The sequence below is a fragment of the Scyliorhinus torazame genome, chromosome 1, assembly GCF_047496885.1.
Source record: "Scyliorhinus torazame isolate Kashiwa2021f chromosome 1, sScyTor2.1, whole genome shotgun sequence".
In the NCBI taxonomy this organism is placed as follows: Eukaryota; Metazoa; Chordata; class Chondrichthyes; order Carcharhiniformes; family Scyliorhinidae; genus Scyliorhinus; species Scyliorhinus torazame.
The window spans coordinates 366549941-366838298 of NC_092707.1; the positions used below are offsets into that span (position 1 = coordinate 366549941).

General features: G+C 47.5%; 2 protein-coding genes and 1 long non-coding RNA gene across 3 annotated transcripts in view; 1 reads left to right on the forward strand and 2 right to left on the reverse strand.

Moving 5' to 3' along the window:
* Positions 1 to 11810, reverse strand: part of LOC140426459 (uncharacterized) — a 41489-nt gene extending 29679 nt beyond the window's left edge. The window contains exons 1-2 of the long non-coding RNA XR_011948211.1: positions 11711 to 11810; positions 2637 to 2750 (exon numbers count right to left, since the gene is read on the reverse strand). This is a non-coding gene — a long non-coding RNA (uncharacterized lncRNA). The remainder of the gene's footprint in view (positions 1 to 2636; positions 2751 to 11710) is intronic.
* A 9315-nt stretch (positions 11811 to 21125) lies between these two features.
* LOC140408664 (large ribosomal subunit protein eL43-like) lies at positions 21126 to 21404 on the reverse strand. The gene has a single exon (XM_072496219.1). The coding sequence runs from the start codon at positions 21402 to 21404 to the stop codon at positions 21126 to 21128; it is 279 nt and encodes a 92-aa protein (XP_072352320.1).
* A 2572-nt stretch (positions 21405 to 23976) lies between these two features.
* On the forward strand, positions 23977 to 219401 carry LOC140426463 (stonin-1-like). Its single transcript, XM_072511275.1, has 11 exons — positions 23977 to 24189; positions 38099 to 39920; positions 42259 to 42461; positions 101737 to 101838; positions 111604 to 111727; positions 151597 to 151652; positions 163379 to 163472; positions 170430 to 171064; positions 177478 to 177747; positions 208922 to 209011; positions 218954 to 219401. Exons 2-11 carry the CDS (start codon positions 38174 to 38176, stop codon positions 219059 to 219061), a joined length of 3429 nt encoding a protein of 1142 aa, XP_072367376.1. The 5' UTR covers positions 23977 to 24189; positions 38099 to 38173; the 3' UTR covers positions 219062 to 219401.
* The last annotated feature ends 68957 nt before the right edge of the window (positions 219402 to 288358 follow it).

Sequence of the window (288358 nt, forward strand, 5' to 3'; positions counted from 1 at the left end):
CATTGAACAATCACTTCCTGCCTGCACTTCCTCTTACTGGCCTTAGTCTGTAGCTCTCCCTCAGTTATTTCTCCCGCTGGCCTACTGCTCTGGTTCCCACCCCACTGCCATACTAGGCAGTTCAATCTGTTTCTCTGCCTTCCACTTTTCTCCTTACTAGCTTTTGTTTCTATCCCCTCTTTACTACCCTCTGACTTCCTGCATTACACTTGGTCCCCAACTCCAAATCATCTATGTAAATTGTAAACAATTGCCATCCAACATTGATCCTGGAGGCACAGCACTAGCCACTGGTCGCCAAAAAGAAACACTCATTTATCCCCACTCTTTGCTTTCTGTTAGTTAACAAATCCTCTACCCATGCTAATACATTACCCATAATGCCATGCATCTTTATCTTATGCAGCAGCCTTTTGTGCGGCACATTGTCGAATGCCTTCTGGAAATCCAGATACACCACATCCCACCGGTTCCCCGTTGTCCACTGCGCTCGTAAAGTCCTCAATGAATTCCAATAAATTAGTTAAACATGACCTGCCTTTCATAAACCCATGCTGCATCTAGCCCAATAGGACAATTTTTATCCAGATGTCTCGCTATTTCTTCCTTGATGATAGATTCAAGCATTTTCCCCACTACAAAAGTTAAGCTAACCGGCCTAGAGCTACCTGCCTTTTGTCTACCTCTTTTTTTTTTTTTTTTAAACTGAGTACCCAATTCATTTTTTCCAATTAAGGGGCAATTTAGCATGGCCAATCCACCTAGCCTGCACATCTTTGGGTTGTGGGGATGAAACCCACGCAAACACTGGGAGAATGTGCAAACTCCACACGGACAGTGACCCAGAGCCGGGATCAAACCTGGGACCTTGGCGTGTGAGGCAGCAGGGCTGTGCCACCGTGCTGCCCTGTCTACCTCCTTTTTTAAACAATGGTGTCACATTTGCTGTTTTCCAGAGTCCGGCGAATTTTGGTAAATTACCACAAGCTCATTTGCTATTTCCCCCGCCATCTCTTTTAGTATCCTGGGATGAGCCAGGAGACTTGTCTACCTTTAGCCCTATTAACCTGCCCAGCATCATCTCCTTATTGATGATGATTGTTTCTTGGTCCTCACCTGCCATAGTTTCCTTGCCATTGATTATTATCATGCTATTGTGTCTTCCACTGTGAAGACCGACACAAAATACCTGTTCAATGCCTTGGCCATTTCCTAATTTCCCATCATTAAAACCCTCTTCTCATTCTCGATGCGTTAAACGCTGGACGTGCCCAAGCTTTCAAAGATAATTCACATCACCCCATGTGTGAATTATCCATAAAATATTTTAAGCTAAAAGGCATAAATAATCTTTGAGTGTTACAAGTAGGCAATGAATTACTGTGAAAATCCCCTCATCGCTACACTTCGGTGTCTATTCGGGTACAGTGAGGGAGAATTCATAAATGTCCAATTCACCGAACAAGCACGTCTTTCAAGACTTGTGGGAGGAAACCGGAGCACCCGGAGGAAGCTTACATAGACATGGGGAGAACGTGCAGACTCCGCAGACAGTGACCCAAGCCAGGAATCAAACCCAGGTCCCTGGCGCTTTGAAGCAACACTGCTAACCACTGTGCTACCATGCCACCCACGGTAAAGGAAGTAAAGCCATAAAAGGCCCTAAATACGTACCCATTGTGTTTGTACAATATATATGCCTTGCTACTATGAGAAACCATTATCCCTCAGACTTCAAATAGAGTTCTTCAAAACAGGTTATATCTTCTCACTTGTATGGGGGAAAACCTCGGTGCAAGGTGCATAGGAAAAGAGAGCCATAAATCAGACATGATAATTTTAATATGACTTCAGGATCCTGATGTCAGGGACCAGATGTGGCTCTCAAGCCTGTATTGGCTGGCAGTGAGAGTGGCTCAGCCATTTTACTGCAGGTAGCCTCCTATTCATCGCCATCCAGTTCAGGACGGTGGATGGGCTCATGATGCTGCTAGTCCAATTAGAGGCAGGTAAACGAACCCGGATGCTCAAGCAAGTAAATTTAATTTTAAAAATATTCAGGAAGGATTGTCGGTGAAATCTTGCCATCCTTGCCTGTGGCACCCACTTAGGGGCTTTTCACAGTAACTTCATTTGAAGCCTACTTGTGACAATAAGCGATTTTCATGTAGTCTCCAAGAAGCTGGCAACCACCCCACCCAGAAGGGAGCCACCCTGGTGTATTCAAAATGCTGGCAACATTGGGGCTGGTTTAGCACAGTGGGCTAAGTAGCTGGGTTAACTGATTGTAAGGAAATTTCATTTTCAAGCAAAATGTAAAAATAGGTGTTTCATCACTCTTCTGTAGCAGTCTAGTAGATTTGTAAGAATGGGAGTTCTTTGCCTTTGTTACTGATAATCTTTTGACGATGTAGTCTCTTCGTTTGGAGATTATTTTTCTAACCCTTAAACAACTTGAAGTTTAAAAGAGGAACTTTTACGAGCTATTCATCAGCATGAGCTCATAAAGGTCTGAAACATTATTATCCAAACACTGATCACTAGCAATGCAGCCACTTGAGCGGTTATCATGAGCACTTCACTTGTCCGTTAATTAGGACTGATAAAGTTAGCAAACCTCCAAACAACCTACTTACCCAACCCTTCCAGCGCCACCTGGCCAAAGTGCAGATTGCACATTGATTTATCAGTCATCTTGGAACCCATCGAGCTGGAGTGGAAGCAGGTCATCCTTAATCCTGAGGCACTGCCTAAGAATATATTAACACTCAATTAATGCTGGTTTACAGTGATACATGGAGCATTATTGATTTTCTATTTAAACTGCAAGATTACCATCTTTAATTGTCTTTTTTGTGGATCTAACTTTTATTGGTTACAAAGTCACAACATAAAAGAGGCTGTCGTCCATACCTACTTTTCTCACAACTTGTAGGAATTCTAATGACAGAGTGGTGTAATGATGCACGTTCACAAACTTCAATAGAAACACAAAAGGTATTTATTGGAAGTAAAACTACACAGGTCAGCAGCCCAATCCCTACATGTCTTCAACAAGTCTTCTGCCTGAGAGAGGACTGCACCCCCTGGGGTGATTATCCACATCAGTCCCAATTGGTCAGTCAAGCCAGGTGACATTCTTCTGCTGTGTTGCCCTTAAAGGGACAATTACCACATACCTCTCCCTTTAACTCCTTTAGGGAGAATTCAGAACGTCCAATTCACCGAACAAGCACGTCTTTCGAGACTTGTGGGAGGAAACCAGAGCACCCGGAGGAAACCCACGCAGACACATAGAACATTACAGCGCAGTACAGGCCCTTTGGCCCGCGATGTTGCGCCGACCTTTGAAACCACTCTAAAGCCCATCTACACTATTCCCTTATCATCCATATGTTTATCCAATGACTATTTAAATGCCCTTAATGTTGGCGAGTCCACAACTGTTACACGGAGAGAATGTGCAGACTTTGCACAGACAGAGACCCAAGCCAGGAATTGAACCTGGGACCCTGGCACTGTGAAGCAACATTGCTAACAACCCCAAATATAATTTTGCATGGAAATGTTCCATGCAGGCTTGTTACTTACCAAGCTCTGTCCTAGACTGTTCTCTGACCATGTGACTACATAATTCACTCTTGATGGTCCAACTCTCCAGTCCCATGTTGATCTTTGCTCTGCTGAGCGCCTTACATTATAATGTATACAGACACGTATCATCACAAGACAACAAAGTCTTATGTCTTGATAGTTCTTTCACAATTTTGTTCTGTCACATGGGAAGGAATGGTCATGCTACTCTGTTTCTGGTACTTGGACTGTGTGCTAAAGTTTCTTCTCTGTCCCGTATTTCAATTCAGGATCTTTTTCTTCGACCATTTTATCATATTTGTCCTTCTGCTTTTCCATTCGCGTGACCATTTCAACAATCTTGTTCTGGCACGTAACCAATGTTTCTTTCTCTGTCTGAATCGCTGATTCTCCTGTCAATTTCAATGTTTTTACCTCTGTTAATTTTTCATTGTCGAGCTTCCCTTCTTCAAGCTCTTATTCTCCTGATTTAATTCTTCACTGGATTTGCTCTTGTTTTCTACTTTTTCATGGAGTTCAGTTTTTCTCTATTGTCTCATTAATTTATCCTTCTTAACTTCACGTAAATTTTTGCAACTTTCAAGTTTGCTGTCAGTCATTTTGTTGTTTTAATGTCTTCTCTAGAGCTTTAACTATTTTTGCTGATTCCTCTATGTTCAAAAGTTCCTAGTTTTTAAAAAAGTCTTTCATTTCTGGGATTCTTCCGAGGGAAATCCATCATGTTCTAAATGGGCACATCCATTTCACAAATGGAACTTTTATTTCTACTTGTCTTAACTTCGGCTGAACTCTTTTGGCTTCACTGTTGGTCAGATTTGTGTTGACTTGTTTCCAATCTACAATTCTCTTGTTGCCCTTCATTTGGTCATTTATTGTCTTTCATTGCCTCCTTCTGGGATCTTTCGCTATTGCCCTCCTTCTAGGGTCTTTCAACGTTGCACTCCTGTGGTCCTCCAGCGCCCTCTTTCTGGAGTCTTTCAGTGCTCTCCTTCCGGTCTTTTAGTGCTCTCCTTCCGGGGTCTGTCAGTGCTCCTTCCAGGGTCAGTCAGTGCTCTCCTTCCAGGGTCAGTCAGTGCTCTCCTTCTGGGGTCTTAAAGTGCCCTCCTTCTGGGGTCTGTCAGTGCTCTCCTTCCGGGGTCTGTCAGTGCTCTCCTTCCGGGGTCTGTCAGTGCTCTACTTCCGGACTGTCAGTGCCCTCCTTCCAGGATCTGTCAGTGCCCTCCTTCCAGGATCTGTCAGTGCCCTCCTTCCAGGATCTGTCAGTGCCCTCCTTCCGGGGTTTGTCAGTGCCCTCCTTCCGGGGTCTGTCGGTGCTCTCCTTCCGGTCTGTCGGTGCTCTCCTTCCAGGATCTGTCAGTGCCCTCCTTCCGGGGTCTGTCAGTGCCCTCCTTCCGGGGTCTGTCAGTGCCCTCCTTCCGGGGTCTGTCAGTGCCCTCCTTCTGGGGTCTTTCAGTACCCTCTGACCAGGGTCTTTCAGTACCCTCCGACCGGGGTCTTTCAGTGCTCTCCTTCCGGGGTCTTTCAGTGCTCTGACCAGGGTCTTTCTGTACCCTCATGACCGAAGTCTTTCAGCGCCATCCTTCTGGGGTCTTTCAGTATCCTCCGACCGGGGTCTTTCAGTGCTCTCCTTCTGGGGTCTTTCAGTGCCCTCCGACCAGGTCTTTCAGTGCTCTCCTTCTGGGGTCTTTCAGTGGTCCCTCTCTGGGGTTTTCCATTGCCTCTTCCTTGAGGTCTTTATTGCTTCCTTTAAGTCTTCGTTTTCTCTGCCGGTCTTTGTTGCTTATGGACCTTTTTTTTTTAAAGCTAATGGAACAATCACCACAGGTTGAAAACTAAAATGAGCAAACTTGGTCATTATTCAGTCCCAGACCTGAAACTGAGTATTTAATGCCAGATAGTTTCTTAATGACGAGAAAGATAAGGTGGTTACATTTTATCTGGTTCCTTGGCATAGGATTTAGAGATACTGAAACCACGTGTTACAAGCTCCAGGCAACAGTATGGTATACTCCGGATTCTGTATGATGGGATTAATATGACTCCAATGGTGCAGATGGAATCAAGCTTATTCCTGGGGGTGATTCCGTAGTGACTGCATTGGGCTCAATGCACTAAACTGTTCTTAGTTAAGAAAGAATGTAGCAAATAGGCTGCAAAATTATTTTTCTGCATCAAGATGTGCTGGCAGAAGGAGATGTAGAATGAAAGGCATGTGGATTCCTCAAAGGAAGTGAACGTCACTTTGGGCTGTTGTTTAGCACCTCCCAGCAGCTTCTTGTAAAGTCTGATGGCTGAGATCTGGAAAATGCCATCTGGTCCTCTACATGCTGCCAAATAAGTCATGGTGTGTAAAGTATGGAATTACCAACAGGGGAAAGAGAGGAGTTATATTAAAATTATTGAGAAGAAAGTAACCCGAGGCTTATTCTTTCACATTCTAAAAATTAAATTTAGCTGTCAGAGTAAACCAAACATGGACCATTCACTGGTTGTGCTTGTAAATATGGTAAATGCCATAACTCTCTTTTAGTGTCATTCAAGGAATAAAAAGCTCCTTCAAATTGAATTAATTGTGAGTCCTTCCTTTGACTACACTGAGAACTGAAATTTGATTCCAGGGAGTAGTGCAAGTTCCCTTTCTGAGATTTGGTTTCGAGCTGTGTTGTAACATTAACCAACAGTCAGACAACAATTGCTACCAATTCCTCAGTCTATTATCTCCCACATTTTAAGTGCTTTCAGGGCAATTTTAAAAATGGGCTTAATCCCAAGTAAATATTATTAGCAGATATAAACTATTTGGAGTAGAGTCAATACAATACAGTTCCTTAACTTGGTTTGAAATTGATTAATGCCAGAAGGTTAAATTACAGAGGAAAACACAAGCATTTTACTTGTATCGTATGAAATACAAACATACAAATTAGGAGCAGGAGTAAGCGACTTGGCGTTTGGAGCCTACTCCTCCATTTGATAAGATCTTGGCTTATCTGATTGTAACCTCAACTCCACATTCTCACTTAGCATTTTATTATTTTGCTTACAAGAATCCATCTACCTCCACTTTAAAAATATCCAAAGATTCTGCTTTCACCACCATTTGAGGTAGGGAGTTTCAAAGACTTGCAACCCTCTCAGAAAAAAATTCTCCTCATTTCTGTCCTAAATGGCAACCCCTTATTTTTAAACAGTGTCCCCTAGTGCAAGATTCTCCGACAAGTAAAACATCCTCTCCACATTAACCCTGTCAAGGCCCCTCAGGACCTTATATGTTTCAATTAAGTAACCTCTTACTCTTCTAAATTCCAGCAGATACCAACTTAGCCTTTCCTCATAAACCCAATTTAGGAATTAGTTTAGTAAACATTCTCAAATTGCTTCCAATACATTTTTATACCCTTCCTTAAATAAGGAAACAAAAATTGTAGAGTACTTCAAATGTGGTCTCACCAATGCCTTGTATAACAAGCATAACCGCCAGATATTTATATTCGATTCCTATTGCAATAATTGATAATATTTTATTCACGTTCCTAATTATTTGTTGTACCTGTATATTAGTCTTTCGTGATTCTAGGACACCTCAATCCCTCTGCACCTCAGAGCTCTGCAGTCTCCTACCATTTAGTTAATTAACACACTGCAATGAAGTTACTGTGAAAAGTCCCTGTCGCCATATTCCGCCGCCTGTTCGGGTACACTTAGGGAGAATTCAGAATGTCCATGCCTAACAGCGCATCTTTTGGGACTTGTGGGAGGAAACCGGAGCACCAGGAGGAAACCCACATAGACACAGGGAGAACATGTAGACTCCGGACAGACAGTGACTCAAGCCAGGAATATCACCCAGGCCCCTGGTGCTGTGAAGCAACAGTGCTACCCACTGTGCTACCGTGCCGCTTCTTTTTAATTTTTCTTGCCAATTTGGAAGATTTTGCACTTTCTCACATTATATTCCATTTGTCAGGTCTTTGCCCACTCACTTAACCTATTGTCCCTTTGTAGCCTTGTGTGCTCTTCGCATCTTACTATCCTATCTATCTTTTGTGTCATCAGCAACCATACCTTTGGTCCCTTCATTTATCTAAATTGTACAAAGTTGAGGCCCCAGCACTGATGTTGTGGTATCACTCATTACATCTCGCCAACTAGCAAAAGACCTAACTATGTCTACCTTCAGTTTTTTTGTCAGCCTACCAATCTTTATCCATGCCAATATGTTATCCCTACACCTGCAATGAGCTTTGATGTGGCACATTATCAAATGCCTTCTGGAAATCTAAGTATAGTACATCCACCAGTTCCCCTTCATTCACAGCACATGTTACTTCTTCAAAGCACTCCAGTAAATTGGTTAAACATGATTTCCCTTTCGCAAAACCATGTTGACTCTATTTGATTACCCTGATTTTTTCCAAGTGCCAAGTGATAATGTCTTTAATAACTTCTAACATGTTCTCTTTGACAGATGTTATGCTAACTAGTCTTGGTTTCCTGCTTTCTGTCTCTTTCCCACTTTGAATAACAGTGTTACTTTTGCTATTTTCCAATTTAATGGAGCCTTCCGAATCCAGTTAAATTTGAAAAATTAAAGCCAACACATCAACTATCTCAGTAGCCACTTCTATACACTAGGATGAAATCCATCAGGAACCAGAGACTTGTCAGACTGCAGCTCCAGTAATTTGCTCAGTATCACTTCCCGGTGATTGTAATTTTCCTAAGTTCCTCCCTCCCTTCCATTTCGTGCTTTACAGCTATTTCTGGAATGGTACTTGTATTCTATGTGATGTGAAGTGAAGTGAAGACCTTTGTTAATTCCCCAGACTCACTTTCTATAGGGCCAATACTCACTTTGTTAATCCTTTTCATTTTTTAAAATACCTGTAGAAATCTTACTATCTATCCTTATATTTCTAGCCAGTTTTTTCTCATATTCGAATTTTTCCTCTCATCAATCTTTTGATTATTCTTTGCTTTTTAAAAATATTCTGTCTAATCTTCTCATCTGCCACCCACCTTTGCACAACAAAGTGCTTTTTCTTTTAGTTTGATGCTATTTTTAGTGGGTCCGCCCTTGGAATTTCTCTTTCTCATTGGAATGTATCTATTCAGTGCATTCTGAAAAATCCCCTTAAATGTTTGCCATTACACTTCTGTTGACCAAACCCATTTGCCCATCACTTTAGCTATCTGTGCTTTCATGCCCTCATAATTGCCATTATTTAAGTTTAAAATACTAGTATTGGACCTACTCTTCTCTCTCACAAACTGAATGTAAAATTCAATCATATTATGATCACTGCCAGTGCGTCTTCACTGTGAGGTCATTAATTACTCCTATCTCATTGCATAATACCAGGTTTAGAATAGCTTGTTCTCTGATTGGTGCCTGAATATGCTGTTCTGAGAAACGTTCTATGAATTCCTTATCCAGGCTAACTTTGCCCATCTGATTTTCTCAGTCTAATGCAAATTAAAACTCCCCCATCAATATCACCACTTAAGTTCCCCAATATTTCTTCCTTAATATCCTGTTCTACCAGATGATTACTGTTGGGGAACCTCTACACCACTCCCACAAGTGACTTGTTGCCTTTGTCATTTCTCACCTCTACCAAATTGTTTCTGCATCCTGGTTTCCTGAACTTGAGTCATTCCTCTCTAATGTGCTAATATAATCATTGATTAACAGAGCCACCCCTCCATCTTTTCTTAGTTCCCTGACCTTCCCAAATATCATGTATGCTTCAATATTCAGGTCTATCTATACCTATGTCGTCCTGCAGCCATGTCTCTGTAATGGCTATCAGATTGTATTTATTTATTTCTATATGCGCTGGCAGTTCATCTGTTTTGAAGAAATATAGAAAATAGGAGTAGGAGGAGGTCATTCGACCCTTCGAGCCTGTTCCGCTATTCATTATGATCATGGCTGATCATCCAACTCAATAGCTTAATCCCACTTTCCCCCCATATCCTTCGCCCTAAGTGCTATATCTAACTGCTTTTTGAAAACATGCAATGTTTTGGCCTCAACTACTTCCTATGGTAATGAATTCCACAGGCCGACCACTCTCTGGGTGAGGAAATTTCTCCTCATCTCTGCCCTAAATGGTTTACCCAGTATCCTCAGACTGTGACCCCTGGTTACAAAAACATAGAAAAGTCATACGGATTCAAAACATTAACTCTGTTTCTCTCTCCACAGCCAGACCTGCTGAATCTTTCCAGTATTTTGTTTTATTTTAGTTCATCTATTTTGCTTCAAATGTTCTGAGCATTCAGATACAAAACCTTCAGTTTTGTCATTTTATTATTTTTGTGACCGCTAGCCTTATCTGCTGATTTACTCTTAGATTTGTACTGGCAAGTCCCTTCCTGTCACAGTCTGTTAGCCATTTCCCACATTATTACCTTTTTCGCTCGCCCTTTCTCCACTCTTTGATTTCCTGCATCTTCCCAAATTTGACCCCTTTCTCCCACTATTTAGTTTAAAACCCTCTCTACTTCACTAGTTGTAAGGTTCACTAGAACACTGGTTCCAGTATGGTTCAGGTGCAGACTGTTCCAATGGTACAGCCTCCACTTTCCCCAGTAATTGTGCCAGTGCCCCATGAAATGGAACCCACTCCTCCCACACGAATCTTTGAGCCATGTATTCATCTCTCTAATTTTATGTATCCTGTGCTAATTTGTAGAGATTATTACCTTAGAGGTTCCATTTTTAATTTATTGCCTCGCTCCTCATATTCTCTGTGCAGAACCTCTTTCCCAGATCTACCTGTGCCATTAGTACCTATATGGATGACAACAACTGGATCATTCCCCTCCCATTTCAAGTTCCTCTCCATCTCTGAGCAGATGCCCTGAACCTTTGTACCATCCGGAATAGCCATCTGGAATCTCACTCTGTGCTGCGGCGAACCATGTCAACCGCCCTCACTATGCTATCCCTCACTCCCACTACATTTCTTTTCACTCCTTAACCTCTTGAATGGTTTCCTTGAACAGTCCCATGGTCAGTTCATTCTTCCACTCTGCAGCTCCCACTTTCATTCAATCAAATTGGGAGAAACCTATTGGACAATTGCAAAGGTAAGGTTGAGGCTCCTGCACTCCTGCCCTCTGGGTTCTCATACCTGCCTCACTCACAGTTACACCCTCCTGACTACTCATCAAATCCTAAATGGCGGGACTACCTTCTGGATCAAAGCAACTTCCCCTCGCTGATGTGTTGCAGTGTCTGCAGCTCAGCCTCCAGTTTAATGAGTCTAAGTCAAAACTCCTCGAGCCACAAACACTTCCTGCAGACGTGTTTGCACTGGATCACTTTGGCATCTAGGAGCACCCAAATGCTGCAAATCTTGTACCACCAGTCCTGCCATCCTTACTGTGTTTTAATTAATTAATTATATTATTCACTTAGATATTATCCTTTTTTTATATATTTTACTAACTTTACCACCAATTTGTGTACTATTAGGACGGGAATAGACTTTAACCATTTTTTAAAAATTTAGACTACCCAATTATTTTGTTTACAATTAAGGGCAATTTAGCGTGGCCAATCCACCTACCCGGCACATCTTTGGGTTGTGGGGGTGAAACCCACGCAGACACTGGGAGAATGTGCAAACTCCACACGGACAGTGACCCAAGGCCGGGATTCGAACCCGGGTCCTCAGCGCCGTAGTCCCAGTGCTAACCACTGCACCACGTGCAGCCCTTAACCATTTTTAAAATTTGTTCATGGGACTGTGCCAGCATTTATTGCCCATCCCTAATTGCCCTTGAGGGGGCAGTTAAGAGTCAACCACGTTGCTGTGGTCTGGAGTCACATGTAGGCCAGACCAGGTAAGGATGGCAGATTTCCTTTCCTAAAGGACATTAGTGAACCAGATGGGATTTTCCAACAATTAACGATGGTTTCATGGTCACCATTAGACATTTTTATTTCCAGATTTTTTTAGGGCAGGAGGTGGCGTAGTGGTATTGTCACTGTCTCGTAAACCAGAGACCCAGAGTAATGCTCTCGAGACCCAGGTTCAAATCCTGCCGCTGCAGATGGTGAAATTTGAAATTCAATTAAAAAAAACATTTATCAGATACTCACCAAACAGTTAGCTCCTTTCCCTGTGGTAGAGTAAGAATCAATTCCTACAGGGCGAGAAAGGTAGAAAAAGCAAAATGAAAGGAATACCTCTGTACAATCCTCATCAAACTCCAAACTCGCAAGTGTGCATTCAGTCCAAAGCAAGTTTGCCCATGGCTACACTAAAGAAGCCTGAAGTTATAAGAAACTGAGCTGGGGCTAGAGAAACCAGATTCAACCAACCAGTTAAATAATTAACTTCTCAACTGTCTCACTAGTGTGTGTTTACACAGCCGTAGCTGGAAGAAAAAAAATTTTTACACAGTATAGTTACTGATAATTACTGCAATCTGAGTGGGTTCCAGTTTCTAAACCTTTGTAATATTCTTAAAGCAGAAGAATGTAGAAGCACATGGTGCACTTTTTAATTTTTCAATGGCGAATGCCATTGGAACACTGTAGTATCCTGAGGACAGTGCTATCAATGTGAGAGCATGTTGAAGAATTAAAAAGACAGGTAACTGGAAGCTCAGGGTGACGCTTATGGACTGAACAGCAGTGTTACACAAAGCAGTCATCCAATCGGTTTTCAGTGCATCCAGTGTAGAGCATGAATACAGTATAATAAATTGAAAGAAGCACACCTGGTGAAGCAGTAGTGATTTATGTGTTCTGCAGTGTTCAGATGAAGCTCGACACAAGCTCAAGGAGCAGCATCTTTTGATTAGGCACGCTGCAGGTATTCGGAGTCAACATTGTGTTTTACAGACCGTAATTTCTGCTCCCATTTTGTTTCCTTTTTATTTCTTGTTCTTTGCAGGTTTCAGTCTCATTTTCCCCTTGTTTCTGCTTTTAGACAGCAACTACTCATTATAGACATAGATATAGAACATACAGTGCAGAAGGAGGCCATTCGGCCCATCGAATCTGCAACGACACACTTAAGCACTCACTTCCATCCTATCCCAATAACCCCTCCTAACCTTTTTTGGATACGAAGGGCAATTTAGCATGGCCAATCCACCTAACCCGCATGTCTTTGGACTGCGGGAGGAAACCGGAACACACGGAGGAAACCCACATAGACACGGGGAGAACGTGCAGACTCTGCACAGACAGTGACCCAGCAAGGAATCAAACCTGGGACCCTGGCGTGGTGAAGCCACAGTGCTAACCAGTATGCTGCCCTGCTGCCCTTGGCATTGTTCTGCTATTTTTGTTTGTCCTTTGAGGTGAAGATAACTATGTTCATCATCTAAGGTGTTTACTAGGGTTCAGGTGGATACATAGGTGACCACTAAGGTCAATCTGTGCCCAGAAGGTTCTGCTGAAAATGGGACAGGATACAACAGATGGTTGCGTTTTGGATGAGTTATTAGCTTAAGATTCTCTCTCCTTGTGTTTTCTCTCTGCCTCCAATATGCGCTTGCTTTCAAAGGAGGCTGCAATATTTTTGATTTGGTTAAGCCATTCACATCTCACCTAAACACATCTTTTGTTTCTTTACTTGTCCAATTGTAACTCGTTCTGACTCTGCACCATCAACTCTTTTATCATTTCATGTCTCCTGTCTTCCACCCTGTCACAAATCTTCCCATAACCCACTTTCCTGTTTCCACTTGCTTAAAACCCATCACATTTCCCAGTTTTAGTGAAAGGTCATCAACCTGAAACACTAATCTAGTTCTGCTTTCCACTGATGCTGCCTGAGTATTTCCAGCATATTATGTTTTTATTTCAGATTACCAGTTTCCACAATATTTCGCTTTTGTACACAAGATCCTGGACTTCAAAAATAGAGTTGTGGCGTACAAAAGCTTAGGTTATGATGCCTTTTGCTTTTATCTTTAAGTTATGATGCATCTTTATAAAGCACTGGTTCAACCTCAATTGAAGTATTGTGTCCAATTCTGTGTACCACAATTTAGGAAAGATGTGAGGGCTTTAGAGAGTGTGCTGAAAAGATTTATGAGAGCAGCTCCAGGTATGAGGGAATTCAGTTAGTTGATTAGCAGCTCCCTTTAGTTAAAGATTGAAAGACTGAAATCAATGTCTTCAGAGGCCACAATAAACTTAATTCCATCTTCACTCTTGCCATTGTTGCATGCTAAAGCAGACTGTTCGAATCTCAGTTCTCTGATAATCTCCGTGCAGAGGATATGGCCCTACAACCATTCCCATCATAAAGGGTGGCTCAGGGGTTAGCACTGCTGTCTCACAGCAGCAAGGACCCAGGTTCAATTCTGGCCTTGGATGACTGCCTGTTTGGAGTTTGCACATTCGCCCCGTGTCTGCGTGGGTTTCCTCTGGTTTCCTCTCACAGTCCAAAGGTGTGCAGATTAGGGGGATTGGCCAAGCTAAATTGTCCCTTAGTGCCCAAAGATGTGCACGTTAGGTGGGGTTACGGGAATAGGATGGGGGAATGGGCTGAGATAGGGTGCTCTTTCAGAGCGTCGGTGCAGACTCAATGGGCCGAATGGCCTCCTCCTGCGTTGTAGGGGTTCTATGGAAAGACCGCCTATTTTTCCCTTTCTAATATAAATTGTTTCCATCCATACCTCAACCTTTATGCTTTCATAAACCTCAACCCCATGCTTTTGTCACCTCCAGGCTAGACTGGTTCAGTGCTCTCCTGGCTGCCTATCATCCCATATCCAATACAGTTCTTCCAAACTGGTGTGTGCATCCTAAACTGTGCACCTATCACCCTGTCCTACATTGATTCCAACATCTCCAATTTAAAATGTTCATTCTTATGTTTAGATTAATTCATGGCCTTCTCCCTCCCTATCTCTGTTACTCCTCCAGTCCTTAAAACCCCATCACCTTAAACACTGGTTTTGTGCAAGCAACTCCCCCCACATTAGCCTTCGCCTCACCATTGGTTCTTTAGGTACCACGTCTCCAGCCCTCTTCCCCCTTGAAGACTCTCCTGACCAACTAAGATTTTGGTCATGCCTCCTGCATCTCCTTTTGAATTAAAATCCATTTATTTCAGATTGTGCTTCTGTGAATTGACTTGGAATGTTTTTTTCCATGTTAAAGACACTATAGCAATGCAAGTTATTGACGTGGAAAGAATGTTTTGACTTTCTTAATCCCAGGCATTGTTTTAAGATGTCTACTTATGTAAACCACACGAGTTTCATTATTTTGTTTTATTAAAAACAAAATCAGCATGGCCCGCTGCGTGTCAGTCATCATTGCTGAACTGGGCAGGATTCTTGCTTACCCTTGCAAGGGCAGTTGCTGACGCCAGCTGCTTTATATCAAATGCACAACTGCAGGATTGTCATTATCCAAGCTATGATTTTCATAAGTTTAGGTATTTTTTGTACTATTTATAGTGATATGTTCATAAATATACAGTAAATGTGACATTTCATGTGGCACTAGGCCCTGGAAACCATCCTTTAAAAAATAAATTTAGAGTACCCAGTTCTTCTTTTATTCCAATTAAGGGGCAATTTAGCATGGCCAATCCAGGACCTACGCTGCACATCTTTGGGTTGTGGGGGTGGGACCCACGCAGACATGGGGAGAATGTGCAAACTCCACACGGACAGTGACCCAGGCCAGGATCAAACTCAGGTCCTCAGCGCTGTGAGGCAGCAGTGCACGTAAAGCATGCTTGACTACGCTGAGCTACTGCCTCTCCACTGGACACCAGTGGATATGTCACAGTCAGCCTGAATTGGAAAGATTAGGCAAGGTCCTCATGATTACTGATGGCCATAAATACAGTTGAAGCTCAACTGCTGTTTAATTTGCCCAAGGCTCTTTAGAACTAATACTGCAATCAATTGTTTAATAATGGAGGAAGTCATGGTCTAGATTCAAGTATTAGTTTGCAGATACCATTTTTTTTCAGTGAAATTTAGAAGGGTGTGTGATATGTTCCCCGTACTGGGAATGTTTCTAGCACCGATGGGAGAAACCATTTGAAACCAAAGTTCAGAATGAGCAGATAACTTGAAGGTAGATGAAGATAAAATTAGAGGCAAAGCGAGCTAAGAATGGTTCCATTAGAAACAGCTGAAACCAGCAAATGGGCAGATCGTGTGCAGCTGGCAGGAAATGATCAGACTACAGAAAACAAAATTCCTGAAATATTTTGTTATTTAATGTCCCCCCCCCCCCCACACAAGTTTCAAGTTTTTTGTTAACAGTCCAGTCCAGGATCAGATATTTTTAACTATTGTTATTGAGGCAATTGGATCGTTATATTCAGCAAATGTACAAGACCTTTTAAAAAATTATCATCAAGAGCCAACAGCCACATGTTTGAAAAGAACCAGAGAAATGAGGCAGAAAACAATATTCAAGCAGACTCCAGCTGTTCAGCTCACGTTCATTCGAAAGAAGCCTTGACGCCTGACGAGTTTAGAAGGAAGCATTAAGGAAAATATCCATGAGTCATCCTCTCAATGGTCCTTATGTGACTCTTAGGTTTTTAGTGACAAAACACTGGGAAAGCAATACAGGCAAAATACAGGTAAGACACAGAGCATCACCCAGCAACAGGCCACAATCATAGCTTCAAAAGAGCACTCTCAAGTGCGTCACTACCATTTCCCTGCAATACCCGTTCTCTTGTCATAGAATCCCTACAATGCAGAAGGAGGCCATTCGGCCCATCGGATCTGCACTGCCCCTCTGAAAGAGTACCCTACCCAAGCCCACTCCCTGCAACCCACCTAACATGCACATATCTGGACACCAAAGGGCAATTTAGCAGGGGAAATCCACCTGACCTGCAAATCTGGAACGGGCTGCCAGAGGCAGTGGTAGAGGCGGGTACAATTATTTTCTTTAAAAAATAGTTAGACAGTTACATGGGCAGGGTGGGTTTAGAGGGATATGGGCCAAATGCGGGCAAGTGGGACTAGCTTGGTGATAGGAACTGTTTCCATGCTGTAAACATCTATGAATCTCTGACTCTAATCTTTGGACTGTCATTACACTTATGAAAATCAGTGGTTGGGTAATAACAGTGTCAGTCAATGGAACTGCCTGTCCTGTTGTTACAGTAAAACTACCAGCTTGGAAATGAGCAATTCCTGCCCCACCTATCTGTCAGGTGGCAGAGAAGAGTAGTTTCAGGCCCTGCTATTTGAGTAGGTTGAAACTTTGCAGCTGAAGCTTCATGATGGGACTGGGTAGGAAACCGGGATCTGATCTGGCAGCCAATGGAGTGCTGGTGCAGGGCTGGGGGCCAAGTGAGAGAGTTTAGCTATGAGGTTGAAGCAGGAGGTTGGTTCGGAGCCTAGCAACTATCTGAGCCTGAACCATACTTGATCCCAAGATGAGCTTCCAAACGCATATCCAGGACACATATCTAAGAACACCTATTTCTAGCTTCACCTGACTACACCTCTGCTGCAGGTCAACTGCTACTGAAACCTTCTTCATTGCCTTGGTTACCTCTGGGCTTGACTATCCCAATGCTCTCGAGGCCAGCCTCCCATGTTCTACCGTCTGTAAACTTGAGGCCATCCAAAAATCGGTTGTCTATGTTCTTATCCACCCCAAGTCCTGTTCACCCATCACCTGTGTTAGCTGACCTAGATTGGATCCTGGTTAAGAAATGCCTTGACTTTAAATTTCTCATCCTTGTCTTCAAATTTCTATGTTGCTTCATCCCTCCCTAAATCTGTAATTCCCGCCAGCGCTACAACCCTTCCAGACATCTGCAGCTCCAATTCTGGCCTCTTGTTCCTCCCTGATTTTATGCTTTCCACCATTGGCAGCCATGACTTCAGCTACTGAGGCGTTAAGCTCGGCTATTACCTCCGCAAACCCCTTTGCCCTCTTTACCTTTCTTTTCTCCTCAAGACCCTCCTTAAAATCTATCTCTTTGACCAAGCTTTTGTTCATCTGCTTCAATATCTCGTCATGTGAACAGGACACAAATTTTGTTCGATAAACTCCTGCTTGGGGCAATGTCTTATATTAAATGTTCTCCACAATACAAGTTTCCGCTCTTGTTTTGACTGCAGAGTGAAGGGGGTGAAACTTTCAGTCGAGTCAGACCAGAGGCATTGGCCAGGATTTTATGGTGCCTCCCACCCAGCGGGATTTTATGAAGTAAACGGGAATTTAAATGGACCCCTGCATCCACTGGGGGGAGCCACACTGTGGCGGGGTCCAAGGTCCTGGCCATGGAGTTAGGTAACTTCATAATGGATATACATTAACTAAATTAAGAACAAAAAAATGACCAACAGAGAACCATATACAACTTATAGATGGCGCCTTTAATCTAGCAAAGCATCTCAAGGCACGCCACAGGAGCCTAATAAAACAAAATATGACACAGAGTCCATGGCAGCAGATATTAGGTCAGATGACCAAAGTTTTGCTCAAGGAGGTGGAAAGATTGGGGATAAATCTGCCGTTGTAGTTTACCATTTCTAAAAAGGATTTCAATTCTGACGTGTTTTGGGGGGTTGATGGATCTTTAATTATTTTGATCTTCTCCTCCATAGGCTGCAGCCCTTTGCCGTCTCCCCTGAATCTAAGTTTGGAAGGTATGTGTAGAATCCGCACAGAGTGAACACACTTGGAACGGCCGATAGGATGCAACAAATGCTGGTTTATTCTCAATACACAAATACTCTCCACTCTCTGAAGGGTCTCCCTCCTCGACCTGCACCCAGGTTAGGGGTCTTTAGGGCTATGGAGAGAGAGCGGGTAAATGGAGTTGAAATCAGCCATGATTGAATGGTGGAGTGGGCTCGATGGGCCGAATGGCCTTACTTCCGCTCCTATGTCTTATGGTCTTATACTATGAGGGCTCCCTGCGTTAAAGGGGAAGCCCCGCCAAGGTTACTGGGGAAGTTCTTATTCTGTGGAGGTCACTGGGAAGTAGATGGTCCAGACCCCCTGACCTCCGTGGGGAACAGTATACTATTCTCATTTCAGCCTTACTCTGACCTTTTAAAATCCCTTTAAGACTTCTTCAACATTTGCTACGCACTCCTCTTCAGGTGCCTCTGTAATTAGTACATCATCTAGATAGCCAACAATCTTTGGTAGGTCCTGTAGTAAACTTTCTATCGTGTTTTGGAGTATCGTATAGGTAAATGAGACTCCGAAAGGTAACTGGGTATATTGGTACAAGTGTTTGTTAGTGTTTATTTTTTATTTGCTTTATTATTGTCACATGTATTAGTATAGAGTGAAAAGTATTGTTTCTTGCATGCTAGGCAGACAATGCATACCGTACATAGTGAAGGAGGGAGAGACTACAGAATGTAATGTTACAGTCATAGCTAGGGTGTAGAGAAAAGATCAACTTAATATGAGGTAGGTCCATTCAAAAGTCTGATGGCAGTAGGGAAGAAGCTGTTTTTGAGTCGGTTGGTACGTGACCTCAAACTTTTGTATCGTTTTCCTGACGGAAGAAGGTGGAAGAGAGTATGTCCGGGGTGCTTGGGGTCCTTAATTATGCTGGTTGCCTTTCCAAAGCAGCGGGAATTATAGACCGAGTCAATGGATGGGAGGCTGGTTTGCGTGATGGACTGGGCTACATTCATGACCTTTTGTAGTTTCCTGTGGTCTTGGGCAGAGCAGGAACCATACCAAGCTGTGATACAACCAGAAAGAATGCTTTCTATGGTGCATCTGTAAAAGTTGATGAGAGTCTTAGCTGACATGCCAAATTTCCTTAGTCTTCTGAGAAAGTAGAGTCGTTGGTGGGCTTTCTGAACTATAGTGTTGGCATGGGGGGGACCAGGGCAGGTTGTTGGTGATCTGGACACCTAAAAACTTGAAGCTCTCGACTCTTTCTACTTTGTTCCCATTGATGTAGACAGGGGCATGTTCTCCTCTATGCTTCCTGAAGTCGATGACAATCTCCTTCGTTTTGTTGACATTGAACCAGTTCACCAGATTCTCTATCTCATTCCTGTACTCTGCCTCATCATTGAAAGCCGACCCACTACGGTGATGTCATCAGCAAATTTGAAACTGGAGGGGAATTTAGCCACACAGTCATAAGGAGTATAGTAGGGGGTTGACTATAGTAGTGAGGCACAGGTGTTGAGGATGATCGTTGGGGGGGGTGGGGGGCTGTTGCCTATCCTTACTGATTGTGGCCTGTGGATTAGGAAGTTCAAGATCCAGTCGCAGAGGGAGGAGCTGAGGCCCAGGCCACGGAGTTTAGAGATGAGTTTGTAGGAATAATGGTGTTGAAGGCTGAGCTGTAGTCAATAAGTAGGAGTCTGACATAGGTGTCTTTGTTATCTAGGGTGTTCCAGTATTGAGTGCAGAGCCAGGGACATGGCGTCTGCTGTGGACCTGTTGAGGAGGTAGGCGAACTGTAGTGGATCAAGGCAATCCGGGAGGCTAGAGTTGATTTGTGCCATGACTAACTTTTCAAAGCACTTCATAATGATGGATGTCAGAGCCATTGGACGATAGTCATTAAGGCACGCTGCTTGGCTTTTCTTTGGTACAGGGATGATGGTCATCTTCTTGAAGCAGATAGGAACCTCAGATTGTTGTAAAGAGAGGTTGAAGATGTCTGCGAATACCCCCGCCAGCTGATCCGTGCAAGACCTGAGTGCTTGTCCGGATACCCCATCTGGGCCAGTGGCTTTCCGTGGGCTGACCTTCGAGACGGCTACTCTGACATCTGCAATGGTGACCTCAGATACATCAGATATGGTATGCACGACTCATATCAAGTTTGGTAGAAGTTAAAATCTCCTGCTAATTTGTTGTATAAATCCTCAATTCTTTGTATTGGGTACCAGTCCAATTTGGCTGCCTGATTCATAATTAGTTGTGGTCCTCGCATTATCTGATTGTTCCATCTGGCTTCACCACTGGCACGATTGGAGCTGCCCACTTTGAATACTTTACAGCTTTGAATTCAGATTCAACTTTCTCATTTAAGGCGTAGGGGTCGGGCTGAGCACTGAAAAACTTGGCCGTGGCCTCCGGATCCACATGAATCTTTGCTTTAAGGTCCTTTATCTTGCTTAACTAATTTTGGAAAACCTGATAATTTTTAAAGGTGTCATGAAGTCCTCTTTCAGTAATTTGAAAGATCTCCAATCAAATTAATTTAATTTAGTGGAGCCAATCCCGGCCCATCAGACTTGGCACTTGGTCCCCACACCTATTAGGGTCAGTTGAACTGACTGGTCACAGTAGTTTATGGGTGCTGTGGTCATTCCAAGGATTCTTAAAGCTTCCCCAGTATTTATGACCAAGGGCTGGACCCCATCTTGCAGATGATGATATATTTGCTCAGCTACAATTGTAGCAGGGGCCCCATGTCCACCTCCATTCTAAGGGGCTGACCATTTACTATCACCACCATCATAATTGGGGACACGTTGTCCACTTTTCTTTTGCCTTTAACATTTTATTAACAGGTTTGCTGAAACATGAACCTCTGGAAGAGGTCAGATTCCACGGCCAGTGTTCACTGATCCTTCCGTTCCCACAGACAATGAATTGCAGACTTTACTGTAGCACATGAGGCAATGTTGTAGGCCCAAGCCCCTCCAGCCACCATTTTCATGCAAGATCCACAGTGCCATATACCGACTGCCCTGCACTTCATCTTCATTTTCCCACAGAAGGAGCAGGTGTATTTTGCATGCTGGCTGATCTCGATTTTTTCCACCATTTTGCGGAATGACGCTCCATATCGGATTCCATATTTCCCGACAATTCCCATTTTCTGGGTGTGTTTTGCCATCTTCCTGGACAGTGCAGAGAGTGGGGAGCACACTGCTGCATCTTGTCCACTCTGATATTGCTTAAACTTTATACTTTATCTTATTCTCAACACTGTATTGGGATCTAAGTTTTTTTTATTGGTGCCCTGTGGGCTTTGCCTAGTCTTGCATTTCCTGGTTGTGCAGTTAACACCACAGACCAGTCTGTCTCTCAACATATTGTTGAGTGCAGACTCGATATCACTTTGTTTAGTCCTTTGTTTTAGGTGTGTCATGAATGCTGTGAGTTTCTCCTCTGGGGCCCTTGTTGTCAAATAGAACTTGGAATGCTGCAATATTGTCGAGGGTTTCGGGCGGTAAAGACCCTTCACCAATTCCACCAACTCCCTGAATGTTTTGGAGTTGGGGCATCTGGAGATGTCAAATTTCTAATTAGGGAGCTCCGCATGCCATTAGTACAATTACTCGCTGCTCTCCCCCCCCCCACCCTTTTTCATTTGCCTTGAAAAAGTAGCAGAGACACTCTGCTCCGCACCCATTTTTGCTCTGTAAGGGGGCAAATAGTTTTAATTTACCAAAAAGGGGCATTGTGACTGTGAAATGAGTTTGCTTCAATGGAGAGGTTTTCACATGAGGTCTGCTGTCCTGATTTTCATAACAGCAGGAACTCACTCCGGTTGATCCTCGTCGCCAATGTAATATCCTGACAGACGAAAACCACCAGATGGATTAACAAATGAATGATGTATTGAAGTAAGGAACTATGTACACAGAGTGATGAAAAAGCTACCATATTCCAAGACTCCAAACTCCTAACAGAATAGGAACTTTGGCTCTGCTCCCAGGCTTCACGTGCTCTGGTCCCATTGGCCAATTGGAACACCTGACCCTCTGGGTACACACCCACTTAAAGAGGGACACTATCACAGAAACTGTGCTCCTTATTTCTAGATTCCTCCACAAGCATCTACCCTGTCAAGTTCCCTCAGAATCTTATTAGTTTCAATAAGAACATCTTTCATTCTTCCAAATTCCAGTGAGCCTAGATAAAACCTGCAACTTTTCCTCATCCCAGGAATCAGCTGAGTTAAACTTTGCTGAACTGCTTCTAATGTAAGTGTATCCTTCCCTGGGTAAGGTGACCAAAACTGTTCACAGTGCAGTCTCGGTGCAGTCTCACAAGTACCTTGTAGAGTTGTGATGTGGAGATGCTAGCATTGGACTGGGGTGGGCACAGTAAGAAGTCTTACAACACCAGGTTAAAGTCCAACAGGTTTGTTTCGAATCAGGTGATAGAATTTACAGTGCAGGAGGAGGCCATTCGGCCCATCGAGTCTGCACCAGCCCTTGGAAAGAGCACCCTACCTAAACCCACAGCTCCACCATATCCCTGTAACCCAGTAACCCCACCTAACCTTTTTGGATATTAAGGGCAATTTAGCATGGCCAATCCACCTAACCTGCACATCTTTGGACTGTGGGAGGAAACCGGAGCACCAGGAGGAAACCCACGCAGACACGGGGAGAAAGTGCAAACTCCGCACAGACAGTGACCCAAGCCGGGAATCAAATCTGAGACCCAGGAGCTGTGAAACAACTGTGCTAACCACTGTGCTGCCGTGCCCCCCAGATGAAGAAGCTACGCTCCGAAAGAGAGTGATTCGAAACAAACCTGTTGGACTTTAACCTGGTGTTGTAAGACTTCTTACTGTAGAGTTGGAGCAAGACTACCCTACTTTTATACTCCAACCCCACCCCCACCCACTTGCAGTAAAGGCCATCATTCATTTGCTTTCCCCATGCTAATTTAATTTTTGTGATTCCTATACCAGGACACCCAGATCCCCATTCTGCAGCATTCTGTAATCTCCCTCTGTTTAAATAATAACTTTCATGAGGGAAATGGATAAAATCTGCAGAATTCTGGGGACCTAATTGGTAACATTTTCAAAGAACTGGCTGGGTATGATTCTGTGACTCAACATGATGTGCACAGGTTTAATGTTCTCCTCATATCAAATAAAGAAACCTTCACTTTGTTTTTTTATTTTGTTTCTGGGCCCTTTGAACAGTTGGTTCGGGGAGTTTCCAGGTGAATTATTTTGTCTATACAGAAACCTGGCTGAAACATTACATGTCACCATGGGCTGAAAAGAGAGAATAACTTGGGGAGTAGCAAATTAGTCGCATCAGTTGTGGGTTTTAAAATACCTGTAGTCAGAAGGATACAAATCTGATTCGATTCAATGTTCTGTTAATTAAGGTCGCTGAGAAGTATTTGAAAGAATATTGATTTTATTTGTGGTCATATTTAAACTGGATAGTTTGGAGGAGGACGGGGGACACACATATAAAATTCACTTTGAAATATCAATAGTTCATTAGTCTCCCCTGTGTGCCATGGGAAAGGATTTGTGTTGATATTTAGCCTACTACAGCTGAAATGCACTGGCTGCCACATACAGATTCCATTTCGCTTCGTGGCCCGGACTCCAGTCTCTGGAGGTTTAACATGATGACTTGACTTTTTTTTCTTGGAGTCTGCACACTTCCTTCACTGTCCGCCTCCCACAATCCATCTCTGTGTTTGTGTTTCTCTGTGAGGAAAAGGAAGCAGGAGCTATCCTCGGATTTCTGATAGAAGCAAACTTTCAGAAAGTTTCAACACAGATGAAACCATTGTTTAGCTTTTTGCTGAGAAATAAGTCTGCATCGGAGACAATCAGAGCTTGTAGCCCATGGACTGGCAGGCACACTCGAATAGTTACGGAAAGTGATCATGAGGATCTAATCTGAACTGTAACAGTAAGATGTTTTTCGATTATAAGCAGAGAAAGTGTATGTGTATATATTTATGGTACAATGTTAGAGTCACTAAAAATATTCCAAACCGGAGTGAGCTGGAAGAGAGAGAGAGCAGACTTGAGTTAATTAAAATGATTAACATTCTGCCCGCAGGGGCATAAATGCCACCATCATTAAATATTTTAAAATATCTATTCTCTGCCGATCCCTCTCATTGGAAACACGTCAGCCTCACTGCAAAGATTGGGAAGGGATTGTTGTACGCTGCTGCCTCAGTTTGTGCAGCCTGGGGCAGAGGGAATGACCTTTCTTGCAGTTTAGCTCCACGCTGGAGTGTAGAGCTGTTCTGTGCCATTTTGAGGGTATCCAGGCTTTATTTTCTCTTTGCGATTCACAACTTTTCACCAGAGGAACAAACACCACGTCAGAAACTTTTGGATCAATTCAAGTATAATATATATAAACGTAAGTTTCAAAGCTGCTGGGGCGGGGGAGGGACTTTTGCGTCCAAGTAAAATTGGGTGGCTGCCGTCTGATTGTAAGTACCGCTGATATGTGCCATATGCTTTTTCTGACTTTATAATATTTAATTTTTAATTTACGCGGAATTTAGGAACTTGCTTAATGTGCCAGGGCCAGCCACGTTATATGTTAACGGTATTTTCTGTCAGGGCGTAAGAGGAATGAGTACAGATAAGACAAATTGGAAATGCTGAAGATGTACAGGAGGGAATCTTCATCCCTCTGCCAGTCTATATTAAACCGGTGACCCCTCTCTTCCCCTCCTCCCCCCCCCCCCCCTTTCGTCAAGGCGATGATTCTTAACAGGGGTTGGTTCTACGGGCAGCTCCCTTGGAACCTCGCTCGAGTGTCCATTTGTCGGATGTGGGAATAGACATCCCACATGAGCTATTCGACTGTGAAAGGCACCGCCACCAAGCTCAATCTTGTCCAAATTCTCACACTTTCCAAGCGGAATTGTGGCTAAAGATCAGAAGCTGCAACCTATATAATCAAGACCACGGAAATATAGAAATATAAGAAATGGATGATGGTCAGGTTTTCGGTCACTTTTCTGCGTTTTGGTCACACCTCATTAACTTGAGTCTTCGGTCAGATCATACTTTAAAAACAGCCTCAGCACCTTCCGTGCATAGCGTAACTCAAGAAAATGATTGCTTTTCCATGGCTAGGTAAGCGTTTCAATAGCGTGACGCGAGGCAACAGTCGGAAAGTGGTTTCGAGTGAGCATTTTTTTTTTTGCTGCAATCATACTTAATTTGTAAACTTCAGTTCTCTTGAGGATATTTTTTTGGCCTCACTTTTTGCATCGAAATTGACTTACAATAAGGAGTCGGAGGGGAGTGGAAACGGGGCTTGTAGTAAATATGTAAGAGGACGAGAGCTTGTTGCTGTTGGTAATTTGCCCTTAGTGTCCAAGAAGTTTAGGTGGGGTTACTGGGTTACGGGATGGGGTGTGGGCTTGGGTAGAGTGCTCTTTCCAAGGGCCAATGCAGACTCAATAGGCTGAATGGCCTCCTTCCTGTTATTGGGTCACTGTCTATTTCCTGTCCCATCTTTGAACCTGATATCACACATGACTGTTATTAAGTAACAATGAGCGTTTCACTACGCTGGCCTGCTTGATGCTCACAGTGAGGGGAGGGTTGAGAATAGGAATGAAAGAACTTTGTTGATTATGAAGTCAAGGAAGGCTCTGTAGTTTAAGTGTTATGTCTGGGTTGCAGACTATAATTACCTTAAACATGCTGCTGGAGCAGACAATCACAGCAGAGACAAAAGTTACAATTATAGGTTTGTAGTAGGTAAGAATGCTGATGCTGAACTCTAACATATCCCTGACCTGTGATCAGTTTAGCCAAAGCAGAGATTAGCGCATTGCAGTTTGCTTCAGTGGCCCCTGGCTCAGCGAGAAGGAAAGCAGCCAGGCTGACATCACTGCACACAGCACAAGTAATCCTTACTGGAAAACGCCTGCTGTGTGAATTTTGGATGAAGTGGTGTGCGAAAGTGAAATACCGCAGATGATGAAAATCTGAAATTAAAACAGAAAATGCTGGGTTTACCCAGCAGGTCAGGCAGCATCTGTGGAGAGAGAAACAGAGTCAGTTGTACCTTCCGAAGTCCAGGGCAGTGTACTTGGGGGGGGGGGGTGCTCCAAAGTTGTGCTGGGGAGTCCTCCTCCTCCCTATCTCCCCCCCCCCTCCCCCCCACCACACACCCCAGTTTCCCAGGTGAGGATTGTATGGCAATTGCCCCGGAAGAATCATAGAATTTACAGTGCAGAAGGAGGCCATTCAGCCTATCGAGTCTGCATTGGCCCTTGGAAAGAGCACTCTACCCAAGCCCACACCCCATCCCCGTAACCCAGTAACCCCATCTAAACTTCTTGGACACTAAGGGCAAATTAGCATGGCCAATCCACCTAACCTGCACATCTTTGGACTGTGGGAGGAAACCGGAGCACCCGGAGGAAACCCACGCAGACGTAAGATTCTTGGCAGTGTGGATGAGCAGAGAGATCTCGGTGTCCATGTACATAGATCCCTGAAAGTTGCCACCCAGGTTGAGAGGGTTGTTAAGAAGGCGTACGGTGTGTTAGCTTTTATGGGCAGAGGAATTGAGTTTCGGAGCTATGAGGTCATGTTGCAGTTGTACAAAACTCTGGTGCAGCGCATTTGGAGTATTGCGTGCAATTCTGGTCGCCGCATTATAGGAAGGATGTGGAAGCATTGGAAAGGGTGCAGAGGAGATTTACCAGAATGTTGCCTGGTATGGAGGGAAGATCTTATGAGGAAAGGCTGAGGTACTTGAGGCTGTTTTCGTTAGAGAGAAGAAGGTTAAGAGGTGACTTAATTAAGGCATACAAGATTATCAGAGGATTGGATAGGGTCAGATTGGACAGTGAGAGTCTTTTTCCTCGGATGGTGATGTCCAGCATGAGGGGACATAGCTTTAAATTGAGGGGAGATAGATATAGGACAGATGTCAGAGGTAGGTTCTTTACTCCGAGAGTAGTAAGGGCGTGGAATGCCCTGCCTGCAACAGTAGTGGACTTTCCAACACTAAGGGCATTCAAATGGTCATTGGATAGACATATGGACGATAAGGGAATAGTGTAGACGGGCTTTAGAGTGGTTTCACAGGTCGGTGCAACATCGAGTGTCGAAGGGCCTGTACTGCGCTGTAATATTCTATGTTCTATGTTCTATGACACGTGGAGAACGTGCAGACTCCACACAGACAGTGACCCAAGCTGGGAATCGAACCTGGGATCCTGGAGCTGTGAAGCAACTGTGCTAGCCACTGTGCTGCCCTGGAAGCTCAAACTTCCTCTGGGCAATTGCCCCACAGTGGGAACCATCCAAAATGCAATTTAAATCGCAAACTTCAGATGGTTTCAGCAGTCGTACAGGAATAGTTGTCCAGAAAACAAACCTAGTTTCTGGATAGCTATCAATCCCCTCCTCCCAGATTCTCCCCACCTTCTATGAATCTCCAACTCCACATGCGGCTCCCCACTACCCCAACCCCCCCATGGGTGTGCCTGTGCCCCCACTACCACCCCCCCTCCCCCCACCCACTCCCTCATGATACTCCCCCAAACTCTTCAACACCCCACAGGATGCCCTTACTCTCTCAATCCCACACCGGATCCCACTTCACCCCCGACTAACCTCCAATCCTCAATGGGACCTCCCCACCCACCAGACGTTACCTGACCCAACACCCTCTCTGTAGTCCTCCTCATTTACCTTGTATATTTACCTTTATTTACCTTCTCCCTGGGTCGTGAGAGTGGCTGGACCTCCAAATTTAATTGGATTTCAGCAGCTAGTGCTGGACAAAAATAGGGGCATGGCTTACTTTGTTTTGACTGAGCGGCCCTTCACTTTAGATCTCAGGAACTCGCCACGCTAGACAGGTCTTGAGTTGAAAGCTCTGGCGACATAGGTGCAGCAGGATTTCAAGGTAGGTATTCATGAGCAGAGTTGCTCTCCGACTCAATTGCCACTCCACCAGAGGTTACGGGCCATTGTTTCAGATCAATGACCTTCACTGAGTTCTGAAACATTACCTCTCTCTCTCTCTTTTGCTGAATATTTTCCAGCATTTTCTGTTTTTATGTTTTTCTGTTGTGATGACATCCACAGCACAAATAACGGGCGAGATTCTCCGACCCCCCGCCGGGTCGGTGAATCGCCGGGGGCTGGCGTGAATCCCGCCGATTGCCGAATTCTCCGGCACCGGAGATTCGGCGGGGGCGGGAATCGCGCCGCGCCGGTTGGCGGCCCCCCCCCGCGATTCTCTGGCCCGTATGGGCCGAAGTCCCGCTGCTAGAATGCCTGTCCCGCCGGCATGGACTAAACCACCTCTCTTACCGGCGGGACAAGGCGGCGCGGGTGGGCTCCGAGGTCCTGGGGGGGGGGGGGCGATCTGGCCCCGGGGGGTCCCGCGCATGCGCCGCCCGGAGATGTCATTTCCGCGCCAGCTGGCGGGGCACCAAAGGCCTTTTCCGCCAACTGGCGGGGCAGAAATCAGTCCGCCGCGGGCCTAGCCCCTCAAGGTTAGGGCTCGGCCCCCCCAAGGTGTGGAGAATTCCGCACCTTTTGGGCGGCGCGATGCCGGACTGATTGGCGCCGTTTTTGGCGCCGGTCTGCGGACATCGCGCCGATACTGGAGAATTTCGCCCAACATATCTGGAAGACAATTTACAACAAGAGTTCGTATTTTAAGGAATGGGGTGAATAATAGATTTCCAAACTTCAGGTTCATTTGAGACTAAAATAATAGAAACATTCATTTGGAAGCAGTTTTGAATCTGTTTATGGCATACATTTACTTGTTTAACTGCTGAGGCGATTTCCTTATTATAATCAATCTTTTTTGGTTTATAATTGGTTTTATTCTACCCACTGTGGTGATTCAGGAAGTTATTTACAGCTCAAAAAGCAGAAAACTGGATGCTGAAAATCTGAAATAAAAGATAAAAACAGCTTATTCACAGCGGCTGGAATTTAACGTATCATATGTAGTTATGAGACTATCTTTGGATATTTACAGCCATTCCCTAGACTCTCACAGTTATATAAACTCTATCTTTACAGGAATCAAAATATAATCATAATGTCGAAATGAAAAGGTCCAAAGGAACAATTCAATACTTGTTGCTCACTTTCTTACTCGTATTACTCTCATTGCTTTGTCTCTTTCTCTGTGCTTTGTCTGCTTGCAGTCTTTTCTCATTGCTATCTCCTCTCCAATTTGTAATCTTGTATGTCATTCTGCCTCTCTTGTTGCCATTGCCCCTCCGTCTGCTTTGTGTTTTTGTCGTTCCAGGTTTGTTTTTCTATCTGCCTCTCCCTCATTCCTCTGTTTCTGTTTCCTGCACTGCTTTTGTTTGCTTTGCACCTCTTGCTGATGTTTCATTTGTAGCTTATAACCGGCTTCATGGGTCTCACCCCCACAACCCAAAAGATGCGCATGGTAGGTGGATTGGCCACGCTAAATTGCCCATAATTGGGAAAAAAGAATTGGGTACTCTAAATTATTAAAATAAAATAACTGGCTTCCAATTGTGTCCAGTCTCTGGACGTGTTTCTCATCACCTTGAGACTAAAGCAAATTTTTAGAAACATCCAAAAATCCCCACTTTTTTTAACAAAAAGTTAACAAAATTTTGTTAAGAGGAAGAAGGAGGCCTATGTGAAGATGAAGTGTGAAGTTTCGGTTGGGGCGATGGATAGTTACAAGGTAGCGAGGAAGGATCTAAAGAGAGAGCTAAGACGAGCAAGGAGGGGACATGAGAAGTATTTGGCAGGAAGGATCAAGGAAAACCCAAAAGCTTTCTATAGGTATGTCAGGAATAAGCGAATGACTAGGGAAAGAGTAGGACCAGTCAAGGACAGGGTTGGGAAATTGTGTGTGGAGTCTGAAGAGATAGGCGAGATACTAAATGAATATTTTTCGTCAGTACTCACTCAGGAAAAAGATAATGTTGTGGAGGAGAATGCTGAGCCCCAGGCTAATAGAATAGATGGCATTGAGGTACGTAGGGAAGAGGTGTTGGCAATTCTGGACAGGCTGAAAATAGATAAGTCCCCGGGACCTGATGGGATTTATCCTAGGATTCTCTGGGAGGCCAGGGAAGAGATTGCTGGACCTTTGGCTTTGATTTTTATGTCATCATTGGCTACAGGAATAGTGCCAGAGGACTGGAGGACAGCAAATGTGGTCCCTTTGTTCAAAAAGGGGAGCAGAGACAACCCCGGCAACTATAGACCGGTGAGCCTCACGTCTGTAGTGGGTAAAGTCTTGGAGGGGATTATAAGGGACAAGATTTATAATCATCTAGATAGGAATAATATGATCAGGGATAGTCAGCATGGCTTTGTGAAGGGTAGGTCATGCCTCACAAACCTTATTGAGTTCTTTGAGAAGGTGACTGAACAGGTAGACGAGGGTAGAGCAGTTGATGTGGTGTATATGGATTTCAGCAAAGCGTTTGATAAGGTTCCCCACGGTAGGCTATTGCAAAAAATACGGAGGCTGGGGATTGAGGGTGATTTAGAGATGTGGATCAGAAATTGGCTAGCTGAAAGAAGACAGAGGGTGGTGGTTGATGGGAAATGTTCAGAATGGAGTACAGTCACAAGTGGAGTACCACAAGGATCTGTTCTGGGGCCGTTGCTGTTTGTCATTTTTATCAATGACCTAGAGGAAGGCGCAGAAGGGTGGGTGAGTAAATTTGCAGACGATACTAAAGTCGGTGGTGTTGTCGATAGTGTGGAAGGATGTAGCAGGTTACAGAGGGATATAGATAAGCTGCAGAGCTGGGCTGAGAGGTGGCAAATGGAGTTTAATGTAGAGAAGTGTGAGGTGATTCACTTTGGAAGGAATAACAGGAATGTGGAATATTTGGTTAATGGTAAAGTTCTTGAAAGTGTGGATGAGCAGAGGGATCTAGGTGTCCATGTACATAGATCCCTGAAAGTTGCCACCCAGGTTGATAGGGTTGTGAAGAAGGCCTATGGAGTGTTGGCCTTTATTGGTAGAGGGATTGAGTTCCGGAGTCGGGAGGTCATGTTGCAGCTGTACAGAACTCTGGTACGGCCGCATTTGGAGTATTGCGTACAGTTCTGGTCACCGCATTATAGGAAGGACGTGGAGGCTTTGGAGCGGGTGCAGAGGAGATTTACCAGGATGTTGCCTGGTATGGAGGGAAAATCTTATGAGGAAAGGCTGATGGACTTGAGGTTGTTTTCATTGGAGAGAAGAAGGTTAAGAGGAGACTTAATAGAGGCATACAAAATGATCAGGGGGTTGGATAGGGTGGACAGTGAGAGCCTTCTCCCGCGGATGGATATGGCTGGCACGAGGGGACATAACTTTAAACTGAGGGGTAATAGATATAGGACAGAGGTCAGAGGTAGGTTCTTTACGCAAAGAGTAGTGAGGCCGTGGAATGCCCTACCTGCTACAGTAGTGAACTCGCCAACATTGAGGGCATTTAAAAGTTTATTGGATAAACATATGGATGATAATGGCATAGTGTAGGTTAGATGGCTTTTGTTTCGGTGCAACATCGTGGGCCGAAGGGCCTGTACTGCGCTGTATCGTTCTATGTTCTATGTTCTAAAAGGAGAAATAATTTAAATGTGTGTGCATCGTGGGGAATGATGGGAAATAAGCCACTCCAGGCATTAACCACATGAACAGTTGCTTTGATTTTCTTCAGGTATTTGACTGCTTTTCAACATTTGTCCCCCACACTATTTCTAATGCACATCTTAGAGCAGAATGTATAAAGTGCACTATAGCATTAAAAGACATTGACTAATACTAATGGTTCCATATTGGCTGTGACCTTTCGAGTTATCACTTTTCACAAATGAGATTAGATAGTAAGTGCCAGCAGGCCAAGCTCAATTTAACTCAAAACAACATCCACAAAAATATTTTCCACAGCAGATCAGTAGATAGTGATCAAAGGAGGAACCCTGTCTAATTCTTTCCTTCCCTAAATGTGGGACACACTGAGGTCAATTGGAACAGTGCCATTACCTCCCTGGCTGAGAACTACCATCTCAGCACAGATCAGTACACAAGTCCAGAGTAGGGCTTTTTTGTTAGCTCTATCTTTATTCTTCAGTGTTTCAGAGATGGAGATGCTTCTATCCTTAGAAGTACAACTCAAAAGCTCAAAATGATTAAAGTCTACATTGGGAGATTCGGGGGTTAATTCCCCATTGATATCCTTGATGTTCTCCAGGTTGTGTACTGACTGAAAATGGCCACTTTTGTACCCTTCTAACTGAAACAACAAGCTGTCCTTGCTCTCTTTGCCATGGTTAAACAACTGGCTCTACAGAAACAGCATCTGATTTGTCCAACAGGTTCGAGATGCTTGCAAACTGCACAGACGAGAATGGGGACTGCAGGGTAGATGAGCAAACTGACCACGGCATCATGGTAGAGGAAGCCATTGAAACTGGGGGAGCTAACAGGAATGTAGTGGTAGAGGACAGAATAGCGAGGGGGATAGACATAGTTCTCTGCAGCCCGAGAGCGAGAGTCCAGAAGGCTGTGTTGCCTGCCTGCTGCCAGGGTTCGGGACATCTGCTCTAGATTGGAGGGGAATGTGCAGAGGGAGGGGAAGGATCCAGTGGTCATGGTTCACATCAATACCAATGATATAGGTAGGACTAGGAAGAAGGCTCTGCTTAGAGTGTGTGAGCAGCTAGCGGCTAAATTAAAAAGCAGAACCTCAAAGGTAATACTTTCTGAATTATTACCTGAACCATGAGCAAATTGATGTAGGGTAAATAAAGATTAGAGAGTTAACTGCGTGGCTCAAAGATTGGTATGGAAGAAATGGGTTTTGATTCATGACGCACTGGCATCAACATTGGGGAAAGTGGGAGCTATATCATTGGGATGGTCTTCATCTCAACAATGCTGGGACCAGTGCTCTGGTGAGTTGTATAACTAGGGCAGCAGTGAGATTTTTAAACTAAATAATGGGGGCAAGGGAAGGGGTGATAAACTAAAGAGAGAGGAGAAGGGAGCAGGTTAACAATAAGGGATATGGTTCTCAGAATGCGGTAGGAAGGGACAGAATGTATAAGCGAACGAATACCCCAGCAGTTAAGGCTATAGGTTGCGAAAATAATAAGACTGAATTTAAGGCACTCTATCTGAATACACAGCATTCGCAACAAGGTAGATGAGCTGACGGCATAAATAGAAATAAACAGATATGATCTAATTGCCATTAGATCAGGGCAGCACGGTAGCATTGTGGATAGCACAATTGCTTCACAGCTCCAGGGTCCCAGGTTCGATTCTGGCTTGGGTCACCGCCTGTACGGAGTCTGCACATCCTCCCTGTGTGTGCGTGGGTTTCCTCCGGGTGCTCCGGTATCCTCCCACAGTCCAAAGATGTGCAGGTTAGGTGGATTGGCCATGATAAATTGCCCTTAAGTGTCCAAAATTGCCTTTGGTGTTGGGTGGGGTTACTGGGTTGTGGGGATAGGGTGGAGGTGTTGACCTTGGTAGGATGCTCTTTCCAAGAGCCGGTGCAGACTCGATGGGCCGAATGGCCTCCTTCTGCACTGTAAATTCTATGATAATCTATGATTACAGAGAAGTGGCTGCAGGGTGTTCAAGGTTGGCAACTGAAATTGGGGGTTTTCAGCATTTTGGAAGGATAGGTAAAAAGGAAAAGGATGGAATGTGAGTTATGAGGAGGGTGCAGAGAGGCTTCAAGTGGATTTAGACAGTGTGTGGGAAAGAACATGACAATATGATGTGGAAAAACGTGAAGGTAGAAAAAACAAGTGCAGAGCATTTCTTAAATGGGAAGAGATTGGGAAGTGTTGATGTCCAAAGAGACCAAAGTGTTCTTGTTCACAAATCACTGAAAGCTAACATGCAAGTGCAACACACAATTAGGAAGCAAATGGTATGTTAGCCTTTATTGTAAGTGGACTTGAGTACAAGAGTAGGGCGGTCTTGTTGCAGTTATAAACCTTGCTGAGACCACACCTAGAGTATTGTGTACAGATCTTTTTGTCCTTATCTAAGGAAGGATAGACTGATCAGAGAGGGAGTGCAACAAAGGTTCACCAGACTAATCCCTGGGATGTGGCATTGTCCTCAGAGGAAAGATTGAGGAGACTGAGCCTGTATTCTCTATAGTTTACAAGAATGAGAGGTGATCTCATTGGAGTACAAAATTCTTACAAGGATCAGCAGGGTAGATGCAGGATGAATGTTTCCCCTGGTTGTGGGTGGGTCTCGAGTCAGGGATCATAGTCTCAGAATAAGAGTTACAACATTAAGACTGAGATGAGGAGGAATTTCCTCAGTCAGAGTGGGGTGAATTTTCGGAATTCTCTACCCCAGAGGGCTGTGGAGGCTCAGTCATTGAGTAAGATCAAAGCAGAGAACAATAGCTTTCTAGATACTAATGACACCAAGGCATTCAGGCATAGTGCGTGAAGATGGCATTGAGCTAGATCGACTATGATCTAGTTGAATGGCAGAGCAGGCTCGAGTAGCTGAATAATCATAGAATTTACAGTGCAGAAGGAGGCCATTGGACCCATCAAATCTACACCGATCCTTGGAAAGAGCACCCTACTTAGGTTCATGCCTCCACCCTATCCCCGTAACCCAGTAGCCCCACCAAAACTTTTTGTATACTAACGGGCAATTTAGCATAGCCAATCCACCTAACCTGCACATCTTCGGACTGTGGGAGGAAACCGGAATACCTGGAGGAAACCCGCACAGATACGGGGAGAATGTGCGAACTCCACACAGTCACTCAACGTCGGAATTGAACCCAGGTCTCTGGAACTGTGAAGCAGCTGGTCCAACCACTGTGCCACCATGCCGTCCCTTTCACGAGTCAGAACCATAAACGTTTGCATTAGACTGTCCGATTAAGTATGTTTTGCTGATGATTAATACTCGACATGTTACAATAGTTTGAAGAGATAAAAGATCAGAACCTTCCTTTATTGTTCTCAGACATATTTAACAACTGAGCAGTCCTCAGAGCAAATCCCTCGGCACAGACCCCTCCTGCTCCCCTCCCTCTGTCCCGATTCCACCCTCCAACCCCCTCACCAAAGATATAAAGCCCGTGAGGGCCCTGTGCATCTCCACGTGGTGCCCATTGTGGCCCGCCATTATGGATTTTCTTATTTCTGTGCAATATAATCACAATGTTTACCCAGGGATTAATAACCTACCCATGCTCCTATATTCCTATGCTTTTGGCATATTTTCACAGACTTTCAAGGTTTATCATAACAGCCGTCTTATCTTTAAACTTGCCTCATATTTCTGCAAAAGTATATTGTCCCAGTTAGTCTCCTAAACAATTTAAAATACCTTTTGAACTCGGTCAACCTTCCCAGTATACTTTCTAAACACTAACAATTCGGTGTTCTATCTTTTGTTGTTAATATTCTAACCAAATTCTGCTCTTTGAGTAATCCAGGGTTCATAGCCCATCCTTTTAATTTCCTGTAAAATCCTTTACAAGGGCTACGTGGACTGTGTGGCTCAGTTTCACACAAATAACACGAATAAGACAGACTGAGGGTTAGGAAAAATAACATGCAGACTGGCTAGACTACGCCAGTTTTAGAATGATAAGATAATGAGCTGTTTGCTGCCCTGTTCATCAAAGTGCTACTTTAAAGACAAGAACAGACAGTTTACTGTTTTTCTTTCAACAAAATTAAACTATACCTACCATACATTTAAGATAAAAGGTAACTTTATAAATCTGTGCTTTATCTTGAGTAATGCTTTTGCTGTGGCACTTATTGAGTTTAGAAATATCAATGTTGGGAAATCATTTTTCTTCATCCGGTATCACAGGTCAAGTGTAGCATGGGCCGGGAAGAGTAAAGTGATGACATTTGAATCACATCACGTGTGATTCAGAATTGTGGCCGGTGCAACAGCAGATTCCTAAAATGTATTATGTATTTTCTTTTCTTCCCTTTTCTTTCCATGTACTTAATGATCTGTTGAGCTGCTCACAGAAAAATACTTTTCACTGTACCTCGGTACAAGTGACAATAAACAAATCCAATCCAATCCAATCCAAACACGAGACTGGCAGGCAAGGTTTTCTGCCTATAGTGTGCCATGGATAAACTTGACCCTAAAATTTTCCGATACGCTCGACAGTTTGTTTAAGATGAATTACCGTAACGGAGTAATGCTGCCTTTACTCACACCAGCGATCCCAGATTTGTGTTGTGGGCCCCAGTTCTTGACTAAAACTATCCAAGCTCATTTACCAGGTGAAGAATTAACCAGCCCACCCATCTGGACTGGTTTTGAATTTAGATCCCAAAGGTGAAAAAAGACCTGAACGCTTAACCAGCTAGTGACAATTTTTGAAATTTTTGATGCATTTGAATAATAAATGTATTATTTACAATGTCACACGGTGGAATGCTGTATATTCTGCATATGATCAAATAAATAACTAAGACTAAGGGTGGAAAATGGAAAATGATTTAAAAAATGGTTCATGATCAACAACAATGGCTTTTATATAGTGCCTTTAATGTAATAAAACATCCCGTGGTACTTCACGGAAGTGTTCTCATGCAACATCTGACACTAATCCACATAAGGTCATAAATGTTTGGCCATAGGGATACGTTTTAATGAACGTACCGTAGGAGGAAAGTGATGTAAAGAGACAGAGCTTGGCAGTGAGGGAATTCCAGAGCTTGGCAGCTGAAGGAACAGCCATCAATCATGGAGAAATCTAATTGGGGAAGGATGGAATTATAGGAGTGCAGAAATGTCTGAGGGCTATAGGACTGGATAAGGTTGCAGAGGTAGGGAAGTGTTCTTCCGATTAGGCACGTTACAGTCCTCGGGATTTAACATTTAGTTCAACAACTTTAGACTATGAACTATGGGCGGCAGGTTGGCAGAGTGGTGAGCACTGCTTCCTCACAGCACCAGCGTTCCCAGGTTTGATTCCGGCCTTGGGTGACTGTGTGGAGTTTGCACATTCTCCCTGTGTCTGCGTGAGTTTCCTCTGGTTGTTCCGGTTTCCTCTCGCAGTCCAAAGATGTGCTGGTTAGGTGGACTGGCCATGCTAAATTGCCCCTTTGTGTCCAAAGATGTGATTAGGTGGATTGACCATGATCAGGGTTACGGGGATAGGGTGGGGGAGTGGGCCTAGGTAGAGTGTTCTTTTGGAGGATTGGTGCAGACTCGTTGAGCCGAATGGCCTCCTTCTACACTGTAGGGATTCTGTGGAAAGTGAGCCAGTTGCGAGTCAACAATTGCACATGTGTGCATAATGCACAATATTCCATCCATTAATTTTAAATACATATCTATACTGGCAGATCTCTCGCGACATTGCCTGAGGGGTAGTTGTCTAGCATCGAAAGCATCATGAAGTTCAGCTGCTAAAGTAGATTGATTTTGAAGCTAAAAATAGATAAATGAGGGTAATTGGAACTGACTGTAAACAGCAGGAAAAGTTGACCCTAGGTTGCTAGATTTTTTTTTTTCATAAAGGTTTTTTTTGTATCTATGCCTTAATATAACACTCTGATGCACGAGGTCTGGTGCAAAACTTTCATATGCAAGTGAATCTCCTCTGCTGGTACTCACGGTACATTGACTGATACATAAAAGACAGCAGAAATATACTACACAATGCATCATGTATTATTTTGCGAATATGATTAAACTTTCCCATTCCTGTTTAACAAAAGATAGTTCTGATTTTATTCATCTGTTGTCTGATAGGATTTAACAATTAGTACCAATAGATTTATCAAATTAAAGTAAGAAAAATACCCATTTGTTTATTATTTTGTTCTTTCAGCAAGGTATGTTGGCAAGAACCTTCTCCAACAGTGAAAAGAGGAATTATTTATGAATTGAATACATCAAATTAAACATGTCTTCAGTCAGTTATCCAAACTGGGTGACCTTTGATGATGACTATGGCTTCCAGTCGCCGAAACAGTCCTTCATCTCAGATAATGGGCTTAAGTCCAATGACTTGGTGCTGAACCTTTCTTCTCAACCGAATACATCCAGGAGATCTGCTTCTGGAAGTAGCACACCGCTTTCTTCACCATTCTCAAACTTTCCTTGCACCTCAACGTCTGGGCCTCAGTCCCCAATTACACCGAGTCCATCGAGGGATCACTACCTCTTTAAGATAGAGGAATTGTCACAAACCAATCAGTTTAGTCCTCCCAATAATGAGAATGGATACACTAACCCATTTTGGAGTCAGCGATGCATTTCAAGGATTGGGATGGCTCACCGTGAACAGGACAGTGACCAGGCCAGTCACCCCTCAGCCACTAATGCCACAAACACCTTTTTTCACGGTAACCATCCTCCCAAGCAAATGGGAGGACACCATAAAAGTGACAGTAATTCCCCTCTAATTGTTCTTTGCCAAAAACTTGAAAAGATCCAAACGGAGGACTCCCAACCTTCACAGCCATCTTCAGAAAGCAAACAGCTTAATGCTCAAATGTCTTTGTCTGTTGTTAGGAATCTCTTCAGAACTGAATGCAAAAATGGTTGGCCTTTAATGATGAGGATCCCAGAAAAGAAGAACATGATGTCTTCTCGTCAATGGGGCCCAATCTATCTGAACCTCCTGGAGGGCGGAATTGTGCAATTATATTATGAACAGGGCCTTGAGAAACCTTTTAAAGAATTTCAGTTGCAACCTTACTGCAGACTCTCAGAACCCAAGCTTGAGAACTACAAGGAATCAGGAAAGATCCACACGGTGAAGATTGAACAAGTGTCGTACACAGAAAAACGCAAATATCACCCAAAAACCGAAGTCTTACACGAAGCGGAAATTGAGCAGGTCTTAAAGTTTGGAACAACTGTCTACGGGGATTTCACAGACTTCCTTTCTGCAGTCGAAGAAGAGTTTATGAAATTACCTCTTCTAACACAGCGCAGAAAGACCTATGAAGAGCAGGAAATGATGCTTGAAATAACTGATGACTTCTGGGGAAAATTCACAAGAGAAGGAAAATTGTTTGAAGCTTCAGTGGTGACCCACATTTATTGTCTGTGCTTCATTAATGGCAACATTGACTGTTTTCTGACGCTGAATGATCTACAGCTTCAAAGAAGAGACCACGGTTACTTGAAAAATGATGTAGATAGCTCATGCATTCAGATCTATGATTACCGTGTTCATAAGTGTGTGAACGAAAATGAGTTTGAGAAATCTAGAGTCATTAAATTCACACCTCCTGATGCCTGCAGATTGGAACTGATGCGCTTCAAAACCGTCTGTGAGAATCCCGAGCTACCCTTTTTGCTAAAGGGTCTGGTCACAGTTCACGGAGCCTACACAGAATTACAGGCATTTCTAGTCATGTCCTCTGCCTATTCCAATTTCCAAAACATGGGGCCTTCCAAGCACTGTGAAAACGTGATGATCCGGTTTCCTCTTCCCACGGCTTGGTTCAAAATATTTCGCACTGCAAATCTCTTCAGACAGAAATCCTTGAAGGCTAAGATGAATCGGAATGCTCGACTTGGCTCTGTTAGCACGGCAGGTGGTGAACCAGCAATGCAAGTCACCATTGGCACAGCTAAGTATGAGCAAGCTTTCAGGGCAATTGTCTGGAGGATTGATAATCTACCTGACAAGAATGCAGGTATATTCCATCATATAACTGCAGAAGAGTCAGAATGTAGAAATTGGGTTACCTGGTGAACATTCAGCTAGTGATGTACACATGGCCACTGATATCCAATCATAAATAAGAGGCAGGATTTTACGAGGCCACGGGAAATTGGGGGGCAAGCCCATATCAGCTTGGGAATGAGAAGCTCGGATAGCATTTAACCCCCCCCCCCGCCCCCCCCCCCCCCCGAGGCAATTAATTGGCTGCAGTTGGGCTTCTGTCCGTTTAAGGGAGGATGTTTGTGCTCCCCCTCCCTCCCAGAGAACTGCTAGCCAGTCAGAGAGTTTGCAACCCTTCAGTCCCTGCAGAGCCACCAGGAGTGGTGGCCACTGCTGGGACTGCAGCAAGCCAGGACCAATCACCACGGTGGAGGCCAAAGAATTAAGGTGAGTTTGTGCGACTTGCCGGAGCAGCCAGGCAGGCTCCAGCGAGGTGTGTGTGTCTGTGAGGGGGGAGGGGTGTTTGGGTGGGGCTGTTCTTGCTGCCCGATCAGGAGGGTGCCCCCTTCCCTGAACAAGCGAACCATCAAGGATGCTGCATGGGTGTAAAAGAATACTTTCTCCAGGGTTATCAGCCATTCTCACGACTCACCTGATCAGCTGGGCTTCAGCCAGGGTGAGTCACTTCACCTAATGGAGGGAAGAATAATTGAAACGCATTTCAGTTTGGCTATAACGCATAGATTTTCCCTTCATTCAGAGTGGCACCAGTAGAAACCTGGGAGCACATTTTACTTGCCGTCTCAATCAGCTGGAAAGAATGAGATAAGTCAGTGAGGTCAATAATCTGGGAGCATAGATTTAAGGTAAGGGGGCAGGAGATTTGAGGAAAAAACTTTATACCCAGGTGGTGGGAATCTGGAACTCTCTGCTTGAAAGGGTGGTAGAGGCGGGAACCCTCACAACATTTAAGAAGCACATAGATGAGCACGTGCAATGCCATAGCAAACAAGAAGTCTTACAACACCAGGTTAAAGTCCAACAGGTTTATTTCGATATCACTTGCTTTCGGAGCGCTGCTTCTTCCTCACCTGAGGAAGGAGCAGCGCTCCGAAAGCTAGTGATATTGAAACAAACCTGTTGGACTTTAACCTGGTGTTGTAAGACTTCTTACTGTGCTCACCCCAGTCCAACGCCAGCATCTCCACATCATAGCAAACAAGGTTATGGACCAAGTGCTGGAAAATAGGATTAGAATGGAAGGGTACTTGATGGCTGGCACAGACATGATGGGCCGAAGGGGCTCTTTTGAGGCATATATAATTTTAATCATCAAATTTCAATAGAAACAAAACCACAATAATATACCCAAAAATCGCCCCCGGGCACAAACCCCAGCCAACATGTTTTACACAAACAGTGCCACCTCCCCCATGCCTCCCATTCCCGCCTGCCCCTGCTGACAGCTTAATTTTTATCAAAGAAGTCGATGAACGGCTGCCACCTCTGAGCAAACCCCTGCAACGAACCCCTCAAGACAAATTGAATTTTTTCGAGTCTGAGAAACCCTGCCATGTCGCTAACCCACACCCCCGACTTCAGGGGCTCCGAGTCCCTCCACCCTAGTAAGGTGGGTCACCAGGGAGGCAAAGGCCAGGACGTCGGCCTCTCTCGCCCCCTCGGCTCCCGGGTCTTCCGACACACCGAAGGTGGACACCTCTGGACTCGGACCCACCCTCATTTGTAATACCTGTGACATGACGTCAGAAAACCCCTGCCAAAAAACCCTCAGCCTTTGACATGCCCAAAACATGTGGTCATGGTTCGCAGGACCCCAAGCACAGAGCCCACACCTACACTCCACCTTCTCAAAGAACCTGCTCATCGGGGTCACAGTCATGTGTGCCCTGTGGACCACCTTAAATTGTATCAGGCTGAGCCTGGCACACGAGAGGAAGCATTAACTCTCCTCAGGGCCTCCTATGGTGCTGGAAAACTCTTATGACTCTATGACATCGCATGAAAATATATCAATTAAAATCCACCACTACTATTATTGAAAACTGAATCCAACAAAGACGGAGATGAATAAAACATTGTTTAATAAGTCTACCCTTCGAAAATTGAAATTATGACAAAATGTGATACTTCTCATAGTGGCAGTTAGATTTTTATATATTGTTATTTTAAATTGTGACTTTTTGATATTTCAGTAATGTTTGTACATAACATTTTTGTCATTTGTTATCCATAATGAATATCAATCATTTTAGTCCTCACTTGAAAGAAATTGCGACCCAGATTTAGTTGTACTCAACTTATCCCTCCTCATCCCTCAGCAAAATACTACTTCTCCTTTTGTTTTGTAGCATCTGACCATCCACACTGTTTTTCATGCAAGCTTGAGCTGGGTTCAGATCAAGAAATACCCTCAGAGTGGAAGCCGTTCATCGCTGTGGAGTTTGAGGTTCCTGACACATCAGCTTCCAAAGTGAAAGTGAAATCATTTGGGACAGAAAGCGATGTGCAGCCAGAGAAGCACATTCACCCAAAGGCTCGATACTATTACCAGGTTAATTTTTATAGTCTCTTCTTGCTTGCAAGAGATTCTGATTGATAGCAAAAAGTCAGGCCATTCCAATAAAAAGGGATTGAGAAATGTATTTTGAACCCAACTGAGTAAACAGGATTCCAGTCTAAAGTAACCCGAATTAATAATAATAATAGTTTTTATTGTCACAAGTAGGCTTACATTAACACTGCAATGAAGTTGCTGTGAAAAGCCCCTAGTCGCCACATTCCGTGCCTGTACGGGTACACAGAGGGAGAATTCAGAATGTCCAAATGAAACATTTTTCAGGACCTGTGGGAGGAAACCGGATGCACCCGGAGGAAACCCAGGCAGAAAGGGGGAGAACGTGCAGACTCCGCACAGACAGTGACCGGGAATCGAATCTGGGACCCTGGCGCTGTGAAGCAACAGTGCTAATCACTGTGCTGCCGAGCGAATTGTGGTCGGACCAGAGCTTTCTGTTTCTTAACTTAGTTTGTGCTGCTATTAGTAGGTTTGAGCCATACACAACAGAGGGATGAGGGGATGCCCCTCCCATGCAAATCATTTTGCAATGAGTCTCCTGCTACAAATCCCAGAACTGCCCTTGATGTTCTCCAGTTTTTTTTAAATATTTGGTTGCACAGCTGTTCCCTGTGCTTTGTTTGTTCTTAAACTACATCCAGATCCCCAGAGTCTCCTCTTCCTGTTCATTTATTATTATCTTGTGTTTGCAGTGCTGAGGACTTATTGAACCAAATATGTTTACAGTAGAGAAGGAGGCCATTTAGCCCATTGCAGCTGTGCTACGTCTCTGACAGTGTCTACGCTATTATGAATTCTGCTTCTACTAGTAATTTAATGTCATATTTCTTTCTTCACGTAATTGTTGAAAACAGACCAATATGTCTGTAGGGCATATGTAGGGCAGCACGGTAGCATTGTGGTTAGCAAAATTGCTTCACAGCTCCAGGGTCCCAGGTTCGATTCCCCGCTGGGTCACTGTCTGTGCGGAGTCTGCACGTTCTCCCCGTGTGTGCGTGGGTTTCTTCCGGGTGCTCCGGTTTCCTCCCACAGTCCAAAGATGTGCTGGTTAGGTGGATTGGCCATGATAAATTGCCCTTAGTGTCCAAAATTGTCCTCAGTGTTGGGTGGGGTTACTGGGTAATGGGGATGGGGTGGAGGTGTGGGTTTAGGTAGGGTGCTCTTTCCAAGAGCCGGTGCAAACTCGATGGCCCGAATGGCCTCCTTCTGCACAGTAAATTCTATGAAAATATTTTATGTGTAATGCTCCAAGCCCCATTCTAGGACTTGAGCACAAAAATCAATCTGACATTTCAGTGTAGTACTGAGGGACCACTGCAATGTTGGAGGCGCCATCTTTTAGACGACCCCATCTGCTTGCTCTGGTGGATGTAAAAGATCCCATGGTTTCAATCCCTGGTGCCCTCACCAATATCTGCTGCCTCATTGCAAAGGCACCCAGGTTCGATTCCATGTTTGGGTAACTGTGTGTGGAATTTGCATGTTCCCATGTCGGCGTGAGTTTCCTCCCAAGGTCCAAAGATGTGCAGGTTAGGTGGATTGGCCATGCAAAAAAAATGTTCCTCAGTGTCCAAAGGTGTGCAGGTTAGGTGAGGTTACAGGGATAGGGCAGGGGAGTGGGCTGAGGTAAGGTGCTCTTTCAGAGGGTCTGTGCAGACTCAGCTCGACCAAATGGCCGCCTTCTGCACGGTAGGGATTCTATGGAATCAGCATCACAAAAGAACAGATGATCTATTATCTCATTATTATCTCACAGCATTATCTCATTGCTGTGTGTGGGGGTTTGCTGTTTAAAAATTGACAGCCACACTTGCTGCACTACAACAATAACTACTTCAAAAGTACTTAACCGGCTGTAAAGCGCTTTGAGATGTCCGTTAATTGTGAAAAGTGCTACATAAATGCAAGTTTTTCTTCTACTTTGAACTTCATGATTGAGCTTTGAATTCCTCTTGCTATTCAGTTGCCATTTTTTTTGCTGATTCATGAAATAGCCATTGGTATATACACGTGTGTGATTCTGAAATGTGATCGAAGAGTGATATTGGAAGTTTGATGACAAAAAGTCCAATGAAGGGTTTCTTCAGTTAGCGATCTCTCTTTTTGGCTATTTTGATACATGGGCCACTTCTTCAAAAACCTGAAATGAAAAGCTGCAGCAAAAGTCCTTCCTACATGCAATACACAACAAAACTTTTATCTTAAATATTTCAACAAACCTACATTTCATGAAGTAAGATAATCATTAAGTTCCTTTAGATATTGTGGTGATGTGCATCAATGTAAATACATGCAGGCTAGCGAGACACTAGAGGGAGCACCAGAGACATCACACACACACTCAACCAATAGATCAGTTAGATAGGACACGACCAATGGACATTCACGATACACACAGAGGTGACACAACCACAGGAGAGCATTACACCAACCCATATATAAAGGACACCACACACATGATCTGCCTCTTTCCAGTGGAGACAGTCAGTGAGTAGAGACACAGGGTTGATTCAATATTACACCCACCACGTGGATTGCAGCAGCTGGTTAGTCAGTCTGGGTAGCTATAGTAGGGTTAGCAGTAGTGTCGAACCTGAGTAATAGAAGTGTAAACAGTTTAATAAACGTGTTGAAGTTATCTCCACGTCTGAACTTTCCTTTGTCAAGTGCACCACAAGGAAGCTGCTTATGTTACACCTAGAACATAACAAATCAGATATCAGAAACTATCAAAGGCTAGTTGAGATGACAGATATCCGTGTATATATATATATTTGCTGTCAGTTATCAGTTTGCTGTCAGTCATCAGTTAACTGATGCATTTTCTATGGCAATGGCTCCATCTATCAGAGTCCACTTGCCCACCAATCAGCATTCTCTTCTCATGAAGTATAAATTGCTGTTCCCTCTACACTTGGTGTTTGTGCAAATTGTCCTGATGAGTGCAAGTCGAAAAACCTCAACATGTTTTTTTTCAGCAATACTTAATTCTTGTACTACCAAACAACTATTTATATATGATATATATATATTATTTAATATATATATACATATCACAGTAATCCAACATTGTGGCTTTACAGAGGCAGAGTGAATTTTGAGTTTACATCAAAGGAAAACATGGTGTTCATAATCCAGTTCCTTGTCAGCACCAAATCCACAGTGGAAACCTTAGCACAAATTGGCAGGACCTGTTAGTATGACGCACCACAAAGTTATAAATTTGGAATCAATTTATTTATGCTCATTGAAACATCGCTTCATTGTGTATGGAATGTAGAAACCTACCAATGGAAAGAATGATAAATATTCCTCGCAAAAATGTTTCCTGTTAATGTCTGTAAAATGGAATGAGTGGATTCAGTTGTCGCAAGGTTCACTGGAAAGTTTAAAATGGTTACAGTTTCCAATGATTCTTTTTTGGTAAGGGAATCTTTTGTTTACTAAACTAAGCAATGTTAAACATTGGGAAGTGAAATACTTTCAAGTTTTTGTATCCAGTGTCAGCACTAATTACTCCCAGACATGGATGCGATTAAAACATTTTTTTAATAGGCTTAAGCCTAGTTATAGGCAAATACCCTTGCTGATCCAAACAAAGTGATACTCCTGAGTCTTACATTTTATTTCCTACACCAGGCACCCCAATGGCTCCTTTATGCATCATGCTGAAAAGTCCTGCCTAATTATGAAACATTTCTACTGTGGATTTAGTACTGATGAGGAACTGGAGCCTGAATAGCAAGATTGAAGGAAACATGTATACCATTTCCCACCAATCCTAAGAGTCTCTGTTTGCACAATTACTGGTATCTCTCAGTTAAATTGAGCATAAAATTGGATTTTAAAATGTGACTGTAAGACACCAACTGCACAAGTAGACCTGTTTATGTTGAGTAACCGCTCTACAATTGCTAATTGGAATAATCCTAGAAGCAGACATTGAAAAGGAGTTTTTTTTACTTGGATGTCAAAAGCAGGATACCATGCCCACATGTAAACTACTCAGTGGAGCATTCGGGAACCTCGCACGTATTCCAGTAAGTTACTTTGTAACTTTTTCCCTGGTGCTGTGCTGCAGTAGCTTGTTTCCTGTGGTGGAAAATTGGCCAGTTGTAGCTTGCAGCCAGTTGGTGGCTAAGGTCTGTTTTTGTGGGGGAGCAGATGCTGGTGGGTGGTGGTGGTGGTGGTGGCAGAGAGATGGAATGAGGATGGACTGGCAACAGGCCAAAAGATTTTATGCGGCCTGGAAGTGAACATCAGCTCCTCGTGGCCCACAGGAATTTAAAAAAACCACCAAACAGACAGATTACATTTTAAGAGAGGCCTTTTGTGGGTTCCGTTAGATGTCTCAATGGGTATAGAGAACTATCATATACTGTGCAAGCCCTGTCCATTGCTCCGTTGCACAAAGGATTTCTTTCTGCTGGTTGGCCATTTTTCAGGTCAAAACTTCAGCAGAAAATTCCCTGCCTCATATATATTGATTTTGCGCAAAGAAAATCCCAAGTGGGCGGTGGCATTTTGGTATCTTCACTTTTCTCTGCTTGGGGAGTGTTGGATGATTGAACAAGGAAGCAGAAGGAAACAAAGGGAAAACAATTGTCAACATCAGCTGGCCATTTGCCTTAGTTGTATTTATACAAGGATTCAAATAGGCTCATGTCATATTGTGTGATACGAGGAACAAACCTTTTGTGCAAACTTCTTCTATCTATGTTTTAACAAAAGTGTAAGTAAACCCATTTAAAATAAAACATTAAAGGACAAAAATCTTTAGATAAACACATTAGTGTATTTGTTGCTAATATCAAAATAATTTCAACATAAAAATTCCAAAGATGCAGTTTTTGTTGCCCATAATTGAGGTTTTCAGACAGTTGCATAGAATATTAGAGAAGCCAATTTAGTAATCATTTTACTTTTTTAAGCATTGAATCACTCACTACAAGATGACTCAGGCTGATATCCATAGTCCAACGCGTATATCGCAAATTCCACAAAATGTGTTACAAATGTACCAACCTTCTACTAATTATATTCGTTGATGTCCTTCAATGCAAATTAACGAGAGAAAGAAGAGAAGAAAATGGGCAAAGTAAAATAAAGGTGCTCACAAAAGGGGGAAGAAAAGTGCGTGTGAAGTTATTCCAGCAAAAAACTTATTTTAGAATGTTTCTCATTGCAGGTTGAAATTGAAAAGAAGTGGATTAGGATTGAAGGAGAAGATCCAGACAAACCAGGAGACTGCATGACCCAATGAACATTGCGTTGTATAGAATCTCCAGCATTATATTGGAACAATTAGTGACTATAGTTTTAAGATTATGGCAATGGCCTGTTGACCTGATGGTTTCGAAAGTGATCTGGAATGTATGGTAATACTCAAAGTTGAGGATATTATTCTTTGAGCATACTTTAACCTTTCTGTGTAACAACATATTTTCCCAGCTCTGTTCATCCCCCCTTCCCATCCCCCCACCCCATGACTTTTCCACTAACCCAGCTGTTGCCCTCATGTATCTGCCTCTGATTCTGACCAATCGTCACACCATTTGTAACTACTGTCAGGCAGAGGTAGCCCGGTGGAGACCTCTATTTGATGTTTCCCACTTCCTGTGGGAAGTGGCCTAGCTCTGTGTGGTGCCAGCCTGCAGTGTGACTGAGATTGAGAACTCAGTGCAGTGCATGGTACCATGCTTTGTTTCTCCATAATTGCCCATTGTGAGAAAATTCAGTATTCGACGGAGGAATTGTTTTACTAAATAGAATTCTGCTCTGTAGGTTTCCCGGCGGCATGGGGTGGGATCAGTGGAAATTCCCATTGACAGCAGTGGGAACAGAGAATCCCGCCATCAGTGAACGGCGTGCCGTCTCCCGGCACCGAGAAACACGGGGCTGGGAGGCTGCAGAATCCCACACTAAATCTACAATTTTAATGGGGATGCAGGAACAGAGAAACCTGGGAATGTACATACAAAAAGCTTTGAAGATAGCAGGACAAGTTTAGATGGCTGTTGAAAAAGAAAAGGAGACTTCACACAATAAGTACGAAAGCAAGGACGTTATGCTAAACCTTCTAGGTTTTGGTAAGGGTGGCGAGGAGTTTTACTAGAATAGTCCCAATAATGAAAGACTTCAGTTATGTGGCGAGACGAGGAAAGCTGGGGCTGTTCTCCTTAAAGTAGAGAAGGGTACGGGGAGATTGAATAGAGGCTTTCAAAATCCTGAAGGGTTTGATAGGATGAAGAGAAACTGTCTCCAGTGCCAGAAGTGGGCAGTGGCCAAAGAAAACAGATTTTGAAAATTGGCAAAAGAAGCAGAGCTAATGAGGAGAAAGACGTTTTATGCAGCAAGTTATGATCTAGAATGCAATACCCGATAGCATGATGGAGGTGGACTCAATGATCATTTTCAAAGGAAAGTTAGATAACTATTTGATGGGGAAAATATTGCAGGGGTATGGGGAAAGGGTCGGGGAGTAGAGTTTCTAAAAATATATATTTTTATTCAAATGTTTTCATATTTTCAACAAACCCCCCCCCCTTATGGAAAAAAGAAAAACAAAGAACACATAAATAAACATCTTACAACTACATAAACACAGTAGTAAATACAAAGCTGCTGACCACCTCCTGACGCTCCGCTAGAAAGTCTAGGAACGGTTGCCACCGCCTGAAGAACCCTTGCACAGGCCCTCTCAAGGCAAATTTTACCCTCTCCAATTTAATGAACCCTGCCATGTCGCTGATCCAGGCTTCCACGTTTGGGGGCCTCGCATCTTTCCACTTTAGCAGAATCCTCCGCCGGGCTACCAGGGACGCAAAGGCCAGAATACCGGCCTCTTTCGCCTCCTGCACTCCCGGCTCATCCGATACCCCAAATAGTGCTAACCCCCAGCTCGGCTTAACCCGGGTGTTCACCACCTTAGACACCGTTCTCGCAATACCCCTCCAGAACCCATCCAGCGCCGGGCACGCCCAGAACATATGGGCGTGATTTGCTGGGCTCCCCGAGCCCCTCACACACCTGTCTTCCACCCCAAAGAACCTGCTCAGCCTTGCCCCTGTCATATGCGCACTGTGAAGAACCTTAAATTGTCAGACCTTAAATTGTATCAGGCTAAGCCAGGCGCAAGAGGAGGAAGAATTAACCCTACCCAGGACGTCTGCCCACGTACCCTCGTCTATCTCCTCCCCAAGCTCCTCCTCCCATTTACCCTTTAGCTCCTCCACTGAGGTCTCCTCCTCCTCCTCCTGCATCTCCTGGTAGATTGCCGAGACCTTGCCTTCTCCAACCCACACCCCCGAGAGCACCCTATCCTGGATCCTACGTGCTGGAAGCAGCAGGAACTCCCTCACCTGCCATCTTACAAACGCCCTTACCTGCATGTACCTGAAGGCATTTCCGGGAGGAAGCCCAAATTTTTCCTCCAGCGACCCAAGGCTAGCAAACGTCCCATCTAAAAACAGGTCCCCCATCCTTCTAATTCCTGCCCTGTGCCAGCTCAGGAACCCTCCATCCATTCTCCCCGGGACGAACCGATGGTTCTCTCGGATCGGGGACCAAACCGAAGCCTCTACCTCACCCCTGTGGCGTCTCCACTGCCCCAGGGCAGTAGAGCTAATTACAAAGCCACTCAAAGATTGTTTTAAAGAGCCAGTACAGGGGCAGCACAGTGGCGCAATGGTTAGCACGGCGCCGAGGTCCCAGGTTCGATCCCGGCTCTGGGTCACTGAGTTTGCACGTTCTCCCTGTGTTTGCGTGGGTTTCGCTCCCACAACCCAAAAGATGTGCAGGGTAGGTGAATTGGCCACACTAAATTGTCCCTTAATTGGAAAAAAAGAATTGGGTATTCTAAATTTATTTTAAAAGAAGAGCCAGTATAGGCCGCTGGGCCAGGTAGCTTCTTTCTGTGCTATACCTGTTATCCTATGATTGAATTGAGGGGCAAAGATGGTGCTTTATAGTTATGACATTTGTGGTCATTATTTATTTCTACAGATGTACCTAAACCTTTGTATCATATATAAGAAACTGACTCTCCTGATTCCTCAGCAGCAACCAACTGGAAAATGCTCCATAATTGAAGTGAGCCCACCCTACTGTGTGGTGGCTCAGTATATAGCAGTGCTCAGTATTAGAATCCAAGGAACTCAACCTATTTTGACAAACGTTATATAAAATTTCAATTTTTCGGTGTTCGTTCAATAATCAGTACCCCTTGTTGGCAGTGACCAATCGTCTTCAGTGAGTGATGCCAACAGAGAAATTGAAGAATTAGAGGTGATCAGGGAGAAACATTTCTGATGATCACACATTATAGGGAAGAAAATCACTTCCATTGATTTAAAATAGAATTATATGATTTTTTAAATATTAAAATGGATGGGTTACTTACTGAATTGACCCTTCTGGACTGGCTTTTAAATTCCCAGCCAGTAAGATTAAAGGCAGGGGTGTTTGTAAAATCCAGCAGGTGGCCTTTCCGTCACCTACCTGCCCATCTCCCCACCTGTCTGTAATTTCACAGAGGGAGCTGATGTTGTCCTGCCCTTATGCCCACTTTTGGACCTATTGAGACCCTCAGACAACCAATTAATGGCCATTTGACACCTCGTCCCAATCTCGCCATTATTTTACTCTTAGAAGGACCCTTTCTGGGACCTATAGGTTGCGCATCCTCCCCCACTGTCATACCCTTTACCCTCCCCACCTCGCTTCTCAAACTTGCCACCACCCCCCCCCCCCAACTCTCACTCTCCTAGCTAGAGCCTGCCAGCCTGGCTCCGGCAATACCCTGGACTAACCTTAGGTCCGGGCTCCTCTTCGTCAGTACTGCCTGTAGACTCAGCAGTGGCCATCACTCCTGCCTGGCACTGCTCGGGCTATAGAGCTTCTGGCTATCCGATTGGCTTGCCACTCTCTAAGTAGTATTTCCTCCTGATAGGGGAGGAAATCTCGCTGTAAAGCAATTAGTGTTGTTCTCAGCATTAAACGGGATTGCAACTGTAAAATCCAGCCCATGATGTTGAACATTAGAAATGGGTACCCTTTCATGGAGGGAGATAGGTCCCTATGCATTTAACATCTGTCAGTCACTTCTTGTTACCCTGTTAAGCTATAGCCTATACAGCGAGCCTGGGAAGAAGTATTTTGCTTTGAGCTTTCCCTTATGTGATATCATGAGTCAGTATAATGGAATGTGTTACAGGAGAGGGAGCTCTACGTAAAACCTCTGCTCCTAGACCGATTCCAGCCCGCAATTTTAAGCTTAAGCAAGGGCTGAGAGACAGTAGCAAGTGTATGGCTATCTTTCTGAAATGAAAATGAAAATCGCTTATTGTCACATGTAGGCTTCAAATGAAGTTACTGTGACAAGCCCCTAGTCGCCACATTCTGGCACCTGTTCGGGGAGGCTGGTACGGGAATTGAACTGTGCTGCTGGCCTGCCTTGGTCTGCTTTCAAAGCCAGCGATTTAGCCCTGTACTAAACATTTGCAACATTTAAGATTATGGGTCAATTCTATATAGACTATACTGTCCATCAAGAAATTAACAGCAGTTATATTCAGTTTGAATACTGGTAGCACTTGTAATATATATATTTCCCCAAATCTTTAGTGATAAATTGCTTTGGAATTAAACTATTTCTGAAAAAAATGTTTTTTTTGATCAATATTTCCATTTTCTGGAGGCACGTTACTAATAACTGCTGTTAATCATCAAACTATTGAATGTGTTGCACTGTTAGCTAATTACATTCTTCACTAGTGCCTTTTGTCACAATACAAATCTCTATATTCAAAACTAACCTTTGTTCAATTGAAAGCAAACACTATAGAGTTGTGGGGAGAATATAAACAATAATAGATTCAATAAATGTTTAAATACTCAAGGTCAGCAACAATATTTGATGGAAACAGCACAAACTATTAGATAATGATGTAATTTGCTTTGTCGAAGCCTGGACCCAGCAATGGATTTGCAACCTCCCCTCCCCATCCCACTACCACCCCTATCAGTAGGTGTAATGAATGGTGTTATGGGGGCTTGAACTTGTAACTTCTGTACCAAATCTGAGTGCTTGATATTGACAACTAAGGGCTGGATTTTCACAGTCTGTGGACCTTTGAATAATGGTGGGCAGGACCTGGATGTGGATGACCTACCCCATTTCATTTTTAAAAATATTTTTTATTGGTTTCACATTTATTAATAACAACATTGCAAGGGAAGTCGCATAACAATAAACGGGTATACAAAAATAAACTGGTATGCATACAAAATTAACATATATACCGATATGGGGCCCCTAAATTTGGGCCCCAGGTGATCGGCCGCTACAACCGTATTGTGTTGATTACATATAAGTTGCCTCCTGGTATTAAAATGTACCAGCGGCAGGTTTGGTACCAACCGGGCATATCTTGATGTTGCAGTTGTGGTCGCCCAGTGCGTTTCCTTGCCCCTTGTCCTCTCTGGTACCTCTGCCCTGCATTCTGATTGGTGTCCTCCCCTTCCCCTCCTCCTATTCCCCCCTTTCTTTTTTCTTTCTGTTATCCGTTGTGATCCCCCTCCTCCCTTAATGATCGCTGGTCACTAACCGGTCTTGGAACAGGTTGTAATAGTTTCTACACGTTGTGGAAGCCGTCCTCCCATCCTTGAATGGTGTATTTTGCTTTTTCTAATTTAAGGTATTCTGCCAGGTCGGACAGACCGTCTGCATCTGCGGCCTTGGGTAGCACTGCTGACCTCCTACCCCATTTCTGACAGGTTTTTGAGCAGGGGGAAAGCAAGGTGTGATTCACACAAGGGAAAAACATGAACTTAGCACGGAGTTCAAATGGGCCTGCTAAGTTCAAACAGATCCCATTTTCAATGTCGCAAGGGCCTTAACACTCAGTCTGGGAGTCACGAATTGATGGAGTAGACATAGAGGGCTCTTGAAGGGTGGATGCCGTCAGTATAACTGTCAGGGTCTGAAGTTTTTTAATGCCCCACTCTTTAAGCATTAAAATACATAGGTTGTAGCTATCAGAGTTAAAACAAAACATCTGCTGGACTGATTTGATTGACAGGCATAAGTTAGGAAAATGTAGCATCCAGTCATTCAGTTTCAAAAGAGTTCTTTGCTGACATTTCCCTAAAGGGGCTATCATTATGTCATTATGAATGCTTAACTGAGTTTCAAAAACTGTTGTTATCTCTTAAGGGGTGGGGGGATTGTAGTTCACACTTTGACAGTTTAAACAGTCTGTTAAATGATTATCTGTCTTTGATGTGGGGTCTGAATAGAAGTTTTGTTTTTATAAGGGAATAACTACTTGAGGAGATTTAAAATCTTTGAATGGTTTCTTTAATTAGATGTTTTTTACACCGTCCAGTTTGTTGGAGGGAGACCTGTATTAAATTTTTGGAAGATTATTCTTCCATCTCCACATGGTTCCCGAGGTGACATAGTATGAGGGTCCATGAGGTGAGGACTAGAGGGCCTAACAACTTATACAACAACTGGGACAAAGTTCCAGAGAACCGAGGTGAATTTTCTAAACATCCTGCCTTGGCACTCACTGGCCAAGTGGTCCCCTACCCTTTTCGGGGTCAGCATGTCTGATTGTATGCTGTTTGCAGAGCTTGTTTTGTGGTACTTCTTACCGAGGCAAGTCTGGCAACTTGGGATAGTTCCAGACACAAACTAACTGGCTTCAGCGGCCAAAATCTAGCCCAGGCACCAGCACTGATGTAACTTACCTTGATTAGCACAAGAAAGTACACAAGAAATATCACATGTTTTAAAAGGTGAATAGAAATTCAATGAGTAACCTAGGCAAACTTAATTGTTTGATCCTTGGAGTGTTGTAAGTATTGTAATACAGTACAGGTACAGTGTCTCAAACCCGGCTATCCAAAAACTGGAGTTGTCAGAAAGCCGGACATTTTTATGAGCTGCCATGTATCAATTTGAATTGTGAGTAAAATAACATGGCGGCACGGTGACACAATGGTTAGCACTACTGCCACACGGCGCCGAGGATCCGAGTTTGATCCCGGGTCCCGGGTCACTGTCCATGTGGAATTTGCACATTCTCCCCGTGGGTCTCATCCCCACAGCCCAAAGATGTGCACGGTAGGTGGATTGGCCACGCTAAATTGCTCCTTAATTGGAAAAAATGTATTGGGTATTCAAAGGAATAAAATAACTAACAGGACAATTTTTAGGTGCTGCATTCTGCCAAGACTAGTTATTGGCTTTGTGTGTCAGCCTTTTCCTGTGTTCCAAGTAATCGAAGCAATCCTTGACCCCACCCTATCCAGGTTGTTTTTTCTACTTTTTTCAAACATTAATTCTACACTATAATGTATTATTTCTCAAACTTTAATAAAAAGAAACTTGTTCACTTGATTTCATGTGTCTCGTATTAATTGAACGAAGGTTCCGACATTTTATCCTCCAAAAAACGGCTAGATGGGAAACCCAGTGTGGAGTCAGCCCCGAGGTTGCCGATTTCGAGGCCCTGTACCTGTACAATACAAAATAATTTCAAAATGCAAATCTTTTATTTCTTATGAGATTTAGAAAGACCAATTTTCTGAAGGTGAATGTCTCAACATGGATTGAAAGAAATTTGCAGGACCAGCGTTCTTAAGGAGTTACTGTTTGAAAAAAATATAACTTACCAGACCTTTAGTGCTCTGTAATTGAGAAGAACTGTCATCCAGATGCAAGTGGGACACATCGCATGAAAATGATGTAATTCAATGTGACTGATATTGGGGACGATTTAAAGCCCTTTCCGTTGGTGAGAAAGCCGCTGGGGGCCCAAAATCTGGAGAGAAGTGAAAAACAAGGTGATTCTCTCCGCTGCATTGGCTTTTGGAAGTGGAGCAGTGAAAATCATGCCTCATTTTAATACATTAGCATGTCATAAGGGAGCACTCTTTCCAGACCTTCACCCCTCAAGAATATTTACCAGGACGCTGGCGTCATTTCCAACAGCTCTACATAAACGTGAACCCGGCGGCTTCACCTCCAAGGAGGATGTTGGATGTAAGCTCTGAGGTAGCCATGACTCCCCAGGCTTTTCACTGCTCAGGTTGCAGCGGAGGGGATGTGGGGGACACGGATAAGTTCAACTCGGGGCTGGTGCACTGCTCAGGAAGCACCGGAGAGGATGCAGAGGACACATAAGTTCAACTCGGGGCCAGGGGTCAGTTGCTCATTCTCGGGGTGGGGTCTTGTTAGCACGCCTGACCTTCCATTCACTTCAGGGCGCCCTTTGCTTTCAGGGCGTCTGGAGGTTGGCATGCAGATATTGCATCCTTTGTCCTTGTTGGGCTTCTGCTCAAATCACCAATGAAGGAGTGCCATCTTTACTGGGAGCTGGAAAGTAGATGGCAGGAGGTGAATACTGAGGGTCACCACTGGAGGTGATTGTCAGGTAACTGGATGGGTTCCCATGAAAGGCCAGGCAGCAAAGGCAGAGTGGGCAACTCAGGATTGCTTGCTTCCCTGCCTCATGATCATTGAAGGCCCTCTCACTTAGGGAAGCGCAACTGAACTGAGTATAGCCCCACACTCGGGCACAACTCTGTTTACCAAGGGGTTGAGCATTATTGACTACCAATTGCAATTGTTTAGGAAGCTTGTCTCAGGAATAAGTGTGTAGGTTTTGTGAAACGGGAGAATGTGGGTGCCCTCTAGATCTGTGAATATTTTGTTTAATAACAGGCAATAATACCTTGACACAAAAAGGAGAAAAACAAACAACAGTCCACAAATCACAGGAACCATCAATTGACAAGGAAAATACACCGTGCCATGCACACAGGCACCTCCTTGCCACAGAACATCGGTACAAACACAAAACTACAAGAGTGGACTTTACACATGAAACAGTCAACAGTGTAATGGAGTTACCAGCATTTGAACCAACCTTCCGCTCTCACCCGGTGCCGCAGCTCCCAGCAGCAGACTCGCATACGGGGTAGTGCAACAATACACTGGAAAGTCACACTGACACAGAGCTTGGCAGGAGAGCGAGTCCTTCCCGGACTCCAGGCCTTCTGACAAAAGGAGTGGCACATTGACTCAGAGCATGGCGGAAGAGCAAGAGAAGACCCTTATCTCGATTCCCGGCTTGGGTCATTGTCTGTGTGGTGTCTGCACGTTCTCCCTGTGTGTGCGCGGGTTTCCTCTGGGTGCTCCGGTTTACTCCCACAGTCCAAAGATGTGCAGGTTGGGTGGGTTGGCCATGATAAATTGCCCTTGAACAACATCTCATCTTCCGGTTAGGCACGCCACAGCCTCCCGGCCTGAATATCGAATTAAACAACTTCAGATGATCAGCTCCACCCCACCTCGACCCATTTGTTTTCATTTCATTTTAACTGTCTTTTACCATTTCTTTCCTTCTTAATATATATTTAATTTCCCCCCCCCCCCCAATCTTATCCATCTTTCCTTCATCTTTCTCCTCTTTGCTTCCCCCTTCCCCTCCTCCCACATCTACAGTTCATCCTCTGATGTTAGTTTCCCTGCTGTTTGACCTTTCACATCTTTTGTCCTCTCTGGGGACTGCCATTCGCACTCTTTCCCCTTGGTTTCTGTGGCCATTAGCACCCGGTTTCCCTGGGTTTCTGTGGCTATGACTCATCTTTCATTCTCACTCCACAGTAGAAATATTTCCCACTTTCTCCGTCTGCTAGCTTTGACAAAGGGTCATCTGGACTGGAAACGCCAGCTCTTTTCTCTCCCTACAGATGCTGCCACACTTGCTGAGATTTTCCAGCATTTTCTCTTTCGTTTCAGATTCCAGCATCCGCAGTCATTGGCTTTTATCTACATTGCCCTTAGTGTCCAAAGAAAAAAAGTTAGGTAGGGTTATTGGGTGACGGGGATAGGGTGAAGGTGTGGGCTGGTGCAGAACTGATGGGCCGAATGGCCTCCTTCTGCACTAAATTCTATGACACTCTATCAAATCTTTTGAGTCGCACAATTTCATCTTGTCTACCTGCAGGTGATGACTTCTCGTTATTTGAGTCCATCCAAACTATAAATGACGTATCATCTTCTGTGGGTCCTCCCATGACAGATGCGTCTGATATGACATTCCCATGGACGTCTGCAGAACTGGTTGTTCATGTCATTATTGTTGGTGCTTGAGGGAACCTCTGCAGCTGCACCACATCTGGCCCGCCTCACAGATGTTGGAAGTTGCGATTTTGGCCTAGATGGTCCTCAAAGCATTTCAGTGCTTGACTCCACGCCGGGTGCAGTGGTTTCCCAGGATTGGTGGCCAGAAGTTGATACAGCTTTTTCAGGGTGACCTTGTATCGCCATCTTGATGCTGTTTGCACTTAGACAGTTCACCTGCAGTTGAGGACTGTCTTGGTAAAGAGCCCCATCTGGTGGTCTGAGAAGGAAGTAGAACATCTTTGAGGTCCTTGTAAGTTGCAGCAAGTTCTTTAGAAATTAAAATTAATGATGGCAGACACAGAAGTTTGATGCAAGATGCAAGTAAAGAAGAAACTTGTGGATAAGTTGGATTAATATTGAGAACAGGTGCAGCGATTGCAGTGCACGATTAATCATGGCCATTGACTGAAATGAAGTCAACTTTGTGTTACAAACTGCAAATTTCATCACAATGGCTTCCAATTATTTTCCCAGTTATAGGCAATGTCAGCATAGAAGGTGATGTACCGTCAATTACCACGAGACGAGAATGGTGAAACAATTGAGGCTTTATTGCACAAGATGTTGTGCCTCCTGCAGCTGCCTGCTGGGAGGAGCCAGCAGGCTGGGATTTACCGTTGTACCTGTAATACAGTATCAGTGCCATAATACATGCAATGTGTTACTAGTGATGTTTACCACATTCACCACCTGTTTAAAAAAGAGTCCGGCAGGGGTGAAGAAAAACATTACAGATTGAGTCTGTCGGGGGCTCTGACCCTCCGCTGCGATCGCCTCAGTCCTGGTGGTGGTGTGGGCCACCGACGTGGTCACCTGCGACTCCGGGAGCGTGTTGTCCTCTTTTTTTGTCACCCCTTAGTGGATCCCGTGAGGGGACGGATCCTGCTGGGGTGGGGGCTGCGGTGAGGTTCGCTGGTAGGAGGGTGGGTGGCGCAGGGGTGAATGAGGCAACCGGGGGGGGAGCGGTATCAGGTCGGGGGATTGTGGGTGGGGACCCAGCAGGTGCCAGGTCCCGGAGGGAGACTGTGTCCTGGCGCCCGTCGGGGTGTGCCATGTAGGCGTACTGTGGATTTGCATGGAGGAGGTGGACTTTCTCAACCAAGGGATCCGATCTATGGCTCCGCACATGCTTCCGGAGGAGGATGGGTCCAGGAACTGTCAGCCATGTTGGGAGAGAGACCCCGGAGGTGGAAATCCTGGGGAAGGCAAACACATGCTCGTGAGAGGTCTCATTAGTAGCGGTGCACAGGAGCGACCGGATGGAGTGGAGCGCGTCGGGGAGGACCTCCTGCCAGCGCGAGACCGGAAGATCTTTAGACCGCAGGGCCAGCAGGACGTCCTTCCAGACCGTCCCGTTCTCCCTCTCCACCTGCCCGTTTCCCTGGGGGTTGTAGCTGGTCGTCCTGCTCAAGGCGATGTCCTTGCTGAGCGGGAACTGACGCAGCTCATCACTCATGAAGGAGGATCCCCGATCGCTGTGGATGTAGTTGGGGAAACCGAACAGGGTGAAGATGCTGTGTAGGGCTTTGATGACCGTGACAGAAGTCATGTTGGGACATGGGATGGCGAAAGGGAACCTGGAGTACTCATCAATTACGTTGAGGAAGTACACGTTACGGTCAGTGGAGGGGAGGGGCTCTTTGAAGTCCATGCTGAGGCGCTCAAAGGGGCGGTAGAAGTGTGGCTTGCGCACTGCGCAGACTTGGCAGTCTCTGGTTACGGTCCTGACCTCCTCAATGGAGTAGTGCAGGTTGCAGGCCTTGACAAAATGGAAGAACCGGGTGACCCCCGGGTGGCAGAGGTCATAGTGGAGAGCCCGGAGTCGGTCCACTTGTACGCTGGCACATGTACCGCGGGATAGGGCATCAGGGGGCTCATTGAGCTTCCCCGGGCGATACAAGATCTCATAGTTATAGGTGGTGAGCTCGATCCTCCACCTCAAGATCTTGTCATTTTTGATCTTGCCCCGCTGCGTATTGTTAAACATGAAGGCAATGGACCGTTGGTCAGTGAGGAGAGTGAATCTCCTGCCGGCCAGGTAATGCCTCCAATGTCGCACAGCTTCCACAATGGCTTGGGCCTCCTTTCGATGGAGGAGTGTCGAATTTAGGAGGCATGGAGGGTGCGGGAAAAGAAAGCCACAGGTCTGCCCGCCTGGTTGAGGGTGGCGGCCAGAGCTACGTCTGATGCATCGCTCTCCACCTGAAAGGGGAGGGACTCGTCGACTGCCTGCATCGTGGCCTTGACAATGTCCGCCTTGATGTGTTTGAAGGTCTGGCGGGCCTCAGCCGTCAGGGGAAAAGCTGTGAACTTGATAAGTTGGCGGGCCTTGCCCACATAATTCGGGACCCACTGGGCGTAATACGAGAAAAACCCCAGGCATTGTTTCAGGGCCTTGGGGCAGTGGGGGAGAGGGTGTACCAGGAGCATGCGGTCGGGGTCGGGCCCTAGGACTCCATTTTCCACTACGTAGCCAAGGATGGCTAAGCGGCTGGTGCGGAACACGCATTTCTCCTTATTGTAGGTGAGGTTAAGGAGTTTGGTGTTATGGAGGAATTTTTGGAGGTTCGCATCGTGGGCCTGCTGATCGTGGCCGCAGATGGTGACATTATCTAGGTACGGGAAGGTGGCCCGCACCCCGTACTGGTCAACCATTCGGTCCATCTCTCGCTGGAAGACCGAGACCCCGTTGGTGACGCCGAAGGGAACTCGAAGGAAGTGATAGAGGCGGCCATCTGCGTCGAAGGCAGTGTATTGGCGGTCCTCCGGGCGGATGGAGAGCTGGTGGTAGGCGGAATTCAAGTCAACTCTGGAGAAGACTCGATACTGCGCAATCTGATTGACCATATCAGATATGCGTGGGAGGGGGTACGCGTCGAGCTGCGTGTACTGGTTGATGGTCTGACTGTAGTCAATGACCATCCTGTGCTTCTCCCCAGTCTTCACTACCACCACTTCAGCTCTCCAGGCACTGTTGCTGGCCTCGATGATCCCCTCACGCAGAAGCCGTTGGACCCCTGACCTGATGAAGGTCCTGTCCTGGACACTGGACCGTCTGTTCCTAGTGGCGACGGGCTTGCAGTCTGGGGTGAGGTTTGCAAACAGTGAAGGTGGATCGACCTTAAGGGTCGTGAGGCCGCAGACGGTGAGGGGGGTGGGTGGGAGCAGGGGTCCGCCGAATTTCAAAGTAAGGCTTTGGAGGTGGCATTGAAAATCAAGACCTAGTAACAGGGTAGCGCAGAGATGGGAGTGGACGTAGAGTCTGAAGTTGCTGAACTCTACGCCTGAACGGTGAGGGTCGCGACACAGTACCCCTGGATTTCCACGGAATGGGATCCGGAGGTCAGGGAGATTTTCTGGGTGAAGGGGTGTACCGGGATGGAGCAGCGCCTTACCGTAGCAGGGTGGATGAAACTCTCTGTGCTCTCGGAGTCAAAGAGGCAGATCGTCTCGTGCCCGTTGATCGTCACCGTCGTCTTGGCGGTCGCGAGGTTGCGGGGCCGAGACTGATCCAGGGTGATGGATGGAGGAGAGCTGCGGAAGATGTTGGGATGTCCCGGGCTGATCATCGGTGGCGGAGGTATCAGTGGGCAGCGAACGGCCAGATGAGCAGGGGTCCTGAGGCGCAGTCCAAAATGGTGCCGAAGATGGCGGCGCCCACGGGGCGTATATGGTGGGCGGCATCAAAGATGGCGGTGCCCCTGGATCACACGTGGCGTTGACTGCATGAGGGCTCAGCTCCAGGCGATCAGACTTGATTAAGATGTTCATCTTTTAAAATCTTGTGCAATAAATTGATGTACCGTCAATTACCACGAGACGAGAATGGTGAAACAATCGAGGCCTTATTGCACAAGGTGTTGTGCCTCCTGCAGTTGGAACCAGAATGGGAGCAGCGCAGGAGAGCATACACTTTTATAGGCCACCTGCTGGGACGAGCCAGCAGGCTGGGATTTACCGTTGTACCTGTAATATAGTATCAGTACCGTAATACATGCAATGTGTTACTAGTGGTGTTTACCACAGAAGGTTTACGTGTCCGCTCAATTCTGGGAATAACTAATTAGTGTAGAAGCCATTGAAGTTGCCATATCTTTCCCTTATAGACAATCAAAAATATAATCGACTATAGAAAGCACCCAAAACATGTAGAATTGTAGCAACATCCAGAAGATACAATCCAGCAACTAACCTGTAAGTAGTTGTGACTGATCACAGTGTTGTCCAGGCAGGCACACCAGATCCAGCAGGTAAATGGAAAGGTCTCCTTGATGTGAAAGTCCTCACCTGGTTTACTTCTGGGTATCCCACTTGGGAAAAGTTGTTGCTATCCATTAATAAATTAAAAATCTGCAATATTAACCTGTTAAATTAAAAACTGCAACATTCAACGTGCCAGCTGACCTCCTGGCTTCAAATTGGAGGTGAGGTTTGAATAGGAATTCACAGGAGCAGCATGGTGATGAGTGTTAGCACTGCTACCTCATGGCGCCGAGAACCCGGGTTTGATCCCGGCCCCGGGTCACTGTCCGTGTGGAGTTTGCACTTTGTTCCTGTGTCTGAGTGGGCCTCACCCCCACAACCAAAGATGTGCAGGTTGGGTGGATTAGCCACTCTAAATTAGAAGAAAAATGAAGTGGGTACATTAAATTTTTTTTAAAAATGGAATTCAGATTCTTAAAACTTTAACTTTCCACCCAGTCCAAACTAGCCCATTTTAAGAGGTAAAAGTTCCCTTCTAAATATCAGAGCTATGTGTGTGACAGCATAAAGTGAGTTGTGACATTAGAAATACAGGTAGAAAGCCGAGTAGATCGAGCTGGTCAAGGTCAGGAATTTCTTTGACAAAGCTGAGCAAACGTTTGACGTCTGATACGGGCACATAATAATAATCTTTATTGTCACAAGTGGGCTTACATTAACACTGCAATGAAGTTACTGTGAAAAGCCCTAGTTGCCACATTCTGGCGCCTTTTCGGGTACACAGGGAGAATTCGGAATGCCCAAATTACCTAACATTATGGAAGGAACAAAGTTTGGCATCCAGTCTGGTGGTGAAAGTCATGCCAAATCTGGGAAATACTGTAAATCTGGCACATGTTTCACATCTGCAGATTTTCTTTTATACTTTCATGGGATGTGGGAGCCCCTGGCAGGGCCAGCATTTGTTGCTTATTACTAATTGTCATTGAGAAGATGATGGTGTGCCACCTTCTTCATCTGCAGCACTCCATCTGGTGGAGGTACACCCACAGTTCTTCTTGGAAGCGAGTTCCAGGATTTTGACCCAGTGACAGTGAAGAAACAGCAATATAGTTCCAAGTCAGGATGGTATGTTGCTTGAATCAAAAATTCCAGCTGGTGGTGCTCCCATTCATCTGCTGCCCTTCTCTTTCCAGGTGGTGCAGGTTGTGGGTTTGGAGGGTGCTGTCAAAGGAAGCTTGGAAAGTTGCTACAAACAAAAGGAATATGTTCAAGCCTTGTGCGCTTTTGCAGGTTGGGGAGCCTATAGTTCCCTGTTGCTTTCTCCGTGGCAAACATTTGCCCAATCAGAATTTACTTACCAGCCAGTCAGCACCATTTTCTCCTGTAATATAAATTGTTGTGGTCATTTGAAATTTGGTATTCTTGCATTTGTCCCAATGAGTGCAAGATGATAAGCTTCAGCAACATGTCTCTCTTTCCAGCATTATTCAAGTTCTGCACTGCCAAGTGACTCATGTAGATAACAATAAAGCATCAAAATATCACATTCCTGGATATAGGTTAGCAGCAAGGTATTGCTGGGCTTGACCCCTTGAACAAGACCATTCCTCCCTCTGGACCTTCCTTGGCAATTCGCATAATTCCCATTATACAATCAGTCATTAGCTCTCATAGGAAGAATGCAATGTTAATGTCTTCCCTCTTAGTTGGATGCAAGAGGATCCTATGGCACAATTTCAAAGGAGAGCAGAAGGTTTATTCTTGGTGTCCTGCTCACTACATATCTCTCAATATCACCTAATCAGATTACCTGGTTACTAATTGCGCTTGCTGTGGGCAGATTGGCTGTTGTGTCCCTTACTTTACAAAAGTGATTACACTACATATGCCTACATATTTATATTGTGTATTCATGCGTGTCCTATATTTTTTCATGTATGGAGTGATCTGTCTGGATGTGGGCGGGATCCAGATCGTGACATCTTGTAAGATCCCGTTAGATCTAAGAGGCTTAATGACAGTCAGGAATCCCGGAGGAAGCCTCTCCCGGGATCTACTGGCTACGTCCCATCCCGATTTCAGCAGGACGTGGCAGGTAGAGTGTTTTGTACTATGCTTTGCTGCAGATTCTTTGGCTATTTCAATAATTATATTATTTTAATATCATCGTAACAGTGCATCAGTACCATCATGAGAAGGTGCCTCTAAGCAATGAAAATAGTTGGACCATTGATCTCTTAATTTGAACTGAGTTAGTATAGAACTTACTCAATATCATTAATTGATTTCTACAGACAGCAGTCATTATATTAATACTGTTGAATGCTCAAGATTGTTCAGCTGCTCTACTGGAAATAACTTTAACTGTACCAGACATCACACAGCCTTTTATAACTCACAAATCGATGGAGCAATGAGAGATATTGGATTGCTAGCCACATTTTAGTGGGTCTTTATACTCTCCCTCATATCCCGCTTCTGTGTATTTTGGAGATCAATGTAATGGATGATGCACTGGAGTATCTTTCAACATTGTCTACGGTTAGTAGCGACTTATGTTACTCAAATAACATAACAATATACCGTAGACAATGTTGAAAGATACTCCGGTCCTCGAAGTAAGTTCAAAGTATTTATTTAGTAACAACAAAGCTATTAGTTGAGTTCGGCACTTTGCTGATCTAACTCTAGTAACACAGTAAACTTGACTAGCTGTCCAAACTGTATCTCAGCCACATGTGGTGGCATGATTGAGATCTATGCTACATTCCTGTTGTTACTCCAGTCTCTGCCGGGCGAGTGAGGCGGAGAGCCTGTGTGTCTTGTGTTTTATAGTGGTTGCGTAATGCCCTCTAGTGGTGATGCCACAGCTGGGTGTTCTGATTACCCATTGGTTACATGTCTATATATCATTACAGGAAGACTTTATTTTATTTTTTCTATTATTCAACAGCAACTTGCACTTTTGAAAGTTTATTCCAAAGTAGTTACACTTTTGAGGTTTTTTTTGGTCCATGAAGGAAAATGATGTTAGTGTGGCCTCCATTTTTGAACCTTTGCTCCTCTCTGATTTTAATTGCTCCACCGCTGTCTTCAGCTGCCTCGACCCAAATCTCCTGAATTCCACTCACCCTCTCCTCCTTTAAGACATACCTTTTCGACTAAGCTTTTGGTCATCTGTCTAAATACGTTCCTATGTGACTCAGAGTCAAATTTTGCTTGATAACTCTCTCCTGAACTGCCTCAGGATGTTTTACCATGCAAAATATTCTATATAAATCTAAACATTTTCCATTGGAAGCATCCAGTGTCAATAATAATCATTCCCAACTCTGGCATAACACAGCCAAATACAGGAAAATAGCTCCTTCTATTCTGTTTCTCGGTGTCAAAAATATATTCAAGAGAGCACCTCCTATTTTGTGACATTTTTCCATTTTCCACATGGCCATTCTTTAGGGGCCACACCTTGATGTGCCTGAAAAACTTGCATGCTTCTGTGACCCTGAGAGCTAAACTAGCAGGAGTATAACTCCTGATAGGACCACATAAGCCATTTATGAGGTACGAGCAGGACTAAAAACAATCTACCAGCCCTCTTGTGAGGGGGTTGTGATAGGCTAATGACCTACACAGTAAAATGCGTTTCATGATAGTAACAATCCTGAGACGAGATGAAACTCTACAGACTTGCAAATATAAACATCAACTGCAGAAAACCACAATATGTTGGATATGAGACAATATGATATTCTAATGGAGTTCAATATCTTGCTCTGGATATGCAGCAGCGGTCATAATAGGGATCCTCAGGTGCCACATTAACTCAATTTTTCTTTCTGAGTGATTATCTGAGTGAATGTCAGTCTAGGGTTCAGAGCTGGCATCGGGCAGGGATTATAAGAATGGGGGACCTGTTCATCGATGGGACGTTTGCAAGCTTAGGGGCGCTGGAGGAGAAATTTGGACTACCCCCGGGAAATGCCTTCAGGTACATGCAAGTGAGGGCGTTTGTGAGGCGGCAGGTGAGGGAATTCCCGCTGCTCCCGGCACAGGGGATTCAAGACAGGGTGATTTTGGGCGTATGGATCGGAGAGGGCAAGGTGTCGGCGATATACCAGGAGATGAAAGAAGAGGAGGAGGCTTTGGTAGAGGAGCTGAAGAGCAAATGGGAGGAGGAGTTGGGGGAGGAGATTGAAGAGGGTCTGTGGGCTGATGCCCTAAGTAGGGTTAATTCCTCTTCCTCGTGTGCCAGGCTTAGCCTGATACAGTTTAAGGTTATTCACTGAGCGCATATGACAGGGGCGAGGCTGAGTAGGTTCTTTGGGGTGCATGTGGGAGGTGCTCAGGAAGCCCGGCGAATCACACCCATATGTTCTGGTCGTGCCCGGCACTGGATGGGTTCTGGAGGGGTGTTGCGAGGACTATGTCTAAGGTGGTGAAAGTCCAGGTCAAGCCAAGTTGGGGGCTAGAACTATTTGGAGTGGCGGACGAGCCGGGAGTGCAGGAGGCGAAAGAGGCCGGTATCCTGGCCTTTGCGTCCCTGGTAGCCCGGCGGAGGATCTTGCTATTGTGGAAAGACGCGAAGCCCCCCAGTGTGGAAGCCTGGATAAATGACAAGCTGGTTCATCAAGCTGGAGAGGATAAAGTTTGCCTTGAGAGGGTCTGCGCAGGGGTTCTTCAGGCGGTGGCAACCGTTCCTAGACTATCTCGTGGAGCGTTAGATGGAGGTCGGTCAGCAGCAGCAGCAACCCGGGGGGGGGGGCGTTTCTTTCGGGGGGGGGGGGGTATAAGGGTGGGCGGGGAAAGGGGTTTTTCCTAGGGGCACTTGAGAAAGGAAAAACATAAACATATGGGAAAGTCAATATGTGCGGGAGGAACCCATTGTACAAGTTCTGTATTATGTTGGATTGATATGCTTATGCTTTGTTTTGTTACTTTTCTTTTCTTTTTTGTTACGGGGGGGGGGTTGAATGGTTGAAAATTTTTGTTGAAAAATTCTGAATAAACATATTAAATTTTTTTTTTAAAATGTCAGTCTAGAGGGCTGTTTTGAGCTCTAAGGCTGCCAAACCACACCATACAATGTTAAAGGCAGCACAAATGGGAGATTCCAGTACGTATTCTAAGCTGAATTTCAACATCTTACAGTGAAAGACCATACTCATCACCAACATCGCCAGTCCCTCAAAATGATGATGATATCTCCCATACTTCATTATTTGTGCATGCTTGGGTGAGTCAGTAGGCCAAATCCTGCAGCCACAGGACTTTGAGCGAGGACAAGAGTTGTCCTGAGGAAGGGAGGGGTTTCTTGAGCCAGGGTTCTGTTCTCCCTCCTTCCACTTGCATCGCTGCTCTACCGTACAGTTTACGCAGTCAATTTCCGACTGTGTTGCGGTTTGTCGCATGAGATGCTGCCACATGGTAGTTTGTAGCAAGTTCCTCCCACGCATCCATATCCTCTTTTCAATAATGTTATCAGAGTGTCCTTAAAATGTTTTCTTTGAGATAGGGTGCCATCCTTAAGTTGTGAAAAGAGGATCTGCTTTGGAGGCCAAATTATTTGGTATGTAGTTGCAGCATTCGGTCAACTGGAGTTGGTTTCCCATGATCATTGTTGCAAGTTAGGAGGAATTAGCTTCAGCAAGAATGCTGACATTTGTTCACTTGGCTTTCCATATAGCTTTGAGCATCACTGTCAAAATGTTCCAGTGCCCAGAAGTGCCTTTGATAGATGTCCCAAGTCTCACCGCCATATAGGATGGTGACAACTGCATTGTATCACAGAAGTGTTATGGCGCAGAAGGAGGCCATTCAGCCCATCAGGTGGCACCGGCTCTCCAAATGAACATTATCACTTAGTGTCATTCTGCTGCCTTTTCCCTGTACCGTTGGTAATTATTTCTATTCGAATAATCATCTAATGTCCTCTTGAATGTCCTGATTGAACCTGCCTCCATCACACTTCCAGGCAGTGCATTCCAGAGCTGAACGACCCGCTGTATGAAAATAATTTTCTCACATCATATTTGCTTCTTTTGCATATCATTTTAAATCTGTGCCCTCTCATTCTCAATCCTTTTACAAGTGGGAACAGTTTCTCCCTATCTGCTCTGTCAAGCCTACTCGTGGTTTCGAATATCTCTATCAAATCTCCCCTTAGCCTTCTCTTTAAGGAGAACAGTTTTTTTTGGACTGAAACCTTTGTTGGCCATGAATGAGCTCCATGACCAGGCTGAGGTAAATAGTGAAGAGAATTGGTGCAATCATACACCTTTGATTGATGCATGTCTAGATACGATAATTTTATGGGTCTCAGCAGGAATGTTGCCCAGAGCACATGCCTTGTTGTTCTTCATTGACTGCATTGCCTTTTGTATCTCAGCAACTGTTGGCAGCATACCCAAACGTAACCTCTTAAACTGTCGAGAGAACTTGGGGCTGTTTTCCTTGGAGAAGAAAAGGTTGGGAGGAAATTTGATGGATTTATTCAATATCATGAGGGGTCTGGAAAGAGTAGATAGGGAGTAACCGTTCCCACTCATAAAAGGATTGAGAACAAGAGATCATAGATTTAAAGTAATTTACAAAAGAAGTAAAAGCCATGTGAGGAAAAACCTTTTCACGCAGCAAGTGGCTGAGGTCTGGAATGCACTGTCTGAGTGTGTGGTGGAGGCAGGTTGATGCACGATCAATGACCACTAAAGCGAGGTTGTAGTCTAACTGAGGCTTTAATAAGCTAGATGTTTCCCCCAGCAGCTAAGGTACAGAAAGAAGGCTGCTGGGACAGCACAGGCTCTTATACCCTGCCTAGCAGGGCAGAGCTACCATACAGCTTGACCAATAGGAAACATACAATATCTACCAATGGTGTTCCAGCATTACCAGGTACCATAATACCTCTACACAGACTACCACATTCACCCCCTGTTAAAAAGAGTCCGGCAGGGGTGGTGGCTTGATATTACAACATGGTAACGTGGTAGAAATTGTAGTTATGGAGGTACCGTAATACCTCTGTACAGTGTTTTTGTCTTATTGTCGTACTATTTACAGATTCACAATTAACTATATACACTTTAAAATGAAGCAATCAGTCGATCGGGGCCCTGGTCGTGCTCTGTGATCGTTGAAGCTCTGGTGGTGACGCCGGTGGAGGCTCGGGCGTCTGTGACTCCGGGAGCGTGGCCTCGATCTCTGTGGCAGCTTTGACACCCTTAGACGGTGCTGGTGGGGAAAACAGTTGACTTGGGAAGGGAGCGTCTGCGGGGTGCGTCGGTGGGTGGGGCGGCCTAGATGGGGCCGGCAGAAGGACCGATCCTCCTGGGAAGGGGGCGGATGTGAGGTGCACCAGTGGGAGGGAGGGTGGGACTGGTGGCTGGGGTGTGCGTGGGGATCCGGCGGATGCCAGGTCTCATAGGGAGACCGTATCTTGCCAGCCGTCAGGGTACGCTACGTAGGTGTACTGGGGGTTAGCGTGAAGAAGATGGACCCTCTCGACCAACGGGTCTGACTTGTGCGCTCGCACGTGTTTTCGGAGCAGGATGGGTCTGGGAGCTGCCAGCCAGGTCGGGAGTGAGGTCCCAGAGGAGGACTTCCTGGGGAAGACAAGGAGACGTTCGTGAGGTGTTTGGTTGGTCGTGATACAAAGCAGTGACCGGATGGAGTGGAGGGCATCCAGGAGGACTTCCTGCCAGCGGGAGACTGGGAGATTCCTGGACCATAGGGCCAGTAGGACAGTCTTCCAGACCGTTCCGTTCTCCCTCTCTACCTGTCTGTTACCCCGGGGGTTGTAACTGGTCGTCCTGCTCGAGGCGATGCCCTTGCTGAGCAGGAATTGATGCAGTTCGTCGCTCATAAAGGAGGACCCCCTATCACTGTGAATGTAAGCGGGGAACCCGAACAGCGTAAAGATGCTATGGAGGGCCTTGATGACGGTGGTTGCGGTCATGTCGGGGCAGGGGATGGCGAATGGGAACCGGGAGTACTCGGCAATAACGTTCAGGAAGTACGTGTTGCGGCCGGTGGAGGGGAGGGGCCTTTGAAGTCCATACTGAGGCGTTAAAAGGGACGGGAAGCCTTTATCAGGTGCGCTTTCTCTGGCCTGTAGAAGTGCGGTTTGCACTCCGCGCAGATTTGGCAATTCCTGGTGGCTGTCCTGGCCTCCTCGATGGAGTAGGGCAGGTTGCGGGTCTTGATAAAGTGGAAGAAGCGAGTGACCCCGGGTGGCAGAGGTCCTCGTGGAGGGCTCGGAGGCGGTCCACTTGTGCGTTGGCACGTGCCGCGGGACAGGGCATCAGGGGGCTCGTTTAGCTTCCCGGGATGATACAAGATCTCGTAGTTATAGGTGGAGAGTTCGATCCTCCACCGCACAATCTTATCGTTTTTTATCTAGCCCCGCTGTGCATTATCGAACATGAAAGCAACCAACCGTTGGTCAGTGAGGAGAGTGAATCTCCTGCCGGCCAGGTAATGCCTCCAATGTCGCACAGCTTCTACTATGGCCTGGGCCTCCTTTTCGACTGAGGAGTGGCGGATTTCGGAAGCATGGAGGGTACGTGAGAAGAAGGCCACGGGTCTGCCCGCTTGGTTGAGGGTGGCCCCCAGAGCTGCGTTAGACGCGTTGCTCTCGACCTGGAAGGGGAGGGACTCATCGATGGCGTGCATCGTGGCCTTTGCAATGTCTGCTTTGATGCGGCTGAAGGCCTGGCGGGCCTCTATCGACAGGGGAAAAATTGTGGATTGGATCAGGGGACGGGCCTTGTCCGCATAGTTGGGGACCCACTGGGCGTAGTAAGAGAAAAACCCTCGGCAGCGCTTCAGGGCCTTGGAGCAGTGAGGGAGGGGGAACTCCATAAGGGTCGGGGCCTATAACTCCATTTCGCACTACGTAGCCGAGGATGGCTAGGCGGTCGGTGCTAAACACGCATTTATCCTTGTTATACGTAAGGTTAAGGATCTTTGCGGTCTGGAGGAATTTTCGGAGGTTGGTGTCGTGATCCTGCTGGTCGTGGCCGCAGATGGTGACATTATCGAGATATGGGAACGTTGCCCGTAAACCGTACCGGTCAACCATTCGGTCCATCTCGCGCTGGAAGACCGAGACCCCGTTAGTGGCACTGAAGGGAACCCTTAAGACGTGGTAGAGCCGCCCATCTGCCTCGAAGGCAGTGTATTTGCGGTCACTAGTGCGGATGGGGTGCTGGTGGTAGGCGGACTTAAGATCCATCGTGGAGAAGACCTTGTAATGTGCGATCCTGTTTACCAGGTCGGATATGCGGGGGAGAGGGTACGCGTCCAGCTGCGTAAACCTGTTGATGGTCTGACTGTAGTCGATGACCATCCTATGCTTCTCCCCGGTCTTTACCACCACGACTTGAGCTCTCCAGGGACTGTTGCTAGCTTCAATGACTCCTTCCCTCAGTAGCCTTTGGACCTCTGACCTGATGAAGGTCCGGTCCTGGGCACTGTACCGTCTGCTCCTGGTGGCGACGGGTTTGCAATCCGGGGTGAGGTTCGCAAACAGGGAAGGCGGATCGACCATGAGAGTCGCGAGGCTGCAGACAGTGAGAGGGGGTATAGGGCCGCCGAATTTGAAAGTTAGACTTTGGAAATTGCACTGGAAGTCTAACCCTAGGAGTGTGGCCGCGCAGGGGTGGGGAAGGATGTAGAGCCGGTAAATTTTAAACTCCCTTCCCTGGACCATGAGGTTTGCTACACAAAACCCCTTTATCTCTACTGAGTGGGAACCGGAGGCCAGGGAGATTTTTTGATTAACAGGGTGGACGAGGAGAGAACAACACCTTACCGTGTCGGGGTGTATGAAGCTCGCCGTGCTCCCAGAGTCGATTAAGCAGGACGTCTTGTGCCCGTTGATTAGTACTGTTGTTGTAGCAGTTGAGAGTGTTTGAGGCCGGGACTGGTCCAGGGTCACCGAGGCTAATCGCAGCAGTTGAGTGTTCTCTTCAGGCAGTGCGTGGTCAGCCGAGCTGGGGTCCTGGGAGTCCATCCAAGATGGCGGCTCCCATTGGTCGCACATTGCTGGGGGTGCACAAAATGGAGGCGCCCATCCATCGCACGTGGCGTCCGCAGGACAAGATGGTGGGGCCTGGCTGCCGCACGTGGCCCTGGAGGAGGAAGATGGCGGCGCCCGCTTGCCGCACGGGGACCGTGGAGAGGGTTGTGGTGACGGTCTGCCCGCAAAAGTAGCAGCGGGGCCCTCCGGGGTTGCCAGGCCGCCTTGCAGCAGAAGCTTGTGGGGAGATGGAAGATGTCTCGGGGTCGGCTGCGGAGGGGTTCCACGCCCAGGGGGCTGCCGCGCGGTCGGAAATGTAAGCGCGGACATTTCGGGAGGCCACATCCAAGGAGCCTGCAAGGGCCCATGCCTCCTTGAGGCGTAGGGTGTCTTTTTCCAGCAATCACTGGCAGATTTGGGAGGACAGCATACCTGCCACGAAAGCGTCCCGGATCAAAAGTTCTGTGTGGTCGCTCGCCGAAACTGGCGGGCAGCTGCAGTTCCTCCCCAACACCAGGAGCGCACGGTAGAATTCTTCCAGCCATTCCCCAGGGATTTGTCGCCTCGTTGTTAGCAGATGTTGGGCGTAGACCTGGTTTACCGGGCGAATATAATGTCCTTTTAGCAGCTCCATTGCTGCATCGAAGTCGTCCACGTCCTCGATGAGGGTGTAAATTTCCGGGCTCACCCTCGAGTGCAGGACTTGCAATTTCTGTTCTCCCGTGGGTGTGTTTTCGGCCGTTCCGAGATATCCTTTAAAACAAGCCAGCCAGTGCTTGAAGGTTGCCGCTGAGTTCGCCACGTGGGGGCTGAGTTGCAGACACTCCGGCTTGATTCAGAGCTCCATCCTTTTAAATCTAGCTTATTAAATTGATGCACGATGTAGCCACCTGGGTTGGCCAACTCCCGATGTAAAATGGAGAACAGCAAAGGCTGCAGCGAAATTCAGCCAACAGAGGCAGAAACTAGCAGGTGCAAGTTACTGTGTATTAAACTCTGCAAAAGCCCAGACAGCATCGATATAAGCAGCCATCTGCATAATAATATAGCAGCCATCTACATACTAATGAGCGATCCCCGGGTACAATCGAATCATTTGGGATAAACAAAGCCAAGCCAGACTCCTCGGCGCCAGCAGGAGCCAACACAAAAGAGGTTAACGGACACCTCAAGACCGCCCATCGATCAGGGAACCGCTCCAGTATTGGAGAAATCGAACCAAGCGATTGGAATGAAGTCCAATCACTTGGAACCAGGTACGGGGTCTGCCCCAAAAGGCGGGAAGCCCCTGGGGACTATAAAGTTAAGCCCCCAAGTTCAAATCGTTCTTCTTGACCGGGTCACTCAGCAACGCGAACCAACCCTTGACAGTGACCGGTTCAGCTGCCGCCGAGATCCAGTAAGACTTCAGTCAAGGCTCGCTACGAGATAGGCGCTCCTAGCTACCAGTCCGTACCAACTTCGAATCCCGCAGATTTAGAACCCGAACGATAGGCCATTTGTTCCCCTGACCTGGTGGGCCAGTCCGAAGCTAAGTATAGGCCTGTTAATTGTAGAAGTAGCTTAGGAGTAGTGATTACTGTGTATAATAAATGTGCTTTGATTTGAAGCTTACTACTTGGTGTATTGAGTTATTGATCATTACTTGAACTTGAACCTCATGGCGGTATCATAAAGATACCTGGCAACTCGAGAGGAAAGGTTATAAAACAGAGCCAATTGAACCAACCAAAAGTTAGCAACATATTACTGGCGACATCTGACGGGACCCGATCTAGAAGTGACTTCACTACTCCGGGAGAACCCAAAAATTTGAATTAGAGATCCAATTGGGAACAGGAAAACCACAAGTGTTCAAGCAGTTTTGATCAATCCTCGTAATTCGGAAGTGTGTTAAATGCATGCATAACTAACAGGGCGATAAGGTAAACTGATAGATTTTTTGTTGCGACAAAACTGTCGGGAGTTTGTATTCCAGAAAATAGCGAAAGCCGTACCCGTATTTACAGCACCGCCTTAATACCCCTTGTTCCAAATTTTAACAGAAGTATTCAGATAAGAAAGATGGCAATGCAGGCAATGCAACGCCTCATGAACCCAGAGGAATTTGTGGTTGCAGCGACCAGCAGCAGTAGAGTAGGACAATGTCCCGTTTGGGAAGAGGAAATCAGGAAGTACCCCAAAGGGAAAGGATGGCCCCTTTGGAGCAAATTCTGTAACAATGAGGAAACAGGTCCCGGGAGCATAGGACATACTTGGTGGGAGAACCTGAGCGAGATTCACAAGAAGAGCTTCGGAAAAGCTCGCTCGCAAGCCGATGGCAATCGTGTCCTGCTTGGCACAATTGCGAGGCACAGAGGAGGTCGTTAGGACACTTCGGAAAGAGATAGAAGGCTTACATCGAATGAGCAAGGTCGATGTCAGTGAGGTAGAAAGAGAGAACGTAGAGCTAAGGAGGAAGTTGGCAGCAAAAGACGGAGAGGTGGATGATGCCAAAAGGGCACACCAGTCTTGTCTGGCGCACTTAAGCAGCTTCCAGTCCCAGTACGAAAAGGCCTATCAGGACACGCAACGTGCAGTCCTGGTACGAAAGGAAACCGAGAAGCAGGTAGAGGCATTGCAGAGGCAGTGTAGTGACCTGAAGGCAGTGTTAAGAGCACTCCATGCTGCCACCACAGAGCAAAGACAAAGCTCATTAGACCGCGCAAAGTGCCGGAAGCAGATTGCAGAACTGCAATCTCTGCTTTCAGTTCAAAAAGGATTCCAGGAAACCTTTGGAGCAAAATTAGATGAGGAAGACGGCCCTGATTTGAAAGAGTTGAATGAGACAGCGCAGAGATATGTTCAGGGAACATGTGCGCAGGGAAAGCCCCAAAAGAGAAAAGCGCCCCAACCCCCCACAGAGCAGATAGTTCATGCTCCAATGAACCCAGTCACCACCCACCGCACAGCCACATCGGACGATACGGAATTTCTGTACACCACCCCCTTAACAGTGACCCAATTACGGGACGCGTGCGAGAAAATCAAACCGTTCCTCCCCACCTCAGACCCCCACCACTTCTTTGCCAGAGTAAAGCAGCAGGCGACCATGTACGGCCTGGATGAGCAAGAGCCGTAAAGCTCACAGTTTTGAGTTTAGACCCTTCGGTCGTAGCACCCCTTCCTGACCCACAGAATGTAGGAGGAGGCACCCTTGCAGAAATGCATACTGCGGTCCTAGACGTGATCAGGTATAACTGGGGTGACTCCGTAGATGGCCTCAATAAGTGAAGGCAAAAGAAAACCGAGCACCCCACAGCGTTTGCTGGACGCCTGTGGATCCATTTTGCAGCAGTTTTTGGAGATGTAGACCGTGCCCATTTGTCCCCAGACAAGATGGCCAAATGGACCCGCACCCTTATCTCCCATGCCACAGAAACAGGACAAAAAGCTTGTGCGAATTATGATCGTCAAGAGGAGGCTCATAATGAGAAATGGGTCATAAAAAGATTGTCCCGCGCCTGGGAGCAGTCTGTACAAAGCAAGCTGGCAGTTAAAAATCCCGAAGAAAAGCAGGCAGATGCTGACATACAAGCAGTTAAGGCACACCAGAACCCCGGATGGGTAAATGAAAGCAAGAACGGCCCACCACCAAAGTCACAGGAGTGTTACAACTGTGGACAGTTGGGACACTTTGCAAGAGAATGCACTCCCCCACGAAAGCCACAGAGAGCCCAGCAGGCAGGCACCCTGAATAAGAATAAGACCGAGCCCATACATAGTGTGAGCACCCGTTCAGATCAGACGGACCTGAACGGAACGGACTGACGGTGTTCGGGCTCCCCCAGTTGGGTCTGCGACACCCTTTGGGATAGGTCCGGTCGACCGGTAGTTGTAGAGAAAATACGGGGACAGCCCAGCGAGTTTCTCTGGGACACAGGAGGGTCCCGCACCAGAATAAATTCCTCCACCATGTTTCAAAAGGACACGTGGCCCACTACAGCCACTATCACCCTCAGTGGCTTTACAGGCCACTCACAGCAGGGACACATCACAGCCCCTGTACCCATTCAAATCGGCAACATCACCACCAAGCACCCCATAGTTTTAGTCGACCTGCCCCACACAGCAGAACCCATTTTGGGCATAGACTTTATGAATTCCCACAACTTATCCTTTGATCCAGTCAACCAATGTGTCTGGAAAATGGCAAAATCTGCAAGAGCCCCCGCAACGCTCACCATAGAAGAATACGCCAACAAGATTAGCACAGTAGGCAAATTTTGGTTTAACCCGACTACAATTAGCACGGACAAGCAGGTTAGGGCAGTGTTACAAAAGAACAGGACAGCGTTCGCGACCCACAAACACGACTGTGGCCGGATGACTGGTTCAGTACAAATCACAGGCCTGACCCTAGACCCCAAAAACAGTATGGATTTCCCCAAGAGGCAGAAGGATAAATCTCAAAGGTAATCGACAGCTTATTAGAGCAGGGCATACTTAGATCAGTAGCCTCCACTAATAATGCCCCGATTTGGCCAGTGAGAAAGCCCGATGGATCATGGCGACTGACCATCGATTACCGGGAACTCAACAAAATCACCCCCACAGTAGCAACAAGTCCCGAGACCTGCTCAAGCAGGGACTCAATTCCCGATACTTCACGGTTTTGGACATCAGTAATGGATTCTGGTCCATTCCATTGGCAAAGGCGTGCCAGTACAAATTTGCCTTCACCTTTAAAAACCAACAGTACACGTGGACATGCCTCCCACAAGGACTCCACAACTCCCCCTCCATTTCTCGCCCCGAATGTCTGGTCCAGTACGTCGACAGCCTACGACTGCAGACAGACACCAAGGAAGAGCACATCGAGCTTCTGTCCGAACTTCTGGAACTCCTACAAGCAATTGGATGTAAAGTTAACCCCAAAAAGGCCCAGAGTTTGGAAAATAAGGTGATATATTTGGGTACAATTATCACACATGGTAGACGCGAGATCGAGCACAAAAGGATTGACTCGATTGCTAAATTGCCCCTTCCCCAGAACGTTTCAGCCCTCCGGTTGTTTTTAGGACTGGTTGGCTACTGCCGAAACCACATTGTCGGTTTCGCCAGCAAGGCAGCACCCCTCTCAGACCTCCTAAAGAAAGGAGCCCCCTGGGAATGGCTTCCACAGCATACGGATGCTGTGGATGCGTTGAAGCAAGCACTCATAGCAGCCCCCGCACTACAAGCTCCAGACCCATTTTCCCCCTACGCTATAGAGGTAGCAAGCACAGACCGCGCCCTTTCGGCCGTGCTCCTTCAGGAACGGCACGAACAGTTAAGGCCCGTGGCTTACGTCGCCAGAGTTTTAGATGCTGTGGAGCAGGGATTTTCAGCCTGTGAAAGGCACCTGCTCGCAGTTTTTTGGGCAGTACAGTATTTTTCGTACATAACCGGACTAAACCCCATCACAATCCTGACGGAACACACACCCACCCAACTTTTACTGGACGGACATCTCAAGGACGGTACAGTTAGTCAGATTAGAGCAGCTAGATGGACCCTTCTTTTGCAGGGACGGGACATCACTGTTAAAAGGACAAAGACCCACACTTTTTCAGCCGACAACCTACAGTACCCCGGAACCCCCCATGAATGTGAAATTATCTCTCCACACCACAACACAGGCCCCTTTATTGCTAAAACACTCCCCAGAAAGATAGGTAGTTCAACCCAGAGCCCCAAGCACACACACACACGTGCAAACCCATAAGGATATATGTGGATGGATCTTCCACAGTATTAGAAGGGAAGCGCATTACAGGATGCGACATTTACGTCGAGGACGCGCAGGCACGCGCCCGAGAAGAACTAGCAATAAAATTTCCAGGACACTTAGGCGCGCAGGCAGCAGAAACTGCGGCCATCGCATACATAGTGGAACACCCAGATTCCTTCTCCAGCCCAGCAGACATATACTCGGACAGCCTCTATGTCTGCAACAGCCTTACGGAATTCCTACCCCTGTGGAAAGCAAGAGGATTTGTTTCCGCAGATGGAAAACCCCTCCCCTCAGCCCCATTACTCCGTCACATTTTAGAGAGAGCACAGAATAGGACCTTTGGAATAGTCAAAGTTCATGGTCACCATCGTTCCTCCCCCCCCTGGAAATGTAAAAGCCGACGCACTGGTTAAAGCAGGTTCCAGGCACGGATATTTTTGGACAACCCCCGAAAGCGCACCAATGAATGCAGTTCAGGTCTCGCAGACTAATATTGAGGATTTAGTGCAGGTCCAGAAGCAGGACAGCAATCTCAGGGAGATTTTAAAAGGAAACTATCCAGCACCCTACAAGAGATTTAAGAATACACTGACCACACATGACGGTGTGGTGTTAAAAGACACCCTTTATGTGGTTCCTGAACAGGACAGGAATCAGCTTATTTGTTTGTTCCATGACAGTCATGGACATCATGGAATCGATCCCACTACAGCCCACCTCAGGCAGCTCTGTTGGTGGCCGAGTTTAAAAGAAGATGTAACTCACTACGTTGAGAATTGCCTTATCTGTGCCCAGAACAACCCAGACAGATATGCCAAAAAGGCTCAGCTCAGTCACACCCGACCCGTTAATGGCCCCTGGACTAACCTCCAGATTGACTTTATAGGACCATTGCCCCCTTGCAGGAATGGTTATAAATATGTACTCGTTGTGATAGACACGTTTACAAAATGGGTGGAAGCATTCCCATCCAGAACAAACACGGCAAAGACCACCACATCTTTACAGATGGGGGACTCCCCCGCAGCATTGAATCTGACCAAGGTTCCCATTTTACGGGACGTGTCATGAAGAACGTCCTCACGATATTTGGCATTACCCAAAAATTCCACATTGCATACCACCCCCAGTCGAGTGGTATCGTGGAGCGCATGAATTGGACCCTAAAATCAATCCTCAGAAAAATGGTCCAGCAAAACAACACCACTTGGGATTCAGTCCTCCCCTTTGCGCTGATGTTTTTGCGAAATACAGTTTCAACATCCACAGGTTACACCAACAGGTCAATGTTGGTTCGTGTTGCTGGGTGACCCGGGCAGGAAGAAGAGAGCGATTTGAACTTGGGGCTCAACTCTTATAGTCCCCAGGGGCTTCCCGCCTTTCGGGGCGGACCCTGTACCTGGTCCCAAGTGATTGGACTTTGTCCCAGTCGCTTGGTTCGATTTTCTCCAATACTATAGCTGTTCCCTGATCGACGGGCGGTCTTGAGGTGCTCGTTCACCTCCTTTGTGTTGGCTCCTGCTGCCGCCGAGGAGTCTGGCTTTGCTTTGTGTGTCCAACATGTTACTTATTGTTCCCGGGGATTGCTCATCCGTATGCAGATGGCTGTTTACTTTGTTATGCTGATGGTCGCTGGTATCGATGTTGTCTGGTTTGTGCAGAGTGAAATACACAGCAAACCTGCAGCCGCTGGTTTCTGTCTTGTTGACTGACTTTGCCATCAGCCTTTGCCGTTCGCCATTTTAAATCGGAAGTTGGCCACTTTAGGTGGCTACACCCCGAAGTGACGGCCCTCACACACGAGAAAGCAGTAGAACAATTAGTGGCGAATGTTAAAACGGCACAGCTAGCAGCCGCAGTGAAATTGGGCACAGGAACGAAACAGAGCAAGGCCTGTTTCGATAAGACAGTGCATGTGACTGAGTTCAATGTAGGACAGCAAGTCATGCTCTGCATATACAGCCCCAGCACATTCCTGTCACCAAAGTATTCGGGTCCGTACTCCATTGCGGACAAAGTAAGCCCTTCCGTCTACAAAATAAAGTACCCCAATGGAAAGACTGCGTGGTTCCATATCAACCAGATGAAGGCATATGGAACACAGTCTAACCACGCACATCACGTCATGCTCGACGCAGCAGACCATGCCCCGCCCACAGCCAACGTAACCCTACCCTCCCCCAACACGTCTAGCCCTGCCACGGACTCAACCCCGACTCCACCCCCGAATTATAGACTCCGCCCCGGTACGCCCACAGACTGCAGCAGCAGCGACAGCGACTGTGACTCAGACAATAGCCACAGCACGCTTCCCTACTATCCCCATGCAACAGGACCCACACCCAGCGAATCTGACCACAATTCTAGTGATCCCTTCATGATCACTTTCCTAAACAAACCCCACCACCGACCACCGGCCTACAATGACGACTCCGATTCCGTCCCCACAGAACTAGACACCACCTATTGACACAGAGATAATTCGTACAGACTCGTCCGGAATGACGAGAGCGATCCCAGATCACACCATGCAGCCCTATCAGCCCTGATACACTCAAGAGTTTGGCATCCGGGAGAGGTTGACAACTTTGAGTCTGACTCCCAAAACGTGAACCCCTTTGCGACCCTGTTCGCAACCGATAACTGAGGTGTCCAGATGATGTTTTAAAAAGGAACCGCTTGGGAGAAAACGGGGTCCTTTCTGATGGAATCTGCAGCATGTTTGATGTTGTTTGTACTTGTTCTGGTAAATGTTGTACGTTAGACCGGAATTTTTTTTTTCCACGGCCCCACGCCACCACCCTTCTGACGCCCACTGGCAGTCAGAGAAACTAGTTTGGCCAGACGCTAGTTCAGAGGAACTAGTTTGTCCGCAGAGACTTGTTAATGTCCAAGACGCCAGTTCAGAGGAACTCGTCTGTCGACTGAAACACAGACCCCCCGTTCATAACTGCCCTTCTGGTTCAAAGGAAGAACCAATACGGCAACCCCCCACGATGACTACATCTCTTGCCTGTACTTGTCGTTTGCTCAGGCAGTGGAGAAACGGCATTGGGACCCGCCCTGCCTGGGAACCCCCCTCTGGTCAGCTACGCTCAGGCCGGGCACACATGGCATTGGTCGCCGTCCTACCTGGGGACTCCATCCAAATCTTACCCGTCGCGGCCCATACGCACCTCATTTCGGCAAGTTTTGTTCAAAAATTTTGTTTTGTTTTCAGGTAACCCTTAGGGTGCCAACCCTCTGCTATTTACATCTTCAAACATTTGGATGGTAAACCGCACAGTCTGCGAGACGGCTTGCACTGTTTCAGTATTTTCAAGTGTGTCTTGTCCTGAGATTCGGTTTTTGATTGACCAATTATAAAGGGAGTAATTGGCACTAAAGGACAGACAGGCTATCATACGAGATATTAAACCAAGATAATAACAGACACTATGCTTGATCCCACAGAACTCCAGAAGCTCCAGGACCAGAGAAGAGAAGAGAAGAGAAGTGAAAGAAGAAGGACCATGAGGACATCCTCCGTGTGGCTCATCACCCTAATGGACATTTGGTTGCGCGCGAACGCGAACCCCCTGACCTCAACCCACCCCCCGCCCGTTAATGATTCACTTCCCCATAGTACCCAGAGCCCAGTCACAAGCGACACCACACCATCTTGGTGTGACAGGTTTATAACCTGGTACTCCCTGTCCTACTTAATAGAGTCCCTACTAGTATTGGCGATACTCTGCGGCATCGTGCAGACTATTCGTCTGAGAAAATGGAGAAGGAGAGCCTATCGGCTCGCACCCCAGTATATAGAATAAGATCCCCTATTTTCGGATATGACCAGACCCCCGACCGCCGCTATCTATAATAAAGAGCATTCATTTGCGATTTGTTGTAAATAAAGAAATGTTCATGAGCAATTGTGCAATCCTGAGCTTGACTGCCAAGCCAGAAAAATGTGTATAATACTGCTATGATTTTGTTTGTATGGTTTAGGAAGTTAGTGTGATGAAATGTTTGAGTGAGTGTAGTTTATTAAGGATAGTTAGAGGTTCCGATTTTCTTGTTTTGTAATGCATGTGCCTGTTTGACATAGCGCCCCTCAAAATTGTCAGTTAAAATGTTTTTGCATAGTTATGGTCAGTGTAGAGGCCATAGAAGAGTGCTCGCCGGGTCAGGGAATGAAAAATAACGCAGTTATGTGATCCTTCACGCTTCGCGTTAGGATCACAAGGAGGGAGTGTAGCCACCTGGGGTGGCCAACTCCCGACGTAAAATGGAGAACAGCAAAAGCTGCAGGGAAATTCAGCCAACAAAGGCAGAAACTAGCAGGTGCAAGTTACTGTGTATTAAACTCTGCAAAAGCCCAGACAGCATCGATACAAGCAGCCATCTGCATAATAATGTAGCAGCCATCTACATACTAATGAGCGATCCCCGGGTACAATCGAAACATTTGGGATAAACAAAGCCAAGCCAGACTCCTCGGCGCCAGCAGGAGCCAACACAAAAGCGGTTAACGGACACCTCAAGACCGCCCATCGATCAGGGAACCGCTCCAGTATTGGAGAAATCGAACCAAGCAATTGGAATGAAGTCCAATCACTTGGATCCAGGTACAGGGTCCGCCCCAAAAGGTGGGAAGCCCCTGGGGACTATAAAGTTAAGCCCCCAAGTTCAAATCGTTCTTCTTGACCGGGTCACTCAGCAACGCGAACCAACCCTTGACAGTGACCGGTTCAGCTGCCGATGAGATCCAGTAAGTCTTCAGTCAATGCTCGCTACGCGATAGGTGTTCCTAGCTACCAGTCCGTACCAACTTTGAATCCCGCAGACTCAGAACCCGAACGAAAGGCCATTTGTTCCCCTGACCTGGTGGGCCAGTCCGTAGCTAAGTATAGGCCTGTTGATTGTAGAAGTAGCTTAGAAGTAGAATTTATGCATGAGTAGCGATTACTGTGTATAATAAATGTGCTTTGATTTGAATCTTACTAATTGGTGTATTGAGTTAATGATGATTACTTGAACTTGAACCTCGTGGCGGTATCATAAAGATACCTGGCGACTCGAGAGCAAAGGTTATAAAACAGAGCCAATTGAACCAACCAAAAGTTAGCAATACACTCAGCAATGCGAATCAACCCTTGACAGTGACCGGTTCAGCTGCCGCCAAGATCCAGTAAGTCTTAATTCAACGCTCGCTACGAGATAGGCGCTCCTAGCTACCAATCCGTACCAACTTCGAATCCCGCAGACTCAGAACCCGAACAAAAGGCCATTTGTTCCCCTGACCTGGTGGGCCAGTCCGAAGCTAAGTATAGGCCTGTTAGTTCTAGAAGTAGCTTAGAAGTAGAATTTATGCATGAGTAGCGATTACTGTGTATAATAAATGTGCTTTGATTTGAATCTTACTAATTGGTGTATTGAGTTATTGCTCATTACTTGAACTTGAACCGCGTGGCGGTACCATAAAGATACCTTGCGACTCGAGAGCAAAGGTTACAAAACACAGCCTATTGAACCAACCAAAAGTTACCAACAACGATCAATGACTACTAAAGCGAGGTTGACGGCTTTAAAAAGCTAGATGTTTCCCCCAGCAGCTCAGGTACAGAAAGAAGGCTGCTGGGGTGGCACGGGCTCTTATACCCTGCCTTGCAGGGCGGAGCTACCATACAGCTTGACCAATAGGAAACATACAATATCTACCAATGGTGTTCCAGCATCACCAGGTACTGTAATACCACTACACAGACTACCACACAGGTTTAATCGAGGCGTTCAAAAGGGAATTAAATTAATACCTCCTCAGCATGTGCCAGGCTTAACCTGATATAATTTAAGGTAGTCCAACAGACACACATGACAGCGGCTAGGATGAGTAAGTTTTTCGGGGTAGAGGATAGGTGTGTGAGGTGCACAGGAAGCCCAGCAAATCATGTCCACATGTTTTGGGCATGCCCGAAGCTTAGAGGGTTTTGGCAGGGTTTTGCTAAGGCAATTTCCATGGTGCTGAAAACACGGGTGGTGCTGATTCCGGAGGTAGCGATCTTTGGAGTTTTGGAAGAGCCTGGAGTTCAGGGGGCAAAAGAGACTGACGTCTTGGCCTTTGCCTTCCTGGTAGCCCGGAGACGGATCTTGTTAATGTGGAGGGACTCAAAGCTCCCGAGTGTAGAGACCTGGGTTAGTGACATGGCTGGGTTTCTCAGTCTCGAGAAAATAAAGTTCGCCTTAAGAGGGTCAATGGTCGGGTTCACCCGGAGGTGGCAGCCGTTCGTCGACTCGGGGAAAATTAAAATGCTGGCAGATGCAGTATTCCGGGGGGGGGGGGGGGGGGGGAGGGCCGGATTGTTGTTTTATGGTTGGGGTGTGTGAAGATTGGGATGGGGGGTAAACGTTTATTATACCATGTTGATATCATTGTTAATGTTATTTTTATAAACATTTTCAAATACCCTAATAAAAATATTAAAAAAAAAAAAAAACCGAAATTAAACAATTATCTGAAAAGGAAGAACGTGCAGGGTTACAGGGAGAAGGCCAGCGGTGGCACTAGGTGAATTGCTCTTTTGGAGAGCCAGTGCAGATGGCCCAAATGGCCTCCTTCTGCACTGTAATAATTCTGTGATTCTGTTTTGATGGTTTTATCTCATAACGTTGAATCCAGATTGAGAAGATTCTGGTAGTGCTCCATCCAATGCTCTTGGATAGGGTCTTTGAGACGAGCTTTTCCATCTTCAGCTCAGAGGTGGGGTGGGGTGGGACACAGCTTCTTTTTGGTATTTAGATGATCTCAATGGTCTGAAAGAAGCTGTACATGTTGTGCTGGTCAGATTAGCACTGGATTTCAATGATCTCTACTCATCACATGTTCTCAATGACATGTATTGTTCTTTGTGCTTTGGCAGTAAGCTTCTGCTGTGAGGTAGGGTGCATTTAGCATGTGATGAAAACTTTGGGTTTCTGATCAGGAAGTTTGCATATTTCATTACCATTCTTGTTGAACCAGTCTTGCTGCTTGCAATGTTCAAATCCAATGACCTGGATAGATGGCTCTTGAATGGCAGAGTTGATGCCCCACTGGCATCACTGTGAGACAAAGATGGGAAGAAAGTTGTGATGGAATCGTTCTCGTTTTTATACCCTGGAGAAGCTCAAAGTTAAATCTTGGCATGGATTCCTTTGAGGTTCTTCAGTGTTTGGGTGCCTGTTATATGCTCATGCTGGAGTGCACAAGTCTATGGTCTGTCCAGTAGTCGCTGGCACCCCACACGGCTTGGTTGAGGTGCACATATTTCCCACCCCAGGCATGGACAATAACGTGGCACAGGAGGTGCCACTGCTTGGATTGGGGATGTTGTCATGTTTTTAAAATTATTATTATTGACTATCCCTCGCTAGCAAGGATGGTTGTTTATCATAAGTCCAAAGATGGCATATGAGGCCGATTTGGGATCTGCAGACGTCATGGCATCTAGGGCATGTCTTATGTTACCAGTTTGGGCCATGGTGTGATCTTTTCGCCACTCTTGCTTTTCCTCTACATTTTGCCATCCTTGGGTCTCAAAATGCTGGGATCCTTCCCACAGACTATGCTGCCATCTGGTTCAATCCAAGGTGATGGTCTTCCAGGAGTTAATGTCAATGTTGCAGTTCTTCATAGTTTCAGCACATCCTTGCAGTGCTTCTTCTGCCCTACTCTGGTGAGTCTGCCCTGACTGCAGCATGGTGGCACAGTGGTTAGCACTGCTGCCTCACAGTGCCGGGGATCCAGCTTCGACTCTGACCTGGGGTGACCGTATGGAATTTATATGTTCTCCGCCTGTCTGCGTGGCTTTCCTCCAGGAGCTCCGGTTTCCTCCAGGGTCCAAAAGTGTGCAGGCTAGGTGGATTGGTCATGCAAAATTGCCCCTTAGTGTCCAAAGACGTGTAGGTTAGGTTATGGGACTGTGGCGATGGGGCAGGGAGTGGGCCTAGGTAGAGTCCTCTTTCGGAGCGTCAGTGCAGACTAGATGGGCTGAATGATCGCCTTCTGCTTTGTAGGGATTCTGTGACTGAGATGGGAGAAAAAGAGGCACTGTGTGAGCCTGGTAGCTGACATTTGAACGATATGACCAGCCCAATGAAGCTGATGGCAGATGATCATAGCCTCAATGCTTGTGGTGCCTGCTTGTGAGAGGACACTGATGCTGGTGCGCCTGTCCCTCCCAATTAATATTGAAGTCTTCCACTGACAAAAGAGTGTGTTTGTGATGGCACGCTCATGTTCAAGGCACTTGGTGAAAAGGAGGAGACCATTGGTATTTGATTTCCCCACTCCTTTTTCCCCAGTGGTGTACTTCCAAATGGTACAGTTATGTAAAACTCTAAAATCTCTCAGAAGAATCAAATTGTTTTGCTTTGGAATGGCTACCATAACAGAATCCAGATCTGCATAAGAAAACTCTTTGGTTTAGCCAATAGAATAGTTGATGATTATGCCACTAAGCTGAAGGTGTAGGGTCATGAACCGTTGTTAATGCCAATTGGAACTTCTTTATGCTTATCTGCGATTCTATTTTGATGGTGAACTCAACTTCATGGATACGATGATCCTCCTCTGGTTTCCTTTTCCAGAAGAAATTGTATTCTCCTCCTTCCTCTCTAAGCTGGCCTTGTGCAGGGAGTCAGGTTTCACCGAGAGCAGCAGCATCGATACTGTATCTCACTAGCTCCTGAGAAAAGTTCCCCTTTCAGCACATTCGCTGTTTTCATTGCCCACAAGGGTGTTCACATTTCAGGTACAGAAATTCATGTGTAATTTGGCTTGTGAGTTTTCAACCACAATGGTAGTGGTCCCAATTCCCAGTCAGGACAATTTGGCACCGTCTACGTTTGAGGCACCTTTTGTGGCCCTGTCCTCAAGTGCGGTGAGCAGAGGCTCCAGAAAAAGGGCTGCTCAGTCGTGCATGCTGCTGCTGGGCAGTTACTTCTGTCCCAAATCCAAGAGCTCATTGCCTTCAAGCATCCACTCCCTATGTGCAAATTTGAGACCAGAGACCTCCAGGTTCACAGCCCTGCCTTCGACGCCGCTCATCCATTGCTGTGTAGGGCAGTGTTTTTCAAACTTTTTTGCTTGGGACCCATTTTTAATCAACCACCAACCTTCGCGATCCACACCTGCAGTTCTTCACAACCCTCTTTGGCTGACATTCGCGACCTACACCGGCCAACCTTCACGATTCACACCGGTCAGCTTTTGGGCCCCACACTGGCTGACCTTCGCGACCCAGCATTTTTGCTTACCTTTAATATGACAGCAGAGCCTGCTTGGTCCTCACGATCTCACTTGCTTCGTCATTTAATGTTACATTTTTGATAAGGACTTCAGCTGATGATTTAAGATCGCATTGCATCCGTTGACAAAAATCAAGAGGTTTGTCCTCGATCTCGGCATGCTTAGTCTTCAAATGCCTTTGAAGTTTTGAGGGTTTTAATGTTTCATTTGCCAGCACTTCCCTGCATATAACACGCGGGCTTTGCATCGATTTGCATTGGCATAATTAATAAACCCAGACCTCAAGAAATCATCATTATGCTGCTTTATCTCTGATTTCAGCTTCTTAAGGGATAGAGGGGAAATATTTTTAGTGCAGGAGGCAATTCGGCCCATTTAGCCTGCACCTGCCCTTGGAAAGAGCACCCCTGCTTATACACACATTTTATGGTTTGAAAATGACTGGTCTAGAGCTGCCCAGATCAGTGTTGTTGGTTTGCCTCATGCAATGCTCAACTGGTACGGCCTTGGCGGGAAGACAAGTCACAAGCAGACGCAACCACACCGCCTTCTTGTGAAGAATGTGAAGACCAGTAGCTGGGGAGGGTACTACTCAGCAGAGCCCTTGCACCCCAAACCCCTCGGGCAACCCAACTCCTCCTCCCTGTTCACTGGGTGTCCCCGCTTATGTACTTCCCAGCAAGGGCTGACGGACAGGGGTAAAATCTCCTCTTGGATTTCCTCCACTTCCCCAAAACTGTGACGTGAATGTCTAAACCATTCATATGCCAAAAACTACATTCAGTTGCAGCACAGTTTCTGGGGGGGGGGGGGGGGAGCAGGCTGGCAGGCCTCGGAGCCACAACAGACCGCGTGGCCCCTTGAGGGAGGAAGGGAATGGCCGACCTGTGACGTAATTGGGCTGGGATGTGTTCTACGTCCTGACAATGACCTGTCACTGTTTATGACGCCACAAGGAAGACCCCGCCGGCGGAGTGACGTCACACCCACCCCGACGGCACGAGCCTGGCAACCGGCAGTTTGGCCGAGTGCGTAGGTCCTGGACATGGCCTGCTCGGGGAATGCAAACCTTGTGGTGAGTTACTGCACACTGTTCACGGTCAAGCCACCCCCAAACCATACCCTACCTTTGTTTAAGCCCGTGGGGTTCAAGAAGAACCGTTGAGCTTTAATGCAGGCAAAGGCTCGTTTTTGTGTATTAACCGTCATTAGTTTTGAGACCCAAGTTGGTAAATCGCACTCTTCTGGTTAGCCTTGCATACGTCCTTAAGGTGCTTTTATCATTTTGTGTGGTCTTTGGTATAATACCGAAGGAATTGGTGAAGAATGTCTTTATTTTTAAGTTTTATGTTTTGAAACCGCAGAGCTGATATTGGAGTCCTACACCGTTAGCTCCGTTCTCTCTCCACCGATGCTGTCAGGCCTGCTGAGATTGTCTATTATTTTATGTTTCCGAGCTGATTTTTACCCTGGCTGCCCTGGCAGTTGGTGTTAAGATGGTACCGGGATGCTCCCTCTTTTATTCTGATGTACATGTATTTTAACCTGATTCTAATTCAAATGTATTGCCTGCCTCAAGCAGTTTATGGATCACCTTTAAAGATGTAAAAATTGCTCTCCAATGATGCAAGACTCAAATGTTCTTGGATATCTATCTGAAGAGCTGTGGAGAAGGAGATTGTGCCCCTTGTTTCCGATTTCTGCAGTAGAACCTACTTCCTTGCTTGTTGGGCCATGGGATTATGCTTTTCCAACCACGTATGAAAGTTACCAGAACCCTGAATAACTTTGTCACCAGTTCCTTCCAGTATGTTATAGGGGACACAGTCTGCAGTACACCACCTCATTAATCGGGGAACTGGCGTTGTTCCAAATCTTAGCAGTATATCTTCTTCATTGACCTTAACACTCAATAAGAGGCAGTCAGGTATTTGCAGCTGTGACTAATTTTCTGCATGCATAATTTACTCTAGATGTATTGCTACCAAAGAACTAGAATGTAAACTGGGAGCATTTGTCAAAAGAAAAATCTATCACTGTTTAACTGGTGGCTGAACTCAGCATACAGATTTGTGGGCATCCAGGAAGATGCCATGATGCATTTATGCTGAGGCGTCCTACCATCCACTATTGCTGCCCCCCAGCACCACCTCTTTATCCCTCTTCTCTCTTTCCCCCCCCCCCCCCCCCCCCCCCCAACAGATCAGATCAAAGCTTTTGCAGTTATACCACATCCAGTCGTAAATGGTGGAGGACAATTAAACGACTAAAAGGAGGAGACTGCTCCACAAATATCCTCATCTTCTGTAGCCACCTAAATTGGCCAACTCTTGATTTAAAATGGCGAACGGCAAAGGCTGATGGGAAAGTCAGCCAACATAGACCGAAACCAGCAGCTGCAGGTTTGCTGTGTATTTACCTCCGCAAAGGCCAGACAACATCGATACCAGCGACCATCACCATAACAATGTAGCAGCCATCTGCATACTGATGAGCAATCCCCGGGAACAATAAGTAACATTTTGGACACAAAGCAAAGCCAGACTCCTTGGCGCCAGCAGGAGCCAACACAAAGGAGGTGAACGAGCACCTTGAGACCGCCCATCGATCAGGGACTCTAGTATTGGAGAAAATCGAACCAAGCGATTGGGACAAAGTCCAATCACTTGGGACCAGGTACAGGGTCTGCCCCGAAAGGCGGGAAGCCCCTGGGGACTATAAGAGTTAAGCCCCAAGTTCAAATCGGTCTCTCTTCAACTCTCTCTCCGTCCTGCCTGTGTCACCCAGCAACACGAACCAACACTGACCGTGACCGGTGCAGTGACCACCGAACAAAGTAAGTCTTAATTCAACACTCACTACGAGATAGGCGCTCCTAGCTACCAATCCGTACCAACTTCGAATCCCGCAGGCTCAGAACCCGAACGAAAGGCCATTTGTTCCCCTGACCTGGTGGGCCAGTCCGAAGTTAAGAATAGGCCTGTTAGTTGTAGAAGTAGCTTAAACGTAGAATTTGTGCATGAGTAGCGATTACTGTGTGTAATAAATGTGCTTTGATTTGAATCTTACTAATCGGTGTAGTGGGTTATTGATCATTACTCGGACTTGAACCTCGTGGCGGTATCATAAAGATACCTGGCGACTCGAGAGCAAAGGTAATAAAACAGAGTAATTGAACCAAGGAGAAAGTTAGCAACACTTCGATGATGGGAGAGCCCAGCATCTCCGTGCAAAAGGCGAGGCTGAAGCATTTGATACAATCTTCAGCCAGAGGTGCCGAGTGGATGATCCATTTCTGCCTCCTCTGAGGTTCCCAGCATTGCAGATGCCAGTCTTCAGCCAATTCAATTCACTCTGTGATATCAGGAAACAGCTGAAGGCAGTGGATACTGTAAAGGTGATGGGCCCTGACAATATTCCAGTAGTAGTACTGACTTGTGTTCTAGAACTAGCCATCCCCCTAGCCATGTTGTTGCAATACAGTTACACACTCGTATCTACCTGACAATGTGAAAGATTACCAGAGGTCCTGTGTATAGAAAGCCAAACAAATCCTATCCAGCCAATTGTCACTGCCTATTCTCGATCATCATCAGCACAGTAATGAAAGGTATTGTCGACGGCACTATTAAGTAACATTTATTAAGCAATGACCTGTTCGCTGAACATAGAAACGTAGAAAAAGAATTGGGAGTTGGCCATCTGGCCCTTTGAGTCTGCTCCGCCATTCATTATGATCATGGCTGATTATCCAACTCAGTAACCTAATTCCACCTCACCCACCCCACTTTGATCCCCTTCGCCCCAAGTGCTATACCTAACTGCTTTTTGAAAACATACAATGTTTTGACCTCAATTACTTCCTGTGGTAACGGATTCCACGGGTTCACCTTTCTTTGGGGGAAGAAATCTCTCCTCATCTTTGTCATAAATGGCCTACCCTGTATCCTCAGACTGTAACCCCTGGTTCTGGACATCCCCACCATCGGGAACATCCACCTTGGATTTACCCTGTCTAGTCCTGTTAGAATTTTATAGGTTTCTATGAGATCCCCCCCTTTTCTGAATTTCACCAAGGCTCTGTATAATTGCAGCAAGACATCCCTGCTCCTGTAATCCAGTCCTCTGGCAATGAAGGCTAGCATACCATTTACAGCCTTTACCGCCTGCTGTACCTCCAATGATTGATGTAAGAGGACATCGGGTCTTGTTGCACATTCCCCTCTCCTATTCAGATAATAGTCCCATTTTTGCTACCAAAGTGGATAACCTCGAATTTCTCCAAATTATACTGCATCTGCCATTCATTTGCCCATTCACTCAACTTGTCCAAATCACACTGAAGGATCTCTGCATCTTTCTCTGAGCTCGCTCTCGCATCCAACTTGGTATCATCTGCAAATTTGGAGATATATTTTGTTTCCCCGTCTAAATCATTAATATATATTGTGAATAGCTACGGTTCTAGCACCGATCCTTGCGGTGCCCCACTAGTCTCTGCCTGCCAATTTGAAAAAGACCCATTAATTCCTATTCTTTTTTCTGTCTGCCAACCAGTTTTCTACTATTTCACTACACCACCCCTAATCTTATGAGGGACTTTGTCAAAAACCTTCTGAAAGTCCAAATAAATCACATCCACTGGCTCCCCTCATCAACTCTACTAGTTACATCCTCTAAAATTTGTCAAGCATGATTTCCCCTTCATAAATCCATGCTGACTCTATCCGATCCTGTTGCTGTTTTCTTAGTGTTCTGCTATAAAATCTTTGTTACTAGAATCTAGAATTTTCCCCAGTACCGATGCAAGGCTTGCTGGTCGATAATGCTCTGTTTTCTTTCTACCTCCCTTTTTAAGTAGTGGAGTTACATTAGCTACAAAAAGTATTTTCAAACTCAGTAGTAAAGACTTACCTGATCTTACCCACTACTTACCAATCAGCTCTCTCCCTTGGACCCTTAACCGATGCAGCAGGGCAAGACCACTTTCTGAAGACTGAAAAAATTACAAAGCAAGGATAAAAAGCAAAAGGCACCTCTTCGCGCTCTGCACCGAATCCCCACTCTGTTTCAAATTCCAGAGTTTCAAACTCACTCTGGCTGTGTCTCACTCCGGGTGTGGTCTTTCCCACTGCTCATGCGCAAAACTCACTAATGAACAGTTTGAGGTCTACCAGGGCCATTTGGATCCTGACCTCATTACAGCCTTGGTCCCTGCCCTTGACATCAAAGAAGTATTTGACTCAGCCTGGCAACAAGGAGTCCTAGCAAACCTTGAGTCAATAATAATAATCTTTATTGTCACAAGAAGGCTTACATTAACACTGCAATGAAGTTACAGTGAAAGGTTCCTAGTCGCCACATTCCGCCGCCTGCTCGGGTACACAGAGGGAGAATTCCGAATATCCAATTCACCTAACAGCATGTCATTCGAGACTTGTGGGAGGAACCCAGAGCACCCGGAGAAAACCCACGTAGACACGGGGAGAACGTGCAATTCCGCACAGACAGTGACCCAAGCCGGGAATCGAACCTGGGACCCTGGAGCTGTGAAGTAACAGTGCTACCGTGCTGCTCGATGGGAATCGTGGGGGGTGGGGGGGTGGGGGGAATTCTCCACTGGTTGGAGTCATCCCTAGCAGAATGGATGGTGCTTGTGGTTATTGGAGGCTAATCATGTCTGTCCCAGGACATTACTGCAGGAGTTCCTGTGGGGGTCAACGATCCACAGCTGCTTCATCAATGACCGTATCTCCACCATAAGGGCAGAAGTTGACATGCTCGCTGATGGTTGCACAAATGTCAGGCGTGTGATGGAATATTCTCCACTTGCCTGGTGCAGCTCCAACAATAGTCAAGAGGCTCAACACCATCGAGGACATAGCTTGATTCGCATCCCAACCACCACCACCTTAAATATACCTCCCTCCACCACCAATGCAGTGGCAGTGATGTGTATTATCTACAAGGTGCACTGCAGCAACTTGCCAAGGCTCCTTCGACAGTACCTTCCAAACCAGTGACCTCTATCACCTAGGAGTACAGGGGCAGCAGATGCATGAATTCCACCACCTGCAAGTTTCCCTCCAAACTATACACCATCCCGACTTGAACTACATTACTGTCCCTTCATTGTCGCTGGATCAAAATCCTGGAACACACTTCTAACAGCATTGTGGGTGTACCAGATGGACTGCAGGGGTTCAAATAGATAGCTCACCACCACCAAACTGCAATTAGGAATTGGCAACAAATGCTGGCCTTTTCAGCAATGCCCACATACCATCAAAGAAAAAAATGCTTGTGCTGCATACTGTTTTACTTCATTTTACAGAGGCCTACATTTGGAGAAGGCAGCAAGTGTCCTCATGGGATGAGGAAGACCAGCAGAGGTGAGGCAGTGGCAAATAAAGACCTTCTTAATGTTTTGCAGCAAAAAATGTGAGGACTCAGCTAGTTGTTCTGAACTTCTGCTAACACATTTCTCTGCTTGAAGAACTTGCATAGAGCCACTTTGCTCAACAATCCTTGTTACATTCTTCACTATGTCCTTCATCCTATACGCTGGAGAACAATTCAGAAAATTTCTGTATTAATGCCACACTGACAAAGAATTGGATGCTGCTATTAATTCGCCCTACAGCCCAATTGCCAAATGGGCTTTATTCACCATTGGTTGATTATTTACCATTAAATCAAATACTTACTTCCCATTAATTTCCGATCCAAGTGATCAAATCATTAGCTTTTCTGGATGTCTGGCAACCTGTGCCAAGGAGCAGTGCCAGGGCACTGCCCAGGCATGTTTAAACAGGTGGTGTTAACCTGTTGATCTGTTTCCTGTTAATAGTGCATGGTGTAATTTCACCATTTGACCTTTTTTTTTTTTTTTTACAGTATCTTGGACCTACAAGACATTGTGCAGCCCTTGTAACAATTTATATAATTCCAAGATGGCATTGCACCTTTTGACTGATTTCCTATCAATTTGTGGATCCAATTAGGAGCTGTCCCTTGAAAGTGAGGGTCAGCCTAAAGCAAAATATTATCTTCCTGTCTTTCAAGGTGATCGGGAAATTATTTGAAAAAATTCTTGAGGGACAGAAAATAATTGTCCCTTGGAGAGGCAAGGATTAATCAAGGATAATTAGCACAACTTTGTCAAGGGGAGATCATGTCGAACAAATTTGAGGAGTGACTAGGTGTGTAGATGAGGGCAAGTGCATTTGATGTAGTCTACAGGTCCCGCATGGGAGACTGAACAAGAAGGTAAGAACTCATGGGATCCAGGACAATTTAGCAAATTGGATCCAAAATTGTCTTAGTGGCAGGAGGCAGAGGGTGTTGACCGAAGGTTGATTTTGTGACTGGAAGCCTGTGTCCAGTGGTGAGCAGCAGGGATCAGTGCTGGATCCTTTTCTGTTTGTAGTGTACATTAATGATCCAGAATCTCCAAGCCATGTTTGACGTCTTCGCAGAAGCATACCATAGAATCGGTCTCCGCCTCAACCTCAAGAAGACTCCAGTCATTAAACCAACCTGCCGCAGGGCAAGATCTGGTGTCTCCCTCCATCAGAATCAATGGAGAAACACTACCAAATGGAGAACATTTCCCATACCATGGGGGCCACCTCTTTAAGGCTGACATCGATGTGGAGATCCAACATCGCATCCAATCCATTAGTGCTTCCTTCGAACGCACAAGGACAACAGTCTTTGATGACCGTGACATCCATGCTGACACCAAGATTCTCATTTGCAAGGCGGTTTTCCTCCCAACTCGTCTATACGGTTCAGAAACTTGGATTACGTACAGAACCACCTCAAGGCCCTGGAGAGGTACCATAAATGCTGTCTGAGACAGATTCTCGGCATCAGCTGGGAGGACCGGCATATTGACATCAGCTTCCCTGAAGGAGCCAAGAGCACCAGAGTCAAGACCATCCGAAACCAACTCGCTAGGCCAGCCTTGAAGGCCCAGAGCAAGAGGAGAACAAAGGAAGCCCTTCAAGACATGCTGAAGGCTTACTTCAAGAAATGCAACATAAATGTTAACGCCTGGCAATGACCCTTGCTCAGAAGAGATCTACTCGAACGAAACTCCTGGTTGAAGGGACACCCGAGGACTCCCGGTGGCAATAAGGAGGCCGGAAAAGGAACTGAGAAAGGAATACCAGCGATCCAGAATCCAAGGACCAGTCCCATCTCGCAGAAGCACCTGCCAAGTGTGCGGTCGAAGCTGCGACTCCAGGATCGGGTTCATCAGCCATGCAAGAGTCCACAGGACACGTGAATAGTAACACGGTAGTTTCTTAAGTGGACAGTCATCCTTATTAGTGAGTGCTCATCGCGGAAGAATGATCTAGATGGGAATTTGGGTGATATGATCAGGAAGTTCGCAGGTGACACAAAAAATGGTGGTGTGGTAAATAGCGAAGCTTACACGGCAATATAAACAGGCTGGTCAGATGGACAGAACAGTGGCAAATGGAATTTAACCATTGAAAGTTTTTGAGATGATGCACTTTGGGAGGACTAACCAGGCATGGGAATATAAAATAAACGGTAGGACGCTAGGAAGTACAGCGGATCGGAGGGAGCATTGGGTGATTGTCCATAGGTTCCTGAAGGCAGCAGGACAAGTAGATAAGGTGGTTAAGAAGGCATATACAGTACTTGCCTTTGTTAGCTGAGGCATAGAATATAAGAGCAAAGAGGTTATGATGGAGCTGTATAAAACGCTTGTGAAGCCTCTGCTGTGTTCGGGTTACTACACTTTTTAGGGCATGTGATTGCACTAAAAAGGGTGCAGAGGAGATTCACCAGGATGTTACCTGGGCTGAAGCATTTCAACTGAGAAGAGGCTGGTGAGGCTGGGGCTCTCAGAGCAGAGAAAGCTGAAGGGGGAACCTTATTGAGGTGTACAAAGTTGTGAGGAACATGGGGTAGATAGGTACGCTACGTAGGCATACTGTGGGTCAGCGTGAAGTAGCTGTACCCTCTCAACCAACGGGTCCGCCTTGTGGAGTCGAACGTGTCTCTGGAGGAGAGCGGGTCCTGGAGCTGCCAGCCATGTTGGGAGCGGAACCCCGGAGGTGGACTTTCGAGGGAAGGCAAAGAGACGTTCATGGGGGTTTCATTAGTTGCGGTGCACTGGAGTGACCGATTGGAGTGAAGTGCGTCGGGGAGGACCTCCTGCCAGCGGGAGGCCGGGAGATTTCTGGACCGTCGGGCCAGCTGGATGGCCCTCCAGACCGTCCCATTCTCCCTCTCCACATGCCCGTTTCCCCTGGGGTTGTAACTGGTCGTCCTGCTCGAGGTAATGCCCCTGTTGAGCAGGTACTGCCGCAGCTCATGAATGAGGATCCCCGGTCGCTGTGGACATAGGCGGGGAAGCCGAACAGAGCGAAGATGGTGTTGAGGGCTTTGATGACGGTGGCAGACATCCTGTCGGGGCATGGGACGGCAAAGGGGAATCGGGAATATTCATCGACCACACTGAGGAAGTACGTGTTGTGGGGAGGGGAAGGGCCCTTTGAAGTCCACGCTGAGGCGTTCAAAGGGGCGGGTGGCCTTCAGGCGCGCATGGTCTGGTCGGTAGAAGTGCGGTTTACACTCCGCGCAGACCTGGCAGTCTCTGGTGATCGCCCTGACAACCTCGATGGAGTAGGGCAGGTTGCGGGCCTTGATGAAATGGTAAAAATGTGTGCCCCTGGGTGACCGAGGTTGCCGTGCAGGGTCCGGAGTCGGTTGCCCTGAGTCGGCCCACTTGTGCGCTGGCACATGTACCTCAGGATAGGGCACCGGGGGGGGCTCGTTGAGCTTACCGGGCAATACAAAATCTGGTAATTGTAGGTGGAGAGCTCGATTCTCCACCACAAGATTTTATCGTTTTCGATCTTGCCCCGCTGTGTGTTATTAAACATGAAGGCAACCGACCGTTGGTCAGTGAGGAGAGTGAATCTCCTGCCGGCCATGTAATGCCTCCAATGCCGCACAGCTTCAACGATGGCTTGGGCCTCTTTTTCGACGGAGGAGTGCTGAATTTCGGAGGCATGGAGGGTGCGGGAAAAGAATGCCACTGGCCTGCCAGCCTGGTTAGGGTGGCAGCCAGTGATGTCTGATGCATTGCTCTCGACTTGGAAGGGGAGTGTCTCGTCGACCACGTGCATCGCGGCCTTGGCGACGTTGGCCTTGATACGGTTAAAGGCTTGGTGAGCCTCGGCCGTCAGAGGAAAAACAGTGGATTGAATGAGTGGGCGGGTCTTGTCCGCATAGTTTGTGACCCACTGGGCGTAATACAAAAATAATTTTGAGGGCCTTGGGGCAATGGGGGAGGGGGAGTTCCATGAGGGGGCGCATGCGATCGAGGTCGGGCCCCAGAACTCCGTTCTGGACCACATAGCCGAGGATGGCTAAGCGGTTCGTGCTGAACACGCACTTCTCCTTGTTATACGTGAGGTTGAGGAGAGTGGTGGTGTGGAGAAATTTGGCAAGGTTAGCGTCATGGTCCTGCTGATCATGGCCCGCAGATGATGACATTGTCCAGGGACGGGAAAGTGGCCCACAGCCAGTACCGGTCAACCATTCGGTCCATCTCCAGTTGGAAGACCGAGACCCCGTTGGTGACGCCGAAGGGAACCCTAAGAAAAAGTGGTAAAGGCGGCCGTCTGCCTCGAACGCAGTGTATGGGCGGTCTGCTTTGCGGATGGGGAGCTGGTGGTAGGCAGATTTCAGGTCTACTGTCGAGAAGACCCGGTACTGTGCAATCTGATTGACCATATCAGATATGCGTAGAAGGGAGTATGCGTCGAGCTGCGTGTACCGATTGGTGGTCTGACTGCAGTCAACGACCATCCTGTTTTTCTCCCCAGATTTGACCACTACCACTTGGGCTCTCCAGGGGCTGTTGCTGGCCTCGATGATGCCTTCCCGAAGCAGACGCTGGACTTCAGACCTGATGAAGGTCCTGTCCTGGGCGCTGTACCGTCTGCTCCTGGTGGCGACAGGTTTGCAATCCGGGGTTAGGTTTGCAAAAAGGGAAGGTGGGTCGACATTAAGGTTCTCGAGGCCGCACACAGTAAGGGGTGGTAGGGGCCCGCCGAATTTCAGGGTTAGGCTCCGGAGGTTGCACTGGACGTCCAGGCCGAGTAGCAAGGCAGTGCAGAGGTTGGGGAGGACATAGAGGCGGAAGCCGCTGAACTCCACGCCCTGGACAGTGAGAGTGGCGATGCAGTACCCCCGGATTGCCACGGAGTGGGACCCGGAGGCCAGAGAGATTCTCTGGTTAGCGGGGTGTACCGCGAGGGAGCAGCGCCTTACCATATTTGGGTGAATGAAGTTCTCCGTGCTCCCGGGGTCCAGCGCACAGGAGATCTCGTGCCCGTTGACCTTCACATTAGTTGAAGCAGTCGTGAGGTTGTGTGGTCGAGACTGGTCAATCGTGACCGAGGCGAGAGGCGGCTGGTCGTTGGCGGTTACAGGCTATGAGTGGCCGGATGAGGTGCCCGACGGGCATGGTCCTGAGTTGGGTAAGATGGCGGTGCCCACGTGCCGCACGTGTCGTGGGGAAAGCAAGATGGCGGCGCTCGTTGGTCCTGGGAGGAACAAGATGGCGGCGCCCACAGGCTGCACGTGTTGCGAGTCGAGCAAGATGGCGGCGTCCACTGGCCGCACGTGGTCCGAGGAGAGGCAGATGGCGGCGCCCACTGGCTGCACGTGGGGGGTGCCGGGACAATAGCGGCGATTGAGTGGGCCTGGCATACTGCAGCGAAATGTCCCATCTTGCCACAAGCCTTGCAGAGGGCGCTCCGCGCTGGGCAGCGCTGTCGGGGGTGTTTTGACTGCCCACAGAAGTAGCATTTGGGCCCCCCGCGGTTAGTTGGCTGCCGCGCGGCACAGGCGTGGGATTGGCTGAGGGCAGTCGCTGATGGGGTCCACGGGTCCACGATGGGACGGCTGTCTGCGGAGTCCATGATCATGGGGGGGGTGGCGCGTGGTCTGGGGCATGGGCCTGAATGTTGCGTGATGCAACCGTAAGTGAAGGTGCTAGTTTTTTGGTCGAGCGTGGATCCCTCTAAGAGGCGCTGGCGGATGTAGTCAGACCCTATGCCCGTAACAAATGCGTCCCTCAAATAGCAAATTCGAGTGTTCCGTGGTCGAAACGGTCTGACAGTCACAGTCTCTAACTAGGGGGAGCAGGGCGTGCCAGAAATTTTCCACCGACTCACCGGGAAGTTGACGCACCGCGGAGAGGAGGTGCCTGGCGTAGAGTGTGTTAGTCCGCTAAGCGTAGTTTTCCTTCAGTAGCGCCATGGCCTCTGCGTAGGTCGGCGCATCCTGAACAAGTGGAAAGACGTTGGAGCTCAGCCGCGACGAGAGTAGGATGTAATCGAGGCTTTATTACACTGAGATGTGTGGCCTCCTACAGCAGCTGACGAAATGGCTGCTGTATTGGGAGCACACATATTTATACTCCGCCTACTGGGTGGAGCCAGCAGGCAGTGGTCTACCCCCATACCTGTAGTACAGGGGCCTTACCATAAAGCAGCTATATCAACATCCTATATATACATCAGTGGTGACTACCACAAAGGCATATACAGTACTTTCCTTTATTAGCTGAGGCATAGAATATAAGAGCAACGAGGTTATGATGGAGCTGTATAAAATGCTTGTTAGGCCTCTGCTGTGTTCGGGTCACCACACTATAGGACGCATGTGATTGCACTAAAAAGGGTGCAGAGGAGATTCACCAGGATGTTACCTGGGCTGAAGCATTACAGCTGTGAGAAGAGGCTGGTGAGGCTGAGGCTCTCAGAGCAGAGAAGGCTGAAGGGGGAACACTTATTGAGGTGTACAAAGTTATGAGGAACATGAGGTAGATAGAAAGAATCTTTTCCTTCGTTAAGGGGTCAATGACTTGGGGGCATAGATTTAAGGTATTGGGCAGGAGATTTAGAAGGGATTTGAGAAAGATCTTTTCACCCAGAATGTGGTGGGAATCTGGTACTCCCTGTCTGACAGGATGGGAGAATCAGGAACAGCATTTAGATGAGCACTTGAAACGCCATAGTATACAAGGCTACGGACCAAGTGCTGGAAAATGGGATGAGAAAAGATGGGAACAAAAACAAAAAACGTTGGACACCCTCAGCAGGTCTGTCTGCATTTGCAGAGGGAGAACGGAGCTAATGTTTTGAGTCTGGATGACAGTCCTCTTTCCATGTATAATCTGATATCTAGAAAAATGAAGTTCAATTGCTCTTGGCGACCAAAGGACTTTGGGTTGCAGAATTGATAAATTGTGAGTGTACAGTTAACTTTGTGCTATTCGGCATTCTTGCCAACTGGAATTCTCTAGTACGTGGAACTTCTGACTGCTGAATGTTTTTTAAAAAGCCTTTTGTATTCAGATAATGCATTCTTTAAAACTAATGATAACAAGAAATTGTAAATCTTCAGAAGTTGTTCTTAGGCTTTACATTGAAATTATTATTGGGTCAGTTTTGGTTATTGTGCCTGACAAAGATGTACCACTTCTTGCTGGAACAACCATCAGTGAAACAACTCTTATTTTATATTTTTGAAGCCAGTCTGAAGGTTGTGGCATCTGTTGCGGTGTCTGCTTGGATTTTGATTGTGGTGGGGCCTTTGCTTTGCTTGCCCTGCTGCTTCCGCTCTCCACTCAATCCTTCAAATGCAGAACAGCACCTTGTCTTTTGTCCGGAGTAATGTGACTCCCGTTAATCGACATTTTTGATTTAACAGTCACCACCCATTCCTCGAGCATATCCAATATCAAAGATCTTGTGGCTCCGGCTCCGGATCATGCAATTGAGGGGGAATTGACCCTCTACTTTCTAGTTTGGTGATTGGCTAAAATTTGAAACTAACAATGCAGCTCAAAATGGACCAAATAAGAGTTAGAAATTAGAGACCAACAAAAATAATTTAAGGTCCTTTTGAAATGTGTAGGGAGATTTAAAATTAATTTTATTCTTTTGCATATGCCTTTGCTGTTAACTTGATTTTGTGATTTGTAATTAGCTTATTCAAGTTAAATCATCGTACTGAAAGTTGACAAAAGGGTATTCCCAGCAAGTGCCTTTCAGTGTTTCAATTTGTGTGTTTGCAATTTGCCATATTCCCGATCTGTCTCAGTGAAAAGAACAAATTTGCATCTGTACTGCTCTTTTCAAGACACATGTCTCAAAGTTGTTTTCACCTAATTATATATTTTTGAAGTTAATGTTGTAATTTTTGAAGTTAACTGTTGTAATGTTGGACATTTGATGGCCAATTTTTGCACAGTTAAGGTCGCACAAACAGCAATGAGATATATGACCAGATAATCTCTTTGTTATGTTGACTAACGGATAAATATTGGCCAGAACAGCAGTAGAGATGCTAATGATTTCTGTACCTGACACTGACCAAGTGCAATGCAACACTGGTAGATGTTTACAAATTCATTATTTGTCCTCAATTGCACATGATTTGTGCCTTAGTCAAAAATATGACGGTGCCTGAGCTGCACCTCAGTATTTTGGACAAATTGTGCCAGTATGCAGAAGTACATGCTGCTTTTCCTGAATATGGGATTCAGTTACAAAGTTAAAATGCTCAGTTGATTATTTTCTTTGGAAACAAGGTTGTGGACCTTTTAAAATATCTTTTTTTAGCTTGCAGTATTATGCCACCTGATATACTAAAAAAGGAAGGAGAGAAATAATGAGTTTTATAAAAGTTATAACTACAAACAAAGGTATGGCTCGTCATAACATATTGATTTATTTTCAGCCTAGACTCTATAAATCTGTTATTGAGGATGTCATCAACAATGTAAATGATTTTTTCCTTGAAGAAGGCATTGACGATCATGTTCTTAAGGATCTAAAGCAGGTATTTAGTTCTTTTGTTATCCCACAAATGTTTTGGTTTATTGTTCTAAACTTAGTTTCTAAACTTAGACTGGTTCAATGTATGGCAATAAAGCTGCTTGACCTGGACATAAAAAATATGAACATAAGAAATAGGTGCAGGAATAGGTCAAATGGCCCCTTAAATCTACACTGCCTTTAAAATAAAATCATGGCTAATATTTAAACTCATCTCCATTTTCCTGCCTGATTTCCATATTCCTTGATTTCCCACGAGTACAAACATCTGTTAAGCTCGGGTACGATAGACGTAATGATCACACATCAACAGCTCCTGAGGTAGATGATTCTAAAGATTCACAACCCTCTGAATGAAGAAATGTCTCCTCGTCTCAGTCTGAAATGGCTGGCACCTTACTTTGAGATTTCACCCTCTACAGGCAGGGGTAGCAACCTCTGTGCACTATCCTGTCAATTTTTCTTTCCTGTTTCAATAATATCACCTTTCACTTTCAATTCCAGATACTATATCCTATTCAATTCAACACTGTCACCACAGAAAGCAACCAAGTAAACCATATTTGTGCCCCCCCCCCCCCCCCCCATCTTTCCAGAGGAACGCAGACCAGGACTGTACACAGTACTTCAGATGTGACCAAATCCCTGCACAATTGCTGCGAAACATCTTTAGTCTTCCAACCCCTTGCAATAAAAAAGAACATAAAATTTGCCTTCCTAATTGATTGTGTGCCTGCATGATGTTTTTCTCGTACGTGGACACCCAAATCTCTCTGAACAGTAACATTTACAGATCATCATTTTTTAAAAAATCGTCTGTTTTTCTATTCCTGCCAAAATGAATAAGCTCACATATCCTCACATTGTACTCATCTGCCACCTCTTTGCCACTCTCAGCCTATCTTTATCCCATTGCAGTCTCTTTGTGGGTTACTTTCCTACCGAGCTTTGTAACGTCAGCAAACTTGATACATCACAGACATTTATCTCCGCCCTTAATATAGACTGTAAATAGCTGAGGCCCAAGCATTGATACTAGTGGCACTCCAAATGTGAGTTTGTGGCACTCTTAAAATGACCGGTTATTCTTACTCTGTCTTCTGACGTTGATTTATCCTGTACCCATGCTGATATGTTAACCTATTCCTGTGAAACAATCTTTGTGTGGCACCTGAATGTCTTCTGAAAATCCAAATATGCAACATCCACAGGTTCTCCTTTATCTACTGTGCTACCTGCAATCTAACAGTTCTAATTAACCTTTTGAACATGATTTTCCTTTCGTAAAACCATGTTGACCCAGCCTAATTATATTTTGAAGAAATTAGAAGATGAAGTGTGTGTTGTGTGTGTGTGTGTGTGTGTGTGTGTGTGTGTGTGTGTGGGTGTGTGTGTGTGTGTGTGTGTGGGGGGGGGGGGTTGCGTGGAGGAGAAGAAGAGATTTGACAAGGATCAGGGGTGAGAGGTGCATAGTAGAGTTCTGCATGTACTGGACAAATTCACTGAGCAGATGGGATATAGTGATATACTCCTGTAATAGGAAAGTACAAGATTGATGAAGGCTACTGTGCATCTGCCCAGTTCAAAACAACTCCCATCGACTTCCGCTTGTGACCATGGAGTGATTGGTCACATAAAGGGCCGTTCCTGTTCAAAGTCACAGAAAAGGGCTCTTTTTACCCAGATCCGGGTGGAAGTTTAATGAAAAGGCGTAGGTGAATGTTAGAGGAGTAGTTTACCCCTGGAATAGTATGTCTTCTGATCACGTGACCCGGCAGAAAACAGTGAGAGGTTTGGCTGGAAAATTGAAACAGTCTTGTGCTTTACAGACAGTCTTTTCCAGCATGCAGGCGGGGGAGGGGCAAGCTGTAAGGCCCCAGATACAGGAAGGGATGACTTTTATCAAGGAGGAATTCCATAAACCGAGGAAAGAAATGCATGAGGATCATGCAAAGGCCATTGCAGAAGCTGTGGCACTCCTGAAGAGTACTTTGGAGCGGATGGACAGGGGTTTGGAGGTGCAGGGGTCACAGATTCGGGAGATTGAAGGAGTGATCTCGGACCACAGCGATCATGTGGTGGTTCTGGAGGCGGAGGTGGGGCTCCTAGGAGATCTTTGTGAAACGCTGAGAGCAAAGGCTGAGGAGCAGGAGAATACCTCGAGAAGACAGAACCTGCGAATAGTGGGCCTGCCTGAAGGAGTGGAAGGTGAGTGCCACGAGGTACGTCCCGAGGATGCTGGCGGGACTGGTGGCAGAAGGGGTGCTAGATAAGGCACCTAAAATGGACCGAGAGCATAGGTCTCTGAGGCACAAAAGCCTAGAGCTGGTGAGACTCCATAAATTTATGGAGAAAGAAAATTCTACGGTGGGCCAGGGAGAAGCGTAGCTGCGACTGGGAGGCAAATAACGTCCGGATTTATCAGGACATCGAAGCCGAGTTGGCAAAATGGCGGGCAGGTTTCAACAAGGCCAAGGCGGTGCTGTACCGGCGGCAGATCAGGTTTGGGTGCTCTACCCGGCAAAATTATGGGTGACGTTCGGAGGCCGGGAGTAATATTTTGAGACCCCAGAAGCGGTCGAAGACTTCATTAAGGAGCATAAACTGGGGGAGAACTGAGTGGACAATGCTTGGGAACCGGGGTGCTGGCACGACGTAATGGTCGGGATTGGGGGATTTTCGCCTTTTTTTGTGGGGGGGGGGGGGGGTTCTGTTCAATGTTGAGATTGTAAGGAGCTGTAGGGGTGAAATGTTTGTGGGGATGGATGTTCCCATCCCCCCTCCTGTTTTATGGGACTGTTTGTGTTGAGCATCTGTTTGTTTGCTTTTGGAGAAGGCTACCTGGAGTTCAGGAGAAGTCCTTGTTTGGGAGGGGGAGGGTAAGGCCAGCAGGAGGCATCCTTCTGTGAGCTGAGGAGTGGGGAGAGGGGGGGGGGGGAATGGGCAGGGGCAGCCGCGCTAGCAGGTTATGCTGGTGAACAGAAGTGAGGTGGTGGGGGAGAAGGCCAAGAGGGGTGGCCGGGGGGAAGGGGGAAGAAGGGGAAGGGGAAAAGCGAGGGGGGGGTTCTGCGACGTGGCAGGGGGTGAGAGATGACATGGTCAAGGGTGAAGAAAGGAGACATCTGGGATGGGCAAGGTACAGAGTGGAATGAAAGGGGCAGGAGTTAAGTGGGGTAGATAACTGACGGTAGAGGGGATTGGAGGTGCAAGCCTATGGTAGGGTTGGTAACGTGGAACGTCTGGGGACTGAATGGGCCGGTTAAAACATCGTGGGTGTTTGCGCACCTCAGGAGCTTGAAAGCGGTGGTTGTCTTTTTGCAGAAGACACACCTCCGTGTGAAGGACCAGGTTAGGTTAAGGAAGGGGTGGGTCGGGCAGGTTTTTCACTTGGGGTTTGATTTGAAATCGAGGGGTGTGGCGATTTTAATGAGCAAAGAAATGTGATTTGTGAGTCCGAAGGAGGTGAGGGATCCAGGTGGGAGATATGTGATTGTGAGTGGGGTATTGGAAGGCGGACGGTAGTGCTGGTAAATGTGTATGCCCCAAATTGGCATGATGTGGGTTTTAAGGTTTTTTTTGGCAGCATCCCGGATTTGGCCACATACCAATTGATCATGGGAGGAGATTTTTTAAAAAATAAATCTTTTTATTGGCATTTCCCATATTTATAATCAGTTGTGTATATATATATGCGGAGAGGTTTCGTTTGTCCTTCGTTTAACTGACCCTATGTGCATTTCGTTGCCCTCTGGATCGGTCTATGGTTCCTCCCCCTTCCCCGTTGGTGGGAGATATGTGATTGCGAGTGGGGTATTGGAAGGGGCACCGGTAGTGTTGGTAAATGTGTATGCCCCAAATTGGGATGATGTGGGTTTTATGAGGGGGTTGCTGGCAGCAATCCCAGATTTGACCACGCAGCAGTTGATCATGGGAGGAGATTTTAACAATGTCCTGGAGCCGAGGGTGGATAGATCGAGCCCCAGGTCGATGGGTGGGGTACGAATGGCAAGGGAGCTGGGGGGGTTTATGGAGAGGATGGGTATGATGGATCCATGGCGCTTTCAGAACCCAGGGGGAAGGAAGTATTCCTTTTCACACGTCTCTAAGGTGTATTCGAGGATTGATTACGTTGTAGTGAGTCGGGAGGTTTTGGTTGGGGTGGAGAGGGCAGAGTATGCGGGGATAGTTATCTTGGACCATGCACCCCACTGGCTGTATGTTCGGTTCAGTACGGGACGAGAGCAGAGGCCGGGTTGGAGGTTTGACTCAGGGTTGTTGGCGGATGGAGGTTTTTGTGATCAGGTGCGGTTGGCGTTAGGGATTATGTGGAGTTCAATCAGAATGGGGAGGTGTCGGCGGGCATTTTTTAGGAAGAACTGCAGGCAGTGGTCTGGGGAGAAATTATCTCATTTATGGTTTGTGCGAATGAGGAAAGGAGGGCGGAACATGACCGTCTAGTGAGCGAGATAGTGGAGGTGGACAGGGAATATTCGAGGGTGCCCAACGTGGAGGGATTGGCAAGGAGGAAAATGTTGCAGGGGCAATTTGACAGGCTGACAACGAGGAGGACTGTAGGGCAACTGCGTAGGGCAAGAGGGGTGCAATACGAGTATGGGGAGAAGGTGAGCCGCATGCTGGCGCACCAGCTGTGGAGGCAGGCTGCGTCCAGGGAAATATTGAAGATTCGGACTGGGGCTGGGGATGTGGTGTCAGAGCCAGGGAAGATAAATGAGGCGTTTAGAGAGTATTACCAGGGACTTTATGAGGCAGACCCAGGAGGAGGGGGGGGGGGGGGGGGGGGAACATGGGGTGGTTTCTGGACGAGCTGGAATTTCCTCAGGTGGAGGAAGCAAAGAGGCAGGCGTTGGAGGAGCCCCTGGGGCTGAGGGAGGTGGTGGATAGTATCGGGTATGAATTCGGGGAAGGCCCCTGGGCCGGATGGGTACCCGGCAGAATTTTGTAAGGAATTTGTGGCGGACCTGGCACCACATCTGTTGGGGGCGTTTAATGAAGCACTGGAGAAGGGGGAGTTGCCGGAGACGATGAAGCAGGCAGTAATCACACTAATCCCCAAAAAAGGGAAGGATCCGGTGGAATGTGGGTCGTATAAACCCATATCACTATCGAACACGGATGTGAAAATATTGGCTAAGTTGTTGGTGGGAAGGATGGAGGATTGTGTCCCGAGGGTGGTTGCAGAAAACCAAGGCTTCGTGAAGGGCACGCAGCTCACAAGTAATATAAGACGGCTGTTGAAAGTGGTGATGAATCTGTCGAGAGCTCTGGTACCGGAGGTGGTGGTGTCCATGGATGCGGAGAAAGCAGTTGATTAGGTGGAGTGGCAGTACTTGTTCGAAGTTTTGGGAAGGTTTGGGTTTGGGCTGAGATTTGTGGCATGGGTGTGGTTGCAGTATGTGGTGCCAAGAGCGAGGATGAGGACGAATGATATGAGCTCACAAAGTTTTGACTTACACAGGGGTATGAGGCAGGGGTGCCTGCTGTCGCCGCTGCTGTTTGCGCTGGCCATAGAGCCATTGGCGATGGCTCTCAGGGGGTCGGCAGAGTGGCAGGGGATAATGAGGGGACAGAGGGAGCATCGGGTGTCACTCTATGCCGATGACCTCTTGCTGTATGTTTTGGATCCGTTGGAGAGTATGGGAAGGATTATGGACCTGTTGGGGAGGTTTGGAGGGTTCTCGGGATACAAGCTGAATGTAGGTAAAAGCGAGGTATTCCCGGTGAATGAGCTGGCACAGCGGGCTAATTTAGGGGGCATGCCATTTACGGTAGCGAGGGATAGGTTTAGGTACTTGGGGATTCAGGTAGCGAGGGAATGGACGGGGCTCCATAAGTGGAACTTAACGAAGCTGGTGGAGGAGGCCAGGGAGGATCTGAAGAGGTGGGACACACTGCACTTAACGTTGGTGGGGAGGGTCCAAGTTGTGAAAATGAATATTCTGCCGGGGTTCTTGTTTATCTTTCAGGCTCTCCCGATCTTTATACCAAAGGCCTTTTTTCGGATAGTGGACACAATCATCTCTGACTTTGTATGGGTGGGGAAGATGCCGAGGGTGGGGAGGACCATGCTACAGAGGCAGCAGGGGGGGTTGGCGTTGCCAAACTTGCTTCATTATGATTGGGTGGCGAATATGGACAAGGTGCGGCAGTGGTGGGAAGGAGAAGGGGTAGAGTGGGTTAGGATGGAGGAGGAATCTTGTAAGGGGTCTAGTTTGAGGGCTATGGCGACGGCAGCATTGCCAATGACTCTGAGTAGGTATTCAGGGAGCCCAGTGGTGCAGTCCACGGTGAAGATATGGAATCAGCTGAGGAGGTATTTTCGGGTGGAAGGGATGTCGGTGCTAACGCCGCTGTGCGAGAATCATGAGTTTGAGCCGGGTGGGATGGATAGTGTATACAGAAGATGGAGGGAAGTGGGGCTGGTCAACGTGAGGGATTTGTATTTGGAGAAAGGGTTCGCTAGTCTGGAGGAGCTAAGGGAGAGGGTAGAGCTGCTGAGGGGTAGTGAGTTCAGATATCTACAGGTTAGGAACTTTGCATGAAAGGTCTGGAAGGGGTTCCCTAGATTGCCGGGATTCACCCGGCAGCGACTGCTGCTTCCGGATGTGGAAGGGGAGGGAAGAATTTGGGATATATATAAGTGGCCTGGGGAGCAGGGAGGCGAGCGGGTGGTGAAGATCAAGGAGAAATGGGAAGCGGAGTTGGGATTGGAGATCAATTGGGGAGTATGGAGTGAGGCACTGCGAAGGGCAAACGCGACCTCCTCTTGTGCAAGGATGAGCCTGATACAGTTTAAGGTGGTGCGCAGGGTGCATATGACTCGCGCGAGAATGAGTGGGTTCTTTCAGGGGGTCGCAGATGGGTGTGAGAGGTGTGGGCGGGGTCAGCGAATCATGCGCACATGTTTTGGGGTTGTGAAAAATTGGGAAGATTCTGGGCGGGAGTGTTTGTGGTCTTAGCCAGGATAGTGGAGGAGGGAGTGGACGATATTTGGGGTTTCAGAGAAGCCGGAGCTCATAGAGAGGAGGAAGGCCGATGTCTTGGCCTTCGCCTCTCTGATTGCACGGCGACAAATTTTGCTGGAGTGGCGGTCGGCATCGCCACCGGGGGTAGCAGCATGGTTGGGTGACCTGTATGACTTCCTGCGGTTAGAGAAGATAAAGTGTGAGTTAAGGGACTCAGCAGGGGAGTTTGAGAAAAGGTGGGGGAGGTTTGTGACCATGATTGAGGAGCTGTTTGTCACAGGAGCGGGGGTCGGGGATGGGGAGGGGGGGGGGGGGTGGAGGGGCTGAAGGGGCTGAAAAAGGAGAAAAACCTGTACAAAACTATATAGTTAATTCTTGGGAAGAATGTTTCCCGGGGTGTTTATTTGCTGTAACCTACTTTGATACAAGTTTGAATAAAATGCGATTAAACAAAACAACCCACATCATTTGTTGTCTTCCTCAAATATCTATCCAATTCTCCATCTTATCTTTCCCACACCACCTGCTCACATTACTGGTGTCTCCTTGGGCAAGCAGTTTAGTTTGTAAAACCTTTTGTATTGAACATTGTTTTCAAAAAGTTAGTTACTATTTTCAGTCTCCAAATTCAGAAGGCTGTAAACAGACCCGAGCTTCTGATGGCCTTCCATTTTCTCTTTTCCACCCTGTTCTCACGATGACAGCTCTGTTTTCGGCCCACTGCTCTATTTCAGTGAAACTCAAAGCAAACTTGAGGAATGGTAATTACGCACTTTACTGCTCCCGTTCCAGGCTCAACATTGAGTTCAGCAATTTCAGACTGCAATCTCTGGCCCCCATTTTATTTTGATTTCTTTGCATGCTTTGGTTTTCTTTTCCTTTTTATTGTCAGTCAGCAGGTCATCTGGCCTAGGCATATCTTGTATTTCTTTGTTTCGTTTCTTGCCCCATCACCATTCCCTTTCACACCACATACCTTTTTGCCCCTTTTTCCATCTTCTTTTCTTCCATCTATTGCAACTCTAACACTTCCAATTCTGATGAAAGTTCACTGACCTTAAATGTTATGAGCATATGTATTTTTCTGAGTTCCTCCCTCCATTTTCCTGATTTGCAGCTTTCTGGGATAACGTATGTCTCCTCGGTGGTGAAGACCAATGCAAAATACTTGTTTAATTCATCCGGTATAGCCCTACTTTCCATTATCAATTCCCCAGATGCACTTTCTATAGGACCAACTCTCACTTTGTTAACTCTTATGTTAACTCTTATTTAAATATTTATAGAAATTCAATATGTTAGCTCAATTCTCTTTCCACAGATGCTGCCTGACCCAAGTATTTCCAACATTCCCTGTTTTTATTTCAGAAGGAAGACCCTTTGTTAAACAGTCTCAGAGATTTAACATTATTTTCGGCTCTGCATAGGACGGCTCGGTGGTGCAGTGGTTAGCACTGCTGCCTAAGGCGTTGAAGACCCAGGTTTGGCCCCGGGGCACTGTCCGTGTGGAGTTTGCACATTCTCCCCGTGTCTGCATGGGTTTCACCCCCATAATCCAAATTTGTGCAGGGTAGGTAGATTGGCCACGCTAAATTGCCCCTTAATTGAAAAAATAATAATTGGGAACTCTAAATTAAAAAAAAAATAACAATTTAGACTCTGCATGTCAATCGGGAGCAATCCATGCTAGTAGTAGTTGAATGTTACTTTGTAATTAATAGTCTTAGAGAATTGGGAGAGGTCATTTAGCCCTACTGGCCTATTCTGCATTCAATGAAATCCTGGCTGATCTGTGACAAAACGCCTCTTTTGTCCCCTATCCCTTAATATCTTTCATTAACACAAGTCAGATTTAAAATTGACCTAACATCAATTGTTGCTTATGGAAGAAAATTCAGAACTTGTCACCCTTGGGTCGAATTTAACCCCTCCCAGTTTCGAGGTGGGAAGGCATTTAATTGGGCAGGAGGGTGGGGATTCTATTTTTAGTCTCCGCTCAATTAAGTTTGGGGCAGGAAGATGTGTGGACATGCTTCCAGCGCAGAGGCTAATTGAGGCCAATACGTGTGCAATTAGTGCCATCTTAAGGGTCTCATCCTATCACTGCTGTTATTCAACTGGCAACCAATACTGCAGTCACCAAGTGCTGAACCTAAAAAGCAAACCCTGTCAGGTTTTTTGTTCAAAGCCACTCAGTGCTTAATCAAGGAACTAACATTGGGATAGGAACTCTGTTAAGAGTCACCCATCCACCTGTCCTCCCTGGGGAGTGGTTGGGGGGGGTGGGGTGGTTAGCATGAGTTTAGAAATCGTGATTTCTACTCCTGGGGTCCTGATGGGCATGTACTTCCATCAGGCCTTCACTAATGGTGAAGCGGGGTTCCTTTTGGTTCTCCAGCTGGCGGTGAGACCTCCGTTGCAAACATTAAATTCTGCTCTTTGTGTGTAAAAGTGACGCCTTACTGCACTCCATTGTTTGCTTTAAAAAAAATTATTCTCTGCAATTATCCATGACAATTTTATGATCTATGTAACTTGAACCCAAACTCTCTTTCAAACTCCATTGTTTCTACCTCTTCACCATTTAGATAGTACAGCATTCATCAAACTAATTCTGAGAATATTTGAATCGTTATGTTCCAATTTATAACCCTTGAATTGGCCATCACTGTTGAGCTGTTTGCTTTTTATATTCAGTGGCTTGCAATTTAAGTATTCCTGAATCTTGTAATAAATTGAAATCAATTTTTGTAATTGTTTTTAATCTCTTGTCTTTATGCAATGAGCTTTGGGAGAGCAAGCTTCTTCAGTCCAGAGCTGTGGATGGCTTTTTCAGGGAGAATAATCACCAGCAGATCATGTTGGAGCTGCAGCAGCAGAAAACCCATCAAACTGTACAGACATCGTCAGGTTTGTTCAAATTGAAGAATAGATTTTTTAAAGTGTAAATCAGTCATGTGTCTTCTGCTGTGTTACCTGAAAACATTGTACAAGACTAGTGGATCTTCTGATCTTTTGCCATTAATGGAGGAGTAAAATTTTTTCTAACCAGTCTCAGGATTCAGAAAGATGGAAAATTCAAAATGGGTGTATTGTCCATTGGGGGGAAAAAAAAAAATCCCTTCACAATATTTAAAGTTAAATCGGAAGTAGGTGGTGACTTTCCTGATCCTTTCTCTCTGTAAATGTCGATTTCTTGGGATAAGAATTAGGTAAAAGAGATGGAGAATTGTTTCACTGGTCTCTACCTTTTTTGTTAAATATTTTTATTGAATTTTACATTTGTACACTATACAGAAGGTGATCGAGACGGTTATTTAGAACATACAGTGCAGAAGGAGGCCATTCGGCCCATCGAGTGTGCACCGACTCACCGACCCACCCTCACTTCCACCCCATCCCCGTAACCCAATAACCCCATCTAACCTTTTTTTTTGACACTAAGGGCAATTTAGCATGTCCAATCCACCTAACCTGCCATCTTTGGACTGTGGGAGGAAACCGGAGCACCCGGAGGAAAGCCATGCAGACTCCGCACAGACAGTGACCCAGCTGGGAATTGAACCTGGGGTGCTGTGAAGCCACAGTGCGAACCACTGCTACCGTGCTGCCCTATTATTTACAATTTCCATGTTTTTCTTTATTCGGCATTCACCCCTCTTTTCTGTTATTCAGGTTCTATCTTAGGCCCGTAGATGTTACAGTCCCTGGTAGAAGGACCAGGCATTTGGACCACAGTCTGTCAGGTCCCTACCCTCGAACCCCTCTGACAGGCCCACGATCCAGATATTTTTGGCAATGAGATGGATTCTCCTCCCCGCGACCATCCCTTTTCGGCTCCCCTAGGTTGTCACCTACCTTTTAATTTCGGCCTCCAGAGCGACAATCCTGTCGCTCTGTTCCATGTTTGTCATTTCCAGCTCTAGGATCGTCTTCCCCTGAGCTTCCAGTTTCTTCCCCCATTCTGTCAACCATCGTCTGCATGGTGATCAATGCCTCCATCACAGCCACCTTGACCGCCACCTGGATCTCCACTTTTATAGCTTCTCTCATTGCCATCAGTTCCTTCATCATGAATGTCTTCCATCCAACTCCAGGTTTTGGGGGGGGGAGTGGGGCATTGTTCTGGTCGTCTGTCTCCCTCTCTCCTGGATGGCTGGGGACCCCTCGCCTTGTGGGTCTGCTGACACGCTCACCTGCTGCTCTTGGCCCACCATCTTTACATTGCTCTGAGATTTATGGTGCTTCCAGGCTCAGTGGAATTGGATTTGCACCTGTAATAACCTCCAGCCCCTCATTATGATGGTGATGAGACGGGAGGCATTATGATGACGATGAGACAAGAGGCACACTTAAGTTATTCAGTTACTGACTATGGAATTGGTAATTATCTCCTTGTTTGGTTACTCTGTGTGAAGTGCATTCAGCTTGTTGTTTCATTGGATTTACTCAGCAAACCTTGGCCCTTGAAGGGAATGGTGACTGGCTGGAAGCAGGTTCTTGGAATCATAACATACAGGATTTGACTGAGTATGGCATCAAGGAGCCCTAGCTGGAGTCAATGGGCATCTGGGGAAAACTCAGCTTGTTGGAGTCATACCGGGCACAAAGGAAGATGGTTGTAGTGCTTGGAAGTCAATCCTCTCGGCTCCAGGACATCACAGCAGGAGTTCGTCAGGGTAGTGTCTTAGGCCCAACCATCTTCAGCTGCTTCATCAGTGACCTCCTTTCCATCATAAGGTTAAAAGTGGGGATATTTGCAGATGACTACACAATGTTCAGCACCATTTGCGACGACTCAGACAATGAAGCAGTCCATGTCCAAATGCAGCAAGACCTGGACAATATCCAGGCTTGGGCCAACAAGTTACATTCGCACCACACAAGTGCCAGCACTGACCATCTCCTACAAGAGAGGATTTAACCATCGCCCCTTGACATTCAATGGCATTACCATCGCTGAATCCCCCACAATCAACATCCTGGGAGTTACCATTGTTATGGGTAGGGTTTAGAAACTCCAAAGTATATTGTGAAGTCCAACTGACCTACAATCTTTATGTTGAATTTGGCTAGGATGAGCACAAGAGCCTTCCCTTCAGGTGTGATTCCTCAGCCTTCCCAGGCACTTTAATCAAAACAAGCTTTATTTTAAGAACTTAGTTAACATATATGTATAAAGAATTTTGATCAAAAGAACCCAGCAAAAATTGTTATCAATTACAAACATAAATACACCACCCAGCTACTGTAATCTATGTATAATACTTAATGAATTCCCCCTTAACTGTTTCAATTCAAAAGCAAAATCCAAAAAAACAAAAACATTATTTTTTAACAGGCGTGGCCCAGCACACTGCATTGTCACTTGAATGAGACTGGCTTTCTCTGAATATATCTTTTAAGTTACCAAAGCTGGTAGCCACAACCAGTTTACTTCTGAAACAGTTGTTGAAATGAAAATAGAGAGGGGCAGGCCAGACACTGCTTTCTCCTTATCTGTAGTCCACAGCAGTCCAAAACTGAAAATGAAACCAAAACAGCTCACAGCCCAGCTCCACCCACACAATAACATCACTGAAGCCATGTGATAAGATAAACATGTTTGTTAAAGGGACACTCCCATGACACTATTGATCAGAAACTGAACTGGACTAGCCACATTAATACTATGGCTACCAAGGCAGGTCAAAGGCTAGGAATCCTACGGTGAGTAACTCCTCTCTGCCCCCCCCCCCCAAAAAAAAAACCTGTCCCCCATCCACAAGGCAAAGTCAGGAATATAATGGAATACTCTACTTGGCGTGGAGAGCCCGCTTAATTCCCTCACCCCGGTTCCACAAACGTTCTGCAGTTGTGTACACCATCTACAGGATGCACTGCAGTAACTCACCAATTTTCCTCGGACAGCACCTTCCAAACCCATGACCGCTACCATCTAGAAGGACAAGAGCAGCAGGTACCAGGGAACCCCATCACCTGGATGTTCCCCTCCAAGTCACCCATCACCCTAACTTGGAAATATTTTGCTGTTCCTTTACTGTCACTGGGGCAAAATCCTGGAACTCCCTCCTTAACAGCACAATGGGTGTACCTACACTCAAGGAGTACAGTGGTTCAAGAAGGCAACTCACCACCACCTTCTGAAGGGCAACTAGGGATGGGCAATAAATGCTGACCTAACTAGCGACGCCCACATTCCACAAATGAATTAAAAAAAAAATACTGCTTTGAACTTTACTGGCAAGGCAAGAATTTTCACTTGTTTAAAAAAAAAAAAAAAATCTTTTTAGATTTCTTATCCTGGTTTAAACTTCAGTGAGACCATTTCTGATCTCGGGCAGTAAGTTTTGAGTAGTTTTCTGCTCCACATTAATTGATCGATCTAGACTTGTAAAAGTGCTCGGTGACACATGAGTTTATATAAAGACATTATGTTGTAAAAGCTGTAAACTAAAATATTGTATTATTTCTGATATCTTTTGAATATTTAGGTAGGCGTACAATGTTATCTAAGCCTGTAATCAAATGAAATCTGCTAGCTAGATTCATTGTTGTTTGTTTCTTTTCCCGCACCTAGTGGTGCGAAAGGCAGACTTTCATCCGTTCCCATAGCAAGTCTTTTTCTGGAGCTGGTCGCTAGCCTGTCGTAAGTGGTTTGTAACTTGGGGGGGTGCCACTCTGTGTCAAGCATGGCTGACCAGAAGTGTCTCCTGCTCTTGTCTCCTGCTCTTGTCTCCTGCTCTTGTCTCCTGCTCTTGTCTCCTGCTCTTGTCTCCTGCTCTTGTCTCCTGCTCTTGTCTCCTGCTCTTGTCTCCTGCTCTTTTCTCCTTCTCTTGGCACCTGATATTGGCATGTTGGAAGAATGTTGAAGGTTGATACTCAACCTAATGGCCACGTTATGAACACACTTTCCTTGGTCGGCAAGTCCTGGGGTGGGACTCTTAACCCAGAGCTTCTGGCTCACGAGGCAAGGACATTACCCAATGCGCTCCAAGACCTCCCCTAGATTCATTGCTACTGTTTACATTTTATGTTGAAATAAATGTGTTTTATTTACTGTAGCCTAAGCTACATAGTCTAATAGCAACTATTTTTTTGAAAACTAAGAGCACTAATGACATTTCCAATTCGGAAATTACAGTAACTAGGCTATTATATTACATTACCGTATCAGATACTGTGCAATTAAGACCACACTTCGGTATGTAAGGAGGGCTCCATTATGGAGTGCAACTTTTATGCACAGTCCTAAGGAATATTTGGTACCGCTCAAATATCATACACCTTTCTGAATGGCTAATCGCCTCAAGCAGAGCCCAGTATCAACTGCAGTATTTGGGGAGTCCGAGATGGCAGAATGACATAGACCAGGCAGACCTGCTTGTTAATTGTATATTAATTGTATTTAATTGTATTAATTGTATTAATTGGACTCGGCTTGTGGACATTAACTGGGGATTCACTTGTGCCTCTATAAATGGATACAGACTGAAAGTGTGATTGGTGGGTTTAGAAGATTGAGGTTTGTAATGTGTGTATCTCTGTAAATAAATGCTTTTAAAAGTGTACAAAAATTGATTCTAGATCAGTCCTTCACCACTTGGCCTTCTGGAATATCGCAAACTCGTTCTGGATCAGTGATCCCTTTTCCCCAACTTCATAATGTAGAATATCTCTTGTAACTCAAATCATTTTGTTTCTTTTCAATGTGTGTGCGTATGTGGTGTCTGGTTTAGTGAAGGAATAGGAACCCGGTCAGGCTTATGAGGCCAGGGCTAGGAGAATTGGGCTACCTGAGGCCTTAAGTGGAGAGTTGACATCCGCAGGATTGTGGGTCTGTTGGGCAAATGGGGCTAACCATTTGACATTTCTAGTGTAGCCTGTTAGAAAGTTGCTGCCTATAACACATTAAGCGTGTTGGTTCGGGTAAGTCGCTAAGTTTTTTTTTTTGTTTTTTTTGCCCCACTCATTTCATATTGGTATTTAGATCTCTCTGTGGATCATTCTTGTTTTGCTTTTAGTCACAGCTGATTTCATTAAATCAGATCATAAGGTTGGAGAGTTCTCCCATCAACCAGTGTAAGTAGCAGAGGGGGCTTTTCCTCCAATGCTGGAAATGAAATGAGTAATCAGTCATGGGGGACATAGTCAAACACCGGGCAGTGCACGCTATATTTGGAGAGTGTCTCACTTTCTGTTCACTGCTGTAGTCATCTATATTGCTAATGGTCATTTCAATTCCAGACTCGGACATTTTCTGTTCTCTCCCAGTGTCTCAAAGATGATGCATTGTCCAAGGTTTATACTAGCATTGACACCAATACACTTCTTATAAGTGGTGGGGACTGTGTTGAAGATTGATTGCATCAGCTATGGTTCGACTTGGATTTGCATGTTTTAAAGTATTTGAAAGTTTAGAAGCAATGAAATTTGGAACAAATTTCCAAACACGATTGGCTAATTTTCACATGTATGAGATTTCCAAAAATTGATTCCATATGTACATAAAGCAGGTTTAGCATCAAGTTACAGAACTACTTCCAGTAGAGCCTTCTTGTAAAGTATTGTTATGACTGGTTAAAAATAGCTTTGTTCAATACTCTGCATCAGCTGTTCTGTCTACTTGCTGCCAAAAAACAATTTAATTGAGCCTGAACCTTCGCGAAGTGGCAATCAGAGTTGGCTTGCCACTCGACTCCTAGTTCTTTACCTCAAAATTCTTGTGATGCTATTTTATCCGACCTTCCAACTCTGGGCTGGATGAGATCCGGCAGTGCTCAGCATCAAATACAGCTCAGTCGGATATAAGGAAGCCACACCTCATTTTCCCAGGCACTAACCAGGCAAGTTAAAGCTCCAGCTGAATTTATAGGCCCTTCCCAGGCCAGGGAGAAGGTTTTTGGGTGGGGGAGGGTGAATCATGTTTGCGGGGCGGGCGGTTGCATTCCGTTAGATGTTGAATCCTGTTGGGTGGGACCACCCGTTGGGGTGGGGGTGGCATGGCGGAGAGAAGAAAAGTGTGTCCTGTAGGGGGCAGTGTGAATATGTACAATCATTACCTGAAAGTTAGAAGTAGTTTTAATCCTTCTAATCTCTTCTGGGTAATTGTTTTTTTGTAAAATATTTTTATTCTCCATTTTTACATTTTCTTCAAAATTTACACCCCCACCAACAAGCAGTAAGCGGCAACAAATACAAAGTCAATTCCCTTATCAACAACACCGATCCCTTCCTCCCACCACCCCAAACAATGACCCCCTGGCAATATAAGCTTCAAATAAAACAAACCCTCCCACGGTGGGACAAACAAAGGAGAACAAAAACAAAAAAAGAAAAAGGACTCCGGAATCACCTATGGTCACCGTCGACCTATAGAGTCCTCGTCCTCCCCCTAACATTCAATGCCATCCAATCCCCGAAAGAGTACCGTACATGACACTACGCATTGCAAGCCCCCCCCCCCCCCCCCACTTCACCCCTCCACTTCCTTTTACAAAACTCCTCCTCCCAACCTCTGTTCCTTCCCCCCAACTTTACACCCTGGCTAGACTAATCGGAACCTGTTCTGCCGAGCTCCGATGGCTGCAGCCCCTCCCCCCACCCCACTCCCGTTCGCTGGCCGGTTTACGGCCTCCCGCCCGGGCCTCTTTCCCTCTTGCCCGGTCCCAGGAAAACCAAGAAATCCTCTTTAGCACACAAACCCCGCATACACACCCAAGCCCCAAAGAACCATCATTGCAAGTGAAAGTCCCATCTCTTCCCTTGTCCAAGTATATACAACATTAGCTCATTTAGCACATACACCAACCGCAGTGAAAAAATACAGTTACATGAGGCTACATCAGTACATGACCACTTCGCAATTCAGCCACAGTCCTTCTGCCTTTGCAAACTCCTCCGCTGCTTCCGCCATCCCGATATAAAAGTGCATGGATTTGTAGGTCACCCTCAACTTAGCTGGGTATACTATGCCGCACTGCACCTTACTGATGTACAGTGCCGCCTTCACCCGGCTGAAGGCAGCCCGCCTCCTCGCCAGCTCCACCGCATAGTCCTGATATATGCGTAACAGCTCCAGCCCACTGCACCACCCGCTTCTGCTTTGCCCAGCACAGGACCTTCTCCTTCACGCTGTACCTACGAAAACACACAGTTACTACTCTTGGCGGCTCACTCTCCTTTGGTACAGGCCTCCACGACCGGTGAGCCCGAGCCAGTTCATATCGGGAGGGATCATCCCCCTCCCCCAATAGCTTCGCCAACATCGTGGCAAAAAACTCAGTAGGCCGCTGTCCTTCCACTCCTTCGGGATCTGTTTTCCAAGTCATCCATTTTGGCTTGCAGATCCTTGTTGATCTCTATCACCCTCCGCATCTCCTTCCCCATCGAGGTAATTTGATCACTGTGATGCAATAATGTCTCTTCCAATTCCTTCAGCGCCTCGCCTTACTCCCGCACCTCCGCCACTGCGCTCAATACCGCCGCCCTCACCGGGGCAATTGCCTCCTCCACCAGCACTTTCAATACCACCCCCATTGCCTCCATGTGCATGGTGAACTGCCTTTTGAGTCCTGCGGCCATCACCGTAGTCATTTCTTCAGCCGTGGGCAATGGGGCCTCCCCTGGTGCCCCAGCCTCCACTTTCCTTGCTATCCCCGCGGTGACCTTTCCACTCCCCGACAGACTTTCAGCTGCTTTGTTCACGGCCGCTTTTTTACTTGTTTTTGACATTTCCCTTCACTGTGCCTTCTCCTGCTTTTGCCGCCTCTGTAGCCCCTGGGACCGGGCATTAATCCCTGAAAATGCCGTTCCTGAATGGGAGCTCTCCAATGTGCGGCTGCCTCCTGCCCACCGTCACTGGAAGTGTCTTCTGGGTAATTGTTGATGTGACACAGTAGGCAACCATCTGAATTTTCAGGTTTAAAGTGCATTTTCAGATGGCTGCCAGTACAGGACAATTGGGGCAAGGGACGTTTGCACTTCCCGGGTATTTGCCATGCATACCTTACCTGGGAACCTCCTCAGCGGGGAAAGGGGAAGACGTTGTGGGTTCCCTCAGCGCCTCTTAGGGGTCACACATGCTCTCGTTCTCACCCTCGTGCCACTAAGGAACAAAAAAGCTCCATGGAAGGTGAAACATCAGAGGGCGCCTTTTGCTAGCTGTAGATGGCAGTAGTTACACAGACTAGAACATTCTATCATTTAGCCAAATCCAAACGCTTTCAAGTAAATTTGTATTGCTAAAAGTTGATGACATTATGACAAGTTTTGTAATAATGGTAGAAAATAACCTTTTTCCCATCTGCACTTTTCTCCCTTATCCCAATGGTGCTGACATGCTAGGGCTTGTTTCCAAGAGTGTGATAGCTTCTGTTACCAGTTCTTTTTGTCTGACAATAGTCACTCTCTGTTAGTGAACTGTTATACAGTCATAGATATTAACAGTAAGAAGTTTTACAACACCAGGTTAAAGTCCAACAGGTTTGTTTTGATGTCACTAGCTTTCGGAGCGCTGCTCCTTCCTCAGGTGAATGAAGAGGTATGTTCTAGAAACATACATATAAACAGATTCAAAGATGCCAGACAATGCTTGGAATGCGAGCATTAGCAGGTGATTAAATCTTTACAGATCCAGAGATGGGGTAACCCCACGTTAAAGAGGTGTGAATTGTGTCAAGCCAGGACAGTTGGTAGGATTTCGCAGGCCAGATGGTGGGGGATGAATGTAATGCGACATGAATCTCAGGTCCCGGTTGAGGAACTTGGCTATAAGCTTCTGCTCGGCGATTCTGCGTTGTCGCGTGTCCTGAAGGTCGCCTTGGAGAACGCTTACCCGGAATCAGAGGCTGAATGCCCTTGACTGCTGAAGTGTTCCCCGACTGGAAGGGAACATTCCTGCCTGGTGATTGTCGCACGATGTCCGTTCATTCATTGTCGCAGCGTCTGCATGGTCTCGCCAATGTACCACGATTCGGGCATATTAACAGCATGGAAACAGGCCCTTTGGCCCATCTTATCCGTGCAGCCCAGTTTCTATCACTAAGCTAGTCCCACTTGCCCGCATTTGGCACATATCCCTCTATACCCACCCTGCCCATGTAACTTTTTTAAAGGAGAAAATTGTACCCACTTCTACCACTGCCTCTGGCAACTAGTTCCAGATGCTCACCACCCTCTGTGTAGAAATTTCCCCTCTGGTCTCTTTTGTATTTCTCCCCTTTTGTCTTAAATCTATTTTTAAAAAATATATATATTTATTAAAGTTTGTAACACAATCTTTCTCCCTTACAAACAATAACCACTCTTCCCCCCCCCCCCCCCCCCGTAAAAAAGAAACAAGAAATCGCGCGGAGCAAGATATATACATGGCAAAATAGTATATTTACATAGCTTTGTACACTGGCTCTCTCCCGTACGTGCCAGTTTCCCCGACTCTTCGTGTTATCTCTTGCTCATCCACCCCCCCAGGCAGCTCCTCCCCCCCCCCCGGACGTTCTCTCTTTCCCCCCCCCAAGGTTCCTGCTGCTGCTGACCGACCCTCCTCTAACGCTCCGCGAGATAGTCTGGGAACAGTTGCCACCGCCTGTAGAACCCCTGCGCAGACCCTCTCAAGACGAACTTGATCCTCTCCAACTTTATGAACCCGGCCATATCGTTTATCCAGGCCTCCACGTTGGGGGGCTTCGCCTCCTTCCACGTTAGCAAGATCCTTCGCCGGGCTACTAGGGACGCAATGGCCAGAATACCGGCCTCTTTCGCCTCCTGCACTCCCGGTTCGTCCACTATTCCGAATATTGCTAGCCCCCAGCTTTGCTTGACCCAGACTTTCACCACCTGAGATATTGCTCCCGCTACTCCTCTCCAGAACACCTCCAGTGCCGGGCATGACCAAAACATATGGACATGGTTCGCCGGGCTCCCTGAGCACCTTCCACATCTGTCCTCTACCCCAAAGAACCTGCTCAACCTCGCCCCCGTCAGGTGAGCTCTGTGAACCAGCTTAAATTGTATCAGGCTGAGCCTGGCACACGAGGAGGAGGAATTAACCCTACCTAGGGCATCCGCCCACAGACCTTCCTCGATCTCCTCCCCCAGCTCCTCCTCCCATTTACCCTTCAACTCTTCTACCAGTGCTTCCCCTTCTTCTTTCATCTCCTTGTGTATTTCCGACACCTTGCCCTCCCCGACCCAAGCGCCCGAGATCACCCTGTCTTGAATTTCTTGTGCCGGGAGCAACGGGAATTCCCTCACTTGTCGCCTTACAAAAGCCCTCACCTGCATATATTTAAAGGCATTTCCTGGGAGTAACTCAAACTTCTCCTCCAGTGCCCCTAGGCTTGCAAACGTTCTGTCAATGAACAGGTCCCCCATTCTTCTGATCCCTGCCCGATGCCAGCTCTGGAACCCCCCGTCCATCTTCCCCGGGACATATCGATGGTTACCCCTACCCGCACCTCCCCATTGTCGTTGGCCTCCAAGTACCTTTCGATACACCCCCTCACCTTCCCACACACCACCTCGTCCGCCAGCAGTTCACATCCAGCCGCCACAGCGGGCGTTGGTCCCTCTCCTAGCTCCAGTTCCACCCAGTGTGGGGCATGGTCCGAAACGGCTATGGCCGAATACTCCGTCCCCTCCACCCTTGGGATGAGCGCCCTGCCCAGAACAAAAAAATCTATCCGGGAGTAGGCTTTGTGTACATGGGAAAAGAAAGAAAATTGCCTGGCCTGCGGCCTTGCAAACCGCCCCTTTATTCGTCCCCTGCAGCCTACCGCTCACCATTACATATCGCCCTCCATTGTCCACCTCAATAGTCTTGGCCTCAAATGACACCCGCTTTCCCACTAATATTGCCACCCCTTTATTCTTCGCGTCCAGTCCCGAGTGGAATACCTGTCCTACCCATCCCTTTCTTAACCTGACCTGGTCCGCCACCTTCAGGTGAGTCTCTTGGAGCATGGCCACGTCCGCCTTCAGTCCCTTCAAGTGCGCGAACACTCGAGCCCTCTTCACCGGCCCATTCAGCCCCCTCACGTTCCACGTTATCAGCCGGATTGGAGGCCCCCCCCCCCACACGTGTCCACGCCTCCCTCACCCTCCAGTCCCCCAGACGGGGGATCCCCGTCCCGACCACCTCTTCTATGTCCCATTCCCTTTCGGCCAGTGCAGCAGCACCCCCCCCCCCCCCCCCCCCCGCTAGCCCCCTGTCTAGCTTTTTTGCTCCCCCCCCATGTCACTCCCATAAGTCAGCTGACACCTGCTGACCCCGGCTACCCCCGCTATCCCATTGACCTCCCCGTGTGGGAGTTCCCCCTCCCACCTTTCTTCCCGCACGCGGGAAAAACCAAACCCCGCGCTTTCCAAAGCCCGCTCCGCACCCTCTGGCGCAGCTCCTGTCGCGGCCTTGTCTCTCCCCCAGCCCATGTAACATTTCCTGCACGTGATTGTGATTGACCCCCTATATACAACAACCATCACACATCAAACCTCAAACATCCCCCCCCCCCCCCACCCTCACAAACCCTCAGTTAGAGTCCAACTTTTCGGTTTGTATAAATGTCCACGCCTCTTCAGGCGTTTCAAAGTAGTAGTGTTGGCTCTTGTATGTGACCCACAGTCGCGCCGGCTGCAGCATTCCGAATTTCACTTCTTTCCGGTGCAACACCGTTTTGGCCCGGTTGAAACCCGCTCTCCGCTTTGCAACCTCCGTGCTCCAGTCCGGGTATATTCGGATCTCTGCATTGTCCCACTTACTGCTCCGCTCCTTCTTGGCCCATTTCAGGACCCACTCTCTGTCCGTGAACCGGTGGAACCTCACCACCATCGCTCTTGGCGGCTCATTTGCCCGGGGCCTCCTCGCCAGCACCCGGTGTCCTCGCCAGCACCCGGTGTTCGCCTTAAATCTATGCCCTCTCGTTCTAGACTCCTCTACCTTTGGAAAAAGATGTTGACTATCTACCTTATCTATGCCCCTCACTGTTGTTTTGGAGAGACTGTCTGTCTGATCCTGCCCTCTTCCCACTGGCACATGGGTGTAGTTTACAAGAGCCTGCCTTGGGCCTGGCCAAATTGTCCATTAACAGACCCTGGTAGCGGGTGAGTGAAGGGCTATATTGCCCAACTGTCTGCCTCTTTTCCATGGCTATATTCATGACTGGGTGCCGTTGGAGAGGGAGCTTGACGTGTCCACTGACACGGTGACCGGTGAGCACTGAGGGGTCTGGGTGCATTATTGACCCCCAAAATTACATTTTAATTTAATGTTTGTAAGTTTCCTTTTGTAGTTGCTGGGGTAAGGTGCTGGCTGGGGTTCGGCCAGCCGACCAGGGAAAATGGAGGCAGAAGTGGATTGTTTAAAGGTTCGCCCTGGTGCTGTGGGATTTTGTCAGAGTTAAAATAAAAACACAGGCCCTTCAGTCATAGTCATAGATGTTTACAGCATGAAAACAGACCCATCAGCCCAACTGGTCTGCCGCCCAGTTTCTATCACTAAGCTAGTCCCACTTCCCACATTTGGCCCATATCCCTCTATACGCACCCTGCCCATGTAACTGTCAACTGCTTTTTAAAGGACAGAATTATATCCGCCTCTACCACTGCCTCTGGCAGCCCGTTCCAGATGCTCACCACCCTCTGTGTGAAGAAAGTTCCCCTGTGGTCTCTTTTGTATCTCTCTCCCCTCACCTTAAACCTATGCCCTCTAATTCTAGACTCCTCTAACTTTGGGAAAAGATGTCGGCTATCTACCTTCTCGATGCTCCTCATTATTTTATAGGCCTCCTACGCTCCAGGGAAAAAAGTCCCAGCCTATCCAGCCTCTCCTTCTCAGACCATCAAGTCCTGGTAACATCCTCATAAATCTCTTCTGCACTCTTTCTAGTTTAACAATATCCTTCCTATAATAAGGAGACCAGAATTGAACACAGTATTCCATGTGTGATCTTACCAATGTCTTGTACAACTTCAACAAGACGTTCCAACTCCAGTATTCAATCTTCTGACCAATAAAACCTAGCATGCTGAATGCCTTCACCATCCTGTCCACCTGTGAGTCCACCTTCAAAGAGCTGTGAACTTGTAATCCTAGATCCCCCAACTCCTTACCATTAACTGAATAGGTCCTGCCCTGCTTTGATCTACCAAAATGCATCACCTCACATTTATCCAAAGTAAACTCCATCTGCCATTCATCGGCCCACTGGCCCAATTGGTCAAGATCCTATTGCAATCTTGTATAACCTTCTTCACTATCCACTATGCCACTATCCACAATCTTGGTGTCATCTGCAATCTTACTAACCATGTCTCCTACATTCTCATCCAATTCATTTATATATCAATCACAAATAACAGTGGACCCAGCACCGATGCCTGAGGCACATAGCTGGTCATAGGCCTCCACAACCACCCTTTGGCTTTGTTCGCCAAGTCAATTTTGTATCCTTGCCCTGGATTCCGTGAGATTTTACCTTTTGTAACAACCTACCATGCAGTACCTTGGCAAAGGCCTTGCTAAAGTCCATGTAGACTACGTTGACCGCACTTCCCTCATCAACCTTCTTGGTTACCCCTTCAAAAAACTCAATCAAATTCATGAGACATGACTTTCCCCTTACAAAGCCATGCTGACTTTCCCTAATTAGCCCATGCCTGTCTAAATGCCTGTAGAACCTGTCCCTCAGAATACTTTCAAACAACTTACCCACGACAGAAGTAAGACTCACCGGTCGATAGTTCCCGGGCTTATCCCTACAGCCCTTCTTAAACAAGGGCACAACATTTGCTACCCTCCAATCTTCAGGCATCTCTCCTGTGGCTGTCGATGATTTAAATATCTCAGCTAGGGGGCTGCCAATTTCCTCCCTAGTCTCCCACCATGTACTGGGATACATTTCATCAGGTCCCAGGGATTGTCTATCTTGACGCGCTTTAGTACCTCCAGCACCTCGTTCTCTGTAATATGTACACTCCTCAAGACATCTCTTTTTATTTCCCCAATTTCCCTAACATTGGTCCCTTTCTCAACAGTAAATACTGATGAGAAATATTCATTTAGGACCTCTCCCATCCCTTGTGGATCTGCACATAGATGACCCTGTTTATCCTTAAGAAGCCCTACCCTCTCCTCTCCCTAGTCACCCTTTTACGCTTTATGTGTCTGTAAAAGCTCTTTGGATTTTCTTTGCTTTATCTGCCAAGACAATCTCATGTCCCCTTTATGCCCTCCTGATTTCTTTCTTAACTCTACTCCAACAAACTCTATACTCTTCAAGGGATCCACTTGATCCCAGATGCCTATGCATGTCATATGCCTCCTTCTGCCTTTTGACCATGGCCTCAATATCCCGAGTCATCCAGGGTATCCTACTTCTACCAGCCTTGCCCTTCACTCTAAGAGGAATGTGCTCGCCCTGAACCCTAGTTAACACACTTTTGAAAGACTCCCACTTACCAGCTGTCCCCTTGCCTGTAAACAGGCTCCCCCAATCTACTTTTGAAAGTTCCTGCCGAACACCATTGAAATTGGCCTTGCCCTTAACTTTTGGGCCAGAACTATCATACTCCATATCTATCTTAAAACTAATGGAATTATGATCACTGGTCCCAAAGTAATCCCTCACTAACACTTCCGTCACCTGCCCGTCCTTATTTCCCAAGAGGAGATCAAGTTTGGCCCTTCTCTAGTCGGGCCATTCACATATTGAATGAGGAATTCTTCCTCAATACACTCGACAAATTTCTCTCCATCCAAACTCCTAGTGCTATGGCTGTCCCAGTTAATGTTGAGAAAGTTAAACTCACCATCTCTCTGCCCCGCCCTCCCCAATGCTGCCTCATATAGCCACACCCTGTGGCCCCTCATGCTCTCTAGGCCAAGCTCTGCCCTTTCACCCATTCCACCCCCCTATGGTTTCTCATACTCACCAAACCAAGCTATGGCACTTCCATGCTCATTGATTCACTGTATAGAACCACTGGAGATTTAAAAAGAGTGGGAGCTGCAAGTCAGAGTGGAGATTTAAAAAGAGTGGGTGCTGCAAGTCAGTGGAGATTTAAAAAGAGTGCGAGCTGCGAGTTAGAGCGGAGATTTAAAAAGAGTGCGAGCTGCGAGTTAGAGAGCTGATTTAAAAAGAGTGCGAGCTGCGAGTTCGAGCGGAGATTATAAAGATTGCGAGCTGCGAGTTAGAGCGGAGATTTGTAAAGATTGCGAGCTGAGGGGGACACCTCTGGGCAGCGGGCTTAGTTTGTAAATCAATCCAGGAGTGATGTCATAGGAAAACGTTAAGTTCATTGTCTGGTAAGTCACTGCTAATTTGCCTTACCTATTCTTTCTTAAAAAATATATTTAAGAGTACCCAATTATTTTTTTTCACAATTAAGGGACAATTTAGCGTGGCCAATCCACCTAACTTGCACATCTTTGGGTTGTGGGGGTGAAACTCGCGCAGACACAGGGAGAATGTGCAAACTCCACGCAGACAGTGACCGTGCATCACCTATTCTAAGTTACTTTTAGATTAAAGGTAAAAAGGAGAATTTTTTTACTGGTTAGAAAATCATCTGGAAATAAAAAACAAATTAAAAATAATAAAATAGAGATGCAGGACCAGACCATGTGTTGTACTGCACGATATGGGAGCTGGTGGACCCCATTGTGGTTGCTAGTGAACACATCCCTAGCAGGTATTGGGTGCTTGAGGAACTTCGGCTCAGAGTTAATGAGCTGGGGTCTGAGCTTCAGATGCTGTGACACATGCAGATGGGGGGAGAGTCACCTGGATGCTGTGGTTCAAAAGGCAGTCACATGCTTTAAATTTACTACCTTGAATTTGGTCAGTGGTCAGGGACAGGAGAGTGTGACTGAGTGAGGTAGGTAGAGGATCTGGGAGGCAGGGTTGCAGGAACCTCAGTCCTTGTCCAAAAGGTTTGAGATTATTGCTCCCTGTGTGGATGAGAGGCAGGGACTGAGGGGAGGATGAGCAAACTGACCACAGGACCATTTTACAGGGAGCCATTCAAGTGTGTTGGGAGGGGGAGAGGGGTAGTGGGAAAGAGAAACAAAATGTAGTTGTAATCTGGGATAGTATAGTTAGGGGCAGAGACACTTCTGTGACTAGGATCAAGAGTCCAGAAGGTTGTGTTGCTTATCTGATGCTCTGGTTCAGATATCTTATTTGGGCTGTCGAGGAACATGAGAGGAAGGGGTAAGATCCAGTTATTGTGGTCCATGTAGGTACCAACGACATAGGTAGAATAAGGATGGTGTAGCATGGTGGCACAGTGGTTAGCACTGCTGCCTCACAGCTCCAGGGACCCGGGTTCTATTCCAGCCTCGGGTGATTGTCTGTGTGGAGTTTGCACTTTCTCCCCGTGTCTGCGTGGGTTTCACCCCCACAGTCCAAACATGCGCAGGTTGGATGGATTGGCCATGCTAAATTGCCCCTTAGTGTCCAAAAAGTTTGGTGGGGTTACTGGGTTACGGCGATAGGCTGGAGGCATGGGCTTAAGTACGGTGCTCTTTCCAAGTGCCGATGCAGGCTCCATGGGCTGAATGACCTCCTGCACTGTAAATTCTGTGATTCTAAGGATAGCGGACCTTCTGCAGGTAGAACAAGGATAGATGTCCTGCTGAAGGAATATGAGCAGCTGGGGGGCAGGGGGAAGAAGAAGAGTTCAGTTGTATGGAAAATTAGAAAATTAAAGTTAAAGGAGAAGGTAGAAGTGCAGGTTAACGATGAGGACTTTAAATTAGTTAAGGGCGAGGGCTCAGGAGATGTTAAGGTTTCCAGAATAAGTAATGGAGTAGAGTGTGGAAAGCAGCAGGAATCTAACTTCAGGCACAGCAGATAAAAGGACAACTATGACAAGGGGGCAGTCAATGCAGGACTGAGGGTGTTGTACCTAACTCCGTTGTACCTAACTCCGCGCAGTATAGGAAACTAGGGAAATGAGCTTGTAGAGTACATTGAAATTGGCGGATACAATGTTGTGGGCATCACAGATATGGCTGCAAAGGAGATCAGGACTGGGATCTAGTTATCCAAGGATATGTGTCCTATGGCAATGTCAGGCAGATGGGTGGACGGGGCGGAGTTGCCTTGTTAATAACAAAGGAAGTAAATCGATAGCAGGAAGTGATATAGGGTTGGAAGGTATAGAATCTGGGTAGAGTTGAGGAATAGCAAAGGGAAAAAAGACCCTGATGGGAGTTGAGTAGAGGCCCCCTAGCAATTGTCAGGACCTGGGACAGAAATTAAATCATGAGGTAGTAAAGGCATTACAATAATTGGGGGGTCGTCTGGTGGAGACATGTAGGTGGAAGTTGCACGTTGGCTGGCTCCTTCTTGAGGCTCGTTTTTTTGGGGGGGAATTTAATGCCCAGTTTCGGATGAACAGGTGCCGGAAGACATAAGGAAGTACATATGTTTTGGTCCTGCCCGAAGCTGGAAAGGTATTAGAAGGAGGTTTTTAAACATAATCACGAGGGATCATGCTCCTCTAGAGGCCATTTGCGGGATGTCGGACTGGCCCAAGCTGCAGGGGGATGCCGGCCAGATGCTTTAGCCTTCACCTTGCTGATTGCTCGGAGGCAGGTCTGCTGGGGTGGAGATCAGCTTCTCCGCCCTGTGCCTCGGTGTGGTGGGGGGAACTGCTGGAATTGTTGACCCTGGAGAAGGTGAAATTTGAGCTAAGGTAGGCGAAGGAGGGATTTTATTATTCATGGGGATTGCTTAGCAACGCGGGGGAGGGGGTGCTGCATTTGGTTTGTTTTTTCTGTTTTTTAACTTATTTTTGGAATTTGCGAGTCTATGTCTGCATATTGATGGGGTCGTTCTTGCTGTTGTTTCTTTGTTTGTTTTTCTTTTGTTTGATGAAAATGTGGTGAATAAAAGATTTTAAAGAAACAATAATCATGGGGTCTTTGATATGCAGGTGGACTGGGAAGATAAAGAAAAGGAATTCCTGGAATGTCTACAGGATGGATTTTTGGAGCAGCTTGTGAGAGAGCCCACTCGCGAATGGGCAATTCTGGATTTGGGGATGTGTAATGAGTCAGACTTAATTAGGGAACTGAAGGTGAAGGGACCCTTAGGGGGAAGTGATCACAATACGATAGAATTCACCCTGCAATTTGAGGGAGAGAAGCTGGAATCAGATGTAACAGTTTTACAATTGAATAAAGGTAACTACAAAGACATGGGAGGGGGGGGGGGAGGGAGGAGGGCTGGCCAGAGTTGTTTGGAAGGCGAGATTGGCAGGTAAGATGGTGGAACAGCAATGGCAGGGGTTTTTGGGTGTTATTTGGAAGGCACAACATAAATTCATCCCAAGGAGGAGGAAACCTGCTAAGGAGAGGACGAGGCATCCATGGCTGACGAGGGAAGTCAGGAACTGCATGAAAACGAAAAAAAAAAGAGCATACAATGTGGCAAGGATTAATGGGAATAATAATCTTTTATTGTCACAAGTAGGCTTACATTTACACTGCAATGAAGTTACTGTGAAAAGCCCCTAGTCGCCACATTACAGCGCCTGTTCGGGTAATGAGCCGGTATGGGAATTGAACCCGCGCTGCTGGCCTTGTTCTGCATTACAAACCAGCTGTCTAGCCCACGGAGCTAAACCAGCTCTTTAGTTATTCTGGAAGCCAGTGTAACTAAAAAAGCAATAAGGGGGGGAGAAGATGAAATATTAGTGTAAATTAGCTAGTAATATAAAAGAAGATTGCAAGGTTTTCTTTTGATATATAAAAGGTCAGAGAGGGGCAAGAATGGACATTGGACCACTGGAAAATGAGGCTGAAGAAGTAGTAATGGGGAACAAAATAATGGCAGAGGAACTGAATAGATACTTTGCAGTCTTCATGGTGGAAGACCCCAGTGGCATACCAGAATTACAAGAGAATTGGGGGCAGAGATGAGCGTAGTGGTCATCATTAAGGAGAAGATGCTGGGGAAGCTGAAAGACCTGAAAGTGGATGAATCATCCAGATCGGATGGACTACACCCTAGGGCTCTGAAGAGATAACTGAGGAGATTGAGGAGGCATTGGTGGTGATCTTTCTGGAATCACTGGAATCGGGGAGGGTCCCAGAGGACTGGAAAATGGCAAATGTAACTCCCCTATTTTAGGAGAGTGGCAGAAGATGGGAAATTATAAGGTGGTTAGCCTGACTTCGGTCATTGGTGAGATTTTAGAGTCCAGTATTGAGGATTAGATTGTGGAATAGTACTTAGTCGTCATGTCTTTGTCAAGTTAGAATTCTTTGAGGAAGTAATGAGGAAGTTTGACAAGGGAGAGTCAGTGGACGTGATCTATTTGGATTTCCAGAAAGCGTTTGACAAGTTGTGGTACAGGAGATTGCTAAGAACCCATGGTGTTAGGCGCAAGATACTAGCATGTATGGCAGATTGACATAAGACGGAGAGTGGGGATAAAGGGGTCTTTTTCAGCGTGGCAGCTGGTGACTAGTGGTGTTCCGCAGGAGTCAGTGTTGAGACCACACCTATCCACGATATACATTTAACGATCTGGAAGAGGAACTGCGGGTATTGTTTCTAAGCTTGTCGATGATACAAAGATAGTAGAGGGACGGTTAGTGTCAAGGAAGTGAGGAGGCTGCAAAAGGTATTGAGCAGGCTAGGAGAGTGGGCAATCTGAAATTGACAGGTTCTTGATTAATAAGGGGATCACGGTATATGGGGAGAAGGCAGGAGAATGGGGATGAGAAACATATCAGCCATGATCGAAAGATGGAGCAGACTCGATGAGTCGAATGGCCTAATTCAGCTCCTATGTCTTCTGGTCACTGTATGGTGAGAGTAGGACGTGGACAAAACAATTAAAAAATGTAATAACTTTCTACTGTGTAAACGTTATTTCGCCTCTGCAATAAAAAATGCCAATCATCCAGACACTTAAAAGTATCAATAACAAACCCTTGAAATGACCTCAGCAAGAGACCCTAGCTGTTCAAGTGAAGACAAGCATCCAGCAGAGGGCAGTAGAGCGGAGCTGCTGATTGGCTCTTGCGGGGGAGATCTGCATACCTCCGTGTGCTCACCCTAACTTGAAGGTGTATCTCAGCAAGAGACCCTAGCTGTTCAAGTGAAGACGAGCATCCAGCAGAGAGCAGTAGAGCGGAGCTACTGATTGGCTGTTGAGGGGGAAATTTGCATACGTCCGTGTGCTCACCCTAACTTGAAGGTGGTTTGTGGAGGAGCTGTTGTCAAGTGACACTTAAACCCGAAACACTTCTTCAGTGTTTTCCTCCCTACCCCCTCCTCTAACCAAAAACACCCCAACCGCTGTTAAGATCAAGAGGAAGGCTCGAGGGCAGGTAGAAGTCGAAAGAAGTTGAACCGTGACGTCACAACCTGCAGGTAAGGGACTGGCTGGTGACTGGTAAGTAGTTTTTCTTTTATTTTCCCTCAGTGTTATCGTGCGGGGCGCAGAGATTGCTGAGTGAGTGCTTGCTGAGAAGGGGAGTGATTAACAGGTAAGTTCTTTTTTTATCTAGAGGGGATGGCAGGGAAGGTAGTGTAATGTTCCTCCTGTAGAATGTTTGAGGTGAGGGACACTGTCAGTGTCCCTGCTGATTTCATCTGTGGGAAGTGCACCCATCTCCAGCTCCTCAGAAACCGCGTAAGGGAACTGGAGCTGGATGAACTTCGGATCATTCGGGAGGCAGAGGTGGTCATAGATAGGAGCTTCAGGGATGTAGTTACTCCGAAGAATAAAGATAGATGGGTGACGGTGAGAGTGGCTGGGAGGAAGCAGTCAGTATAGGGATCCCCTGTGGTCGTTCCCCTTAGTAACAAGTATACCGCTTTGGATACTCTTGGGGATGACGACTTACCAGGGGTAAGCCAGGGGTACAGGTTTCTGGCACAGAGTCTGTCCCTGTTGCTCAGAAGGGAAGGGGGGAGAGGAGTAGAGCATTAGTCATTGGAGACTCCATAGTTAGGGGAATAGATAGGAGATGCTGTGGGAACGAGAGAGACTCGCGGTTGGTGTTTTGCCTCCCAGGTGTCGGTGCGTGATGTCTTGGATCGTATTTTCGGGATCCTTAAGGGGAGGGAGAGCAGCCCCAAGTTGTGGTCCACATAGGTACCAACGACATAGGTAGGAAAAGGGATAGGGATGTAAGGCAGGAATTCGGGAAGCTAGGGTGGAAACTTAGATCTAGGACAAACAGAGTTATTATCTCTGGGTTGTTACCCGTGCCATGTGATAGCGAGAGGAGGAATAGGGAGAGAGAGCATTTAAACACGTGGCTACAGGGATGGTGCAGGCGGGAGGGATTCAGATTTTTGGATAACTGGGGCTCTTTCTGGGGAAGGTGGGACCTCTACAGACAGGATGGTCTACATCTGAACCTGAGGGGCACAAATATCCTGGGGGGGGAGATTTGTTAGTGCTCTTTGGGGGGGTTTAAACTAATGCAGCAGGGGCATGGGAACCTGGATTGTAGTTTTAGGGTAAGGGAGAATGAGAGTATAGAGGTCAGGAGCACAGATTTGACGTCGCAGGAGGGGGCCAGTGTTCAGGTAGGTGGTTTGAAGTGTGTCTACTTCAATGCCAGGAGTATACGAAACAAGGTAGGGGAACTGGCAGCGTGGGTTGGTACCTGGGACTTCGATGTTGTGGCCATTTCGGAGACATGGATAGAGCAGGGACAGGAATGGATGTTGCAGGTTCCGGGGTTTAGGTGTTTTAGTAAGCTCAGAGAAGGAGGCAAAAGAGGGGGAGGTGTGGCGCTGCTAGTCAAGAGCAGTATTACGGTGGCGGAGAGGATGCTAGATGGGGACTCTTCTTCCGAGGTAGTATGGGCTGAAGTTAGAAACAGGAAAGGAGAGGTCACCCTGTTGGGAGTTTTTTATAGGCCTCCTAATAGTTCTAGGGATGTAGAGGAAAGGATGGCGAAGATGATTCTGGATATGAGCGAAAGTAACAGGGTAGTTATTATGGGAGACTTTAACTTTCCAAATATTGACTGGAAAAGATATAGTTCGAGTACAATAGATGGGTCGTTTTTTGTACAGTGTGTGCAGGAGGGTTTCCTGAAACAATATGTTGACAGGCCAACAAGAGGCGAGGCCACGTTGGATTTGGTTTTGGGTAATGAACCAGGCCAGGTGTTGGATTTGGAGGTAGGAGAGCACTTTGGGGACAGTGACCACAATTCGGTGACGTTTACGTTAATGATGGAAAGGGATAAGTATACACCGCAGGGCAAGAGTTATAACAAAGAACAAAGAACAAAGAAATGTACAGCACAGGAACAGGCCCTTCGGCCCTCCAAGCCCGTGCCGACCATACTGCCCGACTAAACTACAATCTTCTACACTTCCTGGGTCCGTATCCTTCTATTCCCATCCTATTCATATATTTGTCAAGATGCCCCTTAAATGTCCCTATCGTCCCTGCCTCCACTACCTCCTCCGGTAGTGAGTTCCAGGCACCCACTACCCTCTGCGTAAAAAACTTGCCTCGTACATCTACTCTAAACCTTGCCCCTCTCACCTTAAACCTATGCCCCCTAGTAATTGACCCCTCTACCCTGGGGAAAAGCCTCTGACTATCCACTCTGTCTATGCCCCTCATAATTTTGTATACCTCTATCAGGTCGCCCCTCAACCTCCTTCGTTCCAGTGAGAACAAACCGAGTTTATTCAATCGCTCCTCATAGCTTATGCCCTCCATACCAGGCAACATTCTGGTAAATCTCTTCTGCACCCTCTCTAAAGCCTCCACATCCTTCTGGTAGTGTGGCGACCAGAATTGAACACTATACTCCAAGTGTGGCCTAACTAAGGTTCTATACAGCTGCAACATGACTTGCCAATTCTTATACTCAATGCCCCGGCCAATGAAGGCAAGCATGCCGTATGCCTTCTTGACTACCTTCTCCACCTGTGTAGCCCCTTTCAGTGATCTGTGGACCTGTACTCCTAGATCTCTTTGACTTTCAATACTCTTGAGGGTTCTACCATTCACTGTATATTCCCTACCTGCATTAGCCCTTCCAAAATGCATTACCTCACATTTGTCCAGGTTAAACTCCATCTGCCATCTCTCCGCCCAAGTCTCCAGACAATCTAAATCCTGCTGTATCCTCAGACAGTCCTCATCGCTATCCGCAATTCCACCAACCTTTGTGTCGTCTGCAAACTTACTAATCAGACCAGTTACATTTTCCTCCAAATCATTTATATATACTACAAAGAGCAAAGGTCCCAGCACTGATCCCTGTGGAACACCACTGGTCACAGCCCTCCAATTAGAAAAGCATCCCTCCATTGCTACCCTCTGCCTTCTATGGCCTAGCCAGTTCTGTATCCACCTTGCCAGTTCACCCCTGATCCCGTGTGACTTCACCTTTTGTACTAGTCTACCATGAGGGACCTTGTCAAAGGCCTTACTGAAGTCCATATAGACAACATCTACTGCCCTACCTGCATCAATCATCTTAGTGACCTCCTCGAAAAACTCTATCAAGTTAGTGAGACACGACCTCCCCTTCACAAAACCGTGCTGCCTCTCACTAATACGTCCATTTGCTTCCAAATGGGAGTAGATCCTGTCTCGAAGAATTCTCTCCAGTAATTTCCCTACCACTGAAGTAAGGCTCACCGGCCTGTAGTTCCCGGGATTATCCCTGCCACCCTTCTTAAACAGAGGAACAACATTGGCTATTCTCCAGTCCTCCGGGACATCCCCTGAAGACAGCGAGGATCCAAAGATTTCTGTCAAGGCCTCAGCAATTTCCTCTCCAGCCTCCTTCAGTATTCTGGGGTAGATCCCATCCGGCCCTGGGGACTTATCTACCTTAATATTTTTTAAGACACCCAACACCTCGTCTTTTTGGATCACAATGTGACCCAGGCTATCTACACCCCCTTCTCCAGACTCAACATCTACCAATTCCTTCTCTTTGGTGAATACTGATGCAAAGTATTCATTTAGTACCTCGCCCATTTCCTCTGGCTCCACACATAGATTCCCTTGCCTATCCTTCAGTGGGCCAACCCTTTCCCTGGCTACCCTCTTACTTTTTATGTAAGTGTAAAAAGCCTTGGGATTTTCCTTAACCCTATTTGCCAATGCCTTTTCATGACCCCTTCTAGCCCTCCTGACTCCTTGCTTAAGTTCCTTCCTACTTTCCTTATATGCCACACAGGCTTCGTCTGTTCCCAGCCTTTTAGCCCTGACAAATGCCTCCTTTTTCTTTTTGACGAGGCCTACAATATCACTCGTCATCCAAGGTTCCCGAAAATTGCCGTATTTATCTTTCTTCCTCACAGGAACATGCCTGTCCTGTATTCCTTTCAACTGACACTTGAAAGCCTCCCACATGTCAGATGTTGATTTGCCCTCAAACATCCGCCCCCAATCTATGTTCTTCAGTTCCCGCCTAATATTGTTATAATTAGCCTTCCCCCAATTTAGCACATTCATCCTCGGACCACTCTTATCCTTGTCCACCAGTACTTTAAAACTTACTGAATTGTGGTCACTGTTACCGAAATGCTCCCCTACTGAAACATCTACCACCTGGCCGGGCTCATTCCCCAATACCAGGTCCAGTACCGCCCCTTCCCTAGTTGGACTGTTTACATATTGTTTTAAGAAGCCCTCCTGGATGCTCCTTACAAACTCTGCCCCGTCTAAGCCCCTGGCACTAAGTGAGTCCCAGTCAATATTGGGGAAGTTGAAGTCTCCCATCACCACAACCCTGTTGTTTTTACTCTTTTCCAAAATCTGTCTACCTATCTGCTCCTCTATCTCCCGCTGGCTGTTGGGAGGCCTGTAGTATACCCCCAACATTGTGACTGCACCCTTCTTATTCCTGATCTCTACCCATATAGCCTCACTGCCCTCTGAGGTGTCCTCTCGCTGTATAGCTGTGATACTCTCCTGAACAAGTAGCGCAACTCCGCCTCCCCTTTTACATCCCCCTCTATCCCGCCTGAAACATCTAAATCCTGGAACGTTTAGCTGCCAATCCTGCCCTTCCCTCAACCAGGTCTCTGTAATGGCAACAACATCATAGTTCCAAGTAGTAATCCAAGCTCTAAGTTCATCTGCCTTACCCGTAATGCTCCTTGCATTAAAACATATGCACTTCAGGCCACCAGACCCGCTGTGTTCAGCAACTTCTCCCCGTCTGCGCTGCCTCAGAGCCACACTGTCCCTATTCCCTAGTTCTCCCTCAATGCTCTCACCTTCTGACCTATTGCTCCCGTGCCCACCCCCCTGCCATACTAGTTTAAACCCTCCCGTGTGACACTAGCAAACCTCGCGGCCAGGATATAGCTGGGGGAAGGGCAATTATGATGCCATTAGACGTGACTTGGGGGGGATAAGGTGGAGAAGTAGGCTGCAAGTGTTGGGCACACTGGATAAGTGGGGCTTGTTCAAGGATCAGCTACTGCGTGTTCTTATCTCTTATTATCTCTGGGTTGTTACCCGTGCCATGTGATAGCGAGAGGAGGAATAGGGAGAGAGAGGAGTTGAACACGTGGCTACAGGGATGGTGCAGGAGGGAGGGTTTCAGATTTCTGGATAATTGGGGCTCATTCTGGGGTCGGTGGGACCTCTACAAATGGGATGGTCTACACCTGGACCAGAAGGGTACCAATATCCTGGGGGGGAAATTTGGTAATGCTCTTCGGGAGGGTTTAAACTAGTTCAGCAGGGGCTTGGGAACCTGAATTGTAGCTCCAGTATACAGGAGGTTGAGAGTAGTGAGGTCATGAGTAAGGTTTCAAAGTTGCAGGAGTGTACCGGCAGGCAGGAAGGTGGTTTAAAGTGTGTCTTCTTCAATGCCAGGAGCATCCGGAATAAGGTGGGTGAACTTGCGGCATGGGTTGGTACCTGGGACTTCCATGTTGTGGCCATTTCGGAGACATGGATAGAGCAGGGACAGGAATGGTTGTTGCAGGTGCCTGGCTTTAGATATTTCAGTAATCTCAGGGAAGGTGGTAAAAGAGGGGGAGGGATGGCATTGTTAGTCAAGGACAGTATTACGGTGGCAGAAAGGACGTTTGATGAGGACTCGTCTACTGAGGTAGTATGGGCTGAGGTTAGAAACAGGAAAGGAGAGGTCACCCTGTTAGGGTTTTTCTATAGGCCTCCGAAAAGTTCCAGAGATGTAGAGGAAAGGATTGCAAAGATGATTCTGGAAAGGAGCGAAAGCATCAGGGTAGTTGTTATGGGGGACTTTAACTTTCCAAATATTGACTGGAAACGCTATAGTTGCGGAACTTTAGATTGGTTTGTTTTTGTCCAATGTGTGCAGGAGGGTTTCCTGACACAGTATGTAGATAGGCCAACGAGAGGCGAGGCCATATTGGATTTGGTACTGGGTAATGAACCAGGACAGGTTCGATTTGGAGGTAGGTGAGCACTTTGGTGATAGTGACCACAGTTCGATTACGTTTACTTTAGTGATGGAAAGGGATAGGTATATACCGCAGGGCAAGAGTTATATCTGGGGGAAAGGCAATTATGATGTGATGAGGCAAGACTTGGGATGCATCGGATGGAGAGAAAAACTGCAGGGGATGGGCACAATGGAAATGTGGAGCTTGTTCAAGGAACAGCTACTGCGCGTGTCCTTGATAAGTATGTACCTGTCAGGCAGGGAGGAAGTGGTCGAGCAAGGGAACCGTGGTTTACCAAAGCAGTCGAAACACTTGTCAAGAGGAAGAAGGAGGCTTATGTAAAGATGAGACATGAAGGTTCAGTTAGGGCGCTCGAGAGTTATAAGTTAGCTAAGAAGAGCCCTGAGGGGACATGAGAAGTCTTTGGCAGGTAGGATCAAGGATAACCCTGAAACTTTCTATAGGTATGTCAGTAATAAACAAATGACTAGGATAAGAGTAGGGCCAGTCAAGGACAGTAGTGGGAAGTTGTGCTTGGAGTCCGAGGAGACAGGAGAGGTGCTAAATGAATATTTTTCATCAGTATTCACACAGGAAAAAGACAATGTTGTCGAGGAGAATACTGAGATTCAGGCTACTAGACTAGAAGGGCTTGAGGTTCATAAGGAGGAGGTGTTAACAATTCTGGAAAGTGTGAAAATAGATAAGTCCCCTGGGCTGGATGGGATTTATCCTAGGATTCTCTGGGAAGCTAGGGAGGAGATTGCTGAGCCTTTGGCTTTGATCTTTAAGTCATCTTTGTCTACATGAATAGTGCCAGAAGACTGGAGGATATCAAATGTTGTCCCCTTGTTCAAGAAGGGGAGTATAGACAACCCCGGTAACTATAGACCAGTGAGCCTTACTTCTGTTGTGGGCAAAATCTTGGAAAGGTTTATAAGAGATAGGATGTATAATCATCTGGAAAGGAATAATTTGATTAGAGATAGTCAACACGGTTTTGTGAAGGGTAGGTCGTGCCTCACGAACCTTATTGAGTTCTTTGAGAAGGTGACCAAACAGGTGGATGAGGGTAAAGTAGTTGATGTGGTGTATATGGATTTCAGTAAAGCGTTTGATAAGGTTCCCCACGGTAGGCTACTGCAGAAAATACAGAGGCATGGGATTCAGGGTGATTTAGCAGTTTGGATCAGAAATTGGCTAGCTGGAAGAAGACGAAGGGTGGCGGTTGATGGGAAATGTTCAGACTGGAGTCCAGTTACTAGTGGTGTACCACAAGGATCTGTTTTGGGGCCACTGCTGTTTGTCATTTTTATAAATTACCTGGAGGATGGCGTAGAAGGATGGGTGAGTAAATTTGCAGATGACACTAAAGTCGGTGGAGTTGTGGACAGTGCGGAAGAATGTTACAAGTTACAGAGGGACATAGATAAGCTGCAGCGCTGGGCTGAGAGGTGGCAAATGGAGTTTAATGCAGAAAAGTGTGAGGTGATTCATTTTGGAAGGAATAACAGGAAGACCGAGCACTGGGCTAATGGTAAGGTTCTTGGCAGTGTGGATGAGCAGAGAGATCTCGGTGTCCATGTACATGGATCCCTGAAAGTTGCCACCCAGTTGAGAGGGTTGTTAAGAAGGCGTTCGGTGTGTTAGCTTTTATTTGTAGAGGGATTGAGTTCTGAGCCATGAGGTCATGTTGCAGCTGTACAAAACTCTGGTGCGGCTGCATTTGGAGTATTGCGTGCAATTCTGGTCGCCGCATTATAGGAAGGATGTGGAAGCATTGGAAAGGGTGCATAGGAGATTTACCAGAACGTTGCCTGGTATGGAGGGAAGATCTTATGAGGAAAGGCTGAGGGACTTGAGGCTGTTTTCATTAGAGAGAAGAAGGTTAATAGGTGACTTAATTGAGGCATACAAGATGATCAGAGGATTGGATAGGGTGGACAGTGAGAGCCTTTTTCCTCGGATGGTGATGTCTAGCACAAGGGGACATAGCTTTAAATTGAGGGGAGACAGATCTAGGACAGATGTCAGAGGTCGGTTCTTTACTCAGAGAGTAGTAAGGGCGTGGAATGCCCTGCCTGCAACAGTAGTGGACTCGCCAACACTAAGGGCATTCAAATGGTCATTGGATAGACATATGGACGATAAGGGAATAGTGTAGATGGGCTTTAGAGTGGTTTCACTGGTCGGCGCAACATCGAGGGCCGAAGGGCCTGTACTGCGCTGTTATGTTCTATGACTTAGAGAAGTGTAAATAAACATTATGAAATTGATGGCAGTGAACAGACAACCTGACTTGTCAATCAAACAAAGTTTTCTCTTAGACATAGGTGTTTCAACAAGAGAATGGTTGTCTGGGTTCTCAGCCCATCTTGGCTGAGAGTCCGGCCTGTTGAAACAGCTGCACTTGCATGAGATGCTCATGCTCTCTGCTGTCAATTTGAAAATGTTTATTTGCACAAAGCTAAGTGAGTCCCAGAGCTAGTGTTTTTTGTTATTGATACTTTAAAGGGTCAGGATAATTTGTACTTGGAAAATTCTTTTTTTTAACATAGTAGAAAGTCGTGAATTAATTGCTGTCTTTTCATATCCTACTATCACTATAGTGCTCATTGCCCGGTGGGCAGAATGGCCTACTTCGGCTCTATGTCTACTATGTCTTGCAGTCTTATTGGTTATCTTGATCTTTGATTAAGCTTGAATACCGAGCAATTTTGGCAGAAAAAATGCAAAGCATATTTGCATTTTGAAATGGTCACACGAGAACTCCCTTTGGATTGCCGTGCCAATTATCAGCCAGATGCACTCAGGTTTGCACTCTTCACATTTCATAGAATGTACAGTGCAGAAGCAGGCCATTCGGCCCATCGAGTCTGCACCGGCCCTTACAAAGAGCACCCTAAAGTCCACGTATCTACCCTATCCCCGTAACCCCCACTTACACTTTTTGGACAATAAGGGCAATTTAGCATGGCCAGTCCACCTAACTTGCACATCTCTGGACTGTGGGAGGAAACCGGAACACCTGGAGGAAACCCACGCAGACACGGGGAGAACGTGCAGACTCCACACAACCAGTGACCCATCCGGGAATCGAACCTGGGACCCTGGAACTGTGAAGCAACTGTGCTAATCACTATGCTACCGTGCTGCCCTAATTTGAGGCAATGTAAATGGGTGCTGTAGAAAGGGAACTAAAATGATGGGAGATGACAGCATTATAGATACAGATGAGGGAATGGCCAAATAAATAAGTAGCTTCAAGGTTTGATTGGAGATGAGGGCCAAAGTGAAGCAATCTGGAAGCTTGTTAGTCCAGCGGAAGTGAATTGTGAATGTGGGAGCTTTTCCCTTGAGCCAAGTGTAAAAGAGGTTAGATTGGCGGAGGACAGTGATTTCAAGGGTGGAGTCTTTTGAACAGGGAGTTCTCCACTGATTGGCATCATATTGAGCAGAAAGGATTGTGGTTTTGGTTGTTGGAGGTCAATCATTTCAGCCTCCAGATATCTTTTCAGAGTTTCCTCAGGGTGGTGTCCTGTGCCCACCCATCTTCAGCTGCTTCATCAAAGACCAACCTACATTATAAGTCAGAACTGGGAATGTTCCATGATGATTACACAACATTTGGTACCATTTGTAACTCCTGATATGCTGAAGCTGTCTGTGCCTGTATGCAGAAAGAACCATAATGATATTTAGGCACCAAACAAATGCCAGGCAATGACCATCTCCAAGAGCGAATCTTGCCATCACATCCTGATGTTCATTGGCATCTCCATCACTGAATCCCCTACCATCATTATCCATTGACCAGAAACTGAACCGCACCATCCATATAAATATCAGAGCAGGTCAGACGCTCCGAGTTCTATGGTAAATAACACACCACCTAGCTTCCCAAAACCTTTCCAACATCTGCAAGACACAAACCTGGAGTGTGATGGAATATTTGCCACTTAGCTGTGTGAGTAAAGCTCCAACAACTTTCCAGAAGTGCAACACCATCCAGGACAAAGCAGTTCACTTGATGTGCACCCCACCCACCACCTTAAACATTTACTCCCACCATCACACAGTGGCAGTAGTGTGTACCATCTACAAAATGCCCTGCAGCAACTCACCTAGGCTCCTTTAAAAACACCTACCAAACCCATAACCTAGAAGAACGAGGGAGCAGATGCATGGTAATAGCACCAACTGCAAGATCCCCTCCAAGTGACACACCATCCTGACTTAGAACTATATCGCCATTCATTCAGTTGCTGGGTCAAAATCGTGGAACTCCTTTCTCCACCCTCCGCCACGTGGACTGCAGCAGTATGAGAAGGTGGCTCACCCTCCTCCTCCAGGGCAGTTATTAATGGGCAATAATTGCTGATCTTGCTGATGATGCTCTGAGTCCTTAAATGAATTCAAAACAAAAATAGTCGAAAACAAGCTATTTTATCATTTAATCCTAAAAATATTTGTTTGGGATTTAAAAGTTAGTTTGTGCTCCAGTTCAGTGACCATTGAAAAGCGTTATCAGATTTTATTGCCCCGACTAAGGACAACAATGGCTTATTTAGTGTCTTTCCATTTAAAATTGCTCCCTGTTCTGCGAGAACATTGTTAAGCAAAATGTATTGCTGAGCAGCATGAGGAGCTATTGGGGCTGATAACCAAAAGTTTGGTGACAGTTTGGTTGCCCGTTAGCTGGTTTTAAGCAGCATTTTTAAGGAGGAAAGAGTGGTGGTGAGGTTCGGAGAGGAAATTCCAGACCTTTAGGCCTTGGCAACTGAAGACACAGCCAACCCATGGAGCACTAAAATTGCGGTTGCTTAAGTGGTCAGAATTAGAGTGCAGTAGAGGGTTTTGGCAGTACTCATTTCTCGCATGGGTGCACAACCTTGGACAACTCTGCTAGATGTTCCTTTTCGTGTTGCAGCAGTTACCAAGTTGCCAGGAATGGAACCCCTCCTTAGTTGTCCTGTTCTGTCCCCATGGAGAAAACAATAATCCTATGTGGTAGCCCCAGCGATCCATTATGGGGATCTTCACACATATCTTCTGCATGCATCCATTCTCTGAGGACCCTAGGGTGGGGTGAATGAGCAGTGACAGACTGACTCTCTCACGATGATGCAGCCATGTCACTGGCACCGTATGCTATTGACTGTTCCCATGGTAATTGACTGCATAGTCACTCCCTCCACCAAGCACATCCTCTTGTGTTGTCTCATTCAAGCCCCAAATGGAAAAGAGGTAAACCAAGAAATCCCCTTTAGCACACAACCCCAACATACATACCCAAGCCCCAAAGAACCACCATTGCAAATGAAAGCCGCAACTCTTCTCTTGTCCAAATATATACAACGTCGACTCATTTAGTACATACACCAACACGCAATGAAAAATTAAAGTTACATGAGGCTACATCGGTACACAACCCGCTCTCAGTCCTATTTCTCAATTCTGCCACAGTTCTTCTGCCTTCGCAAGCTCCTCCGCCGCTTCCGCCGTCCCAAAATAAAAGTTCTTGGATTTGTAGGTCACCCTCAACTTAGCTGGTTATACTATGCCGCACTGCACCTCGCTGATGTACAGTGCCTTCTTCACCCAGCTGAAGGCAGCCCGCCTCCTCGCCAGCTCCACTGTAAAGTCCTGGTATATGCGTATACCAGCTCCAGCCCACTGCACCACCCGCTTCTGCTTTGCCCAGCACAGGACTTTCTCCTTCACGCTATACCTACGAAAACACACAGTTACTACTCTTGACGGCTCACTCGCCTTTGGTCTCGGCCTCCCCGACCAATGAGCACGATCCAGTTCATATCGAGAGGGATCGTCCCCCTCCCCCAATAGCTTTGTCAACATTGTGGCAAAATACTCCGTCGGCCTCAGGCCGTCCACCCCTTCGGGCAGACCCACAATCCTCTGATTCTGCCGCCTGGATCTGTTTTCCAGGTCTTCCATTTTGGCTCGCAGACCCTTGTTGGTCTCTATCACCTTCCGCAACTCCTCCCCCATTGATGTGAGTTGATCACTGTGCTGCGTGAATGCCTCTTCCACTTCCTTCAGCATCTCACCTTGCTCCCGCACCTCCGCCGCTGCGCTTGATACTGCCGCCTCACCGGGGCAATCGCGTCCTCCTCCACCAGCACTTTCAATACCGCCCCCACCTCCTTCTTCTTCACCTCCATGTGCTTTGTGAACTGTTTTTCAAGTTCCACAGCCATCACCTTGGTCATTTCTTCTGCTGTGAGCAATGCGGCCTACCCTGGTGCTCCAGCCTCCGCTTTGGTCAGTTCCTGCACTGACTTTTTCACCCACTGGCGGACTTTCATTAACCCCCTTTTTCACAGCCGTTTTTTTCCCAAACTTGGACATTTCTCCTCCCTGTGCCTTCTTACAGCTTTTTCAGCCTCCGTTGCCCCCGGGATCGGGCGATAAAACTCCGAAATTTCTATTCCCGAACGGGAACCCTCCAGTGTGCGGCTGCCTCCTGCCCGCCGTCACCGGAGTCCCCCGGTAAGTTATTCTTAAGGAGATTATTATCTTAAGGTCTCGCCTTCTTTTCACCTCTGATTGGCTTTAACTAATTCATAATTGACTCAATTCGGGCAAACTGTCTCTCCTTCAATTTAAGAGATATATGTATTTAAATATCTTGGTACAAATTTTCCCATACCATCGCTTGCCAATTTTCATTCAGAAAGTATCTCTTGACTTGCTGTTTCCATAGAGATGGAACTACCAGTTCCTACTGTATAACAATGGGGCCTTTTAGCTAGTTGATGTCACTGTTCTTACCGTCTCAAGCAAGTTTCAAGCAACTTGCAAAATGTTCGCAGCTATTCGGCTTCCCTGACTCTCATGGTTAATATGATTATAGTTAATTATTCTTAATGAGTTCTTATTTAAACCTCTTATATCTGACTAGAAAAGTCAATTTCTATCAGTGGCCCTCACAAAACGTTCCCAATCACGTCCTGCGATAGGAGCCGATCCTCTAGTCCCAGGGCAGCAACATTTGGAGTGAATCCATTTCCTTTCTCAGGCTCTGATTTGAAGGTTAGATTTCTGTGAGATCACTGGTAAACCTCTGCCAGCTCAGACCAGTCCACTCATTTCCTTCCAGTCCTCAAAGCATCTAATCCCTAGCTGGCCCCACTTCCTAAGCCTAGCATCTAGTCTTGGTGGGGCAAATCTATGGTTATCGCAAATTGAAGCCCTTGTGCACATGCCCCCATCCCAAAGTGCTACAGGCACTGATTCCACACCCTCAGCGTAGATATAACCACTGGATTAGATGAGAATCTATTTGGCGAGAATGGCAGAGGTGCCAAAACTAGTGCCCTCAAGGTGGTCCCCGTGAGACTTCCTCTCCCCTTCCCCATAGTGACCTTTGGTCCTCCACCCACTTCCGGACCATGACAATGTTTGCAGCCGAGTAATAGTTTTGTAAGTTTGGGAGATCCAGGCCACCCCCTCGTCTATCTATCTCTCTCCAAGAAAGCTCACCTGGTTCATGGAGTCTTCCCCACCCACACAAAGCTAGCTACTGACCTTTGCAATCTCTTTCAAGGCTTGCTTGGTTAAGTGGGTGGGCTTCCTAATCCTGTCTGGGCGGAAGAGGACTTCCCACAGTGCCCTTTTACAGCCTGGAGGAGAACCTGCAGGGAGCTATTGCTAAGCCATTGTGCCATCTCGTGTCTTCCATCTGCCATTGTGGCTGCAGGTTTGTGTTCAACTCTTAGGCAGTGCCGCAGGCAGAGAGGGTGGTGTGGCGGGCAGAGGCTGCTTTACAGCAGTGTGTTGTGGCGGGCAGAGGGGCTGCTTTACAGCAGTGTGGTATGGTGAGCAGAGGCTGCTTTGCAGCAGTGTGGTGTGGTGGGCAGAGGCTGCTTTACAGCAGTGTGGTGTGGGGGATGGAGGCTGCTTTGCAGCAGTGTTGTGTGGCGAGCAGAGGCAGCTTTGCAGCAGTGTGGTGTGGCGAGCAGAGGGGCTGCTTTGCAGCAGCATGGTGTGGTGGATAGAGGCTGCTTTGCAGCAGTGTGGTGTGGCGGATAGAGGCTGCTTTGCAGCAGCGTGGTGTGGCGGATAGAGGCTGCTTTGCAGCAGCGTGGTGTGGCGGATAGAGGCTCCATTGCAGCAGTGTGGTGTGGATAGAGGCTGCTTTGCAGCAGCATGGTGTGGCGGATAGAGGCTGCTTTGCAGCAGCGTGGTGTGGCGGATAGAGGTTGCTTTGCAGCAGCATGGTGTGGCGGATAGAGGCTGCTTTGCAGCAGCGTGGTGTGGCGGATAGAGGTTGCTTTGCAGCAGCATGGCATGGCGGATAGAGGCTGCTTTGCAGTTGCATGGTGTGGCAGATAGAGGCTGCTTTGCAGCAGCATGGTGTGGCGGATAGAGGCTGCTTTGCAGCAGTGTGGTGTGGCGGATAGAGACTGCTTTGCAGCAGCGTGGTGTGGTGGATAGAGGCAGCTTTGCAGCAACATGGTGTGGCGGACAGAGGCTGCTTTGCAGCAGCGTGGTGTGGCGAGCAGAGGCTGCTTTGCAGCAGCGTGGTGTGGCGGGCAGAGGTGCTGCTTTGCAGCAGCGTGGCGTGTAGGGTCTGCTTTGCAGCAGCGTGGTGTGGCAGGCAGAGGGGCTGCTTTGCAGCAGCGTGGTGCGGCAGGTAGAGGCTGCTTTGCAGTAGCGTGGTGTGGCGAGCAGAGGGGCTTCTTTGCAGCAGCGTGGTGTGGCGAGCAGAGGGGCTGCTTTGCAGCAATGTGTGGCGTGTAGGGTCTGCTTTGCAGCAGCGTGGTGTGGCGGGCAGAGGTGCTGCTTTGCAGCAGCGTGGTGTGGCGTGTAGGGTCTGCTTTGCAGCAGCGTGGCGTGGCAGGCAGAGGGGCTGCTTTGCAGCAACGTGGTCTGGCAGGTAGAGGCTGCTTTGCAGTAGCGTGGTGTGGCGAGCAGAGGGGCTTCTTTGCAGCAGCGTGGTGTGGTGAGCAGAGGGGCTTCTTTGCAGCAGCGTGGTGTGGCGAGCAGAGGGGCTGTTTTGCAGCAGCGTTGTGTGGCGGGCAGAGGCTGCTTTACAGCAGCGCGGTGTGGCGGGCAGAGGTGCCGCTTTGCAGCAGCGTGGTGTGGCAGGTAGAGGCTGCTTTGCAGTAGCGTGGTGTGGTGAGCAGAGGGGCTTCTTTGCAGCAGCGTGGTGTGGCGAGCAGAGGGGCTGTTTTGCAGCAGCGTTGTGTGGCGGGCAGAGGCTGCTTTACAGCAGCGCGGTGTGGCGGGCAGAGGTGCCGCTTTGCAGCAGCGTGGTGTGGCAGGTAGAGGCTGCTTTGCAGTAGCGTGGTGTGGCGAGCAGAGGGGCTTCTTTGCAGCAGTGTGGTGTGGCGAGCAGAGGGGCTGCTTTGCAGCAGCGTGGTGGCAGGTAGAGGCTGCTTTGCAGTAGCGTGGTGTGGCGAGCAGAGGGGCTTCTTTGCAGCAGCGTGGTGTGGCGAGCAGAGGTGCCGCTTTGCAGCAGCGTGGTGTGGCGGGCAGGGGGCCTGCTTTGCAGCTGGGTGGCGGGTGAGCAGAGGCTGCTTTGCAGCTGGTTGGCGGGTGAGCAGAGGGGCTGCTTTGCAGCAGCGTGGTGTGGCAGGTAGAGGCTGCTTTGCAGTAGCGTGGTGTGGCGAGCAGAGGGGCTTCTTTGCAGCAACGTGGTGTGGCGAGTAGAGGGGCTGCTTTGCAGCAATGTGTGGCGTGTAGGGTCTGCTTTGCAGCAGCGTGGTGTGGCGGGCAGGGGGCCTGCTTTGCAGCTGGGTGGCGGGTGAGCAGAGGCTGCTTTGCAGCTGGTTGGCGGGTGAGCAGAGGGGCTACTTTGCAGTCGGGTGGCGGGTGAGCAGAGGCTGCTTTGCAGCCGGGTGGCAGGTGAGCAGAGGCTGCTTTGCAGCCGGGTGGCAGGTGAGCAGAGGGGCTACTTTGCAGTCGCCTTTGCAAGTCTGAGAGCCCTTTAAATATGGTGCCGGAATCTGGTATGTCTCCTGATGCTGACTGCGCTAGCTCAGTTCTGTCTTCTGCGTTTTTATTAGATGACCCATGCCTTCCCTGAGTTAATTGACTAATCACTGAGAGGTCCTGTGCATCTGTCTGCTGAAGTGGCTCTGCATTTGGTCCTGCCTTGGGGATCTAGGGCTTTGCTGTAAAATTCTGCCCCATATCAACATTTCACAGTAAGTTACCCCCAATCCAGCTATTGGTTGCTTGTCATGAAAGAACAAAAATCGGACCAAGGAATCTTAAAATCTGGTTTAAGAAATGAAAACCTAAAGGAATCAACGTTTTTGAAGCGTAAAGTGCCACATATAGGATCTCTTCATTTAACTGGAATTTGTAGCTAGATAAAATAATCAAACAAATTTTAAACTAGGCTTATTTAGCAGCAATCTGAATGAAGAGGAGACATGTTTTGTCCTTTGTGGAGGGTAAGAAATTAAAACTCTTGTCTCGACTGTCGGAGCTTAGTTTCAAGGGAGATGGATTAGCTGTATTTCTATTTGTGCAGGCAGTCCTCTATCAGGACAAAATGGATTGATTGTTCCTCGCACAACTTAAGAGAGTCCTGTTGTGAAGAAAATGTTAGAGACATTAGCCTAGTGAGGCATCTTGTTTTTTCTGGAGGTGTGAAAATTTGGTTGGAAATTGGATTCTGACTTGTGGTTACTATTACTGGAGGCAGTCTTTGATCGAGCGATGTAGCAAAGTAGACCATATATCTATCGTCATTTTGTCTGGGGGGTCTAACGTGTAACTACTTCCTTCAGACTGAAAAGGAGATTTATGATTGATAATTATACTGTCTAATCATAATCTTGTTTCAAATGCATGCTCATATTTCTAAAGGGGTAAGTATTTTAGACTGTTACAGTTCTGACCTCTTATGATAGTACTCCATCTGTCCAGATGACTAGAGTGTTGAGACAAGTCTTACTCCAATAAAGCAGTTCAATGCCATTGTGGTAATTAACCATGAATCATGTGTGATTGTGGAGCTGTTGAAATAGAAGGCCTTTAAAAACATGCAAGTAACCAAAGCAGAAGACCTGAATTCTTTGTCCATTTACCTTCAAATTTTTTTCTCTATATGTGACTTGGCTAATATTCAAATGAAGATTTCATGCATGTGAGCACGACACAGAATCACAAAATTGTTCCAGTGTAGAAAGATGCTGTTTGGCTCATTGTGTCTGTACCAGCTGTCCAAATAAGCATTTCACTTAATGGCATACCCTGCCTTCTCCCTGTATCTCTGTGCAATGTTCCTTTTCAAATATGAGTTTAATTCCTTTATGAATGCCCCACTACACACAGGCAGTGGGTTCCAGACTGTAGCCACTCACTGTGAAAACGTCTTTTTCATATTGCTTCTTTTGCCAATACTTTATATCTTGCCCTCTCATTTCACCCTGTCTTGAGTAAGAACAGTTTCTCCCTATCTATTCTGTTCAGACCCCTCATGATTCTGATTGTCTCCTCTCATCCCTCTCTTCTCCAATGAAAACAGTCCTAACTTCTTCAATCTGTTTGCATAAGTAAAATTCCTCATCCCTGGAACTATTCTCGTGAATCTTCCCTGTTCTCTTCAATGCCTTCACATCCTTCCTGAACTGGATGCATTATTCCAGCTGAGCCCAGTCTAGTGTCTTATACGAGGTCAGCATAACTTGCTTGCCTTTTTAAAAAAAAAAAGAGATCTTTCACAGGATGTGACATCGCTGGCAAGGCCAGAATTTGTTGCCCACCCTTAACGGAGTGACTTATTAGACCATTGCAGAGGGCAGTTAAGAGTCAACATGCAGGCCAGATCAGGTCATGACAGCATATTTCCTTCCCTAAAGCACACTATTGAACAAAAATAGGGTTTTATGACAATCTATGATGGTTTCATGATCAGCATTATTGAGACTAGCTTTTCAATTCCAGGTTTTTTTTCATTTGTTGAATTTTTCATTTATTGAATTTAAGTTCCACCAGCTGCCATGGTTGGAGTTGAACACACGTCCCCAGAAGCTTTTGGAACACTAGTTAATTGACATCGCCATCTCTCTTGCACTCATTCCCTACTAATAGAACTTGGGATCCTGTATGCTTTATTAACCACTCTCGTAATCCGTCCTGTCACGTTTAATGATTTATGCACATGTACACCCTGGTTGATCTGTTCCTGCACCCCTTTAGTTTGTACCTTTTTATTTTTGCACCTTTTTATTTTATATTGTCTCTCCATGTTCTTCTCGCCAAAATGTATCACCACCAGTTTGTCCGCCTTGAACTTCATCTGCTACCTGTCCAGCCATTCCACTAACTTGTTTCTGTTCTTTTGAAGTTCTATGCATCCATGTTTTGTATCATTTGCAAATTGTGCCCTCTTCACTAAAGTTTTATTAATATATATATATATATATCGGGAAAAGCAAGGGTCTTAACTTAGACTCCTGAGAAATTCCAATACAAACCTTCCTCTAGCCTGAAAAACATCCATTGTGTATACCACATTAGCAGCATTACCCTCATTAACCTCCTCTTTTATCTCCTCAAAAAGCTCCAAGTTAGTTAAATGTGATTTTCTCTTAGAAAGCTGCGCTGACTTTTAATTAATCGGCATTTGTCCATGTGACTATTAGTTTTATCCTGAATTATTATTTCCAGAAGTTTCCCCATCACCAAAGTTAAACTGCCTTGTTTGTAGTTTCTGAGCTTACCATTACACCCTTTTTTGAACAAGTGTGAAATGCTGGCAATTCTCCAATCCTCTGGCATCACCCTTTTTCCCCATCACCATAGTTAAACTGCCTTGTTTGTAGTTTCTGGGCTTATCATTACACCCTTTTTTGAACAAGCGTGTAATGTTTACAATTCTCCAATCCTCTGGCATCACCCTAAGTCTAAGGAAGACTGTAAAATTATGGTCAGTGCCTACCCTGTTACTTCTCCGTATCCTTGGGTGCCTTATCAACTACAGATAGCCTATCCAATATCTCCTCCTTAACAATTTTACATCCTTCTGGTGTCTGAATTACCATGGGCTGAGTAGCATCTTCCTGTCTATATTTACACTCTGTTTAATTTACATACGAGAGCTGCATGCTTTGATGTGACCATGTTTGTGAAGTAGATTGTGCAGTTCAGCTTTTCTATCCTGGTAAAGAAACATTCTTCCTTTTCAGGATCCTAGAAAGTGGTCTAATAATATCAGCAGAACCTGCCCTTCAGTAATACATTTCAGATCAATTTAACCTACTGTGGTTTCCTATCCTTTTTGCCAATGCCATTAACAAGTTACAGATCAGTAATTTTGTTAGATTTATTTGAAAGCCACATTTTGGAAAATGTGTAAAGTCCAAATTTTCCCCATGATAGTGAAAACTTGCCTTTCTGTTGCAGCTTCTATTGTGATTCCTGCTGGGAGAAGTGTCCAGAATTTTACATCTGCAGAACTGGTAAGTGTTATATTAATAAACAATCTTGCTTTGTTATATTTATCTCTACAACAATGACTACACCTCACAAATATGCCCAGTTTTCATGAAAAGCATATAAATTATTTTCTCTTCAAAATTTACATGGGTGACGTAGCCTATTGGCCATGGTACTTGTATACTAACCAGAGTACACGTGATAAAATTCCACCGAGGCAAGTTGAAATTGACATCAGTGGCCTCTACTTATGGGTAGTACAATTGAAAGGGATCCGCGGCCACTTACAAGTTAGTTGCTGGTTGATTTTTATTGGCTCTTGCTGTGATTGTCGAAATGTTTGGTAGTTTCTAGGATTTCTAAAGTTGCTAAAGCCTGCAGACTGATATGGCCCATTCTGAAGGACTGTGTCTTGGCTTAGTGTTTTTAACACACCCATTCGCAAAATATTCTGGATGCTAGAATTATTCGGGTTTTTAATGAAATGTCATCCAGTCCACACTCTAACCGTCTCCCATTGATGTTTACTGTCGGTGCCATCACTGAGTCCTTCGCCAACAGCGTCCTGTGGGTTACTGTTGACCAGAACGTTAACTGAAGCACTCCTAGAAATAATGTGGCTAGAAGAGCAGTTCAAATTTTGGGAATTCTTTGATGAGTACCTTAACATCCTGACTTCCCAAAGCCTGTTCGTCTACAAGGCACAGGCCAGGAGTGTGGTGGAATACTCTCCACTTGCCTGGATGAGTGCAGCTCCAATAACACTCAAGAAATTCACACCATCCAAGACGAAGCAGACCACTTGAATCGCACACTATCCACCATTTTAAACATTCATTGCTGCCACTGTGCACTGATAGTGGAGGGAGTATGTACCACCTGCAAGATGAACTGCAGCAACTTGCCAAAGCTTCTTTAGATGTAACTTCCAAATGTTTGATCTCTACCTTCTAGAAGGACAGGAGCAGCAAACACATGAGAACATCACTACTTGGAAGTTCCCTCCAAGTTGCACACTGTCCTGACTTGGAACTCCATCCACCAATAATACACTCTTCTTCCTCCCTGACTCTAAAAGTTCTTACTGCAGCCAAAATGCACAACATGGAAGTAGAAAACCTTTATTCAAGGAAGGAGGAAGTCTGAAATCAGGAAACAAAAAACTGCTAGGATCCATTATTAAGGGGGTAGTAGCAGGCATGTAGAAAATTATAATACAATCAGGCGAGCCAACATTATTACGATCCCAGACTAGACCCCAACAGAGGCTAGGATACTGGATACAAACCCCAATATTCTCCCAGTGAGCCAGAGAAGAGACAGCCGGAGTGAGGCACATCGAAGAGTGAGTTTGGGAATTTGAAGCTAGGTGGGAATTTGAAGCTTGGTGGGGAGGAGGTGCTTTTTATCCCTGGAAAGTGACTAGTAAGTAGTTTTTCTTCTCGTTTGTCTATTTATTTATTTTTCTTTTGTTTTTTTGGCATTGTAGTTGTATAAGTTAACCTAAGGTTTAAGACACGGCTCAGTGATTAGCACTGCAGTCTCACAGCGTCGAGGTCCCAGGTTCGATCCCGGCTCTGGGTCACTGTCCATGTGGAGTTTGCACATTCTTCCCGTGTTTGCGTGGGTTTCTTCCCCACAATCCAAAGATGTGCAGGCTAGGTGGATTAAACACGCTAAATTGCCCCGGAATTGGAAAAAATGAATTGGGTACTCTAAATTTAAAAAAAAAAAAGGTTTAAGACATGGCAGGAGATCCCAGACCCGTGTCATGCTCCTCGTGTGCGATGTGGGAGCTCAGGGACACGTCCACTGACCCTGACTCCTTCACATGCAAGACGTGTGTCCAGCTGCAGCTGCTGTTAGACCGCTTGACAGCTCTGGAGCTGCAGATGGACTCACTTTGGAGCATCTGCGATGCTGAGGACGTCGTGGATAGCACGCTCGTTGAGTTGGTCACACCGCAGGTGAAAATTATTGAGGGATATAGAAAATGGGTGACCAAAGGACAGAGCAAGAGTAGCAAGGCAGTGCAGGTGTCCCCTGCGGTCATCTCCCTGCAAAACAGATATACCGCTTTAGATACTGCTGAGGGAGATGGTTCACCAGGGGAAAGCAGCAGCAGCCAGGTTCATGGCACCCTGGCTGGCTCTACTGCGCAGGAGGGCAGGAAGAAGAATGGTAGGGCTATAGGGGACTCAATCATAAAGGGAATAGAAAGGCAGTTCTGCGGAAGCAATCGAGACTCCAGGATGGTATGTTGCCTCCCTGGTGCAAGGGTCAAGGATGTCTCGGAGCGGCTGCAGGAAATTCTTGCGGTGGGTGAACAGCCAGCTGTCGTGGTGCATATAGGCACCAACGATATAGGTAAAAAACAGGATGAGGTCCTGCAAGCTGAATTCAGGGAGTTGGGAGTTAAACTAAAAAGTAGGACCTCAAAGATAGTAATCTCAGGATTGCTACTGATAGCGAGTCAGAGTAGGAATTTCAGGATGGATAGGATGAATACGTGGCTCGAGAGATGGTGCAAGGGGGAGGGATTCAAATTCCTGGGGCATTGGAACTGGTTCTGGGGGAGGTGGGACCAGTACAAACCGGACGGTCTGCACCTGTGCAGGACTGGAACCAATGTCCTGGGGAGGTGTTTGCAAGTGTTGTTGGGGAGGGTTTAAACTAATGTGGCAGGGGGATGGGACCCAATGCAGGCAGTCGGAGGGAAGTAAAACAGGGACAGAAACAAAAGGCAGTAAAGGGGAAAGTGTAAGGCAGAGAAGCCATAGTCAAAATCAAAACGGGCCACAGTACAGGGTACAGTGACTGAGGAGAGTTCAGTGAATAGGCCCAGTAATACGAAAAGGAATAAAACGGGAAATAAAAATATAAATGGAAAACAAAGCAGCAGATATGGGTTCTACAGTAAGGAAAATTAGGAGAAAAGTTAAAAGGAAAAATGACTTGGGAGAGGTTACTGATAAAGAGGCAAGAATGCCAATAGAAGGGTGACAATGCTCATAATATTCGGAATAAGGTAAATGAGTTGATGGCGCAAATCATCGTGAATGACTATGATTTAGTGGCCATTACTGGAACATGGTTAAAGGCTGGTCATGACTGGGAGTTAGGGGCTGGTTTAGCACAGTGGGCTAAACAGCTGGCTTGTAATGCAGAATAATGCCAGCAGCGCGGATTCCATTCCCATACCAGCCTCCCCGAATAGGCGCCGGAATGTGGCGACTAGGGGCTTTTCACAGGAACTTCATTGAAGCCTACTTGTGACAATAAGTTATTATTATTATTAATAATAATAAATATCCAAGGTTATCCAACTATTCGGAAGGACAGAGTGGATGGTAAGGGAGGTGGTGTAGCTCTGTTATTTAATGATGATACCGGACAGTAGTGAGGGATGACATCGGTGCGAAAAAGTCACTGATAGGAGTAGTTTATAGGCCACCAAATAGTAACATTACGGTGGGACGAGCAATGAACAATTAAATAACTGATGCATGTAGAAATGGTACAGTAGTTATCATGGGGGATTTTAATTACATGCCGATTGGTTTAACCAGGTCGGTCAAGGCAGCCTTGAGGAGGAGTTTATAGAATGTATTTGCGATAGTTTCCTAGAACAGTATGTAATGGAACCTATGAGGGAACAAACGGTCCTAGATCTGGTCCTGTGTAATGAGACAGGATTGATTTAATGATTTCGTAGTTAGGGATCCTCTCGGAAGGAGTGTTCACAATACGGTGGAGTTTAAAATACAGATGGAGGATGAAAAGGTAAAATCAAATAGTAGTGTTTTGTGCTTAAACAAAGGAGATTACAATGGGATAGAGACGAGCTGGCTAAGGTAGACTGGGAGCAAAGACTTTATGGTGAAACAGTTGAGGAACAATGGAGAACACAAGCGATTTTTCACAGTGCTCAGCAAAGGTTTATACCAACAAAAAGGAAGGACGGTAGAAAGAGGGAAAATCGACCGTGGATATCTAAGGAAATAAGGGAGAGTATCAAATTGAAGGAAAAAGCATACAAAATGGCAAAGATTAATGGGAGACTAGAGGATTGGGAAATCTTTAGGGGGCACCAGAAAGCTACCAAAAGAGCAATAAAGAAGAGTAAGATAGATTATGAGAGTAAACTTACTCAGAATATCAAAACAGATCGTAAAAGTTTCCACAAATATATAAAACAAAAAGAGTGGCTAAGGTAAATATTGGTCCTTTAGAGGATGAGAAGGGAGATTTAATAATGGGAGATGGGGAAATGGCTGAGAAACTGAACAGGTTTTTGGGGTCGGTCTTCACAATGGAAGACTCAAATAACATGCCAGCGACTGATGGAAATGAGGCTATGACAGGTGAGGACCTTGAGACGATTGTTATCACTAAGGAGGTAGTGATGGGCAAGCTAATGGGGCTAAAGGTAGACAAGTCTGGCCCTGATGGAATGCATCCCAGTGTACGAAAAGAGATGGCTAGGGAAATTGCAAATGCACTTGTGAGAATTTACCAAAATTCACTAGACTCTAGGATGGTCCCGGCGAGCTGGAAATTAGCAAACGTGACACCACGGTTTAAAAAAGGAGGTAGGCAGAAAGCGGGTAATTATAGATCAGTTAGCTTAACTTTGGTAGTAGGGAAGATGCTGGAATCTATCATCAAGGAAGAAATAGCGAGACATCTGGATGGAAATTGTCCCATTGGACAGACGCAGCATGGATTCATCAAGGGCAGGTCGTACCTAACTAATTTAGTGGACTTTTTTGACGACATTACCAGTGCGGTAGACAACGGGGAGCCAATGGATGTGGTATATCTGGATTTCCAGAAAGCTTTTGACAAGGTGCCACACAAAAGGTTGCTGCATAAGATAAAGATGCATGGCATTAAGGGTAAAGAAGTAGCATGGATAGAGGATTGGTTAATTAATAGAAAGCAAAGAGTGGGGATTAATGGCTGTTTCTCTGGTTGACAATCAGAAGGTAGTGGTGACCCTCAGGGATCAGTGTTGGGCCCACAATTGTTCACAATTTACATAGATGATTTGGTGTTGGGGACCAAGTGCAGTGTGTCCAAGTTTGCAGATGACACTAAGATGAGTGGTAAAAGCAAAACGTGCAGAGGATACTGGAAGACTGCAGAGGGATTTGGATAGTTTAAGTGAATGGGGTAGGGTCTGGCAGATGGAATACAATGTTGACAAATGTGAGATTATCCATTTTGGTAGAAATAACAGCAAAAGGGATTACTATTTAATTGATAAAATATCAAAACATGCTGCTGTGCAAAGGGATCTGGGTGTCCTAGTGCATGAGTCACATAAAGTTGGTTTACAGATGCAACAGGTGATTAAGAGGGCAAATGGAGGTACTTCCGGTGGCAGCTATGAAGGAGTAAGTCGCACACTTGGTGGCTCTCGCTCGGGTCGGACTTTTGGATCTTTTCCCCCGATTTTCTACCGGACTTGAATTGTAAAACTGATGACAGAGGCAATTGTGTATTGAATTCCCACATCGGTGCATGGAAAGAAGGACTAGAAGTGCTCGTAAAGGCAGAAACAGAAAGACCAAGAAGACTTGGGCTGAAGCTGCAGCGGGAGACAGCATGGCGGAGGACCGGACCTCTGGTTTGTTGACCCAGCGTTCAACGGAGCAGCTGATGCAAGTTATTCAGGAAGGCTTTGCTAAGCAGAAATGGGACTGCTTGGACCCGATAAGAGTCAATTGAGCGGCTGGAGCTTAGATTGGACGCCCAAGATCGAGCAATCCAGAAGGTAGAGAAGGCGCTGGCTGAGCAGGAGGAACATCAAACTGTGGTGGAGTTGGAGGTGGGGATGCTGAGAGACCAGCAGAAGAAGCTCATGGAGAAGGTGGAGGACCTAGCAAATAGGTCCCGCCGGCAGAACTTGAGAATCGTTGGGCTCGCGGAGGGGTCCGAAGGAGCGGACGCTGGTGCATACATCGCAGACATGTTTGAGAAACTGCTGGGGGATGGGGCATTCTCCCGACCCTTGGAGGTGGACTGGGCTCACAGAGCACTCCGAGGAAGCCGCGAATGGGCAACCCCCCCTGAGGGCAATGGTGGTGAGATTCCACAGGTACTTGGATAAGGAGCCCATTCTACAGTGGACCAAGCAGACACTGAGCTGTAAGTGGGATTGCAGTATCCTGCGGGTCTACCAAGACCTGAGTGTGGAGGTGGCCAGGAGAAGAGAGCAGGTTTCAACCAGATTAGGTCAATCCTTTTTCAGGAAAAGGTGAAGTTCGGACTGTTGTATCTGGCCTGTCTCTGGGTCACATACGAGGAACAAATTTCGAGTCGCCTGAGAACGTGCTGGACCTTGTGAAATGGAAAGGACTGGTGGTGGGCTGAGAATTTTTGAACTTTGCTGCAACGTTCATGGGTTTTCTTATTTTTTGTTTTTCTGTTCTTTAAAAAAAAGTTTCCTATTTTTCGTCTTGTGGAAGCTGTTTGTAATGCCTTCTGTATTGATTTGGGATCAGTGGCAGAGCTGAGTGAGTTAAGGTTTTCATTTGCCCTGTTGGGGGATGGAGGTGTGCTTGTTTAGATTTTGGTGTTTTTCTGTCGGGCAATTGTGCGGGGATTGTTTGATGTTGGAGTATGTTTGTATGAGCGGTGGAGGGGGGGGAAATGAACAATAGGTGGGAGACTATCCGGCGCCAGGGATGGGGGCCACCAAGCTAGCTGGGCGGGCTAGCTCACGGAAGCGCAGTGGGAGGAGTGCATATGTTCGGTTTATTAAAGGGGTTGGGTTACAGTGTGTTACTGGGGGGACAAGGGGGAAATGTTCTGCTGACGAGGGAGGGACTTGGGCTAAGGGACAGAGAGGAGGCCGGTGGAGGCGGGAGCATGGGCTGGAGGCGGGCCCAAAAAAGCGGATGGTTGATTGGCGAGGGGGGGGGGCAATGAGCCCCCCAATTAGGCTGATCACCTGGAATGTTCGAGGGTTAAATGGGCCCATCAAGAGGGCACATGTGTTCGCGCATCTTAGGGGACTGAAGGCGGACGTGGTAATGTTGCAGGAGACAGATGGCGTCCTGTAAAGGAACGAGCTTGGGGGCGTTGGTGACGGCACCGCTGCCGTTCTCGCCATCAAAGTATACCACGAGCGGCAACGTTAAGGATCTGGGGCCAGTGGAGACGGCACAGGGGTGCAGTGGGAGCCTCGGTGTGAGGGGTAACCACCGGTTTGTCCCGGGGAAGATGGACGGGGGGTTCCAGGGCTGGCATCGGGCGGGGATTAGAAGAATGGGGGACCTGTTCATTGACGGGACATTTGTGGGGCACTGGAGGAGAGGTTTGAGTTACCCCCGGGAAATGCATTTAGATATATGCAGGTGAGGGCTTTTGTGAGGCGACGGGTTAGGGAATTCCCGTTGCTCCCGGCACAAGAAATTCAAGACAGGGTGATCTCGGGTGTATGGGTCGGGGAGGGCAAGGTTTCGACAATACACCAAGAGATGAAAGAAGAGGGGGAAGCGCTAGCAGAAGACTTGAAGGGTAAATGGGAGGAGGGGCTGGTGGAGGAGATCGAGGAAGGTTTGTGGGCTGATGCCCTGGGTAGGGTTAATTCCTCCTCCTCATGTGCCAGGCTCAGCCTGATACAATTTAAGGTGGTTCACAGAGCGCACTTGACGGTGGCGAGGTTGAGTAGGTTCTTTGGGGTAGAGGACAGATGTGGAAGGTGCTCAGGGAGCCCGGCGAACCATGTCCATATGTTTTGGTCATGCCCGGCCCTGGAGGGGTTCTGGAGAGGAGTGGCGGGAGCAATATCTCCGGTGGTGAAAGTCCGGGTCAAGCCAAGCTGGGGGCTTGCAATATTTGGAGTAGTGGACGAGCCAGGAGTGCAGGAGGCGAAAGAGGCCGGCATTCTGGCCTTTGCGTCCCTAGTAGCCCGGTGGGTGGGGGGGGGGTGGGGGGGGGCTGGAACGGGGGATCGCTTGGGGGGATGGATGAGCAGGAGATAATATGAAGGGCGGGGAAACTGGCACGTGCGGGAGAGAGCCAGTGTATAAAGCTATGTAAATATACCATTTTGCCATGTATATATCTTGCTCAGTGCGATTTTGTGTTATTTTGTTACGGGCGGGGGGGGGGGGGGTGTTATTGTTTGTAAGGGGGAAAAATTGTGTTGGTAAAAAACTTTAATAAATATTTAAAAAAAAAAAAAAATATGTTGCAGGAGACGCACCTTAGAGTAACTGACCAGATTAAATTGAGGAAAGGCTGGGTCAGTCAGGTCTTTCACTCGGGACTAGATTCAAAGACTAGAGGGGTCGTGATCCTGATCAATAAGCAGGTGGTTTGAGGCGGGTAGAATAGTCTCGGATGTGGGAGGTCGGTACATTATGGTCAGTGGGAAACTTGAGGTGGTGCAGGTGGTATTAGTAAATGTGTGTGCGCCAAATTGGGATGATGTGGAGTTTATAAAGAGGATGCTGGGGAAGATACTGGACCTGGACTCGCACAGGTTGGTCATGGGAGGGGACTTCAACACAGTTATTGACCCTGGTTTAGACCGGTCAAGCTCGAAAACGGGCAGGGTGCCAGCAATGGCAAAGGAACTAAAAGGGTTCATGGAGCAGATGGAGGGTTTGGGGGGGGGGGGGGATCCATGGAGATTTGGGCAGCCGAGGGTGAAGGAGTTCTCCTACTCACACGTGCATAAAGTGATTTCTTTATTTTGAGCAGGGCCTTACTGGCAGAGGTGGTGGACACAGGGTACACAACAATTACAATCTCAGACCATGTTCCGCTCTGGGTTGACCTGCAGGTTAGTAAAGACAGTAACCAGCGCCCGCACTGGAGGTTGGATGTGCGACTTTTGGCTGACGAAGGGCTGTGCGAGCGGCTGAGGAAATGTATTCAGAGCGACCTGCAGGTCAATGACACGGGGGAAATTTCAGCAGCGCTGGTCTGGGAAGCACTGAAGGCGGAGGGGAGCTGATCTCGATATGGGCCCATAGCACCACGGTCCAATTCCCATAACAGCCTCCCCGACCAGGCGCCGGAATGTGGCGACTAGGGGCTTTTCACAGTAACTTCATTTGAAGCCTACTTGTGACAATAAGCGATTTTCATTTCATTTTCATTTCAAGTCTTTGTTGTCTTTCAAAGTAGGATTTATTTTAAAACATGACTGCAGCAGTCAAACACTAACTCGAGTTTTTAACCCTTACTGCACCAAATATCTATGACACAACATATCTCTGACTTCCGGTGGCGGCCATGGAGTGAGTAATCGCATACAGGGCAGCTCCGGCTCGAAGGCGTTGATTTGAATTCCTTTAACCGAAAGTGGGATATTTTCGACAGGGAAGTGTAGCTGAAGGTGTGGTGGAAAGGTCCTTCAAGGAATTGGAGGAGACCTGTGACACAGTAGCAATTGTGAAGATGACTGAGGGGGAAGGGTTGTCGCAAGTTGGAAAACCCCAGATGGAGCAGTTGATGGTGTTTATTAGACCAGAGTACAGCCAGCAGCGAAAGGAGATGCATTAAGATCAGTGAGAGGCCATCAAGGGAGCGGTAGCACCCCTGAAAGGATCAATGGAGCGAGTTGAGGAATGTCTGGAGGCACAGGGGTTTCATGGAGAAGATGATGTCCGACCACAATGATTGGGTGGTGTCGTTGGAGGCGGAGGTGGGGCTCCTGGGGGACCTTTGCAAGTCGCTAAAGGCAAAGGTAGTAGAATAGGTCCAGAAGGCAGAACCTGTGTATCGTTGACGTGCCTGAGGGCTGGAAGATACAAGTGCCACGAGATATGTCTCGGGGATGCTGGCAGGGCTGGTGGCGAAGCGGGTGCTGGATAAGGCCCCAGAGGTGTACAGGTCCCTAAGGCAGCAGCCGAGAGCGGGGGAACCACCGTGGGCGGTGATTGTGAGGCTCCATAAGTTTTGTGAAGGAAAAGATCCTTTGATGGGCCAGAGAGAAGGGGAACAGCGAATGGGAGGGGAACAGGTCTAAATCTATCAAGATATTGGAGCAGAGCTGGCAAAGAGACGTGCAATGTTTAACAAGGCCAAAGTGGTGCTATACCAAAGGCAGATTCGGTTTGGGGTACGGTACCCGGCGAAACTGTCGGTGACTTTCGATGGCCGAGAGTTTTACTTTGAAACCCCAGAGGAGGCCAACGACTTCATCAGAGACCATAAATTGCGGGGTGTTGGAGGGGACACCGGTGGTTCCAGTGAATGTCTACGTGCCAAATTGGGATGATGTGGGGTTTGTGAAGGGGTAGCTGGCATAGATTCCAGACCTAGACACGCATTGATTATGGGAGGTGATTTTAAATGCATGTTGGAACCGAGGGTGGATAGGCCGAGCCCATGGTCAATGGGAAGGTTGATGATGGCGAAGGAGTTGGAGGGTTTCTGGAAAGGATGGGAAAGGTGTTCCCATGGAGGTTTTGGAACCCGGGGGAGAGGGAGTACTCCTTCTTGCTTGTGTACAAGGTATACTCCATAAATGATTTTTTTATGCAGTGAGTCGAGCGGGACTGGTGGGGGCGGAGAACACGAGAATCGTGATCTCAGATCATGTGCTGGACTGGTTGGAGGTTAGACTTAGCTCGAGGCAGGAGCAGAGGCCGGGATGGAGGCTGGATTCAGAGATTTTGGGGGACGAGGGTTCTGTGAGAAAGTGAGGTCGCTGATCAGAGATTATGGGGGGTTGAATCAGAACGGGGAGGTATCGGCGCCCACATTTTGGGAGGTGGTGAAGGCAGTGGTTCGGGGCTGGGGGCGGGGGGAGGTTATTTTGTTCAACATATTCGGAGAGAGGAGGATGAGGGAGGAGTATGGACGATTGTTGGACGAGATAGTAGAGGTGGACAAGAAGTATTCAAACGCCCCCACCACAGAGGGGTTGGCAGAGAGAAAGCGGTTACAGGGGCAGTTTGACATGCTGACCACTGGGAAGGCACTGAGGCAGTTATGGAGGGCGAAGCGGGTGCAATATGAATATGGAGGGAAGGCGAGCCATATGCTAGCCCAGCAAGTGTGGAGGCAGGCCGTGTCCAGGGAAATTCTGAGGGTGCAGACAGGGAAGGGGGAGATCGTGTCAGAGCCAGGGAAGATTAACAAGGTGTTTAGGGAGTATTACGAGAAGCTTTTCAGGGCCAAACCGGGTGGTGAGGAATGGGGATATGGAGTGTTTTTTGGATGAGTTGGAATTCCCAAGGCTGGATGAGGAGAGGAACCTGGGGGAGAGGGAGTCCTCCTCCTTCTTGCTTGTGTACAGGGTATACTCCAGAATTGATGTTTTATATAGTGAGTCGAGGGGGATGGTGGGGGTGGAGAACACGATAACCGTGTAATTCCAATTGAAGCATCAACTGTCAAATCTGTGATTCTCTAACTAATTATTATTTTGAAGGAGAAGTATTTCTAGTGCAAAGCATACTCCTATCTGTGATTAATTTCATTAAATATATAATCTCTATATTTTTAATCTCCCACAGCGTAAGGTGGCCTTCTGGCATATTTCCTTCCTTTGGTGATGGCACTCAATCTTTCTCCCCTGGAGAGTTGCCACCAGAAGCCCATTCAGATCTGGAGTTGCAGACCTGACATAGTTTGTGTGGGCCTTGTATGTCCTGAGTGTCTAAAGTAACATGGAAATTGATGCTCTGGACTGACTGACCTGAAGGCTGGTCAGAGAGTCATGAGCTGACAAACGTTAAGATTTTCCTTGTAATAAATAACTATCATATTAATCTCATAGAACGTTTCAGGAACCACAACTACTCTTACATTACCTTCTGGCATTGGTCTTCCAATCCAAGTTCCTGCTGGGGTTACCTTACAGACTGCTTCAGGCAAGTATTTTGTATTCCTCATTGCTCCAGTGATCTATTATGGTTTTTTCCAATGTTAATTGGATTGTCTGTCTTGTTCTTGTGAATCGGAATTACACATTTCTCTTGCCAGTCTCCCTCGGCTGCACATAATTTGTGGCTGGAGCAGTCGTAAGGAGATGTATTTATCTGCCCATACAAGCTCATGAATCAAATTCATTCAATGCATAAATAGTTTTTATTGGCACAAAATGTAGATCCAGAACAATATAAGCATTCATACAACACTTTAAAATACACACACAAAACAAAACAATTGTTATCGGATCTCTATGGTTGTAAATTCTCCAACCTCTATCTTTATGAAGCTAGGAAAACAAATGGCAATTTAATAATTTTACTGCAGCACCATGGAGAGTAACAACAGTAAATATAACCTCCAAAGGTACAGAATTGTACCCAGTTTAAAATTAAATGAGAATGCTAATTACTGCACTATTTGCTTTCTGGCTACCTGCTGAGTATGTACAGTACTGATTTAGAGTAAATTTTGGAATGATGGATGTAATTAGAAAAAATGATGTTCCTTAACAACACTCAAATTTCAAAGGAATTGCTTTTCCCAATTTAGCAACTGAAGAGTTTTTTGTTTTTTCTGTGAGCTTCTGTTATTTTAGATTCATAGATGTTTACAGCACAGGAGGAGGCCGTTTGGCCCATCATGTCCATGCCAGTCAACAAATCTGACTACACTATCTCATTTTCCAGCACTTCGCCCACAGCCCCCATGATAGTGCACGTAACTATCCAAACACTTCTTATGTTACGAGAGTTTCTGACTCAACCACCTTTCAGGCAGTGAGTTCCAGACTCTGACCACCCTCTGGGTGAAAATGTTTCTCCTCAATTCCCCTCTTACCCTTCTACCTCTTAACTTAAATTTACATCCCCTAGTTATTGCCCCCTCTATTAATGGAGAAAGGACCTTCACATCCACCCTGTCTATTCTCCTCATAAAGTTCGCTCTCAATCTTTGCTGCTCGAATAAAAACAGCCACAGCCAATCCAATCTCTCCTCATAACTCAGACCCTCTAGCTCAAGCAGCATCCTGGTAAATTTCTGCACTGTCTCCGATGAAATCATATCCTTCCTACAATGTGGTGACCAGAACTGCACACTGTACCCCAGTTGTGGCCTAACCAACATTTTGCACATTTCCAGCATGATCTCCCTTATTCTATGCCTTGCCTAATAAATGCAAGTATCCTGTATGTCTTCTTAATCATCATCTCTACCTGCCCTGCCACCTATAATAATAATCTTTATTAGTGTCACAAGAAGGCTTACATTAACACTGCAATTAAGTTACTCTGAAAATCCCGTCGTCGCCACATTGAGGGAGAATTCAGAATGTCCAATTCATCTACAAGCATGTCTTTTAGGACTTGTGGGAGGAACCCCACGTAGACAGAGGGAGAATGTGCAGGTTCTGCACAGTGACCCGAGCCGGGAATCGAACCTGGGTCCCTAGTGCTGTGAAGCAACAGTGCTAACCATTGTGCTACCGTTCAGGGATCTGTGGGATATGCACTTCAAGGTCCTTCTGATCTTCAATACTTTCTAAGGTCCTACCATTCATTGTGTAAGCCTTTGCCTTGTCAGCCCTCCCCAAGTGCATTACCTCACTTTTCTGGGTTGAATTCCATTTGCCACTGCTCTGCCCACCTGACCAGTCCATCACTATTTACCACCCTACCAATTTTTGTGCCACCTGCGAACTCTCGATCATACCCCTTACATTTAAATTCAAATCATTTTTAAAGTCTTAAATTAATTTTTATTCATATTTTCACTACATATCAAAAACAAAATACAGAACGAAAAGAACAACCCCCGCCCCCCCCATATACATAAATATTAAATTAACAACCTTCATCAACATAAAGGCAAAAATACACGCCCACTCAAGAAAAAAGAAAAACGACCCCCCCTGGTTGCCCCCGCTATTGACCATCTTCTAACGTTCTGCCAGGAAGTCTAGGAACGGTTGCCACCACCTGAAGAACCCTTGTACCGATCCCCTTAAGGCGAATTTCACCCTCCAACTTAATAAACCCCGCCAGGATTCCACACTTGGGGACCTCTCATCATTCCACTGAAGAAGAATCCTTCACCGGGCTACCAGGGACGCAAAGGCCAGAATACCGGCCTCTTTCGCCTCCTGCACTCCCGGCTCCTCTGCCACCCCAAATATTGCGAGCCCCCAGCCCGGCTTGACCCTGGAACCTACCACCCTTGACACCGTCCTCGCTACACCCTTCCAAAACACCTCCAGCGCTGGGCAGGCCCAGAACATGTGGGTGTGATTTGCTGGGCTCCCTGAGCACCTAACACACCTGTCCTCGCACCCAAAGAACCGGCTTATCCTTGCCCCGGTCATGTGAGCCCTATGCAGCACCTTAAATTGTATGAGGCTGAGCCTCGCGCAAGAGGAGGAAGAGTTCACCCTCCCCAGGGGATCCGCCCACATCCCCTCATCAATTTCCTCACTCAACTCCTCCCACTTACCCTTTAGCTCCTTCACCGAGGCCTCCTCCTCCTGCATCACCTGATACATTGCCGAGATCCTTCCCTCTCCAACCCACCCCCCCCGACAGCACCCTGTCCTGGACCCCCCATGGCGGCAGCAGTGGGAACTCCACCACCTGCCGCCGAACAAACGCCCTTACCTGCATATATCTGAAGGTGTTCCCCCGGGGGAGCCCAAATTTCTCCTCCCGCTCATCCAGGCTCGCGAACTTCCCGTCCACAAACAGGTCCCCCATGCTCCCAAATTTTGAGGGTAGCCGCCACCACCAGGCTCGTGGTGTACCTCGTTGGAGGAAGCGGCAGTGGCGCAGTCACCTGCGCCTCCAGGCTGGTGCCCACACAGGACGCCATCTCCAGCCTCTTCAATGCCGCCTTATCCCCCTCCATCACCCACTTACGCACCATTGCCACGTTGGCGGCCCAATAATACCTACAGAGGTTAGGCAGCGCCAACCTACCCCCCCCCCCCAATCCCTGCACCGCTCCAGGAACACCCTTCTCACCCTCGGGGTCTTCTGCACCCATACATACCCCATAAAGCTCCTGTTAACCCACCTGAAGAAGGCCCTAGGGATCAGGATGGGGAGGCATTGAAACAGGAACAAAAACCTCGGGAGCACCGTCATTTTAACTGACTGCACTCTACCCGCCAGGGAGAGTGGCAGCACGTCCCACCTCTTAAACTCCCCCTCCATCTGCTCCATCAGCCTCGTGAAGTTAAGCTTATGCAGGGCCCCCCAGCTCCTAGCCACCTGGACCCCCAGGTACCTGAAACTCCTCTCTGCCCTTTTTACCGGGAGCTCACCAATCCCCCTCTCCTGGTCCCCCGGGTGCACTACGAACAACTCGCTCTTCCCCATATTAAGCTTGTACACGGAGAAATCTCCAAACTCCCTAAGGATCCTCATTACCTCCGGCATTTCCCCCACCGGTCCACCACATATAGCAGCAAATCATCCACATAGAAAGACACCCGATGCTCCTCCCCACCCCGCATCAGCCCCCTCCAGTACCTCGACTCCCTCAACGCCACTCTGACCTCCTTCTGTTCGTGGCCACACTTGCCACCGGGGCCTCATACAGCAGCCTCACCCATCTGACGAACCCCTCCCCGAACCCGAACCTTTACAACACCTCCCACAGGTACCCCCACTCCACCCTATCAAAGGCCTTCTCCGCATCCATCGACGCCACTATCTCCGCCTCCCCTTCTATCGCTGGCATCATTATAACATTCAAGAGCCTCCATACATTGGTATTCAACTGCCTCCCTTTCACAAACCCTGTCTGATCCTCGCGGCACACAGTCCTCTATCCTCATGGCCAAAATCTTTGCCAGCAACTTTACGTCTACATTTAAGAGTGAGATCGGCCTGTATGACCCACACTGTAGGGGATCCTTGTCCTGCTTCAGGATCAGGGAAAGCAGCACTCTAGACATCGTCGGGGGCAGAGCCCCCCCCTCGTTAAAGGTCCTTACCAACAGCGGGCCCAGCAGGTCCACATACTTCTTATAAAATTCAACCGGGAACCCATCCGGCCCCTGTGCCCTCCCCGCCTGCATGTTCCCTATCCCTTTGACCAACTCCTGCAACGCAACCGGCGCCCCCAACCCCGCCACCTGCCCCTCCTCCACCCTCGGAAACCCCAGCCGGTCCAGGAAGCGACCCATCCCTCCCTCTTCCAGTGGGGGCTCAGACCGGTACTGTTCCTCGTAGAAGTCCCTGAAGACCCCATTGATACCCACCGCACTTCGCACCGTGTTCCCTCCTCCATCCCTAACTCCCCCGATGTCCCTAGCTGCCTCTCGCTTCCGAAGCTGGTGCGCCAGCATACGGCTCGCCTTTTCTCCGTATTCATATACCGCCCCCTGCGCCTTCCTCCACTGCGCCTCCGCCGTCCTTGTGGTCAACAAATCGAACTCAGCCTGGAGGCTACGCCGCTCCCTAAGCAATCCCTCCTCCGGGGCCTCCGCATACCTCCTATCCACCCTCACCATCTCCCCCACCAACCTGTCCCTCTCCTCTCCCCCTCTCCTTGTGTGCCCTACTGGAGATCAGCTCTCCTCTGACCACCGCCTTCAGCACCACCCAGACCACCCCTACTTGCACCTCCCCATTGTCATTAGCCTCCAGGTACCTCTCTGTACACTTCCGAACCCGCCCGCTCACCACCTCGTCCACCAGCAACCCCACCTCTAGGCGCCACAGCGGCTGCTGGTCCCTCTCCTCCCCAACTCGAGGTCCACCCAGTGCGGAGCATGATCAGAAATGGCTATCGCCGAGTACTCCGTATCCTCCACCCTCGGAATCAGCGCCCTGCTCATGACAAAAAAGTCAATCCGGGAGTAGGCCTTGTGAACATGGGAGAAAAATGAAAATTCCCTGTCCCCCGGCCTCGCAAACCTCCATGGATCCACCCCTCCCATCTGGTCCATGAACCCCCTCAGCACCTTGGCCACCGCCGGCCTCCTGCCCGTCCTAGACCTAGACATTCCTCTACATTCCAGGTTATCAGCTGGATCAGGTGGCTACTCACCCCCCCCCCCCCCCCCCCCCCCCCCCGACCACCTCTACCAACTCCAGCTCCCCCTTGGCCATTCCAGCAGCAACCCGGTGCCCCCCCCCCCCCCCCCCCAAGCTGCATTGCTCCCCCATTGCACTCTCGTAAGTCTACTGACCCCGGCCACTCCTGCCGCTCTTCCCCTCCCTCCCACCCCCTGTCCACCAGCGGGATCTCGTCCATTCCACTCCCAGCGCGGGAGAGAAAGCCTGCGCTTCCCAGCTCTGGCCCCGCCCCTTGAGCCCTAAAGGCTCGCCCGTCCCCGCCACCCCTGGCGCAGCACCCTTTCCAGGCCCGGTCCCACTACCCCCAACTCAGGCCTCTTTCCCCTCCCCCCCCCCCGCGGGGCCCCATCTCCCCTACCGACCATCAACCCCCCAAGCGGTTTACCTACCCCCCCCCCCCCCTCCCCACGAGCCTGCCCGGCGGACCTAATTAAAACAATGCCCAGTCAACCCCCAAAAAACAAAGAACTCCCCCTCGAAACACAACCTCGAAGTAGTGGTGTTGATCCTTATAGGTGACCCACAGACGCACCGGCTGCAGCATACCGAACTTCGCCCCCTTCCTGTGCAGCACTGACTTCGCCCGGTTGTAGCCGCCCCTCTTCTTCGCCACTTCCGTACTCTAATCCTGGTAGATCCTGACCTCCGCGTTCTCCCACCTGCTGCTCATAGAATCTCATAGAATTTACAGTGCAGAAGGAGGCCATTCGGCCCATCGAGTCTGCACCGGCTCTTGGAAAGAGCACCCCACCCAAGGTCAGCACCTCCACCCTATCCCCATAACCCAGTAACCCCACCCAACACCAAGGGCCCCGCTCCTTCTTGGCCAACCTTAACACACACTCTCGATCAGCAAACCGGTGGAACCGCATCAGCACCGCCCGCGGCGGCCCGCTGGGCTTGGGCCTCTTCGCCAGCACTCGGTGGGCTCCCTCCAGCTCCAAGGGCCCCTGAAAGGCCCCCGCTCCCATCAGCGAGTTCAGCATGGTAGGCCCCCACGTCTGATCCCTCCAGCCCCTCCGGGAGACCCAGGATTTAATGTGCCCCTTTGCCTTGGATTCCATGAGCCTTTACTGTGCATCAAAAAGTTTGATCTCTAAGTACATTTAAGTTAAACTATAGATAATGATTAACTCATAATCGGGTGATCTCCGCATTGCATGCAATGTTTGAATTGCTGTAGCTTTCTAGAAGTGAATGTTGGACCAATCAGCTGCTTCTGGTGCAGAATAGTTAGTTGCTTTGTAGCTGATTTGATATCATCTGTTTCATGCTACTGGCAAAAGACTAATTTCATCCTGTTGTTTCTCTATTTAAAAAAAAAAGGGAGGAAGATGGGATTTGAATCTTTGAAAGGAGACTAATTGGGTAGGGGGGAGGGGAGAGACTGTTTTTTGTTATCTGGTCATAATTTTTATACCAATGTATTCAATAGACCTTTTTCTCTTTTTTGAATCCTATTTTTCAATCGAATGAAAACCCATATTTATCTCTGCTGTTGCTCCTTGTTTATTTGACCAATTGTATTAGCTCTGTGTAAAGCCTTTATTCACCTAGTTATGAATGTTATTCTTACTTTATTTCTACTATTGACAGCTCTCACAATAAGAAACTCTAGTGCTTCGGGAAGGCAATGATCAGTAGATTGACTTGCCTTATGTAAAATTCTCAGATAATGTTCTATTATTTTGCATATGTTTGTGAGAACAGTATTTCTTTTGCTGTTAGGATTGTATTCACCCTGCTGTGCTTGCTGGTACAACATTTTTTGATCCTATTCTGCCCTCTGATGTTCTCGTTGATTCTCTTTGTCTTTTCTAGGTCATATGTATAAGGTCAATGTACCAGTCATGGTAACCCAAAGTGCTGCTGGCCAAAAATATTTCCAGCAGCCTGTTCGTCATTTCATTCACCAAGTAAATACAGTTACGGGGCAGACCGCTCTTATCCAGCAAAACTCAGTTTCGGGCCAGGCGCATGCTATTCAGCAGTCTTCCCAAGACCAAGCATCCACACTTCAACAATCCAATTCAGGTCATGTTTCCACACATCAGTTGCTGACAAACCAATCTTTTGATGTAACTAATCTGCAGCAGCCTGGTATGTCAAGGCATGTATACATTCAACAACAGGGTACAGTGAAACAGGTAGTTTTACAACACACTGGGATGGGGGTGCAGCCAGGGCCACCTATTGTTATTCAGAGACAGCCCGTAGCAAATACAGGAACGCTAACACAGCAACATTTAGTATCCACACAGCCAACTCAACTAGAGCAGTCTGCAGAAGAACAAGCAACCACAGGACAGACTCCACATCTGTTAATTCAAGATTCAGACAGGGTTCCTCAAGGACATACGCTCGTTGTACAAAATCAAGCATCTGAGCAAAATGAAGGAGCAAATATCCCACATTGCGTTTCTGAGCAGTGTGTGGTTCAACGGTTTGCACCTCAGGTAAGAGTGCCTAGAAAAATGAATCTTAAAAGACTCATTAATATATAGACTTTAATATTTTACATCAAGTTGTCAGAAGCTGCAGTTTATGGAAATTGAGAAGTAGAGGCACAAAAGGCTGTTCTGTTGCAGATTATACTGTTTCTATCTGCTTAAAAATACAAACTCGGCAAAAAAAGTAACTAATTATTTCACATTAATCCTGGACACTAGGAGTTGGGAGCTTATCCTGGGGTTCAAATACATCACCTAGATTTCAAAGAAGCTTGGCTTTTGACAGAAAGGAATGAGTGTGCAAGGCAAATGGAGGCAGTGATGAGACAAGTATGGGCAAAAAGGTGTATCTAGAGAAGCTGTAAATAGCAACAAGGGAATCAACTAGCAGCTGTTGTCTGAAAATTGGGAGCAGTGGTTATGATCTAAAGATGTTGAACTGACTGTTGAGTGCACAAGGTTGTTGCTCAAGCTCGCAAACATTTATCTATGTTGTCTCCCGCTTCCACTTCTCCAACTCTAACCCAAGCTCAGCTCAAGGATGCTGAAACCCTCATGTATTGCCGTTGTTACCTCTAGATTTAACTATTAGAAGCATAGTATTCCCACAGTGCAGAGGGAGGCCATTCAGCCCATCAAGTCTGCACCATCCCTCTGAAAGAGCACCCCCCACACTATCCCCATAACCCCACCTAACCCTGAGGCAATTTAGCATGGTCAATCCACCAAACCTCCATATCTTTGGACTATGAGAGGAAACCGGAGCACCGGAGGAAACCCAAGCAGACTCAGGGAGAACGTGCCTGCAGTGCATTCTTGACTGGCATCCCATTAAGTTCTTCAATACCTGCCTGTATCCTAACTCGCACCTAGTCTGATTCACCCAAAACCCCTTTGCTGACTGATCAACATTGACTCCTGGTTGATCAACTGAAATTTAAGATCCTTCTTAAAAACATAACACTTTAATCAAGCTTATGGTAATCTACCCTGATATCTCCTTAAGTGGCTCAGTGCCAAGTTTTGTTTGATAATGCACTTTTAAAAATATAAATTTCAAGTACCCAATTTATTTTTTTCCAATTAAGGGGCAATTTAGCATGGCCAATCCACCTACCCTGCACATCTTTGGGTTGTGGGGGTGAAACGGGGACAATGTGCAAACTCTGCACGGACAGTGACTCAGGACCGGGATCGAACCTGGGACCTCGGCGCCATGAGGCAGCAGTGCTAACCACTGCCCCACCGTGCTGCCCTTTGTTTGATAATGCACTTGTCGAGCTTCATTAGTGTTGAGGCTGTGGGAATGGGTCTTAGAATGAAAATAGCAAGCAATTAGAAGCTCAGGGTCGCACTTGGGGGCTGAATGGATATGTTCAGTAAAACAATCACCCAATCTGAGTTTTGTCTCCCAAATGTAGAGGGGACAGCAGCGTGAGAAGTGATTACAGTACACTAAAGTGAAAGAATAAACTTGCCGTTTCATCTGAAAGGAATGTTTGTAGCCCTGGCAGTGGGAAGGGGGAGGTGGAAGGGTAAAAGTTGCATCTCCTATGTTTGCATAGGAATGTAACATGGGAAGGGGAGCAGGTTTTAGGGGAGATTGAAGAGTGGATCCTGGGACAGAATCTCACAGGTCCCCGCCGGTGAGTTTGTAGGTGTGCGGCCTGTAAGAATTCGGCAGGTGATCTTCCCACTGCCTCCTTTCCTGATCTCACCTCAACTGAGGCCACTGTGACCAATTATTAGGTACTGAAGGATGGCTTCCCATCTGGCCGGAATTTTGAGGCTGGAGCGAGGAGGACAGGGATAGAGAGGGGCCTGGCCGGTTATCTTACTTTGACCCTCCAGTTGGTGTGCGCCCGTTGGGTGCAGCCTCCCAACCCCTCCTGACTTTCCAACATGAACCCCACCCACTTGTTCCCTCCAGGATCTCCCAATATGATTCCGCCGCATGTCTCCCATGCTTACCTTTGTCCTGAGGTCCCAGCACAGACATGCGATTAGACACCACTTCCAGTGATGTTGCTGGGATGCGAGACCTATCAATCAATCAGATTCGCTGATGGCTCTCTGAGGGGGTCTTCCTCCCAAGTGCAGTGCAGGAGTCCTGGCTCCAGCGAATTAATGTTCTATGGAGCATTAAATGACTGCAGGGCAGCCAATGTGGTGGACGTGCATTCCCCACTAACCTTTTTGGTGGCAGGAGGGAATTCCCATTGGAAGGCTGAAAGGGGAGAAGAGCTGATTATGTGTGTGGCATTAGCATCAAGCTGGAGGTAAATTGCAGAGCTTATTCTGTTGAAAATGGAGGCTGATGGAGTGGAAGGTGAGGACAAGAGGGATCCTTTTGTGTTTCTGGAATAGAGAGGGTCTGAGAGCAAAAGTGTGGAAAATTAATTACAGTCAAGGGCCCTGACAACCATGGTGAAGGAGAAATATATTTGAGGAAAAAGGAAATAACATCAGAAGCACTAGTATGGAAGATGTCACCATCGGAAGAGATTGAGAAGCTAGGAGAATGGAATAATGTCTTTGCAGGATGTGGGATGAGAGGGAGTGTAATGAAGGTAACTGTGGGTGAGCTTATATGAAATGAAAATCACTTATTGTCACAAGTAGGCTTCAATAAAGTTACTGTGAAAAGCCCCTAGTTGTCACATTCCGGCACCTGTCCGGGGAGGCTGGTACGGGAATTGAACCGTGCTGCGGGCCTGCTTGGTCTGCTTTAAAAGCCAGCGATTTAGCCCAGTGTGCTAAATGGTGACTGGAATGTTAGACGTTTAGCTGCTGTTGTATAAAGAGTCAAAGGTTCTGCTGCTTTTCCACAAACAATTTACTTCAACAGACTTTGCACAAAACTCTAACATCACATCACCTGACACAAAGGCCACCTGAAGCCGCTTTACATATCAATGTCAATTATTGGATACAACATAAATGAGACAACTAATTGGAATGTCTCTTAACCTATTACTTAACATGGAACAATGGATGTTCTAACTATCCAATGAAAAGGCAGACATTGACAGGGCCTGTACAGATTCCTATAGCTGCACTCCTTATTTGGAGGAAGTGAGAATAGTCAAAAGAAAGGTTGTTCAATGCAAGAACAAATTCAGCCAGCCAGAGAAGATTGGTGGTGGTTGGAGATTGTCGATTGTCGTAAAAAAAAGCCAGCTGGTTTAATAATATCCTTTAGGGAAGGAAATCTGCCAGCCTCACCTGTTCTGGCCTACCTGTGACTCCAGACCCACAGCAATGTGGTTGACTCTTGAATGCATTCTGAAATGGCCTACATACATGAATCTCATGGGTTGGCCTGGGTAGACTGTTCTTGGAGGTGTAAAAGGCAAGTCTGATTATTTGCAATAATCCTCAGCCAGAAGTGCAGATTGGTTGGTCTCCAGCGGTCCCCAGCATCACAGATGCCAGTCTTCAGCCAATTCAATTCACCCCAAGTGATGTCAAGAAATGGCAGGTGGGAACGGATACTGCAAAGCCTATGAGCCTTTTTAAAAATTCTGACAATAGTCCTGAAGACTTGTGCTCCAGAACTTGGCGTACTCCTAGCCAAGCTGTTCCAATACAGGTCCAACATTGTGGAAAATTGCCGAGGTATGTCCTGTACACACACAGCAGGATTAATCCAGACTGGCAAATTACCACCCTATCGATCTAGTCTCAATTATCTGTGAAGGAAGGGATAAATAAACGGCACTTAGCAATAACCTGCTCATGATGATCAGTTAGGTTCTGCTGGGGTCACTCAGCTCCTGACCTCATTACAGACTTGGTTCAAACATGGACAAAAGAGCTGAATGCCAGAGGTGAGGTGAGAGTGACTGCCCTTGACATCAGGGCAGCATTTGATTCAGTATGGCATCAAGGAGCCCTAGTCAGTGGGATTTGGGGTGAAATTTTCCACTCCAAATCCCAAAGGAAGATGGTTGTGGTTGTTGGAGGTCTGTCATCTCAGTCCTGAGACATCACTGCACGTGTTCATGCGGATAGTGATCAAGGACCAACCATCTTCAGCTGCTTGATCAATGACCTTCCAACATAAGGTCAGATATGGGAATGTTCGCTGATAATTGTGCAATGTTTAGCACCATTCGCTGCTCAAATCATTGAAGCAGTCCATGTGCAAATGCAGCGAGACCTGGGCAATATCCAGGCTTGGACTGACAAGTGGGAAGTAATGTTTGCAAGGCAATGGCCACCTCCAATAAGAGACAATCAAACCATCACCCCTTGACATTCAATGGTATTACCATCACTGAATCCCCCATTATCAACATCCTGAGGGTTACCATTGACCAGAAACTGAACTGGACTATCCATATACATGCTGTGCCTATTAAAAACCGGCCAGAGACTAAAAATCCTGGGGTGAGCAACTCACCTCCTGACTCCCCAAAGCCTGTCCACCTATAAGGCACAAGTCAGAAATATGATGGAATACCCGCTACTTGCCTGAATGAATGCAGCACCAACAACACTCCAACAAAGAAGCCTGCTTGATTGGCGTCTCTTCCAGAAACATTCACTCTCCACCACTGATACACAGTAGTAGCAATGTGCACCATCTAAAAGATGCACTGCAGGAACTCACCACGGCTCCTCGGGCAGCACCTTCCAAATCCACAATCACTACCAGCTAGAAGGGCAAGGGCCACAGGTACTTGGGAACACCACCACATGGATGTTCCCTTCCAAGTCACCCATCATCCTGACTTGGAAATATATCGCCGTTCCTTCACTGTTGGTGGATTGATATCCTGGAACTCCCTCCCTAATAGCACAGTGGGTGTACCTACACTTACGGACTGCAGCTGTTCAAGAAGGCAGCTTGCCTCAACCTTCTTGAGCAATTGGGGATGAGCAGGCGAGCCAGCGAAGCCCACATCCTGTATAAATTAATAAAATAAAAAGAAGATGCCGGCTGTGGGGCTTTCTGTTTGGAGTCTGTTGGGAGGTGTGGGAAGGGGAGAGAGAAGATTTCCGGAGGATGTGAGTTCAGTGACTGTTTGACTTGGTGATCAATGATGAAGTTGCGGTCCCAGGAGAGGAGGTGTTACAGAGTTGATGTTCAGCCTCCTCAAGATGAAGGTCTGTTTACCAAATAGCGAGTTTTAGGGAGTAAAGTACATAGAACATAGAACAGTACAGCACAGAACAGGCCCTTCGGCCCTCGATGTTGTGCCGAGCATTGTCTGAAACCAAGATCAAGCTATCCCACTCCCTGTCATTCTGGTGTGCTCCATGTGCCTATTCAATAACTGCTTGAAAGCTCCTAAAGTGTCCGACTCCACTATCACAGCAGGCAGTCCATTTCACACCCTAACCACTCTCTGAGTAAAGAACCTACCTTGGACATCCCTCCTATATCTCCCACCCTGAATCTTATAGTTATGCCCCCTTGTAACAGCTAATACCACCCGAGGAAATAGTCTCTGAACGTCCACTCTATCCCCCTCATTATCTTATAAACTTCTATCAAGTCGCCTCTCATCCTCCTCCGCTCCAAAGAGAAAAGCCTGAGCTTCCTCAACCTTTTCTCATAAGACGTATCCTGCAAACCAGGCAACATCCTGGTAAATCTCCTTTGCACCCTTTCCAATGCTTCCACATCCTTCCTATAATGAGGTGACCAGAACTGCACACAATACTCCAAATGTGGTCTCACCAGGGTCATGTATAGTTGCAACATAACCCCACGGCTCTTAAACTCAAGCCCCCTGTTAATAAACGCTAACACACTATAAGCCTTCTTCACGGCTCTATCCACTTGAGTGGCAACCTTCAGAGATCTGTGGACAAGTAAGGTAGTCTTCAAGGATTTCTGCACATTCCTAAGTTGCTATTTTGCTGATTTTTCTGTAGAGTTTTCTCCGAGGGCTTTGTGCTTCCTCTCAAATTCCCATAAAATGTAGCTTCAGAAATGATCAAAGAACCACAGAGACAATTTCTCTTCTCTTTCTTCCCCCCGCCCCCCCCCCCCCCCCCCCCCACCCCCAACCCCCTAAAAATGCTATTTTAACTTAATTTAGTAATTTCTATAGTCATATGTTTTCAAATTCACACACAGAATAAATTCAGGCTACCTTAAACGAGGTTGGAGATCTTTAGCATGATTCTCTGGCCTCGCTGAAGTGTGTTTCTCGGCAGCAGGAGGTGGCTCGCCATTGACCGGCGGTGAGATCTTCTGGTCCTGCCACTGTCAATGGGATTTCCCATTGAATCCACCCCATACCGCCAGGAAACCTGTGGCAGGGGTGCGCTGTCGGTGGACCGGAAGATCCTGCCAGCTTTAACAGCCGGAAGATCTCACCCGTTGAGTTTACCATAGCATTTAATGACTTTACAGGCTGGTTATTATTTGTTTTGGTGAATTAAATGTTGATTTTATTATTTAGGTAAATGAGACATTGTTGATGGTTGCTGGAACTTCAGAGGAACAACAAATGAAGGTTGAGGCATCATCCATCCCACAGCTGGATGGGACTAATGACACTTCTTCTGATGAAGAAATTGGTAACATGCGGGAAGTGGAAGAAAATGATATACTTGGAATTATTGATGCTGAAGACCTTAAAGCCCTTGAAGGTTATGATGAAGATAGTTCTAGTGCTGACACTTCCAGTGACTGCTTTGATGAAGAACCTAAAGAAGAAATTATAGAAGAAGTAAATATATAAAATATTCTGATTCTCTTTTTGACTCCTATTAAAACGGAAAATTACATATAATTCTCATTCGGTGCTGATACAAGTAAAGATCTGGGTCTCCAGATTTATGTACATGTTACAAATTCAGTCCTGCCAAATAGATACCTTCTATGGTACAGTACTTGTTGCCATACGTGGTCTTGAGTGCCTTGCATTTGTTGGAGTTGACTCACTGTCCTGTATCTCCTTGTATTGGCCATAACATAAAGGACCTGATCACTGATCAAACCTATTTGCCAATAAGTAAACATAGAGAAGTTATAATTTGATTTGTTTTAATATAAAGGTTTCAACTTACCTTCTTGTAATGATGCAATGAACCCATCACACTCATGAGATTGGGTTAAATCAAATTACTTCTAACCACCTTGCAGTATTTGTGAATCCTTCACCTCAGCAAAAGCGCTCTGCTTTCCCTTTAACAAATCTGACTGCCCTTGCAACCTTTCTATTTTCGAGGCCTCTTATTCTCACTCTTTTATTTCCCTCCTCCCCACACCACATTAACAGACTGAGACGGATCAGTTAAATACTGTTTTCTCATGGCCTGTGCCAGGGTTTAAAACAGGGTTGTTATGCGGATTGTTTGTCTAATTGGGATGTGCTAGCTGTTGATGGCCCTGCCATTCCTCCTTTCATGCAGTACCACTGAAATAGCTACCCACATGGATTGGGATGATTCTGAGAAGGTGTTCAATATATGGCTAGTGAGGCTTTCCTGTGATATTGGTACCATTGAATCAATTACTCCAAATTCCTTTGGGAATTCTATATGCACTAATCAACTGACGATGTGCTATATATCACTTCTGTGCATAGATGCAGTTTCCGGTTGGTGAACATAATGCAACCAAACTTACTTGTATCTCTGAAGATCATTCTATGCATATCCCTCAGAAGTGAATTACTATTGGTGGTAGTGATGATGCTGGAGGAAAGAAATTCCAGAAAGGTTCACATGAATCTAGATGTCACCAGGTTAAAAAATCAAAATTTAAAAAAAAGAGAAATGATTTAGGAATGACAATTATATTTCCCTTAACATTATTGTGTTCTTTCATTACTATATTTAATATATTAATTTTAGCATAGGAATATTGGACATCCATTAAATGGATGTTATTAACATACGTTTTCTTCACAAAGAAACAACACGGTGGTTAGCACTGCTGCGTCACAGTGCCAGGAACCCAGATTAATTCCGGCCTTGGCTGACTCTGTGGAGTTTACACTTTCTCCCCGTGTTTGGGTGGGTTTTCCCCGGGTGCTCTGGCTTCCTTCCGCAGTCCAAAGATGTGCAGGTTGAATGGATTGGGCATGCTAAAATTGCTGCTTAGTATCCGAAGGTGTGCATGTTCGGTTGGATTACGAGGCTAGGGCAGGGGAATGAGCTTGGGTAGGGTGCTCTTTCAGAGGGTCGGTGCAGACTTGGTTGGCTGAATGGCGCCTGCATTGTAGGAATTCTATGACAAATTTTTCTATGACAATAATGTCCATTTATCAGGATGCCGGGAAATGACCTGCAGGACCTCACTGCACTCGAGCATTAAAATCTGTTTGAGGTGGGCACGTGTCCATCAGTTTTTCCAGCTCACAGTCAATTCCACATGATGTAGATTGAAGATTTGGCAAAAGAGATCAACCTACTTTTTATACTGTAAAATCCAGGCCAAAATCTCGATGTGACATTAGCCTTCCTTACTAATTTCTCGGGTACCTTGGTTGTCTGTTGTTTCTTTTGAAAATTACACTTTTCAAGCTAGGGCAGCACGGTAGCACAGTGGTTAGCACAGTTGCTTCACAGCTCCAGGGTCCCAGGTTCGATTCCCGGCTTGGGTCACTGTCTGTGTGGAGTCTGCACGTTCTCCCCGTGTGTGTGTGTGGGTTTCCTCCGGGTACTCCGGTTTCCTCCACAGGCCAAAGATGTGCAGGTTAGGTGGATTGGCCATTCTAAATAGAACAGAAGCCTTGGATATTGCAGAAACCATTTTCTTGCAAACTACATCTAGTTCTTGTGGTCACCATTCTTTCATTATTGGTGCAAATAAGTTTCAGAATGAAAATGGCTTTTGCGTACAAAACAAAAGCCAGTACAGTACGCCTTTTTGTTGATCAGTGTTTTAGTGGAAGTCCTTGCTTGCCCAGGTTTTCTATTGTCACAGACAGAATTTGTGTTGCCTTTCACCACCAGTGATCAATATGTTTGTGTAAGAGGGATGTGTTTTCTTATGCTCGAGTGGTTATCTCAATTAAATAATTCCAGCAGCCAGTTTTTTGTGAATTCTAAAATAAAGTAAGTTATTTATTATCAGATACTTAAATCCGGATGTTTAAAACACAACCTCTCACTCACTCATCTTAGCCACACTATCACACACGCACAAAGAGTAGATACAAATTAAGGTAAAACAATACGGTTAGAACTTATAATTATCTCAGTCTCTTTTGTGACAGGACTGTAGTTTCTTAAATGAGTTGACGCTTTAGTTGAAGTGAAGGTCATGTGGAGCAGAGGATTGTCTGTAATCTGCAAGATTTCTTGTCGAATTTCCAGGAAGTTAGTTCTCAGGAAAAATCAAAGTTGGAATAGGCTTGGGGAGTCTTTCTTCCACCTTCAATATATTGCTGTTTATTACCATGACTGCCTAGATGATTTGCAGCTAGCTTGATGCCTTTCTGATGGAACAGCTTCTTGTTGAATTTTAAAAGCAAATGGAAAGCATGGCTGTCTCATCACATGACCTTTTCCAAGTAATATGGGTGGTTAAGTCGATTTTACATCCTGTGTTAAGGATTTCACACTAAGGGGTTGAGACAATCAGTGTCTCGTATTTGAAAGACCTATTCAATTGATAATACCTTTCTGAATCGGTTTCTGGAAAGGGGATGGAGTCACCATCAGTTTGGGAGGTTCCTTTTGTTCCCTCTTGACAGGAGTTGGTTCAATCCACCAGAGAAATCAGGTGATCCTCAGGTGGCCATCTTTTTAACTTTTTTGTGATTAGTTTTGAAATATGAAAATTAGTTTGACGTTCAGAATTTGCTGGAACATGATACTATGTAAATTTTGGAATTGACTCTATTGATTGCAAGTATTCAAAAAGTACCAAAATGCTATATGACTGTGGAAGGTTACTGCTGATGTGCCAGTCCTGCCATTTGCTGATGACCATGTATGAACTTGTACAACAGGGATTACTGAGTAAAGGGAAACTTTCATTTTTCCAAACTAGAGAATCAGAGGTCAATTGTAACACCCCTATCACTGCCTGAGCAATTGACACAGACCGGTAATTGAACCTCTGAACCTTTTGGCCTCTCGAAGATCATTGCATCACAAGAATTAGGAGCAGGAGTAAGCCATTCAGCCCATTGAGCCTGGTCTGATTATGGCCTTAATGCTACTTGTCTTTCCCCCATAACCCTTGACTCCCTTTATTAAAAATCTGTTTAACTCGACTCCCGGTGGCGACATGTAGATGGAGGTCGCACCTTAGTTGGCGCCAGCTAGAGATTTCATTTTTTCTGGCCCTTTTCACACAAATGTGGGGGGAAATTTTGTATGATTAGTTTCCAGGGAAGTTTTGGCAGCTAGAGGTTGTCGAAAAATATGGGTTGAAAAGGTGCGAGCGACAGTACGCCTGAGAGCTCAATTTCGGTGTGACTTCTGTGGGAGGAAAGATGGCAGGAGCAAGCTCATCGGGTGATGGCTGCGGCCATTACAGTGGATGCGCTGGCTTAGGTGATGGCAGTAGAGTTTGAGCGGCAATTCGCCAAGCATTTCGATAGGCATCGGAAGGTGATGATGGCCTTGCTCAGGGAGTTGGTGGATGATGCGCGCTAGCCTTGATAAAGGAGGCTTTGGGAAAGATGACGGAGGTGTGGGAGCACGAAAGAGATGTTGGGGGTGCAGGAGGCATTGCCGTGGCATAGCAACCAGTTCACCTTGATGGGAGAGGAACTGCGGAAGGTGCAGGGCCTAGAGCCAAAAATAGTGGACCTGGAGAACTGGTCATGGCGGCGGAATCTGGATTGTGGGATATCCTTTGAGGGGCTGGCGGGCCTTAGGCTGATGGAGTACTTTGCAGAGATGTTTGCTAAGTTGTTGGGGGAAGAGGAGGCCTTCCTCTATGAGCTGGATAGGGCTTATCGGTCGCTGCGACCAAAGCCGAATTAACCACCGAGGGCTGTGAACGTCTGCTTTCATAGCTACCAGTTGAACGAGAAAGATTTTGAGATGGGCGAAGCCGAATCGAGAGGTGAGGTGGGAAGGCACTGGTATTCACATATACCAGGATTTCACGGCGGAGCTGGCAAGATCGTGGGTGACTTTTGGCAGGGAAAGGCAGCATTGTATAACAGCAATGTGTGGTTTGGGGCAGTTAACCGGCAAAGCTAAGAGTTGCACACAACTCCGGGGAGGGAGGTTTTGGCTGCATTTATGAAGGAGATGGGGGAAACGGATCCGCACTGGGTAGGTAGTATTTCTCCTTTTCGTCGGTGCATAATGTGTACTCGAGGATAGACTTCTTTATTATGGGGAAGTCATTGTTGTTGGGGGTGAGGAAGGCAGAATACATGGCGGTTGTTATTTCGGATCATGCTGTGCATTGGGTGGACTTGGTCCTGGCAGAGGCCAGCATTGAGGTTGGATGTGGGACTGCTTGCAGACCCAAAGTTTTGTGTAAAATTGGGATAGGTGCTTGATGACTATGTGGGGTTCAATAGGAATGAAGTTATCTCGCTGTCAGTGGTCTGGGAGGCATTGAAGGTGGTGGTAAGGGGCCAGGTCATCTTGTTTAAGGCTCAGGTGGGCAGCGAGACAAGTGTGGAGCGTCTGAGGCTGGTAGAAGAGATTTTGGAGATGGATGGGAAGTATGCGGAGGGTCTCTCTCTGGAACTTCTGGCAAGGAGAAAGGAATTGCAGCCACAGTTTGATCTTCGTCCACGGAAAAAATGGTTCAGCACTTGAGGTGGGCGAAGGGGGTGGTATGAGTATGGGGAGAAGACCAGTCACTTGCTGGTGGGCCAGCTCTGCCGGCAGGCAGCTGCCCGAGAGATCGTTCGGGTCCAGGATGGGGCGGGAAAGCTGGTGGTGGCGCCCAAGCAGGTGAACAAGGCATTCAAGGAGTTCTATGAAAAGTTGTATAGGTTGGAGCCCCCGGAGGACGGGGTTTTTCTTGGTGGGGTTGAAATGTCCTAGAGTAGAAGGAGGGCAGGGTTGGAAGTGCCAGTGGGGTTAGCGGAGGTTCGGACGGCAATGGGGAAGATGTAAATGGGCAAGGCTCCGGGGCCGTTGGCTTTCCAGTGGAGTTTTTGGATAGACTGTTGCCGCTGTCGATGGAGATGTTTGAAGATGTGGTGGATAACTGGGCGCTCTCAGAGAAGATGGGACAGGCATCCATTTCGTTGTTATTAAAAAAGGATAAGGACCCGGTAGAGCGTGGGTCATATAGTCCAATATCTCTGTTAAATGTGGATGCTAGGATTCTTGCCAAGGTGTTGGCGCCTTCCACAGGTGATTGGGGAAGATCAGATGGGGTTTGTAAAGGGTAGGCTGTTCTCTAACGTTTGTTAAATGTGTGTGGTGGTATGTATTAGGGTTATTAAGGTACCCTGTGATGCCGAGAGGCTATTGGTGGATAGACGCTGGGTCCCGATTGGATCAGCCACCTACTGGCTCCACCCAGTAAGGCGGAGTATAAGAGCCCGAGTTCTCCCAGCAGCTGCATTCTGTAACTGCTGCTGGGGAACAAGTCTGCGTAATAATGTCATCGTTCGACTCCTTCTCGTCTCGTGAGTGATTGATTGTGCTACAATTTATTACGCAAACTTTAAAGGACATGGAGCTTCGAATCATTCCGGAGTGTCTGTGAATCAGCCCCCACGCGGCAAACTCAGCGGCCACCTTTAAACATTGGTTAGCGTGTCTTCATGGATACCTCCGAACGGCCCCCGGCATACCTACAGAAGAACAGAAAATGCAGGTCCTGCATGCCAGGGTGAGCCCGGAAATCTACACTCTCATAGAGGATGCGGACGATTTCCAGGTGGCGCTCACCATGCTGATAGGATTCTACGTTCGGCCCGTCAACCAGGTCTACACACGCCACCAGCTCGCGACGAGACGGCAAATCCCCGGGGAATCGCTAGATGAATTCTACAGTGCGCTGTTAATACTGGGGAGAAACTGCAACTGCCCATCTGTTTCGGCTAATGAACACACACAGCTACTGGTCCGAGATGCGTTCGTGGCAGGTATGCTTTCGTCCCAAATTCACCAGCGATTGCTGGAAAAAGACGCACTAGGCCTCAAAGAGGCACGGGCCCTCGCTGCCTCGTTCGATATGGCAGCGCAGAACGCCCATGCCTATGCCCCCCACCGCGCGGCAGCCCCTTGGGCACTGTGGACCCCCGCTGCGACCGAATCCCCGGGACCCCCCGCAGGCCTGCACTGCTAGAGCAGCAGATCACCTGGGTGGGCCCCGCTGCTACTTTTGTGGGCAAGGGAAACACCCCCGATTGCACTGCCCGGCCCGCTCGGCCCTCTGTAAATGGTGCGGTAAAAAGGGGCACTTTTGAGCAGTGTCCCAGGCCCGGGGGGTAGCCGCAATCTCCGGGGGAGAACCCCAAACTCAACCCCCCCAGCGATCCATGTGCGGCCAGCGGGCGCCGCCATCTTGGGTCCCGGACTCCATGCGGGAGGGATGGGCGCCGCCATTTTGGGCTCCTCGGGCAACGTGCGATCCACGGGCGGCGCCATCTTGTCCATCCCCGACCGTGTGAGACCCGCGGACGCCGCCATCTTGGCTGACGCCTAAGGACCCCGGGATGGACGGCCCAACGGGGCCTGAAGAAAACGCCCTGATGCAACAACTACGACTGGCTTCTGTGACCCTGGACCAGTCGCGGCCCCGAATGCTCCAAACAGCAACAACGACGGTATTTATAAACGGGTACGAGACGCCCTGCCTGATCGACTCTGGGTGCACGGAGAGTTTTATTCATCCCGATACGGTAAGACGCTGTTCCCTTACGATCCACCCAAGTAATCAAAGAAAAATTCTGGCGGCAGGGTCCCATTTTGTAGAGATAAAAGGGTTCTGCATCGCGAACCTCACGGTGCAGGGGAGGGAGTTCAAGAACTACCGGCTTTACGTCCTTCCCCACCTCTGCGCTCCCACACTCCTGGGATTGGATTTTCAGTGTAACCTCCAGAGTTTAACATTTAAATTCGGCGGCCCTATACCCCCACTCACTATCTGCAGCCTCGCGACCCTCCAGGTCGATCTGCCTTCCCTGTTCACGAACCTCACCCCGGATTGCAAACCAGTTGCTACTAGGAGCAGACGGTACAGCGCCCAGGACCGATCTTTTATCCGGTCAGAAGTCCAGCGGCTGTTGAGGGAAGGCATAATCCAGGCCAGCAATAGTCCCTGGAGAGCTCAGGTGGTAGTTGTAAAGACCGGGGAGAAGCAGAGGATGGTCGTAGACTATAGTCAAACCATCAATAGGTACACGCAGCTGGATGCGTACCCTCTCCCCCGCATATCCGACATGGTCAATCGGATTGCACACTACAAGGTCTTTTTCACGGTGGACCTTAAGTCCGCCTATCACCAGCTCCCCATCTGCCCGAGCGACCGCAAATACACTGCTTTCGAAGCAGATGGGCGGCTCTTATCATTTTTTAAGGGTTCCATTTGGTGTCACTAACGGGGTCTCGGTCTTCCAACGGGAGATGGACCGAATGGTTGACCGGTATGGTTTGTGGGCCACGTTCCTGTACCTCGACAACATCACCATCTGCGGCCACGACCAGCAGAACCACGACGCCAAATTCCTCCAGACCGCGAACGCCCTGAATCTCTCATACAACAGGGAGAAATGCGTGTTTAGCACCGACCGTCTAGCCATCCTCGGCTACGTAGTACGAAATGGAGTGATAGGCCCAGACCCCGAACGCATGCGAACCCTCATGGAGTTCCCCCTCCCCCACTGCTCCAAGGCCCTGAAACGCTGCCTGGGATTTGTCTCTTATTACGCCCAGTGGGTCCCCAACTACGCGGACAAGGCCCGTCTGCTAATCCAGTCCACGGTTTTTCCCCTGTCGACAGGCCCGCCAGGCTTTCAGCCGCATCAAAGTGGATATCGCAAAGGCCACGATGCACGCAATTGACAAGTCCCTCCCCTTCCAAGTTGAGAGCGACACGTCCAACGTAGCTCTGGCGGCCACCCTCAACCAAGCGGGCAGACCCGTGGCCTTTTTTTCATGCACCCTCCATGCTTCAGAAATCCGCCACTCCTTAGTGGAAAAGGAGGCCCAGGCCATAGTGGAAGCTGTGCGGCTTTGGAGGCATTACCTGGCCGGTAGGAGATTCACTCTCCTCACTGACCAACATTATCCTCATGTTTGATAATCACAGTGGGGCAAGATCAAAGACGACAAGATCTTGCGGTGGAGAATCGAACTCTCCACCTATAACTATGAGATCTTGTATCGTCCCGGAAAGCTGAACGAGCCTTCCGATGCCCTATCCCGTGTCACATGTGCCAACGCACAAGTGGACCGTCTCCGAACCCTCCACTAGGACCACTGCCACCCGGGGGTCACTCTGTTCTATCACTTCGTAAAGACCCGCAACCTGCCCTACTCCATCGAGGACGTCAGGACCGCCACCAAGAACTGCCAAATCTGTGCAGAGTGCAAGCCGCATTTCTACCGGATAGATAAAGCGCACCTGATAAAGGCTTCCCGCCCCTTTGAGCGCCTCAGTCTGGACTTCAAAGGCCCCCCTCCCCTCCACCGATCGCAACACGTACTTCCTGAACGTGATTGACGAATACTCCCGGTTCCCTTTCGCCATCCCCTGTCCCGACATGACTGCAGCCATGGTCATTAGAGCCCTCGGCACCATCTTTACACTGTTCGGTTTCCCCGCCTACATACATAGCGATAGGGGGTCCTCCTTCATGAGCGACGAACTGCGTCAATTCCTGCTCAGCAAGGCCATCGCCTCGAGCAGGACGACCAGTTACAACCCCGGGGGGAACGGTCAGGTAGAGAGGGAGAACGGTACGGTCTGGAAGACCGTCCTGCTGGCCCTACGGTCCAGAAGTCTCCCAGTTTCCCGCTGGCAGGAAGTCCTCCCGGACACCCTCCACTCCATCCGGTTGCTGCTGTGTACAACAACGAATCAAACACCTCACGAACGCCTCCTTGTCTTCCCTAGGAAGTCCTCCTCCGGAACGTCACTTCCGACCTGGCTGGCAGCTCCGGGATCCATCCTGCTCCGAAAGCATGTGCGGACGCACAAATCGGACCTGTTGATCGAGAGGGTTCATCTCCTCCACGCGAACCCTTGATACGCCTACGTGGCGTACCCCGACGGCCGACAGGACACGGTCTCCCTGCGGGACCTGGCTCCCGCTGGAGGACCCCCCCCCAACTCCAGTCACCCCCTCTGGAGCTCAACACACCCACCCAACACCAATCACCCCCTCCCTCCCACCGGCGCACCCCACAGCCGCCCCCTTCCCAGGTGGATTGGTCCTACCCCCTGGCCCCGAATAGGGGTATTGGAGCGGGAAGAGGCATCGCAACACTCCCAGAGACGACGGGGCCCGAACCAGCGCCTGCATCACCACCGGGGCTAAGACGATCGGCGAGAACGACCAGGGCACCCATTCATAGAATTTTCATAGAATTTACAGTGCAGAAGGAGGCCATTCGGCCCATCGAGTCTGCACCGGCTCTTGGAAAGAGCACCCTACCCAAGGTCCACACCTCCACCCTATCCCCATAACCCAGCAACCCCACCCAACACTAAGGGCAATTTTGGACACTATGGGCAATTTAGCATGGCCAATCCACCTAACCCGCACATCTTTGGACTGTGGGAGGAAACTGGAGCACCCGGAGGAAACCCACGCACACACGGGGAGGATGTGCAGACTCTGCACAGACAGTGACCCAAGCCGGAATCGAACCTGGGACCCTGGAGCTGTGAAGCAACTGTGCTATCCACAATGCTACCGTGCTCATCGAATCAGTATAGTAAAGCAAGAAATGCCTCTGTAAATAATTTTTTTGGGTTGCCCAGTAAAAGCGGCATTGTAAGTAGTACTAGTAGTTGATATCGGAGCATAGCCGCCGTGTTAGCGGCATCCTAGGTACCGACTCTGTAAACCCCTACCACCATACGGCCCACTACCCCGCCGGGTTCTTTTTAACAGGGGGTGAATGTGGTGGTATGTATTAGGGGTATTAAGGTACCCTGTGATGCCGAGAGGCTATTGGTGGATAGACGCTGGGTCCCGATTGGATCAGCCGCCTACTGGCTTCATCCAGTAAGGCGGAGTATAAGAGCCCGGGTTCTCCCAGCAGCCGCATTCTGTAACTGTGCTGTGGGGAACAAGTCTGCGTAATAAAGCCATCGTTCGACTCCTTCTCATCTCGTCTCGTGAGTGATTGATTGTGCTACAATGTGGTGCCAGCAGAAGGGAGGGAGCCGGATGGAGGTGGTGATTGCATTGGACGCCGAGAAGGCTTTTGACTGTGTATGGTGGAGTTATTTGTTTGCGTTGTTGGAGAGGTTTGGAATTGGACCTAAAGTTTATGGTGTGGGTCAAATTGTTATATAGGGAACCAAAGGCGAGTGTGCGCACGAATGAGGTGAATTCGGGATACTCCATCGGGGAAATGAGACAGGGCTGTCTCATGCCCCCTCAGACCATAAGACGGTGCTCCTTCTCCCGGCATACAAGCAGAAACTCAAGCAGGAGAATCCAGCTAAGAAAGTTGTGCAGTGCTGGTCCGAGGAGACAGAAGAGCTCTTATGTGACTGCTTAGAGACGGTGGACTGGTCCATATTTAAGAACTCAGTGACCAACTTAAATGAGTATGCCACCACCGTCACAGACTTCATCAGCAAATGTGTGGACGACTGCGTGCCAAAGAAAGCAGTACGTGAGTTCCCCAACCGGAAACCATGGCTCAATCGCGAGATTGACTCCCTACTGAAGGACAGATCTGAGGCGTTCAAGACAGACGACCCTGACCTATACAACAAATCCATGTACGACCTCCGCAAAGCCATCCGAGATGCCAAGAGAGACTATCAAACCAAGCTAGAGCCACAGAGTCGGTTGTGGCAAGGACTAAACAACATAACGGGCTACAAAGTGAAGCCGAACAGTATCTCTGGCAGCAGCGCACCCCTCCCCGATGAACTCCATGCATTCTATGCTCGGTTCGAGCAGGTAACCAACAATCCGCTGTCGAGTGCCCCAGCAGCCCATAATTCACCCATACCCACCATCACAGCTTCCGAAGTCAGATCAGCCCTCGGAAGGCGACGGGCCCGGATGGGATCCCTGGTCGTGCACTCAGAGCCTGCGCGGACCAGCTGGCAGAGGTATTCGCGGACATCTTTAACCTGTCCCTACTCCACTCCAAGGTACCCACCTGCTTTAAGAAGACCACCATCATACTGGTACCAAAGAAGAACCAGGCAACGTGCCTCAATGACTACCGTCCAGTGGCCCTGACTTCAGTTGTAATGAAGTGCTTCGAGAGGTTGGTCATGAAGCACATCACTTCCATACTCCCAGAACACCTTGATCCATTGCAATTCGCAAACCACCACAACCAGTCCACAGCAGATGCCATTTCCCTGGCCCTACACTCATCCCTAGAGCATCTCTAAAACAAGGACTCCTACATCAGACTCCCATTTATTGACTACAGCTCCGCCTTCAACACCATAATCCCAGCCAAGCTCATATCAAAGCTCCAAAACCTAGGACTTGGCTCCCCACTCTGCAACTGGATCCTCGATTTTCTGACCAACAGACCACAATCAGTAAGAATGAACAACAACACCTCCTCCACAATAGTCTTCAACACCGGGTCCCCGCAAGGCTGCATACTTAGCCCCCTACTCTACTCTCTGTACACACACGACTGCGTGGCAAAACCTGGTTCCAACTCCATCTACAAGTTTGCTGACGATACAACCATAGTGGGCCGGATCTCGAATAACAACGAGTCCGAATACAGGCGGGAGATGGAGAACCTAGTGGAGTGGTGTAGCGACAAAAATCTCTTCCTCAATGCCAGCAAAACTAAAGAGCTGGTCATTGACTTCAAGAAGCAAAGTACTGTACACACCCCTGTCAGCATCAACGGGGCCGAGGTGGAGATGGTTAGCAATTTCAAATTCCTAGGGGTGCACACCTCCAAATATCTGTCCTGATCCACCCACGTTGATGCTACCACCAAGAAAGCACAACAGCGCCTATACTTCAGGAAACTAAGGAAATTTGTCATGTCCACATTAACCCTTATCAACTTTTACAGATGCACCATAGAAAGCATCCTATCGGGCTGCATCACAGCCTGGTATGGCAACTGCTCGGCCCAGGACGGCAAGAAACTTCAGAGAGTCGTGAACACCGCCCAGTCCATCACACGAACCTGCCTCCCATCCACTGACTCCATCTACACCTCCCGCTGCCTGGGGAAAGCGGGCAGCATAATCAAAGATCCCTCCCACCTGGCTTACTTACTCTTCCAACTTCTTCCATCGGGCAGGAGATACAGAAGTCTGAGAACACGCACGAACAGACTCAAAAACAGCTTCTTCCCCACTGTCGCCAGACTCCTCAATGACCCTCTTCTGGACTGACCTCATTAACACTACACCCTGTATGCTTCATCCGATGCCAGTGCTTATGTAGTTACATTGTATATGTTGTGTTGCCCTATTATGTATTTTCTTTTATTCCCTTTTCTTCCCATGTACTTAATGATCTGTTGAGCTGCTCGCAGAAAAATACTTTTCACTGTACCTCAGTACATGTGACAATAAACAAATCCAATTTGTGCTGGTGATAGAGCCCTTGGTCATTGCACTGAGGTGCTTGGATAAGTGGAGGGGGATAATGGGGAAAGTGGTGTGGAGCATAGGATTCCTTTGTACGCTGATGATTTGTTCTTGTACATCTCCAATCCGGGTTCTGCGGTAGGAGATATAATGGGGCTGCTCAGGAGATTCGGGGCTGTTTCAGGTTATAAGCTGAATCTGGAAAAGAGTGAGTGTTTTGTGATGTCTTCTCCAGGGGCAAGAGCTAGTTTGGGGGGTCACTGTTTCGGGTGGTGACTATTTAGATATTTGGGGTGCACATGGCTCAAGACTAGGTCTGGCTCCATAAATTGAATTTCGCAAGCCTGGTGGGTAGGCTCAAGGCGGATTTGTTGAGATGGGACAGCCTTCCACTGTCATTGGCAGGCTGGGTGCAGGCGCTAAAGATGAACATTTTGCCACTATTTTTATTTTTGTTTCAGTGCCAATGGTCTTGTTGCAAAAACATTTTTTTTAAATGGGGGTTGACTGGTTGATTTCCTCGTTTGTCTGGGAAGGTAAGATAGCAAGGATTCGGAAGATGGTGCTTCAGAGAGGGCAGCAGTCGGGGAGCCTGGGCCTCCCAAACCTGATGTACTACTATTGGGCGGCAAGCAGTGAGAAGGTGCAGGGTTGGAGTTGGGAGCCGGTGGCTTTGTGGGTGAAGATGGAGGCAGGCTCTTGTAGGGGATAGGGGATTGCAGGCGCTGACGACAATGCCGCTCCGATTTGCCGCAGGGGACTCTTTGGGGAGTCCGGTGGTGGTGGCCATGTTGAAGTTATGGAGGCAATTTCGGCAGCACATTAGGTAAGTGGCGAGGTTGAAGCTGAATGCCAATCCGAAGGAATCATGTGTTTGAGCCAATGAGGCTAGATGCTTCGTTTCGGGGTTGGGAAGAGCAAGGCGTGATGGAAATTAAGGATTTATTTCCAGAAGGGCGGTTCACGAGCTTGGAGGAATTGATGGAGAAGCTCGGGATTCCACAGGAGAGGCTTTTGGGTATTTGCATGTGAGGGATGTCGCAAACAAGGTTTTCCTGACTTTTCCGGTGGCGCCAGCCTCCTTGTTGGAGGGGTGTTACAGGTGATGGGGCTGGAGGTGGGGGCGCAGTCACCTCAGCGATCTATGGGAGGAAACTATAGATAGACATGGTGTCAATGGAGAGGAGGCTAAATGGGAGGAGGAGCTGAGTATGGTGTTGGAGGAGGGTGTGTGGCATGAGGTGTTGCGGAGGGTGAATCCCTCAACCTCATGTGCGAGGCTTTGTGGTACACAGCGCACCTGACGAAGTCGAGGGTGAGCCGGTTGTTTGATGGGGTGCAGGACACTTGTGAATGGTGTGGGAGGGGTCTGGTCAATCGTGTTCATATGTTCAGGTCCTGGCCGAAGCTGGAGACATTTTGGGGTTTGTTTTTTTAGCTCACTTCGGTGATCCTGCATGTGATGTGGGACGCAGTAACCTGGGTGCCATATTTGTGGTATTGGATTTGCCGGAGCTGCAGACAGGAGTGGGGCAGATGTTCTATCCTTTGCCTCGCTGATCGTTCGTAGACGGATCCTGGTGGGGTGGAGGTCAGCTTCTCCGCCATGCGCCTCTGCGTGGCTGGCGGGCTTGATAAGAGTTCTTGTACATGGAGAAGTTGAAGCTCATTTTGAGGGGTGTGAGTGAGGGGGGTCCATAAGAGATGGGGTTTGTTTATAATCAAAGAGCTGGTTGCTGACAACTGCTGAGGTGGGTGGGGTTACTGGGGGGGTTGAAGGAGCGGAGGTATTTGGGATTTTTTGTTGTTTTACTTTGTGGTGTATTTTTAAAACATTTGAACAAAAATATTTCAAAAAGGGCAGCACGGTAGCATTGTGGATAGCACAATTGCTTCACAGGTCCAGGGTCCCATGTTCGATTCCGGCTTGGGTCACTGTCTGTGCGGAGTCTGCACATCCTCCCCGTGTGTGCGTGGGTTTCCTCCGGGTGCTCCGATTTCCTCCCACAGTCCAAAGATGTGCAGGTTAGGTGGATTGGCCATGATAAATTGCCCTTAGTGTTGGGTTGCCCTTAGTGTTGGGTGGAGTTACTGGGTTATGGGGATAGGGTGTGGAGGTGTTGACCTTGGGTAGGGTGCTCTTTCCAAGAGCCGGTGCAGACTCGATGGGCCGAATGGCCTCCTTCTGCACTGTAAATTCTATGATCTTTAACTCGGGCTTTAATCACTAGCAACAGCGCCACTCCTGATAGCTCTGGGGAAATACTCAGGGAGTCCGGTAATAATAGCTTCATTGAAAATCTGGAGGCAGTTTCGTCAACACTTCGGGTTGGGGGCAGGGTCAAGAGTAATGCCGATTCGGGGGAACCACAGATTTGAGCCAGGGAGGTGGGATGGAAGTTTTCGGAAATGGGAAGAGAATGAGATTAAGACGCTAAAAGATTTGTTTCTTCGGTGTCGGTTTGCAGGATTGAGGGAGCTGGAAGCAAAGTATGGGCTGGAGCAGGGAGAAGTGTTTAGATACATGCAGGTTCGGGATTTTGCCAGGAAGGAGATACAGAGCTTCCCGGAGGAACCGGCCTCCACATTGCTGGAGGAGGTGCTGACGACAAGGGGACTGGAGAAGGGGGCAGTGTCAGCGGTGTACGGCGCTATTCTGGAAGAGGATAAGGCACCACTGGGAGGGATCAAAGCAAAGTGGGAGGAACAGCTGGGAGAGGTTATAGAGGAGGGGGTCTGGTGTGAGGTGCTCCGGAGAGTGAATGCCTCCACCTCCTGTGCGAGGTTGGGGCTGATACAGCTAAAGGTGGAGGGTGAGCCGATTTTTTGAAGGAGTAGAAGATGTGTGTGAGCGTTGCGGGGGGTGGCCCGCTAATCACGTTCATATGTTTTGGTCCTGTCCAAAGCTAGGGGAGTACTGGAAGGAGGTTTTTAGGGTAACTTCCACGGTGGTGCGCGTGAAACTGGACCTGGGTCCCTGGGAGGCCATATTCGGGGTGTCGGACCAGGGTTGGAAACAGGTGTGGAGGCAGATATCATAGCCTTCGCCTCGTTGATCGCCCGAAGGCGGATCCTGCTGGGATGGAGAGCAGCCTCTCCACCCTGTGCCCTGGCGTGGCAGGGGGACCTGTTGGAATACTTGACCCTTGAGAAGGTTAAGTTCGAACTGATGGGAAGCTCTATTTATTATGCACTTTCAAGAACTGGATAACATTGAACATTAGTTGGGGGGGGGGGGGGATATGGGTGAGAAGGTTGGGGGGGAGGTGGGCTGTGTATATTAAGGGTGACTATGGGTAATCCCTGATTCCTTTGTTTATGTAAACATGCGGGCTGATGGTTGGTGGGAGGATGGGATCATTGTTATTGTTATGGGGATTGACATACCTGTTGCTGATTATTGTTTATTGTTGGTGGGTGTAAATTCAGGAGATAATGTGAAAAAGGAGGAGAATAAAAATATATATTTTTAAAACTCAGGCTTTAATATATTCAATGACCCGGCCTCCACTGCTAACAATCCTCCAAGAGAAGACGTTGCTCCTGATTTCTGTTGTAAATGGAAGATCCCCCTCATCTTTAAACTGTGCTCCCTCGATCTAGATTTTCCCGCATGAGAGGTGGCATCGGCAGCATCTACCCTTCAAGCACCTTCAGAATATTTTGTTTAGCTAAGAGCACTTCTTAATCTTAACTCTTGAGTATAGGCTTAACTTGCTCAACATTTCCTCCCTTTCCTTCATCTCAGGAATCAATCTAGTAAATCTTCTCTGAACTGCTTCGATAGCAAGTATATCCTTAAGTAAAGAGACCAAAACTGTACACTGTACTTCAGCACTTATCTTGTTGGGTTCCAGAAGCATTGGAAATGTAATAATATGTCACATTAAATGTTACAGAATGAAATTACCCTTGTATTGGCCTTGTGAAAGAAGGCCAAGTTCTTCCATGTTTTGGGACTCTAATACCTGCAAAGTTAGAATTAACTGAGGGGGGGGGGGGGGGGGAGTGAGAGAGGAAATCACATGATGTGATGGCAGGAACGGCTGTGTTTTCGTGAACTCTGTCTTTGCTCCACTTTTAATCTGTCTTTTTATTCTCGTGTACATTTTGTATTTGTCTTTTCTTGGTTTACATGGTTTATACTATGTCCCGGGAAAGGTTTGGTAGGTGCTTTTCCGAGAAAGAGACGAGATAAAATGTTAAAATCCTTGTTTGTGGTGACTAGGGTGGAGTACTGCTTGAAGTGGCCCAGTTGCTGTTAAATGGGTTTTCGCCTTAGCGGTGCTGTGTGTATCAGATGATGACTGCCAATGGTGATGTTGTCTTTGCTGAAAATCTCAACTCTGCGGTGCAGGTCGTCAGGGCTCACTTCCAAGAGATGCAGGTTACTTTAATGGAGCCGTACAAGGAGATTCCAGTACCTGAGAGAGCACTTTCCCTGGTGGATGCCCACCTCAGTTTTGTCGAAATCCTGCTACATAGCTTGTCACCCATCCTGAAAGTTTGGGGAGAAGAAGTCCGAACAGGGTATACCCCTGGACCCGGTCCTTGGCGAGAGGTGGTAGAAGAGCTCCTGAGTGAGTTTGAAAATTGGCTGGCCATGTTTCGGTAATCTTAATCTGGAGGCTGGGTGTATCAGATTTAATGGAGCACAACCTATTGTGTTTTTGAGGCAGGGGGTTGGTGTGGCTCACTGATCACTGGTCCTGTATTGTCCTGTTCCTGATGATCGTCATAAGGGGTTGAAGGTGGCTGAACTGGTTGAGTCATTTCCCCCTGCCAGTTGCAGTCTAGTCTGTAGCTCGTCTGGGTGTTGGTGGGACGGCGTGGTGGAAGTAATGATTTCATGCTTCGATCGTTGGAATCCTTGAGAGATCCTGAAGAGTGCTCGTTGATCCTGCTTTATCTTTGACGTTTGCTGTCTTTGTGCGACTGGGAAGATGTTTTTATCCCGTGGACTGCCCTGCAGCTCTTTGGTTATCCTGAATGTTACACCCTGTTGATCATATTGTTGTTTTCTTGATGCTGTCTTTTTTTCTGACAGAGTAGTGTGAAATATGGGTGTGACGGCCTGTAGAGTTGTTTATTCTGACTTGGCAAATGGTCAATGGGATTTGTGCACCGTTTCATTCCTAATTGTAATTACTCCTTATAATGTCTTATAATCCTTGTGATTGGGAGAAGGGGTGTTCTTCGTTATCACCCCCTATCTGGTTTAAAGGAAGATGAGTGGAGCAGGGAAAGGGCTAGGGTTAGTTTGTCCTTTCTGTGATTGAGGATAGCAACCTCCTCTCCCCCCCCACCCCCTCTCGCCCAGTTAGAGAAAACCCATTTTAGGTTTTTGTTCTTGATTTTATGTTTGTCTGTGATTAGAGTAGGCTGACGTGGGATTGGTATTCGTGGTTGAGGATTGGGTATTAGAGTGACCCTGGGTATCCTTTATATCGGGGTTTTTCCAAGTGTGCGTTATCACCTGCGGGTAAGCCAATGGAGCGATCAGCTGTGCCGTTCCTGAGGTGATCCAGATCATGGCAGAAGCACCCAACGGCCGCTACTGACTTAAATTTAGAATGGTAGCCGCTGCTGCCTTTTAAATGAAAAGAAATGAGGCTGTGTGCAGTCTTCCAGCCAGAAGTGAGCAGGTCCACACACCTTGCACATACACTTAACATCAAACACTTTCTATGTACGTGCCGTTGGCACCAAATCACAGAGGAGAGCTGCTTCCATTTCCTAGCTGCTAGCAAACTGGGCAAGAGGACTGTGAAGATGCATTGAAAAGTAAGAGATGGACAGAGACTCAACTAGGCAATGTACAGGACAGAATCTGCTGGAGAGAGCTGCACAGGAGAGTCCAGTGTAGGACAGAGCAGTGCTGCTGTTAGCTCTGTACAGAGCTCCAGGGCTTCTCGTTAATTGCCTACAAAGAAGAAACTTAAATTTGGGAACAAAGAATCAAGATAATTTCTTGAGGTATGGTTTTGTCAATTGTGCCAGTTCAAATAAGGATGCAAAACTTGTGTGCGTTAAATGCAGGGAATTACTGGCAAATGATAGGAGTGGTTTCATATTTTGAAATAGAAGTGGTAGGTGATAAATTCCTTTTGAGGCTGAGAACCTAGAGCCAGCTTTTTGTGAGGGCCGCGAAGAATCCAGCACAAGTTTGTAGAATCGAAAATAAATAACTATTTACAATTAAATGTATACAACAGCAGCAGTACTCCACCACTGCTCACTCCTCTAGCTGGTTCCACACTGGCCAGCTCGGTTTATGCAGGTGACTCTGCTAATGGTTTCTCCGTCCTCCTCATTGGGGAAGCTCGCTAAGGATTGTGGGATTGCTATTAGTCCCCAGCCAATAATAATTTGGCAGGTTATGACACAGTTATTAACTTGGAGAGAGCTGACTCCAAATTAAAAGACTAGGCCTCTGTGGCGGACCTATGATACATTGAAAGCCCATGAGGCTGGAGTAGCATCTCCCAGGAGTATCCAGTGCTAAGTAAAATGAGTATTTTGTTGCTATTGCCCTTCACGACGATATACATGTGCAAGGTTGGATTTTCTGTTTTCATGAAGATGAAGCCGGCACAAAGAAACTGGCTGAAGTCTGCACCTGATATGCACATTGCCCTCTCTTCCTTTGAACCTGATTCAAGTGAGATCATGAGTGACAAGCAGGCTCGCCTTTCGCATTAAAGGTAAGCGATCGTAATGTGTGCCATGAAGGTTGGCCATCGTGGGTCCTGAAGGTCTGCCGATTGGCAAAAGTAGGAGAGAAAATTTTGAAAGACGCTGCTCTGGATGATGGTGGTTACTGAGTCAGTTGGGTGCCCCTTCCCTGGTGATTTCTTTATTCATTTTTGCATCTGGACGAACATTGTACTGGTCCTCGTTCTGGCCTGGCCCAGTGGAGTGGGTGAGGGTTTTCAGGGGAAGGGGGGGGGCGGTCCGGCCCTTCCTCCCTCTCCAAATCCCCTACCGATGAGTATTGACTGTTCTTCTCCCAGATTGGGATTCCCTCCTGGCTAGGGTTACAGTGATTATCCTTTCCTTCCTTGTGGGAATAGTGCACTACCCAGGGTGAGTGCAGGATAGGCGGGATGTGGAGTTGCATGGGAGGTCCTGGGGGCATAATTCCTTCAGTTTTCTTTTTGGATGGTGCTGGGCTAGGCCAAGCCTAATAATAATAATCTTTGTCACAAGTAGGCTTACATTAACACTGCAATGATGTTACTGTGAAAAGCCCCTAAATCGCCCCATTCCGGTTCCTGTTTGGGTACGCGAGGCAGAATTCAGAATGTCCAATTCGCCTAACAGCATGTCTTTCGGGACTTGTGGGAGGAAGCCGGAGCACCCGAAGGAAACCCACATGGACACAGGGAGAACATGCAGACTCCTCACGGACCGTGACCCAAGCCGGGAATTGAACCTGGGACCCTATCACTGAAGCAACAGTGCTACCCACTATGCTACCATGCTGCCGTGGATGGTATCCTGTTGTTCCCCTGGGGGTGGAGGGGGGGAGCAGAGATGTTGGGTTTAGTTCCGGGGTGCATGGTGATTTTGGGATTGGCTGAGCACTGACTTAGATGTCCAGGTTTTCCCTGTTTTCCTCCCTGGGAGAGTTGTGATTTCCCCCCCCCCCCCAATTCTTGACTGGTTGGTGGCTGGCTCTCCTATTTGGTGGTGTGTCTTGGAAAGCTGCCTGAGAAATGGTGGTTGGGGGGGGGGGAGGTGGGGTTGGATAAGAATTCCCTCTTCAACTTTTGTTTTTGGTTGTGTGTGGTATTATTTTGTAACTTTGTGTCAATTTTTAAAATGTAAAATCCTAACAAAAATATTACCTGAGAATTCAAAAGTCATTAATAGTGGAGACAATTCCACGTCTGTATAGTTGGAGGTCCGTTTGCTTGGTGCTTTTTACTATCCTATTTCACCCCTCAGCCCATTTCTGTTTACAAATCTCAACTTGCACTGTGCTGCCTGCAGAAATCATTATGTTGCAAGCTGTTTATGGAGATGCGAGGTTTAGCATGCCCACGAATCTGTGTTTTATCCATCAGCCAATTCATGCTTATAACCATGGATGATCATAACAGTAAAATAAATCACTCAGTTGCTTCCTATGTTATATGATTGTACTACATTATATGTTTTATCACTTATCTGTATCTTATAAACATTTCCATTACTTGAATAATTTTATGCAGGATTTACTGTGGCCTAATTTTTCTTTTTACTTGAGACTAAATTCTGCCTCGCGTATCCCCATTTTTCTTCCAATTTGAATATTTGTAGGGTTCAGTGCCCAATCAGGACTTGCAATTTCAGTACATTTAATTTGACCGTGTCCATCTGGACACATTGGCATTCAAATATGCAAGTTCTGTTGTCTCATTTTTTCTATGATTTGAATTTAATTGTGAAATCTAACATTACGTATGCATGTACTATTAATCACAAGTTTTGGAAACAGTTAATTGAAAGTATGGTATGAATATCTCTTTGGATCTTGTTGCCTTTTGTTCTAGTGCAGGCACTGATCATAATTTGCTGCAAGTTAAAATTGAGTTTATCGTTATGCTGCCACAGAAGCTTTCTAATAATAAGAATCTTTATTAGTGTCACAAGTAGGCTTGCATTAACACTGCAATGAATTACTGTGAAAATCCCCTAGTCGCCACACTCCGGCGCCTGTTCGAGTATGCTGAGGGAGAATTCAGAATGTCCAATTCACCTGACAAGCACTTCTTTTGGGACTTATGGGAAGAAATTGGAGCACCCAGAGGAAAACCACGCAGACATGAGGAGAACATACAGACTCCGCACTGACAGTGACCCAAGCCGGGAATCGAACCCGGGTCCCTGGTGTTGTGAAGCCACAGTGCTAACAACTGTGCTACCGTGCCGGTATAACTATATTGTCAACTTCTGAGGTATACTCGATGGCGATACAACAGATTTTACAGTTTGTCAAATTCGGGCCGGAATTTGGCCTCGTCCCCTGGTGGGATCTTCCGGTCTGGAGTCAGTAGACTTTTGGCTGGCTCGCTTGTCTGACAAACCTGCCACACCAGGGCTGACAAATCCCAGCCTAGGTATCAGAAATAACAGAGTCAGTTCAAATTAAGAAGCTTTGTTAGATAATTTAATTTAAATTTGTTTCTTATTCTGTTATCAGTCAATGACGGATAAAGGCAGACCTTTGAGGTGTAATGTGTAAATTTATAAGTCTAATCCTTTGAAATGAAATAATAACTGGGTTGTTAGCTGGTGGCTAGTGCTATATATATGTCTTGTGATGTTGAAATAGTAATTCAGAACAATTGATTTGTTCATGCAGGCAGGAAATTAAAAGACATTCTTGGCCTAAAATGTCAATTTTCACTTTGTAAGTACTGTATTAATTTTTGGCAATTATCCAGACCATTTTGTCTTTATTCGAGAGTCTTCGCTATTGGAGGATTTGATTCCCCATGACATTTTACTACATAATCTGTATAAATTTATTAGATCTTCCAGTTATTCTGTAAATCGATGTTCTATGCCTCTCCCCACCCAACCCCTAGTTTAACATTGTGAATCTGTCTGTTAAATGGATTCCATTGTGTTTTAAAATAATGGATGACATGAAGCAACATATGCAGGTCACACTGATGATGTATTTTGGAGAATTAAACATTAGCTGGAGCTTTGGGAAAATGAGCTGGGAAAATTCTGCAGGTGCTGGCCTCCGATAAAACCCCAGTGATCTGGTTTAGTTGTTTATAAAAAATTATGATCTGTCACTTTGTGACAATGATTCAGAATAGGTGGTGTGAGTTCTCTTTGAACGTTTCTGACCGGCGGAATCCATTAACCACATTTTGTAACACAAGGGTTTTCTGACACTTCCTAACTTACTAGTCTGTTTTGATAAGAATAACATTTACTGTGGTTAACTACAGCTATGAGCAAAGGTCATCTGCTTGAATTATGCCCATAAAGTATGAACCTAGGTGGGTAACTCAAATTAATTCAAATGATCGAATAGCATGATGCTTTGGTGCTTGACATGAAATGCCTCTGGACACTTGGTTTTATATTTGGTGCATAACCTGTTTATTGAGAAATCCATTTGTGGTACCAAAACTTTGCAGGTTGTCAGATAGTTGGCGAAGAATAAAAGAGGACAAGGTAAATCGGAAATACAGTGATATCAGGCTCTTGTTAAAAAGCTGAAGATTGTAGGGGAAAATATGGATGGAGTTGGGGAAGAGGAAGAATTGCACTAGCTAAGATTGCTACATCTAGGACCTGGGGGAAAATGGGTTGAAGTACAAGATTTACAAATTTCAACAAAGATGGGATGAAAAAAAATAGTTTTTTGTTGTTGATAGAATCGAGAGAATCAGAAAAATCTTTCGTATAAATTATTAATTTTTTATAACATTGCTCAAGTAATTTTTCTTTTGTACTTTATACAAAGTATCTTCTTTGGCGAGCACTCGCAAACGAGTATGACTGTCCATCTAAGAAACTCCATGTTACTGGTCATGGGTTCTGTGGGTTCTTGCATGGCTGAAGAGCCTGATCCTAGAGCCACATCTTCGACTGGCAGGTGTTTCCGGGAGAAGGGATTGGTCCTTGGACTCCAGATCATTGGTATTCCTTTCTCAGGCTCCTTTTCCAGCCTCCTCTTGCCGACGGGTGTCCTCGAAGAAGTGTGTCCCTTTTATCAGGAAATCTGTCCCTTTTATCAGGAAGTTCCTCCAATTAGGTCTCTTCTGAGCACGGGTCTCCCAGGTGTTGACGCCTATGTTGCATTTCTTGCGGTAAGCCTTCAGGGTCTGTAAAGCGCCTCCTTTGTCCTCTTGTTTGGAAGCTTTCCTTGAGCTGGGCAAAGAAGATTTGCTTTGGCAATCAGGATTCTGACATGGCTGTCCGAGTGGAATTTGCTTTGGATGATCGTGGCCTCGATGCTCGTGCTCTTGGTTCCTTCATGGACACTGATCTTAATACGTCTGTCCTCCAAGGCTAATGCGGAGAATCCATCTTGGACAGGGTTTATGGTACCTCTGCAAGGCCATGGGGTGGCGTCTGTACATAGTCCCAAGTTTCTGAGCCATATAGAAGAGTTGGAAGGTCAATGGCCTTGTACGTGAGGATCTTGGTGTCAGCACGGATGTTGAGGTCGACAAAGACTATCCAAAGGAAGTGCTCATGATATTGGATACAATGTTAGATCTTCACATCAATGTCAGCCTTGGAGGAGAGGTGGCTGCCCAGGTATAGGAAATGTTCAATGTTTGGTAGGGTTTCTCTGTTGACCGTGATGGAGGGAGAGACCAGATCCTGTCCTGGGGTTGGTTGGTAAAGGACTTGAGTCTTTTCGAGGTTGAGGCTGAAACCATTTCTTTGCTATGCTTTCATGAAGGTGTCAAGCATGGCTTGGAGATTTTCTTGAGAGAGTGGAGATGGTGATGTCATTTGCGTACTGAAGTTTCTCAAGAGATGTCAGTGTTGTTTACTTCTTGATTTCAACTGGTTGAGGTTGAAAAGTTCTCCGTCCATCAAGTAGACGATGTCCACTCCACTGGGAAGCTTGCTCTTGACAAGGTGAAGGATGGTGATGAAGATGGAGAAAAGGGTGGGGCAGTGACACATCTCTACTTGACTCCAGTCTTGACCTCAAAGATTTCTGAGTTTCTGTTGGTGAGGACTGTCGCTGACATGTGGAAGAATCAGAGGATGTTGTTAAATTTCTCTGGACATTTTGGCCATTGACAGGGTCTTGCATAGCACTTCCCGATTCACTGAGTCAAAAGCCTTGGTCAGATTGATGAAGGCCATGTAAAGTGGTTGATGTTGCTCCTGGCATTTCTCTTGAAGTTGTTGAGCAGTGAAGATCATGTCCACTGTTCCATGGTTTGGTTGGAAATCACACTGGTTTTCCAAAAGGATTTCTCAGAGACTGGGAGAAGGCAACTAGCGAGGATTCGTGTGATGGTCTTCCCGGCGATGGAGAGTAGGGAGATTCCTCAGTCGTTCCTACAGTCCGCTTTGTCTCCTTTAAGATGTTGACGATGGCTGCATCCCTGCAGTCGGCAGGAATTTCTTCTCTGTCCCAGATTTTAAGCAACAACTGATTGAGATGACTGGTAATCTCCTCTCCCAAGTTTGAAAATCTCCACTGGGATCTTGTCGACCCTGCAGCTTTTCCATTCTTCTTGTGTTTAATGACAACTGCGTTCACACCTGGTGGGAGTCAAAGATCATCATTTATGGGGAGTTGGGGGATTTCCTCAAACACGCCCTCATCCATGATTGGCGCACAGTTTAGGGGTTCTTTGAAGTGTTTCCTCCATTGAAGGCAGATGTTTTCTCAGTCTTTTGAGAGAGTTCTGTCCTTGCGTCGCACCAGTTTGAGGCCTTGAGTCCTTATATTGCCTTGGTGGCACTGAAGAAGCCCCAGGTGCCATGCTTGTTGACGAGGAGTTGCAGCATCTTAGCTTTCTCAGTCCACCATTGGTTCTTGATCTCCCTAGTTGTCCTTTGGACCTCCGCCCTGGCTAATTTGGGAGCTTTGCTGGTTATGTTGCTTTGTTAGATGTGGAGAGCTTTCTTCTTCTTGTCTATGAGGTCTTGGATGGTGTGGGTTGTCTGAGGTTCTGGATGGTGTGGTAGTTCTCATTGAACCAGTCTTGGTGTTTCCTTGTTTTGCAGCCGATGGTTTCTTCACAGTTTGAGATGATGGCTGTCTTCAGCTCTTTCCAGTTTCCCTCCATTACGTTAGAAGGGGGATATTGGAGAAGGCATTGGTGGAAGTTCACGAGCATGCTTGGCTCTGAAGCTGCTCAACGTGATCTTTTTTCTGAGCTGTTTTTTCATCTTCCACTGCTTCTGGTGGAGCTTGATGGACATGAGAGGAGCAAATGAGCTGGTGGTCTGTCCAGCAGCCACCTGCACTAGTCATCACTTTTGTGACGAGGGCATCCTTTTGGTCTCTAGATCGGACACGATGAAGTTGAGTGTGGCAGTGCTTTGATCGTAGATGTCTTAAGGAAGTTTTGAACTTTGGCGGAACAGTGTGTAGTGATAAGCTGAAATTCTGCGTGTTTGGCGAACAGAAAATCCCGTTGGGAGTTGCAATTCCCAACCGCTTCTTCCGGTGGCTCCTTTCCAGATTTGGGAGTCCTTTCCAACCCTTGAAGTCCCCAAGGAGGATGATCTTATCTTCCTTTGGAAAATTGGAGCATATGGTGTACAGGGTGGATAAGAAAACTCCTATGGACTCATCACTGGGATCAAGTTGGGGCCTAGGCACTTACAACCGTTCCTGCTGGTTGTTGGCAAGTTGTAGGAGAGGGTCGTGAGGCGCGTGTTGATGCCGAAGGGGAACTCTGAGAGATAGTTGACGAATTTGTTCTTGATGGTGAAACCAATTTCATGCATCCCGGGCTGATCTTTGGGTTTTCCCTTCCAGTAGAAGGTTTAACCACCGCCATCTTCTCACAGCTGCCCTTCGCCTGCTCTTGAGGTCTCTTGCAGGGCAGTGCTTGAGTTCATGGGCAAGAAGGGCAGTTCTCTGTTCCAGTTGATTGTTCTGCTCATTCTTCACGAGTGTTTGTACATTCCAGGTTCCGAAATTTAGTTTAACTTTGATTTTCTGACCGCAGGTAGATGAGCTGCTGGATGTGGTTTACCAGCCAAGCTGGGGATGGAACAGACTACCTTTAGGCGCCATTTCTAGCCCTTTCCCCATGCGGAGTGAACAGAGTGGATCCTGAAGAGAGCTGCTCAGCCATGAAGAAAGCTGCTGAAATGATCTCCTTACTCTAAGAGCGAGACGACTGAATCAAACTCCACCGCCTATGTGTCAGTCCGAAGCAAAGGACTTTCGGATCTCACAGTCCTACCCCCGTCACCTCTCGCCGATCGCTACAGGGCTTGTCTGTGTGGGTGGGGGTGTGCTGGTTTTCTTTGGGTAGACACCCGGCGCGGGACATCTTTTAACTTGTATATGCTGTTGCACATCAGCAGACACACAGGCCTTGACAGAGAGTAGGTCCAGTTCCAGTGGCAAGAGAACCTTGACATCTGGGGATCTCTCTATTTCTGCAGCCTTCATCTGCTGAATCTTCTGCCTGATCCGCCGTTGAGGGCTTGTTTTGGAATTGTGCTTTGTCTGGTTCCTCCCACCAACCTTACCATGATGGGTGACCCTGCCAGGAGCTTAAGACTCACATTGGTAAATGTGAGGTCATCCATTTTGGTCAGGATAACAGCTAAATAGACTATTATTTTAATGGTAAAAAATTGCAGCATGCTGCTGTGCAGAGGAACTTGGGTGTCCTTGTGCATGAATTGCAAAAAGTTGGTTTGCAGGTGCAGCAGGTAATTAATAATCTTTATTAGCGTCACAAATAGGCTTATATTAACACTACAATGAAGTTACTTTGAAAATCCCCTAGTCGCCATACTCTGGTGCCTGTTTGGGTACGCAGAGGGAGAATTCAGAATGTCCAAATTACCTAACAGCGTGTCTTTTGGGACTTGTGGGAGGGAACTGGAGCACCCGGAGGAAACCCACGCGGACACGGAGAACGTGCAGACTCTGCACGGACAGTGAACCAAGCTGGGAATCGAACCAAAAGACCATCACATCAACCCCTACACTCCAGCCCTTCAACACTGACCTCCCCCCTCCCAAACCATGTCCCATCTTCTCCTTTTTTAGCCTCTTCCCTTGATGACACCTCAATCCCCCTTGAAGAAATCGATGAATGGTTTCCACCTCCAGGTGAACCCTTCTATCGACCCTCGCAGAGTGACTTAATCTTCTCTAACCACAGGAATTCTGCCAGGTTGCTCACCCACACCCCTGCCTGCAGAGGTTTCCAAGTCCCTCCAACATAACAAAATCCGTCTCCGGGCTATCTGAGGCAAAGGCCAATACATTAGCCCCTCATTCCCCCACACCGAAATCGCCACCTCCGGAGTCGAGGCCACCCACATCCTAGAATTTCAGACATAACATCTGAGAACCCTTGCCAGAACCCCCACAATCTTGGACACGCCAAATTTGTGGGCCCCTCCCCACCCACCACCCACACCTATCCTCTACCCCTCAAAATCCTGCTTATCCTCGCCACCGTCATGTGGGCCCTATGCACTTATTTAACCTGGATGAGGCTTAACCCCGCACACGATGAGGCTGCATTCGTCCTCTGCAAAGCTTTGGCCCATGTCTCAGCCCCCGGAACCCCCTTCAACTCCTCCCACTTGCGCTTAACATCCTCCACCCGGGCAATTCCTTATAAATATCTGAAACTTTTCCCTCCCCTATTTCTTCCTCCGACAGAAGCTTATCTTGCGGCACCGAAGACAGCAACTCTCCTCACAAAATCCCGAACCAGCAGCTACCTAAACCCATTCCCCTAAGCAGCTCAAACAACTCCTACAGCCCCGCAAATTTGCCCCCTATAAACAGGTCTCTGAAGTACTCAATCCCGTCTGCTGCCACCCCCCGGAACTTCACATCCAGTCTCGCCAGTACAAATCTATGGTTATCGCACCCATGAGACCTTCACTGCCCCCACAACCCCGAGATCAATCCATTGACTTTTCTGAAAAATGACTTGGGGACAAAGATGGGGGGGGTTCTGAAAAACGAACAGAAATCTAGGCAGCACCGTCATTTTAACTGACTGCATCCGCGCTGCCAACGACAACGGCAAAACATTCTATCTCCTAAAACTCACGTTAACCCCCTCCACCCATCGAGCCAAATTCAACCTATGCAGCTGGGCCCAGCTCCGCGCCACCTGGATACAGAGGTATTTAAAGCTCGTCCCCACCACCCTAAACAGCAGCTTGCCTAACTTCCTTTCCTGCCCCCTAGCATCGATTGGGAACACCTCACTCTTTCCCATATTCAATCTATACCCCTAAAACTGTCCAAATTCCTGCAAAATCCCCATGATACCCCCAGTGCAGCCTAACGGGTCTGAAATGTATAATAGCAGATCATCTACATTCAACAAAATCTTATGCCCCCCACCCCCCTGCTCAATCCTTTGACGGCCTGAGCGCCATTGCCAGTGGCTCTGTCGCCAAGGCGAAAAGCAATGGGGAGAGTGGACACCACTGCCTCATCTCATGGTGCAGCCCAAAGTGCCCCGAACTCTCTCAGTTCATCAGTATACTCACCTTGTACAGCAGCCAGACCCAATCCACAAACTCCTGCCCGAACCCGAACCTCCTTCAGAAACAAATATGTCCACTCCACCCGAGCAAAATCCTCCACGCGCCCATCTCCATCACCACCTCGACCTCTTGCACCCCCACCAAACACGCATTCAATAACCTCCAGACATTTGCCGACAACTGTCTTCCTTTCTCAAAACCAGTCTGATACTCCCCATTCAACTCTGGCACACAGTCCTCAATCCACGATGCAAGTACCTTTGGCATTAACTTGGCATCTACATTAAAGAGCGATATCAGGCGGTATGTCCCATACTGCTCCGGGTTCTTATCCTTTTTAAGAATCAGGAAGATAGAAGCCTGCAATAAAGTAGGGGGTAGTTCCCGCCTCTCCCTCACCTCATTATGCGCCCGCACCAGCAGTGGCTCCAGCTCGGTCCAAACTTCTTATGAAACTCCACTAGGACCCCGTCCCACTGGGGCCTTCCCTGCCAGCATCACCCTCATACCACCCATCACCTCCTGCAGCAAAATTGGGCCTCCAGGCCCTGCACCCACCCTTCCTCCACCATAGGAAACTCCAACTTATCCAGGAACCATCTCCCAACCCCCATCCCCCTCGGGGGCTCCGTCTCATAAAGCCTCCTATAAAAGGCCTCAAATAATCCATTCACACACTCTGGGTCCATCACCACTACCCGCCCCCCCCCCCCCCCCCAATGTCCTTCACTCTACCAATCTCCCCCGCCACTGCATGCTTCCTCAACTGATGGACCAGCATCCTAATTGCCTTCTCCCCATATTCATACACTGGCACTCTGCAACTGCCCCACCATCTTCCCCGTCAACACTAACCTAAACTCCATCTGGAGCCTCTCCTCTGGCACCACCATGTACCTCCTATCCACCCTCAAGATCTCCTCAACCAGCCTTGACCTCTACTTCCTCACCTCCCTCTCCCTGTGCCTCTCCCTGTGCACCCGAATCGAAATAAACTCCCCCCTCATTACAGCCTTGAGTGCTTCCCACAATGTGTGGCTGTTGCCCCCCCCCCGGTATCATTTATCTCCATTTAGTCCCGAATGGCAGCCCCTCACCCACTCACACACTACCTCACACGCCAACAGCGCCACATCTATCCACCACTGCTGTTGGGCCTCCTGCTGAACCACCTGCAAATCCACCCAGTGCGGTGCGTGGTCAGAGACCACGATTGCCGAATACACCGAGTCAGCCACCCCCGCCAGCAGTGCCTTATCCATGACAAAAAAAATTGATCTGGGAATCCTGGTGCACATGTGAGAAGTATGAAAACTCCTTTGGATCCACCTCCCATGCACTCCATGAACCCCCTCAGCTTCCTAGCCACTGCCGACCTCCTCAACGACTTTGGGCTCGACTGATCCAGGCTCGGATCCAGGACCCCTCCAGGCCCATGTCCACCGCCGTCTACCCCAATAATCAGCCAATGCGTATCTAAACCCGGAATCTTCCCCAACACCTGCCTCATGAAATCCACATCACCCCAATTTGGACCATACACATTAACCACACCGGCATCGCCTCCAGCTTCCCACTTATCACCACATAACAACCCCCTGGATCGGCCACAATGCTCCTTACCTCAAACGCCACCCTCTTATTGATCGACACCGCCACCCCCCCTCGTCTTCATATCCAACTCCGAGTGGAACATCTGCCCCACCCATCCCTTCCTCAGCCTTGTCTGATCCCCCAACTTCAAGTGTGTCTTCTGCAGAAACACCACGTCCGTCTTCAGTCAACTCCAGATGCGTGAACACACACGATCATTTAACTGGCCCATTCAACTCTTGCATGTTCTACGTGACCAACCTGGTCGGGGGGGGCTCGATGTCCCCCCTCCCCTACTGATCAGCCATACCTCTACCTGGGCCAACCCCGGCCCATGTCTTGCACCCCTCCAGGCCCATGTCCACTGCCATCTCTCCCTTCTTGCAGAAATTCTATTGGTCATTTGTCTTTGCTAATTAATGCAGGGTAAACTAATCTGTACCCGATGTGTTTTACAGGATCCTTTGAATTCAGGAGATGATGTAAGTGAACAGGAGATACCTGATCTGTTTGATACAGAAAATGTAATTGTTTGCCAATATGACAAGGTAAGTCCATTTGTGCGATTACATTCAAGAAAATGTATTCACTTTTCTTTCAAAGCCCATGTGTTTTTAGTTTAAAAGTAATTTATGACCAAGTGGTTCAAAGACAAAGGTGCAGCCTCATGAATCAATGGGTCACAGGGTTTGTAGCTTGGTTTTAATTAATTCCCAATTCTAGTATTTTTGCTTGTAGGGAGATGCATGATATGACTTGATATTTACCCTTGTGACAAGAGATAAAATTGGAAGGAAGTATGTATCTGTCTGTCCTTCTGCTTGTCGGGACAGATGGAGGCACTTTATAAGCAAGGTGCATGTTAGGCTGACCACATGCCTACAAGATAAGAAACATCTCTGGAAAAGAGAGTAAAATTGAGATATTAGGGGGGGGGGAAGCAGCATCAGAAAAATATTAAATGGAATTATTGTATGATTGAAACTTATTTTTTTCAATTACAGCAGTAGTTTATAACTAGACTTGCGGTGTACTTATGATCATTTTAATGCCCATTAGGAGCTCTGATGTCTGCCTTAGCTGAGTTTAAGAAACATAAAATTGAAAAATGATTACCGTTCACCTAGAAAACAAGGGTAGAAAAGAAGGCAGCTCAGGGTTTTGTGTGTGCTGTTGTTGCTCTTTGTGCCAGTGTGGTTTTTATTTTTAATGTTTGAAGCTCTGGGTTTCAAAATGAACAAGTTCCACTTGCTTTTTGCCTCCATTTTAGGCTGGTTTTGATACCTCATCCCCTGTGGGCATTTGAAGATTCTTTACTATCTCCTCCCCACCTACCCCTGTTGTCAAATAATGTCTTCCATACCAGAAATGTATACTTATTTAGCTCTGTTAATGTAGCAAAGAAAGTGATTCACAGTTGGTAGTCAGACCCAATCAGGTGTGAAATTATGAGATGTGATCAAATGTGTGGTTTCAAAGGAAGATTGTCAGGGGGCTCTTGAAACTACAGGAAGATGAAGCAAGCCAGCGGAAGTTCCAGAGTAAAGTATGACATTTGTGTTTGACTATATCAATTTTAAGCTTGCTTTTCAGAAAATAAGTAATGTCTTGAAATTGCTGCCAAGTGGCATGGTAAATCTGTTGAACTCCTAGGATTTGGATAATGTGACTGAAAGGAATGGAATTTATTCTTACTACGTAACATATATTCTAATAAACCAAACCTTCTTGGAAGTGGATTATGCAGCAATAGTCTCATTATTCTCTTGATTCGAGATTTGTCTGCACTTATTGTAACTTTCGAGCTGAAATTTCTTTTGGAAGTTTAAGTCATTGATACATTGAGGCAAATTGAAATTCTCTCATTTGCTGGTTAAAAGGGCATATCAACAGATTAAAATTAGAAGCCGTATTTCTGACATTAGTACTTGTATTCTTCTCAAGTTCTCTGCCCAAAGGTAAACCTGACCCATAGCACCACCAGCTCCACCACAAGTAGAGCTAGATGGCAGGTTCTGAATCCATCTCAACTTGAATGGGGATCAAACCCCATACCATTGGCACCAGTCTGATCTATACCAGCTATCCTGCCAACTGGCCTTCCAAGGAGTCAGAGTTGCTGTGGTAGCATATACTTTTACATGCATGTTAGAGCCTGGAGCCATGGATTATGATGGTGAAGGCACAAATTTATTTCCATCACATGGCTGACCTGGAATCTCTCCCCCTTTTATTGCCTGCAATATGTATAAGTTGGAAAGATATGCAAATTTATATTCAACCTGTTTGGCCTCCATAAATGTACTTTCCTTGACCATCAAGTCCTGGAGTGGGACTTGAATCCAGAGCTTTTGGCTCAGAGGCAAGGCATTGTTGCTGCAAGACCTCCGTGCTTTTATTATGGAAGTGTGTAAAATAGTTGTATAAATTAATAAAGGAACCATGAGATCTAGAATTTTCTGCCTTGGGTATGTAGAGGATAATACTTTGATTTAAAGTGTCACAGTTAAGTTGACTTTCCAACATCTAGTTAATCTGTAAAGTAGTGGTAGACATCTTCAAAAATAAGTAGCATGGCTGACGATGATGGCAAGCTTGATCTGCAAGAGGTGGAAGAAAATGCTGCCAACATTCATGTCACAGTAATTGTGGCAGTTCTACTTCGAGACCAGAGATTGTGGTACTTTAGCACTTGGGCTCCATTGTCAGAAAATGTAGCTCCTTTAGTTAATTTTGAATGTTCGAAGAGGGTCAGAATATTGTTTTATGCTTGTTCAGAAAACTAGATTTAGTAACTTCAGATCACTCTGGGAATGAGCTTTCACCCTCCTATATTGGGAAGATATTTCCTCTGAGAAAATGGAAGAGATTAGCTCTCGGGATCTTCTGTTGTTTAATAGGTTCTTTGGTTTTGAGAGACATAGTCCAACTTCCCAGGATTGTTTCTGACAATGTTCTAATAATCTTAGCTGAATCTTCCAGGTAAGCATCATACAACACAAAATCAAAACTTCCAAGTAGTGCAACTAAAGAAGAAAAGTAAAAAAAAAAATGATTGTAAAGAGAGAGGATATAAATAAGCGAGATCCTTTAAAAGAGTAAACCAAATGGAGAAGTGAGCACAATGAACAAAAAGATCAAAATGTAAGAAAATTCAGTTGATGGATTTACAGAAAAACACATTTTTAAAACAACTGAAAAGAGGTGAAAGAGAACTTGATATAGAAAGATTATCTCATTCAAGTAAAAGGTTTTGGGGAATCAGATTTAGCTCAAAAATATGAGGGAATTATGAAAGTCAGGAGAAACAAACTGAAAAATGAGAGAAACAGCTGTTGCTTTCAATTGATAATGTCAGTGTTCAGACCACAGGGCCGTAGATTGTAAAGGAGAAACTTGAAATGTAGTTTCTGGAGATTGTGTTCAGCTTGATTGCAGCAGTGCGTGACGTCAAGAAATGGCAGGCAGAGCCACTGGGAAGGCAGGATTGAACTTGCAAACAGATTGGAAATGATTTGAGAGAACAGAAACTACATTTAGCCCACGCATCATTGAGAAGACTGCACTATGAACACTGCCCGCAGTTATTACATTGGACGAAGTATTTATAAACTGCTGTTTCACATGGGAGTGTTTGGAACTCTGGACGGTGCCCTGGAAACAGATATGAGCAGTTGCTACATGAAAGGTACCAGGTGAAAGGTAGCTGGAAGTCTTTTATGAAAGAGGGTCAAAGGATAAAGAAGACAGAAAGCTTGCAATTAGTAGTCCATTTATCATACCACCTAAAGTGCTGCAAAGGTAATTTATTATATTTGTCACTGTTATGTAGGTAAACATGACTGCTAATTTGTCCACTCCGAAGCCCCACAAACTGCAAAATAAATCAAATAGCCAAATAATGATGGCTGAGGCATGGATGTTACTCAGAATAGCAGAATTACACTCTGCTCTTTGGATAATACATTCAAAAGATGCTATCTCTAATAGTGCAGTAGTTCCCCAGTACTGCACTGATGCGTTTGCCTAGATTGTGTTCAAGTCTCAAGTTGGGTTGAATCCATAACAAAGATGCGGGTTAGGTAGATTGGCCGTGATAAATTGTCCCTTAGCGCCCCGGGATACGCAGATTAGGTTATAGGGTTATGACGATAAGGCGGGATGGACATGGGAGTGGAAATAGGTCAAGTGTTCATTCAAAGGATCGGTGCAGACCCGATGGGCCAAATGGCCTCCTGCACTGTCGGGATTCTATGATTCTTTTCTAAGTAAGCCAGGAATACTGGCACTGAGCTAAGTTGGTAGCGAATAAGAGCATTGCAGAAGGAACAGTTTCTCTGAAAAGCAGTGTGGACACAAGAGGGGAAGATGTTCTTGGTGCTATCGTTCAGTAATGACAAAAAATAATCTGGTGTATGTAGAAATGAATAAATAGTAAATGAGAATGGTTACTCTGTTGTGAGATCTGGGAAGTAGGACATGTGTGGGCAAGAGTCCCATTGATGAGGAAGAATTTAGTTGAGGAAAGAGACTTTGCAGAAGCTGTGTGGATAACAGGGTAACTAGATAACAGATTGCAATCTGAAAAAGATGAAATATTCGGAGGAAGGGATTGAAAGAATCATAGTTCTGGAGAAACGAGATTTTGTAAGAGCATGAATACACTGCCTGAAATGGTGGTGGAAGCAGATTCAATAATTACTTTCAAAAGGAACCGGAAAAGGACACATTGCAGGCCAACGGGGTAAGAGTGGGAGTAAATGGATATCCCTTTCAAAGAAGCACGAGGAGCTGAACAGCCTCTTGCTGTATAATTCCCTGGCTATTTAGGTTATGTATCGCACACGTGTATTCTTTTTCCCCATCACCACTGGGGTGGGCTGATGTTTAATGTGAGGGCATGCCAAACTCCAGAAGAGAAACTTGGAACGTCAGCTATTAACTATTTTTACGATTTGGAAAAAATGTACGAAAAGAGATTAAACCCAGTGAGGAAAGGGGTCAATCTTGTTATAAGTTATTCAAATAACAAATTGTTTATTAAACTTTAAGCCACAAGGATGCAACAGTGGAAGAACAACATTTACAATTACTATAATACTTTAATTACCCCCCCCCCATGCAAATTATCCACTTTCCTAAACTCCGAGAATACACCTTCCCCAAAATAACATCCCATAGGTTTTAATGCTATAAGCCAAATCCAACAAATAATTGCCACACAGGACCTGTAGCTTTCTTTTGGGAACCTATCTTTTAGTTTAGGGTTGAACTTATGGGGTCTGACACAGACTTCTGCTTTTTCTTCTGCACCATAACTTGCTTCTGTGAGAGAGCTCTGCTTTGCAACTGGCCTTGGTTATGGTCTAGGTCTCTAACTGCTAATCTGCAATTTTCATAATCAAGTATCTGTTTCACCTTGCTATGAAGCTCAAATTCTTTTTTAATCCAGTTCCTTACTTTTTATTTCATTCCAACTTCCTAACAACTGGTTTAATCTACACTGCATCTATCCTATTCCTCAGTTCCCTCTTCTTTATCTCATTAATAATTTTAACAATGTTTTCTTACAGTGAAGCCCATATTTTAGTCAATCTTATTCTTGATTCCCTTTTGATTTTGTTTCAACCATTCTAACTACATTATTTGCTGGGTTTTCAAATACCTTTTAAATTTCTTCTTTAGCCTTCTGAATTCTCTGTCCCAGGCAAGCTCCTTCACTTCATTATACTACGTTCCCTCCTCAATTAAACCAAAACTCATCGACTACCTTCATCTTTGTACTTTATTTTTTGAAGAAAATCCTCATGATTTGAACCTCCTCTTCTCTCCTCTGTCTTTCTTAGCTTTGTGAATTTCCCACATTGACCTTTGCCCTTTCCCTAAACTTAAGAATTCTCTCTTTAATCTGGGTCATCTGAGTTCCTCTCTTTCCCTTAATCGCTCAGTTTATTTCCCTCAAATTTTTAGTTTGCCACTGCCCATCAACTGTCATCCCTTTAAGTAACGTTCCCCAATCCATCATAGCCAACTCACGCCTCATGCCATTGCAGTTTCCTTTATTTAGAATCAACTACATCACTCTCGATCTTGATGAAGAATTCTATCATCTTATGGTCACTCAACCCCAAGGAGCCTCGCACAACTAGATTGTCAATATTCCTTTTTCATAACACTGTCAATATTCATTTCTCATTACACAATCCCCAGTTTAGGATGGCCTGTTCTCTAGTTCGTTTCTCAATGTGTTTGTCCAGAAAACCATCCTGTACACACTCCAAGAATTCCTCCTCCTCTATTGTTACTAATTTTATTTAAAGTCGGGCAGTGTGGTGGCGCAGTGGCGCAATTTCCTGTTTAATGCCATCCCCAACATCACCATTACAGTTTGGGGGTCTATTTACAACCCGCTAATATTTTTTACCCCTTTCAATTACTTCACTTCATTTTACCTTGAAAATCTATCAAAGATATACAAATAATCTTTTGGCTCAGCCCTGGCCCGCCGACAGTGCCCCACAGACAAGTCCTCGCTCAGCCCCATCCAACCGACAGCACTGCAGCCTGGCGATTGCTCAGCCCTGGCACTCGCTCAGCCCCAGCCAGCCGACAGCATCACACAGCCTGGTGCTCGCTCAGACCAGGCCGGCTGAGAACACCGCACAACCCAGCGCTGGTTCAGCCCTGGCCCGCTGACAGCTCCACGCAGCCCAGCGCTTGATCTGCTGACAAGAAAAAAAAGTTGTATCACTGTCTTCACATCTGAAAATGAAGATAAGCTAGGTCGTTTCCTCAAACTCAAAATTCACTACAGTAAGCACAGTAAGCTTCAGATCTAAATTTTGAACCATTCCTATGCACAACCTTAAATGATGAAATCTGAGGGCAGTACGGTGGCGCAGTGGTTAGCATTGCTGCCTCACAGTGCTGAGGTTCCCAGGTTCAATCCCGGCTCTGGGTCACTATCCATGTGGAGTTTGCACATTCTCCCCGTGTTTGCGTGGGTTTCGCCCCCACAACCCAAAAATGTGCAGGCTAGGTGGATTGGTCACGTTAAATTGTCCCTTAATTGGAAAAAATGAATTGGGTGCTCTAAATTTTTTTTATTTTTTTTTTTAAAACATGATGAAACCTGGAAGGATATTTGCATAGATTTATCATGTGAATTCACTGCAAAATGCTGAAATATATTTTTAACGTAATTTTGAATGACACATCCATCAGTGAGTGCCCACTAAACAAAATCATTGCTCATTACCCTGGGGTAACCTAGCAACATTTCCAACTCCACATTTTGGCTTTATAAATGTAATTATTTTTTGAAAGTTAGGAATGCTGCCCATACTGCCAAAAGCACTGCCAAAATGGAAGTTATTTACAGTTGCAGCTAAATAAATCTGCTTATCCAGTTTTCAATACAATTCAAATTTATTTCTTGGGCATATAATGCATTTTTGATCTTTTTTCTGTACCACAACCTCTCTCCTGTTGGAGAGCTTTTAACACAGGGTGTGTTGACTATCTTTTTGGTCAATGTGACTTTTCTTCGTGCCTCCTTCAGTTGTTTTCCTTTCTCGTAAGTGACAGCAATAATTTCATTCTGTTCAAACTGGTTCTAAAAATAAAATCGAGCCATTGTTTTTCTATGGAGAAAAATTAAACCGACTGGACCGCTAGCAGACACAGCGAAATTGACCATATCCGCATTTCTTTGCCAGATCTATTTCACATCCTCTGATCCAAGAAGAAATGGATACGTTTGATTCTTCCACTTATTCAATCCTTGATGTCCAACAGGTTTGTTTCGATATCACTAGCTTTTGGAGCGCTGCTCCTTCCTCAGGTGAATTCACCTGAGGAAGGAGCAGCGCTCCGAAAGCTAGTGATATCGAAACAAACCTGTTGGACTTTAACCTGGTGTTGTAAGACTTCTTACTGTGCTCACCCCAGTCCAACGCCGGCATCTCCACATCAATCCTTGATGAAAGAGGGAAGTTGGCAAACCGATTTAGGGCTACGGATATTTAGAAATAGTTGAGTTGAGCAGAGTTTGAAAATGTGTCTGTGCTCACTGCTGCAGACGGTGTATTCTGTGGTGGATTTGAAACATTAATGCTTTTGATCCTTACTTAACTTGCTGCATGCACTTGTGTTGCAACCCTGTCTGGTGAGACTGTAATCATAGTAAATGTAAGTAAACGCGACGGTTATGAGCAATCGATTCCGATGGAAAAAAAAGTGGGTGTGCTGTGGAATTGTTTGTCTTTGAACTGTGCCGTATTACCGAAAGAGTTTGGGACCTCTGCTACAATGAAGGCTCCCCTGCAACATTGCTGTCCACTCCTGAAAGGTTGGGCGAGAGATAGTGAGCCAGGGAGGGAGGAATGAAGGGAGATGTTGAGCTGTGAGGGAGTGAATCAAGGAAAATCTAAAAAGATGTAGAGGAAAGAGCTGGCTATTGAATTAAGAACCTCTGCAGAAATATGAATCTGCTTTGCTGAGTCAGAGGAAATCGATTTAGTCATTTGTAGAAGGATTAGTAGAAAGTTGAGAATATTTCCACCCAGGGGTTGGTGGGATCTGGAGCACACTGTTTGAACAGGAGTAAAGGCATTTAAAAAGTACTTGAGTATGCAGTTGAAGTGCTGTAACCTGCAACGCTACAAATCAAGAGTAGGGCTAGGCTGGATGGCTCTTTTACACCTAGTACAGGCATGATGGACCAAATGGCCTCCAGTACTACAAATTTCTGTGATTCTGTTTGAAGGTAAAACTGCCCCCCTTGATTGGAAAGGCTTGTCATATAATGTACAGCTAGCAATGTACTTTTCAGTGTTCCCATAAATTACCTGTGGTTTTGCTTTCCTTGAATGGAGACCGTACCATAATTAACTTGCTTTATAAAGTACATAAAAGTTAGATTGGATAAAAATATTTGGAATGAATCCCACCACTTAGTTCAGTGTTTTTCAAACTTTTTTTCCGAGGACCCATTTTTACCAACCCGGCCGACCTTCACGACCCGCGCCGGCCGACCTGCGCGACCCACCATTTTCTCTTACCTTGTAATGTTTAGGTGAAATGTGATGAATTTTTAGAGGAAGAAAGCATTTTCAGTTTCTGCATTTTTTTCCAGTAAAATTTAATCAAATAAAAACTCCTCTGAATGTGTTTAAAAAAAAAAAAAGGCTCCGACCGTATAAAAAAAATGCGGCCGCACTGCACATGCGTGCCTGCTCATCGGTGCGCATGCGCAAAACTCTGTGCATGCGCACCGATGAGTGGGCACGCATGCGCAGTGTGGCCGCATTTTTCTTGTATGTTCATGGCCATTTTGAAGGCCGCTTGCAGCCGGCGTTATTAAAAGCTCCGCGACCCTCCCGACACTCGCCCACAGGTCACGCCCCCGACTTTGACAATGCCTGGCTTAGTTCAGTGTTAGCTCTTGTCTGAGGAAGGAGATACTAATTTCAAGTGCCTTTCCAGTACTTGAATGCATTGTCTGTGCTGACATTTCTGGCTGGGTCTCATCACTAGGTCTCATCTGCCTGTGCAGGTGGATGTAAAGATGCTGAGGCACTTTTCTCAAGAAAAGCAGAGAATGTTTCTGGCATTGTCACATGTTCACCCCAAAATGACCACCCCCAAAACCGAATAACTGGGCATTTATTGTGTTTGCTGCTTGTGAGACAAGCATACAATGATTAGCTGCTACATTTGCCAACAAAACAATAGTGATGACTTCCACAAAGCTCATTGACCAATACATTTTGGTACATCATGAGGGCATGAAAGGTTAGACATAAATTGAAGTTTGATCATTTTTACTCACTTTCATTGCATTGCAGGTTGCTCAGTTGTTAATCCTTTTGTCAGGACACTTGGTTTTGTTGAAAGGTTTACTCCCTAGATGCTAACCTGTCTATTTCATTTCTGATTATTTTGGTGAAGATCCTGTGCATTTGCAGATTTTTCTTTTGATTATTCTCAAGCTTTTCTTTCTTTCTATTCGTTGTATTATTCTTATTATAAAACACTCCTGATACTCCAATAGTGGATGTATGAATTTGGCACTATTACTCCGTTTACCCTTTGTGGTAAACACCACTAGTGATATATTGTATGCATTACGGCACTGCCCGTATATTACAGGTATGACGGTAAATCCCTGCTTGCTGGCTCCATCCAGCAGGCAGCGTATAAAAGTGTATGCTCTCCTGCGCTGCTTCCATTCTTGGTTCCAGCTGCGGGAGGCACAACATCTTGTGCAATAAAGCCTCGATTGTTTCACCATTCTCGTCTCGTGGTAATTGACGGTACATCACCCTTTTTATTTTGAAAGCCAATTTTATGAGAGTGAATATTGCCACCATTGGCGACTATGGTATACGGTGTCTGACTGACTGCATTATTGTGAGTGTTTTCTTTTTGTATTAGATTCACAGGAGTAAAAACAAGTGGAAATTCTGAGTGTTTTCTTTTTGTATTAGATTCACAGGAGTAAAAACAAGTGGAAATTCTATCTTAAGGATGGAATAATGACCTTCAATGGGAGGGATTATGTGTTCTCGAAAGCTGTCGGGGACGCAGAATGGTAGAAGTGAAAACGCTCAATTGAACGAGGTGCCTAATCCATTGTAAGAGACCTTTAAAAAGTGATTGTATAGATTGATGGTGCCCCACTGCCCATGAACTTATTTGTGAAAAATGCTGGTACAAGTTATTCTTTGTTTTCATTGACATTTCACATACTTGTGGTAAAATTGATCAGGACATGTTATGATGCAAGTTCTTTCAAAGCAGCAATGATTTAACTGGCTAATAATGATGCTTAAAAACATTCTAGAATGTTGAGTAAAGAGACTTATTCAATGGCAAATATAATTTTTGTTGCAGAAAAATGTATTTGAATACTGGAAAATAAAATTATTCAAAATGTGTCTTGTGAGGAAGTAAAATGAAAAGGCATACAAGATGCAACACAAGTGAAGAGATGTTACCTACTTGGTCAAGGTCTGATCCAAATTGGGAGGGAGTAAATACTTAATAGCCTATAATTATCAGCATTTAATATATGATTAAATACTGAATGTACCTAATAAATTGGTATTCTAATAATGGAGACCAAATGCTTAAAGGGAACAATTGCGTGGGGCTCCTTAAACATGTTTTCTTAATGGCAATAAATAACAAGGTTTTACTATCCGGATGTTTCCATTAGGATAGACCTACTATCCTTTGCACAACAACTCCACAGAAAATAACTTTATTTTTGCTATATATCTAAAACTGATCAATTTTGCCATATGAAACACTGCTTAGCAGGAAAGCCACTACCTATTAACTAGGTTTCCAAAAGTATCTACCAAATGTTTATTGAAACCTTTTGGTGTACTGCTATTTTGCAGATACTTCATTTAGAATTTTGAGGGTCTGTATATGTTTGATATCTGTGTGCAGACCCTACTTTTTAAAATAGCTTTTTTTCGATTGGAGTAGGCAGAAGATCTTCTACCCTCTCTTGGTTCTGCAACCAGCAAGGCACATTGATCCAAAATCTGAAATGGCTGCAGAGAAGATAAAATCTAGCAGTCAATATTTGTTGTCCTTTTACTTTTCATTTTTATTTAGGGAAATGCGTAGCCTCTTCTAAGCATTTCCATGATGATGTGGCTGAGATTGGTATCTTGCTGACATAGTGGATCATGAGTGTTACCCCAGATTGCATTACTCGTAGCACTGCACATTTTTGTTCCAGAATGCGGGGTGATATGTTTCATAAGGTGCTTAGAATAAATTTTCATCTTTCCTTTTTTTCCAAAAAATTAATAAACTGTGCCAGGGTTAAAGATTTAAAATATCATTATAGTTGAGATGCACGTTGATTTTATACTATACTCCATGCTCTGTTATTTTCTTTCCAAATTCACAAAAATTAATGCTTTCATTATTTTGGTTTTGCTCTCCGAGAAACTCAAAGTAAGATTGTATTATACTTTTTTGTTCCATTTTAGTGAGCAATGTATTCAAATGTAATTGTTCATTGTAATGAACAGAATAAAAAGAGGGAAAATATTCTGACTAAACTTAGTATGAACTTTACTTTAAGTTGTGGCATTGCATTTCTTACCTCTTTGCTTAATTTTGTTTAAAGAACAAATATGGGCTGGGTGGTGGAATGGCTTGGCTCCATTACTGTGATCTTGGTTCAAATCCAACCCAAGTCAGCATAGCACCTCAAATGTATGTATTGACGTCAGGGGACTAAGATCTTGTGTTATATATTTTTACAAAATAAAATAGATAGATTTCCTCATGGCTAGTTTCTAAAACTTAAAAAACTGAGCAATGACCTTTTAATCTATCAGGAACTATGTCTGTCTGTAACACTGGACAAAAGGAGCTACCATGGCAGTAACGCAGAAACTTGCACCTTGTTATCTCTGAAAAGACATTAACAGCCCCTTTGGGCTGCAGAAACAAAATTCAAGGACAACTATACAAAGGCCATCAGCATTTCATAAGCCATGCCTGGTCAACCAGAACTTGCCCGTCTGCTAGAATAAAGAAACCTTTCAAGTTTTTAAAATAAATTTAGAGTACCCAATTAATTTTTTCCAATTAAGGGGCCATTTAGTGTGGCCAATCCACCTACCCTGCACATCTTTGGGTTGTGGGGGCGAAACACACGCAAACACGGGGAGAATGTGCAAACTCCACACTGACAGTGACCCAGAGCCGGGATCGAACCTGGGACCTCGGCGCCGTGAGGCAGCAATGCTAATCCAGTTTTTTTTTTTTTTTTCTATTAATTCGAGGTATATGGGCTTCGTTGGCTGAGCCAACATTTATTGCCCATCCCTAATTGTCCTTGAGAATGAAAAAATGAAATGAAATGAAAATCGCTTATTGTCACAAGTAGACTTCAAATGAAATTACTGTGAAAAGCCCCTAGACGCCACATTCCGGCGTCTGTTCGGGGAGGGTGGTACTGGAATTTAACCCGTGCTGCTGGTTGCCTTGGTCTGCTTTAAAAGCCAGCTATTTAGCCCTGTGCTAAACCAGCCAATGTGGTGCTGAGCTGCCTTCTTGAAGCACTGGAGACTGTGATCTAGATACACCCACAGTTTTGTTAAGAGAGGGAGTTCCAGCTTTTGACTCTGCAATAGTGAAGGGACCACAACATATTTACAAGTCTGGATTCTGGGGAACTTCCTGCCGGTGGTGTTACAATGCAAGTGCTGCCTTTGTCCTTCTCGATGCTAGTGGTCGTGGGTTTGGAAGATACTGTCCAAGGAGCCTTGGAGAGTTCTTGCAGTGCATCTTGTAGATGGTACACTGCTGCTGTGCATCAGTGGTAACGTAAGTGAACGGATGTGCCAATCAAATTGCTTTGTCCTGGATGGTGTCAAGCACCTTGCGTGTTGTTAGAGCAGCACTCATCCAGGTAAGGGGAGAGTATTCCATCACGCACTTGACTTATGCCTTGTAGATTGTGGGCAGGCTTTGGGGAATCAGGAGGTCAGTTACTCACCACAGGATTCCTAGCCTCTTTCCGGCTCTTGTAGCCACAGTATTAATGTGCCTAGTCCAAATCAGTTTCTGGTCAATGGTAACCCCAGGATGTTGATAGTGGAGAAATCAATGGTGATGCCATTGAATGGCAAGGGATGATGGTTAGATTCTCTCTTGTCGGAGATGGTCATTGCCTGGCACTTGCGTGGTGCGAATGTTACTTGCCATTTTGTCAGCCCAAGCCTGAATTTTGTCCATCTCTTGCTGCATTTGGACATGAGCTGCATCAGTATCTGAGGAGTCACGAATGGTGCTGAACATTGTGCAGTTACTTCTGACTTATAGTGGAAGGAAAGTCATTGATGAAGCAGCTGAAGATGGTTGGCCTAGGGCACTATCCTGAGGAACTCCTGCAGTGATGTCCTGGAACTGAGATAATTGACCTCCAACAACCACACTTTTGTATTAAGTATGATTCCAACCAGTGGAGAATTTTCCCCCTGACTCCCATTGACTCCAGTTTAATTAGGGCTCCTTGATGCCATACTCGGTCATGTCAAGAGTAGTTACACGCCCCTCACCTCTGGAGTTCAGCTCTTTTGTCCATGTTTGCATGGACATGAAGTCAGGAGCTGAGTAGCCCTGGTGGAACCCAAACTGAGTGTCAGTGAGCTAAGCAAGTACCACATGATAGTGGTGTTGATGACTTCTTGCATAATCTCTTTACTGATGATTGAGAGTAGACTGATAGGACGGTAATTGGCTGGGCGGAATTTGTCCTGCTGTTTGTGTATAGGACGTACCTGTTTTGTGTATAGGACGTTGTAGCCACCTGAGTTGGCCACTTCCCAACTTAAAATGGAGAACAGCAAAGGCTGAAGGGAAATTCAGCCAACACAGGCAAAAACTAGCAGGTGTAAGTTTACTGTGTATTAGACTCTGCAAAAACCCAGACAGCATCGATACAAGCAGCCATCTGCATAGTAATGTAGCAGCCATCTTGATTGTAATGAGCGATCCCCGGGAACAATCAAAACATTTAAGGTAAACAAAGCCAAGCCAGACTCCTCGGCGCCAGCAGGAGCCAACACAAAAGAGGTTAACGGACATTTAAAGACCGCCCAACGATCAGGGAACAGCTCCAGCATTGGAGAAATTGAACGAAGTGATTGGAACGAAGTCCAATCACTTTGAAACCAGGTACGGGGTCCACCCCGAAGGGCGGGAAGCCCCTGGGGACTATAAAGTAAAGCCCCCAAGTTCAAATTGTCCTTCTTGACAGGGTCACTTAGCAACGCAAAGCAACCCCTGAGAGTGACCTGTCCAGCTGCCACTCCAAGAACGTAAGTCTCAAGTCAACGCTCGCTCCGAGATAGGCGCTCCTAGCTACCAGTCCATACCAGCTTTGAATCCCGCAGTCTCAGAACCCGAACGAAAGGCCATTTGTTCCCCTGACCTGGTGGGCCAGTCCGAAGCTAAGTATAGGCCTGTTAGTTATAGAAATAGCCTAGAAAGTAGAGTTTATGCATGAGTAGCGATTTACTGTGTATAATAAATGTGTATTGATTTGAATCTTACTAATTGGTGTGTTGAGTTATTGATCATTACTTGAACTTGAACCTCGTGGCGGTATCTTAAAGATACCTGGCGACTCTAGAGCAAAGGTTATAAAATAGAGTCAATTAAACCAACCAAAAGTTAGCAACATATTACTGGCGACATCCTGACTGGACCCAATCTAGAAGTGGCTTAACCACTCCGGGAGAACCCAAAATTTTGAATTAGAGAATCCAATTGGGAACAGAAAAAACCACAAGTGTTCAAGCAGTTCTGATCAATCCTCATAATTCGGAAGTGTGTTAATGCATGCGTAACTAACAGGACTATAAGGTAATACTGATAGATTTTTGTTGCGACAAAACTGTCGGCAGTTTGTATTCCGGAAAATAGCGAAAGCCGTACCCGTAATTACAGCACCGCCTTAGTACCCCTCGTTCCAAATTTAAGAAAGCATTCAGATAGGAAAGATGGTAATGCAGGCAATGCAACCCCTCATGAACCCCAAAGAATTTGCGGTCGCAGCAACCAGCAGCAGTAGAGTAGGACAGTGTCCCGTTTGGGAAGAGGAAATCAGAAAGTACCTCAAAGGGAAAGGATGGCCCCTTTGGAGTGAATTCTATGAAAATGAGGAAACAGGTCCCGGGAGTATAGGACATACTTGGTGGGAGAACCTGAGCGAGATTCACAAGAAGAGCTTAGGAAAAGCTCACAAGCCGATGGCAATCATGTCCTGTTTGGCACAATTGCGAGGCACAGAGGAGGTCGTTGGGACGCTCCGAAAAGAGATAGAAAGCATACATCGAATGAGCAAGGTCGATGTCAGTGAGATAGAGAAAGAGAACGCAGAGTTAAGGAGGAAGTTAGCAGCAAAAGACAGAGAGATGGATGATGCCAAAAGGGCACACCAGTCTTGTCTGGCGCACTTAAGCAGCTTCCAATCCCAGTACGAAAAGGCCTATCAGGACACGCAACGTGCAGTCCTGGTACGAGAGGAAACAGAGAAGCAGGTAGAGGCATTGCAGAGGCAGTGTAATGACCTGAAGGCAGCGTTAAGAGCACTCCATGCTGCCACCACAGAGCAAAGACAAAGCTCATTAGACCACGCAAAGTGCCGGAAGCAGATTGCAGAACTGCAATCTCTGCTTTCAGTTCAAAAAGGATTCCAGGAAACCTTTGGATCACAGTTAGACGAGGAAGATGGCCTTGATTGGGACGAATTGAGTGAGACAGCGCAGAGATATGTTCAGGGAACATGTGCGCAGGGAAAGCCCCAGAAGAGAAAAGCCCCAACCCCCCACAGAACAGATAATTCAGGCTCCAATTAATCCAGTAACCACCCACCGCACAGCCACATCGGACGACATGGAATTTCTGTACACCACCCCCCTAACAGTGACCCAATTACAGGATGCGTGCGATAAAATCAAACCGTTCCTCCCCACCTCAGACCCCCACCACTTCTTCGCCAGAGTAAAGCAGCAGGTGACCATGTACGGCCTGGATGAGCGAGAGCAAGTAAAGCTCACAGTTTTGAGTTTGGACCCTTCGGTCGTAGCACCCCTTCCCGACCCACAGAATGTAGGAGGAGGCACCCTTGCAGAAAGGCATACCGCGATCCTAGACGCGATCGGGTATAACAGGGATGACCCTGTAGAAGGCCTCAATAAGTGCAGGCAAAAGAAAACAGAGCACCCCACAGCGTTTGCTGGACGCTTGTGGATCCATTTCGCAGCAGTTTTCGGAGACTTAGACCGCGTCCATTTGTCCCCAGACAACATGGCCAAATGGACCCGCACCCTTATCTCCCATGCCACAGAAACAGGACAAAAAGCTTGTGCAAGTTATGACCCCTCAGAGGAGGCTCATAATGAGAAATGGGTTGTAAAAAGATTGTCCCGCACCTGGGAGCAATCTGTACAAAACAAACCCACAAACAAAAATCCCGAAGAACAGCAGGCAGAAGCAGACATACAAGCAGTGAAAACACAGCAGAACCCCGCATGGGTAAACAAAGGAAGGAACAGCCACCCACAGAAACCACCGGAATGTTACAATTGCGGACAATTAGAACATTATGCACGAGAATGTCAAGCCCCCCTGAAACAGCAACGGAATCAGCCCACAAATGCCCCGCGAACCATCAAAGACACCAACAGCCCCAACCCCCACCCAGGGAACCATACCCAAGGGAACAATGCACCAGAGAGCCTGCTCCACCTTATGTGCCCCAGGGGTCATGTTACAACTGTGGGCAGTCAGGACACTTCGCCTGAGATTGCAGGAGACCCCCACCAGCTAGACTAGCCCCCAGATATGAAAGAGAACACCACCCACAGCAGCTACAAGGTCCCAGCTGCCCCATGCAAACTGTCAGCGCTTACCCACCACTTCTCATGGCAGCGTTACCTCAGCAAGGCCACTTCATTTTTGTTTTGCTCCTCCTTCCTCTCTTCTTCGGTTACGCTGCACTCCCTCCATATGCTGGTTACACCCCAGTCCAAATGTGATTTACAATGTCCTGTATTCTGATGGAACCTGCACCATGTTTGTTGTATGTTTGTTTGTTTAATGTACATGTTAGATGTTGTTTGAGAATTTAAAAGTTTTCATGGCCCCACGCCACCACTCTTTTGATGCCCACTGACTGTTAACGGTACAAGTTTGTCCCAGACAATAGTTCAGAGGAACTAGTCTGTCGGCATACAACAATCATAACTACTCTCCTGATTTGAAGGTAATCACGAGAGGCAGCCCCCACGACGACCACCAGCATTGGTCTCCGCCCTGCCTGAGGACCCCCCTCTGGTCAGCTACGTTCGGGTAGAGAACATACGGCATTGAGCACCGTCCTACCCGGGGATCCCATCCAAATCTTACCCGCCGCGGCCCATACGCACCTCATTTCTGCACTCTTGGTTCAAAAAGTTTTGTTTTGTTTTCCAGTAACCCTTAGGTTGCCATCCCTATGCTATTTACATCCTCAAACATTTGGATGGTAAATCGCACAGCCTGCGAGGCGGCTCGTACTGTTCCAGTATTTTTAAGTGTGTCTTGTCCTGAATATTCGGTTAAATTTTTTTTTTTAAATGAGGGAGTCACACATGGTGACAAATTGTAAAGGGAGAAATGGCACTGAAGGACAGACATACTAACAAACGAGATATTAATCCAAGATAGTAACAGAAACTATGCTTGATCCCACAGAACCCCAGAAACTCCAGGAAAAGAGATGAAGCGGAAAGGAAGAGAAGAGAAAGAAGAAGAACAATGAGCACATCCTCCGTGTTCCTCATCACCCTAATGAACAATTGGTTGCGCGCGAACCCCCTGACCCCAACCCCCCAGCCGTTAATGATTCACTTCCCCATAGTACCCAGAGACCAGTCACAAGCGACACCACACCATCTTGGTGTGACAGGTTTATAACCTGGTGCTCCCTGTCCTACTTAATAGAGTCCCTACTAGTATTGGCGATACTCTGCTGCATCGTGCAGACTATTCGCCTGAGGAAATGGAGAAGAAGAGCCTACCGCGCTCGCACCCCGGTATATAGGATAAGGTCCCCTATTTTCGGTTCTGACCAGACCCCCGACCCCCTTGATTGCCAAGCCAGGAAAAATGTGAATAATGCTGCTATGATTTTGTGTGTATTGTTTAGGAAGTTAGTATGATCGAATGTTTGAGTGAGTGTAGTTTATTAAGGACAGTTAGAGGTACCATTTTAATTATTTTGTAATGCATGTCCCTGGTTTGACATAGCGCCACTTAGAATGTTAGTTAAAATTTTCTTGCATAGTTAGCCGGGTCAGGGAATATTATGTGATCCTTCACGCTTCGCGTTAGGATTACAAGGAGGGAGTGTAGCCACCTGAGTTGGCCACTTCCCGACTTAAAATGGAGAACAACAAAGGCTGAAGGGAAATTCAGCCAACACAGGCAAAAACTAGCAGGTGTAAGTTTACTGTGTGTTAGACTCTGCAAAAACCCAGAGAGCGTCGATACAAGCAGCCATCTGCATAGTAATGTAGCAGCCATCTACATAGTAATGAGCGATCCCCGGGAACAATCAAAACATTTAAGGTAAACAAAGCCAAGTCAGACTCCTCGGCGCCAGCAGGAGCCAACACAAAAGAGGTTAACGGACACTTAAAGACCGCCCAACGATCAGGGAACAGCTCCAGTATTGGAGAAATCGAACCAAGCGATTGGAACAAAGTCCAATCACTTGAAACCAGGTACAGGGTCCGCCCCGAAAGGCGGGAAGCCCCTGGGGACTATAAAGTAAAGCCCCCAAGTTCAAATTGTCCTTCTTGACAGGGTCACTCAGCAACACGAAGCAACCCCTGAGAGTGACCTGTCCAGCTGCAGCCCTAAGAACGTAAGTCTCAAGTCAACGCTCACTCCGAGATAGGCGCTCCTAGCTACCAGTCCATACCAGCTTTGAATCCTGCAGTCTCAGAACCCGAACGAAAGGCCATTTGTTCCCCTGACCTGGTGGGCCAGTCCGAAGCTAAGTATAGGCCTGTTAGTTATAGAAATAGCCTAGAAAGTAGAGTTTATGCATGAGTAGCGATTTACTGTGTATAATAAATATGTATTGATTTGAATCTTACTAATTGGTGTGTTGAGTTATTGATCATTACTTGAACTTGAACCTCGTGGCGGTATCATAAAGATACTTGGCGACTCTAGAGCAAAGGTTATAAAACCGAGCCAATTGAACCAACCAAAAGTTAGCAACAACGTACCTGGGCAATTTTCCATGTTTCCAAGCAGACACCAGTGTTGAAGCTATACAGGAACAGCTTGGCTTGGGCACAACAAGGTCTGGAACACAGGTCTTCATTGTTAATGCTGGAATATTCTCGGGGCCAATAGACTTTGCAGTGTCCAGTGCCTACAGCTGTTTCTTAATACCTGGTGGAGTGAATGAAATTAGCTGAAGACTGGTATCTGTAATGCTTGTGACCTCTGGAAGAGTCTGAGGTAGATCATCCACTCAAAATTTCAGCTGATGATTGTTGCAAATGCTTCAACTTACCTTTTGCATTGATGTGCTGGTCATTGAGGGTGGGAATATTTGTGGAGCCTTCTCCTCCAATGAGCTGTTTAATTGTCCTCCAACCATTCATGGCTGGATGTGGCAGGACTGCAGTGCTTAGATCTGATCTGTTGGTTGTGGAATCACTTATCAATCACTTGTTACTTATGCTGTTTGCAAGCAAGTAGTCTTGTGCTGTAGCTTCACCAGGAAGGCACCTCATTTTTAAATATGCTTGGTTCTGCTCCTGGCATGTCGTCCTGCACTCTTCATTGAACCAGGGTTGATCCCTAACTTGGTGATAATTGTAGAAAGGGGCATATGTCAGGCCATACGATTACAGCTTGTGGTTGAGTACAATTCTACTGCTACTGATGACCCATAGTGTCTTATTAGTGTATCATTTACAATAACAATCTTTATTGTCACATGTAGGTTTACATTAATACTGCAATGAAGTTACTGTGAAAAGCCCCTAGTCGCCACGTTCCGGCACCTGTTCGGGTACACAGGGAGAATTCTGAATGTCCAAATGACCTAACAGCATGTCTTTCAGGACTTGTGGGAGGAAACCCATGCAGACATAGGGAGAATGTGCAGACTCCACATCGACCGTGACCCAATCCGGGAATCGAACCTGGAACCCTGGAGCTGTGAAGCAACAGTGCTACCCACTGTGCTACCATGCCCATTGTTGCCTAGTCTGGAGTTGCTAGACCAATTTGAAATCTATCCTGCAGTGTCTGGGGAATTCATTATGGGGAACAGAGAAATGGCGGAAAAGCTAAACGATTACTTTGTGTCTGTTTTCACTAAAGAAGATGCAGGAAATCTCCCAGATGTAGAAAGGCACTAGGGAGACTGTGGAGTTGAAGGAAATTAGTATAAGTAAGAATGTTGTATTGGAGAACTTAATTGGACTGAAAGTTGATAAGTCCCTGGGTCCTGATATTAAGCTTCCGAGTGTTGAAAGAGGTTGCTATCGAGATATTGGATTCATTGGTGATCATCTTCCAAACTTCTCTAGATTCTGGGAGATTGCAAGGTAGCAAATGTCACCCCACTATTTAAGAAGGGAGGAAGAGAGAAAACGGGGAATGCAGACCTGCTAGCCTTTCATCAGTGGTAGGGAAAATTCTGGAATCTGTTATAAAGGGTGTGATAAATAGACACTTGGAGAGGAGGCAACATACTGTCATACTGAGGATTGGCTAACAATTGGAATAAACGGGTTATTGGTAAACTGTGGCTAGTGGGGTACTACAAGGATCAGTACTTGGGGGCCCAGCTGTTCACAATATATATCAATGATTTGGATGTGGGGACCAAATTTACAAATTTGTGGATGATACAAAGCTAGGCAGGAATGTTTATTGTGAGGCAGACGTAAGTGGCTACAGGAGAATTGGACAGACTCAGTGAATGGCCAAAGACATGGTAGATGGAATAGAATGTGGAAAAATATGAGGTAATCCATTTTAATAGAAGTAACAGATGTGCCGAGTATTTCCCAAATGGAAAGAAATTAGAAATTGTAGATGTACATGGGGACCTAGATGTCCTTTATCCATAAGGTTCTTCAGGCCAGCATGCAAGAGCATGAGAGTACAGAAGTAGTGAGGTTTGCTTCAATTATGTATTGGTTCGACCATACTGTGTGCAATTTTGATCCCCTTAGCAGAGATGACAGAAAAGTGACAGTGCAGAAAAGGCCCTTCGGCCCATTAAGTCTGCACCGACGCACGAAAAAACACCTGACCTACCTAACCCCATTTGCCAGCACTTGGCCCATAGCCTTGAATGTTATGACGTGCCAAGTGCTCATCCAGTTACTTTTCAAAGGATGTGAGGCAACCTGCCACTACCACCCTCCCAGGCAATGCATTCCAGACCATCTGGGTAAAAAGGCCCCCCCCCTCCCCCCCACCTTTAACCTGAGTCCCCTTGTGACTGACCCTTCAACTAAGGGGAACAGCTGCTCCCTATCCACCCTGTCCATGCCCCTCATAATCTGATATTGCCATAGAGGCTGTGCAATGAAGGTTCACTAGACTTGTTCAGGGGATGGCAGGACTGTCTTATGAAGAGAGGTTGGGCAAACTGGGCCTGTATCCCAGCGTTTCAAAGAATGAGAGGTAATCGCCTCAAAACCTACAAAATGCTTGATGCAGATAAGATATTTCCCTTGGTTGAGGAATCTAGAACCAGGGGGTACAATTTCAAAATAAGGGAGATGCCATTTAGAACAGAGATGAGGAGAAAGTTCTTTACACAGGGGGTGTGAATCTTTGGAATTCTCTACCCCAGAGGACTGTGAAAGCTCAATCATTGTGTATGTTTAAAGCAGAGATTAATGGATTTCTGATTAACAATAACAAAGGGTTATGAGGATAGTGGGTGTAGAAGGCATCGAAATGTCCGATCAGCCATGATCGTACTAAATGACGGAGCAGGCTCAATGGGCTGAATGGCCTACTAATGTTCCTATATTTAGCATCACACAACACGAAAGTGGGTAGCTGCCATGGGATTGAACCCAGGTCCCCAGAAAATTATCCTGCCTTGATGGTTGGAACATTTAACCATCTTAGGAACCCAGATGGGGGATACACACCTTTTGTCAAAGGCACTTTGAAGAGGTGGGAGTCATGTGATGTAGAATTCTCCAGCTTGTGTAACCAGTAATAGCCTTTTTTAAACCTCTTTTAACATCTACAAGCACCAGCACACAAAAGGGGCTCAGTCGAGATTGAGTTCCTGGCCTTATCTATGCTATTTCTATTTGAACTTCTGTACATCGCCTACATGGCTGATTAATCTGTTCGTGCCTACCTCCTCACCTGAAGTCAGCTCAAGGTGAACTATACAGCATTGGGTTTCAACCTGCAGACCTCCATGAGGGGATATCTCATTGGATTTTGATTCGGAACTCGTGTGAAACAATTCTTTGCCCTGTAAATTGTTCTTTTCTCTATCTCTGTTTCAATGTGTGAGTGCAAAGGAGGCAAAATTGCCACCTCCCTTCTGCATTTGTGTGTGTGGAAATAAACTAACCCTTTAAGTTCCTTCTATCTCAGGTTTGGTGCAGGGTTATTCATAGAGAATTGGATCAAACAAAACTGAAGGGTTGGGAGATATGCCACCACTTATATAAAAGGGGAAAGCAAAATCAAAACACCTTTCTGTTTCTGGACAAGTGGCAAGAGGAGAAATCAGGGCTGTTTAAATTAACCCCCTTCCTGTCCGTAACAGCCGAGCAAGGATTATTTGGCTTATCTAAGTTGACCCAATTCTTTCAGACCATGTACCATTTGCACTGTTATGGACTTTATCCAATTTATTCAGTCTCCTGAAGGAGATGATTAACTATGGGTAAAACCTCCAAGAAGAAAATGTTCTGAAACTTGTCACTAACCTGCTCAATAATCTTGTGAAACATCAGTGAATCAATCTAACATTACAGCCAGCAGTGCTGGAGCCATAATGTTCTGTACAGTTAATAATCTATATCTAAAGTTCAATTCTATTCTTACCCAGATAATCATGTGGGTTTTTAAAAATTCAAATCTGATTTTGAATGTTGCTAATTCCACGTATCGACTGCATTGAGGAAGACCTTTCACCTATTCTTTAGTCTTGAATGAGGCTTAAAAATAGTGTGTTTTCGTTCCTTAGTTAATTTTAAGTTAAGATGATCATTTCTTTTAATCCCCTTCCAGTGCATTTTGAGAGCCAAAATTCTAGAATTGTTTAGTTCAGTCTTCCCTGAACTACTATTGCATGAAGGATAAATTGCACATGATTAAAATAGCCTTGCAATCAGTCACATTGAAATGTACTGAGTATTTGATGAACTTCATTGAAATACAGGATCGCATGAATTGTGATATATCTGCATTTCCTTTTCTATTGTTTTTCCTGCAGGCACTCATCCATTCTGTCAAGTTTCCTTTGTCCCTTACACTTGGGATTTAATTTATGACTGGTTAGAAAACAAAATCAGTTTTCTCCTCCATGAACATTTAATGTCTCTCCTTGGTATTTCTAATGGCGTTGCGCTTAGCTTCACATGAAAATTCCACATGATCGTTTGTAAAATAGGTTATCCTCTGTTTGATCTACCAATAAGCATCATCCTTCAATCAAATAAAATCTTGGGTGATCACCATTTTGGGAGTAATGCACTGAATACGAACAGTTGCACTAAAAAGGTACAGAAAATCCTTTGCTCATCCATTTAATTTGCTCCGCTTCCTTTGACTGTTATCAACCATCTTCTACTTTAGGCATGAGGCCAAATAGATTGTGTGCTAATACTAAGCATACTTTCCGCCAAATTATTTAGGTTTAGTATAAGAAGCAGAAGCTTCAAAACAGGTTCTTGTGAAACTCCACTTGTCACTGACCCCTTCCCATCAAAATATGCTTTTATTTATCGCTATCTGCTTTGTTCCCTGTTCCCTTATTCTCCTGAAGATAGTGACTCCCGCTGGGATATAGTTCCATTGATCACTTATCATTTCATGCTCATGGAAACAATGCAGTCGTTTTAACACAATCATCTAGATAATAATAGATATGTTAAACACATTTTGAAAGCTCTGGAGCTGTAGAACCTCATCCACAAATACTGTGCACAAAAGATTGAATTTCTCATGGAAATATATTCCGAAAGTATACATTTTGAGAGTGGATTTTACCAATTATTTCTTAACAGTCAGAATATTGCCACAGGAATGTAATTAAATAACTTTAGCTATCAGGTGGCTTAATCAAATTGAATTTGAGTTGGATAGGAGAGAAATATTGAATACAGTAGCAGTACTCAGCCAACTGCTAAACCACTGGAAAGAAGACAATGAGGTTTGTACCTGTTGTATCAAACTAAAAAGATATTTATCAGTATCAAAAGTACCAAGGTAAGTGTTTACATGTTTTGTCTTCCCCTGTTAAATGTGTAGCTGCAATACAAATCTTCTGCTCGTTACCCCTTCTCATCACTTTTTTGTACAACTGGGATTGGAGGGTGAATGTTCATAGCAATATAATGCTAAACTCGAAATCGTTCAGTTACCAGCAGATAAAAACGTGCCAGCTCCCTAAACTCTCCCTGCACTTAAATGTCATTACTCAGAATCATGATTACCTCCTTACCCCTCTATGGCCCCTGAACGCACCTGCAATTTCTTTCTTGAATCTTTGTGTTATGTTCTTTGTTGTAATGTCAAAGAGAGAGAATCAAGGTAGTATCGAGTTTGCAAGGCATTTATTTACAAGATGCTGCTCAAACAAGGTACAATGGTGAGCTCCACAAAAGCCTGCAAAACTCTTCAATGATGTCATTACATGACACGTGACATTGCACCAGCCAATGGTGTAACTCTGATACATAACACCTTGTACATAGGTTTTCACCCCTCCCACAGCACTGAAATGCCACTAACAGTTGTCAACAACATTTTCTGTGACTCTGGTACCTTGTTCCTCTTCTTCCTCATTTTCTATCTCCAGCATTTGACATACTTGAACTGGCAAGTCTTGCCTCTCCTCATTGTCCAACTCAGTGGAACTAGCGTTGCTTGATTTCACTCTTATCATCGTTACCAGAACATCCCCTCATACCTCTCCGTATCACAACAGGAGTTTCCCCAAGCATCCAACCTTGGGCTCCCTCCTCTTCTCATCGACATGTTGCCCCATAATAACACATGCACACATGGATCCAGATTCCAAATCTATGTTTTTGTACTGTCTCTCTTGACCCCCTACAATGGGACTCATGTCCGATGCACTGTTAGAATTTCAATCTTGTTGGAGCTGCAATTTGCTGCAGCTAAACACTGGGAAAATTGAAGCCATCACCTTTGGCCCTTCCAACAGATTTCACTCTAAATGACTCTGTTTCTCTCCCTGGTCATTTTTCATGCTAAAGCAGACTGTTTGCAATCGCAGCTTCCACTTGAATTCCAAACTGAGCCTCCAATTCCATGATTTCTCCATGAAAAAGAATATCTACTTTTACTTCCACATTTCCAAATTCCTCTCATTTAGCTTGGATCTCCTCTGCCTTGTTGTTATTTCCTCCAAACATACTTAATCCAACACTTCCTTTTCCTGCCTTCTATCCTGTACAGCTCTGTAAACTGCAGCTCATTTGCAACTTTGCTGCCCGTTATCCTATATGACATCAAACCCTGCTTGCCTGTCACTCATGACTTCACTAACTCTACTGCCACAAATCCTCCCTTTCCAAACTCTCTCATTCTGGCTTCCAGCTGCTAGTTTATTGCTTTCCTATAGGACCTCGGGCAGATATTAAATAAGAATAATATCAGATAAACATTTTCTCTTTGGTCATAATATGACCAGTGGTCGTTATGCAGAACTGTACATAGTTAATGGATTTTGGGATGAGATGAAAATTCAGATTGAGTGGATTCTTGGGTGCTGCAATAGGATTATATTGAAAGGTCGCTGTACTTTGCATTTACTTGACTAAGGCAGCTCTTGCTTCTACTTCTAATTCTTGCCCCATCATCATTTTTGATGGCACTTAAGTGGCCATCATGGCTTTCCTGCTTCCCCAAAGTGGCCTGGAATTTTGTTATAACCTGCCTACTGACAATTGGCTGGGGACTAATGACTATCCCACAATCCTATGGGAGTATGAACTTCCCCAATGAGGGGGGCGGAGAAACTCCTACTATAAATAAGCTGGCCAGACCAGGAACCAGGAGGAAGGAGAAGGTAGCAAGGGAAGTTACTGCTACTGTTATGTATATATTGTTATAGTAAATAAACGTTATTATTTTGTATGCTTAAAACTCGTGCTGGATTCTTCGGGGCCCTTACAAAACTGGCGACGAAGGTAAAAGTGAATAGCTGTCTACACTGCTGAAGACACCTCCCTGGATTTTTGTTGGATACAGGTTGGAAGTTGTTTTCTATTATACCATGCCTCTGTACGGACGTTTGGATGTTTTTGATGCTGCGCTGGAAAGCTGGAACCAGTACACACAACGGATGCGTTACTATTTCCGGGCAAACAATGTCACCGAAAACGAGCGCCAGGTGGTCATATTGCTCACCGCCTGCGGGCCGCATACGTTTGGGGTGATTAGGAGCCTTACGTACCCAGCTGCGCCGGACACCAAAACGTTTGACGAACTTGTGAATATAGTGGGGCAACACTTTAACCCAACCCCGTCCACGGTAGTCCAGCGTTACCGGTTTAATACCGCTGAGAGGACCCCTGGAGAATCCCTTGCCGATTTTTTTTTTATCCAGGCTACGCGGGATTGCGGAATACTGTGACTATGGTGAGACCTTGTCAGAAATGTTACGCGACCGTTTGGTTTGCGGTATTAACAATGCGGCCACCCAGAGAAAGTTGTTAGCGGAGCCAACATTGACTTTTCAACAGGCAATGCAAATAGTCTTGTCCCGAGAGAGCGCAGAGCGAGGAGTACAGGAGCTACAGGGAATGCCTTGGGGCGCAACCCTTTCCGCCCAAAAACGTCCCCCCGCACTCCTGCGGTACCTTGGGCGAGGCAACGACCAGACCGACGCCAGTGGCCATCGGACATTCCTCCCCGAAGGGAGCCTTCTCCAGAGCCAATGGATGAGGAGCCATGTCCGTGTCAGACTTGTAGGCGCCGACCCCGTCGCGGACGGCGGTCCTGGGGACGCCAGAGGCGCCGTCGTTCCGACCGAAACTGGGACCAGCCCAGAGGCCGTACCTTCCATGTGGATGAACCTGCGGCGACCACTCCTGAGGACGTGGAGACGGAGGATGACTGCCTGCAGCTGCATTGTGTGGCAGCTCCCCGTGTGGCCCCCATTAAGGTGACAGTACGGGTCAATGGCCACCCGCTGGAGATGGAGTTGGATACTGGCGCAGCGGTCTCCGCGATCGCCCAGAGGACATTCGACCGCATCAAGCAGGGTATACAGACCCTTACATTAACTGACTCACAGGCCAGGTTGGCCACCTACACGGGGGAACCACTGGACATTGCAGGAACTACAATGACCCCTGTTGTCTATGGACGCCAGGAGGGGCGTTTCCCACTTATCGTAGTACGTGGCCATGGGCCCAGCCTGTTGGGTCGGGACTGGTTGCGCCATTTGCGGTTGCAATGGCAGCACATCCTCCAAACAGTTTCTGGAGGGTTGACTGAGGTTCTAGGACGATACCCAGAGGTATTCCAGCCTGGTTTGGGGGAAATAAAAGGGGCCGTAGCCCGTATCCAAGTTGAACCAGGAGCCACGCCGCGCTATTTCCGGGCGCGCCCAGTGCCTTACGCTTTGCTCGAGAAGGTAGAAGGGGAGCTCACTCGTTTGGAGAGTTTGGGTATTATCAGGCCCGTCCGTTTTGCTGACTGGGCAGCACCAATAGTACCAGTAATGAAGCTAGATGCCACAGTTCGCTTGTGTGGCGACTATAAACTTACAGTGAATACAGTTTCCCGACTCGACCGATACCCAATGCCTCGCATAGAGGATCTCTACGCGAAACTTGCAGGCGGACTCTCATTCACAAAATTAGATATGAGCCACGCCTACCCGCAGTTGGAGCTGGACCCTGCCTCCCGACCATATGTAACAATTAACACACACCGGGGCCTGTATGAATATACACGGTTGCCCTTTGGAGTATCCTCTGCCTGCGCAATTTTTCAACGTGTTATGGAGGGCATTTTGAGAGGTTTACCACGTGTGGCTGTCTACCTAGATGACGTGTTGATTACAGGGACGTCGGAGCAAGAGCATTTGGAAAATCTGGAGGCTGTCCTTAAACGCCTTTCGGAGGCTGGAGTCCGTTTCCGTCACACAAAGTGCGTATTTCAGGCAAAAGAAGTAGTCTACCTAGGTTATCGGGTGGACCGCGAGGGTCTGCACCCCGTCGCAGAGAAGGTGCGTGCAATTCAACATGCCCCCACCCCGACTGACACTTCGCATCTTCGTTCTTTTCTCGGTCTCGTAAACTATTAGGGGAAGTTCCTCCCCAATCTGGCAACTACGCTAGCCCCTTTGCACCTTCTGCTAAAGACAAATCACACCTGGGTTTGGGGTCAGCCGCAAGAAACCGCTTTCCAGCGGGTAAAGCAACAATTGTCATCGTCTGGGTTACTAACCCACTATGATCCGGGAAAGCCTTTGCTCGTCACGTGATGCATCCCCGTATGGCATTGGGGCTGTCCTGTCCCACAAGGTGGAGAACGGGGCCGAGCGAACGATAGCTTTCGCCTCCCGCACATTGACTGCAGCGGAGAAAAAGTACGCGCAGATCGAGAAGGAGGGCCTGGCAGTGGTTTTCGCGGTGAAACGCTTCCACCAGTATGTGTACGGCCGCCATTTCACTATCAAGACTGATCATAAGCCCCTGCTGGGACTCTTCAGAGAGGATAAGCCAATACCGCCCATTGCTTCTGCACGGATCCAGCGCTGGGCTTTGTTGCTTGCTGCATATGAGTATTCTCTGGAGCACAAACCAGGTACGCAGATAGCAAATGCCGACGCACTGAGCCGATTGCCTTTATCAACCGGCCCCATGTCGACCCCCACGACCGGTGAGGTGGTCGCAACCCTAAATTTTATGGACACCTTGCCTGTCACGGCATCACAGATCCGTGAGTGGACCCAGACGGAGCCAGTCCTGTCAAAGGTTCGGCACATAGTCCTGTATGGTGGGCAGCATAGACAGCTCCCAGGCGAGTTGCGGGCATTTTCCTCCAAGCTGTCAGAGTTCAGCGTGGAAGACGGCATCCTCTTGTGGGGGACGCGTGTGATTGTCCCGGAAAAAGGCCAGGAGCAGATATTATCAGACTTGCACAATGGGCATCCAGGCGTGACCAAGATGAAAATGTTGGCCCGGAGTTATGTCTGGTGGCCAGGCCTCGACACCGACATTGAGAAGGTGGCCCAAAACTGCTCCATTTGCCAGGAGCATCAGAAGCTTCCGCCGGCCGTGCCCCTACATCACTGGGAATGACCAGGGCGGCCTTGGGCACGCTTACATGCAGATTTCGCAGGCCCTTTTCAGGGATCCATGTTCCTTCTACTAATTGACGCCCAGTCCAAATGGCTGGAGGTGCATAAGATGCAGGGGACAACGTCCTGTGCAACAATTGAAAAAAATGCGTTTATCATTTAGCACGCATGGCCTCCCCGAGGTGCTGGTCACGGATAATGGCACTCCATTCACGAGTGAGGAGTTTGCTAGGTTTACAAAGACGAACGGCATCCGCCATATCCGCACTGCCCCTTACCACCCGGCTTCAAATGGGTTGGCAGAGCGTGCAGTGCAAACATTCAAAAGAGGCCTAAAGAAGCAGTCTTCCAGATCAATGGACACGAGACTGGCTCGGTTTTTGTTTACGTACAGGACCACCCCCCCATACAGTGACTGGGGTAGCTCCCGCAGAACTCCTAATGGGCCGGAGACTTCGCACCCGCCTTAGTATGGTCTTCCCGGACATTGGCGCAAAAGTACGCCGCACACAAGAACGGCAAGGCCCGGGATTGTCTCGGCATCGTCCGATTCGGCAGTTTGCGCCCGGTGACCCAGTATTCGTGCGGAATTTTGCTGGTGGTGCCCAATGGGTTCCTGGTGTAATCTTTCGCCAAACAGGCCCTATATCGTACCAAGTGCAAGCCCAGGGTCGTCTCCAGCGAAAACATGTAGACCACGTCCGGTCCAGAAGATCATCCCCGCAAAAGATTCCCCGCCCCCGGAGCTCAGTTCAACAGCGGCAAAAACCAGAAACAAGGGAAGGTAGTCCTCCAAATCTTCCACTGGTGCCTCACTCGAAGCCTGCGCAGGTCGTGACGGGACCGAATGGGGTTAGAGACGCTGACATGACGGAGGCAGCAGACTCTGACTCCGAGATGGAGACACAGGATGAATCAGAGGGGGAATCCTCGGGTCCACAGGCCGTGGATGTACAACCGCGCCATTCATCACGGAAGCGCCGGTCTCTGTCTCGTTATACGCCGCCTGATCCAGCGCCGCGTGCAAATGGCGTCCGGCCTGCGGCCAAACGGGTTCGACGCCTTCCTTCGCCAGGGCCTACGGTGGATTCCTTGGACTTTGGGGGGGAGGGATGTTATAACCTGCCTACTGACGATTGGCTGGGGACTAATGACTATCCCACAATCCTATGGGAGTATGAACTTCCCCAATGAGGGGGGGCGGAGAAACTCCTATAGATAAGCTGGCCAGTCCAGGAACCAGGAGGAAGGAGAAGGTAGCAAGGGAAGTTACTGCTACTGTTATGTATATATTGTTATAGTAAATAAACGTTATTATTTTGTATCCTTAAAACTCGTGCTGGATTCTTCGGGGCCCTTACAAAAAATTTCTTCATAGCTGGTCCTGTCTTTTGACATCTAGCGTCATTACAGCATAGAATGGAAGGAGTTACAAGGAATTTCCCCATCACAGAATTTCAATTGTGTCCTCTATCCAGTCTACCAGATTCTGCCAGGCCATCGGGTAGTAATCAACATTTAAAGCGAGCAGTCGTGGGACCAACTTATCACTGGTCCAATTGAATTTCCCTTTGTGAAATAGCTACAAAAGGCACAAATCCCAAATTTGAAATGAGTTTCAGATGAGGTATTTATAGCACAATTCTTTATTACTGAATGGAACTTTCATTGTGTTTGAATGTTCCCTTACCCCCATGTTGGCTTAGTTCTTGGGTACTAAATTCTGAAGAAAGTTTTTTGGATTATAATATTTAATAGGCTGCATCCTTTCCTTTCTCAGTGGGTTACCCTGAGTAACTGCTGCCAAGGTAAAATACATGTTAGTCTCCCGATTAAAGACCATTTTTCAACCTGATTAAAAAAGCAAAACTAGTTTAGAAATAGTGCAGTGCACCTCAGATGGTGGCTGCCCTTTGATCTTTTTTAAAAAAAAAAAGCATTTTATTCAAACTTATATCAAAGTAGATCACAGCAAGTAAACACCCCGGGAAACATTCTTCCCAACAATCAACTATACAGTTTGTACAGATTTTTCTTCACAGCCACCCCCCCCCCCCCCCTCCCCCCCCTGCAATGATCAGCTCCTCAAACACGGTCACAAACATCCCCCACCTTTCCTCAAACCTCCCCTGCTGAGCCCCTTAACTCACACTTTATCTTCTCTAACCGCAGGAAGTCACACAGGTCACCCAACCATGCTGCTACCCCCGGTGGCGATGCCGACCGCCGCTCCAGCAAAATTCGTCGCCGTGCAATCAGAGAGGCGAAGGCCAAAACATCGACCTTCCTCCTCTCCATGAGCTCCGGCTTCTCTGAAACCCCAAATATCGCCACCAAAGGGTCCGGGTCCCTCCTCCACTATCCTGGCTAAGACCACGAACACTCCCGCCCGGAATCTTCCCGATTTTTCACAACCCCAAAACATGTGCGCATGATTCGCTGGCCCCCGCCCACACCTCTTACACTCATCTGCTACCCACTGAAAGAACCCACTCATTCTCGCCTGAGTCATATGCATCCTGTGCACCACCTTAAACTGTATCAGGCTCATCCTTGCACAAGAGGAGGTCCCGTTTACCCTTTGCAGTGCCTTACTCCATACTCCCCAATTGATCTCCATTCCCAACTCCGCTTCCCATTTCTCCTTGATCTTCACCACCCGCTCGCCTCCCTGCTCCCCCAGCCACTTGTATATATCCCCAATTCTTCCCTCCCCTTCAACATCCGGAAGCAACAGTCGCTCCAGCAGGGTGCATCCTGGCAATCTAGGGAACCCCTTCCAGACCTTTCGTGCAAAGTCTCTAACCTGTAGATACCTGAACTCACTACCCCTCGGCTGCTCTACCCTCTCCCTTAGCTCCTACAGACTGGCGAACCCTTCCTCCAAATACAAATCCCTCACCTTGACCAGCCCCACTTCCCTCCACCTCCTGTATACACTATCCACCCCCCCCCCCCCCACCCCCCCCCCCCCCGGCTAAAACCCATGGTTCTCGCACAGTGGCGTTAGCACCGACATCCCTTCACCCTAAAATGCCTCCTCAGCTGATTCCATTTCTTAGAACATAAGAACTAGGAGCAGGAGTAGGCCATCTGGCCCCTCAAGCCTGCTCCGCCATTCAATGAGATCATGGCTGATCTTTTGTGGACTCAGCTCCAATTTCCGGCCCGAACACAACAACCCTTAATCCCTTTATTCGTCAAAAAACTATCTATCTTTATGTTAAAAACATTTAATGAAGGAGCCTCTCCTGCTTCACTGGGCAAGGAATTCCATAGATTCACAACCCTTTGGGTGAAGAAGTTCCTCCTAAGCTCAGTCCTAAATCTACTTCCCCTTATTTTGAGGCTATGCCTCCTAGTTCTGCTTTCACCCGCCAGTGGAAACAACCTGCCCGAGTCTATCCTATCTATTCCCTTCATAATTTGATATGTTTCTATAAGATCCCCCCCCCCCCGCATCCTTCTAAATTCCAACGAGTACAGTCCCAGTCTACTCAACCTCTCCTCGTAATCCAACCCCTTCAGATCTGGGATCAACCTAGTGAATCTCCTCTGCACACCCTCCAGTGCCAGTACGTCCTTTCTCAGGTAAGGAGACCACAACTGAACACAATACTCCAGGTGTGGCCTCACTAACACCTTATACAATTGCAGCATAACCTCCCTAGTCTTAAACTCCATCCCTCTAGCAATGAAGGACAAAACTCCATTTGCCTTCTTAATCACCTGTTGCACCTCTAAACCAACCTTTTGCGACTCATGCACTAGCACACCCAGGTCTCTCTGCCCAGCAGCATGTTTTAATATTTTATCATTTAAATAATAATCCCTTTTGTTGTTATTCCCACCAAAATGGATAACCTCACATTTGTCTACATTGTATTCCATCTGCCAGATCCTAGCACATTCACTGAACCTATCCAAATCCCTCTGCAGTCTTCTGGTATCCTCTGCACTTTCTGCTTTACCACTCATCTTCGTGTCGTCTGCAAACTTGGACACATTGCACTTGGTCCCCAACTCCAAATCACCTATGTAAATTGTGAACAATTGTGGGCCCAACACTGATCCGTGAGGGACACCACTAGCTACTGATTGCCAACCAGAGAAACACCCATTAATCCCCACTCTTTGCTTTCTATTAATTAACCAATCCTCTATCCGTGCTACTACTTTACCCTTAATGTTCATGCATCTTTATCTTATGCAGCAACTTTTTATGTTCTCAAGCTTCCTGGAAATCCAGATATACCACATCCATTGGCTCCCTGTTATCTACCGCACTGGTAATGTCCTCAAAAAATTCCACAAAATTAGTTAGGCACGACCTGCCCTTTATGAACCCATGCTGCGTCTGCCCAATGGGACAATTTCCATCCAGATGCCTCGCTATTTCTTCCTTGATGATAGATTCCAGCATCTTCCCTACTACCGAAGTTAAGCTAACTGGCATATTATTTCCCGCTTTCTGCCTACCTCCTTTTTTAACAGTGGTGTCACGTTTGCTCATTTCCAATCTGCCGGGACCACCCGTGGACTGCACCACTGAATACCTACTTGGAGCCATTGGCAATGCTGCCGTCACCATAGCCCTCAAACTAGACCCCTTACAAGATTCCTCCTCCACCCTAACCCACTCTACCCCTTCTCCTTCCCACCACCGCCGCACCTTGTCCACATTCGCTGCCCAATAATAATGAAGCAAGTTTGCAACGCCAAACCCCCTGCTGCCTCTGCAGCAGGGTCCTCCCAACCCTCGGCACCTTCCCTGCCCATATAAAGTCAGAGATGATTGTGTCCTCTTTCCGGAAAAAGGCTTTTGGTATAAAGATCGGGAGAGCCTGAAAGGTAAAGAAGAACCTTGGCAGAATATTCATTTTCACCTCTTGGACCCTCCCCGCCAACGTTAAGTGCAGTGTATCCCACCTCTTAAGATCCTCCCTGGCCTCCTCCACCAGCTTCGTTAAGTTCCACTTATGGAGCCCCGTCCATTCCCTCGCTACGTGAATCCCCAAGTACCTAAACCTATCCTTTGCTACCGTAAATGCCATACCCCCTAAATTAGCCCGCTGTGCCAGCTCATTCACCGGGAATACCTCGCTTTTACCTACATTCAGCTTGTATCCCGAGAATCCGCCAAACCTCTCCAACAGGCCCATAATCCTTCCCGTACTCTCCAACGGATCCGAAACATACAGCAAGAGGTCATCGGCAAAGAGCGACACCCAATGCTCCCTCTGTCCCCTCATTATCCCCTGCCACTCTGCCGACCCCCTGAGAGCCATCGCCAATGGCTCTATGGCCAGCGCAAACAGCAGCAGCGACAGCGGGCACCCCTGCCTCGTACCCCTGTGTAAGTCAAAGCTTCGTGAGCTCATATCATTCGTCCTCGCCCTCGCTCTTGGCGCCACATACTGCAACCACACCCATGCCACAAATCTCGGCCCAAACCCAAACCTTCCCAAAACTTCGAATAAGTACCGCCACTCCACCTGATCAAATGCTTTCTCCGCGACCATGGACACCACCACCTCCGGTACCAGAGCTCTCAGCGGATTCATCACCACATTCAACAGCCGTCATATATTACTCGCGAGCTGCCTGCCCTTCACGAAGCCTGTTTGATCTTCTGCAACCACCCCCGGGACACAATCCTCCATCCTTCCCGCCAACAACTTAGCCAATATTTTCACATCCATGTTCAATAGTGATATGGGTTTATACGACCCACATTCCACCGGATCCATCCCTTTTTTTGGGATTAGTGTGATTACTGCCTGCTTCATCGTCTCCGGCAACTCCACCTTCTCCAGTGCTTCATTAAACGCCCCCAACAGATGTGGTGCCAGGTCCGCCGCAAATTCCTTATAAAATTCTGCCGGGTACCCATCCGGCCCAGGGGCCTTCCCCGACTTCATACCGCTGATACTATCCAGCACCTCCCTCAGCCCCAGGGTCTCCTCCAGCGCCTGCCTCTTTGCTTCACCCACCTGGGGAAATTCCAGCTCATCCAGAAACCACCCCATGTCTCCCTCCTCTCCTCCTGGGTCTGCCTCATAAAGTCCCTGGTAATACTCTCTAAATGGCTCTGACACCACATCCCCAACTCCAGTCCAGATCTTCAATATTTCCCTGGACACAGCCTGCCTCCGCAGCTGGTGCGCCAGCATGCGGCTCGCCTTCTCCCCATACTCGTGTTGCACCCCTCTTGCCCTACGCAGTTGCGCTACCGCCCTCCCCGTTGTCAGCCTGTCAAATTGCCTCTGCAACTTTTTCCTCCTCGCCAAGCCCTCCATGTTGGGCACCCTCGAATATTCCCTGTCCACCTCCACTATCTCGCTCACTAGACGGTCATGTTCCGCCCTCCTTTCCTTATTCGCACAAACCATAAATGAGATAATTTCTCCCCGGACCACTGCCTTCAGTGCGTCCCAAAAAATGCCCGCCAACACCTCCCCATTCTGATTGAACTCCACATAATCACTAATCGCCAACCGCACCTTATCACAAAAACCTCCATCCGCCAACAACCCCGAGTCAAACCTCCACCCCGGCCTCTGCTCTCGTCCCGTACTGAACCGAATATCCAGCCAGTGGGGTGCATGGTCCGAGATAACTATCCCCGCATACTCTGCCCCCTCCACCCCAACCAAAATCTCCCGACTCACTACAAAGTAATCAATCCTCGAATACACCTTATAGACGTGTGAAAAGAAGGAATACTCCCCTCCTCCTGCGTTCTGAAAGCGCAATAGATCTACCATACCCATCCTCTCCATAAACCCCCCCAGCTCCCTCGCCATTTGTACCCCACCCATCGACCTGGGGCTCGATCTATCCACCCTCGGCTCCAGGACACTGTTAAAATCTCCTCCCATGATCAACTGGTACGTGGCCAAATCCGGGATTGCTGCCACCAACCCCCTCATAAAACCCACATCAGCCCTTTGATCTTTTATGTTCTTTGCCCTGCTTGGTGGGTCAGCAATAGAATCTCCTCGAGCCTGTCAAGAACATGTTATTACTAACAGGATCTACCCAGTTGGCAGGTGCATGTCAGCATCACAGTGTTTCAGACAGTGTTTTGTCCTGCTCAAAATGTCACATGATTGGATGTTAAATCACATGATACAGACTCTATAAATATATCCAACCAGAGTTGGCAATCCTAAATAGCAGAGCGATGGTAGCCAACTCTTAGGGGATAGTCCAGCAGTATAGCTTCATGATGACAAAGGAATCTGGCAAGTCAAATCTGAGCTGTGTCAACCATTGAAAAGAGCTCAATAAGATCACAGGTCATGTAGGTTCTGGGGGTGAGCAATGCAGTGTACTCCATCCGGGTGACTGTGAACCTGTAGTTTAGGCTAAAATACATTCACCTAATAGGCCTAAGGGATTTTAGAAACAATGAGGAGATTGGTGCGAAAGAGCCATGGATGTAATTGTAGAGCAGTGTTTTGCAAACCTTTTTTCCGGGGACCCATTTTTACAAACCAGCCAACCTTCGGGACCCATGCCGGCCGACCTTCGTGACCCACCATTTTCTCTTACCTTTAATGCGAGAGATGAGCCTGCTTAGTCCTCACGATTGCACTTCAATCAGGTTCACAGGAGGAGAGGTAAGACATAGTTAGCATCCAAGTTTCATCAGCAAACAAATCAGCCAGAGAGGACAATTTCTCGAGGAGGAAAGCGTGGATTTTGTACCTCAGTTCGTAAACTCTGAGTAGCTCCCCTGTTGACTGATCATCATAGTAATTCTTCAAGCGGATGAAGTCCACCGTCATTGGGATTGACTGGTCACTGTTTTGATTCAATGCTTTAATGTAGTCGAAAAGGTCAGCAAAAAACTTATAGCCAACCTTCAGTACACAGAGGGTGACGATATGATGATTTCCCATGGTTTTCATTATATCTCTTGCCAAACGTTCAGTCCTGTCCACGATTAAACATGAGGAATATATTCTCTCTCCAGATCATTTGAGTAATGTTTAGGGATGCAAACCAGATCAAGGTCATAGCCTTGTTCATCATCGGTGATCACCACACAGTCAACCGCCACCATGCCGCTATTGCACTTTGAACCTGGGTTCAGGTCCCAACATTCCCGGGCCGCATGTGCACTGATGAACGGGCATGCATGGGCAGTGCGCCTGCATTTTTTTAGCTGGTCACGGCGGCCATTTTTAAAACCACTCGCAGCCAGCATTGTTAACAGCCGGCTGCTGCGGCTGTTGCACGTGAATTCCCGTGATCGGGAACGGTGCGATGGCTGACTCCGCCACCCTCCTGACACCCACCCGCAACTCCCACTTTGGAAATGCCTGTTATAGAGGAAAGTTCAGTTAAAGAGCTGCCAGCACAGAAACTGGGGTGATGCAGAAATGTTGATGACTTGTTCAGGTACGTTCGGTCCACATAATTGATTACCATATTGTACAGTATGTAATTCTGAATTGCTTCAACCTACTTCTTACTGATGTGAATTTAAAAGACTGAAAGTTCATGTGTAAAGAAGTAGCAGTCGAAATGCTAACCTCTTGAAATTGGTGGTTAAATAGAAAAAATACACAATCTTTTGAGGAATTGAATGGATAATATTAAACGATTGGTCCACAAGGTATTACCAAGTATTTAAAAGCTTTGACAATCCAGACTCGAAACGTTAGCTCACATTTTTCTCCACAGATGCTGTCAGACCTGCTGAGACCATCCAGTATATTCAGTTTTATTTATAAGCTATTCTGGACTTAGCAGTCTAAACAATTAATTGAAATGGCTGAGAAGGCTGTTTGTATGTTACTTGGTTCCTCGGGCTTCGAGGCCTTGGTGACTGCATAGGAAGGAATTTAGCAAGGCACTCTATTATATGAAAGGCCACAGGCATGAGAGATTGTGGTGATGCAGCCTAAAATATTTGAGGGAAATGAGCGATTGCCAAGAAATGAAGAGTTTTAAGTGGCACAGGATACGATGCGAAGGAAAAGAGAGGCTTTTAGCCAGTGCAAGGGGAGCAAATCAACGGAGGCATTAGTGGAGTATAGAAAGGGCAAGATGGAGATGTGAGAAAGCTTTGGCTGGTAAAAGTAGGGAAAATCCCAAGATATTTTATATCAATGGGAAGAGGGTAACCAGGGAAAGAGTAAGGGCCAAGGGAGAAATCTGTGGTGGAGCCAGAGGACATTGGTAGAGTATTGAACAAATCCTTCACACCTACCTTCACTGAAGAGTATGAGGAGGTAGATATGGTACTCCGGGAGTATCATATCATGGGAGGCTTATAAGAAGGCAAAAGCACATAGGATGCAGGGTAACTTGATATGATGAATTTAAAATTGGCTTAGCTGTAGTAGACAGAGGGTGATGACAGATGTCTGTTCTCATGAGAGGAGTCCAGTGGCGTACCACAGGGATCCATGCTAGGTCCCCTATTGTTTGTCATTTATATTAATGACATAGATGACTATGTGAGGGGTAGGATCAGTAAGTTTATGGATGTCACAAAGATTGGCCGGGTGGTTAACAGTGTGGTTGAGTGTCTTGGGTTAAAGGAGGATATAGACGGGATGGCCAAATGAGCAGAAAACTGACAGATGGAATTTAAACCTGAAAAGTGTGAGATGATACACTATGGAATGAGTAATTTGACAAGGAAGTATTCAATGAATGGCCTGACACTGGAAAGTTCCGAGGAACAAAGAGACCTTAGCGTGTTTATCCATAGATCTCTGAAGGCAGACCGACAGATTAATATAGTGGTGAAAAAAGGATATGGAACACTTGCCTTTATCAATCGAGGCATAGGTTAGAAAAGCAGGGAGGTCATGTTGCTGGAGTCCATTAGCAAGGATTTCATAGCACCGCATTTGGAAAGCTGTGATGTAACCAGACAAAATCAGCGTGGATTTACAAAAGGAAAATCATGTTTGACAAATCTACTAGAATTCTTTGAAGATGTGACTTGTAGGGTTGACCAGGGTGAACCGGTGGATGTGGTTTATTTAGACTTTCAGAAGGCTATCGACAAGGTCTCACATAGCAGATCGCTGTGTAAAGTTAAAGTTAATGGGATTACTGGTAGTGTCTTCAGCAGGATTAAAAAGATGGTTAGCAGACAGGAAGCAAAGAGTTGGAATAAATGGGTCTTTTTCTGATTGGCAGGCATTGATTAGTGGGGTACCGCAGGCATCTGTGCTAGGACCTCAACTGATCAATTATATATTAATGATTTGGATGAGCTAACTATGGGCGGCATGGTAGCACAGTGGTTAGCACTGTTGCTTCACAGCGCCAGAGATCTGGGTTCGATTTCTGGCTTGGGTCACTGCCTGTGCTACAGGAGTCTGCACGTTCTCCCTGTGTCTGCGTGTGTTCCCTTTGAGTGCTCCAGTTTCTACCACAAGTTCCGAAAGACGTGCTTATTAGGTGAACTGGACAGTCTGAATTTTCCCTCATTGTACCCGAACAGGCTCTGGAGTGTGGCGACTAGGGGATTTTCACAGTAACTTCATTGCAGTGTTAGTGTAAGCCTACTTGTGACACTCATAAAGATTATAAATGTATTATCTCCAGATTTACAGATGATACAAAGTTGGGTGGGAGGGTAAGGTGTGAGGAGGATGCAGAGATGCTTCAGCGAGGTTTAGACAGGCTGAGTGGGCACATACATGGCAGATGCAGTATGATGTGGATAAATGTGAGGTTATCTGCTTCGGTAGCAAAAATAGGAAGGCAGATTATTATTGGAATGGGTGTAAATTGAGAGAGGTGGATACTCAGCAGAACCTTGGTGTCCTCGTACGTCAGTCGCTGAAAGTAAGCGCACAGGTACAGTATGCAGTAAAGAAGGCAAACGGTATGTTGGTCTTCCCAGCGAGAGGATTTGAGTATAGGAGTACTGCAATTGTATAGGGCATTGGTTCATAAGTTCATAAGATATAGGAGCAGAATTAGGCCACTTGGCCCATTGTGTCTGCTCCGCAATTCTATCACGGCTGATATGTTCCTCATCTGCTACGTACAATGTTACAGGCCATGAGCTGGATTGCGAAATCAGCCAGAGCATCTCCTCCCTAGAACTCATTATCTCAGATCAGGAGTAGGCAATTTAGCCTTCCGAGCCTAACACCCTCAAGGTGATCATGGCTGATCGCATCCTGGCCTCAACTCCACCGTCATGCCCACACCAGGAGTACTGTGTGCAGTTTTGGTGCCCTTATCTGGGGAAGGATGTTCTTGCTATGGAGGGAGTGCAGTGAATGTTTAACAGGCTGATTTCTGGGATGACAGGACTGTAACATGAGGAGAGACTAAATCGATTAGGAGTAAACTTTGCCCACAATTCTGAGCGTTTTCATTCAATAAGGGCAGCACGGTAGCACAGTGGTTAGCACAGTTGCTTCACAGCTCCAGGATCCCAGGTTCAATTCACAGCTTGGGTCACTGTCTGTGCAGAGTCTGCACTTTCTCCCCATGTCTGCGTGGGTGTCCTCCGGGTGCTCCGGTTTCCTCCCACAGTCCAAAGGTGTGCAGGTTAGGCGGATTGGCTATGTTAAATTGCCCTTTGTGTCCAAAAAAGTTTAGGTGGGGTTACGGGGATAGGGTGGAGGTGTGGGGATAGGGTGGAGGTGTGGGGTGCTCTTTCCAAGGGCTGGTGCAGACTCAATGGGCCGAGTGGCCTCTTTCTGCACTATAAATTCTATGATATGATTCATTCGAGTTCAGAAAAGTGAGAGGGGATCTTGTAGAAACTTACAAAATTCTAACAGGATTAGACAGGCTAGATTCAGAAAGAGTGTTACCGATGGTGGGGGGAGTCCAGAACTCGGGGGTTAAACCTTTTAGGACTGAGGTGAGGAGAAATTTCTTCGCCCAGAGAGTGGTGAATCTGTGGAATTTGCTACCACAGTAAGTAGCTAAGGCCAAAACGTTGTGTAATTTCAAGAAGGAATTAGATATAACTCATGGGGCTAAAGGGACCAAGGGATATGGGGGAAGGTGGGATCAGGGTATTGGACTAGATGATCAGTCATGATCATAATGAATGGTGCACTAGGTTCGGAAGGCCGAAAGGCCTTCTTCTGCTCATATTTTCTATGTTGGAGTTGTATCGAACTTTGGTGGGGCCACAGCTGGGGTATTGTGTGTCTGCACTGACCCTCTGAAAGAGCACTCTACCAAGGTTCACTCACTCATCCTATCCCAACCTGCACATCTTTGGACACTAAGGGCAATTTAGCATGGCCAATCCACTTAACCTGCACATCTTTGGACTGTGGGAGGAAACCAAAGCACACAGAGGAAACCCACGCAGGCACAGGGAGAACATGCAAACTTCACATAGATAGTCACCCGAGGTTGGAATTGAACCTGGGTCCCTGGCGCCGTGATGCAGCAGTGCTAACCAATGTACCTTGTTTGACTGTAATGCTTCCAGACACCGAGTTAAGGACATTTCCTTGGAATCAGACCTGGTTTAGCACACTGGGCTAAATCGCTGGCTTTTAAAGCAGACCAAGGCAGGCCAGCAGCACGGTTCAATTCCCATACCAGCCTCCCCGAACAGGCGTCGGAATGTGGCGACTAGGGGCTTTTCACAGTAACTTCATTTGAAGCCTACTTGTGACAATAAGCGATTTTCATTTCATTTCATTTTCGAAAGGTTTGTCCGAGCTGAGGAAATATTAATATAGCTTGGTGGCTCACTGCAATGAAAGGGAAACAGTAGTATCTGCTTCCCAAGGATAGGCACCATAACTACCTGAGGGGTGTTTACTGCATCAGTTAGTTGCTCTTACTGCTCGGTGATGTGCAACAGGAAATCATCTCCTTCATTAGAGTGCACTCAGCTTATAACTAAACTGGGAGTATTAACCCAAATAAATCCGACAAGCTAAGGGAACAGATTTCACTTCAGATGGGACATGCAACTAAAGTGACGGCAAGTAATAGCCAAGCCAGCAGAGTTGATTTTAAGGACATGTGGTTGTACAAAAAACTCCACCAAATGAGTTGTTTGTCCAAGAGTTCACTCTCTGTGTTCCCTGATGGCAGATTGTGGTAACTACCACACGACAGATGTTACATTAATAGATGTATAATTTCCTAGTTTATCTATCCTCCTTTAAATAATGAAGTGTGTTGGCAGGTTTCCAAACCAAGGAGGCAATTCCTGAATCAAGAGTTTTGGCGGAACAGTGGCCTCCCACTAGTGCAAAACGTTGATCCAAGCATCCCTGGGAACATCGAGTTGCTTCTTGAATTATACTGAGTGGTCTGTTTGGCAAGTTGCAATGCAAGGAGACTCTCAACAGACTAAATTAGGATGCTACATATATCCTCTTTTTAGATGGGCTTTAGAGTGGTTTCACAGGTCGGAGCAACATCGAGGGCCAAAGGGCCTATACTGCGCTGTAATGTTCTATGTTCCATGTTCCTCTTTTAGCTAGTCTACACCTGGATTTGAGAGTAGTGCACCTGGACATGGGTATCAGTGTTGAGCATAGCTGGTAAATAATAGGGACCTGTAAGACCATAAGACATAGGAGCAGAATTAGGCCACTCGGCCCATCGAGTCTGCTCCGCCATTCAATCATGGCTGATATTTTTCTCATCCCCATTCTCCTGCCTTCTCCCCATAACCCCTGATCCCTTATTAATCAAGAACCTAGCTATCTCTGTCTTAAAGACACTCAGTGATTTGGCCACCACAGCCTTCTGCAGCAAAGAGTTCCTCCTCATCTCCAGATTTTCCTGCAATGGAAACATCCTCTCCATATCCACTTTATCCAGGCCTCGCAGTATCCTGTAAGTTTCAATAAGATCCCCCCTCACCTTCTAAATTCCAACGAGTACAGACCCAGAGTCCTCAACCGTTCCTCATACGCCAAGCTGTTCATTCCAGGGTTCATTCTTGTGAACCTCCTCTGGACCCCCTCCAAGGCCAGCACATTCTTCCTTAGATACAGGGCACCCAACTGATCACAATACTCCAATTGGGGTCTGACCAGAGCCTTATCCAGCCTCAGAAGTACATCCCTGGTCCTGTATTCCAGCCCTCTCGACATGAATGCTAACATTGCATTTGCCTTGTTAACTGCCGACTGTTCCTGCACTTTAACCTTAAGAAAATCATGAAAAGGACTCCCAAGTCCCTTTGTGCTTCTGACTTTCTAAGCATTTCCCCATTTAGAAAATAGCCTATGCCTAAATTCCTCCTTCCAAAGTGCATAACCTCACACTTTTCCACATTGCATTTCATCTGCCACTTCATTGCCCATTCACCTAGCCTTCCAAGTCCTTCTGCAGCCCCCTTGCTTCCTCAATACTACCTGTCCCTCCACAGATCTTTTTGTCATCTGCAAACTTAACAACAGCGCCTTCAGTTCCTTCTTCCAGATCATTAATGTATATTGTGAAAAGTTGTGGTCCCAGCACAGACCCCTGAGGCACACCACTAGTCACCGGCTGCCATCCTGAAAAAGACCCCTTTATCCCCACTCTCTGCCTTCTGCCAGTCAGCCAATCCTCTATCCATGTTAGGATCTTACCCTGAACACCATGGGCTCTTGACTTATTTAACAGTCTCCTATGCGGCACCTTGTCAAAGGCCTTCTGGAAATCTAAATAAGCCATGTCCACTAGCTCTCCTTGTTACCTCCTCAAAGAACTCTAAAAGATTTGTCAGACACGACCTCCCTTGACACAGCCGTGCTGATTCAATCCTATTTTATCATGCACTTCCAAGTACTCCGCGATCTCATCTTTAATAATGGACTCTAAAATCTTACCAATGTCCGAAGTCAGGCTAACCGGCCTATAATTTCCCGTCTTCTGCCTCCCTCTCTTCTTAAACAACAGTGTTACATTAGCCACTTTCCAGTTGTCTGGGGCCCTTCCTACCACCAGTAATGCCTGAAAGATCACCACCAATGCCTCCACAATCTCCTCAGCTATCTCTTTTAGAACCCTGGGGTGTAGTCCATCCGGTCCAGGTGATTTATCCACCATCCCACCTTTCAGTTTCCCCAGAACCTTCTCCTTTGCAATCACCTCTGCCCCTGGTTCTCCTGGAGCTCTGGCATCCCACTGGTATCTTCCACCATGAAGACAGATGCAAAGTAACTATTCAGTTCTTCTGCCATTTCTTTGTTTCCTATTATTACTTCTCCAGTCACATTTTCCAGTGATCCAATGTCTATTTTTGTCTCTCTTACCTTTTATATATTGAAAAAAACGAAAAAACTTTTCCTATCTTCTTTTATATTACTGGCTAGCTTGCACTCATATTTCATTTTCTCTCCCCTTATTGCATTTTTAGTTGTCCTTTGCTCGCTTTAAAGGATTCCCAAACCTCTGGCTTCCCATTAATCCTCGCCACTTTGTATGCTTTTTCTTTTGCTTTTATGCTGTCCTTGACTTCCCTCGTCAACCATAGATCCCTTAGCATGTTTGCTCCTCCTTGGGATGAATTTCTGTCGTGCCTACCGAATAACCCCCAGAAACTCCTGCCATTGCTGTTCCACTGCCTTCCCTGCTAGGCTTCTTTTCCAATCAACTCTGGCCAGCTCTTCCCTCATGTCTTTGTCGTTACCCTTATAACTGAGTGCAAGCTTAAACCTTGTAAATTGGCATTCTGAGTGGTATTGAAGGAATATTCTGTTGTACTGTGATGACTAAAAAGGTTGCAGTGTTGTCCTTGCAGTACAATTTGCTGGTTTGAAAAGAATTGACACAAGACAAAAATGCATGTTTAGTACAACATAGCATTTGCCCAGAGTAACCTGAGGAGTGTTGTGTGTACCCTGATGGTTAGATGTTTTTCCCTCACTTTTTCAACGCAAAGGTTTTCTGTTGTTGGAAATACAAGCTGATATTGAGGGCAACTGGACATCAAGTGCCTTCGTGAACACATCTCTTTCACCAATGAAATTTAAGATTTGAGAAAGAAATAGAGGAACAGCTGAGAAGGAAAATTAATAATTGGACCAGTGGATCTCAAAATGTGGTGATCTGCAAGAATCCTCCAGGCAGAGGCAGAGGCAGATTTACAATGAAACACACTGATGCACAATCAATGACCACTAAAGCGAGGTTGCAGTCCAACTGAAGGCTTTAATAAGCTAGATGTGTCCCCCAACAGCTCTGGTACAGAAAGAAGGCTGCTGGGGTGGCACGGGGTCTTATACCCCGCCTTGCAGGGCGGAGCTACCATACAGCTTGACCAGTAGGAAACATACAATATCTACCAATGGTGTTCCAGCATTACCAGGTACCATAATACCTCTACACAGACTACCATATTCACCCCGCTAAAAAAGAGTCCGGCGGGGTGGTGGCTTGATATTACAACATGGTAACGTGGTAGAAATTATAGTTATGGAGGTACCGTAATACCGCCGTACAGCGTTTTGTAACTATTTACAGATTCACAATTAACTATATACACTTTAAAATGAAGCAATCAGTCAATCAGGGGCCCTGGTCATCCTCTGTGATCATCAAAGCTTTGGTGGTGACGCCGGTGGAGGCTCGGGCGTCCGTGACTCGGGGAGCGTGGCCTCGATCTCTGTGGCAGCTTCAACACCCCTAGACGCCGCTGGTGGGGAAAACGGTTGACCTGGGAAGGGAGCGTCTGCGGGGTGCGTCGGTGGGCGGGGGGGCCTAGGCGGGGCCGGCGGAAGGACCGATCCTCCTGTAAGGTGCCCTGGTGGAGGGGAGGGTGAGACTGGTGGCTGGGGTGTGCGTGGGGATCCGGCATGCGCCAGGTCTAGTAGGGAGACCGTATCTTGTCAGCCATCGGGGTACGCCACGTAGGTGTACTGGGGGTTAGGGTGGAGAAGATGGACCCTCTCGACCAACGAGTCCGACTTGTGCGCCCGCATGTGTTTTCAGAACAGGATGGGTCCGGGTGCTGCCAGCCAGGTCGGGAGTGAGGTCCCAGAGGAGGACTCCCTGGGGAAGACGAGACGTTCGTGAGGTGTTTGGCTGGTCGTGGTACACAGCAGTGACCGGATGGAGTGGAGGGCATCCGGGAGGACCTCCTGCCAGCGGGAGACTGGGAGAATTCTGGACCGTAGGGCCAGTAGGACGGTCTTCCAGACCGTTCCGTTCTCCCTCTCTACCTGTCTGTTACCCCGGGGGTTGTAACTGGTCGTCCTGCTCGAGGCGATGCCCTTGCTGAGCAGGAATTGATGCAGTTCGTCGCTCATAAAGAAGGACCTCCTATCACTATGTATGTAAGCGGGGAACTCGAACAGTGTAAAGATGCTATGGAGGGCCTTGATGACAGTGGTTGCGGTCATGTCGGGGCAGGGGATGGTGAATGGGAACCGGGAGTACTCGTCAATAACGTTCAGGAAGTACGTGTTGCGGTCGGTGGAGGGGAGGGGGCCTTTGAAGTCCATGCTGAGGCATTCAAAGGGACGGGAAGCCTTTATCAGGTGCGCTTTCTTTGGCCGGTAGAAGTGCGGTTTGCACTCCGCGCAGATTTGGCAGTCCCTGGTGGCTGCCCTGACCTCCTCGATGGAGTAGGGCAGGTTGCGGGTCTTGATAAAGTGGAAAAAGCGAGTGACCCCTGGGTGGCAGAGGTCCTCGTGGAGGGCTCGGAGGCGGTCCACTTGTGGGTTGGCACATGTGCTGCGGGACAGGGCATCAGGAGGCTTGTTTAGCTTCCCGGGACGATACAAGATCTCGTAGTTGTAGGTGGAGAGTTCGATCCCCCACCGCAAGATCTTATCGTTTTTTATCTTGCCCCGCTGTGCATTATCAAACATGAAAGCAACCGACCGTTGGTCAGTGAGGAGAGTGAATCTCCTGCCATCCAGGTAATTCCTCCAATGTTGCACAGCTTCTACTATGGCCTGGGCCTCCTTTTCGACTGAGGAGTGGCGGATTTCGGAAGCATGGAGGGTACGTGAGAAGAAGGCCACTGGTCTGCTCGCTTGGTTGAGGGTGGCCGCCAGAGCTACGTCAGAAGCGTAGCTCTCGACCTGGAAGGGGAGGGACTCGTTGATGGCGTGCATCGTGGCCTTTGCAATGTCTGCTTTGATGCGGCTGAAGGCCTGGCAGGCCTCTATCGATAGGGGAAAAACTGTGGATTGGATCAGGGAACGGGGCTTGTCCGCATAGTTGGGGGCCCACTGGGCATAGTAAGAGAAAAACCCTAGGCAGCGCTTCAGGGCCTTGGAGCAGTGAGGGAGGGGGAACTCCATAAGGGGGCGCATGCGTTCAGGGTCGGGTCTATAACTCCATTTCGCGCTACGTAGCCGAGGATGGCTAGGCGGTCGGTGCTGAACACGCATTTATCCTTGTTATACGTAAGGTTAAGGATCTTTGCGGTCTGGAGGAATTTTCGGAGGTTGGTGTGGTGGTCCTGCTGGTCGTGGCTGCAGATGGTGACATTATCGAGATACGGGAATGTTGCCCGTAAACCGTACCAGTCAACCATTCGGTCCATCTCGCGCTGGAAGACCGAGACTCCGTTGGTGACACCGAAGGGAACACTTAAGAAGTGGTAGAGCCGCCCATCTACCTCGAAGGCAGTGTATTTGCGGTCACTAGTGCGGATGGGGAGCTGGTGGTAGGCAGACGTAAGATCCACCGTGGAGAAGACCTTGTAATACGCGATCCTGTTTACCAGGTCGGATATGCGGGGGAGAGGGTACGCGTCCAGCTGCGTAAACCTGTTGATGGTCTGACTGTAGTCGATGACGATCCTATGCTTCTCCCCGGTCTTTACCACCACTACTTGAGCTCACCAGGGACTGTTGCTCGCTTCCATGGCTCCTTCCCTCAGTAGCTTTTGGACCTCTGACCTAATAAAGATCCGATCCTGGGCACTGTACCGTCTGCTCCTGGTGGTGATGAGTTTGCAATCCGGGGTGAGGTTCGCAAACAGGGAAGACGGATCGACCTTGAGGGTCGCGAGGCCGCAGACAGTGAGGGGGGGTGTAGGGCCGCCGAATTTGAAAGTTAGACTTTGGAGATTACACTGGAAGTCTAAACCTAAGAGTGTGGCCGCGCAGAGGTGGGGAAGGACGTAGAGCCGGTAATTTTTAAACTCCCTTCCCTGGACCGTGAGGTTTGCTACACAAAACCCCTTTATCTCTACTGAGTGGGAACCGGAGGCCAGGGAGATTTTTTGATTAACGGGGTGGATGGGGAGAGAACAGCGCCTTACCGTGTCGGGGTGTATGAAGCTCTCCGTGCTCCCAGAGTCGATTAAGCAGGACGTCTCGTGCCCGTTGATTAGTACTGTTGTTGTAGCAGTTGAGGGTGTTCGAGGCCGGGACTGGTCCAGGGCCACCGAGGCTAATCGCAGCAGTTGAGTGTTCTCTTCGGGCGGTGTGCGGTCAGCCGAGCTGGGGTCCTGGGAGTCTATCCAAGATGGCGGCTCCCATTGGTCGCACATGGCTGGGTGTGCACAAAATAGCGGCGCCCATCCATCGAAAGTGGCGTCCGTGGGACAAGAGGGCGGCGCCCGGGGGCCGCACGTGGCCCAGGAGGAGGAAGATGGCGGTGCCCGCTGGCCGCACGGGGACCGTGGAGAAGTTTGTGGTGGCGGTCCGCATTCGCCACCGGAGACCGCGGTGACCACATGGGCCTGGCATACCACCACGAAGTGGCCCTTTTTACCGCATCCCTTGCAGGTGGATGCGCGGGCCGGGCAGCGCTGCTGGGGGTGCTTGGCCTGCCCGCAAAAGTAGCAGCGGGGCCCCCGGGGTTGCCAGTCCGCCTTGCAGCACAAGCTTGTGGGGGGATGGGAGATGTCTCGGGATCGGCTGCGGAGGGGTTCCACGCTGCCCAGGGGGCTGTCGTGCGGTCGGGAACGTAAGTGCAGGCGTTTCGGGAGGCCTCATCCAGGGAGCCTGCAAGGGCCCATGCCTCCTTGAGGCCTAGGGTGTCTTTTTCCAGCAATCACTGGCGGATTTGGGAGGACAGCATATCTGCCACGAAAGCGTCCCGGACCAAGAGTTCATTGTGTTTGCTCACCGAAACTTGCGGGCAGCTGCAGTTTCTCCCCAACACCAGGAGCGCACGGTAGAATTCTTCCAGCGATTTCCCCAGGGATTTGTCACCTCGTTGCTAGCAGATGTCGGGCGTAGACCTGATTTACCGGGTGAATATAATGTCCTTTTAGCAGCTCCATTGCTGCATCAAAGTCGTCCACGTCCTCGATGAGGGTGTAAATTTCCGGGCTCACCTTTGAGTGCAGGACTTGCAATTTCTGTTCTCCCGTGGGTGTGTTTTCGGCCGTTCCAAGATATCCGTTAAAACACGCCAGTCAGTGCTTGAAGATTGCCGCTGAGTTCGCCGCATGGGGGCTGAGTTGCTGACACTCCGGCTTGATTCGGAGCTCCATCCTTTTAAATCTAGCTTATTAAATTGATGCACGATCAATGACCACTAAAGCGAGGCTGTAGTCCAACTGAAGGCTTTAATAAGCTAGATGTTTCCCCCAGCAGCTCAGGTACAGAAAGAAGGCTGCTGGGGCGGCACGGGCTCTTATACCCCGCCTTGCAGGGCGGAGCTACCATACATCTTAACCAACAGGAAACATACAATATCTACCAATGATGTTCCAGCATTACCAGGTACCGTAATACCTCTACACAGACTACCACACACACCGTGCACAGGCACAGGGCCCTGACCAACGGTGGGGGAGGGGCTGTGCTGGCTGGTGTACTAGGCATCCAATCCAAGCCTGATTACTCTGCATTTGCTGATAGGTTCAATTAAGTCTGACTCTGGTGAGTCTGAAAGTGCTGGAAAACACTCGTCCGAACCGTACAAACGGCTAACTTGAGGCATGCACGAGGAATGAAGATAGACAACTAGGTAAGGAGGGAAAGGCAGAGGCTGCTGAGGGATCAGCCACCGAGGGAAGCAACTGGTGAGGTGAGCAGGCTTGCGACTCGACTCGGGCAGGCCAGCAACAGAGAGGTGCCCAAAGCCACCACGAGGTGAGGTCAGCGGTCGAGGGGAGTGGCAGGCGACTCCACCCAGGCCTGATGGCAGCCTGCAGGACAAAGAACGGAATCCTGCCAGACAAAGCCACTGATATTGGAGTTGGACTCACTGGACACTCACTCCACTCATGTGAATTTATGGCAATAACTTCTTTGATTTTGTGTGAGGGAACAAGGAAGTTAACTTTTATTTTGGAAACTGAATGAGACTCTGTGAAATATCCTGAATGACAGTGTATGCACCTTACTGATTGGAGTATTTGCTCCTACACTGGCCTGGCTCATTCTGTCCTGCACTGGTCTCTGCTGCAGTGATAGCATCGGCTGATTTGTCCATCTCGTTGCTCATCAGCAAGTTCCATGTTTGCTCGCCTCAAGACACACTTCGCAATATTAACCATCTTTACCGTCATTCTGATACAAGAGGTAAGTTTGTATTTCAATTCATACGGGCGTGTTTTTACAAGTGAAAATGCAGTGATCAATTTGTGCGCCTTTGTGACTTCCGCCTTCGCTTTCTGTGGGGCAGCGGTGGGTGGGGTCAGGAGGGGCGTGAGGGCAGAAATGAAGGCGAGCGTGGGGCCCCACATACTGCAAATCCGTCTCTGCCTTCAGGTGGTCTGTGGGTTGGTCCAAAATGCAAGTTGCTTATTTTGGACAGCAGAACTGAGACCATGGGCGTCATTCTCCGACCCCCCCGCTGGGTCGCAGAATCGCCGGGGGCTGCCGTGAATCCCGCCCCCGCCGGTTGCCGAAGTCTCCGGTACCGGATATTCGGCGGGGGCGGGAATCGGGCCGCGCCGGTTGGCGGGCCCCCCCGCTCGATTCTCCGGCCCGGATGGGCCAAAGTCCCGCCGATAAATTGCCTGTCCCGCCGGCGTGGATTAAACCACCTTTTGAACGGCGGGACAAGGCGGCGTGGGCGGGCTCCGGGGTCCTGGGGGGGGGGCACGGGGCGATCTGGCCCCGGGGGGTGCCCCCACGGTGGCCTGGCCCGCAATCGGGGCCCACCGATCCGAGGGCGGGCCTGTGCCGTGGGGGCACTCTTTCCCTTCCGCCTCCGCCACGGTCTCCACCATGGCGGAGGCGGAAGAGGCCCGGGGATGTAATTTCCGCGCCAGCTGGCGGTGCAACAAAGGCCGTTTCCGCCAGCTGGCGGGGCGGAAATTCCTCCAGCGTTGGCCTAGCCCCTCAATGTTGGGGCTCGGCCCCAAAGATGCGGAGCATTCCGCACCTTTGGGGCGGCGCGATGCCCGTCTGATTGGCGCCGTTTTGGGCGCCAGTCGGCGGACATCGCGCCGTTTCGGGAGACGTTCGCCCCATGTGAGCGAGCAGCCAGAGCCCTCGTCCCTATCATTTGCGTGACGTTACAAAACCAGACCAGCTTCCGCATGTGCAGCGTGAGGTATCCAAAACACGGGGGGGGGGGCCTGAAGAAGAACCAGCTGATCATAGAGCCCAATGTGAGACTGAAGTTCTCCAGCTTGGTGGCTCATCAAAAGGAGAATCATTTTTCATGAGCTTTTGGGCTGGCAAGTGGAAGGGGGTGTGGGAGGACCAGTTGCCTTCTTCTCACGTACCCTCCATGCTTCCGAAATCCGCCACTCCTCAGTCGAAAAGGAGGCCCAGGCCATAGTAGAAGCTGTGCAACATTGGAGGAATTACCTGGATGGCAGGAGATTCACTCTCCTCACTGACCAACGGTCGGTTGCTTTCATGTTTGATAATGCACAGCGGGGCAAGATAAAAAACGATAAGATCTTGCGGTGGGGGATCGAACTCTCCACCTACAACTACGAGATCTTGTATCGTCCCGGGAAGCTAAACAAGCCTCCTGATGCCCTGTCCCGCAGCACATGTGCCAACCCACAAGTGGACCGCCTCCGAGCCCTCCACGAGGACCTCTGCCACCCAGGGGTCACTCGCTTTTTCCACTTTATCAAGACCCGCAACCTGCCCTACTCCATCGAGGAGGTCAGGGCAGCCACCAGGGACTGCCAAATCTGCGCGGAGTGCAAACCGCACTTCTACCGGCCAAAGAAAGCGCACCTGATAAAGGCTTCCCGTCCCTTTGAATGCCTCAGCATGGACTTCAAAGGCCCCCTCCCCTCCACCGACCGCAACACGTACTTCCTGAACGTTATTGACGAGTACTCCCGGTTCCCATTCACCATCCCCTGCCCCGACATGACCGCAACCACTGTCAATCAAGGCCCTCCATAGCATCTTTACACTGTTCGGGTTCCCCGCTTACATACATAGTGATAGGAGGTCCTTCTTTATGAGCGACGAACTGCATCAATTCCTGCTCAGCAAGGGCATCGCCTCGAGCAGGACGACCAGTTACAACCCCCGGGGTAACAGACAGGTAGAGAGGGAGAACGGAACGGTCTGGAAAACCGTCCTACTGGCCCTACGGTCCAGAATTCTCCCAGTCTCCCGCTGGCAGGAGGTCCTCCCGGATGCCCTCCACTCCATCCGGTCACTGCTGTGGACAAGAGGGCGGCGCCCGGGGGCCGCACGTGGCCCAGGAGGAGGAAGATGGCGGTGCCCGCTGGCCGCACGGGGACCGTGGACAAGTTTGTGGTGGCGATCCGCATTCGCCACCGGAGACCGCGGTGACCACATGGGCCTGGCATACCACCACGAAGTGGCCCTTTTTACCGCATCCCTTGCAGGTGGATGCGCGGGCCGGGCAGCGCTGCTGGGGGTGCTTGGCCTGCCCGCAAAAGTAGCAGCGGGGCCCCCGGGGTTGCCAGTCCGCCTTGCAGCACAAGCTTGTGGGGGGATGGGAGATGTCTCGGGATCGGCTGCGGAGGGGTTCCACGCTGCCCAGGGGGCTGTCGTGCGGTCGGGAACGTAAGTGCAGGCGTTTCGGGAGGCCTCATCCAGGGAGCCTGCAAGGGCCCATGCCTCCTTGAGGCCTAGGGTGTCTTTTTCCAGCAATCACTGGCGGATTTGGGAGGACAGCATATCTGCCACGAAAGCGTCCCGGACCAAGAGTTCATTGTGTTCGCTCACCGAAACTTGCGGGCAGCTGCAGTTTCTCCCCAACACCAGGAGCGCACGGTAGAATTCTTCCAGCGATTTCCCCAGGGATTTGTCACCTCGTTGCTAGCAGATGTCGGGCGTAGACCTGATTTACCGGGTGAATATAATGTCCTTTTAGCAGCTCCATTGCTGCATCGAAGTCGTCCACGTCCTCGATGAGGGTGTAAATTTCCGGGCTCACCTTTGAGTGCAGGACTTGCAATTTCTGTTCTCCCGTGGGTGTGTTTTCGGCCGTTCCAAGATATCCGTTAAAACACGCCAGTCAGTGCTTGAAGATTGCCGCTGAGTTCGCCGCATGGGGGCTGAGTTGCTGACACTCCGGCTTGATTCGGAGCTCCATCCTTTTAAATCTAGCTTATTAAATTGATGCACGATCAATGACCACTAAAGCGAGGCTGTAGTCCAACTGAAGGCTTTAATAAGCTAGATGTTTCCCCCAGCAGCTCAAGTACAGAAAGAAGGCTGCTGGGGCGGCACGGGCTCTTATACCCCGCCTTGCAGGGCGGAGCTACCATACATCTTAACCAACAGGAAACATACAATATCTACCAATGATGTTCCAGCATTACCAGGTACCGTAATACCTCTACACAGACTACCACACACACCGTGCACAGGCACAGGGCCCTGACCAACGGTGGGGGAGGGGCTGTGCTGGCTGGTGTACTAGGCATCCAATCCAAGCCTGATTACTCTGCATTTGCTGATAGGTTCAATTAAGTCTGACTCTGGTGAGTCTGAAAGTGCTGGAAAACACTCGTCCGAACCGTACAAACGGCTAACTTGAGGCATGCACGAGGAATGAAGATAGACAACTAGGTAAGGAGGGAAAGGCAGAGGCTGCTGAGGGATCAGCCACCGAGGGAAGCAACTGGTGAGGTGAGCAGGCTTGCGACTCGACTCGGGCAGGCCAGCAACAGAGAGGTGCCCAAAGCCACCACGAGATGAGGTCAGCGGTCGAGGGGAGTGGCAGGCGACTCCACCCAGGCCTGATGGCAGCCTGCAGGACAAAGAACGGAATCCTGCCAGACAAAGCCACTGATATTGGAGTTGGACTCACTGGACACTCACTCCACTCATGTGAATTTATGGCAATAACTTCTTTGATTTTGTGTGAGGGAACAAGGAAGTTAACTTTTATTTTGGAAACTGAATGAGACTCTGTGAAATATCCTGAATGACAGTGTATGCACCTTACTGATTGGAGTATTTGCTCCTACACTAGCCTGGCTCATTCTGTCCTGCACTGGTCTCTGCTGCAGTGATAGCATCGGCTGATTTGTCCATCTCGTTGCTCATCAGCAAGTTCCATGTTTGCTCGCCTCAAGACACACTTCGCAATATTAACCATCTTTACCGTCATTCTGATACAAGAGGTAAGTTTGTATTTCAATTCATACGGGCGTGTTTTTACAAGTGAAAATGCAGTGATCAATTTGTGCGCCTTTGTGACTTCCGCCTTCGCTTTCTGTGGGGCAGCGGTGGGTGGGGTCAGGAGGGGCGTGAGGGCAGAAATGAAGGCGAGCGTGGGGCCCCACATACTGCAAATCCGTCTCTGCCTTCAGGTGGTCTGTGGGTTGGTCCAAAATGCAAGTTGCTTATTTTGGACAGCAGAACTGAGACCATGGGCGTCATTCTCCGACCCCCCCGCTGGGTCGCAGAATCGCCGGGGGCTGCCGTGAATCCCGCCCCCGCCGGTTGCCGAAGTCTCCGGTACCGGATATTCGGCGGGGGCGGGAATCGGGCCGCGCCGGTTGGCGGGCCCCCCCGCTCGATTCTCCGGCCCGGATGGGCCAAAGTCCCGCCGATAAATTGCCTGTCCCGCCGGCGTGGATTAAACCACCTTTTGAACGGCGGGACAAGGCGGCGTGGGCGGGCTCCGGGGTCCTGGGGGGGGGGCACGGGGCGATCTGGCCCCGGGGGGTGCCCCCACGGTGGCCTGGCCCGCAATCGGGGCCCACCGATCCGAGGGCGGGCCTGTGCCGTGGGGGCACTCTTTCCCTTCCGCCTCCGCCACGGTCTCCACCATGGCGGAGGCGGAAGAGGCCCGGGGATGTAATTTCCGCGCCAGCTGGCGGTGCAACAAAGGCCGTTTCCGCCAGCTGGCGGGGCGGAAATTCCTCCAGCGTTGGCCTAGCCCCTCAATGTTGGGGCTCGGCCCCAAAGATGCGGAGCATTCCGCACCTTTGGGGCGGCGCGATGCCCGTCTGATTGGCGCCGTTTTGGGCGCCAGTCGGCGGACATCGCGCCGTTTCGGGAGACGTTCGCCCCATGTGAGCGAGCAGCCAGAGCCCTCGTCCCTATCATTTGCGTGACGTTACAAAACCAGACCAGCTTCCGCATGTGCAGCGTGAGGTATCCAAAACACGGGGGGGGGGGCCTGAAGAAGAACCAGCTGATCATAGAGCCCAATGTGAGACTGAAGTTCTCCAGCTTGGTGGCTCATCAAAAGGAGAATCATTTTTCATGAGCTTTTGGGCTGGCAAGTGGAAGGGGGTGTGGGAGGACCAGTTGCCTTCTTCTCACGTACCCTCCATGCTTCCGAAATCCGCCACTCCTCAGTCGAAAAGGAGGCCCAGGCCATAGTAGAAGCTGTGCAACATTGGAGGAATTACCTGGATGGCAGGAGATTCACTCTCCTCACTGACCAACGGTCGGTTGCTTTCATGTTTGATAATGCACAGCGGGGCAAGATAAAAAACGATAAGATCTTGCGGTGGGGGATCGAACTCTCCACCTACAACTACGAGATCTTGTATCGTCCCGGGAAGCTAAACAAGCCTCCTGATGCCCTGTCCCGCAGCACATGTGCCAACCCACAAGTGGACCGCCTCCGAGCCCTCCACGAGGACCTCTGCCACCCAGGGGTCACTCGCTTTTTCCACTTTATCAAGACCCGCAACCTGCCCTACTCCATCGAGGAGGTCAGGGCAGCCACCAGGGACTGCCAAATCTGCGCGGAGTGCAAACCGCACTTCTACCGGCCAAAGAAAGCGCACCTGATAAAGGCTTCCCGTCCCTTTGAATGCCTCAGCATGGACTTCAAAGGCCCCCTCCCCTCCACCGACCGCAACACGTACTTCCTGAACGTTATTGACGAGTACTCCCGGTTCCCATTCACCATCCCCTGCCCCGACATGACCGCAACCACTGTCAATCAAGGCCCTCCATAGCATCTTTACACTGTTCGGGTTCCCCGCTTACATACATAGTGATAGGAGGTCCTTCTTTATGAGCGACGAACTGCATCAATTCCTGCTCAGCAAGGGCATCGCCTCGAGCAGGACGACCAGTTACAACCCCCGGGGTAACAGACAGGTAGAGAGGGAGAACGGAACGGTCTGGAAAACCGTCCTACTGGCCCTACGGTCCAGAATTCTCCCAGTCTCCCGCTGGCAGGAGGTCCTCCCGGATGCCCTCCACTCCATCCGGTCACTGCTGTGGACAAGAGGGCGGCGCCCGGGGGCCGCACGTGGCCCAGGAGGAGGAAGATGGCGGTGCCCGCTGGCCGCACGGGGACCGTGGACAAGTTTGTGGTGGCGATCCGCATTCGCCACCGGAGACCGCGGTGACCACATGGGCCTGGCATACCACCACGAAGTGGCCCTTTTTACCGCATCCCTTGCAGGTGGATGCGCGGGCCGGGCAGCGCTGCTGGGGGTGCTTGGCCTGCCCGCAAAAGTAGCAGCGGGGCCCCCGGGGTTGCCAGTCCGCCTTGCAGCACAAGCTTGTGGGGGGATGGGAGATGTCTCGGGATCGGCTGCGGAGGGGTTCCACGCTGCCCAGGGGGCTGTCGTGCGGTCGGGAACGTAAGTGCAGGCGTTTCGGGAGGCCTCATCCAGGGAGCCTGCAAGGGCCCATGCCTCCTTGAGGCCTAGGGTGTCTTTTTCCAGCAATCACTGGCGGATTTGGGAGGACAGCATATCTGCCACGAAAGCGTCCCGGACCAAGAGTTCATTGTGTTCGCTCACCGAAACTTGCGGGCAGCTGCAGTTTCTCCCCAACACCAGGAGCGCACGGTAGAATTCTTCCAGCGATTTCCCCAGGGATTTGTCACCTCGTTGCTAGCAGATGTCGGGCGTAGACCTGATTTACCGGGTGAATATAATGTCCTTTTAGCAGCTCCATTGCTGCATCGAAGTCGTCCACGTCCTCGATGAGGGTGTAAATTTCCGGGCTCACCTTTGAGTGCAGGACTTGCAATTTCTGTTCTCCCGTGGGTGTGTTTTCGGCCGTTCCAAGATATCCGTTAAAACACGCCAGTCAGTGCTTGAAGATTGCCGCTGAGTTCGCCGCATGGGGGCTGAGTTGCTGACACTCCGGCTTGATTCGGAGCTCCATCCTTTTAAATCTAGCTTATTAAATTGATGCACGATCAATGACCACTAAAGCGAGGCTGTAGTCCAACTGAAGGCTTTAATAAGCTAGATGTTTCCCCCAGCAGCTCAAGTACAGAAAGAAGGCTGCTGGGGCGGCACGGGCTCTTATACCCCGCCTTGCAGGGCGGAGCTACCATACATCTTAACCAACAGGAAACATACAATATCTACCAATGATGTTCCAGCATTACCAGGTACCGTAATACCTCTACACAGACTACCACACACACCGTGCACAGGCACAGGGCCCTGACCAACGGTGGGGGAGGGGCTGTGCTGGCTGGTGTACTAGGCATCCAATCCAAGCCTGATTACTCTGCATTTGCTGATAGGTTCAATTAAGTCTGACTCTGGTGAGTCTGAAAGTGCTGGAAAACACTCGTCCGAACCGTACAAACGGCTAACTTGAGGCATGCACGAGGAATGAAGATAGACAACTAGGTAAGGAGGGAAAGGCAGAGGCTGCTGAGGGATCAGCCACCGAGGGAAGCAACTGGTGAGGTGAGCAGGCTTGCGACTCGACTCGGGCAGGCCAGCAACAGAGAGGTGCCCAAAGCCACCACGAGATGAGGTCAGCGGTCGAGGGGAGTGGCAGGCGACTCCACCCAGGCCTGATGGCAGCCTGCAGGACAAAGAACGGAATCCTGCCAGACAAAGCCACTGATATTGGAGTTGGACTCACTGGACACTCACTCCACTCATGTGAATTTATGGCAATAACTTCTTTGATTTTGTGTGAGGGAACAAGGAAGTTAACTTTTATTTTGGAAACTGAATGAGACTCTGTGAAATATCCTGAATGACAGTGTATGCACCTTACTGATTGGAGTATTTGCTCCTACACTAGCCTGGCTCATTCTGTCCTGCACTGGTCTCTGCTGCAGTGATAGCATCGGCTGATTTGTCCATCTCGTTGCTCATCAGCAAGTTCCATGTTTGCTCGCCTCAAGACACACTTCGCAATATTAACCATCTTTACCGTCATTCTGATACAAGAGGTAAGTTTGTATTTCAATTCATACGGGCGTGTTTTTACAAGTGAAAATGCAGTGATCAATTTGTGCGCCTTTGTGACTTCCGCCTTCGCTTTCTGTGGGGCAGCGGTGGGTGGGGTCAGGAGGGGCGTGAGGGCAGAAATGAAGGCGAGCGTGGGGCCCCACATACTGCAAATCCGTCTCTGCCTTCAGGTGGTCTGTGGGTTGGTCCAAAATGCAAGTTGCTTATTTTGGACAGCAGAACTGAGACCATGGGCGTCATTCTCCGACCCCCCCGCTGGGTCGCAGAATCGCCGGGGGCTGCCGTGAATCCCGCCCCCGCCGGTTGCCGAAGTCTCCGGTACCGGATATTCGGCGGGGGCGGGAATCGGGCCGCGCCGGTTGGCGGGCCCCCCCGCTCGATTCTCCGGCCCGGATGGGCCAAAGTCCCGCCGATAAATTGCCTGTCCCGCCGGCGTGGATTAAACCACCTTTTGAACGGCGGGACAAGGCGGCGTGGGCGGGCTCCGGGGTCCTGGGGGGGGGCGCGGGGCGATCTGGCCCCGGGGGGTGCCCCCACGGTGGCCTGGCCCGCAATCGGGGCCCACCGATCCGCGGGCGGGCCTGTGCCGTGGGGGCACTCTTTCCCTTCCGCCTCCGCCACGGTCTCCACCATGGCGGAGGCGGAAGAGGCCCGGGGATGTAATTTCCGCGCCAGCTGGCGGGGCAACAAAGGCCGTTTCCGCCAGCTGGCGGGGCGGATATTCCTCCAGCGTTGGCCTAGCCCCTCAATGTTGGGGCTCGGCCCCCAAAGATGCGGAGCATTCCGCACCTTTGGGGCGGCGCGATGCCCGTCTGATTGGCGCCGTTTTGGGCGCCAGTCGGCGGACATCGCGCCGTTTCGGGAGACGTTCGCCCCATGTGAGCGAGCAGCCAGAGCCCTCGTCCCTATCATTTGCGTGACGTTACAAAACCAGACCAGCTTCCGCATGTGCAGCGTGAGGTATCCAAAACACGGGGGGGGGGGGCCTGAAGAAGAACCAGCTGATCATAGAGCCCAATGTGAGACTGAAGTTCTCCAGCTTGGTGGCTCATCAAAAGGAGAATCATTTTTCATGAGCTTTTGGGCTGGCAAGTGGAAGGGGGTGTGGGAGGACCAGTTGCTGTCCCACGGAAGAAATAATAGTGAAAACCACTGAATTAGACTATGTGAGTCCAATCTGATGCAAAAATACAAATAAAGGGGAAGAAAGAATAGATTATCTTGATTTTTTTTAAAAATCCGAACAATTTATTTCCTGACTGAGACTCCACCCATGTAGCTTTCCAGAAATTGAATCCAATGGAGATGTAAATAATAGGGTTTGTGGTTTCATATGGTATCACAACTGTTGACTGGGGTGGGTAATTGTTACATTAAAATAAATTATAAGTAGATACAAATAGGATTGAGTTATTTGAAACATAGGCCATAGATTGATAGCTCTGCTAATGTGCAAAAATCCTAACTGTCTTGTATGCAAAATCTCACCTGTTGCAAGTTTTGGGTCTTAGACATTCAATCAGGTCGTGCAATGCGCGTTACTGCCACAGTCAGAGCAACTTGCAGTTGTAAGTGTTATGCTGCCCAATATTTAATTATCCAATAGAGTAACCCAGGGACGTAACAATAGAACCCGATTGTAATCATGATTGAATGTCATTAAGGTGAATTTTCTTTGACTTCCGTCCACTCCTGCACTGGTGGTGTTTAAATTAAAACCCCCTCTACGCAAGTAGATATGGGGCTGGATTCTCCGGTTGTCAACGGCGAAATCGCGTTCAGCGATCGGCCGGAGAATCAATGTTCCCGAGTGAATTGGGGGCGGCGCCGCTTTCGTGATGCACCGCCCCCTCCAAAGCGGCATACCTGAGGCCCAGCCCCCGATGCTCCGCCCCCAACTGGCCGAGTTCCTGACCGCGTGTGTCGCGTGTGATCTCATCCGGGGGGAACTCAGCGTGGCGGCTGCGGACTTAGTCCAGCGCTGCCACAGTGGGGAGGGCCGATCCATGAGCAGGGGGGATTTTATCAGGGGCTGAGGGCACTGGGGGGGGAGGGAGGGGGGGGTGATCCGGGGCACCCATTTGGGGGCACTATTTTGCGGGCCGGATCCGCGAACGGCCTCCGCATTGTAGCACGGCCGCTGCAGGCCACCGCTGTGCGCATGCGTGGCCACGGACACGGCAATTCTCCGGGCTGTATCTGCAGCTAGAGCTGGATGCTATACGCTGCCGGCATTCTAGTCCCCAGCCGAACGGAGGATCGGTGGCCGTTTTACGCCATTTTTTCTGGCATAAAACGCCACCGTTCCCACGCCGGTTTGCGGACATAGCCTCAGAATCGGAGAATACAGCCCATGGTTTCTGCGGATGTTACATTACTGGAGTGGTAGAACCTCCAAGAAAATTCACTTTACACCTTTTTTGCTGGTTGACCTCATGCAACTACTCCGGAATTACCAATGATGTAGATGAGAGTTGAGGCGAGACCTGATATAAATGGTTGAACTGCTTTATTTTACAGACATCAAATGAATATACAGAGCAAGAGTTGGAATCAGTTCTCTTGTGGGTACGATTAGCCACAGACCCTTCGAGGACAAGACAAATAATTAAATATATTCTGCAGCAACGTTTCCTGGTCAGCCTCCTGATTCTGACTGACTAGGAGCTTTACATCAGGTGGATTGGCCATGCTAAATTACCCGTAGTGTCCATAAGGGTTGGGAGGGGTTATTGGGTTGCGGGGATAAGGTGGAAGTGAGGGATTAATGTGGGTCGGTGCAGACTCGATGGGCCGAATGGCCTCCTTCTGCACTGTATGTTCTATGTAATCTATGTAATCAGCAGGTTTCCCTTCGCTAAGCTAGTCTTTCTCCTCTGATCTAGCTAGTTGTAAAAGAAATTTTTTTAAAAAAAATTCTACATTTTCACATTTTCCTTCAAAAATGTACACCCCACCCACAAACAGTAAATGGTAACAAATACAAAATCAATCCCCTTAACAATACCAACGATCCCATCCTCCCACCACCCCAAACAACGGCCCACCTGTCAATATATGCATCCAATAAACCAAACCCTCCCACGGTGGAAACAAAAAACAAAAGAGAAAAAGAAAAAGGAGTCCGGGACCGGCTATGGTCACCATTTACCTATCGAGTCCACTCCCCCTCCCCCCCTACACTCAACGCCATCCAGCCTCTGAAGGAGTACCGTACATGATACCCAAGAGTTGTACCCCCCCCCCCTCCCTCGAAGTCTCCAGCTCCTCCTGTCCACTGCCTCTTGTAAAACCCCTCCTCCCAACCTCGGTTCCTTCCCCCCAACTTTCCACCCCGGCTAGACCACTCGGACCCTGCTCTGCCGGGCTCCGATGGCCACAGCCCCTCCCCCCACCTCACTCCCGTTCACTGGCCGGCTTAAACCGGCCAGCGTGGAGGCCCCCGCCCGGGTCCCTTTCCCACTTGCCCGGCCCTAGGAAAGCCCAGAGATCCCCGAGATCCCCTTTTAGCACACAAACCCCGCATATCCATCTACACCCCAAAGAGCCCTCATTTCGAGTTAAAGTCCCATCACTTACCTTGTCCAAATATATACCACCTTGGCTCCTTTAATCTCTACACCCGCGCGCAGTGAAACAAAAAAGAAGAAAATACAGTCATGAGGTTACATCGGCACATGGCCATTTCTCAATTTGTCAGTTCTGCCACAGTCCTTCTGCTTTCGCAAACTCCTCCGCTGCTTCCGCCATTCCAAAATAAAAGTCCCTGAGCTTGTAAGTCACCCTCAGCTTCACTGGATAAACAATGCCGCACTGCACCGTGCTAATGTACAGTGCCCTCTTCACCCGGTTGAAGGCAGCCCGCCTCCTTGCCAGCTCCACCGTAAAGTCCTGGTATACGCGTATACCAGCTCCAGCCCACTGCACCACCCGCTTCTGCTTGGCCCAGCTCAGGACCTTCTCCTTCACCCTGTACCTACGGAAGCACAGAGTCACTGCCCTTGGCAGCTCACTCGCCTTTGGTACAGGCCTCCACGACCGATGACCCCGATCCAGTTCATATCGGGAGGGATCCTCCCCCTCCCCCAATAGCTTTGCCAGCATCGCGACAAAATACTCAGTCGGCTTAAGTCCTTCAACTCCTTCAGGCAGCCCCACAATCCTCAAATTCTGTCGGCTGGATCTGTTTTCCAGGTCTTCCATTTTTCCTCGCAGATCCTTGTTAATGTCCATCACCTTCCGCATCTCCTTCCCCATCGAGGCAAGTTGATCACCGTGCTGCAATAACGTCTCCTCCACTTCCTTCAGCACCTCCCCTTGCTCTCGCACCTCTGCCACTGCGCTCGCCACCTCCGTCCTCACCGGGGAAACCGCCTCCTCCACCACCGCACTCAAAACCTTCCTCATCTCCTTCCTCACCGTCTCCATGCATTTCGAAAACTGCGCAAACTGCTTTTCGAATTCCGCAGCCATCACCTTAGTTATTCCTTCAGCCATAAGCACTGCGGCCTCCCCTGGTGCTCCAGCCTCCATTTTCTTTGCTGACCCCCGCGGTGACCTTTCGACTCCCCAACGGACTTTCAGCCGCTTTTTTCACGGCCGTTCTTTTGCTGGTCTTCGACATTCTTCTCCTCTGTGCTGTCGCCCGACTTTTACTGCCTTCGCTGGCCCTAGGACCGGGCGTTAACCCCCGACAATGCCGTTCCCGAACGGGAGCCCTCCAACGCGCAACTGCCTCCCGCCCGCCATCACCGGAAGTCCCTGATCTAGCTAGTTGACTGCTACATGTCTGACTGTCTGTTTTCCTAGCCAATGGGAAAGTGGTTCCTCTGATTTCCTCAGTCACCAGCTTGTCTGCCAATTAAAGTAGCTACATTTCTGCCCCCTTTTGGTTTCTCATTTAGACTTGCTACCAGCCAACTAAATGTAAAAATAATAGGGTGGGTGGCACGAAGTGAAAGGAAAATTGGGGAAAGAGGTTACCGCTGACTTTCAACTTGAGGACCACCCATTCTGATTTTCCGGTGCAGTTCATGGCCGAGGATTTCTCAGATGCGTGTGGAGGTCTTGTTAATACAAGCAAAACAGCGGTTGGTTTGCATCAGGACCCAGCACCATTTTTATCTGAAACAACAACCTCCTTCACCTCCCCACTCATTATGGGTGGTACAGATTGGGAGGGTGGCAGCAAAATTGAAAGGCCTCTTTAGTGGCTAACAGGAAAAGCCAGCACTCTTCCTTCACCTTCATTTTCTGGAGTGCCGTGAGCCTTAAAGACTTCTGAGATTTTGTTTCCTGGTTGTTTGTTTTGCTGCTAAAAGTTCCCTGCTGCTGAAATCTTACTGCTCTGTTTCACTTTGAGTGTTTCAACCCTTCACTCCAAAGTGCTGATGGCAGGCATATAATAAGCAGCTGCCCAGCTGAATAACCTGTCCTCCCAAAACAGCTCGTTGCCCATAAGCAGCGTAACATGTGCCGGCGGATTTTCTGTCCTATTTAAATAAGGGGCTGGTTTAGCACACTGGGCTAAATCGCTGGCTTTTAAAGCAGACCAAGGCAGGCCAGCAGCACGGTTCAATTCCTGTACCAGCCTTCCCGAACAGGCACCGGAATGTGGCGACTAGGGGCTTTTCACAGTAACTTCATTGAAGCCTATTTGTGACAATAAGCGATTTTCATTTTCATTTTCATTTTCATTTCATTTTCATTTCATTCAGGTCCAAAATCGGTTTGCCCAGCTATCCTGAAGTGATCAGGCTGGCAGAGTAGTCACCCCACAAACGTTTTCCCCAGATGGAACCAAAACATCAATCGCAAAATCTATCATTTGCAGAATAAATGGAGTCGCCCTGAACTAATTGCCCTGCCGTGAGACATTTGAACCTTACTGCTCAGTTTGAAATGATGTGAGCCACAATATTCCACAAATTGGCTCTTCTGGCTTTAACACAAATCTTCGATAGTTTGTCCAGTAATAAATAAACACTTTCCTTAAAATGCATAAATCTTTCACTTTTTAAACTTTTGCAAAATTGCTTTGTCTTAAAGCACAACATCCCAGAACGTTGCCTGGTATGGAGGGCATTAGCTATGAGGAGCGGTTGAATAAACTCGGTTTGTTCTCACTGGAACGACAGAGGTTGAGGGGCGACCTGATAGAGGTCTACAAAATTATGAGGGGCATAGACAGAGTGGATAGTCAGAGGCTTTTCCCCAGGGTCGAGGGGTCAATTACTAGGGGGCATAGGTTTAAGGTGAGAGGGGCAAGGTTTAGAGTAGATGTACAAGGCAAGTGTTTTAAACAGAGGGTAGTGGGTGCCTGGAACGCGCTGCCGGAGGAGGTGGTGGAAGCAGGGACGATAGTGACATTTAAGGGGCATCTTGACAAATACATGGGGCGAAATTCTCCACCAACGGCGCGATGTCCGCTGACTGGCGCCAAAAACGGCGCCAATCAGACAGGCATCGCGCTGGCCCAAAGGTGCGGAATGCTCCGCATCTTTGGGGGCCGAGCCCCAACATTGAGGGGCTAGGCCAGCGCCGGAGGGATTTCCGCCCCACCAGCTGGCGGAAATGGCGTTTGTTGCCCCGCCAGCTGGCGCGGAAATGCGGCGCATGCGCGGGAGCGTCAGCGACCGCTGACAGTTTCCCGCGCATGCGCAGTTAGGAGAGTCTCTTCCGCCTCCGCCATGGTGGAGGCCGTGGCGGAGGCGGAAGGGAAAGAGTGCCCCCATGGCACAGGCCCGCCTGCGGATCGGTGGGCCCCGATCGCGGGCCAGGCCACCGTGGGGGCACCCCCCCGGGGTCAGATTGCCCCGCACCCCCCCCCCAGGACCCCGGAGCCCGCCCACGTTGCCTGGTCCCGCCGGTAAATACCAGCTTTGATTTACGCCGGCGGGACAGGCAATTTCTGGGCGGGACTTCGCCCCATCCGGGCCGGAGAATTGAGCGGGGGGTCCCGCCAACCGGCGCGGCCCGATTTCCGCCCCCGAGCAATCTCCGGTACCGGAGACTTCGGCGGGGGCGGGATTCACGGCGGCCAACAACCATTCTCCGACCCGGCGGGTGGTCGGAGAATGACGCCCATGAATAGGATGGGAATAGAGGGATACAGACCCAGGAAGTGTAGAAGATTGTAGTTTAGTCGGGCAGCATGGTCTGCACGGGCTTGGAGGGCTGAAGGGCCTGTTTCTGTGCTGTACATTTCTTTGTTCCTTGTTTGTTCTTAAACATAACCTCTTCCCAAAATGTTTCTGGGAAGATTAAAAGTAATCACAAATTCCAAAACATGACCTCCCACAATCTAAATTTCCTTAATAGGTGTGGATATTCTTTCTCGGTTGTTGTATACACATTGTGATCAACAGTAATGTCAGAATATGCGCAATTTCTTCATAACAAAAGACCAGCAAACATTTAAATGAATAATACCATATATGTTGTTTTTGTGATGCTATTTCCTGTGTGATGGGTTCTCTCCATTGACTGATCGCTTTGAATATATTTGCTCCAACGGCAATTGCATTTACAACAAGTTTGGGCTGGATTTTCCGCTCCCTCAGCCGTGTGTTTCTCGGTGGTGCGCCGTTCGCTGCCGGTGGGATTCTATCCTCCTGTCGCTTGTCAGTGGGCTTTCCCATCGAATCGACCAACAACCCCCCCCCCCCCCCCCCCCCCCCCCCCCCCCCACGAAGTACACTGACGGGGGTGCACTGCCAGCGAGAAAAGTGAATCCTGACAGCCAGAGAATTCCGGCTTATAACTTCAGTCGAAATGAGCAGCTCAAAATATTTAATTAATTTGACGTTAATAAATTCTTCCAGTGCTTTATTTTTCACTTTCCCCTCTTGCACATATGTAATTTTCATGTTGTTGAACTTTTGCTCTATCACAGGAAAGTGAACAAATCAGTCAGGAGAGATCTGGAAGAAACAGTTGTGACTTCTGTGGAGCTCCTTAAAGCTAGTTCCTCATCTTGGTCTTCTGCCTTGCTTCCTTTACAAACTGCACCTTTCTCAAACCATTTATGAAATAGAATAATCACATAACATGGGATAGAGCTGTATAGCTACAATATCATTTCCATATGAGATCATTTGTTGTGCGATTCCTCTTTACTCTGTTCTTTATTCTGGCTCTGTCCCAATTAGGGCAATCAGTGAATTTGCCTTCTTTCCATATTGTCTATGTCCGAATGCTTAGAGTCACCAGGTTTCGAATGATACCACCACAAGTTTCAACCGGCTATCGATCAAAGAGCCAAACACCAGTTAGCTAGTTCAAGGTCAAGGGTACTTTATTTACACACAATCAATCATGCAACATAAACACTACTAGTTAACCACACCTATTACTAAGACAACCTGTACTTAACTTCGGGCACCCGGCTTAGGTCAGGAAACAGTGGCCGCTGTTCAGGATCTCTTGGGTTCGAAGTGGGAACTGCTGCTCGGCTGGGCTCGTCCTTCTGGTAGTGGGCGTTGAACTCAAACTTGCTTCTGGTGTTGCTGCAGTTGGCAATGGCCGTGACCGGGGTATCAAGACCAAAAGAGAGCGAGCATATGGCAAACTCTTCCTTTATACTTGGGGACTTTCACTTTTTTTGCGCAGTCCTTTGATTTGGGCCTTACTAATTGGGTGATCCCTGATCACTCCGTTCGATTCCATAGCCAATAAGTGGGCGGGGATCTGGATGACTGGGCGTGTCTCAAGCGGTCATTGACCCCGTTGTTTGTGTTTCCCTTGGACAGGGAGTGGCGCCGAAATGTCTGGGTAGCTGGAGTACCAGTCCTTTGTGTTGAGGGAGATGGGCCATCACCTGCTAATTGGCCTGATCAACATTCCAATGGGACGACTTCCGGTTGCGGCTATGCGGAGCTAAGCCGCACGATTCGGCAGCTCCCGTGAACTTTTTTTACAGCCAACCCGTGGGAAAGAGAGGAGAGAGGTCCCCTACTAACTTGTATGGACCAGACCCGCAGCGAAACGGCCAAAAAAGTGGCATTGGAGCAGCGGGAGAAGAGAGGGAAAACAAGCAAAATGGCGGCGGCCGGGGACAAAGAGGAGATGCAGGAATTCATCAAGCGCTGCTTCAAGGAGCTGCGTAAGGAGATGGTGGCGCCTATGTTGGCAATAATTGAAGGACTTGGGGCAACTCAGAAAGCCCACGAGGTGAAGATCCAGGAGATCCAGGAAAAAGTGAGCGAGAATGAGGACGAGCTCTTGGGCCTGGCGGTGAGAGTGGAGCGGCACGAGGCGCTACACAAGACGTGGGCGGGAAGACTCGAAGACCTGGAGAACAGGTTGAGGAGAAATAATCTGAGGATCCTGGGTCTCCCAGAAGGAGTGGAGGGGGCCGACGCCGCGGCATATGCGGGCACAATGATCGGGGCGCTGATGGGCGCGGAGGCCCCCCCGAGTTTGCTGGAGCTGGAAGGGGCGCACCAGGTGCTGGCGAGGAAGCCCAAGGCAAATGAGCCGCCAAGGGCAATGGTGGTGAGATTTCACCGGTTTACGGACAGAGAGAGGGTCCTGAAATGGGCCAAGAAGGAGCGGAGCAGCAAGTGGGACAATGCAGAGATCAGAATATACCCGGACTGGAGCACGGAGGTCGCTAAGCGGAGAGCGGGTTTCAACCGGGCCAAAGCAGTGCTGCATCGGAAAGGAGTGAAATTTGGAATGTTGCAGCCAGCGCGGCTGTGGGTTACACATAATGGCCAACACCACTACTTCGAAACGCCCGAAGAGGCGTGGACCTTTATACTAACTGAAAAATTGGACTCTAATTGAGGGTTTGCGAGGGTGGGGGGTGTTTGAGGGTTGAAGTATGATGGTTGTTGTATATAGGGGGTCAATCACGCGCAGGGAATATTATATGGGCTGGGGGAGAGAGACAAGGCCGCGACAGGAGCTGCGCCAGAGGGGGCGGAGCAAGCTTTGGAAAGCACGGCGTTCTTTTCCCGCGCGCGGGAAGAAAGGCGGGAAGGGGAATGAAGGAACGTATATTGATGGGGAGACTCCCACACAGGGGGGTCAAAGGGATGGCGGGGGAAGCCGGGGTCAGCAGGTGTCAGCTGACTTACGGGAGTGATATGGGGGGAGCAAAAAAGCTAGACAGGGATCTAGCGGGGGGAGGGGAGGGGGGGAAGGGGGGGAAGGGGGGGGGGGGGGAAAGGGTTGCTGCTGCACTGGCCGAAAGGGAATGGGACACAGAAGAGGCGGTCGGGACGGAGGTCCCCCGGCTGGGGGACTGGAGGGTGAGGGAGACGCGGACATGGGATTGGCCCAGAAAAGGAGATGGCTAGTCGGCGGGAGGGGGGTGGTGGTGAGAGCCCCTCCAATCCGGCTGATAACGTGGAACGTGAGGGGCCTGAATGGGCCGGTGAAGAGGGCTCGAGTGTTCGCGCACTTGAAGGGACTGAAGGCAGACGTGGCTATGCTTCAAGAGACACACCTGAAGGTGGCGGACCAGGTTAGGTTAAGAAGGGGATGGGTAGGACAGGTATTTCACTCGGGACTGGACGCAAAAAATAGAGGGGTGGCAATTCTGGTGGGAAAGCATGTGTCATTTGAGGCCAAGACTATTGTAGCGGATAATGGAGGGAGATATGTGATGGTGAGTGGCAGGTTGCAAGGGATGTGGGTGGTGTTGGTAAACGTATACGCCCCGAGCTGGGATGATGCTGGATTCATGAAGCGCATGTTGGGGCGCATTCCGGACCTGGAGGTAGGAGGACTGATAATGGGAGGGGACTTCAATACAGGAGGCGAAAGAGGCCGGAATTCTGGCCTTTGAGCCCCTAGTAGCCCGGCGAAGGATCTTGCTATTGTGGAAGGAGGCGAAGCCCCCCAGCCTGGAGGCCTGGATAAACGACATGGCCGGGTTCATAAAGCTGGAGAGGATTAAGTTTGCCTTGAGAGGGTCTGCGCAGGGGTTCTACAGGCGGTGGCAACCGTTCCTAGACTATCTCGCGGAGCGTTAGAGGAAGGTCGATCAGCAGCAGCAGCAACCCTGGTTGAGGGGGTTGGGGGATGAACGAGAGATTGTTTGAGGGGATGGATGAGCGGGAGATGACATGGAGGGTGGGGGAAACTGGCACGTGCGGGCGTGAGCCAGTGTATAAAGCTATGTAAATGTACCATTTTGCCATGTATATATCTTGCTCAGTGCGATTTTGTGTGATTTTGTTACGGGGGAGGGGTTATTGTTTGTAAGGGGAAAAAATTGTGTTGTTAAAAAACTTTAATAAATATATATTTTTTAAAAACATTCTAATGGGACGGGGTTTCAATACCGTCTGGACTTTGCTGACGAATATGCATTTCAGGCTCAGAACCTGCCTGACTCTTAGCTTGTCCATTTTACCCATCGTCTTTGCGAGTTGCTCTGTGCTTAGTTGGACGTTGCCATGTCAGATGGCTACACATTTTTGATGGATCTCTGTGTCTATTCGGAACCCTGGATATCAGTTATCCCTTCTTAGATCCCAAATAACAGAGGTCAAGTCTGTGCTTTTTGGCAAAGTTCAGTTGAACTTTATTTGCCAGCTTGTGCCACTGGTAAACTTTATTTGTCAACACAAAATTAGGTCAGATTGATTGTCTTTAGCGAATACAGTAGTTGAGTTTTCATTCAATTACAAATCGTTGTAATTCTTTGTGGTAGTATGTATTAGGGGTCATGTGGGACTGGAAGCCCTAATGTCATTGGCTGACAGATCCCGGGTCCTGGTTGGCCGTTGACCTCTAGCTCCGCCCTGAAGGTGGAGTATAAGAAGGCGGAGTCCTCCCCCGCAGGCCAGACTACTATCGAGCTGCGGGGGAACAGACACGCTTAATAAAGCCTCATCGACTTCACTCTATTCGTCTCTCGGAGTCTTTGTGCGCCACAATTTATTAAGCGTGCCTAAAAAGGACTATGGAGCTCAGTATCATCCCGGAATGCCTGAGGATCAGCCCCCACGCAGTGAACGCGGCAGCAGCCTTCAAGCACTGGCAGACTTGTTTCGAGGCCTACCTCAGAACGGCCACCGGCCGGGTCACAGAAGACCAAAAACTACAGGTCCTGCACTCGAGGTTAAGCACGGAGATTTTCTCCCTCATCGAAGACGCGGAGGATTTCCAGACGGCGTTCGCAGCACTGAAAAGTCTCTATGTCCGCCCAGTTAACCAAATCTACGCTCGCTACCAGCTCGTGACGAGACGGCAAAGTCCCGGAGAATCGATGAACGAATTCTACGCCGCGCTGCTGATTTTGGGACGAGCCTGCAGCTGCCCTTCGGTGAACGCAAATGAACACACGGACATGTTAATGCGCGATGCTTTTGTGGCAGGTATGAACTCCTCCCAAATCCGCCAAAGACTTCTAGAAAAAGAGTCGCTAGGACTCTCAGAGGCACGGGCCCTAGCAGCCTCCCTAGACGTGGCCGCGCGGAATACCCACGCCTACGGCCCCGACCGCGCGGCAGCCCATTGGGCTCCGTCATACCCGTCGCGACAAACCCACCCCCCCCGGACACCCCACAGGCTTGCGCGGTCCAAACGCCAAGTCGCACCGGGGGCGCCCGCTGCTATTTCTGCAGCCAGGCGAAACACCCCCGGCAGCGCTGCCCAGCCCGCGCAGCAATCTGCAAGAGCTGCGGGAAAAAGGGCCATTTCGCGGTTGTGTGCCGGTCCCGCGAGGTCGCCGCTGTCCCGGGAGAACAGGGAGCCCTGCACGCCGCTTACGCTCCCCAACCCCCCCAGCGCCCCATGTACGCCCCGCAGGCGCAGCCACTCTGGGTCCCGACCACCGCGGTCCCGGGAGAACAGGGAGCCCTGCACGCCGCTTACGCTCCCCAACCCCCCCCCCGTCCCCACGTATGACCTGCCGGCGCTACCAATTTGGGTCCCGACCACCGCTGTCCCCAGAGATGAGGGAGCCCCGCGCGGTCCTAACGCTCCCAACCCCCTCAGCGCCCCATGTGCGACCAGCAGACGCCGCCATTTTGGGTCCCGGCCACCTCGAGTGGAGGAAGGGCGCCGCCATCTTGGACCACCCCAGACCTGTACGACGCATGGGGTCGGCCATTTTGTCCACCCCCGCCACCATCTTGTGACCCCCCAGCCATGTGCGATGTATGGGGGCAGCCATTTTGTTCATCCCCGACGCCATCTTGGACGGCAACAACGGACCCCAGTGTCGACGGCTCCACGGGGTTCGAGGAAGATGCTCCACTACTACAACCACGTCTCGCTTCAATAACGCTCGATCAAGCTCGGCCCCGGACATTCCAGACGACGACGACAACAGTGCTAATAAACGGGCACGAGACACCATGCCTAGTCGACTCCGGGAGCACGGAGAGCTTTATCCACCCCGACACGGTAAGACGCTGTTCCTTGACCACCTATCCCAGCGCACAAAAGATTTCCCTAGCTGCAGGATCCCACTCCGTACAGATCAAAGGTTTCTGCATAGTTACCCTAACGGTGCAGGGGAGGGAGTTCAAAAACTACAAACTACACGTCCTTCCCCAACTCTGCGCCCCCACATTACTGGGATTAGATTTCCAGTGCAATCTACAGAGCCTTACGTTCAAATTCGGCGGCCCAATACCCCCACTCACTATCTGTGGCCTCGCAACCCTCAAGGTGCAACCCCCGCCCTTGTTTGCGAACCTCACCCCGGATTGCAAACCCGTCGCCACTAGGAGCAGACGGTACAGCGCCCAGGACCGGACCTTCATTCGGTCCGAAGTCCAGCGGCTACTAAAGGAAGGCATAATCCAGGCCAGCAATAGTCCCTGGAGAGCACAGGTGGTAGTAGTGAAGACAGGGGAGAAACAAAGGATGGTCATAGACTATAGCCAGACCATCAACAGGTACACACAACTAGACGCGTACCCTCTCCCCCGCATATCCGACATGGTCAATCGGATTGCCCAATATAAAGTCTTCTCCACCGTGGACTTTAAGTCCGCCTACCATCAGCTCCCCATCCGCCCAAGTGACCGCAAGTACACAGCCTTAGAGGCAGACGGGCGCTTATACCATTTCCTAAGGGTCCCATTTGGCGTCTCAAAAGGGGTCTTGGTCTTCCAACGGGAGTTGGGCCGAATGGTTGATCAACATGGGTTGCGGGCCACGTTCCCGTATCTCGACAATCTGCGGCCACGACCAGCAGGACCACGACGCCAACCTCCAAAAATTCCTCCAGACCGCCAAAGCCTTGAACCTCACGTACAACGAGGACAAGTGCGTTTTTAGCACCAACCGGCGAGCCATTCTGGGCTACGTAGTGCGCAATGGGATAATAGGCCTCGACCCCGAATGTATGCGCGCCCTCATGGAATTTCCCCTCCCGCACTGCTCAAAAGCCCTGAAACGCTGCCTGGGGTTTTTTTCATACTACGCCCAGTGGGTCCCCCAGTACGCAGGCAAGGCCGGCCCCCTAATACAGACCACGACCTTCCCTCTGTCGACAGAGGCTTGCCAGGCCTTCAGCCGCATCAAAGCGGATATCGCAAAGGCCACGATGCGCGCCATCGATGAGTCCCTCCCCTTCCAAGTCGAGAGCAACGCCTCCGACGTAGCTCTAGCGGCCACCCTTAACCAAGCGGGCAGACCCGTGGCCTTTTTCTCCCGAACCCTCCACGCTTCAGAAATACGCCACTCCTCAGTGGAAAAGGAAGCCCAAGCCATAGTGGAAGCTGTGCGACATTGGAGGCATTACCTGGCCGGCAGGAGATTCACTCTCCTCACCGACCAACGGTCGGTAGCCTTCATGTTCGATAATGCACTGCGGGGCAAAATCAAAAACGACAAGATCTTAAGGTGGAGGATCGAGCTCTCCACCTTCAACTACGAGATCTTGTATCGTCCCGGAAAGCTGAACGAGCCGTCCGATGCCCTATCCCGCGGCACATGTGCCAACGCACAAATTAACCGCCTCCAAACCCTCCACGAGGGCCTCTGCCACCCGGGGGTCACTCGGTTTTTCCACTTTATCAAGTCCCGCAACCTCCCATACTCTTTAGAGGAGGTCCGTACAGTCACAAGGGACTGCCACATCTGCACAGAATGCAAACCGCATTTTTTCAGGCCGGATGGTGCGCACCTGATTAAGGCTTCCCGCCCCTTTGAACGCCTTAGTCTGGATTTCAAAGGGCCCCTCCCCTCCACCGACCGCAACACATACTTCCTTAATGTGGTGGACGAGTACTCCCGCTTCCCATTCGCTATCCCCTGCTCTGACATGACCGCGGCCACAGTCATTAAAGCCCTGAACACCATCTTCACACTGTTCGGTTGCCCCGCATACGTCCACAGCGACAGGGGGTCCTCTTTCATGAGTGACGAGCTGCGCCAGTTCCTGCTCAGCAAGGGCATAGCCTCAAGCAGGACGACCAGCTACAACCCCCGGGGGAATGGGCAAGTAGAGAGGGAGAACGGCACGGTCTGGAACGTCGCTGCCGACCTGGCTGGCGGCCCCAGGACCCATCTTGCTCCGAAAGCATGTGCGGGCACACAAGGCGGACCCGTTGGTCGAAAGGGTTCACCTCCTCCACGCGAACCCGCAGTACGCTTACGTGGAGTACCCCGACGGCCGACAGGACACGGTCTCCCTGCGGGATCTGGCACCCGCCGGCAACACACACACCCCCCCGACACCATTCACCCAACCCCCCCCCTTCCTGCCACCGCCGCACCCCGCGACCGCCCCCTTCCCAGGAGGATCGGTTCCCCTCCCCTCAGGCCCGACCAAGAATAAAGCCCAAGCTGAAACCGTAAGGCTCCCGGAGACGACAATACTGGAACAAGCACCACCACCACCACCGGGGCCGAGGCGATCGACACGGACGACCAGACCGCCCGACCGACTCGTGGCGTCGATCTAAATCAATATATGGACTTTTCACAAGAACATTTTGCTTTTTCTCCCGATACCTTCTGTAAATAGTTGAAACAGGACAAAATTGTATATACTGTATTACCATATGAATGTTTTTCCTCCCAGGGCCAGCCCTGTAAACCCTTACCACCATGCGAAGCATCACCCCGCCGGGTTCAATTTTGACAAGGGGTGAATGTGGTAGTATGTATTAGGGGTCATGTGGGACTGGAAGCCCTAATGTCATTGGCTGACAGATCCCGGGTTCTGGTTGGCCGTTGACCTCTAGCTCCGCCCTGAAGGCGGAGTATAAGAAGCCGGAGTCCTCCCCGCAGGCCAGTCTACTATCGAGCTGCGGGGGAACAGACACGCTTAATAAAGCCTCATCGACTTCACTCTATTCGTCTCTCGGAGTCTTTGTGCGCCACATTCTTCAAATCATAATACAAAGAACAAACAAAGAACAAAGAAATGTACAGCACAGGAACAGGCCCTTCGGCCCTCCAAGCCTGCGCCGACCATGCTAACCTTCTAAACTAAAATCGTCTACACTTCCGGGGTCCGTATCCCTCTATTCCCATCTTATTCATGTATTTGTCAAGATGCCCCTTAAACGTCACTATCGTCCCTGCTTACACAACCTCCTCCGGCAGCGAGTTCCAGGCTACACTCTACGTAAAAAACTTGCCTCATACATTTCCTCTAAACCTTGCCCCTCGCACCTTAAACCTATGCCACCTAATAATTGACCCCTCTACCCTGGGAAAAAGTCTCTGACTATTCACCCGGTCTATGCCCCTCATAATTTTGTAGACCTCTATCAGGTCGCTCCTCAACCTCCGTCGTTCCAGTGAGAACAAACCGAGTTTATTCAACGTTTCCTCATAGCTAATGCCCTCGATACCAGACAACATCCTGGTAAACTCTTCTGCACCCTCTATAAAGCCTCCACATCCTTCTGGTAGTGTGGCGACCAGAATTGAACACTATACCTCCAAGTGTGGCCTAACCAAGGTTCTATACAGCTGCAACATGACTTGCCAATTTATACTCAATGCCCCGGCCAATGAAGGCAAGCATGCCTTATGCCTCCTTGACTACCTTCTCCACCTGTGTTGCTCCTTTCAGTGACCTGTGGACCTGTACACCTAGATCTCTCTGACTGTCAATACTCTTGAGGGTTCTACCATTCCCTATCTGCATTAGACCTTTCAAAATGCATTACCTCACATTTGTCCAGATTAAACTCCATCTGCTATCTCTCCGCCCAAGTCTCCAAACGATCTAAATCCTGCTGTATCCACTGACAGTCCTCATCGCTATCTGCAATTCCACCAACTTTTGTGTCATATGCAAACTTACCAATCAGACCAGTTACATTTTACTCCAAATCATTTATATATACTATGAACAGCAAAGGTCCCAGCACTGATCCCTGCAGAACACCACTAGTCACAGCCCTGCAATCAGAAAAGCACCCTTCCTTTGCTACTCTCTCCCTTCTATAACCTAGCCAGTTCTGTATCCATCTTACCAGCTCACCTCTGGTCCCGTGTGACTTCACCTTTGTACCAGTCTGCCATGAGGGACCTTGTCAAAGGCCTTACTGAAGTCCATATGGACACCATCCACTGCCCTACCTGCATCAATCATCTTTGTGACCTCCTCAAAAAATTCAATCAAGTTAGTGAGACACGACCTCCCCTTCACTAAACGTCTCGCTAATACGTCCACATGCTTAGAAATGGGAGTAGATTCTGTCTCGAAGAATTCTCTCCAGTAATTTCCCCACAGCTGACGTAAGGCCCACCGGTCTGTGTTCCCCGGATTATCCTTGCTACCCTTCTTAAACAAAGGAACAACATTGGCTATTCTCCAGTCCTCCGGGACATCACCTGAAGTCAGTGAGGATCCAAAGATTTCTGTCAAAGCCTCAGCAATTTCCTCTCTTGCCTTCTTCAGTATTCTGGGGTAGATCCCATCAGGCCCTGGGGACTTATCTACCTTAATATTTTTCAAGACTCCCAACACCTCGTTCTTTTTGGATCTCAATGTGACACCCTTCTCCAGACTCAACATCCACCAATTCCTTCTCTTTCATGAATACTGATGCAAAGTATTCATTTAGTACCTCGCCCATTTCCCCTGGCTCTACACATAGATTCCCTCCCCTGTCCTTCAGTGGGCCAACCCTTTCCCTGGCTACCCTCTTGCTTTTTATGTGCTTGTAAAAAGCCTTGGAATTTTCCTTAACCCTATTTGCCAATTACTTTTCGTGGCCCCTTCTAGCCCTCCTGACTCCTTGCTTAAGTTCCTTCCTACTTTCCTTATATTCCACACAGGCTTCGTTTGTTTCCAGCCTTCTAGCCCTGACAAATGCCTCCTTTTTCTTTTTGACGAGGCCTACAATATCTCTCGTTATCCAAGGTTCCTGAAATTTGCTGTATTTATCCTTCTTCCTCACAGGAACATGCTGGTCCTGAATTCCTTTCAACTGACATTTGAAAGCCTCCCACATGCCAGATGTTGATTTACCCTCAAATATTTGCCACCAATCTAGGTTCTTCAGTTCCCGCCTAATATTGTTATAATTAGCCTTCCACCAATTTAGCACATTCACCCTAGGACCACTCTTATCCTTGTCCACCAGCACTTTAAAACATACTGAATTATGGAGTATAAAATACAGTATAAAATGACTGAGTGATTTAAACAAAAGAAAGATGGCGATCAAGCAAAGAAAATAGATTTCAGAAAGAGATAGATTATTTCCAGAATGGATTTTTCCATCCCGACAAGTGATTCTTAAGGAGATTATTAATTTAAGGTCTCGCCTTCTTTACGGCTGTGATTAACTTTAACTAATTTATACTTCACTCAATTCGGCCAAACTGTCTGTCTATCAATTTGAAGAGATATATGTATTTAAATATCTTGGTGCAACTTTCCCATACTATCGCCTGTCAATTTTCCAACTTATCCACAAATGCATCTAGACATTATTGGAGAAATACAGTTTTTGCTGAGAAAGTATCTCTCTAGACTGGCTGTTTCCATAGAAATGGAACCGTCCGTTCTTTCACACAACGGAGCCTTTCAGCCAGCTGACGTCACTGTTCCTTCAGTCGCTAGCAAGTCTCGAGCAATTTGCAAAATGTTCCCAGCTATTCGACTTTCCTCACTCTCATGGTTAATATGATTTAGTTAATTACTCTGAATGAGTTCCTAATTAAACTGTTTACCTATATGATCTATAGCTAACTAGAAAGCCAATTTCTATCAATTTTCCTAATTCTATGATTTTTTTACATTCAGAGACTAAAATACCATTTTTAATGTGTGTGTAGTAGTTTAGAATTCTACATTGAGCAAACGATTAAAAGAGGTAAGACTTGCATTTATATAGCCCCTTTCAAGCCATCAGGCATCCCTAAGTGCTTTACAGCTTATTGAATATTTTTGAAGTGTAGCCCCTGTTGTAACAGTGCAGTCCACATGCACACTGCAAACTCCCATAAACAGCAATCTGGTAATGAGCAATCTGTTTCTCTGATGTTAATTGAGCAATAAATATTAGCTAGAACACTAGAGAAAACTCCCAGCTCTTATTTGAAATAGGAAACCCGCACAGGCACGGGGAGAATGTGCAGACTGTCTATGCGGAATCTCCACTTTCTCCCCGTGTCTGCGTGGGTTTGCACCGGGCGCTCCGGTTTCCTCCCACAAGTCCCGAAAGACGTGCTGTTAGGTAATTTGGGCATTCTGAACTTTCCCTCAGTGTACCCGAACAGGTGCCAGAGTGTGGCAACTAGGGAATTTTCACAGTAATTTTATTGCAGTGTTAACGTAAGCCTACTTGTGACAATGATAAAGATTATTATTATTAACGCCCTGAAAGGGCAGATCATGCCTCATCCAAAAGATGACATCTCCTTCAGTGTGGCACTCCTTCAGTATTGCACTGGATTTTCAGCCTTTTTGTAAGGTAATTTCTTTATGCTCTCCAAAGTCATATGCAATGATCCTCAATGAAAGGCTGCACAGGGAAGCAGGCACTCTATGACTGGTTATTATCTCATCACCGGATATCCAGCTGGTCAGAGTCACTGCCTGTTCCCATTCTCTTGTGTGTTTGAATCGCAGGCCAAATGCAACCAGAGACACTTCTTACTGTAAGGCAGGTATCCCAGAAGACCTGAATTGTACTTTGTCGTCTTATCTGCTAGCCTTATAGAATAAAGGTGTTCTTTCAGCAATAGTGGTGCTAGCACAACACCAACAACATAGGAACAGCTGGAGGCTATTTAACATCTTGGCAGGGGCTGGTTTAGCACAGGGCTAAATCATTGGCTTTGAAAGCAGACCAAGACAGGCCAGCAGCACGGTTCAATTCCCGTACCAGCCTCCCTGAACAGGCGCCGGAATGTGGCGACTAGGGGCTTTTCACAGTAACTTCATTTGAAGCCTACTTGTGACAATAAGCGATTTTC

What these genes read in the sequence shown, in the direction of transcription:
- LOC140408664 (XM_072496219.1), bottom strand. Translation starts at nt 21,404, where the DNA reads ATGGCAAAACACACCCAGAAAATGGGAATTGTCGGGAAATATGGAATC.
- LOC140426463 (XM_072511275.1), top strand. Translation starts at nt 38,174, where the DNA reads ATGTCTTCAGTCAGTTATCCAAACTGGGTGACCTTTGATGATGACTAT. An exon ending in TTCTTAAGGATCTAAAGCAG is followed by an intron (nt 101,839 to 111,603) that starts GTATTTAGTTCT and finishes TTATGCAATGAG; the next exon opens with CTTTGGGAGAGCAAGCTTCT. An exon ending in AAGAAGAAATTATAGAAGAA is followed by an intron (nt 177,748 to 208,921) that starts GTAAATATATAA and finishes TGTGTTTTACAG; the next exon opens with GATCCTTTGAATTCAGGAGA.